Genomic DNA, 281,856 nt, shown 5'->3' with positions numbered 1-281,856 from the left:
GCCTACCTAGAAGGCTCAATGGCAAGTGAAATTTGATTTATTTCTTCCAGAATATCAATAAGCGCCTCTCCCCAACAGCAACAAATTCCCCACATTTCTATGTGATTCCACTTAGGGGTTTTCTTCCACCTCCACCTGATACTGGGTTATTTCAGAGTGAAACAACCATTAAATCAACCCTGTTCTCCTCTAATCCTGGAGTTCCTGGCTCCTTCTTCCCATGATTTCTGCCAGGCAGGAGCCTGAATTCAGACTCGCTGCCTGAATCCATGCAGGAGAAGTGGAATTCTGGTCAGGCTGCCCAGAGATGCAGCTGGGAGAGCTCAGAGAGCTGAATCAGGGGCAGGAATAACTCAGACAAACCCGGGCAGCCCCAGGAGGAGCAATTCTGCCTAAAGGACTCTGTTGGCTCTTGCTGGAAAAGTCAGATTTTTAATTTTTTTTTTTACCCTGTTGCTGTGTTCTTGCCCTCAAACCAGCTCCTGTCGATAACTGGAAACAAAATAACAGATTAAATAAAAAAACTGCAAACAAACTAACTGGCTAAGCGATATATTTTAAATAGCTGGAAACAAAATAACACGCTAGGGGACTATTTAAAATAACTGGGAACAAGCTAACAGCCTGAGCGGGCGTCCCAAGTAGCTGGAGACAATCTAACCGGAAAAGTGAATATTTTAAATATCTAGAAACAAGCTAACAGGTTACAGAAATATTTTTAATAACTGGAAACCAGCTAACAGGTTAAGTGACTATTTAAATTATCTAGAAACAAGCTAACAGGTTAAGTGATCTATTTAAATTATCTAGAAACCAGCTAACAGGTTAAGTGACTATTTAAATTATCTAGAAACAAGCTAACAGGTTAAGTGATCTATTTTAAATGACTAGGAACAAGGTAACAGCTTAAGTAAATATCTTAAATAACTAGAAACAAGATGCTAAGAAATATTTAAAATAACTGGGAACAAGCTAACAGCCTGAGCGCAATCTAACCGGAAAAGTGAATATTTTAAATATCTAGAAACAAGCTAACAGGTTACAGAAATATTTTTAATAACTGGAAACAAGCTAACAGGTTAAGTGATATATTTTAAATGACTGGAAACAAGGTAACAGCTTAAGTAAGTATCTTAAATAACTAGAAACAAGATGCTAAGAAATATTTAAAATAACTGGGAACAAGCTAACAGGTTTAGCAAGTATTTTTAATAACTGGAAACCAGCTAACAGATTAAGTGAATATTTTTAATATTCATAATAACTGGGAACCTGCTGATAGTCTAAGTGGGCATCCCAAAAACTGGAGACAATCGAACAGGCAGAGTGAATATCTTTAAATAACTAGAAACAAGCTAACAGGTTGAAGTGAGTATTTTTAATAACCAGAAACCAGCTAACAGGTAAAGTGAATATTTTAAATAACTGGAAACCAGCTAACATTCCAAGTGGGCATGCCATGGAGCTGGAAAGCAGCGGGCATCCCAGCCCTGCCCGTCCCTGTTTTTCTGTTCCGCATCCTCATCACATCCTGGCACCCAGCGCAGGACACTTTCATGTGTGACTGTTTCTGACAATTAACATCCCTGTTTGCTCTTCCTGCTGGATCTGGAGTGACAGGAATCCCTCCTTTCCCTGTTTCCAGCCTGGATTTACCCCACTGTGCTCCTCCAGCCCAGCCAGCTCAGCAGAAAGCACCCACAGCTTCATCGCGCTGGAAAAGGTCTGTTATTCTTGCTTAGTAGAGAAAGGATAAATAAAATTTAAACAATAGAATAAAATAAGAATAAAAACAATCAAATAGCTCCACACTGCAGATTAGAGCAGCCCAGACTGTCCCAGTCTCCATTTGGCCCTCATTAACATCCAGCAACAACCCCAAAGTGTCTGCCAGGCGATATTTGACATTTATACAGAGCAAGCCAAATGCAGGACCCAACTGCAGCGCCCTGATTGCTCCAGGGGGGGTTTGGGGTGGTGGTGGGTACCAGCACGGCTGGGGCAGGGGGTCCTGAGCAGGATTTGGGTTGTGGGGAGGCCAATTCCCTGCTCAGAGCTGCTCCTGGATCCTGCAGGATCCAAACTGCTCCGGGGGTGTGCAGGGGAGGGGGGGACGTGGCCGTGGCTTTGCGCAGAAATGTTTTATTCTGGCTGTTTATCCTCAAAAGAGCGTTTTCCTTTTAGATTAAATTATCTGGACTCTGTTTATTCTAAACACAGGAGACAGGGCTCAAGCATTTCCTCTTTTAGGAAGTATGGTTGAGTGTGTTTCCTACAAAATTTATAAAGAATTCAGGCAAGGGCTTGCGTGGCTCCTTAAGATTTCAAAGCCTTCTTCCCTAAATGCTGAAAGAGCCGCCTCTGTCAGGGCACAGCTCCATCCTGGTGACACAAAATACAAATGCAAGCAGACAGCAGCTATAAGCTCTTTGGAAAGGGCAGCCTGATAAAAGCCATAATCAAATTATTTACCAATACTCCCCACTTTGTCTCAAGACCATAAATTCCATTATATAATGGAATATATATATATAATTCCTTTTATTTTTCACAGCTGGGGAAGCCGAGGCTCCAAAAGGACTTGTTAAAAGCACCTCCTGGGACTGGAGGTGAGTTTATCAACTACACAATTGAATTTTAGCAGTGAAAATTCTCATTCCAGTGGGTGACAGAGTCACCACTAGAACTGGAAGAAAAACCCACAGATTTCTGTCTTCCCATCTCACCTCCTTACAAAGAATCCTGACTTTTCTGCTATAAAGACACCACGTTTTAAATGCCCCTTTCCATGCTTCAGTCACTGCTGTTCCTGCAGGGAGTCTCCAACTCCACCTGAAGCTGGAGGGAAGCGTCCTGCTCGGTTTTCCAGGACACCTCAACATTTCCTGACCTCTCACCGGGAGAAGCTGCAGGAACCCGCAGAGCACAGCCCAGGATGCTCCAGGAGCTTTTCCTCTCTCCCCAGGATGTTTTCCCTGGCATCTCCCCGGAACGTTCATCCATTCTGCACAACTCCTGCATCACAGAGGACGGGAGGAGAGGAGCAGCGGCTGCTGTTTAAAGCGAATAACATTTATCTGCTCCATCCGGCGCTGCCCGCACGGCTCCGGCGGGGAGGGAGCTGTTTAGGAGCTCTCATCATCATTACCTGCTCAATTACTGCTGTTAGAATGCATGGCTGGCACCAGGAGCTGCCCGTCCTGCTGCTCCACCAGCTCCCTCCTCCACCAGGGGAATTCTTCCCGGTTTATTTTTAATTCCGCCTCATAATCAGGCCCTAATTTTATCCATATTGGCTCAGGATATTTTTTTTCCCCTTACTTCTACACTGTCAGTCTGCTTGTCACATCCTTGCTGAAGGGGATTCCTCACTTTAGGTCCTTCTCTTGCCGGGCTAGGATGGCCTCTTTTGCTTGAGGATTATCGGCTCTGACAGTGCTGACACAGAAAAATAAACCCCCGGAATGATTTCAAACCGTGAGCAGGGCTGTTTCCTCCAGAGCAGGGACACAGAGCTGCTCCTGCCCTTTCCTCCCAGAACCCAGCCCAAAGCCAGCTCCTTCTCCTCACCCAGAGCAAGCCCAGACCCTCTGACAGCCTCTCCCCCACTTGCCGATAAGATGATGGGGTTTTGGGAACGAGGAGACCACACACGGTGTCCCCTCCATGAATTAAAGCTTTCAGTGCCACGGCAGAGGTTACAACAAAGCTGGGACCTTAAATCAGCGAGGGGAGAAGAGAACTGGATATCCTCAAAGGCAAGAACATCACACACCTCCTAAACCCGGGGCAATTAACTCTCACTGCCAGGCAGATCCTACTTCCAGGTAGAGGACATCTTTTCTAGGAGAGAGTGTTGAGTGAGCCCTGCTCCAATCTCCACATAGATATTTAAAAAAAACACAAAAAACCAGAATTTATTTGTTTTTTACTCTTTGGAGAGTTTTTTTTTTGCTGTTGTTTTTCCCCCCTCTGTTCTGCTTTTACGAGATGATCATAAAATATGAAGCAGCATTTAAATCAGCAGCAAGGGTGGAAGAGCAGCTCTAAATTCCTGTCCCTCCTTGCAGGAACTGGAAATTAATTTCCCTTCCACAGGCTGAAGCTGTTCCTGAGCTCGACTTGCTAAACCAGAAGCTTTCAGTGTGACAGAGGCACTGTGAGAATCAGAGAATCCCAGAGCCCATCAGAGGCTTCTGAAAGCCCCAAACCCCCAGGAGAAGATGAGCACAGAGAGTTAAAAAACTCCAGCACACCCCCAGCCTGTCTCACCAGCACCGAGGCTGCCAGGAGCTGTTGGAGCTGATGTATTTTCTGGGCAGGCCGGGTTTTCCACGCTGCAGAAAAGGAAAATATTGAGAGGATGACCCCGAGGGCAGGAACTGGAAGGAAAATCTCCAGCCAGCAGCAGAGGGATGCTGCGCACACGGGTTTGCATCACAGGGTGGGGGAGAGGCTCCAGCCTGCTCTGGGAGTGGGGAAGGCAGGCAGGAGTGGCTCTGGAAGGGGAGAGGCTCCTGCAGATGGCATGTGCTGTTGCAAAGTGATGAAAGGGGTTTGCATCTTCAGGGTTCTCCTCGGGGAAGGCAAATTTTGCTGGTTAAAATAAAGGATATCCTTCTGCCCAGCACAGCCTCTGTTAGGCGATGGTAAAAAAGGGTATGGAAGCACAGGAGTGAGCCACTCAGGGCAGATAATTCAATTTTAAATTCACATTCACTCGGGTGGGGTAGAACACGCCCTGCACCACCATCATAACCCTCGAAACCGAGCATCGGTGCCCGTGAACAAGGAGCAGTCCCCAGCAGTGCTCAGAAAAGCACGAACAAGGCAGGGAAAATGTCAATATTGCCTAACTGGCTAGTTAAAATCGTTCCACATGCGTGAATAACCAGCTTTGGTTATCGGCTTTGTTTTACCCTCCCCGCATCTTCTTTGCTTAAAGGTGTCTGTCGGGAGGGAGGGGAGGAAGTAAAGAATTCATTTAAGCTGGATCTCTTCAGTTCCCAGCTTTTCTGCGGGAATTTCTGCTCTGGAGTGACACAGAGGGATGCTAACCACGTGCCTGGCTGGTTCTGACAGCAGGCAGGGACAAAACCAAGCTTAAGCCTGGTTAAAACTTAGGATTTCCATGCAAACCTTGCACGCTGCAGGGTTTGAAGGAACAGTGGGAAACAGGCAAAGAAATCCCTGCCTCAAAGTGCTTAAAATCCAGGAGAAAAAAAAATCAATATATCCAGAAAAAAAAAAAAAAAAAAAAAAAAAAAAAAAAAAAAAAAAAAAAAAAAAAAAAAACCACCCTAAATCCTTCTGGCTGGTGCAATTCCTCCATTCACATCCTGGTTTTGTCTTCTCCTGTGGAGAATATGGGGAGGGGAAAGTGCCTGTGACAACCCTGCAACATCTGGAGCCTTTTCCTGATGGGAACACGTTCCTTGCTGCCCCACAATGGGAGAGCAGCACACCCAGGGCACTGCCGGATAGGAAAAATACAAAAATGCGAGCCCAAGTCAGCAGAGGAGGAAGGCTGGTGGAATTCAGCAGCCCAGGAGTTGGGAGCTTCCCTTCCAGCAGGTCACACCGAGCCTGGGTGAAGTGACAGCTGCACAATTGTGGGTTTTGTTGACTCCAGGGGTAGCCTCGGGCTAAGAGGAAGGAGCCAGAAAAGCCGGGATGCATTTGGCACAGCACGGGAATCCTCTTCCCGCATTAAACCAGGTGGAACAGACTGGGCTGGGCTCTGCAGCCCCGTTTGTGCAGCGAATTCAGGGCTGGAGGGAAAGGTTGGCACGGCCTGAGAGCTCTCCCTCTGTCAAACCCGGCATTTTCAGTTCCCCAGTGCACTCCCAAATCTCGGGGTGATTAAAGGACACCTCCTTTGTGTGACCCGGGTGTCCCAATGCTCACAAATTCCAGAGTGCTTCTCCTTTATGTCACTGGAAATGGAGACACTCAAAACCACCAGGCACTTAAAAATGAAGCCTGAATCACTAAATCGTGAATCACTGGCAAAATCCAGCCTGGAACCTCAACATCCTGAATGCTTCTTTGACCAGAAAACACTCACCATTGCTTCAAATCCCGCTTTGAATAGGAAAAATAAAATAAAACAAAATAAAAATCATGGCATTTGCCAGCACAAAAGCTCTGCTTTGTCTGGCTAAAATTCCCTTTGTCTCCCAGCAAGAGCTTGAAACAATGGAAAGGAGGAGAGGCTTTGCCCAGAGCTGAGACCACAGACAAAGCTGCACTGTGGGAACATCTCCACCACTCTGGATGGATTCAAACAGCTCCTTCTGTGAGAGGCTCCGGGGGCAGCAGCTCCCAGCTGTCCCAAAGTGTCACCTCAGTGCCACTCAGCGCTGGAACCGAGCTCAGCCAAACAGAAAATGCCACAAAAGCACGGGAGCTGCTGACCAGGAGTCCTTGGGAGGGCTTCACTGCCACCAAAGCACCGGAGCTGCTGACCAGGAGTCCTTGGGAGGTCTCCACTGCCACCAAAGCACCGGAGCTGCTGACCAGGAGTCCTTGGGAGGTCTCCACTGCCACCAAAGCACCGGAGCTGCTGACCAGGAGTCCTTGGGAGGTCTCCACTGCCACCAAAGCACCGGAGCTGCTGACCAGGAGTCCTTGGGAGGTCTCCACTGCCACCAAAGCACCGGAGCTGCTGACCAGGAGTCCTTGGGAGGTCTCCACTGCCACAAAAGCGCCGGAGCTGCTGACCAGGAGTCCTTGGGAGGTCTCCACGCAAAGCGCTATGTCAAATTGCTCAGGTGGAATTGAGCCCCTGAACCTCGCTGATAAAGATCGGAGCTCTGCTCTGCGCTCAGGTGACAAATAACCCGTGTTTGAATGTCACAGCAGCATCCATCCTCCAAAGACACGCTGGGTTTTCCTGGCAGGAAGGGATGGAGCTGGCACAGGTGGCTCCCAGTGACATCCAGCACCTGCAGACCTGGATAAACACGAGAAAATCCCCTCCCAGCACTCAAACAGCAACAGGGGGTGAAGGCAGTGAGGAGCAATCACCAGAAACATCACTCAGCCGGGTCACTGATAAATGTAATTTCTACTTTAAAAGTAAAAGGTTGTCAGTCACCACATAAAGCTAAATTCCCTTTGCTGCTGTTTTGGGAATGTTCAGGTCCTGCATCCTAAATCCACTCAGGTTCTTTAAATCCAGCTCTAAACACCTCACCGGGTTTGCTGCTCATCCATTCAAACAAACAATAATGCAATATACAACTAGTAAATAAACACGAATACAGCCTGCAAACGGTAAATAAACACGGATACGGTACCCGAATGGTGAATATGCATTAACACAGCACAAAATCCCCTTCCTGCAGAGCCCAGCCCTTGCAATGCTCTGCAGCAAATGAAGCAAAGAGCTGAGCAGAGCCTCCGAGCCCAGTGCAGCATCACTGAGGGGGGGACAGGCTTCACTGAGTGTGACTGAAAGCTCTGACACCATTTTGAGGCTGTTTTTATGCTCGAGGAGCTCCAAGCGAGGCTACCAGAGATGTCTGGAAATCAGGCAGCGTTCCCACTTCGTGTTTTGAAGGGTGCAGCAGCCTGGGCTCATCTGGGCCAAACTCACTGCACCAAATCCTGGGTTTGGTGTCTGTGGAAATCATTCAAGCTTCCACAGGAAATTCCTGTGCCCCTGGGTCAAATTCACTGCTCCAAATCCGGTTTTTTGTACCCCTGGAAGTCACTCAAGTTCTCCCAATATATTCTTGTGTCCCTCAAGCTCCTCCAGCAGATTTTTTTGCATCCCAGGGCCAAACTCACTGCACCAAATCCTGTGTTTTGTACCCCTGGAAGTCACTCAAGCTCCTGCAGCAGACTGCTGTGTCCCTGTGCCAAACACACGGCACCAAATCCTGGCTTTGGTGTCCCTGGAAGTCACTCAAGCTGCCCCAGGAGATTCCTGTGTCCCTCAAAGTCCCTCAGTAGATTTTCTGGGTCCCTGGGCAAAACTCACTGCACCAAATCCTGGGTTTGTTGTCCATGGAAATCACTCACTCCTCCAGCAGATTCCTTTATCCCTCAAACGCCCCCAGCAGATTTTTGCATCCCTGGGCCAAACACACTGCACCAAATCCTGTGCTTTGGTGTCCCTGGAAGTCACTCAAGTTCTCCCAATATATTCTTGTGTCCCTCAAGCTCCCCCAGGAGATTCCTGTGTCCCTGTGCCAAACACTGCACCAAATCCTGGGTTTGGTGTCCCTGGAAATCACTCACTCTCCCCCAGCAGATTTTTTGTGTCCCTGTACCAAACTCACAGCACCAAATCCTGGTTTTTGTACCCCTGGAAGTCACTCAAGCTGTCCCAGGAGATTCTTGTGTCCCTGTGCCAAACACTGCACCAAATCCTGGTTTTGGTGTCCCTGGAAGTCACTCAAGCTGACCCAGGAGATTCTTGTGTCCCTGTGCCAAACTCACTGCACCAAATCCTGGGTTTGGTGTCCCTGGAAATCACTCAAGCTGTCCCAGCAGATTCCTGTGTCCATGTGCCAAACACTGCACCAAATCCTGGTTTTGGTGTCCCTGGAAATCACTCACTCTCCTCCAGCAGATTTTTTGTGTCCCTGTGCCAAACACTGCACCAAATCCTGGTTTTTGTACCCCTGGAAGTCACCCAAGCTGTCCCAGGAGATTCTTGTGTCCCTGTGCCAAGCACTGCACCAAATCCTGGTTTTGGTGTCCCTGGAAGTCACCCAAGCTGTCCCAGGAGATTCTTGTGTCCCTGTGCCAAACACTGCACCAAATCCTGGTTTTTGTACCCCTGGAAGTCACTCAAGCTGTCCCAGCAGATTCCTGTGTCCATGTGCCAAACACTGCACCAAATCCTGGTTTTGGTGTCCCTGGAAATCACTCACTCTCCTCCAGCAGATTTTTTGTGTCCCTGTACCAAACTCACAGCACCAAATCCTGGTTTTGGTGTCCCTGGAAGCCACCCAAGCTGTTCCAGCAGATTGCTGTGTCCCTGTGCCAAACACTGCACCAAATTCTGGTTTTTGTACCCCTGGAAGTCACTCAAGCTGTCCCAGGAGATTCTTGTGTCCCTGTGCCAAACACTGCACCAAATCCTGGTTTTGGTGTCCCTGGAAATCACTCACTCTCCCCCAGCAGATTTTTTGTGTCCCTGTGCCAAACTCACTGCACCAAATCCTGGTTTTGGTGTCCCTGGAAGCCACCCAAGCTCCCCCAGCAGGTTGCTGTGTCCCTGTGCCAAACACTGCACCAAATCCTGGGTTTTGTACCCCTGGAAGCCACCCAAGCTCCCCCAGCAGGTTGCTGTGTCCCATTTTGAGGCACTGGCTCTCCAGGAGCAGCTCCTGTGCCCGGTCCTGTCTCAGGAGGGGCAGGGAGCTTTCTCAGCCTGCTGCTGCTGCTCTGAACCGAGCCCTAGTGCCAGCCAGTGCCTGGGGAGGGTGAGGCAATTTCCTCAGCATTGCTCAACAAGGCGGGATCCACGGCAGGATTCCCAGCTCCCCGCCAGACACCGGCCTCCAGCCTCGCTCCGGCAGATTCCCTCTGGAATCGTGCCGCAGCACAGCTCCAAACGCGGCTCTGCGCCTCTCCCTGCACAGCCCTGAGAAATGCTGCTTTGTTCAGGGAGAGGGGAAAAGAGGGGGAAAAAAACCCAAAAAAACAACCAAACAAAAAAACCCCTGATGTTGGAGAACGTGGCTCCTTTTTTTTTTTCCTCTTGTCCCTGGAATTGTGATTGGAAATAATTGGAAGTGTCACTGGAAGTAATCAGAAGTGACAGTCCCTGGGCTACGAGGCTTTTGCTTCAAGTCTAACGATCCCCCCCGCAAAACAAAACCTAAATTTAAACAATGAAGTCATAAAGGGATTTGCCTTCAAGGTTGAAAACCCTGCAATATATTAAAAAGAAAAAAAAAAAGAAAAAAAAAAAAGAATAAAAAGAAGTGCCCGACTCTGGTTCGGTTCAATATTCCAGGCTCGCTGTGTTAGATGAAAGCACAGAACACACAAAGACACCCCGTGATTTCTGGCCCTACCTGGCCAATAATCTATATTAAACCCTCCTGTGACCTTTCAAATTCCATCAAGGCTTGAAGGAGAAACACAGCCTGAGTGATCTGAGCTGTGAGACTCATCCAGCGCCCATCTCAAATATTCCAAATGCTGGAAAACCACCTAATTCCGATGTTTTGCTGGAGCACAAAGGGAATGGAATTGAGTAATTATTATTTTTTTTTTTTACATTTCTGAAAGGCCTCCTGACAGCCCATCCAGGCACTTAGGGAAAGAATCCGTTCAAAAGACCTCACAGCCACCATGCGCTCCATGTATTTGCTAGATAGAAAAACTCAATTTTCCTTTTCTTTGTTTTTTCATATGCAGCACGGAGTAATTCAGATAGCCAGCACACAGAGCCCAGGATTTCCTTTCTGTGAGCTTTCTCTGAGAGCACAGCAGCACAGACACCACCAGTGGAGCTCCTCAGCACGGTGGTACCAAAAAAAACCCATTAATATGTGATAAATAATGATAAATATCACCATCAATAAGTGATGAGTATCACCGTTAGTGTGCAATAGGTGTTCATTATTTATAAACTGCCTCCCCCTGCCAGGCAGAGCCACAAACACTCCCCGATCCTCACTGACCTTCTCCCTCCGAGGGCGATCCAGCTGCAGGCGCTGAGCTGAACCCCGACCTTTCCACCCAGGGCTCAGCCTCCTTCTCCTGCCACGGAAAAGGAAATCGTGGCAGCTCCCCAGGAGGAGAGAGGGGCTGGGAGAGGGCTTTGATGGGGATTGATCCTTGTGGCACAGCAAATCTGGCATGGTGGGACTGGCAAATCCCGAGTTAAACCTTTGCCTTTTTCAGCTGCCCAATGATTTCCTGGAGAGAGGGAAGGAGCAGGTGAGGACAGGATGGGATTTGTGGCTTTCCATCGCCTTCGAGCTGCTCCGTGCTCTCTACAGCTTGTCACAAAGAGGAGACAGAGCTCCTTGAGGAGTCAGATAAACAGACCAAGGTGCCAAGGTGTGGCTGAGGAGAGCCTGGCCGGGTGCCCACCCTCCTTTTCTAGGGCTGGGATGGTTCTGGGGAGAAGGAGCAGCTTTATTCTGGGTTGATGACCCAGTGCAGGGTGCCAGGCTCCTGTTGCATTCACCCTCCCTGCACTCTGGGCAAGGAAAATTTCCTCCCAGGCTGGCAGAGGTGGCTGTCAGTGCCCCCAGCAGTGCTGAGGGGACGAGAGAGCCCAGGAGATGAAGAGGCTGGAATTCAGCCTGGCGCCTGCTGACTTCTCACACGTTTTCCATTGTTGTGCTTCCTGCCCAGCCGTCCCTGTCCTGTTGTTTGAGGCTCCATCCACAAACCTCCCTGACCTGACTTCACCCTTGACTTTTTGCTGGGCTGCTTCTGTAAACTGAGCATTTCTAAAAACGGATGAAGACACAGGTTTGGGGGGAAAAAAACCCAACAAAATGAAACAAAAAACCCAACCAAAACAGACCCATTCATCTTTTCAATGAGGCACCAGCAAGCTCCTTCTGCACTTGTGCAGCACACAAGATGTGCACAATAAAACACATTTCGGGGGCACAAACACTGCCTGCAGCCTGGGCTAACACAGGGCATTGCTTAATTAGAAATTGAAGGTGGATTTTGATTAAAACTGCGGGGAAAAGGCACAGAAAGCAGCTTGACGTTTTTATTGGTGTTACACACAATCTTTAGTCTGGTGTGACAAAGACTTAGACGTAAAAGCTTTTCCAAATCCATTTAAGACTGGCAGAGGGACTGCTTACATCTCCTTCCAGCTCTGAGAACAAATCCCAGACTGCAAACCTGCTGAAAACCCTACAAAACCCCGTGTTTGCCTGGAGGAGAACAGGGGTGTTTGTTGTGATCCCGAGGACAAACACCAGGATATCTCCGTGCCAGCTGTGCAGTGCCATTTCTGGGAAGAAACTTGTGCTGCTCTTACACAAAATATCCTTCTGAAGTGGGCCAGGGCCCCCCCCAAAAACAAACCACTAATTCTGTGTGGAGGAGACAAGGCCAGGGTGGGTACAAAGGCAAAACACTTGTTTTGCATGGGGAATTCAGAAAAGTTCCCTTCCCTCTGGCTCTACTTCCCAAAAAAATGAATCCTTCTCCGCAGTTTTGGGGCGCTGCTTTTCCTCACTCCGGCGGGTTGTTCTTTTCTCCCTTTTCTTCCTTTTGGTAAAATGGAAAAAAGCAGAAAAGATTAAAAAAAAAAATGCCCCTCCAAACTAAACTTTTGTTTTGGTTTGGGTTTAGATGCTAAAAATCCCAACTATTTGGTATAAAACAAAGCACCACTAGAGGAAAAACAGACAATTTATCATCCAGTGTCTCGACAGCAACTATTTGATGCAAACCATCCCTGGCTTTGGAAGAACTGGAGTGTCTCACCAGGAGTGTTAACCCTGATATTCTGCCAGAGAGCAACTCAATTATGTCTGACTCCTTTGAATTCCCCCCGGAGCACCAAAGGGATCCTCTGCTTTCCTTTATTCCCTTTGCTCAGTTACTCCCAGAGCAGTGTTCTAATAAAGACTTGGAATTAAATCCACACTCCTCTAACAGCCTGAACATCCCACACAGTTATGTTTTGCTGCCTGCTCTTGGAATCTGGGAGAAATCATTATCAATTCCACAAAGCTGTCCTGAGGAGAAGAGCTCCTTTTTTATTTATTTTTTTTTAAATCTAAATACACCACCAAGTCCCCTGCATTCCTTCAGGAGCTGGTGATGAAGGGGAGGTGAAACCAAGGCACAAAAGTCACACACAAAACCCCTTTTCCCAGCTGCAGGTTGGGTTTTTTACACCACTCCCGAGCCAAGGTTCGTGCTAAATGTTCGAAGAAAGTGAGGCAAAGCTCTTGTACCACCAACCTCCAGCAGCATGGAACAGTCAAAGGCAAGAGAAGGAGCCAAGGAAAACTGGAAAATAGGAAATATGTTGTGTATTTTAGTTACCACTGAGAAATTTTGGAAATAAATAGCTGGAAAATCAGCAGAGATAGAGATCCATAACCTTTGTTTCAGGCAACCTGAAAACTGTCTTCTTTGGGTTTTACTGCTGAAAAATCAGCAGGAATAGAGACCCACAAGCTCTGTTTTAAGCGCCCTGCAATGTCTCCTTTGGTTTTTACGATTTCTGGGAAAACAGCAGGAATTAAGGTCCATAACCTTTGTTTTAGGCAACCTGAAAACTGTCTTCTTTGGGTTTTGCTGCTGAAAAATCAGCAGGAATAGAGATCCACAAGCTCTGTTTTAAGCACCCTGCACTGTCTCCTTTGCCTCCGATGTCTCCACTACTCCGGGGCAGCAGCATCCCTTCAATGCACAATTCCCAGCACGCTCCCTGAGAGCAGGCACACTTCTTTAAAAGAACAACCATCCCCGTGGGTTTTGCTTTGCTGTGGCACAGAATAGAAGGTTTTAGGGAGCAGGATGCCGAGGACAGGGTTCCCAGAGCAGGGTTTTCCACCAGAGCGCAGCCCCGGGCGGCCCCAGCGCCCGCATCGTCTCGGATTTCCCAGCTCCCAGCCCGTGGATACCTGGGCAAATGCCTGCTGTCACAGGCGATTCCTCACGCCAGCAGGAGCTGCAAGAAGCTGCTCTGTAACCTTTTTCTGGTGCAGTGAGACAGGAGGAGGCTGGGTGCTCAGCACAGAGGCTGCAGCGCCCTGGGACAGCGCTGAAAGAGACTCCTCGACCTCAGAGCTTGGAGGGCAGGGCTGAGCTGGTTCAGATGCCTCACCACCCTGTCTGGGTCACCAGAGACTGATGCCTTGGGAGGGCTGAGCTGGAGCAGAGACTGGGCAGAGCTGGGGAATAAAGCAGAGATTTATTGAAAGGCCTCCAGGATACACCTTGGGCAGGAGAAGAGCCTGGCCAGGGCTGCACCCAGGGTGGAACCAAAATGGACACAAAATGGACAAATGGTCACGAGGTCTGACACTTTGATCAGTTTTGGTCCATTTGCACTTTGGGGTTTCATTGTCCAATCCCAGCTCCAGGCTGTGAGCTCCCATCCTTCTTGTTCCTCCCTCCAGTCACTGTTTGTGCTTTTGGGCTGAAAGTTGTCCTTGGTGTGCAGCAGGAACAGGATTTGTTTTGTGTCCCTGCTGTGTGCAGAGAGCTGAGTGACCCTGAGTGTGAGCTCAGAGCTGCACCCTGGGCAGCGCAGAACCCGAAATACATGGAAGCTGAAACTTAAAGCATCACTCAGGAAGGGCTTTTGCTCTCAGCGCCATCCCAGAATGACACCCTGGCTCCCACAGAGCGCATCTTCCTCAGGCGATCACTAATAAGATGATTATTTTATTGCTTGGGTGTGGATGACCCCTGCCAGAGCTGGGAAGGGTCACTGCCCACAGCAGCACGTCAGGAAGGTGGGTGAGTGACTGGGGCTGGCACATCTCCTGCTGTGATCCCAAACCCCAGCAGTTCCTGCAGGGCAGAGCACTCCCACCAGCCAACAACCCAGGGAAAAACACATGAAACCAGTGCATACAAATGATCATCCCTGCCAAATGTTTCAGTGAGGAGAAAATCAGCTTTTTCCTTGAATTGAAGGGTCACTAAAAACATTTATGATTTACTTGGAGTGGGGGAAAGGCAGAGGAGATTTCCCACCTGGTAAAATTTAAACCAGCTCAGGAACACATCTCAATAAAAGCACTGGCTACCTGCTGAAAAATGCAACGCTCTGTTACGAACCTTTTCCACTCAGAAGTGAAGAGCCACCTCAGAATTCTGCTTTTTAGGGGCGCAGTGTGTTACAGAGGGAGTTTGTGGCACCTGATTATAACTCCTCAGCTGGTCACAGCCACGTCACACTCACAGGCAGAGCATGGACCACCCTCCCCTCTGCACGTCCCTGTCTCAGCCTCTCCCGGCTGTGCTCCTGCCCACAGTCAGCAATGTCTTTTATCTTGTCTTGTTTTAATAAATTCTCCTTCAAACACATGGGCTCCCGTTTCCTCACACAGCTGCTCGTGTGCCCCGGAGAGGTAAACAGTGGAAAAGACGAGAGTTGTGTATATTGGCCACGTTATTGGGATGTTTAATGATGAAAACCCAAACCTTCCGCTCAAGGCTTCTCTAAAACAGCGTGGTTTTTTTTCCACATTAGTCTTCACTTTATCAGCAAAAGCAAAACAAAACAAAATTAGCAAGACATCACTGGCAGTTTTGTAGATTTTTCCTGCAGAAAATCCAGACTTTAGCCAGCAGATCCGAGTCCCCAACCTCCTTGTGTTCAGAGGATCCAGGAACAGGGAACCACATTTCCTTACTTTTCCCTGGACTTGTTTCTAATGCTGGTAAATGAAGCTGGCCAAGGAGCAGAGAGACTGAGTCCTCTGCTGGCAAGGCAGGTAAAGCTCAGGGGGCAGTTCAGCGACCACTGTGGCACCAGGAAACAAAACATTCCAGGTTTTACTCGGAGTTTTGAAGACAATTCTCCCCTCAGCAGTGTTTGGACAGGAGAGACTGAGAAACCCTACTGGAGGTGAGGGCAGTGTCTTTTGTTGGGCATTCCTGTGCTCCTGTCATAGAGGAGGTGCTGAGCATACATTGACAAAGCCAATTGTGTTTTATAGATAAAAGCAGCAAAGGTCAGCTGTCGTTGTATTACAGACAAACCCCTTTTTCTGCAGCAACAGTTTGTTCCTTTCGCTCCAAACCTTCAACATTTTGGGATATTCAGCAGCTGAACAGGGTCAAACACTGCAGTTGCCATTGTCTCCACCAGCCAGGTGAGCAGCCAAACTTTCTGTGCCCCCATTTCCCACAGAGCCACTTCCCAAAGGGCAGAGCAGCCCCTGGCAGGAGCTGAGCTTCTCCTAACCCTGCTCCCATCCCCTGGGGTGCTTTGCTCCTAACCCTGCTCCCATCCCCTGGGGTGCTCCGTTCCTCACCCTGCTCCCATCCCCTGGAGCTCTGCTCTTAACCCTGCTCCCATCCCCTAGAGCTCTGGTCCTAACCCTGCTCCCATCCCCTGGAGTGCTCTGCTCCTAACCCTGCTCCTATCCCCTAGAGCTCTGCTCCTAACCCTGCTCCCATCCCCTGGGGTGCTCGGCTCCTAACCCTGCTCCCATCCCCTGGAGCTCTGTTCCTAACCCTGCTCCCATCCCCTGGGGTGCTCTGCTCCTAACCCTGCTCCCATCCCCTGGAGCTCTGTTCCTAACCCTGCTCCCATCCCCTGGGGTGCTCGGCTCCTAACCCTGCTCCCATCCCCTGGAGCTCTGCTCCTAACCCTGCTCCCATCCCCTGGGGTGCTCTGCTCCTAACCCTGCTCCCATCCCCCGGGGTGCTCTGCTCCTAACCCTGCTCCCATCCCCTGGAGTGCTCCATTCCTAACCCTGCTCCCATCCCCCGGGGTGCTCTGCTCCTAACCCTGCTCCCATCCCCTGGGGTGCTCTGCTCCTAACCCTGCTCCCATCCCCTGGAGTGCTCCATTCCTAACCCTGCTCCCATCCCCTAGAGCTCTGCTCCTAACCCTGCTCCCATCCCCTGGAGCTCTGTTCCTAACCCTGCTCCCATCCCCTGGAGTGCTCTGCTCCTAACCCTGCTCCCATCCCCTGGGGTGCTCTTCAAACACTCCCCAGCACAGGGAGGCACAAATGGCCGGAGCAGATGTGCGGGACACAAAGCGCTGCCTGCACTGCCCAGATCCTCCAGCACATCCAAACCCCAGCACATCCCCACAGATAAAACCTTTACCAGCAATCCCCGGAGCAAAAGCCACTTCTCCATTAATCAGCAGCTGGACACATGTTGTATTTGATCACCAAACCTCCTTCTCTAGTCCACATTCCACACCTGGGGGGGTTTAAATGGGGCTTTCCCTGGCACAGTCCTTTAGAGCTGTTTGAAACTCCTATCCTGCCTGACCCCCAGCCCCTCCCAGGGAAGCAGAGGCCAGCCCAGGCTCTGTTCTCACACCTGTACCCAGGTTCCCAGCACACAGGAGGCCCTGGAGTTGCCAGGCTGTGCCCAGACCAGGCTGGTGTCTGTCAGCAGCAGGACGGGGTGAGCACACTCACTCCTCACCCCTGGAGGAGCAGGAGCCCTCTCAGGGCTGCCAGCTCCTTCCCCCACAACCCTCCAGCTCTCCTTCACTCTCCTTTCCCTTCCTCTTCTTCCATTCTCTGCTCCTCTCCTCCTCAACGAGTCAGCCTCTCTCTCCTTTCTCTCCCTCCTTTCCTTCCCCCCTTCTCGCATCCTTTTCTCCCCCAACTCCTCCCTCCTGCACTCCAACACATCTGTTTCTAATCTTAGCCATCCATTGCAAACAATAACCCCTTTTTATTTTCGACATCCCAGCGCCGAGTGCCCAACAGTTCAACACACTTACACAAACTTGACACCCTGCCTGAAACAGAGGCATTTTATTCACCTTGTTTTGCCCGAGAGGTGCGAGCCCCTCTCCCGCTGATCCCCGAAAAGCGCTGCCCTCTTTAAACAAGAAACACACGTTCCCAAATGAGGCTGTTTGAGCACGGCTTTTTGAAATAATCGGAGATCTCTGGCCGTCAACCTGCTCATGAAGCGACCACAACAGGATCAGAACCCGAACACCGCAGAAATTACAGTTTTCCATAAAAGTTTCCTCCTTCACAAACCCCTTTTCTCCAACTCACCAGAAACGAATTTCAAGCACATGGAGCGGGCTCGTGGAAGTTTGATGAAATAAAAGCCGAGCGACACCAAAAAAAAAGCAAAAACCTACCTAAGAGGAGGATTGAAAATGCAGACATTCCGTCTCCCAGCAAGAGGGACTTGTCCTCCCTTTTTCTTCCTCTCTCCCAAGGACGGCAGGCAGACCTGCACAGGATTCAAAGGAACGCCTCTGGAATGCACTGAGTGTAATTGCATCCATGTGCCAGAGAAATAACCAACTTCGCTCTTTCTTCCCTCCTGTTATTCATCCCCTGGTCCGACTTCCATCCAGATCCAGCCAGAGCTGTGTTTTGTGTTGGTTTTTTTTTTTTAATTATTATTATTTGGGATCTCCAGAGCTGCAAATTCAGGGCTCTGAGAGTTTTTGGGAGAGAAGAGGCAGAGGCAGCACGGCGAGGACTTCACATCCACGGCAGCGCGGAACAGTTTTGCCCGTCTGGAGAGGAGAGAAGCAGGGGGAAAACACTGAGCTCAATGTTCACCACATGGCTGCCTCCCACCAGAGCCCCTCCCTGCCATCAGCTGGGATTAATAGTGAAGACCAGTCATGTGGGCGAGGTAGAGCTGATTTCCAGCAAGAACGCAGATATGTGGAAGAGAATCCAGAGGATTTCTCCAGTGGCAAAACAGTTAAGTTTGGAGGCAGCAAAAAAAAAAAAAAAAAAGGAAAAAAAAAATCAGATTCGTCACTCAGGGGTTGGAGGGAGACTCTTGGAAAAAAGCTCCTCAGGAGGATAAACACACTCCCCTGGATGCTTTAGCTCTGGGCTCTTTTCTGCGCTGGAAATTGGAGATTTCGGGCTCGCTGGAGCACCCGCTCTGCCTGCTGCGTGTTCTCTTTGCATTTTTAGGAGGGAAGGAAATCCCCAGAAAACGGGTTGGATTTCAGGCCGTAGCTGTGCATCACCGATGAGGGGAAAGCTCAATCAGGCAGAAATTGGGGGCTTTATCTCCCTCCCGAAGGGCTTTTTGGGGCACGCAGAGAGACCCTCACAGCCCATCTCCAGCTTCACCCTCGTGCAGGGGAGCAAGTTCCTAAAATGACCTCAGGTATCCCATAAAGAAACACCCAGCACACGCAGCAGAAGGGGGAGGAAGCAGATTTACCCACCTCGGCTCCTTGGAACACAGAGCGAGAATTCTCCCCCTCGGAACAGTTATGAAAGTGTTTGCAAAGCCTGGAGGAAAGCAGCAAACCGTGGGCAAGGCTGCCAGCCTGTGGTTTGGGACATCACACTCCAGTTTTCCAAGCTTCCTCGCCTTTCCCCGTGTAACTCCACCCACACAAGATTTCTCTAAACTCCCCCCCCACCCAAAAAAAAACCCCCACAACCACACAAAAACCAACCAAACAAACAAAAAAAAAAAATCAGGGATAAAATGCTGCTGTGTCTCCCCAGGGGTGAAAACAAACCCTGTGCAGAGCCAGGAGCTGGACTCAGCAATTCTTTTGGTCGCCTTCGGTTCAGGATTGTTTATTTTTTTATGAAGTGCAGAAATATTTATGGAGCTCTCAGCGAGGGGGCACAACTCTTGGAAGCTCTGAAGGAATTTGGTACCTTTGGTGTTCGTGACAGAGCTCTGGAGGTATTCATGGGAGGGCAAAACAAAGAGTGCTGCCTGAATCAAACCCTGGATTTGGATAGATCCAGAGAGAATAAAAGGGATAAAAATCATCCTTCTGCACCCAGTTTCGTGGAAGTTTTGTTTGCCCCTCCCAGCCTCAGATGGAGACAAGAGCAGCATCTGCCTCCTCCTCTCCAGAACTGATTCTCTCTCCAAATCACCGTGTTTTAAACAGCATTTTTATCTAACACAGACTGATTATCCAAATCTCACCTGGATCAGGTGAATATCACAGCTCCCGCAGAGCAGCTCTGTCCATCCCACATAACCAAATCCCAGGACTCCTCCAGAACCTTTCCCCACACGCTTGACCAAACCCTCTGCTGGTTCCCCTAAAGAATGGACCCTAAAACCCCCTCGATGAGGACACGAATCAATGGAGAAAAATTCATTTAATGCCTCCCCTGCTCTGCAGGCCAGGCAGCACCGAGCTTGTCTCTGTGCATTACCGGTGTGACAGAAGATGTCCCGGGCTCTGCTGTGACTTCCCAGCATCCTGATGGATTTAATGGGATCAATTCCTCCCCAGGGAGAGGGAGAGGAGTGCTGGCACCCTGCACTGCCTGCCCAGCCTCCCCCAAATAAAGCTTTGTTTTTAAAGAAGGTTTGAACTTGTTTAAAGATTATTTAAAAATGAAGATTTTTTTTTTTTTTTTAATTTGCCCTCCCATCCCCACGGGGCCGGGGGCGTGCAGGGGAAGGAGGGTGGAGGTTGGAAAGGGAGGGGCTGCAAAAATCTCCTCTTCCTCGGCGCATTCCACAGCCTGTTCCACATCCCCTCCTGCTCTGGGGCGCGCTGGGGATTCTCCCTCTGATTTTTGGGTCCTGCAGCAGTGAGGGCAAAAACGGGACAGAGGCGCTGCTCACCCACGCATCCTCTGCTGCTTCTGTCCTGGGGGAAAAGCTCCTCGGCACTGCACTTTGTTTTTCCAGGAGGGGGCAAATTCCTTCCAGGAGGTTTGTGACAGCTCCCACCTGGTGTTCCGTGGGAGATGGATCAGGAATTCTCAGCAGGGGGAGCAGGGGGAGAGAAACTGATGTTGGAGATAAACATCAAGGCAAGAAGTTTTGTAAAAAAAAACCTGTGATAAACTGAATTAGTTTTTCAGTATTTCAGAGTTGCTGTGCTGCTGTTGACAGACCCCGACTTTCGAGCTCAGATTAAAACAAAAATCTGCAGAAATCCTCTTGGGCCACCGACTGGTTTTGTGGAGCCGTCTCAGCTTCAGCCCCTTGACACCTGGATGATCAAACCGTTCAGAAACCCTTAAATCTTAAATCCTGACAAGTCTCACATCCCAAGAACCTGCCCAGCATTTTATACCCCAAGTAGAATGTGTGGGACTCTTTCTCTAATCCTGATTAAATTTTTTTTTGAGCAATTTGTTCCTTTCACCCTGTTCTTCCTCCTCTGAGGAAACACCTCCTTGAACCTGAGCTGTCCCCCAGTGCTGCAGAGCTGCTCGTTCTCTTCTTAGTGGTGTTTTAATGTCCCCATCACCCAAAAGCTGCATTTTCTCCCCAAAAACTCCCACTATTGCTGCTGAGCTCCCCCCGGTGCTGATTCATTATTGTCTTTTCTCCAAGATTCCTTCTATCAACTCATCTCACTCAGTTTAAATGGTCTGAGCAGCCTCTCGATAAAACCACTAAAAGAACAAAATTCATTCATCACTTTGAATCTCTTGAGGAAAAAAAAAAAAAAAACACCTTTCTGTTCTGTTTTTTGGGGTCGCAACTGATAAAAAGCATCAAGAACACAAGGGGGGAAAAAAACCCAAACAAACCCAAATGACACGAACAAACCTCAAAACAGACAACAAAAACTGTTAGGGGAGAAATAAGACCCTTCACACAGATTTCTTTTCACAATCAGCCACTGGAGGAAAGGCTGCTTTGCGTTTTGTGGGAGCCAGCCACAGCTTCGTAAAGCAGCTGCTGTTGGAGGAGTTCTCCTCTCTCAGCCAGGCTTCAATAATTGATTATAAAAGCACAAGCAGTCATTTAGTATCAGTAGGATACAGCTTTAAACTACACCTGGGGAAATACGGGTTGGACATTAAGAAAAAAGTTTTTCACAGCAAGAGTGATGAAGTACTGGAGTGATGTGCCCGGGGAGGTGATGGAGTCACCACCCCTGGATGTGTTTAAGGACAAACTGGATGTGGCACTCGCTGCCAGGGTTTAGTTGAGCTGTTGGGGCTGGGTTGGGCTCGATGATCTCGGAGGTCTCTTCCAGCCTGCTCATTCTGGGATTCTGACACCGGATCTATTTCTCTCCTCATCTCTAAGGCACTGGAGCCAGGTTCCTGCTGGATTTTTTATTTCAGATCAGTGAGCTGGACTGATCCATCCATTGCCATTCCTGTTTTGAAAGAATCCCATTCCTTCTTTTGGCTCCTTAATGTGGGGCTGATAAATCACCCCCAGCAGTTCCTGTTCTGTTCCTCTCCTCCTTCCACCTCCTGTGGCCATTCCTGGTTCAAGCATTTGGAAAAGCCCTTCCCATGCTGCAAATTAACCATTACTAAATGGATATTTCTCCAAGGTCTTCCTGGCTATCTGAACCTGGATTTCTGTGGATTACAAGGAGTTTATTCAGAGCAGATAACCACAATGAGTTTGCTCCCATTCCTTGGCATCCAAATGACAATACCCCAGCATCTCAAAGGAAACCAATTTTTTCACAGAAAGGCAAGAAGAAGGAGCAGAAGGATCTCCTTCCCCTGTGCACAGAAATATTCATGAGGATGTTGAGATTGCTAGACTGGAGTGAGAGCACTCCATCAATAAATAAAGAGCATCAGTATCTCATGACATTAGTGAGGAGAGAACAACATCTCTTTTGCTTTTATTTCCTTCTATTTTGGAACCTTCAGGTTATAATATTCAGCTCCGAGTGGCACTCGGAGCGCGGTTCCGAGGGCTGGATTAAGGAAGGGAATTTGAGTTGTGCTAAAGGAATCCATTAAGCTGAGAGGGGGCTGAGCAGCTGTGGGAGCCTGCCCTGAACCCTCTCCACGGGCTCTTCCATGCCTCAGTCAGGGCTTCCAGGCAGCTCAATCCAGGCTGGGGAGCCCTGGAGGGACACAGGGAGTGCAGGAATACCCAACGAGCCCGTGGAGGGAAGGAATCAGAGTGAGCTGGTGGATTTTCTATGTGCTGTCAGGGATGGGAGCTGAGGCAGAACTTAAACCCTATTATTTTTTTTTTTTTTTTAAGTAATTATTCCAGCACTAATTAGGAGATGAGCCTTATTTACTGTGCTATCTGGTAAAACATTGCTCTAATCGTGACACAACTGTTCTATCTTGTACAGATAATGAGAGAACCGTTTCCCAACTATTCTCTTGCTGAGTTTCCTTCAAGAATTCCTTGTGCCTCCCAGATTTCCACATCAGAGTGATCTGATTGTTGTCCAGGAAGATTTCGGCATGCTAGAGGCTTTTGGATTGATCACCCCCCGGGCAGCATTATTTTAATTTGGAGTTGTCTGCTTTCCTTGTAGGTTGGTGGCACAGCCTCGGTGATTCTGTAGCTCCTTTCTGAGGAGGAATTCTGTCCTGTCAGGTCTTCACACAGTGCCTCCTCTGCTGGGCTGGGGATCCTGGCCTCTCCAGGGAACAGAGGAGGAATCCAAGTGTTTTCATGGGATTCACTTCTAATCCAGATGTATTTGAACCTAAAGCTGAGCAGCCTCTGTACAAATGTGGAATACACCCGATAATTTTCTGGCTCTAGGAAGCTCTAATAGATCCTTAGATGCTTTTTTTTCCCCCTACTTTGAAGCACAAAATACTCTGAAGGTGCTGATATGTAGAAGAGGAGGAGGCTGTTCACTTATCAGTACTGCAGCCCAGGCTGGGGAGGGCTAAAATAAACAATCCTATAGATCTGGGGACAAACCAGGCTTTTTCCTAATGAGATTCTCCATTTGAAGGCTAAAAAGGGCATTTGAGAGCTGTTAAATATCTGTGAAGTGGAGGTTCCTGCATTGGCATCTTTTGCAGCTCCTGAAAACCAGGTGATGGGTATTGGGAAGAAGGAATTTCAAGGGGGGCACAGCCTGTCCCATTCCTGCCCAGGAGAATCCTACCAGGATTGGGTTCTTGGCTCAAAAACACACCAGGAGAGGCAAAAATCCTGTTCTGTTCTCCTCTAGCTCCTGAAGTGAGCTGGTTGTTCTTGGGAAGGAACTGCAGAGGGCACAGCCTGCCCCATTCCTACCCAGGAGAATCGCATCAGGATTAGGTCCTGGGGTCAAAAATACACCAGGAGGGGCAGAAATCCTGTTCTGCTCTCTTTCAGCTCCTGAAGTGAGCTGGTTTTTATTGTGAAGGAATTGCAGAGGGCACAGGATTGTGTTCTGGGCACAGGATTGTGTTCTGGGCACGGGATTGTGTTCTGGGCTCAGGATTGTGTTCTGGGCACGGGATTGCGTTCTGGGCTCGGGATTGGGTTCTGGGCTCGGGATTGTGTTCTGGGCTCGGGATTGTGTTCTGGGCACAGGATTGTGTTCTGGGCTCGGGATTGTGTTCTGGGCTCGGGATTGTGTTCCGGGCACAGGATTGGGTTCTGGGCACAGGATTGGGTTCTGGGCTCAGGATTGTGTTCTGGGCTCGGGATTGTGTTCTGGGCTTGGGATTGGGTTCTGGGCACAGGATTGGGTTCTGGGCTCAGGATTGTGTTCTGGGCACAGGATTGTGTTCTGGGCTCAGGATTGTGTTCCGGGCACAGGATTGTGTTCTGGGCTCGGGATTGGGTTCTGGGCTCAGGACTGGGTTCTGGGCTCCCAAACACCCCCTGAGAGCAGGAATCCCGGCTGTGGGGGCTGTGTGCAGCTCTCCCCTGCAGGATCATCCCTGGAGGAGCCGGAGCTGTGCTGAAGCTCCCGCGGAGCAGGGGTGGGAGGGTTTTGGCAGGCGGCTCCTGTTCCCAATGACTTTACCTGGGGTAATCTTTTCCGCCAGGCTGGCTCTGACATTAAAAATGGAAGAGGCCAGGGACATTTTCCACCCAAAGCTCAATGGAAAGTGGCAGGTGTCAGATTTTTGCAGATTTCTTTCTCTTGCTTGACTCAGAGGCTTCTGCTGACAGGGACGTGAAAGCTCCAACCTGGAAAAGCTCCAAACTCAAAAAAAACCACAAAAAAAAAAAAAATCTTCTCGTGACCAATTTAAAATGCAAAATATTTTTAAAAGGTGGAGGGGAGGGGGGAAAGGACGGAGAGGTCAGGAGTGGGAATTGCTCAGCGTGGGGAAGAAATGCGGTTTGTAGGCTGCAGTCAGCTGGGGAGGCTCACCGCTGGTACAGGCACTCAGAGCGCGGTGCCTTTGCCAGGAACAACCCTGGGAGCAGGATTTTCCTTCTCCTGTCACAGCTGCTCACCAGCCAGGCCCTTTGGCTCACCCCTCGGGCTGCACCTCCCCGTGTTTGTCGGATCCACACTCGCGTGTGCTGCCTGTAAGATGATGCTCGGCGTCAGTGCCTCCTCAGCTGAGGAGTGGATGCTGCAGCAAAGCGCATCCCACATTTGGGGGATTCTTTTCCTGCTTCTAACGAACACCTGGCAGATCTGGCCAGGGCAGCACTCGTGGCTTTTGTCACGGCAATGAATTTCAGGGAATTAATCAAGCCTGCAAAGGATGGCTTGGATGAGATGGAGCCTTTTAGGACTCGGGGCGTGTGATGGAGGTGATCTGTGAGCAGGGCGATAGCGGCTGTGCTGTGCTTACAAAGTTTGGGTTGGCAATGTCCAGTCCCTGGGGAATCTCCCCGTTAGCTGCTGCTCAAAGCAGGTCAGGCTTGACAGCAGCTGCAGGGAGTGTGTAAACTGTGTAAATTCCCACCTGGGAGGGAGTGCTCTTCCCTCTCCAGCTCCCACCAGTGCCGCCTTAGAGGAATAAAATCAAACGTTCAGCCTTTGATTTAAAGAGATGTATAAAGCTGAGGTGCAATCTGGAATTTTTCTGGCTCCATATGCAGGAGAACTCCTGCGTATTGATTGCTTTGGAGGAAGCTGCTTTGCTTAATAACCAGCGGAGTTTACAGCTAATTTCTGCACACTACTTTAGGAGATTGGGGAAAAAAGAAAAAAAAAAAAGAAACCAAACTATTTTCACTCCATAGAGCTGGGGAAATGAAAGATAAACCCAATTATTTTGATCTGGTCTATTCATGGCTCCGTTTTTTATCTCCCACCCCACGCCAGCACTCCTGAGGAATTTCACAAAGCATAAACAGTCTTGAGCTTTAATCTGAGTCACCGTGTGCTCCTAACCCTGCATTTAGATAAAGTGGCCTATCACCCTCAGCCCGGTCACGGGATCAAGGATTCCTGTGCACAACTGAATCCCTTGAAGCACCTCGAGTGTGTTTTTGTGCTCAGTGCTGCATTTTTGTTGTGCTCAAGCAGCTTCCCATGCCGTGTGCAGCAGCGCTCAGACGATCTGTGATCCTCTGCTCATGGAATTCGCTCCTTTAGCTCCAGTCTGTGTCCAAAGTTGAGCCTTGCATGTTCTTTCGGCATGTAGCTCTGAATTATTTATGAGTGACCTTCAAAAAGTAAAGAAAAAAAAATTTAAAAAAAAAAAAAAAAAAAGGGAGGAAAAGCCAGTTAATGGAAATGCTTTCAAAAATCTTTCCCCAGAACATTGTGTGTCCTTTGGAGCTGAAGACAAAATAACATGTCTGGGAGACGATGGAGCACAAAAGCTCCCGGGGAGATGAATTGTAAGAAGCTGTGCCCTGCTGTGTGTGAGCAGCGGGACGCTGGGTGGTCTCACCCGGGGGAGGTGAGGTCTGGCACTGCAGCGTGTGCAGATGGAGCCTTTCTCCCCTGCTGGGTCCCGTTCCTCACCGAGAGGAGAAAATTCTCCTGGAAGTTTATTTTCTGGGCAAGGGGGTCTCTGTGTCACTGATGTTGCTGTGGACACCTGGAGGGGTTTTGCTGATGGGACAGGCCACGGTCTGATATCAGCCTGGAGTCTAAACTGATTTCATTCTTTCAGAATAAATGACATTAACTCCAGCTCTTCCGTCACATTCTCTTGGCTGCTCTGACTCAGTGCTCTGGTTGGTCAGAGGGCGTTTGGCCAAAGAATCAATTTAATGATCCCTGGGGTTTTTCCTAACCTTTGGTGAGCTTTTTCTGCACCACCACCCATAGTTTGGCAGGTGACTTTGAGCACCTCACTGAATAATTTGAATTATGAATCCTCTGAGTTTCAGGAGGGGAGTCAGAATTTCCTTTGAATTCCACCCAGAGCTGGGGCAGAAAAAGGTTGCAAAGAAAGCAGCTGTGCTGAGTAACATCTGCTAGGAGGTGCAGTCTGTGCTGGAGCCTTCTGCTGAGACAACTTCCACCCGTCCAGGTGACCATAAATGTAATACAATCTCTTTTGTGCAGCTCCCTCTCCCTTCCCCTGCCCTGTACTTTGCTCAGTCCCTTCCGAGTGAAAGCTTCGCTGTTGCTGAAGGGTTGAGGTTGAGGATGGAGCAGCACACATCCCTCATCTCTGGGAATCAAAGAGAGCTCAGAAACAGAGACTCGGGGTCAAGCGATTTGTTGCTCGTTGTGTTGAGGAGGTAAGCTTCACTCAAATTCACTCGAATACCTCCACTGCCGATGTGAATTTAAAGCTGGACGCGCGCCTCAAAAATTGGGTTTCTCCGTGTTTGTTGGGACTTTTCGGGAGCTGTCCCTGGGTGACTGAATAAAGCTCTTCACTCTACATAACTAAAAGCCTGTTAAAAAGGGGAGAAGTGCTCCAGCCAGATACTCAGATTGTTACAGGTCATCTCCCACATCCTGTGGCTTTTTCAGTGTCTGGCCACAAAAAGGAAAGGAAAACGTTGCTTGATGAATAATTCACAGCTCGTGCTCCGTTAGGATTTGTGACTCTATCTGGGCACTGCTGCTGCTGGAGCCTCTGTCGCAATCTTGCTTTCTGCATGTTGATTTTTATTAAATTAATAAATTTAATATCGGAGAGAGGAGCAGCGCAAGAACAGTCAGGAACCAAACACGCTGCCCCTCGTTTCTGAAGGAGCTGAGTTGTTCCGGTGAAAGATAAAAGAGAGAAAATCCCTTTATCTTCCAGAGTTTCTGATGAGCACTGTTTTGAGAATTGCGTGGAAAGCGCCCATGAATGCGGCATCAGCTCGGGGCTGCATCACCTGAGAACTGCTCTGACTTGATGATCTCAAAGGTCTCTTCCCACCGAGTTCACTCTGGGATTCTGTCATCCTGTGAACATTGTGAGGTTCTGCTCCTTGTGCTGATTAGAACTCCCGGTTTTTACAAGTCAATCCTCTGATTTTGACCGGAGGGAAAAGTCTCCCGTTTTCTTTCATTGCTCTCAGTCTGGCATGAGAACAGAACTCGAAGCTGTTTTATCCGGCATGAATCAATTTTGTCTGATGAAAAAGGACAGATAATTTTTGGGAGAAGGGATAGCCCTCTTTTGGAACAGCTTTTTGGGCTGTCTGGGGACTCTTTTCCACAGCAGCTCAGGGAAAAGCTGCTCCAAAGTGGAAAATGATGGGGAGGAGAAACGAGGAGGTGCCCACAGCCTGCCTGGCAGTCAGGGGAAAGACGGGAGGCGAGGGAAGATTTGGGCGGTTGAAAAAGAAGAGTTTTACATAGATGGAGAAAATCTGAGCAGGTTTTGGGCCTGGATTTTGTCTTTCCTCTGGAAGGAAAGCTCATTCAGCAGCTTCCAGAGGGCTTTGCCATCCGGGCGTGTGCCCACACCCCTCCCGCAGCGCGGGGTTCCTCTGGAGGTTTTCCCCTTCCTCTGGAGGTTTTCCCCTTCCTCTGGATGATTTCTCCTTCCTCTGGATATTTCCCCCTTCCTCTGGATATTTCCCCCTTCCTCTGGATATTTCCTGCTTCCTCTGGATATTTTCCCCCTCCTCTGGATTTTTTCCCTCTTCCTCTGGATATTTCCCCCTTCCTCTGGATTTTTTCCCCTTCCTCTGGATGTTTCCCCCTTCCTCTGGATGTTTCCCCCTTCCTCTGGATGTTTCCCCCTTCCTCTGGATATTTTCCCCTTTCTCTGGAGGATTTCCCATTTCCTCTGGATGTTTCCCCCTTCCTCTGGATGTTTTCCCCTCAGCTGGAAAGGTGCTCGTGGTGATTTGGGAATGCAAACCCACTCCTAGCTCGTGTTTTGCACAGCGAGGTAGAAAATGTCACCTTGTCTCAGCTTCTCCTCTGTCACATCGATTACAGCGGGCCTGGAGAAGGGCAGGGTGATCTTTAAACAAGCTCAGGGTTCCTGCAGCTTTCATGCTCCGCAGGAAACCCTTGGAATTGTTCAGCCTGGCTGGGAATAACCAGTGGAGTTGAAATAAAAGAATGCCATTTATTTATTTTTTTTTTATTACGATGAATATTTTCTTAAATAGGGATAAATTCTCTTTCCCCATAAGTGGAATATTGATGAATAAATCACCCAAATAGGGGATCCTTTATCGATATCTCAAGTTGTGTGGTATTTATCAATATCACAAGTTGGTGATTTTTGTCCCTTGTGCTCAGGAGCGTGAGGTGAAGGCAAGGACTGATTTTAACTTTGATCTCAGCTTTGTATCAGCTGAAGGTTTTGGCGGTGAGGTCAATTCAAGGGTGGCATCACCATGGCTGGATTTCCAGGAGTTAGGACATGTTAATTAGTGCAGGCTTTTAAATTCGCTCCTTATCTGTTCATTTGTAGTGGGGACAGTTTTATTTTCATTGAAAAGGAAAGGGTCAGGGGGTGCTGACATTGTGAAACTCCTGGGATAATGAAAAAAACCCGGGATTGCTTTGCTCAAGGGAAATGCAACATTTCTCAGCGCTTGGACAGAAAACTGGGGGCACATTCATCATTTGGAGATGGAAATGGACACAAATCTCAGGCTCGGAGCGAGGGACGGGAGGACGGAAGGCAGGGGCCTGTTCCAGTCATTAAATATTGAGGCAGATGTCAAAAGCGATGGAACTGATGAGGGCGCTTCTGTTGATGCTATTGTTATGAAAATTAGGGCTGGAGAGGAGATGCACAACAGGAGGAGAGCTCTGGGGCACGGCAGGCTCAGGTTGATTAAAGCCGGAGTCCGGGCAGCAGCTGCTGTTAAAACAAGATATTTATATAATAGACACCGAAGTCAGGCTCACCCTGGCCCTCAGCGTGTAATTTGATTTTTAGGAAGAGCCGCTCTGAGCTCTAGAAATGCAGAAGAGAGAGTCCGACTTTTTGTTTCTTTTTCACTGTCTGTTTAAAGGGGAAAAAAAAAAAAAAAAAAAAAAAAGGAATTTAAAAGCTGTTTTATTGGGTGAAAAGCCAGCTCCAAACTTCAGCCGGAGCTCGAGGGTTGCGTTTGACCGCTGGTTAATGGATTATGAAATAATGACTCGCTGAGCTTTTATTCTTTTAGTAACGGTGCCACCTCGTGGGCTCGGCCGGGAGGAAGGGGATGAAATCCAGGGATGCTCCCGGCTCTTTAATTCCCATTTCACAGCTTCACCTCGCAACGATTTTCTTGTTAACAATTATTTTATTTTATTTTATTTTATTTTTACTCTTCTTTCCAGCTTCTCCCTGCTGTAGCGAGGCCGGAGCCCTTTGGTAGATTTTAATTTGCAGTTTTCAAAGCAGTTTCTGGGCAACTCTAACAAATCCATATCAAAGAAATGCAGTGCCAACTGCAGCTGATTAGTTGGGAATTTTAATAACACAGATTTCCCGGGCATTGGGTCTTCGCTGAAGATTTCAAAGCGCTTTTTAACAACTTTAATCAACGTAGTTCAATCCCATATCCAACTGAAACGGATAAAAACAAGGCATGGAAAAGGAACTCCTTGATATCCCCAACATCTGGATCTGTCCTGTAATGCTTCCCCTCCCCAGGATTGATGAAATGCCTTTGGAAAATGAAATAATTCGATTTTTCTGTGCTGTCCTTTTTTTTTTTTTTTAAAAAAAAATTAATTAGTGACAAGAACGAGCAGATATTTCTTCATCCTTGTGAGAACACAATAGTCCTTCATCGGATAGCTCTCATCCTCATAAAAATACAATAAATAAATATAAATAAATACATTAAATAACTCCTCAAAGCCCCTCTGCACTGATAAACCCCAATAAAGAGGTGGTAGAGGCAACACTTCATCTTTCCGCCTTTATTCCTTATTTTTGTTCTGTTAGGAACCCACCTATTCCTCTCTAGGGATTAACTTCTTGGGTGCTGGGGGTGTGATAAATATTTATATATTTTATATATATTTTTTTTTAAAAATTTTTTTTTTTTTTTTTTGTAAGATGGATCTCTGCAGTTCTCCTGCAAAATATCAGTGGCAACCTGGAAATGTCTTCGTGCTACCAATGTTCTTATTACAAAATGAGTTTGTGGCCTGCAAAATTATTTGCATAGCCATTTCTTAATATTATATATATATTTTTATATATATATATATAATTTTTTGTTTGTTTGTTTGTTTGTTTGTTTAGGCTTGTGCGGGATTTTTGGGAAGATGAGATTTAGAAAGGCTCCGAGCCTGAGTCAATGCAGGACGTGGAGTTTTGTCTCATCCAGGTGTCTGCCCCGTGGATCTGCAGCTCTGTGGGACAAGGAATGTCTGCATCCATGCTGTGACCTCCAGAGGCTTCACTCAGGGATGCTCCGGGGAGCACGGATCACTTCATGGATGAAAAATGAGATTTAGGAGGGCTCAGAGTTTGAATCAGGACAGAGCATCCAGTTTTTAAGGGATGCCGTGACTTCCAGGGGTCCTGAATTTCCTGCTTTTCCCTCTTTTGGGCAATCCAGAGCCCAAAATTATCTGGGAGAGGTTTGCTCCAGCTCTTCCCAGCAAGGTTTTCTTCTCAACTCCCGCTCAGGGATGCTCCGGAAGCACGGATCACTTCATGGATGAAAAATGAGATTTAGGAGTGCTCAAAGCTTGAATCGGGACAGAGCATCCAGTTTTTAAGGGATGTCCGCATGGATGCCGTGACTTCCAGAGGCTCCCGAGCTGCTGGCTTAGCTCCTGAGCCCTATTTTGGGATGTCAAACAGCCCGAGGCTGTCCCGTGTCCCAGCAGATGGAGCCCCTGCCGAGCTTTACATTTCCAGCCCTGCCGAACACACCCGGGGAAGGAAAAACTCCGGAAGGGTCGCCAGGCAAGGGTCAGTGAGGCAAGGAGGAAAGGGCAGGAGCTGGAGGTTGTTTCTTTGCTGGAGCTGCTCCAGGAGGTAAAGGAGATACTGCACGGGACGAGCAGAGATAAAAATAAAAATAAAAGTAAAAATAAAAATACAAAATAAAATAAAAAAAAAAAATTTAAAAAAACCGTCCTGGCAAACAAACCCAGGGCACTTAAAGATCTGGAGAAAGCAGAAGTGGTTCTGGCCACAGCCTGGTCCTCCATCCCTGGAATTCAGGGAAGAGGATGCAGGAAGCTGGATCATGATCTAACAGCCATTTATTAAGTCTGCACAAGTCATCCCACATTAAAGCTTAAATATGTTTCTCCCCAGGCCTCCAAAGAAACTCAATGTCTTTCCCCAGCGCTTTTATCTTTCCCTTCCCTGCACTTCAATTACGGACATTGCTGCTTCCCACAGCAAAAATATTTTTCTAGGTCATGATTTTTATCTGGAAGTGGAAGTTTAGTGAGGCCAGCCCGGGTTAACAAGAGAAGAACATTTTAAAGTTTTAAAATGAACCCCAGAAAGCCTGAGGACGGATGATTTATGTTGGATTTCTTCTTCACGGCTTTGGGTGAGCACGTGTGGTGTGCAGTGTTAGGAAAATTAATCCACCAACACCAGAGGTTGATGTCCAAAAAGGAGACAGAGGAGTCCTTTGACTTTATTCCAATAAAGGGAGAGGCCATGGGGCATTTCCCCTGGGGTCTCTCAGTTTTTTGGAGGATGCAGCCTCCTTTCTATCTTAATTTCCTGGCCGCATTTCCCTCTCTCTTTCCCCATTGGCTGAGGGACTTGAGAGGCACACACTTCCCGAAATGCCTAAAATTCCCCTTTTAATGTATAACCCTCCTAATTTTTAATTGTTATGGGATTTATGGGTTTTTCCCCATTGTTGCTTTCATCTTTCAATATTCAATTTCATTTACAAACAAACCTGTGGTTTGTTTGCAAAGGCAAGAATCTTCATTTCCATTCATCAATCAGTGGAATCCTTCCCGTTGTTTCTCTCATCTCTCAGTGCTGGTTTTATCTACCAGCAGACCCAGGGCTTGTTTGTAAGGACAAATCTCATTCCTCTCAGCAGGAGTTGAGGCCCTGATGGTCGGTGTTGATGGCACTTCCGAATGAAGCTGCTTTGGGGCTCATTCCAAGGATTTTTGTCTCCTCAGCTGGGTTATTTCATCCCGAGGAAACGCTGCTTGGTCTTTGTCCTGCAGCCTGTGACCTGCCCCGGTGCTGTGTAAAAACCTCTCAGGGCTGCTGCGGGTGCCAAAAGTGCTCCAGTTTCGGTGCCAAATGCCAGGGTTTGCTCTCTGAAGGAAATTCCTGGGGCTCTGCAAGGCCGGGCTGAAGATGCTGCACTCAGGTGCCCCCGGCTGTCTCAGCAATGTCCCGCAGCCCTCTGCACACACCCCACCAAAACCTCGGATCTCGGCTGGGTGCAAAACCCTCTGCAGGCAGAATAAGGACACTCGGGCATTTAACAAGATTCCTGCAGTCCTTTGCTTTTTGGGGTTTTTCTCTTTTCTTCGTGTTAGTGCTGGAGTTCCTCTTTTTGAGGGCAATGTGGGGGTTTTGTCTTTTTTGTTTGTTTGTTTGTTTGTGCTCGTAGGGCTGGTCTCTTTCCCCGTGAGGATGAACAGCAGCACAAAAGGCGACATTCTGTCAAATGAAGTCAGAATTTGTGGAGTGTGAGGCTGGTTTGCCCTCACCTGGAGTGCTGGGGGGTGGTTTTGTGTGCCACGACATAAAAAAGAGAGATGAAGTTGTCAGAAAGTGTCCGAAGGAGGGGTGTGGAGATGGGGGAGGGTCTGGAGGGGGCACACAAGGGTGGGTTGAGGGCAATTTCTGGGGGCTCCAATCTTTGCTCCCTGTGAGAGGGACAGGAGCCAGGGAATGGCTGGAGCTGTGGAGGGGACAGTGAGGTTGGATTTTAGGAAAAGGTTCTTCTCCCAGAATTTGCTGGGCACTGCCCAGGCTCCCCAGGGAATGGGCACAGCCCCGAGGCTGCCAGAGCTCCGGGAGGGGCTGGACACCTCTCCAGGGATGCTCAGGGTGGGATTTGGAGTGTCTGCAGGGCCAGGGGTTGGACTGATGATCCCTGTGTGTCCCAGAGCTCCAGGAGGGGCTGGACACCTCTCCAGGGATGCTCAGGGTGGGATTTGCAGGGCCAGAGGTTGGATTGATGATCCCTGTGTGTCCCAGAGCTCCAGGAGGGCTTGGACACCTCTCCAGGGATGCCCAGGGTGGGGTTTTGGGCTGCCTGTGAGGACCAGGAGCTGGGCAGGATGATCCTGGTGTGTCCCTTCCATCTCAGGACGTTCCCTGCCTCTGTTACCTTCAGCAGAGCAGCGGTGTCCATCTCTGCTAGGAAGGAAAGCAAATATTCCACGGGGGATGGTGTGTGAGTTTGCATTCCCAGCGCCCTGCTCTCCAGTTTAACTGTGCTGCCACTGCTCTTTCTTCTCCCTTTTCTGTTCTGCTGCTCAGGCCTGGGGTGGGAACCCCCAGAGTCCTGCTGGCACCCCTGGAGAGCTGCTGGTTTCCAGGGAGCAGAGCTCTCAGCCTGTCGAGTGCTCCAGCTGCACTTGGAGGGTGCTGGTGCAGCTCAGCTACTCCTGATGGAGCTGGGGAAGCCCAAGGGTTGCTCTGGAGGCTTTGTGAGGTTAGCACGGAAAAGCACGCGGGTTTCTGCAGCCCAGGGCACGTGAGGAATCACTGCAGGCTGGGAATCCCAAACCTGGGCACAAAGAGAGGAACTGGAGCATCCCCTGGTGCGGGGTGAGGTTTGGGTGCAGATGCACCCCCGGGGCCTGAGCCAGCCATGAGGTCTGAAAAACAAGGAGGGATTTTGAAGGTTAAATCTGGATTTCTGCCGTCCTTGTCCCCCAGATGCAACCCCAAAACACTTTGTGGAAGCATCTTGATTTTCTAGCCAGCTTTCTGAAGGCAGGGTGCTGTGACACCTGGCAGCTCAGGGTGGGGAATTCTGAGTCCCCCTGGGGAAGAACACAAACTCCCTGGTGGGAACCTCTGGCTCAGTCACAGCTTTAAAGTTAAGATTTTGGGATGCAAAAGGTCAGCTGTTCTGATTTTTTTTTAATCAGAGCTTCTCTTCTGCCCCCCATTTATGTCTTTGGCAGAGCAAAATGTAGCAAAGTGCAGCTAAATAAAGACGGATCGGGCATGGATTTGCTGAAGGAGGCTGTGACAGAAGAATGTCAAGGTAATGCAGATTCTCACTACACCGATGTGCTAGAGCTTCATCTCCCCCTGCTCAGACTGGGGAGTTCGTCTGCCTGGGGTTTTTTTTTTTCCTTCTAAAAAGGGAAATTCAGCCTCGGGGAGAGCGCTGGCTGTGCTTATGTAACAAAGCCTAGCAGGGCACAGCTGCAGCAGGGACACAAGCCTGGGTAATACCAGCAAAAAGAATTCATCCTTCTCTATTTGATGCATCCCCTGGAGCTACAAAGAGATGGTTTGGCACGGGTTCCTCCTTGGAAGGTCCGTAACTTGCCGGAGAACTGGAAATAATTGTGATTGTTCCAGGCTGGCAGACCTGCTGCTGCCACAACCTTTAGGAGTCGAAGCAAGGGATGAGTTCTGACCCCCGGGGCTCCCAACCTCCTCCTGGTTTTCCTTCTTCTCTCTGGAGACTGGCTGAACGCAATCTGCTTTGTGATCCTAGCGGACACATCTTTATGCTTCTTGCCACCCGGCCTCCCGTCAGCCAAGGGGCCGCTCTGGATCGCCCAAATCCTGCAGGAAGGGGGGTAAAAAATAAAGTGAATCGGGGTAAGAAGCCTCAGAGTGAGTCTGCGTTTGCCTTCTGTCCCTACAGACAGCTCACACCTGTGTTCTGTGGAGCCTTTCAGGCAGAAAATGGCCCTGGGGAAAGATCAGTGTGACCTGAGCGTGCAAAAATCACGGCAATGGAGCCTAAAAATACAATAGAAAGTGGGGGGTAAATTAAAAAAACAAAAAACAAAAAACAAAACCAAAAAGAACCAACACCAAACAAACAAACAAACAAAAAAACCCACCAAAACCCCCCCAAAAAAACAAAACCAAAAGGCAAAAACCAACCAAACAAATAAATAAACCCACAACTCCCCCCCCCAAAAAAAAAATAAAAACCAAAAAAACCACCCCTCCTTAGCATGTTCCCTGTGTTTTCTTAGTTTAGATTTTATTATTTTGAGTTTGTCACACTGAATGGGAATATTGGCAAATGCCACCACACCTTTTTTTTCCCCCCTGCCCCCCGAGGCTGTTTGCTGATGGCTCTTCCCCGAGCGATTGCTGTGAATATTTGACTTTGGTGCCCAACAGCCTGAAATGTTCAACACTTGGGGATGGGAGAGCAATGAATAAAATAATCTCAGCCTGGGGTGAGAGGTGTTCAGCTAGCCTGGATCTAGATAACAGGAGAAAGAATTTGCATGGAAATGCCTCGTACTGGAAAGCTTAAAATTCAAATCCTGCGCTTCATCCTGGAGGTACTGAAGGGAATTTTTCCTGCCAGGCTCCTCCAGGTTTTTTATTGAGCCAACCAAGTGCCTTCTCTCTCTCAATTCTCCCATGCAAGAGTTTGTCCCTTGCATTGGATTAGTAGAATCCTCAGATTTCATATCGAGTTTTCTCTAACTCCTACTGAAATAATCGAATCTTTATCGCCAGAAGAAGCAAATTTGCTGCTGCACTGGATTATTTGTCCCTGCTGTATGGTGCTAAGGAGTGGCTGGATTTTTTTTTTTTTTTTTTTAAACTTTCCATAACTAAGGCTGGCATGGCTCTCTCATGATTTTTTTTTTTTTTTTTTTTTTTTTTTTTTTAATCAGTTTCTAAATTTAAAAGTTTGTTTAAAGAATAATTTTGGGGTGGTTTTTTTTTGCCCACTGTCTGTCTCACAGGGATGTTTGCAACAGCTACAGCATTTTCTGCCAAGGCAGCTCCTCTGAGTGTGCAAGGAGAAGCAATCCAGGGGGAAATGAGGGTCAGAAAAGAGCTGGAACCCTGGATTTCAGTTTATTGACACTTCCCTGGTGCTCCTGAGAAGCTTCCATCTGAGCTCTGAAACGTTAAAACCTTTCAGCCAAATATTTCACTCCAGCTTCGGAATTGTATTTAATTTGCCACGCGACTTTTCTCCTTTTTCCTCAGCTGGGGGTTATCCATGCATTTAATAGCAGGAACTGGGGTATTTAATAGCAGAAACTGGATTTTTTTGTTATTCTCTGGAACTTGAATTTGATCCACAGCTGCAGAGTTGCTTCTGGGCAGGCACTGGAGTGTGAGGCTTGGGTTTTCATGAAGGAAGAATGGAATAATTCAAAGGGAACTGTTGGGTTTTTTCTTTATCACATGCTCTGTACATATCTGCATGTTCAAGAAGGGTTTTTTTGTATTTTTTTAAACTGAAATTGTGTAGCAGAGGGACATGAAAGTGATGAACTGTTCTTATAACCCTGCAAATCCCAAATGCTCCTTGGTGCTGGAGTGCTCAATCTTCTGGTGACTCTGCCAGAACCTCACTTGGAGCTGGAGCTCCTGGTTTACAATTCGGGCAAGAAAAAGAACAAAAGCCAAATCTCACACATCCTTTGCTCCCTAACTAATTGTTTTTTAAAAAAATTAAGTCAGATTTGTGGATATCTTTCTGGAGCAGATATTCTTCCATAACCCCACGGCAGAGGCCACAAATGTTGATTGTGATATTTCCCAGCAGTTTCAGCGACTTGATTGAAGAGGCTGGAGCTGCTGTGACTTTATTGCTGCATTTTTCACCTTCACTGGGGGGAAATGGAAGGTTTTGTGCCTTGGTCTGCAAAGATACCAAAATCCTATTTATTTTTTTTTTGAGCGGCCACGCTCATGCTCCAGGCACCTGATAGGATTTTTTACCTAAGCACATCCTGGAGTTTAAGAGTTCCTAAAGTTTGGGGTTTTTTTTTTCCTAAGCATGTTTTGGAGTTCAAGAAATAAAGAATTTTAAAGTTTTGTTGTTTTTTTTTTTTTTTGCCTAAGCATGTGTACTAGTCTTTGAAGAAATAAGAATTTTTAAGGTTTTTTGCATAAGCACACACCTTGGAGTTGGAGGAATAAAGAGTTTTTAAGGGTTTTTTTGTTGTTGTTTGTTTGTTTGCTTTCTTTTTTTCCTAAGCACATTTTGGAGTTGGTGGACTAGAGAGTTTTTAAGCTTTTTTTTCCTAAGCACACGTCTTGGAGCTTGAGGAATAAAGAATTTTAAAGGTTTTTTGTTTGTTTGTTTGTTTTTTTCTTAAGCTTATCTTGTAGTTAGAGGAATAAAGGATTTTTAGGGTTTTCTGCCTAAGCACATCTCGGAGTTGAAGGAATGAAGAGTTTCTAAGGTTTCTTGCCTAAGCACACATCTTGGAGTTTGAGGAATAAAGAGTTTCGAGGTCTTCAAGAATTTAAGGAGTTTTGAAGTTTTTAAGGTTTAGGGGTTTGGCATCTCTGCATAAACTACTATTATAAACTAGGACAGGCTGGGGAATGTTTACTGTGGTTTTATTCCAGAAAAAACAGGGGAATTTGGAGCTCTGAAGGCAGCTGCTCTCCCCGTCCGTGATCCCTCCCCTCACACTGGAAGTTTCTCATCATGCCATTTCGAGGAGAAGCACTTTTCCTGCCTTAGCAGGAACAACACCCTCCATATCCCGGGGATTTTTTTCACTCTCTTTGTTCCCTCTGCTGCCGCAAAGATCTTTGTTTTGTGTTTGGGATGGAGCAGACACCGGGAGTATGTTAAATGGCTCTAATAAAATCAGCCTCCGTCCCTGAGCTCTCCCCCAGGGCCTGCCCTGCTGATGAGAGCTGGATTAATCTCCCATTTATTATTAAACACACCCAGCCCTTGCAAGAAGAAGCCTTGAGGCCTCGTGAACTTTTCTATCTCTGCTATTTATTGTTTGCTGCTGCCTGCCTGTGCCTGATGTCATCGGAGGTTTCTGCTCCTCCTGGCCTCCATGGCAATGACCACTGGGCTGCAGTGGAGATGATGTGGTTCTTTTCCCTGCCTGGCTTTAAAGCAAAAGTCCTCAATTGTGGCCATTACTCTGGAAAAGAACTTGGGTTCTGCCCCGAAGCTGGGATTCATTTTCCCTCCCCCGTGCCCAGCTAAGCGGAATCAACTTTTTGTGCGCCGAGTTTAAACCTGGGGCCGCAGCAGGCTTTTATTGGTGCAGAACTTGGCACGAGGCTCTGCCTTTTCACCAAAAAGAAAGGAAAAAAAAAAAAAAAAAGGTAAAATTGGAGGGTGAAAGGTTGGAACTGCAGCCCGGGAGCTGCCAAAGGCTGAGGTGTGATGGAGAGTGGCGCTGTTGGAGAGCAGGCTGCTGCCATCCTCTGGGATAAATCCATAAATCCAGCTCACCCTGCTGGGAGTTTTCTGGGAGATCTCTGGCTCCTCAGCACCTCCTTTTTCCTCAGGTGTGTTATTTGCAGCTCTGTTCATTGCTGGAAATCTTGGAAGGCCCCAGCTGGGTTGTACAAAGGGCTTGATCTTCAGTGCTGAGCCAAATTTCCCAGGAAATGGGAGAGTGAAGAGGTTCCTCCACAATGCACGAAGTAATTCACTTAAAAATCTGAGTGTCAGTATTAGTGGGAAGAGAAAAATCCCTTTCTGAGGCGTGGTGGTGAAAAAAGAGTCGATTTGATCACCCCAAGGAGCTGAAGCTACGCCTGAATTTATGGGACCAGCACGTCAGATTGGGATTTGAAAATGTGACCTCAGGTTTTTTCACCTGTCAGAGGCTGAAAACAGGTGAAGGAGCAATCTTCTCAGACACAAAGGGCTGTGTCAGACAGCCCGATTGCCTCAATATCTCTATTTAAAATATTCTCCTGGTGGAGGTGCTGAGGGTTGCAGGAGGAACTGCTACTGGGAAAGTTTCACTGATGGGGAGCTCGGCCACCAGTCTGCCAAGTAAAGATAGAGGCATTTACAGCGTGCAAGCTTTAGATAATGGCTTTATTTCCTGAGAAAAGAAACCTCAAAGCTATCACAGCCTTTTGCTGCCAAGTCTGTTTTGCCCAGCCCCACTATCAGGGCATGAGGGTTTTACTTGTCTGGGGTTTTTTGGTTGGGTGTTTTTTTTTTTTTTTTTTTGGGTTTTTTTTGCCTCCAATTACTCATCTGGGCTTTTTTTCCTTGTTTTAAGTGGGTAGCCTGAAGAAAACATGAGTTCGGAGCAGAGTGAAATGGTTCGCTGGAGAAATTCTGAGTATCTCTACAAAGAGCTTTGAAGTGGAGAAATTATAAATCTGTTAGGAGTATTCTTCAAATCTGTCCCGACCCCCCACAACCTGAGGAATGTTCAATGTGGAAAATGGCATCCAAACCAGGAACGCTGCATGGAAATGGTTCCGAGGGAAAATGAATATTTGTGTGCTCAATTTCTCCACGGCCTGAATGCGCTTTAATTTCTCTGCTTCAGCCCTCATTTTGTCTTCTGATTCGTTTGAAATTAAATTTGTTTGAAACTAAATTTGGTCATGTGGCCAAAAAAAACCCAAAACCCCCCCCAAAAAAACAAACACAAAGAAATGAGAACAAAGCCTAGGACCTGCTTCTTTAATAGAAACACCGTGTCTTAGGAAAAAAATCCCATTTCTGAGGAACTCCTTTTATGTTTGTGTAGCAATTATGAGCTGACAGATTGCGAATCCAACCTTGTGATCAGCTAACCAACCTTTGGGGTTTTTTGTGTGTGGTTTTTTGGTTTTTTTTTTTTCCTGTGCAGGTGTTTGAGCAGTTTAACTCGTACAAAGTGGACTAGCAAAAAATAAGGGGCAGCATTTTTCCAAGAGCAGGGTCTGAGTGTGCTGCTGATTCCCAGGAGAGGAGGTGAATCCATCTTTGATGGGAAAGGACACAGCCAGACTCTCCTGGACACTGAATTTACATATTTCCATATTTATAGATCCATAACTAGATTTACACACCCGTATTTACATTTACCCATCCCCAGTGGGGACACTTCTGCCCAGTGCCCAAGGGGATTGAGTTGACGTCCAGTGACCTTTAAATCATATAAAATCACTTGGCTCCCCATCCCAAACACCAATTCCTTCTTGAATTTCCTACCTTCAGGACTCTGCTTTCCTTTCTCCCTGCTCCAGCCCTCACATTTAATTTTATGGATAAAAATCCCACTGCTCTCTTTCCTGCTGGAATGAGATGCCCAAATTTCACTTTCTCTCAGGTCTCCCTGAAGAACTTGCAAGTGAAAAATTAGGCTCTTTTTTTTTTTTTTTTTTTTTTTTTTTTGGCTTTTCCCTCTAATTGGCGGCTGAAAAAGTAAAATCCCAGCAGTTCCTGGCTGGCTGGAGCCAAGGCTGGGATAATTTAGGAGTTGCTCTTGCAGCGCTGAGCCTCCAGCTGCGTTCCCTGCTTGCTGCAGGACAGAAAGGAACGTGTGGCCCTAAAATAATATCAGGAAAGCAAAGCAACGGGATAACTGGGAATTCTTCAGCGTGGGCAGGGGTTTGGTCCTAAATTCTAATCCCAGCTCTGCCAGTTGGTTTTCTGCCTTTATGCTGCGCTTCTGCCTCGAAGAGCTGCTCTGAGAACATTTTGAGATAATCTAAGTGCTAATTCCACTCAGAGAATAAAGAATACTCTGGATGTGTAGTAATAAGGCAGTGTTTGACTGGTTTTTTTTTACTGTTATTTGGTTTAGTCCTTTGTTAAAACCCAAATGCTTGGGGTTTTTGTTACTCTTGAGTTGAGTCTTGGCAGAAAACTCGATATTTGAGGGGAGTAAATACAAACCTGTTGTGCAGACAGACTTAATCCCATGTCTAGGTGGGCTCAGTTAAATCTTTGAGGTTTGGGTTTGGTTTTGTTTTTTTCTTTTTTTTCCCAGTTCGTGAAACTGTTTTTCTTTTGCAGCTTATCAACACCCACACAAGCCTTTGAGGTCAAATTCCTTTCTCAGAAGCCCTGGGTCGCCTTTGTGTCGACTCCCTGCTTTGCAGAAGAGATTAGAGACTGGGGGAGGTAGAACAGGGCACAGATTTTTCCCCTTTTTCCAAGGGAAGAGATTTAAATCTGAAAGCAGGCAGGTGGAAACCTGATGTCCAATTTCCTAAGGTCTGGGAGCATGAGAAATGTGATTTTTGGTGCCGTTACTGTGGGGGTTTTTTACCGCCAAAAGTCGCCGTGTCTGCTCCCGTGGAAATCCCCGTGTCACTCTGTCATCTTCAGAACATTTTAAGCCCTGCACTGACAGCTCCCTTCAAGGATGTTTTTCTGAGCTGGCAGGTGATGCATGAAGGAGTTGGCTTCTGCGAAGGGTCAGCTTTGCTTTTTATAGAGGAGCACTCAAAGCAGGAGGGATGGAGATAACAGAGCAAACATGCTCAAGTGAGCGCCGTGTTTGAACAGTGGCTGTATTTCCCTGATAAATTTGGGCTCCTCAGCACCATTTTTTATTCCAGTCTGGGTAGACTAACCCAAGACTCTGATTAAAATGTGGATTTGCAGGATGGATTCTTGCAGACTGATGGTTTTGCCTGCAGAGAAGTGCTTTACATCCCCAATGTCCTGAGGAGCCCTGGGTTTGTTCTGTGATTTTTGTGAGGAGGCAAAAAAGTTTCCTCACTGAGACACCAAGGGATGAGGCTGTGCTGTGTTGTTTATTTTTATTGTTGTTGTTGTTGTTGTTGTTTTTGTTGCTGTTGTTGTTGTGCTTTGATGGGCTTCATGCTGGTCGTGCTGCTGAGAAGACAAATCCACAGGGAAAAGTTCATTAAGCAAATTTTCAGGATTAACATCTGGGGAGAGCAACTCCAGTGAGGAGTTTGGGATGGGTGTGCTGCTCGTTAACTGTGTCAGCGTTCTGCAGTCCAGAGGAAATCACAGCATGGGTGAATCCCGGTGGGTTTTCTGCATTAAATAAGAGCAGCGTGGAAATTCCACCCCCTGTGAAGTGGGACTTCCATCCTGGGAGTTAGGGGAGACTCTCTTTTCCACTTGGAGGAGCTGGGGAATGTCCGAATTTCCTTTTCCTCGTTGTGCCCGTGAGGATTCCAGCAGCTCCAGCAGCTCAGGCTGGGCAGGGTGAAGGATCCTCCTGCTCTGGCTCTGCCTGGGTGGCATTTTCTGCCCAAGATAACCTTGGGATCTGCCTGCAGAGCACACAGAACCTCCAGCCCCTGTCTGCAGCTCTGTCTGGTGCCTGGGATGCTCCTCTGTGCTGGACCAAGTTGTTTTCTAGGAGATCTCTGGCTCCAGTCTGCTCAAACCTCCACAAAACGTGGCTGCTCTCAGTCATGAGTCCCCACAGGCATCAAAGGACAAGCGCTGGAATTTGCCAATGTCTGCTTGAAACTCCGAGAGGAGGGTTGAGGTTTGCTTTGAGAACAAACAGGAGAGAAGAAACCCTGAACTAGAGTGTCTTGGAGGGGAAGGATGTGATGGTTGGGGCTTGCTTTGTGAAGGGTTTCTGCCTCTGCTGCCTTCACCCATGTGCTTTATTTCCCTGCCCTTGATGCATTTGTGGTACGAGATTCGTGCTGAGCAAGTGCCCTCGAGGAAATGTGCTTTTTAATTTTGATTTTTTTCTTTCTCTGATCAGCGTGGGCCACGCCAGCCCGCTATAAACCATTCTGTTTTCTCTGACGTTGTACAGGTCAGGCTGTCCCCCTGAGACTTGGCAAGCCCAGGGTGGAGATGGTGCTTCTGTCAGGGCTGGAAGTGTCAGGACCAGGCAGCTGAACCTCAGCCCCCAGGGTGGATTTTGATCCATTAGAGTTAGTGAGAGCTCGGCGTCCAAGTCCCTAAGGTGTGCTTTTCAGGAAGGAATATTTGGTGCTGTCACTGAATTAAGGCAAGGAGCCAGGGGAAAGCGATCCAGCGAGGAAGGGAGGATCAACCCAAGCTCAGTGGTGGTGTGCTCAGTCCAGCTTCAGCGCTGGGATGGACCTGATCACCCATCAACCCGAGCTGCTTCAGCACCTCTGTCTGCTCAGAGACAGCTTTGCCGGGGATTTCTCAGGTGTTGCCCCAACCCCTCTGGCTCTGGGAACAAACAAATCCTTAAACTCCCCAAGAACTGTATCTTGCTGCAGACGGTGGGAACAGACTCTCAAAACCTCTCTAACACTGCTGTAGAATGAGGAAACATAAATATTCACACCCCTCTGTGAGATCCAAGCCACCTTTCCAAAATACTCGGACCACTCCTGTGTGAGATCCAAGCCACCTTTCCACCTCCAGTGTTCGGGGTTCAGCCTGTCCAGCCCCCCCCCTTTTCCACGGCACCCCCCGTTCTGCTGATAATGAGGTTTTTTTGGGATTTGGGTTTTTTTTTAGGGCGGGTTTGACAGCTTTCAAGCCTCCAGCCTGCCAAATCCCAGCTGCCGTGAAAGAGGCACGGCTACCAGCCGCTGGATTGGGCGGCACGGAGGGAACCTCCCCGGAGACTGGGGAGCCCCCGCTCGCAGCGCCGCGGCCGGGGAAGGGTTAACAGGAGCTTCTCGCAGGCTCCGAGCCGCCGTGCGGGCTCTCTGCGTGTCCTTGGAGCTGAGATGAGCTCCGGCACGGTGGGCTGTGCCGCCCGGGCCGCATCGCCCCGGAGCATCCCCGCATCCCGGCAGCGCATCCTCCCCCTCCTCCTCCTCCTCCTCCCCCGCCATGGGATGCCCCGCTCGGCGCTGAGTGAATGAGCGTCCCCGGCAGCAGAGGCAGGTAAGAGCCGAGCTTCTGGTCCCCGCCAGCACGGGAGGCACCGCCGGAGCACCGGGAGCCGGCTCTGGTGCGGGGTCTGAAGTACAAACCTCTGGGGAGCGTCCCCTCTGGAGGGTGCGAGCCTTGTGCGGAGCCGCTGGTAAAGCTATTAACATGGACCGAGGAAAAGGCTGTGATGGGCTTTCTCCCTCCGCAGGGCAGGAGGAATTCCGGGACTTTTGGGTTTTTTTTTTTGTTCATCCCACAGTGGGAATCAGAGCATTAAAATCCTCCAAACGCAGGGCTGGCACAGGGAGGATGGGGTGTCCGGACAACTCTGACAACAGAGTGGTTTTTGGACCTCCTGGATATTTCAAACCACTCAATTTTAAACCCAAACCTTTCGCTCTGCTCTTGTATCTTAATTCTGTGGCGGTTTTCCTCTGATTTTCTTTCCTTGAGCAGCTTTTCTGGCTGTCAACAAGTATTCCCGGCTTCCTTATGGAAGTGATTGCCTTGGAAATAGCAGCTAGATGGGAGCTGGCAGCCTTAGGCTGGTCCAGACCTCTCATTTGAGTTCTCAGAGCAGCTTTTGCCACAAATTGCCGTCAGTGGGACCGCACTTTTTACAGCCAGTTGCTTGTGTGCTTTCAGAACTAACTCGAACACACGATATAATTCACACAAACATTGAGAGGAGGCATTACTTGGAGCAGCAAAGGCTCGCCAGGAATCCTGCTTTGCTGGAGAGTGGGCTGAGCCAGCCCAGGGTTTTGGCCGCACATTGATTATTCTGTGAGCACGCTCAGCTCCGAATGCACACCCCAGCTAATCTCATTAGCAGCGATCCTCCTCGGGAGCAGGCGTCAGGCCTTGAATAAAAGATGACACGGTTAATCTCGGGGTTTTAGCCGGCTGGGATTCTCTGGATGCTTGACAGAAAACCTTTGTAGAATATTAGCACGGTGCCGTAAATGCATGGAGTGGGTGCAGGAATTGCAGAGTTCCTTCGCTGCTGGGATCTGGATCCAAATGACAAACTGAAAGGATAAAGCATGACTTCATGTCTAGGAAACATTCCCTCGTTTGTTTTTTTTTTTTGTTTTTTTTTTTTTTTTTTTTTTTTCTTTTTTTTCCTTTTCTTTTTAATCTTTCCCACAGCTTCATGTCCTGTTGCTCAGAGCAATTGCAAGCGTGTAAATGGAATGCAGGAACGCTGTCTTTTCTTTATCTTAAACCAAAATTCGCTCTAATTTGATATTTAATCCATTGTGCTTCTGTGCATTTTTCATGAGAACACTCTGAGGCAGAGAGGGAAGGAGGAAGTTCAGATCAATATGGAGATATCAGGTGCTGTTAGCATCATCTGCTTTTGACCTTTTCCATATAGAAAGCCTGAAACTGTTGCGTAAATGTTAAATAAAAAAAAGAGCTTTTTGCAGACTTTCATTTATTTATGCGTGACCCTGATCTGCATCTTGCTTTATCTGGATGAGATGAGCTCTGAATATTTATTGTTTTTACTTTTACGATGTGTATTTTGTGAATACTTACAACAAGGCTGGAGTTTGGTCTTTGGAAAACCAAAAGTTTGAGCCTTGAAGCTCTTGTTGACCTTTTCCCTCCATGAACACGGAAGCAGCAGAGTTGAATAATTCAAATTTTTGGCCTATTCTGAAAAGAACAGGGTCTCAACTCCTCAGAGCACCAATTTTCTTTTGTGAATGGGAATATGAAAATTCATCTGCCAATTTCTCAGCTCCTTGCTAGGAAGGCAGAGACCAAGGGCTCCCAGGCAAAAGAACATCAGGAGGGAGCACAGCTCGAGCTCTTGGAGGTTCTGGGTGTGCCGAGGAGTCAGGGGGAACCCTTGGCTGGGAGGGCGGAGGAGCAAAATGATGTCAAAATGTGTGGATGTGGCAGCAGCAAGGACAGGAGCCTTGAAGGAGTGGAAAAATCCGAATTTCTTGGGAATATGTGGGGTTTGCATCACTCACCTTCCAAACACCGCCCTGCGCTGTTGGCTTAGCGTCTTCATTCCTTTTAATTTCGCAAAATAAAGAGGATTCTGATTCTTCAAGTTGAGAAGCAGGAGGGTATTTAGACCCCTGACCTAGACCAGGATAACTAACAAGTGATTTTTTAGAATAATCAGATATTTTGGAAAGGCAGGAGTGGTTCCCCTGTGTCTTCAAAAAATCCTGAGCCTTGAAGGAGACCCTGAGGAACAGAAGGGAACACAGCACTGCACTATGAGGGAATAATCCCGGGGTGGTTCTGCTAAACTTTCTGCAAATCTTCCATTTGTAAAAGATAAATAACTGGCAGCTGAATTGCCTGTGAATAATGTGGGGTTTAGGCGGTGATGTGCCCAGGTCAGAGGGGAATTTCAGCAGTGGGTTTGAGTTTGATCTGTTTTACAGACAACTCAAAGCATCTGTTGCTCCTTAATAACATGAGAAACTTATAAATATATCTTACTTAATGTAAATATAACTATTCACACTCCACTGGAATTTTGGGGGTGTTTTCTTAGTGATTTTTTAAATTTTTTGGGGGGCTGGTTGGTTTTTTTTTTTTTTTTTCTTTTTTCCAAACAGATTTTCAAGCTTTTCTCTTGGACCAAATTTGATTTATTCCATAAGGGCTGAGGTTGCTGGAGTTGTGGGTTCTTGGTTAAGGAAAAAAAAATTAAATAATCTTCAACTGTTTGGGAGATGAGCAGAAATATGAAGCAGCAAAAGGTGAAATCACAGTAGGAAAAAGAGGGAGAAAGCACAGCTAACACATAAAGAATTGCCACATTTTCAGAGTTTTTATGGCATGTTTTATTTTTTGAGCCAAAAAGTAAAATTGCTGATTGCAACACTGCATTTTCCCAGTTTTTACATTCCCCTGATCCTGAATTTCGGAGCTCACCTGCCCCGAGCACTTTGCCTGTCCCAAAGGGTTGTGGTGCACAAGTTTATCCCAATTCTGTCCCGGAATCAGAGCTGGAGCTGCAGAGTGCAATGAACATCCACAATGAGATGCAAATCAGGAACTTTCCTGTGCTCCCATGCTCTGATAAATCTTCACTGGGGATGCAGGTGCAGAGTTAAAATCATTCGGGTTTAGTCCTGGAGCCTCTGAAATCAATGATTTCCTCACGGCAAAACTCGAGTGGGTCAGGTGTGCACTCAGTGGGCTCCTGTGGGGAATTCTCCTCTCTTTCACACCTGCAGATTGGAATAATCACCGAGTGTTTATTTGTAATTATTTGACGAGTTTGTTTGAAACTCTGCCCTTGATCTCCAGAGCCTGGGGTTTGTCTGCTGCCCCTCCATGAACAGCAGGATCCCCCCTGCTGCTGGGGGGTGAGATTTGCATTTTAAACCTAAAATTACTGATTAGAGAGCCAAAAAAAGGGGGCTGGAGTTCTGTCCCTGCTCCACCGCAGAGCCAGTGACAGGAAATGGCTCATTCAGGGTCAGGCACTTGGTGCTGGTGCTGATTTTGGGGATTCATTTAGGGTCAGGCACTTGGTGCTAGTGCTGGTGCTGATTTTGGGGATTCATTCAGGGTCAGACACTTGGTACTGGTGCTGATTTTGGGGATTCATTTAGGGTCAGACACTTGGTGCTGGTGCTGATTTTAAGGATTCATTCAGGGTCAGGCACTTGGTGCTGGTGCTGATTTTGGGGATTCATTCAGGGTCAGACACTTGGTGCTGGTGCTGATTTTGGGGATTCATTTAGGGTCAGACACTTGGTACTGGTGCTGATTTTGGGGATTCATTTAGGGTCAGACACTTGGTGCTGGTGCTGATTTTAAGGATTCATTCAGGGTCAGACACTTGGTGCTGGTGCTGATTTTGGGGATTCATTCAGGGTCAGACACTTGGTGCTGGTGCTGATTTTGGGGATTCATTTAGGGTCAGACACTTGGTGCTGGTGCTGATTTTGGGGATTCATTTAGGGTCAGACACTTGGTGCTGGTGCTGATTTTGGGGATTCATTCAGGGTCAGGCACTTGGTGCTGGTGCTGATTTTGGGGATTCATTTAGGGTCAGGCACTTGGTGCTGGTGCTGATTTTGGGGATTCATTTAGGGTCAGACACTTGGTACTGGTGCTGATTTTGGGGCTGTCCCATGCTGAATGAATGGAGCTGTGCCTGTGGCTGCCAACACGGTCCTGGAGGATGCTGGAATGACAAACACTACGTTCTGTAGTTGTAGTGGGACCCAGACTGGAACTACGGCTTTTCCTTTCTCCTGCTCTCCTCCAGACTCCCTAAATTTGCCTGATTTAGGCACATTCTCTTCTCTTACTTGCAGCTAAACCAAGGACAGTCTGCAAGACCTAAACCCTAAATCCTTTTCTTTACCTTTGGGTATTTCAAGACCCCTGGCTGTGCCATCCCCATGTCTGGTTGTGGGATTTGGCTTTGAAACCTCGATGGCAAACCCCACAGCGGTCCTGCAGCCTGTGCAGGTGCCTGCTGTTGTTCCTTTTCAGAGAATTATTGTGTCCCAGTTTCTTACCAGCCCTGGGTTTGTGGGCATTTCCCTGCTGCCGCCGTGGGGTGCCCCCCGATGTGTCTGAGGGTTCTCCCGCGGTGCCATATGATCCAGCTCTGGAATTCTGGCCCCAAAAACGGGGCTGGTGTGTCCCACGTGGTGTCTCCTGTCTGCAAACCGAGCAGAGGCGTTGTGTTTCCCAGCCCATCCAGCTCCCGTGGAGGCACAGTTTTATTTCTGTTGGCAGCTTTGTGCTGTTTCCAGCGCTCCTCACACCTGCCCACGCCTCTGTGCATCCTCTTCCCAGCCTCCCCTCCTCCCCTGGGTGCTCAGCAAGATGGGCACGAAGGAATTGGGGTTTTGTAAAGGCTGGTGACACCTGGCTGCCTAAACTGGGTGAAAATGGAGCGACAGTTGTAAATTTTGGAAAACGCTTTGGGCCCCGTGGCTGCTGCTGACAAGGGGAACTTGGGGCTGGAGGAGCTGGAAATCTCAGATCTGCTCCCAGATGAGGCAGGGGGGCTGGATGAGAGTGCCCGTGCCGGGTTCTAGTTTTGTGCTGAGCTCTTTTGGGCTTTTTCACCCCCTACCCCCAAATTCTGAACTGTCACCCCGAGTTTTTCCACCGCCCCTCCCTTGTGGAGCAAACCTGCCGCTGCTGGCGTCCCGCGCCCTCGATTTCGGGAGGAAGAAAGGGCTGGAATTTCTGTTTGGAGATAATTGCCACCACCTTTAGCCCTCGTGTCTGCCGGGAGAAGCTAACGAGGGCGAGCAGGGTGTCGGTGGTGTGACCCTGCTGGCTGTGACACGTGGCACAGAGAAGGGCAGGGAGCCTGGAGCTGCCGCCCCCGTGCCCTCCTGCCCCCCGCAGCAAGGCTGTGAGCGGATGTGACAGCCCGCTTCCCCCGCTGATCCCACAAAATATGGAAGGAGCACAAGCAGGGGAGGAGGGTGGATCGTGCCCTGAGCCCTGCTGAGCTCAGCCGGTCAGAACCCCAAACCTGGCGCAGTTTGGGGGGTCTCTGCTCTCCCTTGGGCTGGGCAGGGAGGTGGAAGCCCAGGCTGGGTGTGGGAGGATTGAGGGGGAGAATCCTGCAGCTCACGTTTCCATCCCTAACTAGGTCAGTCTCTGTGCCCTCAGTGTTTCACTGTCTCAGCGCTGTACGAGCCAGGTGAGCCTGGTGCTCCAGCCCGGCTGTTTGCACCCTGATCCTGGGCAGTTCAGCCGCTTCCATCAAAAACCAAAGCTGTATTTCTTTTGCCTTTAAAATCCTCCCTGATCAGCTTAATTTAAAACTTAATGTCCTGTAGGAAAACACCCATATCAGCTCAATGTGACTGGCTCTGATTTCAATTGATGATTTCAGATACACATTCCACACCAGACTTGAGCTTTAATATTTAATGTCATGAAAGTAATATTTATGTTCAAAATAATGCTGATAGGCTCCTTGTTTACGTCTTTCACATACTAAGCTTTATCTGTCTAGAAATCCAGTAAGGGTTCTGCTCCGGAGAACTTGAGTATGTTCAGAGGAAGCATTTCTTTCAGTCAAAAAAAAACCCCATAACAAACAAACAAACAAACAAGAAAACCACCCCCCAAAAAACTAAAAAACAAACACTGCTAAAACAAAAATCCATCTGAGAAAACTTGACCCTTTGGCTCAGCTCCCTCCCTCAATGTTTGTTTGGCAGGCCCCTGACTGCGCACAAGCACAGGTTCGCTCTATCCCAATCCCCTCTCAGTGAATAAAGTATTTATTTGAAATATCTCCGGTGGGAATCTGCTGCCGGGGGGGAGTCAGCAAGGAGGGACTTGGCATCACCTGGACATTAAGTTGTGTGATGACACCACAGGAAAAACTCACTGCTCTTTGTTACACTTTTAATTAACTCCCGTGGCAGGGAGAACGGACAAATAGCCTCAAGCATTAACGGATAATCTGTGTTGAAATAAAAGATTAATCAAGGAGTCCGGCTAATGACTTGCTCCTTGCCCGAGGGTGCAGTCCCAGGAGGGAACTCTGCTGGGTTAATATTCTTTTTGCACCCAAGTGATTAATGATCTCTCAGCCCCCAGGATTTGCTGGCAGAGCATTTGTAAGCACCGGGAAAGGAAGGAGATGAGTGAGGAGCGCTTCTTGCGCCCGAAGTTCCTCGGAGCGCCTCTCCACCCGAAATTATCCACGTGCAAGGCTTGGATGGCACTTTCCAGAAACTTCCCCGGCACGATTGCAAGGGAGAGCTCAAGTTCGATTAAGTGACGGGTCTAAAAGTGGCTGCTTCTAAGAGAGGAGCTGAATTTTCAAGGGACAGGGAATGGGTGCTCTTCCAGCGGATAGAAATACCTATGAAATATAAATATAAATATAAATATAAATATAAATATAAATATAAATATAAACAGAAATAGAAATGTAGAAAGAGAAATAGAAATAGAAAGGTATATCATTATATACAAATATATATAGAACACACACACACACATACATAACATATATTTATATATACATATATCTATAGAACAAGAAGTAACTTGTCCTAATCCAATGTTGCCATGTCCATATTGAGAGGGACAATCCCCCTTTTTTACTTCCATGGTATCATTTAAGGACAGACTTGGGTGGCTTCTGTCGATGCCACTGCCTTGCACCCCAAGTTTGGGTAGAATTCTCTGTTCCTGCAATCTGGCAAAGTTGCACCCAGGCGGATTTTGGGACGCAGCCACAGATTTTGGGAGAATCCGTGTCAGGGACTGTGGCCTTGGGGCAGTGACTGGCAGAACTGGAAGCGTGGTTTTGGGGAGAGTTCAGGCAGACCTGGCACTGTGGGGTTGCAGATGAGATGCTCGGGGTACTGGTGAAGCCAAAAATAGGAGCTCGATGCCCAATAAATATTTCAGGCAGAGGAACGATCAGGCTGGAGGCGTGGGTTGCTCTGAAAACTCCTTTTGTTGAACACAGCTGTAAGAGAATAAGAAATGCGTTCATCCAAGGTGATTTCTTCCCCGTGTGCTGAGAGCTTTCATTAATGTGTTCATGGCGAGCAAAATAAGAAACTCACCCAAGCTATTTTTACCATCCTGGCCCCTGCCTGTCTGCTGCCTGCTCCCTCTGCTCAGTTTTAGTCCCTGTCCCCTCACTGTCCTCCCTTTGGAGCTCATCACACCTTTCCTCACGCTCGGAATGTGTTTGCTCTGCATTTGCCTGCCAGGTGCAAACCCATTTTGTGATACCGCTTTTAGTCCTTGAACCTTGAAATTCTAGGGAGGGAAATGACAGCTCTGGATCAGCGTTGCCTTTCAGCGGTGGTGCTTCATCCTAGAACTCAGGGTCCTGATGCTTTTTTATGCTTTTCTTCTTTTACAGGTCAGGGAGGCAGTGGGGAGAGCATTTAATTTGTGTGATTTCATGTTAAGGTGTCCAGAGTCTGTTCTCTTTGGGGTATGTGCCTTTCTTTTTGTGGATTCTCTTGGGATTTCCCTTGTGGGGTGCTTCAGAAGCTCACACACACACAAAAAAAAAGTTAATTTAGTAATTCTTACCTGCTTTAATAAGAGTTCCGAGATTTCACTCAAGAGGGAACAGAAATTGGATTTGCTGTAACCCCATTCCGAATCTTCAGAGCATAAATACTGGTAACTACCGAGGGCCTAAGTTAACTAAAGAGCAGGAGATTAGTGGGATTAGCAGAGATTAAAATAAAAATCTCGGTGACAGCAGCGTGCTCCAAACCCCTAAACCAAACCAGGCTGTTTTGCCGCCAGCCCTGCTGGGGTGAAGCTTTCAGGACGGGGTTCCGTGACCACGGCAGGTCTTTGATCACACTTAGGACTGGAAGAAACCCTGGACACAGGACACCGGGAAAAGCTGGGAAAAGATGGAGAAAATCAGCACCTCGTTGGCCCCGGGCATGTGAGTGTTCGCTGTTTTCCGGGGTTGTGGCAGGACCGGTCCAGCCCTAAGGAAGATCAGGGAATAATGAACGTCTTCTTTCCACAATCAGTCCCACCCTTTGTGCTGAAACAGAATAATCGGCTTCAGATCCCCAGGCTGGGAATTGCAGCTTTTATCTGGATACAGGTTTAACAAAGTGCCTTTAGTCCTTGTTTGTGTCTCAACCCAGCACTTCGCCTGCCTTCCCACCCTCCACTTGAGCTGTGTTGTGACTGAAAGAAACATCCACATAATTGTCTTTGTTCGTTTTTATTCCGTTTTTCCCTGCTTCCCTCCCCGGGGACCTCCTCAAACAACTCCATTGGCTGGGTGATGTTTTATCTCATGAGTCACCCAGCACGGATGTACACATATAAACTTTTTATTCTAACCTAATTTATCAATTTCTCCTTGGCTCTTCCTGAATTTTCCTTCTTTCTTTCTTTCCTTCTTTCTTTCTTTCCTTCTTTCTTTCTTTCCTTCTTTCTTTCTTTCCTTCTTTCCTTCTTTCTTTCTTTCCTTCTTTCCTTCTTTCCTTCCTTCTTCTGCCATTTTTTCTTTTCCCTTCTAATATTTAGCTTCTCCCGCCTCTGGGGTGCCCAATAATTAATTAGGATTTCACACTTTGGTTTGGTTGGCAAGGTAAGATCAATAGAGTGGAACCAAGTTCCTCAGGCCAAGGTAGTTTTTGAAGCCAGGTTCCTCGGTCCTGCCACATTTCCAACCTGGTGGCAATTCTGGCCAGCTTCTTGTCGCCTTCAGCAGCAGAACCAGTTATCAAATCTGAGATCTTTCCCCTTGACTTCCATTTCAGTCTCTGCTTTTTATTTTACAGGATGGGGAAGCCAATATAAGACATTCCCTTTAATCTCATCTGAACTGAACATCTGCTCTTCCTTGCCTTTGCCAGGGAAATCTTTGGGGATCTAAGCTGGAGAGAGGAGGGGAAAATCTCATTATTTAGTCTTAGAGCAGCCTAAGTGTTGAGAGAATTCTCCCCTGTGCCACGAGGAAGGGAAATTTAAAGAAATGCCTGGTTGTGTACAGAGGCTCTGGGCTACCTTGGCAGCCTGACAGAAGCTTCTACTTTTATTTTAATGAGACCTTGGGGTGCAAAGGGAGCTGGAGCTGATCTCCCACTTAACAAATCTGGGTGAGAGCAAAACAAGGCCGTGTCCCTAAAGCTTTGGGCTCCAAATTTGTGTGAGGCAGTGCTGCTCTGGACTGGGAATGTTCCAGCCTCTGCCCTCATAGATCGCCTTCCACTCGTGGTTTTTGTCAGGTTTTGAGCCATCTGTGGCACCCCAGATGTGGAAATGCTCTGTCCCAAGCTCCACCCTCAAGAGCAGGAGCTCTTAGAGAACTCAGGGGTCTTTGTGCTCCTTTTCCAAACTTTCAGAGAATTCAGGGGTGACTTTGTGCTCCTTTTCCAAACTTTCAGACAATTCAGGGGTCTTTCTGTCCCCTCTCCAAACCCTCTGAGAGCTCAGGGGGTCTCTGTGCTCCCCCTTCAGAGATCGCAGGGGTCTTTGTGGTACTTTTCCAAATGCTGAGAGATCTCAGGGGTTTTTGTGCTCCCTTTCCAACCTCTCAGAGATCTCAGGGCCACTTTGTGCTCCTTTTCCAAACTCTCAGAGGATTCAGGGGTGACTTTGTGCTCCTTTTCCCAACCCTCAGGGAGCTCAGGGACACTTTGTGCTCCCTCTCCAAGCCCTTCCAATCCCATGGCTGGGGTAAGCAGCTCAGGCCAGCTGGATGTTTACTATTTGTGCAGATAAACCTTTTATCTCCTCATGCTCCTTTGAGGAAGGGCCAGGCTTTCAGGAGTAATTCACATCTGAAAGCGTGAGGCCCTGCCCCGGACAGGAGCTGCTTGTCACAAACCTGGCATCGTCCTGGCGCCGGTGACATCCCTGGATTTGTGACTGGGGGGGACGGACATGAGGAATTTCCCGGAGAACAGCACACCGGAGATAAAAACGAGCTTTTTAATCTCATTAGCGGCTCCCGTGCCAGGCTGCTGTGTTTTTCCGGTGGAGCACACTCGCAGCAGAGCACAGCTGATGGGATTGCTGCGCTGCACCAGGCACAGGTTTTCTGTGTAAGGAAAAGCGTTCCAGTTTCACCCCAGCACCTTTAAAGGGAAGAAGGCTGGAAGTTTCTGCGCCCTCCCGAGCGAAATTGTCTCAATGACAGGACAAAAGCACCGATAGGTCTCTTTGGCTCAGAAATGCAGCCATTCTCTCTTGGGCTGTTTGCCAAAAATCCCACAAAGATGGCTCAATATTTAAGGGAGAGCACGAGGGCTCTCAGCGCATTCTCGGGGTGTTGTACATCTCTGCACCATGAACAGCTCTGTTCTTTTGTTTTGTGCCATTTTCTTCTTTTATTAAAACCTTTTTTTGCTTTTTCAAGACACACTCATGCCGCCTCTCCAAGTTACTTTAAGCCTTTTTCTGTGAGGTGCTGGACACCCCCAGAGGCATTGAACCCCTCGCAGAGCTGAATACGCCTGGCTCTGGGGAAATTCAATCCTGGGGGACACAAACCCCAGCTCCCCACTGCTCCTCACCGCCCGGGGCAGCTCTGCTGGCATCGCAGGAGCTGCTCCTCTCTTTCTGCCCACCCAGGGACGGCAGTTGTCGGGGGCTCCTTTTCAGGAGTTTCAATTCCCCGGCATTCAGGTGGTTTTAGAGTCCCGGCCCTCTGCAAAGCTCTGTGCCAAACGCAGGAAAAGACGGAGTCTTCAAGGTTACATGCTTCGTTTATTAGTTCTTATCTTACAATTTTCTCAGTGTCCAAAAGATGTTTGCCGCGGCTCGGACATCTGGTGACTCCCCCTGTCTCTGGGCTGTCCTTATCTTTTATACTAATTGCTACGTATTCTTTATTTACTATTTATTATCAATGTCTATCACTATTACTAAAAAGGTCATCTTTACTCTGACCCAATCCTCACCAACTACTTTGTGCCAACGTCACTGCAGAAATGGAGTGAGGGAACAAGAAGGAAGAAGAAGTAGACAACGCCCCAAATTCTCCATCTTGCCCCATTCACTTCAATGCCAAGAACCCCAAATTCACTGTTTTTTCACCCTGTGATATACTAAACTACTATTTTCCACACTCTTGTGGCCTGCAATGCTTCCTGCAGTGCAAGAAGCCTCTCCCATGGACTGAAATCAAATCCAGTGTCTCTCTGAGCTCTGGGCTCTGGGCTGGGGTCCCAGACCCCCCTGCCCAGGTCCCTGACCCTCCAGGACAACCAAAGGAATGCCCTGGACTCCAACACTCCTCCAAGCGCCAGCGCTGGCACTGATTCACTTTTTAGCAGGGTTCTGTCACTGCCAGGCTGTGCTTCCACGGCTCTTTTGTGCTTCCATTCACGGTCTGCGGCGATTCCCGAGGCTGAGAGCGAGCCAGGTGGATTCCTGGCAGTGCTTGATGGGCTGTGGAGAACAAAACCAGTGTGGGAGCCAGATAAGGGACGCGTGCCCCGCTCTGCTTCCTGCCCGCACCGCTACCGAAGGCAGAAATCATTTAAAAATAGTTCCAAGTGCTGTTCCTAGGCTGATTGTATCTTAGACTTGTTGAAACGGTAGCTGACAGCGAAACAAAGCCACTTAAATTTGGGTGTGAAAGGGGAGACGGCTCAAGGTCTACTTAAATACAGAGTGCTCGGTTTAGACACAGAAGGGTTTAGATTGGCACTCTAAGGGCAGCACAAAAAAACCCTTCTGGATGTCTAAAACACAGAATTAGAGAGGCTTTGCTAACTACAAGGACAACAGAAGAAACCTTCTGGACGTCTAAAACACAGAATTGGAGAGGCTTTTGCTGAAGCTGGTGTCCTCGGGCAGCATGGCCCAAACTCCAGGCCCTTGAAACCCATTCCTAACCCAGAGCTGCTGTTTATTTCTGAATGCAGCTTGGCTTCCACGTTTGTTTCTGAGTTCCTGCAGGGGTTCCTTGAGGCTGGTCGTGTTTCAGAGGCAGCTGAGCTCTCCAAGCAGGGCTCTTGCAGCTTCCCTTGCCCCATTTATGGCTTTGATGGGGAGCAGGAATGGAAGGAGTCAGCCTGTCGTTCCCCCGTGATGTTTATTGATGCCTTTTATTTCTCCTGTTAGTCAGTGAGGGCCTAAACGAAATTATTCTGGGCTTAAATGATTATTTGAGTGCCAAGTGTAATTAGGGATGATCTGCTTACTAATGCTCTGCTCTCTCTGGAGACATTCCCTCTTCCTGAAGGGTGGGCAGGAACTGAGATCTGCTGGAGGCCAAAACCTGTGAGCCCTGCCCACGAGGGAGTGTTTTCTTTTGCTTTCTTTGAGATAAAACCTGATATAAAAGATTGACTTTGTGTATAAATGGGTGACATTTATATAAAAATGACTCGTGGCTGAAGGGACTGTCTGGGGTATGGCAGTGGCTGAGTCTCTGGTTTCTGGCACGAACCTTCCCCACGAGGGAGTGTTTTCCTTTGCTGTCTTTGTGATGTGATAAAACTTGATCTAAAACTGTGTGATTTGTGGCTAAAAGGGCTGTTTGGGGTGCAGCAGTGACTGAGTGTGATTCCTGGCATGAACCCTGCAGGAGGGCTCAGGTGAGCTCAGTGCAGGTGGGGTTTACAGCAGCATTTTGGGAGTCAGCGTCTCCTGGGTTGTTCCCTTCTGAGGATGAGTGTTGGTGGTGGAATGGAGGATTTTGCACAACCCTGGGCTCAGAGCAGATGATGCTGCGTTCTTTGTTGGGATAAAATTGCTTGATGAAATCCAGAAATTCACATCACTGTGTCCTATCCCTTGCTGCTGGGCTGCCAGCTCTGCTTCCTCAGTAAAAAACCCCACCATATGTAAAACCTATGAAATGGTTTTTATTTAATGAGCGTATTTCAGTACTCATAAATCTGATATATTAGTGCCAGGAGTGGGATTATGCTGGCTGCAGAACTGTCAGGCAGGGTTTGAATCTGATTTTAGAAGGGGAATTGGGCACCTTCATTTCCTGCATGGGCTGGGAAGAACGGGGATGGCAAAAAAACCCATCTCTGGTGGGCAAAGAAAGCACAGGACTGCTGGATCTGTCCTTGCAGAGCTTTAACAACTTGGCAGAGGCATCTAAAAGTCACTTCAATGACCACCTCCAGGAATAAGAGGAGTTTCTGAAGGGGTCTGATCCTTTAGGCCTCCTCCCCATGGGTTTACACATTGCTTTCCTTTTTCCATTGGCTTCTGGCTCCCTCCAGACTCAAGAGGGAGAAGCAAAGTGATCACAGCAACATCCAAATCCATGTTAATAGTTTTACTACGAGCATGCTCAAAGATCCGTGCTGTGGGTGTGTCGAAACGTGAAAATAAACGAGGCAGAGTTTTGTTGGTGGCAAAAAGGAAAAAAAAAAAAAAAAAGAAAAAAAAAAAAGAGAGAAAAAATTAAAAGCTTCTCTGAGTAACAGCTTGGGGTATTCAAATCCAAATGTGCTGCTTCCAAAATGCCATGAAATGTGTGTCTGTGTGCCATCTGTGTGTTTGCTGGGAGAGCTCTGCAGAACTCGCTGATCATTGTTGTGTGTTGCTCCTTTCCTCAGCACCCTTGGACCCCAAGCAGAATTCCTGAGGCGATATATTTACTTTTGTTGTTATTCTTAGGGGAGTTGATTCACCTGATGGTTCTGTATTCCTGGAACTCGGGTCTGAGGAGGAAATGAAGTCAGGAACTCCTACACCTCCCTGAGTGTTTTGGATTAAGGAGTGAGCCCCTCAAAAAGAGCCAAAGGTTCTCATTAAACGGAGAGAGCTCAGGTTCTACAGCACGAGCAACAAAAGGTGCAAGTTCATGTATCAGCATCAGAGGGAAATGGAAATAATGAAGTGATTGCAGGAGAGAAATGAGGAGATAACTCAGTGTGGCAGTCTGCAGAGGATGGATTTAGAGCAGAACAAATAAACACTCCCGTAGTCTGTCGGGGTCACTCAGGGCTGGAAATGCAGCCCTGAGGGGTGGCTGCTCTGCCTGGGCTGGAATTCGGAGTGTCACTGCAAACCTGGGGACAATGTCCCCCGCTCGTGGCTCTGAGCTGCCACCTCCGTGGTGAAAATGGCAACTTTAATTTAATTAATGGGAATTTAATGGGAACTGTGCAATTAAATTATCAAGTATTGGAATTGCAGGGCCAGCCCCAGGAACGTGAGCAACAAATTTGGAATAAAATAGGGGATTTCCCCTCAGGAGAGCTGGGTGTGGCTCAGCTGTCAAAGCACTGGCTGGGAGGTGAAGCTGAGGAATACAAATCCTGGGCTTTCGAGACTGGGAGGGGGAAAAAAATGGATTTTGTATCTGTATTTCTTTCCAAAGAAACGTTGGAAGGTGTTTTCTGAAAACAGCACCTCGTGTGAGGTCCCCTCCAGCGCTCAGCCCCGGGCTTTGTCCTGCACACTGAATTTCACCTTTGTGAAGATTTATATATATATCCACAAGATATCTTCAATCTTCAGGACTAGATGGGCACAACTACTTGGGAAAGGAATATCCTGCTGCGGACTGGGGCAGAGAAAACAACGCTTTAATTGTCTTAAAGTCTTTCTGCTCCCGGCTTTGAGTTTTACAAGCTCTGAGAAAAACGGGAAAAGGGTTTGGCGAGCAAAGTTCGGGCGAGCCGGAGAATCTGAAACATCCCAGCAGGGAAAATGTTTCTTTAACTCCTGTGAGCGTGTCAAGGAGAGGAGCACAGCAGCCCAAGAGCTGGGAATGTTTTCCAGCCTCCTCTGGAGGACACTGATATCCCTCCTGCGTGTTTATCCGAAAAACCCAGTGGCTCTGCGATTGGCAGGCCAGGAGAAGCGAGGTTTGTTTGCGCTCTGCGATGGGAGAGGAGCGCAGGTACCTCCTGCAGCCGCTCACAGCAGCGCTGGCTTTGGGAGGTGCTCGCTTGGAATTGGTTTGTCTGACAAATTTAGTCCTGGTGATGACTCCAGCTCCTGATGAAAACGGTTTGTCTCCGTGAAAACAAGTCCTCCACAAATTAATGCCTGGAAAATGTGAAATGCTGAGTCTCGTTCTTGCTGTAACAATGCTGATGTTGAATCTAAAGCTCGGCTTTGATTCCCTTCACAGGCGTGTGGTGAAAAACCCATTCTGAGTCGCTCAATGAAAAAAAAACAAAAAAAAATAATCCTGGAATTTTGATGGCTCTGTTCCAGTGAAATGCTAATCTGCCTTTTGGGTTTGTGATGCCTTTCCCCCACAGGTTTGTTTTAAGTTTCTGCAGCGGAGAATGCAGAATTTTCCAGCTATATATAGCAAACCTGGCAGGAGAGATGGGCTAAAAATCTGGATCTGCTGATGAGACAAGTGGGGCTGTTCCTGAGCCTTGGAGAGAGGGGGATTTTATAAATAAAGTGTCCAGTGAGTTAGGTTTTGGCAAGCAGCGGGGGGAATGTGAAATCAAGCCGGGCAGGAAGAGGTTTGAGAGCTGTGTGGTGTCAGATTGCAAAAACCATGAAAGAGCAGGGGTTGGAAAGCGGGGAAGGGGCAGGGCAGGAAGTCTGTGTGCCCTGGAATTCTGCTGCTGCCGCAGGGAAGCTTTTCCTGACGTTAGCTTCGAGAAAAATAGGAGCAGCTCCTGTGGAGCCTGGCTGGCTGTGAGCTGAGGGTCTGTGGTTTCACAATATTCCCCAAGCTCGGGGTTGTGTCCTCCAGCTGTGAATCCCCAAATCAGCGCTTGGATACAGAACCCTTTTCAGGGAAACACGACCTGAGAGAAAGAGTGGAAAAGGGAAATGGAATGGGAAAAGAATGGGGAGAAAAGGCTGGAATTACAACACGTGTCTGTAACTCAGCACCTTTTATAACCACACCAAATGTTCCTTAGCGATAAAGCGGCCAAATGCCGCAAAAGCTCTTTTTTTTATTTGGTTGCTGGAAGGATTTTCCAGGCGCTCCCATATCGGTTTGGACGTTTCCTGCGCTTTCCTTACCCTCATCAAAGCTTCATGAGTGAAGCAGGCGCTGCCTGGGACCAGCTGGGGAGGGGAGCTGCAGACAACCAACTCTTTAGTTTCAATAAACAGCATTAAATAATTTGTCTGGGGTTAGTGCACCAGCAAGTGCTGATTAAGGATTAGATCTGACTCATTTGCTGGAGGCTCCTGATCTATTTAAATGCTCATTTCACCATGAGAGAGCAGCATATGTTCACCTCAGAGTGCCACTGAGGGAGCTCGGGGTAACAGCGTCAGGATGAAATGTTGAGGGTGGCTTTAGCACTGTCCAACCATAACGTGCACGGCTGTGGTTTAATCTTCTGATTTATGCACCAAACGGGGATTTCCAGAGGGTTCCTCTTCCACAGCCTGCGTTTCGAACGTGCCCTTAAAGAATAAATACTGTGTTTTTCCAGAGGGGCTGATCCAGTGGGATGAAAATTTACCAGGAACATCTCAACGTCCTTTCCGAGCAGGCTGGGCTGGTTGTGAGGCTGAAACCAATCAGGGCTCTGGGGTGAATTGATTTGTCCCAATCCCAAACCCAAACCCAAACCCAAACCCAAACCCAACCCTTTTTAGCTTGGATCACCTTTGATTCGTGCCAGGCTGCTCCCAGCTTTAAGGGTGATGTTTGTGGGGTGCTTTAGCCATGTGAGAAGGCATTTTTGGGGTGTTTTAGCCATGAGGGCAGGTGATTGTTTGTGGGGTGTTTTAGACTGCAGACAGGTGTTTGTGGGGTGTTTTAGCATACAGACAGGTGTTTGTTTGTGGGGTGTTTTAGATTGCAGACAGGTGTTTGTGGGGTGTTTTAGCAAACAGACAGGTGTTTGTTTGTGGGGTGTTTTAGGCTGCAGACAGGTGTTTGTGGGGTGTTTTAGACTGCAGACAGGTGTTTGTTTGTGGGGTGTTTTAGGCTGCAGACAGGTGTTTGTGGGGTGTTTTAGGCTGCAGACAGGTGTTTGTGGGGTGTTTTAGGCTGCAGACAGGTGTTTGTTTGTGGGGTGTTTTAGACTGCAGACAGGTGTTTGTTTGTGGGGTGTTTTGTTATACAGACAGGTGTTTGTGGGGTGTTTTAGACTGCAGACAGGTGTTTGTTTGTGGGGTGTTTTGTTATACAGACAGGTGTTTGTGGGGTGTTTTAGACTGCAGACAGGTGTTTGTTTGTGGGGTGTTTTGTTATACAGACAGGTGTTTGTTTGTGGGGTGTTTTAGGCTGCAGACAGGTGTTTGTGGGGTGTTTTAGGCTGCAGACAGGTGTTTGTGGGGTGGTTTAGACTGCAGACAGGTGTCTGTTTGTGGGGTGTTTTAGACTGCAGACAGGTGTTTCCGGGGTGTTTTGGCCACGTGGGCACTGCAGTCACTGGCCGAAGATGATGCCCAGCGTGCCAGGAGCTGCTGTGCCACGGAGCCTCCATGCCAGCAGGGCTCAGGCAGTGACAGCTCTGCTGGCTGGCAGGGCTGGCACTTTGCAGATTTAGCTGATGATCATCTCCTGCCTTCCCACACAAACCCCCTTCCCTTCATTTCCTCTGACAGCCAGCGCTGGTTTCCATGGAGCTGCTCCATCCATACCTTTAGGAAACCTTTTTTTTTTTTTTTTTTTCCTTATAGACATAATTCGAGGTTTCTATGGCAACATCTCAGGAGGGAAGGGCTGTGATGTCTTCAGCAAGGCTGGAGTGATCCCTGGTACCCCCCGGGTGTGGCTGTGTGCTCCTGACACACATGATGGCACTGTTCCCTGCCCTATTACTTATTCTGGAATTCTGGACCCTGTCTAATATGGTGGGGAAAAAAAATTAGGGAAAAAAAAAAAAAAAAGCCTGAGGGACTGCCTGCTTTAATAAAGCTCAAACCCTGAAAGCCACAGTTGAAAAAGGGGGAAACAAATGGAATTTGAAGCTTTGAGTTCAGCGGTGCCATGTATGTAGCCAGAAAGATGTTTGAGATGGAAAAGGACTGGTGTCATAAACTTCATTCAGCGGCAGTGAATATCCTAGGAAAACAGTGATTCCTTGAGATAAGCTTTGGGGTTTTTGTATTTAAGGAAGAAATACATCAAACATAAATTGTTTAATAGATTGTATACCTAGAGGAAAAGAGTTTGAAAGAGAAGTTCCAGTATTTTGGGGGGGGAGGAAGAAAGTAAAATATTCACTGTAAATTCGGCAAAGGCCAGGAGCAACAGAATTGTGTAATTTTGGGAGAAGCAGGAGGTGGAGTTGGTTTGTGTTGGAAGCAGAGCAGAGATCAGGAACTGACTGGAGCTGAAATGGCAGAGTCTGATTTGAGCCTCTGCGAGTAGTGGGGTTGATCTGGAAAATCTGGAGGAAAAATCTGTGTTGGAGCTGATTATAAAGGGATATTACACATTTTTTGGGAGAGAAAGTGAGGGCAGGTCTTAAACTCCCTGAAAGAGAGGTTGACCACATTCTTTCTTACAACACCCAGCTGCTCGAACTTTAATTTGTACGGAATGGGGGAGAATTTGTGTATTTAACAAAAACTTCTCATCTCTTACTTGTGTCACCAAAGACAAAGAGTCAGGAACAGCCACGTTCCCGTTCCCACACCCTCCACAGTCCCAGGGATGTTTCACTCCTTCTGATCGAGGGGATGGCAGGATTTCTGAATCACATCCTGTGACTTTAAACCTCCTGAAGTTCCTCTGATAAATTCTAGAGAAGGAAAAGGGGTTAGAAACTCTCCCAGGGAAATTAGTCCTGGCTGTGTCACTCCGGCGATTTGGGGTTGTGTTCCAGTGGAGTTAAGTGAGAGGGAAATGGAAATGCTCTGCTAGTGACTCATCAACAGAGGGGAAATTCTGTCAAGATCTGTGATTTTGGCTGAAGTGCTGAATTCGTTGGAGTGTCTGGAGGTGGATCGTCGACTGCTGCTTTAAAGAGATGACGTGAAGCTTGGAGAATGTGAGCCTTGAGTCTCCTGCCGGAAAGCTGCAGCTCTTTTGTGCTCTTGTCACTGGCTTTTTCTGGAGCTGGAGGTGACGAATGTGGAGCGTGGCTCTGGAAGGGATCAGCCCAGCACTCATGTGCTGCTGGGATTGCTGCCAGCTGCTCCGTCCACTTCTAGCGTGGATTCGCATTTTCAGCAAGTGAAAGAGCTTGTGGTTGTCAGGGAAATTAACCCACAAACACCAGAAATTTGTGTCCAAAGAGGAGACAGAGGGGTCCTGGAACTTTATTCCAGTAAAGGGAGAGGCCACGGGGCATTTCCCAGGGGGTCTCTCACATTTTTAGAGGATGCAGCCTCCTTTGTATCCCAATTTCCCAGCCACGTTTCCCTCTCTCTTTCCCCACTGCCTGAGGTCCTTGAGAGGCACAGACTTCCCAAATCACCGAATACTGACCCCTTCTAATGTGCACCCCCCTTTTTCTTTTCCTTGTGCCAATCAATGGAATTCCTATGGAATTTATGGTTCTTCCCATTGTTCCTTTCATCTCCCAGTATCCAGTTTTATTTACCAGCGGACCCACAGCTTGTTTGGAAAGACAAATCTCATTCCTTTCAAGTAGAAGCCAAATTCCTGCTGCAGCCACACTGATAATTCCAGGGAGGTGGGAAGAAACCCCTTTTCATGAAGTTTTTACACATCCACTCAGGCTGCTGATCCCTCCTGCAGTGAGAAAGGATGTGTGGAATTACTGTTTGCTCCCGAAAAATCTCTAATGTTCTCTGTGTCAGACATGAGAGCTCCTCTCGCGTCTCTTTGTCTCCTGCCCCAGAAACAGCAGCTGCAGACAGGGGAGGCTCCATGTGGGGACACACCAGGATGTCACCAGGACATTTCTGAGCCCCTGCTGGTGCTCCTGGTGCTCCTGGCAGCTGCACGAGGAGCAGTTGGTGCTGCAGTTGCTTTCTGAGCTCGTTGAAATGCCGGGGCAAGCCCCAGAATTTCCTGCAAGTCAGGGCCAGAGATGTTATAAATGTGAATTTCAGTGGTCACAGCCTTGTTTGTTGTCTCTAGCTCTGCTCCTGGGGTGCTGCTGGGAGGGGAATCATGGAATCTCCTGCCTGATTCTCCAGCTTTATCCAGCAATGCTTCCCATGATCTGCTGATCCTCCCATTTCCCCCTCTCTCTTTTCTGTCTGTCCTGGCTGTGCCATTCTGTCCTGGTTTGGAAAGACAGAGGAAGGCAGGAGCCTCCCTTGGAATGGAGAATGCAAACCCCCTCTGTCTGCATTATTATAATCTTGAAATTAAGGGGCTCTCAGGCAAAGATATGGGAATAGGAATAACAGCTCTTTACTAGGAAAATTACAATAAAAATGCAGTAGTACAAAAAAAAACCAAACAAACCAAAAAAAGAAGTCCCTGTCAGAGTCAGAGCCCAGCCTGACCCCGTGTTGGTGCTGCTCAGGGTGCTGGTCCCAGCCCAGCCCAGCCTCCTGCAGTGACAGATGTGGTTCTGTGATCCAGGATCCTGCAGCAGGGTGCAGTTTCCCTCTGCAGCTCCCGTGGTGCTGGGATGGCTCCGGGGTTCCTCTGGCAATCCCGTGCACACGGGCTGTGCTGCTGTTCCCAGGGCCAGGTGTGATCCAGCTGGGAATGCTTTTTCACCTGGGACAACAGCAGTTGCCTCAAAGTGTTTGTGGAGGAAGCTGCAATAAACGTGGAGCAGTTTGCTGCTGGTGTTGGAGTGTCAGTGCTAAAGAGAAAAAGAGTCTCTGTGCTATGCAGGTCAGTTTTGTAAAATGCTGCTTCTTGGACAGGGGTGTGCAGAGGAAATGATGGATGTGGAGATTGTAAATAGTCTCCAGTAGAACCATTGGAATTATTAACCTTAGAGGCTTTTTTATCCTCAGAAATAAGCTCAGTAGTGAGTGCCTCTTGTCACAGATGGAATTGCTCAGAAAAATGTGAAGGGATTTCTTGAATGTGAGTTCATCTAAGCCTGCTGCTTCAATGGATAGTCACATCTTTTAGCTCATTAGTGACCTATTAGAGTGAAATTATGGATCTTTGTCCCTTTCTATTATATCTGGCTCAAATTTGATTCCGAATTCCTGCAGTTACTGACCTGGGAGATAAATGTGATTTTCTGCATTTCTTGGAGACCTCAGAGCTGTGCATAAACCCCGTGCTTTAGGTGTTTTTATTGGCCCCTAGGAGCAGGCCACGGCTGAATAACAAACCTGAATTCGAGCTATCCAAACTGTGAACGGGGCTGGGCAGAGTCACATCCTCTGCTGTCCCAGCTGGGAACAAGGGGCTGGGATGCATTGGCTGAGCCCCTCTTATCCCACAAACAGCTCCAATGATTTTCCAGGGATTTTGTGCCACACTGAGAGGGAACGCTGCAGTGCCGTGCTCTAATTTCACCTCTCCACTTGCTTCCCTCCCCCCTGTGCTGATGCCCTTACTTAAGAGTGTTTTGTTGTTAGTTAGTTAGTTAGTTTGTTTTTAAGGTCCTTTGAGACAAGTGATTTGTGGTGTTCTATTCTTCTGGTCTTAATTTCTTGGTGTAGGTTCATTAGAGAAAACGACTTGAGGAAGCACCTGCTGAGAAATTGTGTTCCTACCGGGCTGCCCTCAGTAAACATCCAATTCCTGCAGTAAACATCCAATTCCTGCAGTAAACATCCAATTCCTGCAGTAAACATCCAATATCTGCGATAAACATCCAATTCCTGCAGTAAACATCCAATTCCTGCAGTAAACATCCAATATCTGCAATAAACATCCAATTCCTGCAGTAAACATCCAATATCTGCAGTAAATATCCAATTCCTGCAGTAAATATCTAATTCCTACAGTAAACATCAATATCTGCAGTAAATATCCAATTCCTGCAGTAAACATCCAATATCTGCAGTAAATATCCAACTTCTGCAGTAAATATCCAACTTCTGCAGTAAATATCCAATTCCTGCAGTAAATATCTAATTCCTGCAGTAAATATCTAATTCCTGCAGTAAATATCTAATTCCTGCAGTAAACATCAATATCTGCAGTAAATATCCAATTCCTGCAGTAAATATCTAATTCCTGCAGTAAACATCCAATATCTGCAGTAAATATCCAACTTCTGCAGTAAATATCTAATTCCCGCAGTAAATATCTAATTCCTGCAGTAAACATCCTAATTCCTGCAGTAAATATCTAATTCCTGCAGTAAACATCCAATTTCTGCAGTAAATATCCAACTTCTGCAGTAAATATCCAACTTCTGCAGTAAATATCTAATTCCTGCAGTAAATATCTAATTCCTGCAGTAAACATCCAATTTCTGCAGTAAATATCCAACTTCTGCAGTAAATATCCAACTTCTGCAGTAAATATCTAATTCCTGCAGTAAACATCCTAATTCCTGCAGTAAATATCTAATTCCTGCAGTAAACATCCAATTTCTGCAGTAAATATCCAACTTCTGCAGTAAATATCTAATTCCTGCAGTAAATATCCAATATCTGCAGTAAATATCCAACTTCTGCAGTAAATATCTAATTCCTGCAGTAAATATCTAATTCCTGCAGTAAACATCCTAATTCCTGCAGTAAATATCCAACTTCTGCAGTAAATATCCAACTTCTGCAGTAAATATCTAATTCCTGCAGTAAATATCTAATTCCTGCAGTAAATATCTAATTCCTGCAGTAAATATCCAACTTCTGCAGTAAATATCTAATTCCTGCAGTAAATATCCAACTTCTGCAGTAAATATCTAATTCCTGCAGTAAATATCTAATTCCTGCAGTAAATATCTAATTCCTGCAGTAAATATCTAATTCCTGCAGTAAATATCCAATCCCCGCAGTTGCCTTTGAGGCTGACGTGGGAAGAACGGGATGGAGATTCCCCAATTGCTGCAGATTCCGCACTCCCCGGGCAGTGCTGGGTGTGCGCTCACTCCCCCAGAGAACAGCTGCATTTCCTGGAGCTGAGAATCTCAGCTCTCCATGAATCCCTGCTGCAGAGATTCCAGGCTGACAGATGATGATTATTTTTATTTGTGTGACAGGAACCTTCTGGACGTCTGGAGCAGATGCTGTTGGATCCTCACTTCTTGAGGGGGAGAGACTCAGCCTGCTCTTCCATCTGTCTGGGCTTCTGCCTCCTCGTTAGGTGCTCTGAATTTGGGCAGATTGTTGGGATCTGAGCTGCCTGGGGATGCATTTTCATGTCTTAGGCACACAGCTCTTTGTATATTCGATTTATCTGCCCATTCCTAAGCTTGGGGAAATCCTCTAACAACTCCTGCACGGCACTGGATTCCACTGAGCACAAGCACCTCGTAAGAGCAATTAGCAATTAGTCTGATCCCTGTTTGGGTTCCAGCTGGGATCAAGTGCTGTCCTAAAACTGGGACAATCCCAAAAACTTGCTGTTGGAAGTGGAAATTTCTCTGAAATTTGGTGAAAGTTCTGTAAAATTCAAGGGTTACCTGAGCTATGACTGCGCAGGAACCAAATCTGTGAACACACATATCTCTTTACCCTCCGTGTCCCAGGTTTTTTAGGTAAAAACTGGTAAAAATATTAATTACTTTTCCCACTTAATGAATAATTAATTACCTGTGCTGTACTGGAGGGGAAAACTCAATTCACCACCTGCAAACTCTCCCTCGGGTTCTGATAAGAATTCTTTGTATGGTCCAAGCAAATGCTTGAAGCTCCTGAGCTGCTTTCAACCTGGTTAAACCCAGGGATAACTCAGAAACACACCTAGAGGTGACAGCAGAGACAATTTCACATCTTTATGTGAAGACCAAAGATACAACAGGTCCAGTCTCTAAGGGATGAAATTCAGGGTTGTTCTCTTGGAAGCAGAAGAGAAAGAAAATCAACAGATCCCCCCAAAAGTGAACAGATTTGCTGCTTTCCTGGTACACAAATTAATAGTTAAATAAAAAGTTTTCCCTGTGAGAACTGCCTCGAGCAACTGGAAGTCACCCTGCTCTCAGTAGCACTGTAACAACACCTAATTATAAATCCCATTGGTTATTTTAGACCCAAATCAGCCACTTAGATCAGCTCTGTGCCTCAGATTTAATTATTGCATGTTATTCACGCTGAGGTGCCAGGTAATTGCCAGATTCCAGGGTATTAAAAGAAGACATTTATCTGATGCTTCACTGAGCTTCCACGTGCTGGGGCTTTTCTTTCTGTTTAATATCAGCTTTTTTTTTTATTACAGCCTTGCAAAGGTGTCATTGTGCAGCTTAGCCCAAGGCAAAGTGACGAGAGGCGGAGGGAGATGAGTTTTTAGAAAATAATCCTGTAAATGTCATTGTTTGCTCAGATCTAAGGGTGGCTGGCTGGGAAGGAGTGGGAGTGAAAGAGCACGAAGGCGAAAATGAATGGCAGATGTATTTATAACTAATGAAAAGATCCTGCAAGGAGCTCAGTGTTCATCCCTGCAGAGGTTATTGACTCAGATGCTGAGGCTGGCCTGAATAATTTTGTAACTTAAGACTCAGAATTTGGAAAAACTTCAATTTGTGGCTCAAAGATTTTGTCCCTGCCTGCCTTCCAGCTCTGTTCCAAATGTTCGGAATTGGCTTTTTCCCCACACCTCTCCTGGCTGGAGCGGGAATTTGAGCGTGAAAAGATGTTCTGCTTGTGAATTATTAGTTCAAACTTGAAAACAGCTTTATGTGGAAGTTAAAAAAAAAAACAAACAAACAAACAAAAAACCCCAAATGCAATAAAGTCTTAAATAAGAAAAGTTCAAATTAGAGATGTTTTGGAAGGATTCTTCTTCCCCACAGACATCCCCTCACCTTCCCTGAGTCCTGTGTGCCTCCTGCTCCATGCACAGCTCTGAAACGAGCAGTGGTTCTGATTTGGAACACCCAGAAACACCTCTGCTCTGAGAAAGGAGCCCCTGATGTCCAAATTCAACAGGCTGGACCAGATAAATGAGAGATGTGGCCGCTTTTGAAAGCTCTGAACCAGTTAATGATCAGCCAAAGATGACTGAGGCAGATGGCTGAGAGGTTTATTGGGGTTAAAGAGATGATTTTTGTGTATGGCTGGTGAATTTATGGCAGAAGATAGCACTGTCCAGTGTGAGAGAACCTGGAAAGCTACACCAGGTCAGACTCTTGAGATGTTAAAAGTAATATCTTTTGGTTTGGAAAGACAGGCGTCTGCTAGGGAAGGCAGGAACCTCCCTTGGAATGGAGAATGCAAAACCCCTCCCTCTGAATTATCATAATCTTGAAATTAAGGGGCTCTCAGGCAAAGATATGGCAATGGGAATAACAGTTCTTTACTAGGAAAATTAACTAGGAAAAACACTGGGAGCCCAGGGACTGGGAAGGCAGGAGTAGGAACCTGGTGCTGGCATAAAATGCTTCTCCTTTTAGGGGTTCAGGACACGTCCCTGGATGAAAAAGTGACCCACATGGGACCCCCAATCACCATTGAGACGGTGAAGCAAACAGATTTGTAACGTGAATTCCAGGGCATGGAATTACAGAATATTCTGGGTGGGAAGGGACCCGTGAGGATCACCGAGTCCAGCCCTCAAAGGGACTGACCCCACAATTTTGGTGTTTTTAGCACCCACCTCTGACCAATTAATCCAATCCCAGGGATGCCCCTTTTCAAAAAATATCTGACAAATAAAAGCCCCTTTTTAGGTGGATGAAGGAGAAAGCACCACCTCTGTACCAGGTGTCTGTTGGTGCTGGGGCCTGTGGCTAATTTGGATTATTTTAAAGATTATCTGCTTTTCCACTCTTCACACAGCGTTGCGTAAAGTAGCATCACCTTGCACCTTGGTTTAAGATGGAATTCGAACATAAATCCGTGTCCTTGCATTTGGGAGCTTACCCCTGCCTGGAAATCGTGGTAAACACACAGCAGTGGCCATGAAATTTGGTAGGAGCTGTAAACAAAAGAAAAAGGCAAAGACAAAAACGGCAGAGCTGCAATATTGAAGTAGCCAGATTTATGTTGAACTTGAGAAAATTTCCCTGTTGCCTGCAAATTGAGTTATGGTGCAGGCAGGGTAGGAGAGAAATTGCCATCGTGTGTTTGACAGCACTGGAGAACTCAGAATTAAAGCTCAGCAAACACTGGTGGCACCCCCTGCCCAAATTTAATAAAGGAAAAAAAAAAAAAAAAGGCAGCGAGATTGTCAGACACATGAATTATTCATTTTCAGCAAAACAGGTTTTCCAGCTCACGAGCAGCTGGATCCCAGTGTCTGCCTTAGCTCTGAGCTGGAAGGAGAAGCAATAAGGAATTTCTTCTTTTCTGTTTTCCACCTTGAAATGGGTGCTTGCTTTGCACTGAAGCTGCTCTCGTTGGTGACAGGACATGGAATTTTCAGCTCCCAGAACTCTGGAAATCTCCTGGACTGTGCGTTCTGAGAGACTTTTGAGATCGCCACGTGCCTCATGTTCTTTCTTAAATTAAACTTGCACAGTTCCAATACATCAGGCAGTGCTTAATCTCAATGATATCTGGAAGGAAAGGGAGACAGAACGTGAAATGGTTTTCTCTGAAGGACGAAGGAGTAAAACGCAGGAACCCTGATATTCAGGCTCTCAGCAAGAGTATAACCATGCCTCATCTGCCTGGCTTTAAGAAAAAAATTAAGATTTTTGGGGGTAATTCTCTGAGAAGTTACACTGGTTGCAAAGCTGAATTGCTGCGATTATTTACAGGGCGGGTCAGGTGATGTGTGGTGTTCCCTCTGTGCTGACAGGTAAAACCTCTTGGTGCTACTCAAACAAAACATCATTTCTGGGTGCAAGTCTTGGTGTATAAAAATAGGAATTACGATAGCTTAATGTGATTTAAAACCCCAAACAGCTGGAGGAGCATTGCCTGCTGGCCTCTGTTGCTATTTGTGTGTTAAAAGGGAAGAAAAGGGGAACACGTAATTCTTTTAGGTGATGGTAACTGAGTCCGGCTGGGCACTTCAGTGTGAGCTCCCCAGAGCTCCTGACTCTGACCTCGATCGAGATTCTCTGCAGAGTCTGACCTTGTTTTCCCCAGGAGCATCACTGGAACATAAAAATGATAATTTTGGGGGGGGGTGAAAAAAGCGCAGATTTCTGGTGACACAGCCTGACAGCTCCAAGCTATTCCATTAAATGATGACCATTCCATTAAACAATATCCTCAGCAGCTGCTGGGATCTGGGTCAGAGAGAGGCTCTGGCACTGAAGCTCTGTGTTTATTGAGATTATTTACAACCTGTGCTGGCAGGGGAGCCCACCCGGGGCATCCTTGGCAAAGGAAAACGCAGCAAAACAAAGGGAAATCGCTGCTGGGAAGATGCAGCCGGGAGGGTGGTGTTTGTTTGGGCAATAGCTGTGGTTGTTTTTAAGATATTCAGGATTCGCTGCGTTTCACACCTGCAGGGTCATGCTCAGGTTAAAATTCCTGCCCCAGGAATTCAGCTCAGTGAATTCTGGTTGTACACGAGAATTGTGGGGTTTGCTTTGTGACAGAGCTTTTCCACGCTCATTTAGGGTAACTTCAGCCTGGCTGCAGATCGTTAATTATCTTTAAATAGATGCTGCAGGTGAGGGAATGCCTCACTGCACTATGTTTTATAACATTCACTTTTGTAAAAATGCGTATATTTTTATACAAACCAGAACCATGGGGATGAGTTTTCTGTGCATATTTCACGCATCAGGCGTGTTTTTTGGCGTGTGATGCGCACCAGCAAACAGACATTTGTCTGTGTTCTGTGATATGTGGACACTGGGTGGAGGCTGGGGGTGGGGAGCTGCCTTTGGATGGCTTCAATTCCACACCACAAGTGCGGCATCAGGGGTGGGAATGGCACAGGCAGCTGCAGGAGAAGGGTTTTCAGTTGTCCACAAAGAAATTTTTCAAGTGGATCTTGGAGGGATGCTCAGGAACACTGACAGTTGTCCTCAGGCATTTGCTTAATTGGAGGCACAGGCTCCAGCAGCTTTGCTGCAGTTGTGGAGGTTTGAGGTGATGGACAGGAATGGTATTTATAAATTTATATATATTTAGTATAAAATGAGTTTCCAAATCATTGGAAAGAACCTTTTCTGTTCCTCTCTCTCTTTAGTGGCCCTTGGGGGTTCGGAGATCACTTCGGTGGTTTCCATTTGGCCTTGTGCAGAATAAAACTTAAAACTTTTCTGGGCAGACATCCCCTTCCCTGGCATTTCTGTGTTCTTCCTCCTGAAATTCCACAAAGCAAGATGATGACACTGGTTTCAGGATTGTTTTATTCTTAAACATAAGACAGAAAGCAGAAATACACCAGAACACTCCACTTCCAGCCGTGCTGTTGGTAGAAAACCAAACCATGCCCCAGAGGTAACAGTGATTTATTCTCTTCAGGCTCAGCTGTAGAGCGCTGTGATTCCTGGATCTGGGTTTCCTGGATGTGAATTTCCTGGATGTGATTTTCCTGGGTCAGCCAGGGCAGCAGCAGGGAAGGCACAGCCAGGAACAAGTCCCAGCTCTGCGCCGTACATGGATGTGAATTGGAGTCAGGCCATCCCAAAAGGACAATCCAGCATTGCCAAAGCGCCTGGTGGCTTTTGTTCTGAGCTGAAGCGAAGGCTGGGGTGAGGAGCAGATCCACATCATCCCTGCTTCATGCAGGAACTGAAATTCCGCTCTCCGTTGTGCTGAGCAGGGTGAGCCTTTCATTCCCTGCATCTCCCTGGAGTGAGAGATGGCTGATCTCGGGAGAGCCTCAACCGCTGGCCTGGAGGGTGTTCTGTAACAAAACCTTCCTTCTTCTTTAACTTGGGAAGTGTTTGCTTTGTCCAGGTGCTGAAGGGAAGCAAAGCTGGCTGCTCCTGGAGCAGGGGTTTTTCCTAGAGAGGGGAAATTGTTGTCCAGAGCCCTTTTGTACTCCCAGGCCTGTCCTCCTGTGCTTAAGGGTGTGCTGTGATCCATCAGGTCGGTGCTGTGCAGCGACAGGAATTCCATGGGATTCCTTCAACACCACAGACCAAATCCCAGGCTCTGATGGGAATTCACTCTAATGGATCACCCTCTGTCCCGGGATGTGTCACCGAGACACACAAAGAAATCACACGCAGACAAGAGATTTTCGCAGAGGTTCTTCTGATCCAGCTCCCAGCTGAGAGAACCGAGAGAAGAGAGCCCCTTTGTTTATTTTTTACTTTTTATACATTTGTGGGTCTAGCAGGAGATTGGCTTTTTGGGGTTTCCACCCCTCAGCCTCAGTGGCCAGACCAATTGTCAGTTACAATTGTTTTCAGGTTAGAAATACGCAAACAAAGGACAGAGAATGAGAAACAAAGGATTTGTTTATGTTACATCTGTGGGAAAGGTAGAAAACTGCTCTAATATTCTACAGTAACTAAAAGATCTGACTCCATTTATGAAATTCAAAAAGGCCTTAAAAAAACTCAGAAAAAACAGGGTAACAGGGATGGATTGAATTTAATTAAGCCTTTAATTAACCCCTCATTAGATTTAGGAGAAGGAATGAGCTTCCCTTACTGATGCCCAAGCAGAATCACTCGATCAGCCTGAGCAGGCAGTGACAAATAATTCCCTTCACTCCTAAAACGTGAAGAGAACTCAGACTGTCAAACAGGTTCTGGAACCTGTGCCCTGCTGCCGTCTCCTGATGGATTATCACTGCCAAGCCATGACATTGATTTAATTTGTATTGTTTGCTATCTTTGGCTCCGCTGTCCCCTTGAATTTGGAGAGAGAACAGCGCCTGAAGAAATTAACAGTGAAAGTTCTGCCCTAATGCTGAGAAAATGCTCCGTGTGCAGCGCTGCTGGAATCATATCTGACAGCTCCTGGAATTCTGGGGGGTATCTGAAACATCTGGGGGCTGCTGCTGTGCCTGAGCTCAGAAGTGCAGTGCCTGGTGAAGGTGGTGCTCTTCCAGCAACAATTCATGCTTTGGAGCCTTTGATGGCTGTTGCTGGCATGGGAATTGTTTCTTGTGAAAGGGAAGGCACAAATACATATAAATCTCCAGTTAATGCCTTCTATAAATACAGAATAACTATATAAATTAACCCCTGAGAAAGCCCTTTTTTCCCATCTTTCCGAGTGCGGTTAAAATGGGCAGGGACTGCTTTGTGATAGAATAAATGTTCATCAAGTTCTGGCTCTCACAGCAGAGACTGGACACAAACTGATACCCACAAGGCTGGGGGTGGCCGGGCTGTGATCCCAGTAGGAGAGTTGCTGCTGCTCCCAGTTTTTTGGGATGGGTGACCTCCTGTGATGCACTTGGCACCTGTGGGCACTGGGACTACAGGGATGTGCACACCTGCTGTCAATTCAGAGGCCAAAACCCCAGATAAAATCAAGTTCTACACCGGAAAGGATTGATACCAATTTATCCAAAAGCCGATTTTCCCACTGGCTGGGGTTTTAATCGAAATATTGCACCGAGGAGAGGGAAAGCTGAGGCGAGCACGGGCCGGAGGAATGTGTGAACCTCTCTTTGTCCCAGACTGTCACTGGTATTTTCTTGCCTGTTAAATTTGTGTCATCTGCCTCGGAGCAGTGCCGGGGTTCCAGAAAACAACACGTGCAGGGATCAGGTGTCACCCAGGCCAAAGCAAAGGGGTTGTGCCTGCTCCAGGGACAGCAACTGCTGGCACAGAGGGCACCCTTTAAGGGGCAGAGCTGGAGGGCACTGAAACAAGGATTTACTCAACAGGTAAATCTGTAAAATTGTAATAGAACTCATCTAATTTAATGTGCAAAGGGCAAAATGTGGCTGAAGTCCCTGTCTGAGATCCAGCTCCAAAGATAATGTGTTCTCGCAGGAGGATGTTGGAGTGTGAAAGTAAATGTGGATAAATGTATTGGCTTTTCATTTAAAAATCACAAAATTCCTCCAGAATTTTCACGAGAACATCCCCCAACCACCCACCGCCACCATGAAGGAAAAACAAACAAACAAACAAACAAAACCCAGAAAAAACCCACAAAAAAAACCCCAAAACAATAAACCCAGACCAAACCAACAAAAAAACCAAACAAACAAAAGCTCAAAACCCAAACAAACAAACCAACAAGCTCCCTGCATGTTTCTGAACTTTGCAAAATCAGAATTTTGACTTAGCAGGGTCATGCCTGAGTTGCAGGTTCCTCATGCAGAACCTGCCGCTCTCAGCTGTGTGCACAGGAAAGGGAAAGGAGTTGAAAATGATGTTGAAATATGGGAAAATGGGAATTCTGCTTGAGTTCTCCCCAGGCTGTGAGTGCTCCAATCTCCCTCCCTGGCCTGGCCGAGCTTCTGCAGCCAGATGTGCGTCTGAGTGACTTGGTTCGGCTTCTGAAGAAGCTGTGATGTATTTCCTGTGCTTAAAAAGAACTGCTTTTAATTAATAAAATTGTTTTTTTTTTTACCCTGTACTCTCAGTGCCAGCTCCTGCTCTGTATTCATCTCCCACTCTGCCATCCCTTAAACCCCTGGGAGAGCCCTTATGGAAAGCTCTGGCAAAGAATCTGGGCTGCCATTAGTTCACGTTCTTCCTTCAGGGAAGGGATTTGAACTTTTGTATAGGATTTTTTTCTCTTTCCTAATCGCTTCTTTTGCCAGCCCTTTTCTGCGGAACCCAGAACTTTTGAGGAGGAGAGAGGCTGTTCACCCACCTGAAGCCTCGACAACCACTCCTTGCCTGAATAAATCCGTCATTAGCCGGGTCATTAAACTGCAGGAACAGCCATTAACCGGGACAGAAATAGTCCTTGCACAGGCTGGAATCTCTCACTCCGGGTCAGGTGTTGGAGCTGCCTCTCCTGGCAGAGCTTCTCTCTTTTCCCAGAGCATCAGGCAGGTGCCCGGCATCCCCTCTCCGGGATAAAAATGCGCCGGCGTGCAAAGGAGCCTTGGTTACTAATCCCTGCAGTGCTGGGGGTTAAAGGGGCACTCACTGTGCTGGTGCCTCTCTCCAGAGGAGAGGGACTCCCAGGGCACAGAGAATTATTCCCTTTTCCCTCTAGAAAGGAGGTGGGGAAAGCTCTTTCCTCCAAGGAGCTCCGCTGGAGTTCAGCAGGGATCAGGGTGAAAATTCAGTTTTTCCTCGGGTGACAAAGCGGTTCCCAAAGCTGCTCCGGCCCAGAGCAGCGTGGATGAGTCTCTTGTGGATTAATTAGCTAATTGCTGTGGGCATTCTGAGGGTTTGCAGTGCCCACTGTGCAAAAGGGTCACGCCAGAGTGCGAGCTTTGACCCTCATTTGTACTTGTTGCTGCGGTTAAATGAGGCTCTTGTGCAGCTGACGAGAGATTCCACGGGAGATCAAACTCGTTAATGCACGGAACAAACCTTCACCAGGATCTCCAAAGGGCTGCTCATCCCTCCCCCCGGAGCAGGGAGGTGGAGTGTGTGAAAGTTTGCATTCTCTAGGTTAAAATTCAGAAGTGGTGTTGTGGGTGTTTGATTCCCAGACGCCCCGGGAAGAAGGTGAAATGTTAATTTTTTGGGATTATGAGGGAGCCAGGAATGCTTCTGGCTGCGTGGTGAGGAGGTAGAAATCATGACAAGATGTGGGAGAAAAGGGATCTGCCCCCGAGGCAGGGAAGATGCAAAGCTACTTTTGAAATATTGGCATTTTGCCTAAACTGTAGATTTTTTTGTTTCTTGGACTTAAAAAGAAAACAACAAACCGCATTTATCTGAGTTTCTGTTTTTAAGTGGGCGTCTGTGGAAGGCATTCTGTTTGTGTGTGTGCACCTGGTGCATGGATACCAAGGTGACAGATTCTCCAGAAATCCCTCTGAAGAGCTGTCAAGCTATTAACTTACAGAATGAGCAGAGCAAAAAGGACAGTGCACAAATTAAATATAGCACTTGAGCATTTAAACTGCTCTGTCATTTGATTGAAATGTTTCCTTCCCCCTTGTTCTTGCTGCTATAAATCTCCCTTTCCTGACACGTTATCTCTGTCCTAGGTGGCAGTTTCTGATGTTCAGAGTTCCCGTGAAGTTTTATTTTCAAACAAAACCGAGGCAGTCCGTGCAAGGAACGACTATTTTGATTTAGCTTGACAAATATTTTCTGACCTGAAGCTAATATTTTTAAAGGTCCAGGCTGTCGAACAATGAAAACTAAAGCTGTGTCAGGTTGATTTAGAGATGTTTTTGTGTTGATTTTTTTCTTTTTTTTTTTTTTTGAGAGAGAGAGCGAGAGCACGCTCGAAATTCACGCAGCTGAGTTTTAATCACTGCCTTGGAGGACTTTAATTTTACATCCCTTTTCTTCGCATGAAAATAGGGCCTCATGCAGGATCAGTCAGCGAAATTCAGCGAACACTGACGGAGAATCTGTCAGAACATTTTTTTTTTTTTTTCCCTGATCTGATTTCGCCACCAGGATTTTGCAAGCCGTGTCCCGTGGCTGCTGCTCCCAGCGTCCCACCCTTGCTGGAGCTCCCTCGGTGCGTGGATGCCTGAGAATCCACCTCTGTCCCGGTGTGAATCCTGCTCTGCACGTGTGCCTGTCCTTTGTGGTGTCTCTGTGGGTTCCTGCACCTCACACCCTCCATCCCCCGCGGGCATTTTGGAAGCAGCATCACCCCCACCAGAACTCTTTTTAAATCAGCTTTCACTCGCTTGAAACTGAGCTAAAAGCCCGGCCGGTTCTGCTGCCACCTGCTGCTGCGCTTTTTTTTGGGTTGTTCCTCAATCCCCCCTCCTCCTTCGGCTTCTCTGCGAGCAGTCAGTGGGGACAAGGAAAATAAAATAAAATAAATGATTGTGAAAGGAGGCCGAAAGTCCAAGCTCGCTGGCTGCCACCCAGCCGGGGTGGGCTGCCCGAGCAGGAGGGTGGGACAAAGGGGACAACCCAGCCCGGGTGGCTCCTCCGGGAGGCTCTTCCCCCTCCTTTCCCCCCGTCCAGGCGGTGGATTTGTGGCAGCAGCACATTCGGTAACACAAACCCTGCCTCTGGGGATTAGGAGCGCGGTTACGCTTGCGACAGCTGCCCGCGCGTGTCTCAGCCGCTACAGAAACGGAACGCGCTGCTCCTGCTACACTTTTTCCTGGTTTTTATCGAGCCTTGTTCCTCCCCTCCCTCTGTTTCTCTCTCTGCCCTCCCCAGAGCTCCACGCCGCTCCACTCCATGCTTGCCTCGTCCCTCGAGAAGAGCCGCAGCCGAGTTTTCCTAGCGCAGCCCCGGGAGCCTTTTCCTTTCCTGAGCCAGCAGAAGGCGGAGGGGGGCTGGGGAGGGGAGCTGAAACCCGGCCAAGCCCTCGCTGTGCCAGAGCTAAACCCGCTCCGAGACACGGGGGAGGGACTTTTTGTAGAGGAGAGAAGGAGAAAAGAAACCCGAAACTGGCTTCCCTTGCGGCATGTCCGTGTCCCGGGCATCCCCTCCCCGGCCCGCGGGCTGTTAAATGAGAGCACGTGAAGAACATGAGGTTTCCTGCTTGAGAGGGAGGGCAGCGCCGGGGAGAGAGGCAGGAGGAAGGCGAGCTGTGGCTCTGCGGTGTGGTTTACACCGAGATCAGAGCTGGAAGTGCCCTGGGGGTGGGAGCAGAAAGGAGAAAAGGGCGTCTGGTGCCAGCTGCCAACATGACAGAAACCCTGCAGCTCCCGGCGCTGCGGGTCCCCGAGCAGCAGGTGCTGGAGGGCGGCTGCGCCTGGTCCAGCTCGTCCACCCCGACCCTGCGCAGGAAACGCTTCAAGATGAGGCGGATGAAGAACGTGCAGGAGCAGAGCCTGGAGGCCGGCAGGTTCCAGGATTCTCCTTCCTTCAGCAAGGAATACCTGCAGCTCCCGTCCATTGAGATCACCCCCTCCAGTGACGAGGACACCCCCTGGTCCAACTGCTCCACTCCCAGTGCCTCCCCGCGCCGCAAGCGCTTCCTCCTTCGGAAGTGGCTGCGCGTCCGAGAGAAGAAGGAGTGCAGTGAGAGCAGGTAGGTCCTCTGGCCGCCCCCCTTCCCTGCTCCCACGGTGATGCTGCCCAAAATAGGCTGGAAGGGTCTGTCGTTGCCCTGGATGTGCCTCTCCCTGGACTTTGTCCTCGCCTGTTGGCTGGAATGTGTCATGGTGTTGGTTGGATGTGCTGGTGCCAGAGCAAAAGTGCTGGGAGCTCTCTGGGAGCATCAGGGCGAGGCTCTGGGCTTGCTCGTGGCCCTCCAGGTGACACGGAGCCGGTAGGTGAGAAGGTTTAACTTCACCAAGGCGTCCTGAGGAGACCCTGAGAGAGGAGTGACCTCTCTGCTGGCATTACCTGTACGTGGTGGTGATGCCAAACCTCCGGCAGGGTTTTGTGGTGACGCTCATTCCTACCACTGAGACTTCCCTTGAGATCCTCAGTTCAGTATGGGGACAAAGAGAGGACAAGAGAGAGAAACCAAGCAGCCCAGTGGGTCTGTGTGTCAAGGTGTCCGGGCTCAGTCCTTGGCAGCTTTCCAGACCTGAAAGTCACACAGTCCTTTGGCTCAAAAGGGAACAAATCATTCCCAAAGACCTCCAAGAGCCTGTCAACACAGGGAATTAATGCCCAGGCATTGTATTGTGTGGGCACAGGGAGATAAAGCTGCACCTTATGTAACTTACTCTGCAGGGCACCCCACATGCAGTGAAATTAACTCTTCCTTTGACAAGCTGCCTTTCCTGAAGGCCCCAAATACACAAGACACGTAAAAGATTTCTCCAATAAATTACTGCTTTTTCCAAATGCTGGCTCAGTGTGGGTCAAGTTTTCCTCCACGGTTTGCAGCTCCCGTGCAGCTGATTGTGCTTAAAGGATGTGCTGCACTTCCAGAAAAAGAGAAATTCAGCATTTCTGCACCCTCCAAACCACACTGACTCACTGCCTGCTGGGGTGCTGGAGTGTTTACAGGGCAGAGCTCGGAATATCCACTCTGATTATGTGATAATTTTTCCTTGCATCAGGTCCCTTTAGCAAGGTCAGTCTGTCAGCTTATTAATTTTTAAAGAGCTTTCATCAATGAATGCATGCCATGGAGGCACCTGATAATCCCTCTCAGCAAGTTAACATTGAAAAACATCTCTTGGCTCAGGAAATAGTTCTGATTTTCACCTTGCAGTGGCCGTGCAAGTAGGGATTGATAATGCATGAGGCGCGTGCCGAAGTGTCAGAACACTGAAGTTCAGAGGATGAAGGACCCAATCCTTCAGCTGGAGGATTTAATTTGGATTTATCGATGGTGAATGAGTTTCAGGCAGGCCAACACACGTTTCTTTTGGTCTGAAGGAGGAAAAAAGATCCGAGTTTCCTTGTGCACGTTATTCACACGGCCATGCTGACAACTTCCTGCTTATTCATCTCCAAGGGATTTTTTTTGGTGATGTCTCCTAAGCAGTGCCTGGGAAAAGGTGAGGTGGAGGTTTAGGTGGCATCAGCATAACAAAGCCAGCCTGGCACCTCCTTCCTTCACGTGCAGCAGGCTCCAGATCTGCCCCTTCTGGGTGTTTTCCAATGGAACTTTCCCCTCCCTCGCCCAGATGGAAAAGGTTTGGTGGTCACTGTGTGCTGGCAGGGTGCAGAGATCATCCCCGGGCTCTCACACCTCGGCAGAGAACAGCACAGAGGAAGCAGAATCTGTGGCGAGCTGGCCATGGAAAGAGTGATGAGCCCTGAGGGGTTTCGTGGCATTAATTTGAAAGAGACGTGGAATAAACGTTGCTGCGCCCTGAGCGAAATTTTACTTTTGTTTTTAGGGCAAAGAAGCTGTTTTCCTATCAAACTGCTGTTGCCTGTTTGCTCCTGCTGCTTTAGCAGGGTCACAGAGAGCACCCGCTCTGTCCTGCTGCTGTGCTGTTGTGCCTCTGCTGTTGGGGACAGATGCTCCCAATGTCACCCCGGTACCACCCGTTGGTTTGAGGGCAGCAGGGAGGGCTGTGCTGGAGGCTGAAGGGGTTTGTGCAGCAGCTCACTCACCAAGCTTTCATTTCACTCATTCCCTTGGGGTTCAGCCGGTGGCGGTGACACAGGGATTCCCAGCGTGTGCCATCCCCTGCTGGGAGCGCAGGGATCCCATCAGGTGGGCAGATTCCCAAATTTCACCCGGCAAAAGGAGCAGCCACCAGGCTGTGGCTCCCTCTGCAGAAATAAATGCACTGTGCTCCCAATCCCTCCATTTCTCCGGCTGAGCTGCCGTCGAGCTGCTGGAATTCCATTTTATTTTGGAGCCTGGCAACTTTCATCCCCGTTCCACGGCCAGATACCTGTTTGGTGGCAGGGTTTTCCCAGGAGAGCTGGCAGCTGGGAGAGAGCAGGCTGTGCTCCAGCTGAGCTCTGCTCACATGGCCCCGAGCAGGAGAGCAGGAGCAAGAGCTGTGACCATTAGCATACACCAAGCATCCAAGTGAATAAACAAACTGCTCTCAGCACTCCCAGCGCTGTCTCTAGTGCTCCAGGTCTGCTTTTCTCACCCGGAAACTCCAGCGCGCTGGTTAGTTTTTAACAGCCCCGATAATTGGGAGCTTTGTTTACCTGCTGGGGCTCTAAAAGCTGATAGAGCAGCATTGGCTGTTCTTTTCCTCCCATTAAACCCCAGGCACGGGCTGTGGGAGCCTTTCCTGCCCCTGCCGCTGCTTTGTTCGAGGTGAGAGGGCAGGAAGGCGATTCCTTGGGGGCAGGACTGTCCCTGGAACGTGTCCTTGTTCCAGGAATCATGGTCCAGACCTCAAGGTTGCTGTGCAGATGATAAATAGGATGATTGTTATGAGGGATGCAGACAGCTCCTTCTCTACCCCTCACCCACCATTTCCCAACCAGGTAATTAAATTATTCGCCTTCAATAAACTGTGAACCCTGCACACAGGTGCACGAATTTTGTTTTTATTAAGACACGTTGATGTCTCTTTCTTCGGGGGCAGCCTGGTGGCATTTTGTTGGGCGTCCAGCCTGCCTGCATTATTGATGTGGGCAGAAGGGCAGCTTTAATTTGTTATTTACCTCCTCAAGCCACCCTCGCTTGTCATTTCGGGACCTGCGTGTGATTTTTGGGGCAAGAATTGCTGAGTAGATCATTCGGGTTTGGATTTAAGGACAGCTCTCCCTTGGACCTAAGAGCAGGACTGGTTAAGGATGAAATGTTGGTGTGCAAAAGATGCAAAACTTGTGGGTTTTGTTGGCTCAGTGGGGAGCAGCTTGTGCAGCAGCTCTTGACACTTCTACAGATGAATTTACTCAGGTTGGTTTTCGGATGGAAAATCTGACACTCACTGTGGATTCATCTAAAAGGAAACACCTATCTAGGACCGAAAATGCCTCTAACACATTAAAAATGAAGTGTATTATGAGAAGAATTCCATCCCAGCTCAGAAAAGTGCCTGTGCTGAGGAGCTGGAGGTTTCCTGAGCTGCCAGCTACTCAAATGTGGAGGTTTTTCAGATGAAATCCTGATAACTTATCTCAGAGTGTGGAACAAATGAGGGGAGACTCCAGCACTGCTCAGCCCTGGGCTCTGAAGCTGTTCCCCTTCACGTTGTGAGGCAAAAACTCTCATTTTTTCCTTGCAAAGCTTTCTCTTGATCCCTCTAGTGATATAAATCAGTTAACAGTGAACTGCTGATTTGTTGGAACTTGAGCTAAAAATATCACTTACAAATTGGTGGCTTAGATATTTTGAACTGGCTTGCAAAGACAAACGAGCCTTTAATACCAAGTAGCCCACAATGGTTTTGCTTTCCTTAATTAAATTGAAATTCACTCTGAGCGTTTCTGGGAACAAATTAATGGTCATTCCCCTTTCTCTGACTTTCGACATGTGTGAAAAATATTGTGGTATTTTCTAGAGGAAAAAAACCCAAAACCCTGAGTGATGTGATTTTTTTTTTTTTTTTAATTTATTTTTATTTTTTTCCTTTGAGAAACTGCTGATTGTAGAAAGTAAAAAAAACCTCAAAAAACGGCAAGATTAAGGTTATAGAGTCTCTTTCATGATGAAAAGCGATCCAGGGCTTTAGGAATATCGTGCAGGTGTTTGCTGGTGAGGAGGGAGCTGCTCCAGCCCTGTGCTGGGGTGGGTGGAGCGCTCCGGGGAGGTTTTGGTCTCTCTGTTCCGAGAAGCTGCAGAAGAAGCCGCCCTAAATATTGCAGTTCCCATTTTTGGTTTTTTTTTTTTTTTTTTGCTGAATTTCCACGTTCCAGCTGTGGCTCAGATGGGAGGAAACGGGGCAGCTCCTCTCTGAGGATTGGGCAGTGGGTGTGCGTTGGGCTCGCTGGTTTCTGCTAAAATTCCTGTTTAAATCTCGTTTGTGTAAAGAACTGATGGCCCCACTGCGATTCCACCACAGAAGAGGCAAATGCTCTTTTTTTGGCTTGTACCTAGAGCTGGTTAATTGGGGGTTTTTGGGAAGACAAGTGTTTGGGAAGCAGCTGCTCTTCTCTGCTTTTGGTGGCTTTGTAAAACCCATGAGCACAAACTTCCTCTGTGCGGTGTCTCTTCTAATGTCAAGTTTGAAAACACACAAATGACGGCTTGGTAGCGACTCAGTATTAACGTAACTTTTTCCTTTTTGAACCTGCAGGTTCAAATGAGGCCTTAAGCACTCCCAAAAAAGTGATTTTTTTTTTTCTTTTTCAGCTGCTGCATTCCTATCTCCTGGGAGTGCTGATGTGCTGTTTGCTGCGACTGCAGATTTTGTGGGTTTTGCCATTTGTTTCTGGCATTCTGTGCCAAGTGACCGTGGATTCCACCAGCCTTGGCTTTTTATTTTTATTATTATTTTTCTTTTCTTTTTTTTTTTTTTTTTTTGCTGAACCTCACTGCCTTTGTGCTGTCGTTTGTGGTTTTCTTGTCAAATATTTGCCTTCCAGTATTTGTGTGGGTTAGGGCAGCCAGTCACCCAAGAGTATTAAAAACCTGATTTACAAACAGCCCGGGACTGAGATGCTGTCGACCTTATCTGGTCAGCAAATATTTGCCATCGGGCCATCCCAGATCCGTGCCCTGCGCTGTGCCCGCCGATGGAATTTAACAGTTCATTCCCGATGGAGTTTAGCAATTAATTCCCATTTTCCTTGTCTCAGTGGTTTCCCACAGACCCTGCTCCCAGCGCGAGGTGCTGCCCTTGGCTGCTAAATAAGATGTTGGTGACAGGGCTGGCCTGGGCAGCGGGGGAGGCTGGTGTTGATGTTTTTCTTGGTGAAATGAAGGAGGTGAGAGGAGAGGACTTTGCCGCTTTTTAACCCTTTACAGCGAGGAGAGGTGATGATTTACTGCGGGTTCACAGCCCGGCTCTCCAGCTCTGAGCGTGACACTCGTTGTGGGGTCTATACATTTATAACTGTGCCTTATTTCTTTCTTTTCTTTCTTTCTTTCTTTCTTTCTTTCTTTCTTTCTTTCTTTCTTTCTTTCTTTCTTTCTTTCTTTCTTTCTTTCTTTCTTTCTTTCTTTCTTTCTTTCTTTCTTTCTTTCTTTCTTTCTTTCTTTCTTTCTTTCTTTCTTTCTTTCTTTCTTTCTTTCTTTCTTTCTTTTCTTTCTTTCTTTTTTTTATCATTCCCAATGGATTCAGACTGCAAACTTGGCTTTACACCTTCCCCATAAGTGAAACGGAGTTGAGATGGGAAGGTTTGGAGCAGGAAGTGTTTGGTTCTCAGGAGTCTCCTGGAGATCTCAGAGCCTTATTTCTTTTTTTGTTTGTTTTTTTTTTTTTCTTTTTTTTCTCTTTTTTTATAATTTCCAATGGATTCAGACTGCGAACTTGGCTTTACACCTTCCCCGTAAGTGAAACAGGGTTAAGATGGGAAGGTTTGGAGCAGGAAGTGTTTGGTTCTCAGGAATCTACTGGAGATCTCAGAGCCTTATTTCTTTTTCTTTTTTTCTTTTTTTCTTTTTTTCTTTTTTTCTTTTTTTCTTTTTTTCTTTTTTTCTTTTTTTCTTTTTTTCTTTTTTTTCCCTCTTTTTTTATCACTCCCAATGGATTCAGACTGCAAACTTGGCTTTACGCCTTCCCCATAAGTGAAACGGAGTTAAGATGGGAAGGTTTGGAGCAGGAGGTGTTTGGTTCTCAGGAATCTCCTGGAGATCTCAGAGCCTTTCCAGGACCTCCAGGAGGTTACAGGAAGGAGGTGCCAGCAGCAGGGATGGGGGGATATTGATATTCCTGCTCTTCCATGGGAAATGCGAGCTGGGACTGCGCTCTGGGATGGGGCAGCAGAGCCAGAGAGGGGAATTGAAAGGTAAAATTTTCTTTGAGGAGCTCCTCAAGCCTCCTGTGGGAAAACATTCAAAAAGACTTTGCTTCTGCCACACCCGAGGCTTGGGGTTCAATCCCCTTTTATTGCCCTGCTTGTGGTGTCAAGGAAAGATGGGCAGGAAGAATTTTCCGGAAGAAAATTTCCAGAAGAATTTGCCGGGAGAATCTTCAAATGAAGACCCTTTGCACATCGCCCTCTGAAATATTCCATCTTCATTACAAATCTAGACTTACTTAAAAATGAGCTCGGGCTTAAAATTATCTGGATTTTGACAGTGTAAAAACCCTTTAAAAGGCACGATAAGGATTTCTTTGCCAGTTTGGAAGTAGCCGTAGCTCACACCAGGTACTGGCACAGCCATCCTCTTTCTGGGGGCTGTTTTTCAGGCACGCTAAGTATTTTATTATATATTCTACAGCAGGTAGAGTCAAGTCTTTGTGCTTGCAGCTGTGAGAATAAAAAGAGGCCTTTAGTTGTTCAAATAACCGAAAAAAAAAAATAATTATAAATTTTAACTGAACCCTTGTTGTGCTTGATTATAACCCAGATATCTCTCAGTTCCCGAATCTGATGGTGAAAGTACTCATGAGTTGTGAATGCTTTGGTAGATTTTAGTTTAAAACTGCTGCCAAAGCTGTTGACAACACATGAAGAATTTGTATTGTCAATTATTCTTTTTTTTTTTTTTTTTGGAACAGGTAATACTGAACCCAAAGCCTTATGAATAAAAGGGGTTAATTAAACAAAGTGAATATAAAATACCCATCCGGGTTCAGACCTGGAATTCTCACTAGCAGCTGTGGGGATTTTTTTTTGGATAATGATCCAAACTCCTTAACTTATCCCATTTTCCAGGACACAGCTCTTTCTGTCCTATTTCTTTCCTTATCCCATTCATCCTCAACTTTGGCAAAAAAAAAATAAAAATGCCTTTGGATTAAAAATTCTGCCAAACCCACCCCGAGGTTTAAAAGCACAGCGGGTTTATCACCCACACCTGCAGGGCACAGGAGTTCCAGAAGGTTCTTGGTGTGCAAAAATTGACCCGAGTGCCTGAACTTTGTGAAGTGGTGATAAATATCTCCTGCCGGGAGACCTGCTCAGCTCTGAAAGCCTGTTCATGCATAAAATCAGGGATCCTGGCTCTGCCTTACCCTTTGGAGACTGAAATCTCGGAATAAAATGAGACTTTTCTGCCTTTTTTTTTCATGAATAATAATAGTACAAAAGCTAGTTCATAGCTCATAACTTCCCTGCTGCAAGAGAAATATTGAAATGTTTAAGGCAACAACAGCAAATTCGAATTTGCTTCAGACAAAATGCGTGGGATCAGAACACCTGGGTTTAGTCAGGACAAAAATGGGGTTTTTTTGTACTTGGGTTACCCGGGTAAATTGCTTGGTGGAGGAGTGCTGGAAGCAGAATCTTCAAAGATTTAATTGTTAAAAGGCCTGGTTAATCTGTGTTAAGGAATTTTCTGAAGCAATAACTAATGAGTTTGCATGAGAATTAAGGAAAAAACCACAAGGGCACAGACCTTAAAGTATTTTTATTGCCTAAGAAATTATCAGAACAAAAGGGGCACCCTGGGCTCGTGCACGTGAAGATTTAAACCTTGTCCAAATTCATCTCTGACGAGCTTTGGAACGGGACAAGCTCGTTTTGCTGATTTCCTGAGAGTTTTATCCCGCTTCTGACACCTTCTCTGTGCAGACAAAATCCTGTCTGAACGCTTCTCTCCGCGTTATCCCTCAGTACAAATCCCACCTTTCTCTGTCTCCTTTCAGTGTTTGAAATTGTCATTTTCCCATTCCAAGGGAACACTTAATAGCAGGTTATCCTCAAATGGGCTGAAAAAAAAAACCATCATAAAGCAGCAGGCTCTGCATTTCAACCACTCTGAGCATTTTAGTCAATTTAACTGCTTCACTGCCTAATAACCAGAAGGCTGAAATCATTTTCTCCCAAAGTTTTTTTGTTTTGTTTTTTTTTTTAATGCCGAGCGCCCCTCTGGTGAGCAGCTCGTGCTGGAGGCACAGGTGGGTTAAAAGTGATTTTTCCCTGAGTGTTTAATTGCTCACCATCTCCAGCCGAGGTGTTGTATTTCAATGAGCTGCGGGACCCGGGTTCTGTTAAATTTTAAACCTCCGTTTGGAATGCGAACTTTATTGGGTGGATGAGCAGGAAGAGGTCTAAGGTTCATTTTGGCTGTCCCAAAGGGAGTTTTCACGTGGTGTTCCCAGCATTGCTGGGCTGGGATAGACTGGGAATTCTCCTTGGGTAAGTTTGGCTCCATCTGCTCCAGCCTGAACCGAAATGGGAAGGTTTGGCCGGGAGGGTTTTCTATGCGAAACGAGAATAATAGAAATAATCCCTGCAGTGCTTCCTCTGATCAAAAGGGGGAATTCCTTTGGCAGAGAGGGTAAATGTGCTTCCCTGGGTGCTCTTGCCCACTTCCCTGGGCCATAATTAAGCTCAGAAGTGCCAGCAAAATGTTGATTTGCTTTTAAGAAGGTATTATTCTCACCCAGCTGTCGATTTCCAGCTTGGAGCCGATGCAGAATTCTTCTTCCCTTATCGCAGGAGTTTTGTGGTTTGAGGCTGATTTCTGTCTTGGTTTTTCAAGGGTTTTTATAACTATTGATCACTAATTACCTTTTCTGAAGGCTTCAGCCTGCTCTCCTCTCTCTCACAACAGGAACAGCGTTCTGTCTCACGCTCTGGAGAGGCAGAAATGCTGGCCAGTGCCGGGGGATGTCTCCCAAATGTGTCCCCAAGCCCGGTGCTGTGCTCTCAGAAAGCTCATCTTCAATTATGGCCTTGACTGCTCTGAGAAGCAGCAGGTGAAATTGAAGGTGGTTGAGGAAAATATTGACTGGAAATAAGATCCGCTGGCTTTTTATTCTTTGCAGAAAACCGTGAATTCTTTGGTGAAAAACTCTTACCAGAAGGGAGAGGAGAAAACCCCTCCCTTTGTTTTAATTACTGAGTACACTTCATGGAAATGTGCTGTTTGCAGTTTTGGTGCTCTTTTCCCCAAAGTAGATGATTTCTGGATAAAGAATTGCTCTTTGGAATGAAAAGATGTAATTTGGTAGAGATTTTATTTGGTTTTTTTTAATCCCGTATTTGTATTTCTGTGCCTCTGCACAATGTGATGTGTCCAGTGCAAGCCGTGACTGCAAGCAGGTGATACATACTTAAACTAGTTTGATTTAATGATTTAACAATTTAGAGCCTGCCCAACAGAGAAATTTATCCTGGTGTGAGTTTGTTGCATTTTATCTTCTTTTTTGCCAGAGTCAGGATTAAATGTGTGAGATGGTGTTTCTTGTTCAGACTCAGATGTTTATTAATTCTTAATCCATATCACAGTCTCACAAGCTGTGAGTTCTACAGCACTTCAAGCTGACAAACTAAAAATGGCCCCTATCTCTCTCTCTAGATGGCCTTTTAAGGGTAAACTGTCCAATTATGAAATGACACCTAAATTATTTTCACTTTTAACCCAATAACCAACCACCCGTGGCCGGCAATGTGGATTTTTCTACCCAATTACAAAATCCCACCCAGACCCATGAAGAAGAGGGTGAAAAAGAAGGACTCAGCCTCCATCTTGCTTTATATCTATTATTATATTCTAAACCCTTAAACTCTGAGTTTTGCACCCTGTGACATCACACACTTCTACCCAAACTCCACACCCACAATCCCAGCACTGTCACTCCATTTTGGAAGCTGTTCCAGGTCCAGTGCAGTGTTTGCTTGGGGGTCAGTGCCTGGCAGCACAGAAAGCCTGGAATCCTCAGTGCCCAGGGTTCCAAGAGGAGTTCCCAGACAATTCTGTGCCGCTGGTTTGCCGTCATTTCAGAGCCAGTGGTAGGCAGCAGAGCAGATTCCATCTCTCCCAGGAGCCCTCCAGCCTCACCTGGAGGCAGATTCTCCTCTACCCCTGCTCAGCAGGAGCTGCTGCCAGGACATGAAGCTGGAGCAGGAATCCTGAGGAGCCCCTGGAGCTGCCAGAGATTGATTGATGCGAACTCCACAGGATAAATGTGCAGGAAATGCAATTATCGCCCACAAAACGCCCATTGCAGGGGGGACAGTGACATCTTGTGGGCTCAGCTTGCAAATCTCACCAGAAATTCAACGCTGGCCACTTCAAAAGTTGTTTTTCACTGCTCTTTTCTACCTCTGCCTGGGGCTGGGGCGGGTATAAACACCCAGCAGCTTGGTGTTGGAATGTTTGGCTGTAAGGAATTATGAGATGCTGCCCAGGTGATGTGCAAGGTCACTTTCATAGCTCAGAAAGTTCTCAGGGAAGTGTCACAAAGTGAGATTAGGAGACTCCAAACCCTCGTGCTAGCAGTGAATCAGATATAAACTCCAAACCCTCGTGCTAGCAGTGAATCAGATATAAACTTAATGCCTTCTGTTGTTTCCTCTTTTCAACCCCAAATGTGGAGAGCGAACCTTGTGTTCTCCTCCGTCTGGATTTCGAGTTCCAGAGGTCATGTTTTTTTGTGATCTGGATTTACAGCTGAGTGTTCCAGAGGTCACAAAGATGTTTTTCTCAACCTGGATTTAAAGCTGAGTCTTCCAAAGGTCACAAAGATCTGTTTTCCCCAATCTGGATTTAAGCTGAGTGTTTTCGAGGAGGTTACTTAGCTCTATCTGTGTTTTCCTCAATCTGGATTTAAGGTGAGTGTTGCAGAGGTCACAGAGATGTTTTCCTTGATCTGGGATTAAAGCTGAGTGTTCCAGAGGCGGTCAAACAGCTCTATCTGTATTTTCCTTGATCTGGATTTAAAACTGAGTGTTCTAGAGGAGGTTCCCCAGCTCTGTCTGTGTTTACCTTGGTCTGGATTTAAACTGAGTGTTCCAGGGGAGGTGAAACATCTGTTTTCCTTGAATTGGATTTAAACTGAGTGTTTTAGAGGAGGTTACTCAGCTCTATCTGTGTTTTCTTCCATTTGGATTTAAGGTGAATGTTCCAGAGGTCACAAAGATGTTTTCTGTGATCTAGATTTAAAGCTGAGTGTTCCAAAGGAAGTCAAACAGCTCTATCTGTGTTTTCCTCGACCTGGATTTAAACTGAGTGTTTCAGAGGAGGTCAAACAGCTCTGTCTGTGTTTTCCTTGATCTGGATTTAAAGCTGAGTGCTCCAGAGGTCACAAAGATGTTTTCTGCGATCTGGATTTAAAGCTGAGTGTTCCAGAGGAGGTCAAACAGCTCTGTCTGTGTTTTCCTCGACCTGGAATTAAACTGAGTGTTCCAAAGGAAGTCAAACAGCTCTGTCTGTGTTTTCCTTGATCTGGATTTAAAGCTGAGTGCTCCAGAGGTCACAAAGATGTTTTCTGCGATCTGGATTTAAAGCTGAGTGTTCCAGAGGAGGTCAAACGGCTCTGTCTGTGTTTTCCTTGATCTGGATTTAAAGCTGAGTGCTCCAGAGGTCACAAAGATGTTTTCTGCGATCTGGATTTAAAGCTGAGTGTTCCAGAGGAGGTCAAACAGCTCTGTTTACCTCGATCTGGATTTAAGCTGTGCCCAGGAGGTTCCCCAGCTCTAACTGTGCCTGTCTGTGTTGCAGCAGCCAGCAGAGCAGCCAGCAGAGCAGCCACGACGATGACTGTGCCCGGTTCCTGAGCCCCTCCATGCGTGAGGACAGGTGAGTCTGTGCCTGGCGCCGCTCAGTAAAACAGCACCTGCTGAGCTGCTCCAGGCCCTGATTTATTTCCTTTGCGTTTCTCAGAGCTTTGTTTAACAAAAAATGTCATTTAAATTGGTCTTATTGATGTCTAGAAAGCTGCGTTTTTCATCACCTTGGAAGCTGGACAATGCACCCAGCCCTTGAAATAGCCAGGATTTTCTTTCGAGGCTCATTCCCCAAACTCCAGCTGCTGTAGCAGCTTCATCGGACGTGCTGTGTGCTGGCAATTAGCACCTCTGATCCTTCAAAATGGAATTTCCTGGGTGGATCCTGTCCTCAGCAAAGACACCTCTGAGCTTGGTTGTTTTGTTCACTCTTGATGTGTTGTGGCAGTCCTGAAGTTTAGATCTTGTGTGCAGCACCTGGGGCAGAACTGCTGTGAAGTTCCAGAAGTAACTTTAATTTGGGTTTGATTAATGACCATTTCAAATTGCAGCAGTGGCACAAAAGCTGTTGAAACCCGATTTTTGTCGTTTATTTTGGTGCATGATTTATGAACGTTGCTTTGCTCAGAGCCACATGACGAGGAGCTGTGCTGCATCTTGTGGGTCAACTCCCGAGCCTGAATCTGCTGAGTTTTCTTGTGCTGGCCGTGAAGCGAGAGCCCTGAGTTATCACTGATTTCTTTTCCTTGCGCTTCTCAGAGCCATCGAAGAAGAAATGTGGTTTAGGTTGGTCTTGGCAACGTTTAAAAAGCTGCATTTTTCACAAAGCGCATCCAGCCCCCGAAAGAGCAGGAATTGACTCACTTGGGAGTGACCCTGAGGAGCCAAGGAAGATCCCAGGAGGGCTTTTGGCTCGGAATCAGCACTCAGGAGTTGTAGAGCACCTTTTCCTCCACGTTTCACTCCAATTATCCATCTCCCCATGGCTGTGGAGCCCAGAATTAATTAACAAAACACCCCTAATTGACTGAATTGGCAGGAATTAAAGAGTGGGAGAGCAAAGCAGGGGAGTTCCGAGGGCATCACCTCAGTGTGGGGTGCTGTTATTCCATTTCAGCTGGAATTCCACGGGGTTGGGATTTGTTCCTGAATTTCTGGCTGCAGCAGCAGGGGATCCTTTGGGAGTGCTGCCCGTTTCAGATGGATTTTAAAGGCAGCATTTAGGTTGATGCTAATGATACTTTCCTGGCTGGAAGGGGCAGATTTCAGCAGCACAGGTCTCAAAATTATTTATGCAAAGCCAGAGTAATGCTGAGCCCACTGACCTCTTATATTTAGGACCAGCAACGTTCCTCCTGCCTAAATTTAATTACAATTAACTACTCTTTTCGTGGATCCTAAAATTATCCACGTGAGGGACAGTAAATCACCTTTTCTACTGTTTTGGTCTTATTTGCTGATGGAATTCCCTCAGCCTCCACTGGTGCAGTCTCCCTTTGGATATTGGTTTGTGCTCATGAAACTTCATGAAAAAATAACCACAACACACCTTTTAATGTAAACTGGACAGGAATTAGTGACAAAGCTGACAGAGCCTTTGAGGGCTTGTTGTCTGCTATTAGAAATAACACAGATGAAGGTTGTTCCTGAGGCATCTTGAATCTTTTAGACACCTCCCCCCCCCCGAAATTGAATGAGGAGGATTTATTTTTGCTGCTTTTGGTTGTGTTTTTTTTTTTTGTTTGTTTTTTGTTTTTTTTACCAGTAACAAAGAGTCCTCCAAGCACAGATTTGAAGCTCTGAGCTTCTGTTTTGAAGAACTCCAAGGCAGTTCTGGTCACTTATCAATCGACTGTTGTACATCAGCTCTTAAAAAAAAAAAAAAAAAAAAATTAAAAGTGGTACAACCACCTGGGATTTCATCAGAGCTGTAGGATGTGAGCAGAAAGGAGGGCAGGGAGCCACGTGCTGTGCCAGGGAAGGTGCACCTTGCCTTGGCACGCTGCCCTGGCATTCCAGAGCAGGGCAGGAGCAGAAGGAGCCCGAGATGCTCTGAGCAGGGAACGAGCTGCACCCGCCTCGGGACAGCTGGGAAAGTGCTGAAAGAAGCTGCCCCAGCCAAAAGCACAGGGCTGCTGAGCTGCTGAGTTCATTCTGAGATGAGAAAAGCGAAGAGCACGCGGCTGAGGATGGCTGGGATCCTCCCAGGCGGGATCCTCACCGGAGGCGCTGCCACTGGAGTTCCCTTCTCGGCTCTTCCAAGGGCCGCGCTCCGGCTCCTGGAGGTTTTAGGAGAAGACTGAACGTTTTGCACGCTGCTCTGGGTGCACCTGGGGCTCTCTGGCAATCCTTTGTCCCGAGGTGTGAGCGCTGCTGCTGGCTGGAGCGTTGGGAAGCGGTGCCATGGTCCAGGAGCCCTGCCCTGGCACGGCGTGCTGCGGCACAGCGGCCAGGCAGCTCTGCCACCCCCGCGTCTCCTCCCTGAGGAAAAAGCTCTCCCTCCGCAAATCCCCGTGAGTTTTCCGGTCTCTGCCGTGCCTGGGAGGGAGCCACGCTTCGCCTTGGGACAGCAAAGTGCTTTAAGGGTGCTTTTGGAAGGAGGAATGGAGTGGGATGAGCTGGAAGGAGGTTCTGTGGGAATGTAGGGCTCGGTTCTCCGCTGGCTGATTGCCTGGCTGAGTCGCTTCGTGTCGCTCTTTACGAAATCAGAGTTCCTTTTTCACCTCCCAGGGAGACAGAGGTGGTGAATTCAGCCTGAGCTGCTCAGATGCTGAAAGACTGCTTCTGTGTAAGTGCAAATTCAGGCAGAGCTGAGGGAGATTGTGCTTGACTTAAAATAATTTCAGGGGTGGGCAAGGCTGGGATGGAGCCACCGATTTGGATGAGATGTGTGCACATGAGAGACCCCATAATCACTGAAAAGAGACAAAGTTATGCATGAATTACTTTGAATTTTCACCAAATTAACCCTGAATTCATGAGCCTGTCCCTGCTTGATCCAAGGACTTGTTCTTTGTCATGGCACTGAGGCACCCATCAGGTTAAAGGGTGCAAAGTGTACTTTAATTAAAAGTTAAGCTGCTGAACCAGAGGAAAAATCGGTCCTTAGACTCAGCCTAAGGACTGCTGAAGAGAGGAGAACATGGAAAGCAAGGTTGGAAGTGGAGGAGAGGGAAGTGAGTGGCAGTTTACAAGAGATAATAAAGAACCTATTTACACAAAACCCCAAATAAATCAGAATTATTTACATTTACACTTCTGTAAATCCAAATGATTTACACAGAGATCATATCTAGTGGAGGAAATGGGGAAGCACAGTTAACTTTGAGATCTCTGTCTTTGATATATCCTGTATCTCATCTTAGTTCCTTAATCTGTGCAGCTCCTAATTCTGCAGTCCCAGGGCTGGCTGTGGCTCTGAGCAATCTAATAAAGATTTCTCGAACAGTGAATCAAAATCCACAAGACAACTTTCTAGGGAATTCAGGAAAAGCTCACCACAGAACCAAGTTGAAAAAATTCTATTGGCCGCTTGAATTTTCCCAGGAAGTTTTGGGAAGAGCAGGAAAGAGGTCAAAGTCTGAAAATTGGATAAATTCCATATTATTTATATTCCTAGGGCTTGTTTATTCTGCGCATTTCTCCCTCCGTCCTTTTCCCTTCGGCACAACGTTCTGAACCCCTTTTCCTGCAAAGATCCAGCGCAGACCCTCGGTGGGAAGAGTCCTGGCTCACTCAGATCCCTGAGGAGATTTTATCCCTCACAGATGGATCTTGCGCAGGGAAGTTTTTGGAACTGCTCTGCACAAGGCTTGGAGGCTGCTGAGCTCTCACAGGGTCCCTGATCAGAGCCCTGATGCTTTTGCAATGACTTGAAAGTGAATTTGGATTTGGGTCTAGCTCCAAACGCCGAGCCAGCTGGAGTTAATATCAAATAGGGGTTTAAGCAGAACGATACAGGTCGGATTTTTTTGTAAGAAAGGTGGTTAATTGTTGGATCTGATCACCACTAACGAGATGAGGCGACCGAGAATAAATCCACGAGTATTTTATTTCGCTATCAGTCTCAGTGAAAGTAGAGATATAAAAAATAGTAAAACTCACACCATAACAAAAGAAGCCAAAGTTCTCTTTGTTACAAGGCCTTTTCAAAGTTTTTCTAGCTTTAAAAACTTACAAGGGTCTACTTTAGCAAATCACTAAACACTCCAGCACACCTTACAGCATACAATAGCTGTTCTGTGCTTTTTGCAGCTCAGAAACTTTCCATGCTCCAAATATTTCAAAGCCCCAAATTCAACTCTGTTTCAAACCTCTGTCTACGTAAGCTTACTGCAATGCTGTGAAAGCCCTCTGCTTTTTCAGTTCTCACAGTTAATATTTAAGTTATTTTTTGCCCCTCTCACCTCTGGCAGAGCCAGTGAGTGAAAACATCGCGTGCCCTCTGTTCCTGAGACGCCGCCACTGTTCGTTTTTGGTGTTTCATTGGAAGTTGTGTCCCTGCTGGACTGCTTTAGGCAGGCTGGGATCACTCTGCTGTGTTCGTTTTTGGTGTTTCACTGGAAGTTGTGTCCCTGCTGGACTGCTTTAGGCAGGATTGGATCACTCTGCTGTGTTGGTTTTTGGTGTTTCACTGGAAGTTGTGTTCCTGCTGGACTGCTTTAGGCAGGATTGGATCACTCTGCTGTGTTGGTTTTTGGTGTTTCACTGGAAGTTGTGTCCCTGCTGGACTGCTTTAGGCAGGCTGGGATCACTCTGCTGTGTTCGTTTTTGGTGTTTCACTGGAAGTTGTGTCCCTGCTGGACTGCTTTAGGCAGGATTGGATCACTCTGCTGTGTTGGTTTTTGGTGTTTCACTGGAAGTTGTGTCCCTGCTGGACTGCTTTAGGCAGGCTGGGATCACTCTGCTGTGTTCGTTTTTGGTGTTTCACTGGAAGTTGTGTCCCTGCTTCACTGCTTTAGGCAGGATTGGATCACTCTGCTGTGCTTTGCCGGAGTGCAGGGGAGGTCTGACAGACTGTCACTCCCTCGTGACGCTCAGGGGCGTGAGAAGGAGGTGCAGAGGTGTTTTAATGTCCCTCTTTTTCCTTCTCTAAGACGCTGGGCAGGGTTCTTGCCCTCCCTTCGTGTTCCCAGGAGCAGAAGTTTGTTGTGTAACCACCCTTCACCTGCTGTAAGTAACACCCCCCCATCAGCTCCGTGTCTGGGATCGCTGGGATCCTCGGAATATCGTGGTGGGGAAGAGGCTGGGATGTTTTCTGGGGCTGTAACTTGGTGTGAGCGAGCCCAAGGCGTTTCCCTGAGTGCCCGGGTGTAACTCAGGCGCTCGGTGTTCTGCTCACACCTGAGCCCTGCAGTGCCCACGGTTCTCATTTCAGCTTTGCTCCCCTGCTGCCATGCCCAGCTCAGGGCTTGTTTCCCTCGCTGTGAGGAGCCAACTGGCTGGGGAGAGCAGGGCTGCTTGTGAGGGGATTAATTCAGATTTGTTCTGCTCGCTCCTCCTTCCGTCCAGCAGGAGCACAGAGAAGGAGCCCATTCTGAGAGGGGCTGTGTGGCCCCTCAGCCTGTTTGAGATGGTCTGAAAATGGTCCAGTCGTTGGTCTAATCAAGGGCAAGACCAGGAAAGAGAGACAAAGCCGCTGTGGGCTCCTGTTGCAGCACTGAGACGTCAGTTCTGCTATAAAATCAACCATCAGAGAGTCCCACAGAACTCAGCTGGCTCCAGCCTCTCCCAGCCAGAGCTGGGGCTCTCAGAGATGCGCAGGAGAGAGGATTTCTTGGGTTGGCATTGCAGACTTGGCTTTAAACCTCGAGGTCAGAGCTGCCCACCTCGTCTCACGGGGACGCCTTTCTAAGCTGGGGCGTGTGGGGTACATTTAAGGGTTTATAACTGTCCTTGCAATCTCCCTGAGGTGCCCAAACCCAAAGGATTTGGGAATTTCAGCCGTGCTAGTCACGCTAACAGAATGAATGGGTGCTGGGAGTGAGTGCAGGGTTCCCTGAGGAAAAGCAGAGTGTGGGCAGCACCTCTTTGTCTGCCTGTCACAGAAACCCACCTTCCTTCGTGCCGGGAGCGTTTCAGCTGGGCTGGCATCAGGAGGAGAGCTGTGAGTCACGCCATGAGCGTGCCTGCTGCTCCTCCTGCAAAAATTAACAAAAAAGCTGTGGGACTGAATTTGTCCTTTGCTGTCACCCTGTGTGGGGCTACTGCTGTGACACAAAGGTTCAAGTAAAACGGGGTGGGATGGGGTGCAGCTCCTCAGGAGCCCTTTTTGTTCCTCTGACATCTTTCCCTTGTGAATCATTGCAAATCCGGTTTGCTGTCGTGACAAAGGTATTTTGTCGATGTTCTCTGCGTGTCGAATTTCCTAGGGGGATGTTCTGGGGCCTGGTGTGCTGCTCAAGGGGAAGTAAAAAGTGAACACAGACACACAGAACTCCATCTGCGGGTCTGACCAACAGAGAAGACGAATAAAATGTGAGAATGCACATAACAGAACGTGTCCCTTAGCTTCTTTGCAGCCAAATTCCAGCTTAAAAGGGGATTTTCCCGTTTCAGAAGGCTTCCTGGGAGGTGGAAATATGTATCCACTTAGCAAAACCCTCAAATACGATGTCAGACATCGCAGCTGGACCCAGAGTGTCTCTTCTTGTGCTGAAGAGTCGAGTCAGCAGATGGAGCTGCTGCTGGTGGTGTCTGTGAGGAGTAAATTCCATCTTTCCCACCCATTTTACAGAGATTTTTAACTCCCAGCAGTGGGGTGGGAAGGGTGTCTCAAGGCAGGAGCTCCTCAGGTTGCTACGGCTTTAATCTGCTTTTACTTTGAATAAAATCTCAAAAAATTTCAAGCTGCACTTAATCTTGGGGATGAGATGGGGCAAAATCTCTGAATTTACAGTGACCTGGGCAGAGAAAGGTTAAATGCACAGGTGAGGAGAAATAGTGCAGGGATAAGTGAGACAAAACCCACTTGTGGAGCCGATAAATTGGACTGGTGGGCAGAAACAGGAGGTTTTTTATTTCCTTCTGTTCTCCCCCTCTAATTTTCAGAGAGTCTGGGCCCACAATGACCTGGAGTTTTGCTGGTCCCAGCCCTGGCTGAGGGAAGCTGAAGGCACAGAATGCTGCTGATCCTTCTGCTAAGCAGCTGCAGGAGAAATTGCTCTGGTGCTGCCTCAGCTTCCCCCGGGACTCGGGCAGGTTGGGAGTGCTGGAAAGGGATCTGGGAATCGCTTCCTTCAGCTGGAATGCCTGTGCTCGTGTCCTTACAGAGACCTCTGGATGTTCCAGCCATCAGCTGTTTCTGAAATGCTGCTGCTCGCTGCAGGGCATTTCTTCTTGATTCTCTGTAGGGACAGAAAAATTCCCGAGGGCTGAACTGGGGGTTGGAGGTGTTTGGCAGTGGTTTGGTGAGGGATCCTCCTGCTCTCGTGCTGCAGAGGTTGCTGTCAGTGTGAGTGCCTGAACAAAGCTCTCTCCTGCCTTTGCAGTCAGCACACACACACTCCACCGTGGCCTGTTCTGTGCTTTTAGTGCTGTAAATCTTGGGAATACGAAAAGATTTGCAGTGGTCACTTTGGGAACTACGTGCGACTTCACAGCTCGTAGTCGGCAGTCAAAAAGGAGAGGTGCCAACCATGCAGAAAGAGCTGGGGACATCCTTTTATGGATTTTACCTCTGCAAGGCATCCCCTGGCTTCCTTCTGAGCTGAGCATCCACACTTGCCACCGGGTGTTTTCAGGAGATTTGGGAAAGGCTGTGATAGTGGGCAGAATTTCATTCCAGTAATCATTACGCTCCCATCCTCTTTGTTTCAACAGAGAATTCCTTCTCCCAGCTCTCTGCATCCTACCCCACAGCACATCTGGCAAAAGGCTTCAAGGCAGCTGCTCCTTTAAAACCGAATTGCCTGTGATGGGAGAAATCTGAGAGCAGAGCAGAGCAGAGCGGAGAGCCGGGTGCCTCCTGCGCAGCTCCCTGCACAGCTCTGCCCTCTCGTCAGCCTCGTCACCGCTGCTTCCTCCGGGGCCAGGCTGCCACAGCAGCCCCCAAAAACCCCATCCCAGGGCTGCCCCCATGGCAGCGCTGCATCCTTCCACGCTGGACTCCGAGGTCACGGCTCTGTGCTGCTTTTCCCCCTGCCCCACTGTGCGTGTGTAACCCAGCTGGGATTTTATCCTCTTTGAATCCAGCGGTGTTTCCTCCCCTGCTGCTGAAGGGACGCTCCCTCAGGCTGCTGGGAGCTGGCCTGGGACAGGCTCCCCCCTTCCTGCCGATGACTGTAACCGTGTGAGTGCTCGCTGGCCTCTGCCTCTCTTCTTCTGCTTGTTTCCCTGCCCATCCATTCCCCCCCTGGCCTGTGCAGAGCGTTTGTTGTGCATTTTGGTGATAATGTGGAGTGCGTGGAGCAAGGTCAGGCACTGGGGTGGCACCAGCCAAGCTCTGTCCTTCAACCCCTCTGCTTTTTATCCCTCCAACTTTAACCTAACGCTTTTCCTGAAGCTTTCCCTGCTGCCTGCTTTCCTTTCCCGTGATGAGCCCTGCCCCAAACCTTTGGCTGCTGAGTTCTGTTCTCCTGATCCCCTTCCTGCTGCTTCAATGCCAGGCCATGGCAATATGAGCCTGCTCGGGGGTCTGGCAAAGCTTCCAGCACTGTAAGATTTCGTTATTTCTGTACTCTGGAAAAGGATCTTTGCTCCAGGCTTAGACTTCTTGACGTGAGTTTGGGTTTTGTGCAGCGCCTGCCAACCATCAGCGCCCTGAGAAACCAGGATTGATGCTGGGGAGTGTGGCTCCGTGGGCAAAGGGGCATCCTCTGCTCTCTGTTCCTGTTGCCAGCCTTTGTTGATGCCACTGTCCCTGGGTGAGCCCCTGAACGTGCAGGAGGGGCTGGGGGAGGCTGTCAGTGCTGCTCTGAATTGCCTCCCCGCAGCCTCAAGTTGTGTTCTTTAGCTGCCTTCTCCTGTCTCGGGTTTCAGAAATGAAGGATTCAGGATCTTTCTCCTCCTCTGCAGTCATCCCTCTAGTGGCTTTTATTCTTAAAGCCAAAATATATATATATATATATATATCTCGTAGTGTGAATTCTTCACCACTCTGTCTGAAACTGGAGGGTTTTAATAGGATATTGCAGGAGATGCCCCACAGATCCAGGTGGGAACAGAAGGTTTGGCTTCTCCAGTGTCTCCATGGTTGATCCCTCAGGCAGTGCCAGCCCAGGGACTCCAGGCTGTTGGACTGCATGTAAAAATTTAGCTTGATGGTCTGGGAAGACTTCAGTTCCAACAGGTCTGAGTGTATTTAAAAGCACTCTGACTGGGGAGCCTGAGTGTTCAGCATTATGCTGAGTGAAAACCTTGTCCTGTTCAGGTGTTGAGCTGTGGTGTGATGGGAATCATTTCAGGCCACAAGATAATTCAGAGTCTCCTTGTCTCTAAGTGCAGAAACGATCAGGCCACAACATTTCTGCCCAAGGCAGTGACGTCTTCTGCCTTCTCACAGCAGCTGCAAGTTCCTGGCAATGAAGGCAAAAAAATGAGGAAACGACTTTCCTTTGAATTGACCAGAAAACGAGAAGGGGGATTTCTCTCTGAGGCATGCCATGAGTCACAGAGTTCTGATACCCAGCTCGGCGGAGCGGCTGGGAGAGGATATTGCACCGCCCCAGGCAAAGGGGAGGTTGGGTTCAAACAGGCAGGACAAGGAGGGCAAGGAAAGAGCCAAAAGTCAGTGTGAGAGCAGAATATTTCATTCCAATATTGCTCAAGAAAGCAGCAGTTACACTCTGAACCATGCCAGCCTCTCAGCCTTCCTGGTGCTGCCCCTCATTCTCCCGGCACAAACACCCTCCCTATTCCCAGCTCTCCCTGGGGAATTATTTTTCTCCTTTTGGTGGAGGGGTGTTTTTTCTCCACTCTCTAATTCCAAGTAGCAGAAGGTGCCGTGCTGCTGTTGCATTTTTCTCTCCCTCCCAGGACCCCAGGGTGCAGGTTTCTGCTCAGGACAGAGGCTGCAGTCACAGCTCAGAAATGGCTCTCAGGCACTCTCTGCTCTGGCCATGGAACTACAGCTCCCGTCATGCCCAGAGAGAGAGAAATGCATTTTATTTTTTATTTTTTTTTTCTGGAAATGAAGCCTCATGTGACTTCCCAGCTGCTGCAGCACAGAGGGAGTCCCTGCTGAGGATTTTTCCCAGGGAAATGGAGGTGTGCCCTAGCTGGCAGATGCCGTGATGGCATCTCTAACGCTGCACATCACTGCTGACTTCGGGAAGGACTCGGGATTTTACCCACCTGCCACCTTTTCCTGGGGATCTGTACACCTGTAACCGAGGTGCATACCGATTAAACTCTCTCCTCCTTACATCCTGACGTTCTCTGTAGCAGTTCTTCCTCTCTCCCCGTAACATTTCCTGATTTGTTTCTAATTTCCCCTCCCACTGGTTCTGTCACTAACAGGTTTTGTTTTGCATGCATTTCACAGACCCACTGAGGGGTTTTTTTTGGTGCTTCCCTAACTCCTGCAGCCTTTTCCTTTTCCTTTTTTTTGTTACCATATGGGCTGAAGCGGTGCCTCACGGGCAGCAGGCTGAATTCTCTGCCTGCAGGTCACGCACCTTTCCCGGCAAATTAATCTGTCTGAGCCTCCTCAGCCCTTTGTTTGCACTGCGTGGGCACTCGAAGAAGGGAATTTTTGAGTCCCTGGGAGTCTTTGAGAGGCGAGGCTGCTCTGGGGAACGTGAAGCCATACAGAGGATGCCCTGCTGGCTGTGGGTTGTGACCGTTGGAAGGGTGGTGCTCACAAAAAGCAAGGTTTTCTAATTTGTAAGATGTCCTTTTGGAGGCAATTAGGAGCTCGAACCCCGGGCTAACACGACCGTGGCAGTGGTTATTTTTAGAGCCTGGAATTCCTACCCAGAGCTCAGGCATTTCACAGTGGGCTGTTCCCTTCCGAACCCTGGACTTCCTCAGGAGATGTTTCCTGTTTGCTTTTAGCTTCAGGAGCTGCTGCAGCTACAGGGAGCCTCTGTTGTGAAGAGGCTGAGACGTGGAAATTGGACTTTTTCTGGGTTGCAAAATGATGATTCTTTCGCTCAGGATTTGCTGAGATGATGGCTCTTTAGCTCAGGGTTTGTCCTTCACGAAGCTGTTGTGTGGGGTTTTTTGTTTGTTTGTTTGTTTCTCCTTCCCACGCTGCTGTGAACTCGGCGAAAATCACAGAAGTAGAAATGTCATTAAGGGACATCAGTGGCTTCATGAAAGAGGGATTGGGGAGCAGTGTGTGGATTTGCTGTTTGTGGATCTCTGTGTCTGCGCTGGATGCCTTAGGAGGTTGAAATAAATGCTCAGAAGAGGGGCTTTATGTCCCTGGTAAGGCTGTAATTCCTGGAATCATGGAATGGTTTGGGATGGAAGGGACCTTGAACCTATCCAGCCATGGGCAGGGACACCTCCCACCATTCCAGGCTGCTCCAAGCCCCTCCAACCCAGCCTTGGACACTGCCAGGGATCCAGGGGCAGCCACAGCCAGGGCCTCCTCACCCGCCCAGGGGAGAATTCCTTCCCCAGATCCCATGTGAACCTCCTCTCTCCCCCGGGATTTGTGTATTCTGAGCACAGAGGTGCAGTGTGCCAGCTTGGGTTTGTGCAAGCATGCATGAAGGCGTCACAGCACAAACACACATTTGCTGTGTGCCAAGCCAGGAGCCCGCTCTGTGCTGATGGCCCTTTCCAGGGCGTGCTTTAGCTTGTAGAAAACAAAGATTGCTGCCTGTTCCCAGCCTGCTGGACCCTCTGCACATCTGCAGGAGGGTGACATCTGTCCCAATTCCCTCCAGCACAGGCTGATGGAGGGGCTGTAAAATACTGAATATACTAAACCCTCATGGGTCTTCCAGGGCTGGAAAATACTGAGTGTACTAAACTCCTATGGGTCTGCCAGGGGTGGAAAATACTGAATATACGAAACCCTCGTGGCTCTGCCAGGGCTGGTAAATGGTGAATATACTAAATGCTCGTGGGTCTGCAAGGGCTGAAAAATATTGAATATACTAAACCCCCCTAGGTCTACAAGGGGTGTAAAATACTGAATAGACTAAACCATTCTGGGTCTGCTCCCTGGGAGTGAGTGTGCCCAGGGGAGCAGCAGTGCAGTGCTTTTGCAGAGGCTGAGCTGCCCTTTGGTGTGTTCAAACCCTGTGTGTGTTCAAACCCTGTGTGTGTACAAACCCTTGGTGTGTTCAAACCCTGTGTGTGTTCAACCCCTCGGTGTGTTCAAACCCTGTGTGTGTACAAACCCTGTGTGTGTTCAAACCCTCGGTGTGTTCAAACCCTGTGTGTGCTCAAACCCTCGGTGTGTTCAAACCCTGTGTGTGTTCAAACCCTCAGTGTGCTCAAACCCTCGGTGTGTTCAAACCCTGTGTGTGTTCAAACCCTGTGTGTGTTCAAACCCTCGGTGTGTTCAAACCCTCAGTGTGCTCAAACCCTGTGTGTGTTCAAACCCTCGGTGTGTTCAAACCCTGTATGTGTTCAAACCCTGTGTGTGTTCAAACCCTGTGTGTGTTCAAACCCTGTGTGTGTTCAAACCCTCGGTGTGTTCAAACCCTGTATGTGTTCAAACCCTCGGTGTGTTCAAACCCTGTGTGTGTTCAAACCCTGTGTGTGTTCAAACCCTCGGTGTGTTCAAACCCTCGGTGTGTTCAAACCCTTGGTGTGTACAACCCCTCAGTGTGTTCAAACCCTGTGTGTGCTCAAACCCTGTGTGTGTTCAACCCCTCGGTGTGTTCAACCCCTCGGTGTGTTCAACCCCTCGGTGTGTTCAAACCCTCAGCGTGCTCAAACCCTGTGTGTGTACAACCCCTCTGTGTGTTCAACCCCTCGGTGTGTTCAAACCCTGTGTGTGTTCAAACCCTTGGTGTGTTCAAACCCTGTGTGTGTTCAAACCCTCTGTGTGCTCAAACCCTCGGTGTGTTCAAACCCTGCTGTAAATTCATTTGCGGGTCTCTGCACGCTCCTGCTGCGCGCCTGAGCACCAGGGGGATGATGAATAAGCACTTTCAGGCAGTGATGCTCCTCGCCCTCAGTGGCTCTCTCAGTCTCAGCTCTGCAGCGTTTCCCCTGCCTCCCTCGCCGCCAGCTCTGCTCACGCCCGCCCTGTGCCAGGGCGCTCGGGGGAGCTGAGCCGCGTTCCTGGGGCCGGCTGTGCCGCCTCACGGGCTCCGGGCTGATTTACTGGGGCAAAGTAGGCCGGGAGGACCGGCAGGGATGAATGGGGAGGCATGAAGTCAGCGTGCTGCGCCAATCCAGGCAGGGCCACGCAGCTACGGGTGCCTCTTGCTGCTGGCACCGAGCGCGCCTCTCGCTGGGGGTTCGGTGCCTCCAGCCCCAGCTGAGCGAGCACCAAAGAGTTACTGGGTCAGCCCCAATCGTTTGTGAGTGTTCTGTGAGGTGAGTGTGCTCAGGGGGATGCGGCCGAGCAGCCCGCAGCCCGCGCTCTGCTCCGCACCTTCCAGTGTCCCTGGTGTCCGGTATGGCCGTTCTGCACCATCGCTGCTTCGCCTGCCTGCCTGCCCCCCCTCACTCTTTTCTTTCCTCCCCACGTCAACCCCCCTCGTGTCTGAGCACTCCTCCTGTACCTGTGCACTGCCCAGAACCCACCTGCTTTCCTCCTTTGCTCCTGACTCCTGGAATGCCCACTCGGGGGTGGCCGGGGGGGTGGTGGGGTGTGTGGTTCTCCTTTCCCACAGAGCGAGAGGGAGGATGAGCAGCTGCCTGGAAGCTGGGGTGTTCCCTGTTCCCTGGAAGCTGGGGTGTTCCCTGTTCCCTGGAAGCTGGGGCGTTCCCTGCTCTCTGGAAGCTGGGGTGTTCTGCTCACTGAAGCTGGGCTGTTCCCTGATGGAAGCTGGGTTGTTCTGCTCTCTGAAGCTGGGTTGTTCCCTGCTCTCTGAAGCTGGGGTGTTCCCCTGATGGAAGCTGGGTTGTTCCCTGCTCTCTGAAGCTGGGCTGTTCCCTGCTCACTGCAGGAGCTCAGCCTGGAATGGAAGCTGGGAACAGGAGCAGGAGGAGGAGGAGCAGGGTCCTCTCTGTCCCCCAGCATCCTGCTCGACCCCTGGGTGGTGGCAGAGGGGAGGACTTGGGGGCATGGCAGTGACTCAGGTCTTGTGCCAGGCCCCAAACGAGTTCCTAACCTGGGGCCATCCGCTTGAGATGCTTTTGCTGCCTTTCTCGGGGGGGGCAGAAGCTTGGGACTAACCCCTACGTGACTTTCACTGCTCTCACCCTCCTGTCGAGTTGTTTGCCCGTTGTTCTTCATCCTCTTTTGACTTTCCCTTTCTCTCCCCTCCCTCCCTCCCTTCTCCCCCGATGCTCTTGTTCTCTGCTAGGCCAAGCAGAAAGCATGGAGACGTCTGATATGGCGACAGCAAAGGTAGGATGGAAATGCTGCCGGCCTCACTGTGCGTAAGTGGTTTCGCTTGGCACCTTCTTACCCTGCCCCTCGACCTTTTCCTGCCCCTTGCCCGCCCTCCCTGCTGCTGGCACAGCCAGGGCTGGGCTGAGGATGGGCTTTACACCCTGGGAGGATGGTACAGGCGTGAGGCTGGAGGAAATGCTGGAGTGTTGGTGCTGGAGGCGGAGGTCGGGGCTGGCAGGGAGGGAAACTGGGGGGTTTGTGGTCCCTCCGTGGCATCTGAGGTGGGCGCAGGGATGCTGGCAGGGTCTGCTCGGCTGCTGGGTGAGGGAATGACACTAGATGGTGCTTTAGGGGCAGCTTTCCACTCCCAGGTATGTCTGCTCGAGAAGAAATTTCTTCTGGCAGCCACTTTTTTTTTTTTTTTTTGGGAAGGATCTCGGGGGGAGTGTCAAGCGAGAAAGTAACTCGAGCTTATGGATGCCTCCACCCTTTTTCTGTGAGGCTTCTCTGTTGCCTGTGCCGCCTGCTTTCGCTGGGCTGTGGGTTCTGCTTTCCTGCGGGCTGGCAGCCGGGAAATCTGGGAGTGGAACTGGGCGGATCCAGATGGCTTTGCCAGGTGGGAATGGCTGGGAAGCACCAGGCTGGCACCGCTGAGTGTCCGAACATCACGGCACGGTGCCTTCAGAGCCAAGGTTTGCTTTCCTGGCCACCGAAAGGGACCAGAGCGGGGCTGGAGTGTGGAGGATGTGTCTGCAAAACGTGTTTGTCTCGCCAAGCGGTGAAGTTCAGCGTGGCCGGAGGGAGCCAAGGCTCGCACAGGGTGGGGAAGGGCAGGAGGAGCTGTAAATCCCTGCTTTGGAGGCTGCTCTGCCCGGATCCTCGATCTCCCTGCCGAATTCCGGGGAGGATCTCCTTCCTGGGCATAAAATTCCATGGTGAACCCCCGCTGTTGTCCGTGATTAAACGATTGCGGGGCTCGCGTCCCAGCTCGAATCCCGCTGAGCTCTCCCTGTCGCGTTGATCCCAGCTGGAACACTCCATCCTCCTCGGCTCCAGAAGCCTGGATGGTGCTGGGAAAGGTTTTGCCCTGGGGCTGGGCTGCTCCTTGGCGCAGCTTTTGAGTTTTTTAAGTGTTTATCGCTAGGTTGCGTGATGTGCTTCTGGATAAGCGTCGCTTTGTAGAGGTGAACTCATCCTCGCTGTCGTATTTGCTGCAACCTCAGCTGCTGCAAACCCTCTTCAAGCTGTAGAGCTTGGGAAAAAAAAAAGGGAAAAAATCCCACTGAGGATGCTGAAGGGTCTGTGGCATTTCAGCTGGAGTTGTGGTGGCGTTTTGGGGAGCTCAGATTTTTTTTCTCTGGGTTGAAAACCTGACATTTTCCATGACAGAAACAACAGAGTCACTTGAAAATTGGTTTTTCTCGGTACCTGTTTTGTAGTTTTTTGGTTTTAATCAAAGGGAAATGTGGCCTGCAGTGTTAAAGCACCATCTTAGCATGAATGTACTGGGGGAAAAAAAAAAAAAAATCTAATTATCTTTTTGGAAAGATGGAAAACTGAGTTTGAACCTTCTAAAAGAGATACAACGTGGGAATCAGTTATGTAGACATTCCTGGAACATGCACAGGTTTATTTGAACTTAACCTTGGCGAGTGCTGACGTTTAGTCCCCGGTTCTTTATTAAAAAAAACCCAAAATTCTGTTTTCTTTGCTGACTTTGAGCCAGTTGCCCCTGTAAGGAGTTTGGAGCATTAAAGGGATGCTGTTAATTTCGCTTTAATTTCCGCTGGGGTCAGTCTGGAAGAATTTCTGAGGAGGTTGAAGAGATTTGTTTCCTCATGCTGGAAGGTTCCAGAAGCAGCCACGGGCTGGGACGTCAGTGTTCTGTCAAGTTCTGTCACAGCTGCTCTCCACTGTGTCACCCTGCTCCTTCCTTTGCCGCTGAGGCACCTTCCAGGCTGTCCCCAGAATTTAGAATGCCAGAGGATGGTCCCTCCCCCCAAAATAATAATAATAATAATAATAATAAAGGAGAAATGAGGTTTTAATCCATCATTCATCCCCATGCTGGGTTTAGAGCTGTTGGTGGGACAGGGACACGGGGCTGTGTCACCTCCAGCTGCGCTGAAAGAGAACCCCTGCATTGTCCCATCCCTGCTCCTTGCTGAGTGCCGGGGGAACAAACAAATTCAGCTCTTGGAGAAGGGGGGGAAAGATCAGGTCAGTGTGGAGCTTCTTGAGAAAGCAGGGGTGACTTCCCAGGGGAAATGGAGATTGTAAAATACTGAGCTCCTTTCACCCCCTGACGCTGCAAACACACACACGTGGAAATCTGAATTTTGGGATGCTGTGAGAGAGGCTTAAGCTGGTTTACTTGTTACTTTCTCTGCCCTGCAAAGATATACATGCAGAAATCTGAATTTTGGGATGCTGTGAGAGAGGTTTAAGCTGGTTTACTTGTTACCTTCTCTGCCCTGCAAACACATACACATGGAAATCTGAATTTTGGGATGCTGTGAGAGATGTTTAAGCTGGTTTACTTGTTACTTTCTCTGCCCTGCAAAGATATACATGCAGAAATCTGAATTTTGGGATGCTGTGAGAGAGGTTTAAGCTGGTTTACTTGTTACCTTCTCTGCCCTGCAAACACACACATGGAAATCTGAATATTAGGAGGTTCTGAGAGAGGTTTTCACTTGTTGCACCTTGAGGGAAATGTGCTCCTCTCCTGAGCTGTAAGGGGGTGATGAGTGAAGGCAGCCAAGGTGCCTTTTCACAGCATCACAGAGGTTTTTAGAGATGATTTCCTTGGTTTTTAGCAGGTAGCACTTGGCTGGGATCGCTTGGAGAACTGTCTGTGAGGGGAGAAGGTCAACACAGCTGTGGGCAAATAAAACAGCAATAATGTTTGATAAATATTAAACATTGTACCAGTAAATATATTGGTATTTAAATATATTTAAGTAGTACAATGTTTAGTATTTATTAATATCACAGCATTGCTATTATAAAGAGCAATAATGTTTAACAAACATCAAAAGAATGTTTAATAAATATTAAACATTGTACCAGTAAATATATTTGTATTTAAATATATTTAAGTAGTACAATGTTTAGTATTTATTAATATCACAGCATTGCTATTATAAAGAGCAATAATGTTTAATAAACATCAAAATAATGTTTAATAAATATTAAACATTGTACCAGTAAATATATTTGTATTTAAATATATTTAAGTAGTACAATGTTTAGTATTTATTAATATCACAGCATTGCTATTATAAAGAGCAATAATGTTTAATAAACATCAAAATAATGTTTAATAAATATTAAACATTGTTGCGTGACTTTTACTTTCTGTGATTGCCTCTGTGCTTCCAGCTTCCCCCCAGGCCCTGACTGGGGTGGTGACAAAATCCTGGTGGAAAATTGCCTTTTTTAAATATATTTTTTTTTCCTCCAGCACCAAGCCCTAATTCCTGCCTGCCTGTCCCTTTGTGCAGATGCTCCTGCCTCTGCACTGCCCTGTTTGATCTGGGCAGCACCATCCACAATTTCTTTCATCCAAGTAGGAGGCCAGGAAAAAAAGCAACCAACCAACCAAAAAAACTCTGGTTTTGCGTATTCCAGACCTAACTTTTAAAATCCACGAGGCCTCGACACTTTGTACTTACAGGTCAGGAAAACATCCGGACTTCTTTTCCAACCTCTTTTTTTTAATGATTATTTTTGTCTGCTGCTCCCCACCTCCCAAGTTTTTCCTCAGTTTGAGAAAGTTCTGCCCGGTTTTGGCTTTGCTGCTGTTTTTAGTGTTTGTGTGTGCGCTGCTGCCGCTTGACTTCCTCCTCCTGACCGGTGCTGGAAGCAACCAGGAGCCCCAAGGGAGGTTTTATTCATGGAATTCTTGATCTGGACCAGGAATGCTCCAAATGTTACTGGCGCCGGGCCAGGATCCAAATTATCTTAATTCTTTTTGAAGTTTATGAGAAATTTATTTTCCTGGGAGAAAGGACAGGGGTGAGGCAGCAACCACGTGAACTTGTCTTATTGTTATTTATTGTTTGTGCTGAGCAGATGATGCATCTAATTAAACAAAAAAAAAAAATGAGATTCCCTCCCCCAAATAATCCGAATGGCATTCCAATAAAATCATTGGATTTACGGCATTTATGGCTGGAGGGGAAAATGAACCTCTGGTCTAACATCCTGTATGAGGGGATGAAAATGGTGAAAATATGTATGTATGGCTCTGGGAGGGCACCTGCACATCTTTCAGAGCTGCTGTTCAGCTCAGCTATTATGTTTATTTTCATAAAACATCAAAACAAACTCTAAGGAAACCCAGTGTTTACCCTTTTAATGCCTATTTTTAATTTTTTCGTGGGGAAAAAAAAGAATTTTTACCAAAATACCAATGGCTTGGGAAAGCTCTTTCGAATGCAAAACATGATCAGGAAAGAGATTCACCACTTAAATCGACATTTATACAGATGAGGACGATATATCAATGGCACTTTTTACAACCATTTTCTGAATTACCCCCTGCAGTTGCACAGAGCAGTGAGGAGCCAGGGGTTTATGGGGCTCCCCTTTCCAAAAAAAGAGGCCAGAAATGGGTTTGGACCCCTCCAGCCACAGCTCTGTCTGGTTTTTTTCCTCCATTTTCCCCTTTAGTGGGATGGAGTGGGTAGATAATTAATCTGGAATTCATCTTGCGTGTGACTGATAGGTATTCTTAGCTCTGAGGAGGTGGCTGTGCATAGCCCATCCCTCCTGATACCTGCAGCTGCTTTTGGCTTGCCTCATTTCCATTTTAATACCTTTTTTAAAAAATTCCTTTTTCCCCACTGGAATAGTTAAGTGCAGAGGATGGGGGGGGAAGTGAAGGGCTCGTCCTTGCAGCTGGAGATCAGCCAGAATCTGGGATTGGGAATACCTGAGTGGGGGTGACCCACAGTCCTTCCAAGGATGCTGCTGGGAGGATTTTGGACAGCACATTCCAGAGTTGGAATTAAACAAACACCTTCCCAGCCATCTCTTTCCTTTGATAATTTCCCCACCCTTCACGTTATTTGGATTAAAAAGAAAAAAAAAAAAAAAAGAAAAAAAAAAGAAAAAGTGCATGACTGCTTATCTCTTAATACCTTTCTTGCCCGAGCTTTGATTTCCCGACATGTGACTCTCCAGCATTAGTCTGTCCTAGATTTGCCAAGCTTGCAGGTCTCCTGACCCATTTTGCAGCGTTTGTGATTTGCCTCCCTCCTTGACAACCTGCAGGCCACAGTGGCAAAGCTGCTCCTGGAGAAAAGCCCAGCCCAAAGCCCGGCCCAAGCTGGTGTAGGTTGGACCTAAGAAGGGCTGAGTCTGGGATTATGTGGGGTGAGATTTGAAGGTGTTTTTTTCCAGGCTGTTTGTCGTGGGGAAAGGCCTGTGCCCGACTTTATGGTTAAATGAGAGCTTTTTGTCTAGAAATGAACAAAAAAACGCATTGCAAAGCTGTTGTTGGAGCAAATTCCCCAAGCAGGGATTTGGGATCTCTCCTGCAGAATTCCTCATTTCAGCGTTGCTTCCTCAATTTCTCAAACTTCAGCCCAAGATGCTGTTTCATTTCACCTGCCCTGAAACCATCCAAGCCCTCCAAAAGTGACTTTCTGCTGAATTCTGAACTGGAACTTTGCTGCTCTTCATTTCTCCAGGGTTTGGGACAATCAGAAATAAAAAAAAAATAAAAATCTTAGTTGTTATTAGGCACAGTAGGAAAGCAGAGAACCACATTTGTTACTTTCCAAAGGGGATGTGGGCATCAGAATCCCAGGGTTTCCTTGGAGAGATGTTGCTGAAAGCTTTGCAAACCAGAGCAGAGCTGTGCAACTGCCCCAAGCAGCCCCTGGCCCCCCAGCAGTGAGCAGAACGAAGGCGGTGATTTTACAGATTCAAGTTTTCGTGTCAGTCCACCCATAATCATCTGCAGCCACGGGGATTGGGGGGGGTGAGTGCAAAACAAAACTGACAAAATACCATTTACAGCTTTTCAAGGGAGTAGAATGTTTATTTACACACAGCTGCCTGCTCTCTTTACCACCCCTGAAACTAACAGACTCCTGGATTTATAATCCAGATTGTTGCTATGCCAGCGCCAAACCCCTTCAGAACTCTGTGTGGAATAAGAGCGTGGATGTCCATCCCTGGACACCGCCAGGCTTCGCTTTTCGAAGCACTTTACGAAGAAATAATGAAATTATTTGAAATGCACTGCCCCGCTCCCTCCCAACCTGCGTGCAGGAGCAGCAGGCTGTGCTCGGATCCCGTGAGATGAACAGAGGAATTGCAGGGAAAAGCACCGTGTATTGCAGGAAATGGGGGTGGGAATGCAATAATTGGCACTTTTCCCTTCAGGCCAGGCCTTGCCCCACGGGTGTGGGGTGCAGGTGTGGGGGGCAGAGCTCTGCTCTCCTGAGAGATGGTGCAACCACGGCCCTGCTGTTCCCCCAGTGCCAGAGCTGCCAGGTGAGATCCCCTCCCTCAGCTCCAGAGCAGGCACTTGGCCCCTGCCTCGCTCAGGATTTTGGTTTCCATCAGGAAATTCTGTTTTCCATTAGGAAATTTGGGTTTCCATTAGGAAAATCAGCTTTCCGTTAGGAAATTCGGTTTTTCTTTAGGAAATTTGGGTTTCCATTAGGAAAATCAGCTTTCCGTTAGGAAATTCGGTTTTCCATTAGGAAATTTGGGTTTCCATTAGGAAAATCAGCTTTCCGTTAGGAAATTCGGTTTTCCATTAGGAAATCTGGGTTTCCATTAGGAAAATCAGCTTTCCGTTAGGAAATTCCATTTTTCTTTAGGAAACTTGGTTTTCCATTAGGAAATTTGGGGTTTTTTTCATTAGGAAATTCGGCTTTCCATTAGTTTTCACAGCCCTCAGGTGAGCCTGGTGGCGCCTGACTCTATTCCCTTCAGGAAGCTGCAGAGGGGATCTTTGTCAGGAGCTGGTGATAGGACAAACAGAAATTGAAAGAGGGGAAATTCAGGTTTCACGTCCCAGCTTCCAGAGCATCAGCAGGGATGGAGTTCTCATCTTCGGCCTGAACACTCAGCTCCTCCCTGCTCTGGGATACTCAGGGAATTGGAGTGGTTTGGCAAATCCCCCCACAAGCATCACTGCAGCACTGGCAAAGGGAGGAGAGGACTGGGGCTTGCTCTGCCTCTTCTTCCAGCTCCATGGACAGGACCTTGTGCTGGAAGAGAAGGGCAGACAGAAATAAAAAAGGCCAAGGGAAAACAACCCACGTGCATGAGGGGCCTTCAAAACTCCCACGTGTTCTTGCTGGCTGCAGAAAGTGATTTCACACGTGGGGAAGTACGGCCAGGACTGAGGGGAGTCTGCAAGAGAGATGGGAGCATGGGGGGGTGAGAGGGGAGGGTTTCACATGGACAGAGAGGAGGGTTAGGTTGGATAATGGGAAATATTCCTTACCTGGAGGGGCACGGAGTGACAGGGGAAGGAGGCATGGCTGTGGAGTGAGAGAGTAGGGTTGGATTGGATAATAGGGAATATTCTTTACTGTGAGGGGCACAGAGTGACCAGACGAGGTGGGATGGCTTCACACTGGCAGAGAGGAGAGTTAGATTGGGTAATTGGGAATATTTTTTACTATGAGGGGCACAGAGTGACCAGACAATGTGGGATGACTTCACACTGACAGAGAGGAGCGTTAGATTGGATAATTTGGAATATTCTTTACTGTGAGTGGCACAGAGTGACCAGACAAGGTGGGATGGCTTCACACTGGCAGAGAGGAGAGTTAGATTGGGTAATTGGGAATATTCTTTACTGTGAGGGGCACAAAGCCACAGGGGAAGGCGGGGATGTCTTCACAGTGACAGAGAGGATGTTCAGCTTAGATAACTGGAAATATTCTTTACCGTGAGGGGCGTGAGACCCTGGAGCAGAGCGGCCGATGCCCCATCCCTGGCAGCGTCCGAGGCTGCCCAGCGCGCTCCGGCAGGCACCCTCGCAGCCCGGGGCTGTCCGGAGCCCCCCCTGCCCGTCCATCCTCCCCTCCGCGGAGCCCCGGGGAGGAGCCGCGGGCTCAGGGCGCTGGGCGCGGCCGGCGGAGCGGGGCCGGGCGCTGCCCGGGCTCACGGTGCCGTGGCACGCCGCGGTCCCGCCGCTGCTGCACATGCTCAGCGCGGAGCGGGGCGGCTCAGCCCCAGCCCCAGCCCCAGCCCCAGCCCCCGGCGCTGCTGCCGCTGCTGCGGGGAGCCCTGCGCGCCTCGCCGCGGCTCCGGGGGCGCGGGGGGCGGCCGTGCCCCGGCTCGGCGCATGGGGCTGGGCGCTCCCCGCGGGACGCTCGCCGGCCGCGGCTGCTCCAATATGTGCTGGCACCTCCGGAGCTCTCAGCGGGCACACAAGGGCACGGGCAGCGGATTGTCGTGGCTGTACTAATGAAAGGCTTCAAGCTCGCCTGGTAAGAGCGCGGGCAGCGGCAAAGGGGTGGTGATGGCTGGAGAGAGGCGGGGGGGGGGGGATGCTGCGGCCCCCTCCCCGAAATGGAATAAATTCAAAAAGGGATGCGCTCCGCCGAGTTGCCGGCTCGGCCGCTGCGGCACGGCCGGGGAGGATGCGGGTGAGGGATGCGGCGGCCGGGGAGGCAGCGGCAGAGGCTCCGGCGGTGGATGCGGAGCTGGGCCGCCGCTGGCCGGGCAGCTCCGCATCCCGCCGTGATGCCCCGAGCCTCCCTCCGCTCTGGCTGCATCCCCTGCTCCGCTGCCGGCTCGGGCACGAACCGCATCGCCCGGGCTCGGCGGCCGCTCCATCGCACGGGAAAATAAACACGGGCGGCTTTTCTTGCCGGAAAAAAAATAAAAAAAAAAGGTGCGGGGATAAAAAAAGTGTTTGGGATGCTGCGTGCGCGGAATGGCTCCTGCTGGGCTTGTCCTTTAAATAGCGGCTGTCGGCGATGCTCCTCCTGTAAGAACACGGCAGAGTTCCAGGGAGCCGAGAGCCGCCTGCAAGGTACCCCAGTGCTCCTTAATTCTTTCATCGTTCCTGGGTGTTTTGGGGGGAAACTCACCAGGTTTGGCTAAGTGGGCAGTGAAAGAAAACATTGTGTGGGTGAGAGGCAATTGACAAAGCTCTGTGTGCGTGTGCGCGTCTGAAAGGTTCGCACGTAGATATTTTGTTGGTCAAGTTTGTATTTTACAGGGGTAGGTAAATATAAATGTATGTAATAGAGGACACAGTTATATAGCTGAATATAAATATTATATAAACTTGGCTGCCAAAGGCTTATGTAGAATCCCGAGCATCTCGAAACTATTTTGAATTTCCAATATGTCAAAACCACTTAGCTGGAACAAATAGGCTTTGAATTATGATGATGAAATTGATTTAACCAGAACTTTATCAGATGGGAACGGTTCCACAGTTAACAGTGGAATGTGACTTTGTAATTTGGGTTGAATTGGATGACCAGAGCGAAGGGAAGGCCTGTTTCTTTTCCTTAATCTTTTTTTTTTTTTTTTTTTTTTTTTTTTTTTGGAATGAAAAAGGAAGTAATCATAGAAATAACAGCCTCCCTCTCAAGTGCGCTGGTTTGCATCAGGATGAATGTGGTGCTTTGAGATCCTCGCCTGTGAAGTGTGAGAAAACAGCAAAGTTATTTTGCATTTTTTTTTTTTTCTTATTGCTGCTATTTTAATTTTATCTTTGTGTTTTTGGGTTTTGTTTTGGTTTTTTTTTTCCCTATGTAAAAAATAAAAGCACTACAGTATAGCACGAGGAAGCATCTTGTACTGGGCCCCAGGGGACAGACCCGAGGCAGGGATGACTCAATAGGTCATCTCTTTTTCTAATTTCTCTAATTCTGTCTTTTATTTAATTGTGCTGAGAGCCTTTGAATTTTCCCTGTGTTTACATCGCCCTGTCTCACGCAGGCTGTACAAATGATACGGATATTAACATTTGAAAATATTGCGCTATTTTTATTTTATTTTTTTTTTTTTAAATGAAAAAAAGCACCTCTCTCGCAGTGATCTGCTGCCTTCTGCGCTGTGCAGTTGGGCTGAGGAGTTGCATAATAGCTCCGTGTACTAGCAGGAGAGCAAAGCATGTGCTGGGAATGCTGGAAAGGCTGGGATGGAGCGGCTCCGCGGTGCCTGCGTCCCCAGCCCTGCCTCCCCACAAACGCAGCTCGGGGACCTGCTCATGGCGGAGCTGGGCAGCTTTGGCGTTCCCAGTTGATCCCAGCGCTTCTGGCAGCTCGCGTTGGAGCATCCTGGTGATGGTGCAGGCCGGGAGCTGAGCGGGGAGGCTGCTGGAGGATTCGTGGGGACGTAAGCAGATTACAGCGCCGGAGGAAGCGCTGGCTCGGCTTCAGTAGGTGACGCTCTTCCCTCTCCCTTTCCCGGGCTCCGGGCAGGGCCCCGGGGGCTCCGGGCAGCCCCGGGCCCCCTTTGTTCTGCTGGGATTCCATAAAGATCCCGATCAATCCCTGGAATCACTTAAGTGCTGCCCAAGCCCTGCCTCTTCAGCATCCCCCCTTCATCCCAATCCCAAAATCAAATATTCCGATCGCTGCCCCTATTTAATTACTCAGCAGTCTGGATCTCTGCAGCTGTCACTCTGTTCCCCCTAGGATATTTACAGGCAGCTTTGTTTATTTGGTTGTGCTGCAATATGCCAGTTGGGGATGTTATTCCAGGTCCTGCTTTGCCCAAATCATTTTGTCCCTGCTGGCTTGATTGGAGGAGCACAGATTTAAGCACAGAATGGAGGCAGGGTTCTCTGAACTTGCTTGGGGTGTTGCATGTGGGCTGACACGTGAAATTTCTATGAAGAAAAATCATCCAGCGCATGGGATGCAAACAAATCCTCTGGTCCTTGGTGCAGCAGCGGCACTGCTGGGGTTAACCCGGATTTCCTCACGGAGCCATGCTCAGAGAGACACATGATTTCTGTCTGTACCAGCGAGGGACAGAAAGCTGCCAGCAGGAGCTGACCCTTAGCAACAGGGCTCGCTTTTTCCCACTTTCCAGGCCCCACGTGCATCCCGTGCTGTGCGACCACACCAAATCGCTGCGTGTGATATCGGGGAGCCTCTGCCCAGCCCAGGGCCTGTGCTGGCCCAGGCACGCTGCTCCCTCACTCCCTGCCCTGCACTTCTTGCAGCACGCAGCCTCATCCTGCCCAAAATGATCTCATCCCATCTGGCCGGGGCTCTGCAGCGCCAGGGGACAGCCGGAGGGGCTGGGTGACATCACGGCGTGACAGTGGCACCATGCAAGGACCTGCTGTGCCGTCACACCGCTCCAGCGCGGCGTCCTGGTGGCAGGAATGATGCTGCAGCCCCCGAGGATGCTGTCAGGACAGATAACAACAGCGAATTGCCTCGTTCAGAATCTGGTGTCTTGGTTTAATCAGTCATTTTTGTGTTCTAACGTGCTTTATGTTGTGACCTGGGATTGTGAGAGAGAGCTTTTGCCTCCGGGCTGACATCACTGTTATCTCACAGCTCCTCAGGGACTGTAATCAGCCAGGCCTCGAGCTTTAAATCTCAGAAAGCCAAAAACCACAGCAGCCATTCTCTCCCATTCCATCTCAGGCTGTACTGCTTGCCCTGCTCTTCCTTCTTAGGAGTTTTGGGGAGTTCGTGATCCAGCAGAGATGGAAACTAATTTAGATCTTTGATGAAAAATGAGAATCTAATGCCAGAAGAGCGCTGCAGGGACAAAAACAAGCCGGTGGCTGAACTTGACGTCCCATAAATGAGATACTGAGCAAAACCCTGCTCGTCTGATTTTCCTTCTTTTTGTGGTTCCTTCTGCACTGCTTGCGCTGCTATGTTGGTTGGGAGAGTTCTGAGCTGCAGAGGCTGTGATCTGGAACCTACAGAGAAAATAAGGGCCAGAGGCTCCACTAAAAATAAATCTGTAATTCATTTTTCTGCTAGTGCCTGTGGGTGAGAAAAAGAAAAAAAAAAACAAACAAAACAACCAACCAACCTCTCAATGTTCCGACACCCTACTTATCTGAGGGGAGGATCCATTATGCAGTTGTGGGGGTGGGATGGGAACTAGGTAGGGTTACAGAACAGCAGAGCTAAAATTAGAAGTTGTTTGATGTCAGGGAGCAGTGAAGATCGACTTCAGGCAGTTTCAGTTCTGCTTTCTGGAGGCTGCGGGGGCCCTGGGTACCTCCAGCAGGCTGATCCCTGCCCTTCTTTCCCCTGCCTCTGGAAATCCATCTCTGAGGGCGTGCGAGAGGGGAGGGAGAGGCTCCTGAGCTGTCACACTCGTCCCACCCAGCTCTGCCCTTCCAGCCCTGCCGCTTCTCCGAGATGTAAAATGACGGCTTGGTGAGACAGGGACGGCAGGGGCGGCTCTGTCCTCGCTTCCAGGCACGGAGCGAGTCCTCGCTGTGACACACAGGGGTGACGAACGTGGGTGTTTGGGATTCGTGGCTCCTCGATTACCCAGGGAGGCGATGGAGCTGCTGAAATCACTCCCAATTTCGTGCTAACCGCTGCGTGCAGGGCCGTTGAGCTCCGTCCCGCGGCACTGCAAATGATCCCGAATGAAACTGGATTTCCAAATCAATTCTTCCCCAATTTTTGGCGAAGCTTCGCAAAATAGTTCTGTCAGATTTACATAATGGTGCTGCTGTGCCCGTTTGTGCTGTTTGACCTTCACGTTACGGGTTCAAATGTTGCGTTTTCAGTCCTTCCTGTCCCCATTGATCCTCCTGCTCCTACATCTTCCTTTGTGCCTTTTATTCAGGGGCAAGAAATAGGTGCTGATAATTCTTGGCTGAAAACCACTAGAGCTGACCCACATACATATAACTATGGCTCTGGCATTTGGGAAAGGAGAGGCCTCAGCTCCTTACGAATTCTGCAAATGGATCTGAGGAATCAGAATGTTCCCGTCCGCTGGCGGTGCGGTAGGAAGAGCAAACCTCACTGACAGGTCGCTCATCTCCCCCTGCATCCAGAACATTCTGACCTGGCCATACGTCCTGAACATTCTGGCTGTCCGGAAAGCACGGGTTTTATCCTTTTCCAGCGAGAAGATGTCGTGCCAGGTGCCTGAAGGACAGCTTGGAGCAGCGCTGGCAGGTTTATTTTGTAGATGGTTCTGCGGCACGCGGCCACCGAGGGGTTATTAGCGGGTTTCGTGCTAATTTCTCTGGCCTTGGTGTTATTTTTTCTGCCCTTTTCCGCAGTGGGCAGCCTGAGCCGAGTGCACTGAAGTCAAGGAAAAGCTTTGCACACCATTCCCTTGGCCAGGCTGCGCTCGTGGGCACCAAGAGAGGCAGAAATAGAAGCGGGATCAGCCCCAGCACCAGTCTGTGTCCCAGGCTGCAGAGTGCCACGCTGGATTAATACCTGCAGTGGCAACAGGCTGTGAAGCACGACTTTTATTTTAGTAAAAGCATGAAATGACAGTGGAAGGAGATCATTTGAAATAAACCCAAGGCATTTTGAAGCCCTTGATCTGAGGCTGGGTTTGCTGCGTGACAACAGACCGGCAAAAGCGTCCCTTTAATATTTTTGTGTGGTTGGCTTCTGGCATCAAGTTTTGGGTTAAATTTGGATAAACATCTGTAATTTTGTTCTCTAATGCATATGTGCATATTGAAACCTCTGAGGACAGCCAGACAGAGCAGTTTTTTAAATTTAGGCCACGAAGGAGCTGCACTTTGCAGAGTTTGCTTGCAGCACCCAGAATCTCTCCCCCAGATCTCTCCTTGGGCTGCAGATTATTTTGGCTAATTGAATCCTAATCGTTTGTTTTGCTGGGAAATTGCCTTCCCCTCTTGTCAGATGGTGAGATCACCTTGCTCTCAGCCTCCAGTCCTTCAGCAGGCTCAGAAATGTCAAGTGAAGGGCAAACTGCTTGGAACAGCTCTGGAATTCTGCAGCCCTTGCTCACTCCGGGACTGGAGTTGAGGCGAATGAGGCAGCAGTGGGGCTGTTCCTGAGATCCTTTTCCTCGCTAAAAAGCCTGAAATTCAGTCAAGAAGAGATGAAGAGTGGAGCTGAGGCTGCTGGGTGCTGTTTGACTGCTTGGTCCCACGAGGAGCCCTGTTTGTGCCTGGATCTGTCACTGACCATTTTTATCCTGCAGTTGCCTCTGCCCAGCTTTCCCTGCCTGCAAGATGAGGCAAACCAATCTCCTCTTCCTTCTCCCTCTGCCTGGAGCAGAGATTTTTTGAGGGATAAATGCTGGAAGGAGGTGCTGGACAGGAATCAGTCTCCTCTTCCTTCTCCCTCTGCCTGGAGCAGAGATTTTCATGGGACAAGTGCTGGAAGGAGGACCTGGACAGGAATCAGTCTCCTCTTCCTTCTCCCTCTGCCTGGAGCAGAGATTTTTGAGGGACAGGTGCTGGAAGGAGGAGCTGGACAGGAATCAGTCTCCTCTTCCTTCTCCCGCTGCCTGGAGCAGAGATTTTCGAGGGACAGGTGCTGGAAGGAGGTGCTGGATAGTGTCCCACGTTTTTGTGTCTGATTCACCCCGTGTGTGTTGGTAGTTGTGTTGGGCTGAAGAGAAGCACTCACATAGTTGGAATTTCCGCCTCATTTCTGCTCAGCAAGCGGGCAAGGGGCAAGGCCTGAAAGAGGCAAAAATTGCCAGCAAAACCCTTGTGGCACTCACTGACAGAATCACCGTGTCCTGGGAAAGACTGCTGCTTTTTCCAGCTGGAATTCCAGATTTCTCTCTATTTTAACCACTCCATGGTATTCCTTTCCTTGACTGAGCAGCTGCTGTGTTTTTGTTTGAACCTTCCCCGAACACCTCTGAGCCCAGGCCTGATTAGAAAATGCATTTAATGCCGTTATTATTTTAATTGCCACTTATTATTACTGGTAACTACTACTTTCAGGATTTTGAGCCTGTTTAAAGTATATTATATAAGTTGCAATACGGCAGCGATAATATTTCCAAGGATAGAATATCCAAGCTCAGGAAATGGAGACACCAAGCCCAAAATGCTGCACAGAATTCATTTTCCCTCCCAGGGTGCCCTTGCAGAGCCACGTGCTGAATACAAGACGCTGGAATGTTCTCTGAGCTTCTCCTTTCCTAAAGTTTCCCTTTCGGCCAGATTTAGGCCTGTGCAGTCGATTATATTTTAAATTTTCCAGTGGTTTATTCCCCTGTAACCATTTTTTTTTCCCAGGACAGAACGCTCTCTGTGGTCGCAGCCAAGTGATCTGAGGGCAGATGCTCTGCTATTTTTTTAATTTTTATTTTTTTTTTTCTCCCCAACTAAAAAAAGATGCAAAATGCTGCCACTCTGACAATGTCACAGTCACTCCGTGCATGTGGCAGAGGAGCAGAGAAAGAGGAATTTGTGGCTTTTATTTTTTTTTGTGGAGGTTCATATATTTGGAGTATATATTTTGAATAAATTTCAAACCACTCGGAATGGCAGGTTCGGTAGAATGTGGTTTGGACCACAGCTAATTTCGGGCCTCGGGATTGGAAGGAGAAAAAATGGGAGGAGAAAAATGAGTGGAATGAAAAAGATTTTTGGGGGAAAAGGAGGTGTATTTTCAGGAGCAGCAAAGATTTGGTAACAGCAGAAATGTCCAGATATGCAGGTAAAATTAGCACAAGTTAGCTGGAGGGGGAACACACAACTTGTTTAGCTCAGGAACAGCTCCCTCGCTAATTAGAGTCGTTCCCTTAATGAAATACCGAGCAAATCAGGCTGTGTTTAAAGGACAGGAGAAGGATTGCAGAGATCATTCGCAAGGTCTCAGCCCTGGCGCAGCGAGGGCACGCGAGAGGCTGGGAATTAAAAGGTTTGCACTGCAGGCAGAGGAGTTTTGGAGAGCTGCTGGAGAGGCAGAGCTGTAATTTTGGTGTATTTCTGACCCCACAGGACCAGAAATAAAACAGCTCTGGAGATGTGAAAGCGGTGCCCTTTGCTGGTGAGGGGATTGAGGGCTCTGTGCAGCCCTCAGAGCTGGAATTTGGCTTTTTTTTTTTTCCCCAAGCTGTAAGCGGTTAGAGAAATGCTGTGCACAACCTGACGCACATTTTGGGAATGAGGTTTGGGAAGCAAACCCCTGCTTAGCTCTAGGCCATGAAAGAAGGATGTGTCTGGAGGCCAGGGCTCACAGAACCTGAACAATATTCACTGAAGCTGCATCATTGCCTCAAATACCTGCTGTATTATTTTTTCCCAGCAGGAAAAATAAGTTCCCCGTGGGTTCTTTTCTGTTTTAAAGGCAGCTGAGAGCACAACTGATCTGGGAAATAGAACTGCTTCTAAAATCGTGTTGTTTTACAGCAAAAGAGGCTCTTGAAAACAGAGATTTGCTGTGCTGGGAGATTTTCAGTGCCCCACCTCCAGTTTGGGGGAAGAGATTCCATCCTAAAGAGTCAAGATGGGCAAAGGGTAGAGGAAAGGAAGTGGAATTAGTTCTGGTTTGCAGAGGAGGCACTTGGAGATTAAAGGTGATTTTTCCTTTTAATGTGTTTATTAATAGCTGTTTATTAATTCCCTGCTGGAAGCTTGGCTTAGGAGGGCAAAAAAAAAAATTGTTAGAGTTTAAACAATTCTCCAAAGAGAGCAAACTCTAGTGAAGTAAGAGCCAGGGCGAGAAATGCCAACATCCATCCCTATCCCTGCACTTCTCGCAGGGGACTTGCCCCAAACCACAAAGTGAATCCCTATAATTGTCCCCAAACAACCTGTGCCTTGCTCGTATCTGGAGATGCCATAATTATCCCGAGGACATCTGTTCTTTCGAGGATCACCACTCAGATTAGGAACTGGGATGATCTGGATGTCACTTTGCGAGATTTCCCACCTGGAACTCCGAACCACGTGGATGTCTCTGTGTGCCTCGGGAGTTTTGGGGACAAAAATGCAGCAAGTCCAAACAATCCTTGAAGTTATAACGCTCAGCCAGCCCTAACACCAATCACTGCAAACCTTCAGCTGCATTGCTGCCCCTTTAAAAAATGGAAATAGTGGAAGGCAGAAGTCGAGAGTGAAAGGAGTGTGATATTATTGAGGTATTGATCCATGCTCCCGACAATGGGGTGTCCTGTAGTTGGATTTCAATAATCCTTGTGGGTTCCTTCCAGCTCAGGATATTCTGTGGTTCTGTTTTGTCTTTATTAACAGTCACCTTTTGCTGTTTATGAACATGACAAGTGAATGAGTTTATTCCACTTCTCTCCTGCTCCTGGCCGTGAAGATTTGACTTCAGCCTTGTTTCTTTCCCACAAGTTCATATAATCCCATTGCTCATTGTTAAAAAAAAAAAAAAAAAAAAAAAAAAACCCAAAACAACAAACTCAAACCAAAAAACAAACCCAAACCTTTTATTGCAGCTTCTCTTTCTCTCCAATATTTACATTCTTCAAATATTTGTTGACCACTCCACTGTGTTTACCCTTCAAGTTTGTTTTCACAAACGAGCCTTGTGAGTGCCGTGATGTTTTTGTTGCTTTCCTTTGAACTCGTTGCTCTGTAAGAAAACCTTTCTCATTGTTTGCCACCCCTCTGAACGTGTTCCTGGTCGGGATTAACTGATCGTACAGAGCAAATATTTCATCATTCCATGAGGTGTGATCGATCAGCTCCGAGTCACATCAGCCCTCCCTGCTCCTATATCATGGTGCAGGAACATTTTTCATTTGCTTTCTGCTCTTCCCCTGTCCATCTGTGCTGCTTTCTCGCTTTCTGAATTCGTTGAATTGCTGCTCGTGGCTCTGTTTCCTCTGTTGCACCTGCCTGGAGCAGGTACAAACCCAAGGACGGCAGCAGGGTTGCGTTCCTGCTTTTCCCAGAGGGGAATCAGGCACAGCCTCTGTTTATTTTTCCCCAGGCAGGTTTTTTAAGTGTATTTATATACACTTTCAAGATGAGTCACATTGTTACCTTCTGCATTGTAGAACCTCCGTGCAGGAGATGGCCCTTTCCCAGAGCCTGAATTTGGAAATTCCCGAGTGTTGAAGGCAAATATTTCTATTTATTCTAAATATTTCCTGTTGCTGCCTGCTGTTCTAGCAGGGAAATCGATGGTTTCTGTTGCCTGATAAGGTTTAGGAGGGTGTGCAGCCCCTCAAGGGGGAGAAGCCAGAGCTTTGTGGGAGCTGAGGAAGTGGAATTTCGAGGTAATTCGAGGGATGTTTATGTCCACGCTGACTGCTGTGCTCCTTTGTCGTCACAGAAGTGCTCCCTGGTGGTTTGCACCGCGGGGAGGACGGGGATATTTAATAAAGCTCTGCTGGGATGCCAGGGCTGTGCAGCACCCCCGAATATTTAATAAAGCTCTGCTGGGATGCCAGGGCTGTTCAACATCCCCAAGTATTTAATAAAGCTCTGCTGGGATGCCAGGGCTGTGCAGTATCCCCAATTATTGGGATGCCAGGGCTGTGCAGCACCCCCGAATATTTAATAAAGCTTTGCTGGGATGCTGGGGCTGTTTAACACCCCCGAATATTTAATAAAGCTCTGCTGGGATGCTGAAGCTGAGCAGCACCCCCGAATATTTAATAAAGCTCTGGCTGAGCAGCTGCACCAGGGCGGCACAGCAGATGGGTAAGAGCAGGAGAAGAGCAGAAATCCCGGGATTTCTCCTCGGCGGCGGCAGCAGCGAGGAGCAGCCGGGGTTAACCGGGTGATGTGGGACATCCTTAAAGCCACACTGGGAGCTTTTCTCCCCGGTGGGCAGCGGCCAGCTCGGATGCCAGAGCCGGGCAGCGCCTTGCAAAGGCGGCTTTGTTCCAGCCATGCCAAGCCCTTATCAGAGCGGGGAATCTTTTTGCGGACTCCTTCGGCGGCCGTGCAATGCCTCGGAGCAGCAGCAGCGAGGTCCCCGGGCGGTTCCATGGTGCTCCCCCCGGCAGAATCGCTGCGGGCCGCGGGGAGCTGGCAGAGGAGCGGGGAAGAACATCCCGGGAAGGGCGATGCGCCGACAGGTGGCCGTGGGATCCTTTAACTCCTGGTTTTTTATCTCCCAGGCGGGCGTGGGACTCTTTGCTTCGTGCGTGTGTGCGCTGGGAGGTCAGGCAGCTCCTCGGGGAAGAGGATGCGGGGCTGGGATGGAGCTGCAGTCGGATGCGGGGGTCTCAGTGGGGGTGGGAGGGGTGCGGGGTTTTGGAAAATCTAGGGAAGACTTAAGGTGGAGAAATATTCTGTCGCCGTGGGAGCGGGGGCTGCACCGAGCAGCTCTGATAGCGGGTTTGGTGACGTTGGGGGTGAGCCCAGCAGATTTCAGGAGTCTGGAGGAAAGGGCCAAGCAGAGTTAAGGAAGTCAGTGGGAGCGGGGATGAATCCAGCTGGGTTGGGGTTGGAAATCAGAGGCGGCACAGGGCAGCAAGCCTGAAGGTGGAGCCTGGGGCAGTGCTTTGTAGGAGGCTGCAGGAGGCTGGTACCTGCCTGGATAAACAGATTGGAGCAGCTGGGAGGAACGGAGGAGCTGGAATAGCCATAACAACACAATGCACAGGCACACGCTGCACCAGCACTGCTGGAGAAGGGGATTGGACCATGGGCCGTTCTAGGACAATCAGCACAGTTTTCCCTCTCTTTATGACTGAGCTGTGAGCTATTCCAGCTCGGTACAGCAGGGAATGGGGGCAGAGGGGTGCTGGGTGGTGGATGGGGCCTGTCTGTACCAGGAGGCTGCCGCAGCCCAGCCCCTGGCACAGCTCCGTTGGTGCCCGTTCTGTTCTCGCCAATGGCAGCTATTGAAGCTGCAGCCAGCTGTCAGGGCACTCTCGCTTTGTGCTGAGCCTGCCCAGGAGCGGCACAGCCCAGGGTCGCTGCTCAGTTCCCGGGGGCAGAGAGGGAGTGGCTGTCTCGTATTCACAGTGGCATCCCAAGAACTCGTCTGTTTGCGTTGGGTTTGAGGTGAAATTGTGGCGCTGCTTGTCCCTTCTGGTGCCCCTGCAGCGTCACCGTGGCACAACACTTAACTCTGTCCCGAGGGAAGAAAAGAAGGATAAATAATGGAGGCACTGCTGTGATGATTTCACAGGGACCTGTAATTAGTGTGAGCTCGCGTTTCTGTTATTTTTCTCTGTGTGTGGGGCAGCCTTCCCTGGCCACCCCATTTTGCTTTTCATCCTCCCTGAAACTGGGAGCTGACCCTGCTGCGATGCACTCAGGCCGGTGTCTGCCTCATCTTCCCAGCCCTCAGCACGGTGCTATAACCCAAATGAAGGCAGGAGTTCTTTTTATTAGCGCTCCATCTCAGGGACATCTGTTGGCGTTATTGATGTGCCTGTTAATCTTCATTTTCAAGCGCGCTGGCTGCTGGATCCGTTATCTGTCAGCGCAGAGCGACGGCTTCCGGGGTAAAATCTGCACAGTGCAGGAGAGCACAACGTGCAACGGCTCCGCAGGAAACAAAACAAAACAAAACTGATGGATTTAGCGCCGAGCAGAGGCTGACAGGGAACTTAAGGTGTGTGAGTGCCTTTGTAATGCGTGGTTAGAAATTCCAGCTCGGCCAGCCTTTCTCACTGCATCGTTCCAAACTGGCGGCTTCCAGGTGGGATCTGCTCCCTGTCCGTGGTGCTGTGTGCTCTCCGTTTATCCTGGCATTTATCCTGCTCTGCCTGTCCATGTTGGGGTGGGATTCTCTTGGTCTCAGCCTACAGGGTAAAACTGCTTTGCCTTGTGCTACTCCTCCTCCTCGTTTTCAGAGATCACATTGATTAAAGAAGGCCAGAACTGCATTGAACCTGTCCACGTTGGGGTGGGATTCTCTTGGTCTCAGCCTACAGGGTAAAACTCCTTTGCCTTGTGCTACTCCTCCTCCTCGTTTTCAGAGATCACGTTGATTAAAGAAGGCCAGAACTGCATTGAACCTCCTCGTGGACATCACTATTTGTGAGCCCATAGCTGTGCTTGCCGCAGGGATTTGGGGCAGTCCATGGCACTGGCTGATGAGGAAGATGTCTGGACAGATTCTGGCCATGCTACAAATGCTTCTCCTGGCTGGTGGAGGCTCCAGCTCTCCCTGCAGCTCTTGATGATGCTGAACCTCCCCAGAACCTTTTTCCCTCCCATCCATCCCTGCACCTCTCCTGCCTCTCCGCCGCTGATTGTCTGAGTGTGGTGCTGGGGACAACAGGTAGGGGTTTGTTTCCTGGCTGAGGTGGGACCTGCTGCTGCTGAATGTCTTCAGTTCTGTGCGGTTCCTTTTGTGCAATTAAGGAGAGCTAATTAGCTCCTTTCAGTGCAGTCTCCTTGCGGAGGTAGCTGACCTCTTGTTAATCCTGGATTAAGTTCTTACTAAGAACTGGCTCTTTGTGTGTCCCAGTTAGGATGTTGACACTTTGTTCTCTCTCTCCCCTTGTTCTCCTCCTCCCCCTCTTCCTCCCCATGCCTGTGAGCACATGATTCCCGGCCTCCTCCAGCCCCCACTGCTGTAGGAATCCATGGACTCTGTGAAAATGCCACTGCCAGCTCAGAAATGAGTTTTGCTTGGTCTGGCACCTGTCTGGGAGCCCATTTTCCACAAGGGAGAAGGGAGAGTGCTTCTTGTTGCTTGACAGGGGGGGAATCCTGTGGGGTTTGAGGAGTAGCACCCACGGAGTTATCAAACAGGACCAATATCCCACCAGAGAACTGCCCCTGGCCCATGCTGTGCAGTCAGGAGCTCACCCTTCACTCTTAAAGAGGGTGAATGGCAGAAAAGCAGCTGTGGAACGAGCGAAAAAGCAAATTAAACACGTGCAAAATGCTAATTACCACCCAGCTACCCACTAGTGCTAATCTTGCTTGCACATCTTGAGGTTGTTGCACTGAGTTTTCCCTCAGGGCATGTGTTTAATTTTTTTTATTTCGCATTTCTGATGTGTCTCAAAGACAAGGCTGGAAATACAATGGAAGAGTGACCCCCTGGTCCTGTCTGAACTCAGCTGACAAGCAGAGATGTCGGGAGTATCCGTCCCAGTGGCTCTAAGTTTTCAAACCAGGTCATATTAAAGGCGGAGAAAGAATTATGGGGGGGAGAAACGAGAAACCCTTGGTGTTTTCCAATCCAGGTGCTCATTGTTGCCTGACGTTTTGCAGACAGACTTTTAAAGGCTTCTTTTTGTTCTGCACGGCTGGTGTGGCTTACAGGCAGGGTAGGATTGCTCTGCCTGGCTGGAGAGTTGATCCCGGCCCCACCTGATGCTCTGCAGGCCTGGACATCCAGGCACAGCTCTGTCCCACGCATCTGTCATCAGCCCCGGGCTTTAATTACTCGGACAGCGCCTCATTTCCTCGGGGCCGGGAGATGCAATATGCATGAGAGCGCTTGTGTTACCGGCGGCACCAGAGCCCCGCAGGCACTGCAGGGGCAGCTCGGGGAAGGAGGAGCAGCTGCCTGCCCGGACACTGAAGAGCCTGACCCAGGGTGCCCGAAATTGGAGGCAGGGATCCCCAGCTGGGATTGGGATCCTCCTGCAGGGCTTGGCAGAGCTGCGGTGTCCGGGCTGAGGCGTGTGACCATGTCGTGCTCACTTTGTCCTTCCCACATGTGATAAAGCCCTTACCTCGAGCCAGCCCAGCTGACATAAAATGCATCCTTGCAGCTCTTGAACGAGACAGGAACCCACAGCTTTATGTCCACAGGAGCTTCCTTAAAGGCTCCTAAAGACCTTCTCTCAGTGCAGTATTATCTTTCATCACCATGAAGCGAACTGTCTTCAGTGCCAGGGATGGTGCTGCAGAAGTGTAGAAACTGTTTGTCCTTCCAAGAGTTTTGGGTGGAACTTTGCAGATCTGAAGAAGTTTGCAAAGCTTTCGAGGTGCTGTGTGGTTTTCCAAACCCCCCTTAACTTTGCCCCTTGCACACCGTGCCAGATAAGCTTAAGAAGCTTTTCTCTAAGTAAGTCTTGCATTTTTACTGCTGCTCTTACAGGGCTTTTGTTTGATTCATCTTCTCTCCTGACAGTCTGAAGGGTGGGTTGGACTTAACCTTGTGTCTACCCTGCCACTCCATGACCTGCTTTGAGCCTTTGTGTGTTCCAGATCTGAAGTAGCCATTATATAGAATTCATCACAGCATTTGGGTCAGTGTAACTCGTGAAAAATAGTGTAACTACTGAAAAACATCATCTGTTCAAACCTTAAGAGCTATCCAGACTAAATATATCAAGATTTGGGGAGGCTAAGAATGACGTTTTTAAGTATTTTCTCACTTTCTGGAAGAGAAAAAGCACTGGAAGGAAGATCCATAGGCTGTAAAACAAAATGGGACCAATCAGATGTCTCATTCCAAGTCCTGCTGAATGCAAAGTGCGAGGCTTGAATTGATTCTGGTTCGAGGTACAGAGCAGTGTTTGGGAGAACACAAACCCTTGCATAATAATGCTTGCCACAGATGGGTAATTGGGCCTTGAATTAGTTACAGCGGTTAGTTTTGTTTGCTTCCCAAAATAGCTTTCTCTTGTCTAGTCAGGATTCATCCAGCTTCAGCTTTCAGCACTTCCAGCTGATGCCCACTGGGATCAAACCTGGATTCCAGGTGAGCATTTAAATCCTGTCAATCCTTGGCCTCCGGGTTGTGTTGAAAGGATTCAGTGCCGCTGCCTTTAGTGCTGGCTGCTCTTCCCTGAATTTATCCAGGTTATCCACTCATTGAACCTGGATACAATCCTAGACACGGTGTTTCAGTGGGAATCACACCATCCGTGGGCACAGGGAGTGGGGAAAACTGGACGTAAAACATCGTTTCCTTGAAATTAATTTGTAATTCTCCAGCTGGCAGACTTTGGGAAGCATTTGGAACAGCGAAATTGACATCAGGCTGATGGATGCAATGAACAGTGGCACATAAACAGTGAATTCGTGTGCACCTAGGTGTAATCTCTGAGTAACATGAAGGTGGTGGCACTGTTGTGGTGTCCAGACAAAGGTGTGTATGGTGGTGGTGTGTTCAGTTTGAAATCCTGTGCAGCCTTTGAATCGCACTGGTCTGAGCCTGCTGGAGCACCTCCTGCTCCCGCTGGTTTGGATTATAGAGAAATGATGGACAATCAGCCCTCTGGGAGGATACTCCTCTGGGAATCAGCACTCAGAGCTGGGGCTGATTGGAAAGAGAAGAGAAAATGCTCGACCCTGGTTATGGAAGGGGGGAAATGCAATAAAAGCAGGCAAAGGGCAGAGTGATCAGTATTTCCAGCATTCAGGGAACCGTGTGTTGTCAGTGGGGAGCAGTGTGGCCCTGAGGGGTCATTCACACCATCCTGAGTGCAATAATTCGGTGTAATTCCACACGTGGACACTTGTGCTCGGATCAGAGCTGTTAGCACAGTTCCAGCTCAGTTCGACACCATTTCCTTGCACACACAAGGCCTGGTTTCATAGACTGGGAGGTAAAGTGCAAGCTGGGTGATTGCTTTGCTCTCTTATCATCCTTCAGCTTAATTTTCATTGTGCTAAGAGGGACTTATTGTCCCTTACTTATTGCATTGGCAGGGACTGAAGTCCATCTCCTTACTGTGGAATAAAGATGTCCCCAAACAGGTTTGGAGGGATACAGCGTCCTCAAAGGGAACACCATGTACTAACGCTGAAAAAGCTTTAAACTTTGCTTGATAATGTTTCTTTAAAAATCCCAGGCCTGTTTACACATGGATAAACACAGAAAACAACAACAACAAAAACCAAAACCAAAAAAAACAACCAACCAAAAAACCCCACAAAAAAACCACCAAAACCCCAAAACCAAAAAACAAATTAGCTTCTTAGACAGAGCCAGCTAAATGGAGTTGAGGTCACCTTAACTCTGAACGAGCGTTGTTTAATTCAGCTCAGATAATCCACGTGGCCACTTAATTAGGGTTTAATTTTCCTGCCTGTTCCTGCTTACACGCTTTAAAACTTTCTCCCGCGTGTGTGCGGCAGGGAGAACAAAACACAGTGTTTCCAGCCTCTCAGGTTTTAACTCCTGGGCTTTGTTGAAGCCCTTGAAAAGCATTTAGGGTCGCTTTTTCGGGTTCCTTGGGGGAGATGCGAGCGGGGAGGGAGGTGGTGGGAGCATCATGTAAAATGCTGTGCACGGAGGGAGGACAAACACAACCTCTCCAACCTGCCGGGTTTTAACTCCTGGGGCTGTTTAAATCCTCAAAAAGCGTTTGGGGGTCTCTTTGGCATTAGGGGAGATGCAAGAGGGGCAGGCAGGGGTGGTGCATTATTTAATGTGCTGCACACACACAGAGGACAAACACAACCTCTCCAACCTGTTGGGTTTTAACTCCTGGGGCTGTTTAAACCCTCTAAAAGCGTTTGGGGGTCTCTGGGATTAGGGGAATACGTGAGCTGGGTAGGTGCATTATTTGACGTGCTGCACACACAGAAAACAAACACATCTCCAACCTGTCAGATTTTAGCTCCTGGGGCTGTTTAAACCCTCTAAAAATGTTTGGGGGTCTCTGGGATTAGGGGGAGACACGAGCTGGGTAGGTGCATTATTTAATGCGCTGCAAACACACAGAGGACAAACGCAACCTCTCCAACCTGTCAGATTTTAATTCCTGGGGCTGTTAAAACCCTTTAAAAGCATTTGGGGGGGGTCTCTGGGATTAGGGGGAGACACGAGCAGGGTAGGTGCATTATTTAATGCGCTGCAAACACACAGAGGACAAACACAACCTCTCCAACCTGTCAGATTTTAATTCCTGGGGCTGTTTAAACCCTTTAAAAGCGTTTGGGGGGGTCTCTGGGATTAGGGGGAGATGCAAGCCGGGTAGGTGTGTTATTTAATGCACTGCCAACGCACAGAGGACAAACACAACCTCTCCAACCTGTCAGATTTTAACTCCTAGGCCTGTTTAAACCCTCTAAAAGCATTTGGGGGTCTCTGGGATTAGGGGGATACACAAGCGGGGTAGGTGCATTATTTGACGTGCTGCACACACGGAAAACAAACACATCTCCAACCTGTCAGATTTTAGCTCCTGGGGCTGTTTAAACCCTCTAAAAGAGTTTGGGGGTGTCTCTGGGTTTAGGGGGAGACACGAGCTGGGTAGGTGCATTATTTAATGCGCTGCACACACACAGAGGACATTTCCAACCTGTCGGATTTTTGACTCGTAGGGTTGTTTAAATCCCCGAAAAGCGCCTGGGGGTCTCTTTGGCGTGCGAGCGGGGCGGGCAGGGGTGGGCGCATTACGCGAAGCGCCGCGCACGCAGGGAGGACAAACAGCATTTCCAAGCCGTCGGATATATATATATTTTTTTTTAACCCGCAGCGTTTAACCCAAACCCTCGGAAAAGCGATCGGGGGGTCCGCTCGGCACCGGGGGAGAGGCGAGCGGGGCGGGCAGGGGTGGGCGCGTTATGTAAAGCGCTGCGCAGGCGTGCGCGCCGAGCGTGTGCGGCCGCAGCGGGCAGCATCAGCGGGGGGACGGGCATGGGCACGGCCGGGGCAGCGTGTCCGGCACTGCCCGCAGCGAGCCCCTGAGAGCCCCGGGGAAGGGCCGTGCCATGCTGCAGGAGGTGAGTACCCTCCGGGCTGGCCGCTGCCGAGTGCATGAATGAATGAGCCCCCAATGAATGCCGAGCCATCCCCAGCGAATTCCTAGCTGCTGCTGCTGCTGCTGCTGCTGCGCGCCGCTCCACGCTCCCGAATGGCTGCCAGGTTAGTGCTGTCGCTGTCGCCGTCCCCGCTGGCTGTCACACACGTGTGGCACACGCAGGGCTCGGCTCCGCGGCACACGGGCGCTCTCCGGGCGGGTTAAAGCCGGAGTCCATGTTGGTTGTTGCTGCCGCTGCTGCTCTCCGTTCGGGGGGATGGAAAGCAGGCGGCGTGACATCATGGTGCGGAGATGCTTCGTTCCTCTTCCTTTCGGCGGGCCGATCCCTTTCTTTCATTTGATTACGTTCGGTTTCATTTTATTTTTATTTTCGCTCCCTGTTCTCCCCCCACCCCCCCCGTCCCTCCCCACGCCCGTGCCCTGCCTCTCCTGCGGGGCGGAATTGCTAAAGCAGCCTTTTCGATTGTTCAAAACAATGGGCAAATCCGATTGTTTGCCTTCTTTTTTTTTTAATTTTATTTATTTTATCTTATTTTATTTTTCCCTACAGCTTTCATTCCCCTCACCCCTCCTGGTTTCCCCTTCAAGCCCTGCTGTGTCCCCCCATCCCCCATTCCCATGGGGACAGTTATTCCTGCCGTAACATCTGGGTCCAGGGAAAGAGAGAGGCAGGAGGGGGTCGGAGCTGGATGCGTCACGGAATATGGTTGGGTTTGTTTGCCCATGTGCTCCCCAGCCTCTGCAAGGGCTCGTGGTTCCGCTCTGCCTTCCTCTCCCGGTGTTTGTGTATTTGCACTGATGGGGAGAGGCAGGATTTGGTTTGTGCAGCTTTTTTCGGGCAGTGCTCCAGAGTCTATACAGGTGGCGCGCTTTTTTTTTATTTTTATTTTTTATATTGTTTTTTGGCAAGGGAGAACAGTAGGAAGTGAGGATTCATTGCGCTGTGTGTGTTCCCAGACTGGGAGAATCTGCTGAAAGCCCTGAAAAATTGCTTTTTCTTAGATTCCTGGTGGCTGGCATTGTCCTGTGCATCATGGAAATGCTGGTTTGGAAAAGAGAATACATTCCTGTTCCCTCTCTCCATTAAATCACATGCATCTGCAGGAGAAGCTGGTAAATTTAGGATGGAGCTTGTGATTTTGACTCAGTAGGATGGAAACTTCAGGTCAGATCTTCGGGGTGTCTTTTACAGCAGTGCCAGAACTTGGAATCCCCAGCGTTCTCTTGGAGAAGCCCTCAGCTGATAAACAGCTGGATGAGGCAAGAGAGAATCTCTTGAAGGGGGGACAAGGTTGAGCCAGGTCCTCGGGACAAAGGGCAGTTAGAGACTCTTGCCCTGGGGGGGTCTGACCCTTGTTTTCGTCTCGGAGCTGGCCAGCGCTGCTGCGTGGAGCAAAGCAGGGGAGGATATCAACCAGAAATTGTCGCCTTGTTATTTTCAGAAAGGTAAGGGGAGGAAACATCAAGGGCTGAACAAAGGGAAGTCGCTTTGATCCCAGCTTTGAAGATCACAGCACCTTCCATTAACTTGTGACGGCTGCTGCTGAGGAGCTGAGTGGGAAGATGCAGAGCTCCAGCTTTGTCTCCAGCTCCTGATGCACAATATCCCTGTCCGCCCCCACGCTGGCTGGGAGGCGTGCTCAGAGCCTTCCTCAGGCACTCCTTAAGCTGGGCTTGTGAAACCCCTGCCAAAAGCTCAGGGGGACAGTGCTGTGCCGGGGGTAAAGTCCAGAAAGCCTTGCTGGAGTTACAGCAGGAGATGGGCAGCAGGGAAAAACGCCTGAGCTCTTCTGGAGGGAATCTGGGAGTTGTATCACACCGACATCCCCACCCAAAAGTGGGTCTGGGTGTTTATCACCAGCTCTGCTGCTTTATCTCACTCTCCCTTGAAATAAAACACGTATGACAGCAGCACCACATCCCCAAGCTGCTGGAGGATTCTGATGTTAGCTTGGAAACGACAAGGATTAAAATAAACAGGCTTGGATTTATTGTAATTTATATTTTTATCCTTTGAGCTGTCAGGTTTTCAAAACTTTTCCTCACATCAAAGATGGTTTAACAGTGTCTGTTGCTGTTTTGTTTATTTTTTTAACAAGGCTGGCAAGCTCTCTTCTGCCCCAAGTTCCAGGCTTGGGGATGTTGATGGAAGCATCAGACATTGCAGTTCTCGCTGTTAATTACGGGAGCTGTTGACTTTGTGGTGGGGAGGGGAGGAAAACAAAGCCTGGATCTGTTCCTCCGTGGGAAGCACAGCTGTGGAGTGGGTGACCTGCAGGTGACTGTGGTGGGGCTGTGTCTGTCGCCTTCAGAGGGGTGTGAAATTCTTACCTGGCGCTCTTTCCCCTCTACTGCTTCCCAGATTTCTTTGTATTATCCGTCATGCTTTGTTTTATGCGGCTTGCCTTCCTTTGGAGCCAATGGAATTGTAATAATTTGTGACTGAGGGAGGGGTTTAGGGTGTGATTTATGTCCCATGGTGGTTCCCTTCACGTTAGTGACCCTTTCCAAATCGTGGCTGGAGCGTTATTGGACTTCATCATCAAGATCCGTCTTGTTGCATTTCAGAAACATTTCCCAACTTTTCCTCGGGATTTTTGCAGTCACTCCAAGCAGGAAGGGAGAGGTTGCTTCCATGCCAGCCGAGGGGGAGTTTCTGTGAGAGATGAGGCCGTTTGTCCACGGGTCTGTCTCCAGTGGTAACCAGGATCGGGTGATCCATGGGGACAATGACATGGTTAATAATGCATCTGCCCATCCTCGCGCTGCTGGCTGTGGGCAGAAGGCAAATTCCTTCCTAATGCTTGCAGTGATTTGCTAATCCTGTGAGGCATCATAATTGCATAAATTTTATTTCATGAATGTGTAAACATGTGATTGGATGGCATGGGAGGACAGCATTCTGCGAAATGTCAAAATGGGCAGAATAAATCTTAAACAGGGCTGGACTTTTCTGCTTAAAAAACTCAAAACATGCAGAAGGCAGACTATTTTTGTGATTCTTTTCAAAGCACTTGTCATGAAACACTCCTTGGTTTCTGCACAGCCCTGCAGGTGCCATTGCTTTTTTGACTTATTGCTTTCTCTTTTGTCTCTCGTGCTGGGAGATGTAATAGAAATATAACATCTTGTTATTGCTTGTCGAGCAGTGGTGGGCCCAGGGAATTGCTCCAGGATCTGTGCAGGTTTTCATTCTTGGATTATCAATTTGAAGGGAGTGTAGGTTGGTGATCAAAAGTTGTTACCATCTGCTTGCTGTTCGAGAGGCTGCATAATGAGCTTCTGAATCTCCTCGTTTTCCACTGATGTCAGCCTGGATGGCAGAAAAGTATCTTTGTAGGCGTGTAATTAACCCCTCTAATAGCTGTTTCTGAGGAGAATTAACTCTTTTCAGTGCTCCAGCCGGGCCTGAGGTGCCTTCTTGACCTTTCTGCTCTTTTCCAGACTATCAGCACAGTTCTGCGTTGTCCTCAAGGATCTCCTCCGGTCTTGCTCAGGAAAGCGTAGGCACAGGCTTGACTTTGCACAGCCCATAGATTTCAGACAGAGAGGGTTCAGTATGTGCTTCAATATGTGCATCTTTGCTGGTTTGGGGACATATTGCTCAGCACTCCCCGAATTCAGCTCCAATTGCAGAACAAACCCCAGTTCTGGGCCTGGAGGCACTCGTTACCAGCTCGGTGCTGCAGGGGGAAGTGAGTAACTGCAGGATGACTCTGGGAAAGCGAATTCTTTGGAGAACTGATTTGGAGGCCTTTAAGCTTTCCAGATCAGGACTTCCTTGAGGAAATCCAAGGGGTTGAGAAATGCACTGCAGGGAATAGTGTCTGGTGTTTTTCTGCCCCCTGGGTCACAGCGAAGGTGGCGGGTGCTGAGTACCCGGAGCTGCTGCTTGCTCAGCTGAGCTGCTCTAGTTGCAAAATTCTTTGGTCCTTTTCCTCCTTCTGGCTGGATTCTCATTCATGCCCTGCAAGTGGCAGACCCGAAGGGATTTGCTGTGCTGATCTGTGTCACAGGTGCTGTGACAATGCCCTTCTGGAGGTGGCCACCAGCTCTTGGGGCACCTGTGATTTGTGAAGGGACCGCTGCAGGGTGCTTGTGTCCATCTGTGGTTTCAGATCTGGTGGGATGGACAGACCTCCGTGTCACTTCAGCACTGCTTGGGCCTCATTGATGCAGAATTCATCGAACAGACTGCAGCAAAGTCAGGTTTCTCGTTGAGTTCTCCATGAAACCATTGTGAAGGGTTCCTTTATAGTTTTAAGACCACCAAGCTTAACTTGTGGAATACCTTTCCCAAAAGGGACTGCTTGCTGGAGCTCTGTTCATCACCTGGTTCAGATCCTTGCAGGGAACACTCTGTTGGAGGAGGAAATTTGGCCTTTTGTGTCTTGCTTGGTGTCTCAGGGCAGGGTATGAGCAGGGGCTGGTCCATGCATTGCCAAATGTTCCTTTTTGTCGTCTCAAGGAAAGCTTGTAGGATCCCAGAGTGGTTTGTGTTGGAAAGGCCCTCAAACATCATCTGTCCCATGGGCAGGAACGCCTTCCCCTGTCCCAGGATGTTCCAAGCCCCATCCTTGGGGCTCCAGGGATGGAGCAGCCCCAGCTTCTCCGGGCACCCTCTGCCAGAGCCTGCCCACCCACACAGGGAAGAATTTCTGCCATTTATCCACCCTCAATTTCCCCTCTTTCAGTCAGAATCCATTACTCCTTGTCCTATCACTGCAATTTCTGCTAGAAACACCCTCTCCATCTTCAGGATACTGGCAGGCTCCAGATTCTTTACTACACTGCTGCAGGCGTGGATGCTTTTCCTCCAGATCTGAGCAGAGTTTGGCCCCTTCCCATCCCCACCAATCTTGCTGGTGGTGTTTTGGTGAGATTTTTCCTTAAGGGACAGCAAGGACGTAAAGCAAGGAGACAAACTCGGCCTCCTGTGCTCTCCAACGCTCCGTGCAGGGGCTTTCACCTCGGAGCAAAGGGGCTGCTGCTTAGGTGGGCTTGTTTGTGTTCTGTCCCTCACTTAATGTGTCTCATCTACTGAAGGCTACTCCGCAGGGGGATGTGAGGCCCTGAATGCGCTCCGGGCAATTAGGGCTCTAAAGCGTTATTTATTACAATTATTTTTTTTTTTTTTCAAAGTGGGTCAAGCCGTTTTGGCATTTCAGGCGTTGATTCCTGGTTCAATTGCAAGCCTTGGTCGCCATGGCAACTGCAGAAAGCGTTCGTCATGGCTGTGCCTTGGGCTGGGTTCAAGCTGCGGGGAAGGAGCGGGAGCGGGGAGGGTTTAGAGGGGCTCGGGGCAGGGGCAGCCCTGTGCTTCCTGCGCCCGTCCTCGCCGCCACGGCGCTGGGTGAGCAGGCTCGTCATTCTCGCCGTCTGCGGAGTCCTGAGTGCCAGAAATATTCAGCTTTTCCCAGTCATCAGAGAGTAGGAGGGGAATTCAGCCCTCCTGCGTTTGATATTTGTGCCGCTGACTCCGGGGAGAGCCAAAGGAGGAGCGCTTGATGTTATTTTTCCTCTCTGTTTCGGCAAGGGTGAGAATCCACACACACCTCACACGATGTACGTGGATGGATTTCATTTTTTTTTAAACTAAAAAATGAGCGTGGAAGACAGGATCTTACCCAAGGTCGTGCTTGGCAGAGCTGGCACCAAAACGTGTGGCTGTGGCAGCGTGAGCTGGGCAAAGAGAAAATTGCCAGCTCTGAGCAAGTCAGTGCTGATGCTGCTCCTGTGCAGCTTGTGACTGGAAAACCCACCTCGAGGAGCTTCGTAAGAGCATAAAAAGACTGAAACAGCACCAAACTCTCCAGCATCTTTCATCTTGGGTTTCACCTGCACGCGATGGCAGCTGCGCCCCGGGTTTGAGCTGCTCCTTCTGAGCTTCAGCTGAGCAGCAGCAAAACCTCACGAGTGCAAACTGAAAGCAAGCAGAGCCTGGACTGGATCTGGCTTGGGCTTTACAGAGCTGCACTAAGCTCAACCTCAAAGTGAAACTGTGAGCTCGCACAAACGGAAAATGCGTGGCAAACTCAGGTTTTGTAGAGCTGGAGAGGAAAGGATGATTACATCTGTTCAGAGAGATTTAACCCAGCGATGTGCTAGCCAGGGGCAGCAGCTTCCAATTCTTGCCTTGCATTTTTGGGGGCCTCTCACATAAACGGGCCTGTGTTGCCTCAAGCACGCTGGGGGCAAGCAGGACCAACACAGCCTCCGAATTCAGAGGTTTTAACTGGCAGTCTGCCTCTCCTGCAGTCCTTGAAAATGTAAATTCAGAACCATGTCCATCTCTGGGACCACTGCTGGTGAACTTGGAGTCACTAATACTGCTCTGCTGGGCTGCTAAAACTGAGTTTAGCAGGAGCACAGACAAGGTGAAACACTTTTTACTGGATCAGCTGAAAATCTCTGAAGGAACCTGATGCTATTTTTAATACTTCAGTAAACTAAGAAATCCCTGATAATTTTTCTTCACTAAACTGCTGCAGGCAGTGCTGCTGGGGGAATGGTCCAGATCACTTTTTGATTTGTCTTTTGCTTCAATTATTATTTGGGGGGGATTAAATCTTGGATATTGCTACAGTTACTGGTGCAGTGGTTTAGCATTCAATATTCCTGTGCCTTGTCCAGGGAAAGGGAGGGCACAGGACAAGGTGGTGTGACAATATTTCACTTGGGGAGGTGCCACTGCTCCTTGTGAAGAACCCCAAGCCAAGGCGGAATTGCTCTGCCTGTCTTTGCACTGGAGCTGCCTTGGGGTTGAGGTGATATTTGAGCAGGTTTTTGGTTGGTCTATATCTACGTTTTCTCATCCTACTGAGTAGAAATAGCACAGAGTTTAGCTGAATCCACCTTCCTGCCTACAGAACATTCTGCAAGCCCATTTTCCCCAGCCTGTTTGTTACCTGTTTGAAATTCCACCCTTTGTAGTGGTGAAAGCATCTTCTCAGGGGCTCCTGTGAAGCTCCATGCTGCTCTTCCTGCCCGGTGCCAGCTCCCAGGAAATCTGATTCTGGCCCTGCTTGCATAAGCAGCTTGGCTTCCTGCAGGCTGCTCGGGGAGCGTTTCATCACTTGGGAGCTGACACAAGCAGTGAGCAAATAAAGGATCATTTACGAGGCCAGCTGATCCAAAACCAAACCTGCCCAAACCTGGTGCCTGCTGCAGGAGTGTGTTGCACCGGCTGCTCACGCCTGACTAACGCTTGTGCAGTGGTTTTTGGCGTCCTCAGAGCTCAGATGGGATGGGGATGGTTTCTATCTGGGAATTAACGGGACCTCAGGCACGTGTTCGGCTCCTCTAGAGTCTCAGGGAGGAAATATCCCATTCGGAGCACCTTGCTGTGCATCGTTGTGATTGCTGGATGTAATTTGCCTTAAATCACGGCTTGTAACAACTTCTTTAATTCAGTCCCTTGCAGCTGTAATTCCTGCATCCTTTCCCTGCTGCCTGTGCTGGCAGATGTGGCCTGTTTGGTGCTGCTCATGAGATCCCAGGGTGCTGAAGGAGTTTTCCCAGATCCAATCCCTGGAGCAGCCCAGGCTCCTCTGTAACCTGCTGACTTGAGCAGGAGCAGCTGGAAAAGGCTTGAGGATGTCTGGACTGGTCAGAAATAGATTTGGCTCCTGAAGGAAATGAGTGACGGAGGGGGAAAAAAAATAAATGGGTGTAGTGTGTGGTTTTTTGAAGAGTCTGGCAGGAAGGAGAGGCATCAAAAGAGAAGGAGCAGTGAGGAAATCGGAGTTTTCCTGTTCTGTGTTAGTATGTACGTTACTGGCTTGCTGATCTAGGTGCTGAGGCGTTTGCTGAGGAGAGAGGATGAGGAGTTCCATTCCCCTCATCATTTCTGTAAAACTCTGAAAGGCCTTGCTTGTCCCATTGTGAAAGAGTAACTTAATTTAATTTAATTTTATTTCTTTTTAATCACAAAGGCGTTCAGGTCACAGCAAACCATTTCCATGCCCATTTCACGTGGGAAGGGATGGTTCTGTACAGGAAATGCTGCATTGAATGTCATCGCTGCTCCCCTCCCGGAGCACCAGCATTGCTGATGCTCTGTGATGGGGTGTTTCTGAAAGGTGTGACCCCGTTTTTCGTGCATCCTGTTGAGAGGAGCTGCACTGACAGAGGAGGGGCAGAGCGAGGCTGCAGTGAGAGCACGCCGAGAGGAGAATACACCTCTCTTGAGCGCACATCTGGCTTTCCTAAGCTCAGATCATCACCTGAAGCTCCGCGAGCCCGCGGCAGTCAACGAGTTCATTCTCGTGGGCGCTGCTCTGTGGTCTGAGGGGTTGGAGGGTGGGTGGAGAAAGGCGCTGCCAGCAGTTCCTCTGCCTCTGCTAGGCGAGGGCTGCCTAAATCCGCCGGGGGCAGGGGCTGGGCTGCTCAGGAAGCGGCTGTGCGTGCCGTGCCTCCTGCGGGGGAGCCCCGCGGGCGCTGCCCGCCTCGGGGTGCGGCTGCTCGGCCCCGCGGATGGTTGAACCCCGCTCTCTGCTCCTTTCCCCCCGCAGTACCGCCAGTAACTCCAACCGCAGCACGCCCGCCTGCTCGCCGATCCTGCGCAAACGCTCGCGCTCGCCCACGCCGCAGGACGCGCCGGGGGACGCCATGGTGGAGAAGGGCTCCGACCACTCCTCGGACAAGTCGCCGTCCACGCCGGAGCAGGGCGTCCAGAGGAGCTGCTCCTCGCAGTCAGGCCGCAGCGGGGCCAAGAACTCCAAGGTGAGGGCGAGCAGAGGGCTCGTGTGCCACGTGTCCACGGCGCTGGGCTTGTGCTCCGCTGCCTTTATCCTCTGCCTTTGTTAGCTCTGTCTGACTTCCCTCCCTCTTCCCCCATCCTCAGGGTTCTCCTAACCCGGAGTCCTTTGCCTGGCTCAGCACAGCTCTGAGTCCACGGCTTTCTGTAGTTTAATTATGGGTGTCAGGATAATTTTTTTTGTGTGTGTGTGGAAGAGCTTAAAGAAGAGCCTGCAGAGCTCCCTTGTAGGGGATCCCTTGATTGAGGGAAATTCAAATGTGAGGAGGGAAAAATGTAGTTCCTGCAACGAATGCAGCAGAGTCAAGGTCCTGATCCTTGGGAGGCTCCGTGGCTTTGAAAAAGGCCTTGAAAATCAGCACTTGCAACCACTTTTTATCACCTGGATCATGAAGGGGCATGAAGTAAATAAGGTTTCCCCTGTGAAGGGCCTGTGCATTTCCCCAGTCCTATCCAAGCCCTCTGAGGTCGGTTCAAATTGCACAGAATCAGTTTTCCAGCCCTCTGCCCATTCCTTCCATGGCTGCGGTGCTGTGACTGCCTTTCCCAGGGTAGCTGGTGTTTCCCCCAGGAAGGTTTTGTGTCTTTGGACCATATCAGAAACAGCCTTGCCTTTGCTGTGCGTGGGAAAAGGGTTTCAGGTTTGGCTCTGGGTTTTTGTGTGAGCAGTGGGACCTGGTAAAACACACAGGAGAGCCTGTGGTACCGAACAGCCCTTTGATTCGAACCCTGGTATCAGTGATGGCACACAGATAGATAAACACTGTTAGCTGTCAGGAGCGCTGGTGTTTGCCCAGATTTCGGGAGTGAGGTGTTTTCAGCCTGAATAATTCCTCAGGCAGAGCTCCCGCAGCTCGTATAAAACGAGTTGTTAGATCTTTGCCCGATTTATTGCTGGCTTGTGTCACCGACAAGAAATCTTCATCCCTTCCCCTTTGTGGCCACTCAGCAGAGGGAGCAGCACTCAGTGCCCCACATTCTGATCTCTCCCAGCTACGGGGGGAAGTCTGTGAGCTCAAAAGAGGGGGGAAAAGGGTTTTTCAGGCTGAATCGTTGGCGCTCTGAGGTTGCCCTTGAGGTCAGCCTGGCTTCCTGTGCACGCAGTGACCTACAAACCCCGTCCCAGGGCTGGGCGACACCCTCAGCGCGGGCTTGCCAGCACTGCGTTCCCAAAAGGGAGCCGTGGGGTGGGAGGCAGGCGGGATGTGCTCGGAGCCACGCTGGGATGCTCGCAGGGAAGTGGGCTCCTTGGGAAGGGGGAGCCACAGGGAGGGGTTGCATCACCCCGGCCCTCAAAACGCTGTGAATTAAGGTCGTGGCGGTGAGATTTTTACCAGCACGGTGACTGCTAAAGGCTGACTTCAACTCCCGCTGCTTTCCACAAGGAGGAGGGGGTACAGTGCTCTCTGCTGGGTGTGGGGGTTTTCCTTCTCTTGATCTGCGAGGTAATTTTTCTTCTTCCCCTAATTTCTCTCTTTTCATTCCTGCATGCTTTCTCTCCGATTAAGTCACACAAGCGCCTCTCCAAAGTAAGCCTTCTTTTTTCTCTCCTGTGCCCCACTGTAGAGCTGTCCCCATCACTCAGGAACCCTCCCCGTGGTGCTGAGTGCTGACCCCAGTCGGGCATTCTCCTGCTGTGGCTGCGAGAATGCCAGCGAGAGCTCAGCCCCGTGCCTGTAGCTGGAAGCTGGGTTCACTGACATCCCCGGGATCTGCCCGCTATTTGCTCACACAGACTGAGAACTGGCCTGTTCATCACACCCCTTCAGCTGCTGCTCCCAAATCGTTTCAGGTTCTGCTTTCCCCTCTCCCTTGAGGTGAGCTGCTGTCTTTGCCAGGGAGAAATCCTTTGGAGATGAACAGAACCGTGATCCCTCCTCTCTCCTGTCTTCTTCCTCCATGATTTCAGAAACCAGAGTTGTTCTCCATGACTTCTCCCCTGCTTCTCATGATGAGTAGCATTTCTGTGGCCAGTGATCTCAGCCTCCTACTGCCCTTGCACGCTCTCCTGTGTGATGTAAATACGCAAGATCGGTGATTTCAAGTGAACCCAGCTTGAACCTGGTAGAACAGACCTGTCCCAAATGAATTGTGAGAATTCATGGGCTCGCTCTGAGAGGTGGCAAGTGGAAGATCCCTCTGTGGGTGCTTGAATTGGAGATAAGATCGTTTGGGATTTGATCTCACACCTCCGTGCTACCCTCAGAAGAGTGGAAAAAAATCAGAAGCGCAGGTGGGGTGCTGTTGGGGCATTTCCACTTTATGAAAGCAGAATGGCTTGGATGGCTTCACAAAAACCCACAGAATCCTTGTCTTGGCCTTTCCCCAGTGGATGCCTCAGGTTTCCTTCTAGGCAAGTTCTCAGAGAGCAATGCTGGCTCAGTGTCTTCCCTGGGTCGTGGTCCTCGTGACCACCCTGACCTTGCATGATTTGCTGGTGTCTGCTGGAAGCTTCTTGACGTCTCTTTTTTAGACAGATTGTCTTGTGCTTGGTATCTGTAGCTGGGATAACTGCAGAGGAGCACTGTGGGACTAAAGTCTCAAGGTGAGGTGTGAAAGAAGTGCTGTGGAAGGTCTGGAGTAGCAGAGCCCTGTCAGGATTGCTGGTGAGTAGAGGTGTGTGGGCCAGGACAGGCTGTGGTAAGCTGCAGGTGCAGAGGGTTTTAGGAGAGGGATTGCTGGGGAGAAGCCTGGAGCAGAGGGATGTCCGTGTAAAACGTGTGTGCAGCGGTGCTGGGAGGTGCCTGCAGCCCAGCCCCTGCTTCTCTGAGAGGGAAAGACCCAACCACGCTGAGGCAGCTGGGGAAACCGGAGGGAAGCGGAGCCCAGATGAGCTGAGAGGGAAGGGGATCCCAGGCAGGACCCCCAGCAGCCTGGCAGAGCCTCCTGCCCTGCTCACACGGAATATTCCAAGCCGGATCCACGAGGATCATGGAGTGTGCAGCCTGGAGCTCTGCTCTGTGCCCCACAAGCTGCTTCCTCTGGCACAAATGAAGAATTTCCAGGCACTAACCCCCCTGCTTCTCTCCACGTAGATGATTCTGTTGTCCTCTCATGCAGGGAGAGGTTAGGAACAAAAAAACCACCCAAAACTCGAGGGGCAAAGATTTTAAACTCCCCTTTCTCAGCCTCTTCTCCTCTCCCCACCCATCTCCTGCAGGAAGGAAGGTTTGGTTTCCCGACCTGCCGGGCTAAGGAGGTGGAACAGCTTGAGCCCATGAGTTTGCTGCTGTGTTGGTACAATTGCTGACAGATCCGCTTCAGTTCCCTGCCCTCTTTTGTCTGTGCTGTTCTGTCGTGCTGCAGCGCTGCCGTCAGAGGGAGTGCTCCACCAAGGAGTTTTTAAGCACTGGAATTAGAGGGAGTGCTCCACCAAGGAGTTTTTAAGCACTGGAATTAGAGGGAGTGCTCCACCAGGAGTTTTTAAGCACTGGAATTGTCAGTGTGCTCCACCAAGGAGTTTTTAAGCACTGGAATTGTCAGTGTGCTCCACCAGGAGTTTTTAAGCACTGGAATTGTCAGAGTGCTCCACCAGGAGTTTTTAAACACTGGAATTGTCAGAGGGAGTGCTCCACCAGGAGTTTTTAAACACTGGAATTGTCAGTGTGCTCCACCAAGGAGTTTTTAAGCACTGGAATTGTCAGTGTGCTCCACCAAGGAGTTTTTAAGCACTGGAATTAGAGGGAGTGCTCCACCAAGGAGTTTTTAAACACTGGAATTGTCAGAGTGCTCCACCAGGAGTTTTTAAGCACTGGAATTGTCAGAGGGAGTGCTCCACCAGGAGTTTCTAAACACTGGAATTGTCAGTGTGCTCCACCAGGAGTTTTTAAGCACTGGAATTGTCAGTGTGATCCACCAGAAGTTTTTAAGCACTGGAATTGTCAGAGGGAGTGCTCCACCAGGAGTTTTTAAGCACTGGAATTGTCAGAGTGCTCCACCGGGAGTTTTTGAGCACTGGAATGGTCTGTGTGCTCCACTGGCAGTTTTTAAGCACTGGAATTGTCAGTGTGATCCACCAGGAGTTTTTAAGCACTGGAATTGTCAGTGTGATCCACCAAGGAGTTTTTAAGCACTGGAATTCACAGTGTGCTCCACCAGGAGTTTTTAAGCACTGGAATTGTCAGTGTGCTCCACCAAGGAGTTTTTAAACACTGGAATTAGAGGGAGTGCTCCACCAAGGAGTTTTTAAACACTGGAATTGTCAGTGTGATCCACCAGGAGTTTTTAAGCACTGGAATTGCATCCCAAGGGAATCTTTCCCCGAGCTCTCTTTGCCACCCTGGCCTCACCACTGTGCCACAGACCAAGGGCTGAATCAGCTTTAGGCTTTTCTGTAGCAGCTTTCCAAGCTCAGGAAAACCCCATCTTTTTGCTAGTGGCCAACAATGAAATAGGAATTTTTTATCTATTTTGCTCTTGCCCACGGATAAAAATTATTTCCTCCAGATTCTTCCCAAAGCCTGTAGCTAATGGTGAATGCTGAGGATTAGTACTGAGTTAGGGGAAAACAAGAATTTTGGTGCAGGTGCTGGGGGTTGTAGAACACTTTAGGTCGGGAGGGATCTCAGGAGGTCTCTCCCCACAAGCCCCTGCTCAAAGCAGGGTTAAATCAGCTCGGGCTGAACCCTTGTCCAGCCACATTTTGCAGCCCTCCAAGGCTGGAGATCCCACAGCCTGGCCAGGCCCCTGCTCCAGTGCTTAACCACTCCTGTGAACAGGCTTTTTCCTCCTCTCCACGTGGAATTTCCCCTGTTGCGCCTCGTCCCTCCAGGGTGCCACGGTGAGAAGGGTTTGGCTGTGCCTTCTCCCACTGGGGGGGACAAACCCCCTTTAGGTAGCAGGTAACGAAATTCTGATCGTTTGGGGCTGGGGCGAGGGTTTGGGGAAGAAATTCCATCATTTCCTTTGGGTTATGGCCATGTAGGAGCCGGGTGGGCGGCAAGGGCACGGATCAGGAGAGAGGGCTCTGGCTCTGTGCCTCTGCCTCCCCAGGGCTGAGGGGGATTTAGGGATGCTCCCAGAGCTCTGTGCCATGTCATCCACTTGGCAAAAGGTTTCTGTTCCCCTGGGAGCAGCCAGGAGTAAGCTGTGATGCTGCTGCCAGGGATGCTGAGAGGTAGAAAACTCTGTTTGGAGGGTGAGGTTTTACGTGTGAGCTGTAACACACGTGGCAGGTCGCTAAATCACGGCTGTTCAGCGGCAGCAATTAAAGGCTCAGAGAAAATATTCCATTTTTCTCATTCCTCCAAAGCTCTGCCTGGTTGCAGCCCCCTTGTAACCAGGAGCTCTGCTCTGTGCCCCTGTAGCATCATCTCTGCAAAGCAGCCCCATCTTCCCCCTGTCTGTGTGCAGCCCCCTCCTTCTGTCACTTATTTATTTTCTCTTTTCAGTTCTAATGCTTTTGGTTTCTTTTTCCAGTATGACAGACTTAACCTGCTCAAAGTAAGAATATGTTTTTCCTTTTTCTTTCTTTCCCCTCCCATTCCCCTCTCCATTTTTCCATCTCTTGATTTTCACAGTTCACATTTCCCTCTCAGTGAGTATAAAAAAAAAAAAAGATAACATAGAAGAGATATTTAAGGGCTGAAGTTGTTTGGATTTTGGATAAGTCTGTTGAATTTGGTGGAGGCAAAAGATGAGGTTTGAGTGTTGGTATAATTAAGGATATTGGTAGAATTATGGATGTCAGCACAATTATGGATGTCAGGATAATTTTTTTGGGTGGAAGAGCTTGAAGAAGAACCTGCAGAGCTCCCTTGTAGAGGACCCTTGGTTCGAGGAAATTCAAATGCGAGGAGGGGAAAAAAAAATAAATAGTTCCTGCAACGAATGCAGCAGAGGGGACTGAAATCCTGCTGGGCTGTGCTGACACCACAGCATGGGCACCCCGATTCAGAAGGCACAGTGCCAGCAGTGCCTCTGGTGTGTGTGTGCCAATTATAGTTCGGTTGTGAGGGCTTTTGGTTTGGTGGTTTTTTTTTTGTTTTTCCCCAGGAATATCTGAATTACACCCTTTTGCTCATTAAGGCAGACAGATGGCAAAACAAATCTGCAGGAAAAATCACTCCATCTCAGGGCCCTGTGCTCCTGAGGACAAGGTGCTGTGTGCATGGCTCGGATTAATTACCCTGCTGCTTTTTTTAGTGCAGACTGGGTTGCGTAAGGCTTTTTTTTTTTCCACGTCCTACTTGAAGGGAGGGATGACTTCAAGCCAGTCCTTTATGAATGGATCAGGTATGGAAAAGAGTGGGAAGTAAGAGGAAATTCCTCTGGTTGGAGGAATGAGGGTGAGATATGAGTCGTACTCTGTGTTCCCTCAGCTCATCTCCTTTCCCCAGGATTTGGGGGAAAAAGGGGTGTTCCTCCTTTTAATGTCGAATTTTTTCTATTTCAGCCTGTGTACTGTATTACTGTGGGGCTTTTCCTTAGAGACTGGGAGCTCTGCAGTGGATCCTTCCGAAATGCTGGCTCCAAGAGTGGGATCCAGTGAGGTTTTGTGGCTGGAGTGGCGCACAGGGAACGTCCTGCAGGGAGATCCAGGGCTGGGATTTCTTCACAGAAATCTCTGCTCCAGTCTGACCTCATTAACACTTCTCCTCCTTTGCTGTGGCAGAGCACCCCGTGTGTCCTTGGTGGGCAGGCAGCTCCTGCGTCCCTGGGAATATTCCAGGGAATTCCCAGTGAAACCCCCGCAGCCACAGCACGGAATGCTTCCCTTCCCATCCCAAACTGGCTGCAAAGCCTGGAAAATCCTCCCAGGTCAGAAGCAAGGTGGCTTCAGAGGAGGAGAGGCAGTGAGATATTGCTTCTGTCCTGGTGTGTTATCCTCAGCGTTTGGGAGAGGGGGACAGCACAGCTGGAGCTGCCCAGCCACGGTGGGAAAGGCTCTGGTGTCCCCAGGCTTCACTGCCATGAGGAAAATCCCCCAAAAAAGGGGAATTCCTGTGTGTCCTGCCGTTGGAAAGCCAGCCAGGCTGGAGTGGGAGTGGGAAGCTCATTTCTTCCTCTCCCTGTGCAGATAAATCTCACCTCCAAGCTGAGAATTGCCGAGCGTGGCTTCCCAAGCTGAGCCAGCTCTTTTGTGTGCTCCAGTGTGTGGCCTGTCCTCTCCAGCCATCTGAAACGCCACGATAAAAAAAAAAAAAAAAAAAAAAATTTAAAAAATCACACATGCAGATGATGCAAAACACTGAAATGCTGAAAATAAAAATAAAAATCCCAGCCTTTTTTTTTTTCCCCCCCCCTTGCTTAGCTTTTCTAGCGATTTTCTACGGCACTTTTCCTGGCCCTGTGTGTGTGTGTGTCTGTGTCCCCCTTTTAAAATTCAAAACACCCTTGGATCATTTGCCTTTTGTGAGCAAAGCTGTGTCCCTGCCCTTAGCTGTGCTTCCAGGGCTCTCGGGGCAATGTGAGTTTTGCCACCTGGCCAGTGGAAGAACCAAACCCCTGAAGAGGTGGCTGGCAGTGATGATGATGATGATGATGATGAGCTCCTGTGTTGCTGGCTGGCACTGCTGCCTGCAGACAATGTCTGTGTGTGTGTGTGCATGTGGACATGCACACCTTGGCCTGAACTGGCTCCCGTTCCAGACTCCTGCTGCTGGATTTGTCCCTCGCTCCTGTAGCAGGGGATAACTGTGTTAGACCACGCCGTGAAATCCATTGAAATCTTCTGTTTAATCCCGCTTTCACTCCGCTAATGATCCGAACCAGATCGGACCTGCTTTCTCTGTCCCTCTTTCTTTTTGATCCTAAGATCTCTGTGCTAACTAATGCTTCTCTTTTATTTTGTCCTTACAGAAAAGCCAGAGTTGGTATAATGTAAGTACTCCCGTTTCTCTTGTCCCTGGGTGGCTCCGGGCTGGGCGGGGGGAAGGTGCAAAGGGGCTTCGCAGTGGCACCGGGGCTCTCTGACCATTTCCAGCAGGAGGAGGTGGAAATGGCTCAGCGCTGGCAAAGGAGGGCTGACATCCTGAGGAGAGGGATGCCAGGGGCTGAGAGCAGAAGCTTTGTCCCTTGGGTCACTCTCGTGGTGCTCCCCACATCCTGCACCTCTGGTTTCTCAGCTCACGGGGGCCGGGATGTGGTGACACGAGGTGACACGAGGTGACACGAGGTGACACGAGGTGACACGAGGTGACGAGCCGAGCTGCCACCCTGCAAACCCTTTGCGCCTCTCGGGGCGCTGCGGGGGCCACAGAGGGATCATTTTCTACCCACCCCAGAGCAGCACCAACCACCCTTTGCTTCTGCCTCGGTGCTCCTGTCGCTGTGCCAGCACGAGGGGCCCCGCTCCGGGCACAAAGCCGGTGCCACCTTTGCACGGTCGGGCCCCCACCCTCGAGGCTCCCGAGTAGCCGTAGGCAGAGGCAGCGGCCATCCCTGGCCAGCCACTGCTCCTGCCCTCCTGCAGCGTTCAGAGCAGAGCAGATCAGGGGTTCTGGCTGAAACAGCGAGGCCAGGTCTGGAGAGGGGAGAGGCAGAGCGAGGAACCTGCTGGCTGCGAGCAGCGTTGGGCGTAGCACGGGCAGGAGGAGATCTCCCAGGCAGAGAGGGGCTGAGGCCGTGGCTTGAGGAATAAAATGCAAACCAAGGTGAGCCAAACTGGTGGAGAAGTGGCAGACAAGGACTGTGAGCTTGACCTGGCTGCTGCCAAACCCTGCCTCTGTCACCGGCCTAGAGGTGGCTTTGGCTCTTACTGCTTCTGCCTGTAGCTGCTGAGCTCCATTCCCTGCTGCATGATGCTTTGCTGTGCTCTGCTTCTGTGGGTCTCTTGTGTTTTCATGTCCTCTCTATCTTATCTTTCTGTTCTCTTGTTTTTCCTCCATATATTTTCAGCATGAGAGACAGTACATCCGGAGAGTAAGCACTGGCTGCATTTTTTTGTGGTTTTCCCCACCCCACCCCATTATTTTCCTTTGTAAACAAAACAAACCAAACCCATTTTCTAGTTAGCAGAGACATTCTGGCCAGATAAAAGCAGCAGTGTGAAAATATGGATGAGCCACGCACTCCAGGAAGTCAGTCAGTCCTACTTGGCAGTGTTACTTCCATTAAAAATTCGCTAATGCATCTCCTTGATAGAGTTCCCCTTCTTTTGCCAGCTCCTCCCAAGCGGGATTTTTTTGCCATTTGGATTCCTCCAATCCTGTCCCCTCTGAGAGCAGCTCCAGAAATGAACCCGTGGAATCTCCCTCTTGGTGAAGCCTCACGATTTCCTTCGCTCACTTTCCCCGGCTCTCATTTTGCACAAACCCCGCCGTGCCCCGAGCAAGCGCCCTCCACATTGCTCTGTGTGCCAGCTCGGCAGCCCTGGCACTGTGCAATCCCAGCCCAAAAACCCACCCCTGCCTCAAAGATCCGCAGGGCATCACCGGTTCTCTCCATTCTCTTGCTGCTTTTACCTGGTCTGTTGGTCTCTGGAGCACCGCCTTCCTCTTTGCCAGTTGGAACCCTCCCTTGCCCCTCTCCTGGATTCCTTTATCTCTACTTTTTTTTTCCTTAGATGCCACCAACTTCTCCTGCCTTGTTGTGTTCTCCTTTCGATTCGATCCCGCCGGTGCTTTTCTTTTTTTGGGATTGCCATCCCTGCCCCGTGGAGGAGTGGGGGGAAAGGGGTGAAGCGAGGTGCTGGGTTGGTTTGGCAGACCTGCGCCCCTCTCTCTGGTTGTGCTTTCTCTGCTTGGCTTTGCAGAGGACAGAAAGTCGTGCAGGTGCACTGTGAGATGGAGGAGAGAGCCCCGGTTTGGGAATAAATGCGCTCAGAGTTTCGGGGTTTGCTTTGTGTTCGTGTCCTGGTGGCGGAAGAGCAGAAGGTCGGTGGGAAGGGAAAGTCCCTGAGGTGCTTCCCGTGCCTTTAGTGAGGAATTGTGCACGTGGAGACTTCGGTTTGGAAATATCGTGGGTTTTAGAGGGGGGGGAAAAAAATCTGTTGGTCGTTTGTGGTTTAACCATCGGTTGTGTCTGCTTTGGGTTGTGTGTCTGCACAGTGAATTATTTTAAAATAATTTATAAAAATGGAGCTCAGACCTTAAAATGAAACTTCCTTCGTAGTTTTGTCTGCTGACACAGAGGTGTGCCTCACCCTGCACCCCTGAGGTGCTCAGGGAAATTTGTGTTTCTCTTCCCTGAGGACGCCCGGGAGGAGCTGCTCTGTCTGTGGGGTGTCAGTAACCCCACCCTTGGGAGAAGGCGTTTGTCACCCGCTCTCACTAAAATGAGAGACCAGCTGGAGATGTTTTGCTGCCAGGGATAAAATCTCGCTCCTTCTCTCTCCTTTTCTCTGCGTTTTGGGCGAAGGGCCCCGTTCCTGAGTGTGGAAATCTCTCATTTCTGTGTCACAGTTGAGGCCCTGAGCCTGGCAGATCTGCCGTGGTTTTCCTGCCTCACTCTGTCTCACTTGGGCTGTGAATCCTTCTGCTTCCCTGTTCCTAAATTTGGGGGTGTGTCTCCATACCCTGCATCACTTCTGCTGCTCTAGAGCAAGGCTTGCCTCTTAAATTCGGCACCAGGCATCAGGAGAATCCAGAGGATGCTCTGGAAAAGAGAAGAAATCAGATGATCTTGAAAATTTAGAGGAAACGCAGTTGGCACCGGGGATGGGGTGAGATTTAAATCCATTTAAAGGTTTTCACTTCAGCATTTACATCCCAAGGCCTGCTTTGCTCTGTATTCCTTTATTTTTTATCTATCACGCGCCTGAATATTTTTCCTCTTCCTTTAACTGGGCACTGAAAAGACACCAATTGTCTCTTTCAGGCATTCCTAAATATTAGAATATTAGAAACATTTGCTGTCCCAGTCAGTCTGGGCAGGTCGGTAGGAGCCCAGTCCTTCCCACCTGTGTTTGGGAGAGCAAAGTCTGCCCCGAGGATTGCAGGGAGCGGGGCAGGAGCCCTGCTCCTGCAGCTCTGCAAACAGATTTGTGCACACAGCGCAGCCCTCAGCCTGGCAGGAGCTCAGAGTCTCAAAAATAAACCCAAAATGCCAGCAGGCAAAGGGGAGAGCCCGGAGTTTTCCTTTGGGAAAAGTGCAGGGAAAGCCTGTGCACGGGAGGAGCTGGCTGAGGATCTGAGCGGATTGTGATGCTGCAAAGGGCCTTTGTGGGGAACCCTGAGCAGCTCTTGAGCTTCTGAAGAATAACCAGACATCACAAGACTGATAAGAATTCAGCCCTGGCTGCAATCAGGGTGCTGTGTCTCTTCTTGGAGACCTCGTGGATACCACAGTGGAGGGGAAACAGCTGCTGGGAGGGGTAAAACATTCCCTGTAAAGGCAAAGGGGAATTGTGCCTCATTCCAGGGAGAGCATCGGGAACACCTTTCCCAGGGGCAGCAGGCTGAGCCTCCCTCAGCAGCAGCAATCACGGGGAGAGGGTTTAAATCAAAAATCCAGGCCTGATGAGTGAGCAAGGTGTTGGAGAGCCCTTTTCTCTGTACAGCACAATCATCTTCTAACTCCCAGTAACAACTTCATCAAATTATTCCTGCAGCAGTGTTAACTCCCTGACTTTCAGGTGCTTTTCACCCTGTCAGATTTCCCCCCTTTTTCTCTGTAAATCAGCACAATCATCTTTTAACTCCCAGTAACAACTTCATCAAATTATTCCTGCAGCAGTGTTAACTCCCTGCCTTTCGGGTACTTTTCATCCTGTCAGGTTTTCCATGACTTTCAGCCTGTGGATTGCTCAGCCTGGCTGAGTTGCTGGCTTGTGGAGGCACCAAATTAGCGGTGAACTTTTGCTGCGAGCTGGTGTGACGATGAACTCAGGTCCATTTTCCAGCCCAGATGGCCAGTGATTGCTTGGGAGAGTCTTCCTCTGCTTTTCATTCACTTTTAAAGGGAGAAGAAGGGAAAAGGTGGAAAATCTGAGCACCCAGAATGGGTTTAGAAGAGATGCTGTGGGACAGGTGGCCACTTTCTCTGCTGGTTTTTCCAACCAGCCCTGCTGTCAGTGGGGTCTAAACTCTCCCACACGAGCAGGGAACGTGTTCTGTTTATTCCAGTAGTTTTCCAGAAGCGATGTAAACCACAGAAGCCCATCAGACCTGAAAACTGGCCGCGGTTTTCCTTGCCCTCTGTGCCTCGTGCCACCTCCGCTCCCCGCTCCCTGTGCTGTGCACGGCTCAGGTGCTGTGTTCTCGGGCTGTCCTGCCCCGTCCCCAGCAGGGTTTGTTTTCCGTTCCCCGTGGAGGATCTGGCTGTGTGTGACGAGGAGATGTCACCACGGGCAGCGTCCCTCGTGTCCCCGCTTCCCTCACCTTGGCAGTGCCATCCTGTCCCGTCCCCGTGTTTGCGCTGGGGTTAATGTTTGCTGCCTGCAGCTCCAGCCCACCTCTTCCCGTCACTGTTCCAGGGCAGGTGGCTGGGGGTGGTTTTATTTTAAATTCAATCCCGTTTGGAGTTTCCAGCCGTTCAGCAAAGCAGTGCGATGCCGGTTCTTTGTCCTCCACAGCTCCAAATCCTCTTGTTTTTAATCGTTCCCTCATCTCGGGGTGCAGCTGGATGCAGTGTGCAGCGCTGAATGGAGACACCTCTGTGCCCCCCGGCTGCAGCAGCGATTTTGGGGTGCAGCTGAGCAGAGCGAGCTCGTCAGTGAGCAGCCTGCACCCCTGGCCTGCAGCCTCTGCAGGGGCTGCACTGGTGCTTTGCTGAGATCCGTGTGCCCGGCTCTGGGGGGTGAGGGGTTCATTTCAGTGTGTGCTCACGGCTGGGCAGATCCTGGGCACTCACCTGGGCACTCCTGCGCCTGAGCGGGGACTGGGAGAGGCTGGGACTCGGCAGAGGCACACAGGGAGTGCCAGCACACCAAGCAATCTCTGGGGCTCCAGGGAGTTCATTCCCTGGAGGAAACCCTTCATTTCCAAAGTGACCCGACTAATGAATGAATCCTAGAAAATCCTGGTTTTGTGGGGAGAAGAGTGGGCTCAGAAATGCACCCAGGAGTGGTGCAGCCCCTCGGATCTCTGCCTGGCTGGGTCTCCCATGGCTGGTTCCTCCCTTTATTTTCATCTGTTTATCTTCATCTATTTATTTATCAATTTATTTATTTATCTATCTATTTATCTATATCTATTTATCTTTATCTATTTATCTCTATCTGTTTATTTTTATCTACCACTACTCTATCACACGCCTGAATATTTTTCTTCTTGCTTTAACCGAGCGGTGAAAAGACACCAATCGTCCCTTTCAGGCGTTCCTAAATATTAGAATATTAGAAATATTTGCCGTCCCAGTCAGTCTGGGCAGGTCGGTGGGAGCCCAGTCCTTCCCACCTGTGTTTGGGAGAGCAGAGGATTGCAGGGGGCGGGACAGGGGCCCACATCCCGGTCCCTCCTGGCTCCCCTCGGGCCAGCACACTCTGTCCAGCAACTTTCCATGACAGGAAACATCTGCTGGGAGGCAGGGCTGGGTTACTGCAGGGCATTGGCCGGCAGAATTCCCCAGCTCCAGGAACTCGGAGCTGCGCGCTGTGTGCGAGTCATTTTGGGATCTTCCCCACCCACCCCGTCCAGGAGAAGCACAGAGACTGAGGCTGCCTTTGAGAGCAGAGAGGGGCTGCAGGGCAGAGCCCGGGGCGGGCACTGAGGAGACAGAACCGCTGCTTTGCTGCTTCCAGAGAGGGGGAAAAGCTGAGCTGGAGCTCTTTGCCTTCCCCTCGGGTCCTGGGAGCCGCGTCTGGGGCTGGATCCGGCACTCCTGGGCATCGGCTGCGCGCTCCTGCCAGGGCTCCTGCAGGGGATGCCCACGGCAAGGAGCTGCTGAGGCTGCAGCAGGAGAACCCAGAGGGTGCTCACCAGCGCAGTCACCCCCATGAGCCTCTTTGGGAAGAGTCTTCTGGAGGGGAAATCCTCGCTCAGATCCTCGGGAGCTGCCTCCCACGAGCTGGATGTGGGCAGGAGAGCAGGGGAAGGCACCGCAACTCCTGCCGAGCTGCCGCACCTCTCTCGGCTTTGGACATAAACAAGGAGCGGTGGGAGCAGGAGGAGCAGAGGCAGAGTGCACACGGGGAGCTGTGCCAGCTGAGGGAAGGAGATGGATTCCCTGCTGGAGTGTGGCTCCCTCTGGGATCTTTTCCTGGATCAAGAGCTGCCACGGCTGCGGTGGGACCCGGAGGGATTTGTGGACTTCTCTCGAGGAAATGCCAGCCCTGGATCAGATGAAATCCCAGCTGTGAGTGTCTCTGAGCTGTTTGCAGCCCGGCAGAGCTGCTGGGGCTGAGCAGAGCCTCTGCTAGGACAGGTTTTAGCTCCTGCTGAGTTGGGCTGCGCTGAGCCCAAAGCTCAGCCCTGCAGGGATTGTAATCCCTTTCCCCCACTCCGTCCCCATCCTGTCTGCTTGTTCCTGGAAATCTTGGGCTTGGGCTCTTGCTGGAGCCCGTCTCAGACCAAGATCTTTTCCAGATGTTCATGCTGGGAGTTTGGTAAGTTAAGTTTGTGTTTCTGTCATCGGCTGGTTGGCAGGTTTTACTGAGAGCAAGGTCCTTGGCAGGTTTTACTGAGAGTGAATCCCTTCCTCTGGGCCCACGGGGCTGGAGCAAGGCTCGGAAGTGCCGAGCTGACCTTGGAATACTCTGTTTCCAGCCCACTGAGCGGCTGTGAGGAGCAGGGAACGCTTTTGGGGGCGAGGGGTTGTCTGTGATTTGACAAGCAGCGCCAAATCCGCTGCGATCCGACAGCTTTTGGCAGCGCTGTGAGGCTAATTCGAAACAGAGCTCTGTGTTCCTCCCACCCCTGTGACTCCACCACCATTCCTAAGCAGAAACTGCCTTCTCTAATCTCAGAATTGCGGGGCCCTCGCTGGAAGACTCCCCCATTTCTTCCCTAGGAGAGCAGGAGGAGGATTTTTGGATAAAGGGGGAAAAGGTTCTACCCCAGGTGGCTTCTCCTCTCCATCTGTGGGAGAAGGAACGCTGCAGATTGCCTGGGAGATGCGAATTTGCAGCTGCTCTGCTCTGAAGCCTTCGGAAGGTGCCGTGGCTGTCGGGAGCAGCTGGCACGGGGCGTGGGAGGTGTGGAGTCACATCCTGAACCCCAGAGAGGAGCCTGGTGTCCCTTCAGCCCCAGCCCCGTGTTCCCTGAGCCCTTCCCTGAGCCTGGGACACAAAACAAGCGCAGGACACGGTTCAGTCCCTGGCAGAGCCTTTTTGGAGCCCCACTGGAGCATCCTCCCCATCCCAGCACGTGGCTGTGTGTGCTCGGTGGGGAGAGGGGTGGCCATGGGGGATCCTGAGCTCTCGGTGACAGAGTTTGCTCAAGCTCCTGTGGCAGGGCCAAATCCCCCATTTTATGGGTGAATCCCCCATTTTCTGGGGCTAATTACCTGGTTTCTGGGGTGAATCACCAGTTTGCTGGGGTAAATCCCCCCTTTTCTGTGCTGAATTGCCGGTTTTCTGGGGCAAATCCACCATTTTCTGGGGTTGAATCCTCCATTTTCTGGTGTAAACCCCTCCTTTTCTGTGTGAAATCCCGTTTCCTGGGATGAATCCCCTGTTTTCCAGGATGAATCCTGTGTTTCCTGGGCTGAATCCCCTGTTTCCTGGGCTGAATCCCATGTTTTCTGGGGATGAATCCCCTGTTTTCCAGGATGAATCCCCTGTTTTCTGGGGGGAATCTCGTGTTTCCTGGGCTGAATCCCCTGTTTCCTGGGCTGAATCCCATGTTTCCTGGGCTGAATCCTGTGTTTCCTGGGCTGAATCCCATGTTTTCTAGGGTGAATCCCCTGTTTCTTGGGATGAATCCTGTGTTTCCTGGGCTGAATCCCATGTTTTCTGGGGTGAATCCCCTGTTTCTTGGGATGAATCCCCTGTTTCCTGGGCTGAATCCCGTGTTTCCTGGGCTGAATCCCGTGTTTCCTGGGCTGAATCCCGTGTTTTCTGGGGCAGCTGGCAGTGCCCGGTGCCAGCAGAGCACACGCTGTACCTCGCAGGGTGTAGGATTGCAGGCTGAGAGAATTCCTCTGCAGGCAGGGCTGCAGCCTTTCCAGCCTGGACTTGCTCTTCCGAGCCAGGTTCTCCTCTTCCTCTCCCTCCCTGCACCGGAGCCCAAACCCTCCCGTGGCTGGGCTGTGATGGCAGCTCCCGGCCCCTCCAAGTGCATCCGTCCCTCCTTCTCCTCCTGTCCCCCAGGTGCTCCCGTTTTTTCCCACTCCGTGTCCCTGCTCCCCTGGCTGCCCCTCTCTTCACCAGGCCCTTTTTTCGTTTGCAGGTGTTGAGCCCGACCTACAAACAGCGGAACGAGGATTTCAGGAAACTCTTCAAGCAGCTCCCGGACACGGAGCGCCTCATCGTAGGTAAGGCCAGTGCCTGTGGTTCGGGGAGGAGGGCGGCACACATCCGCCCGGATTTTAGTTCTTGGCAGGAGAATTAACCCACAAACACCAGAAATTTATGTCCAAACAGGAGACAGAGGGGTCCTGGAACTTTATTCCAATAAAGGGAGAGGCCACGGGGCATTTCCCATTGGATCTCTCACATTTTTAGAGGATGCAGCCTCCTTTGTATCCCAATTTCCCAGCCACGTTTCCCTCTCTCTTTCCCCACTGCCTGAGGTCCTTGAGAGGCACAGACTTCCCAAATCACCGAATACAGACCCCTTCTAATGTGTACCCCCCTTTTTCTATTCCTTGTGCCAATCAGTGGAATTCCTATGGAATTTATGGTTCTTCCCATTGTTCCTTTCATCTCCCAGTATCCAGTTTTATTTACCAGCAGACCCACAGCTTGTTTGGAAAGTCAAATCTCTCTCATTCCTTCCATCAATCAGTGGGATCCTTCCCATTGTTTCCTTTATCTCTCAGCGCTGGTTTTATCTCCCAGCAGACCCACAGCTTGTTTGGAAAGAGAAATCCCTCATTCCTTTCATTCCCCCAACATTGCCACTGACAACAAACCTGTTTTGTCTGCCTGGAGCACAGTCCCATTTCCAGCAGGTTTTGCGTTTTCTGATGGGTTTTCCTCATTTGGTGGGGGATGATTTGATTTTTTTCCTCCCCCCAAACCTCACCTCGCTGCTCCTGTGTCTCACATACCTGCTGATCCCCTCCTGCGCCCCGCGCTGGTGAAAGCTGCAGAGGGGATGGAAATCCTTCGGGGCGGGAGGAAAAAATGCGCAATGACTGTGGGGAGGCAGAAGGGAGAAGACAGCTTGAATCTGGAAATGGCAGTGGGATGCTGCAGAGTGACGGGCTGATAGGGCAGGATCAGGCAGGGGGAGAGATGGGCTGTGGTGTGCCCTTGGAGCCAAGAGCCCGGTGGGCAGGGCAGCAGCTGGGGCTCTGCCTTTGCCTTGCTGTGTTGAGTGCCCTCTCCTGCTGCTCATCCTCACCTCCAGGCTGTCCCCATGCCTTTTCTCGGGCTCACCTAGAGGCAGAGGCCAGACAGGGTTAGGAGCATGTGTTTTTTGAGCGGGTATGTTTAGTGAAGGGCCTCCAGGTACATTTAGGGCAGACAAAACCTCCCCAAGGGGCCACACCCAAAATGGACAATGGTCATGGGTTTTTCGCACAATTACAAGTTTGGTCCATTTGCATATCAGGGGTTAATCCTCCAATTAAAACTTCAGGTAATGAAGTCATTCACCCCCAGTTTGCTCCTCCCCAACTCACTTTTGTTTATAATTTTTGGGGCCTGAGGCTGTTGGGTGTCCTTGCACCACAGGCCCAGAGGAATGGCTTTGTCTGACCAAAACGTGTTGACAGTAGCTAACACTTCCTGTGGAGTTTAGAGTTATGCACTGATGCAGCACAGGATTTGAAAAATGTAAAGGCTAAAACCTTAAGGCAGCTTGTGTTTTTTCTTCTCCTCACTGGGCACGTGCTGTCCTCCCGCAGATTACTCATGTGCTCTCCAGCGAGACATTCTCCTGCAGGGCCGCCTCTACCTCTCCGAGAACTGGATCTGCTTCTACAGCAACATCTTCCGCTGGGAGACACTGGTGAGGCTCTGCCACTGCTGCCGTGGGAGTGTGGGAGCCCTGGAGGATGAAATTCCCGGCTTTCTGTGCTGCCAGGCACTGACCCCCAAGGAAACACTGCATCGGACCTGGAACAGCTTCCAAAATGGAGTGACAGCGCTGGGATTGTGGGTGTGGAGTTTGGATAGAAGTGTGTGATGTCACAGGGTGCAAAACTTAGAGTTTAAGGTTTAGTTTATAGTAATATATATGGGGTAATATGGAGGATTTAAGACTTTGGCTGAATCCTTCTTTTTCACCTTCTTGGTTTCCGGTGGTTTTTTCTAATTGGGTGGAAGAGATCCACACTGTGGGCCTTGGCTGGTCGGTTATTGCGTCAAAAGTATAAATAATATAGATGTCACATCGTTATTGGGTAATTAAAAGACCTTGGAAAGAGTTAGAGACTCTGCATTTTCTACCTTGTTAGTCAGAGCTCACGGCTCCTGAGGCTGTGCTATAGATAAGAGTCAATAAACACTGAGTCCAAACACAAAACTCCCAAATACTTAATCCCAGCTCTAACAGGAAGAAAAGAAGATAGGAAACCCACACCCAAGCCTGGGGTTGTGCTCAGATTTGCTTTGCACGGGCTCTCCCTGCTCTGTTCCTCACCACTTTCTCCCTTTCTCTGTGTTTTTCCCTCCCTGGTGCAGCTGACAGTTCGCTTGAAGGACATCTGCTCCATGACCAAGGAGAAGACGGCACGGCTCATTCCCAATGCCATCCAAGTTTGCACTGACACTGAAAAGGTACATCCCACCCTGCTGAGCCAGCCCTGCCTGGCTGCCAGGGCACTTCCAGGGTCTGGGGCGGGTTTTTCCAAACTGGGAAAAGGGCTGGGGGCAGGCTTTGTGCTGGAGCTCCCATGAGGGGCGTGGGGCCAGGTGAAATATCCAGGTTTTACAGCAGCACGTCTCTAACAGAGCTGTTTCAGTGCTCCCTCCCAGGTGAGAGCCACTGGCATGTCCGTGAGCTTCACTCTGTGCTGTGTGGATGGCTCACTCCAGCTGGGGAGTGACCCCAAACCGGGCTTGTTGGGCTCTTCTCCTGTTTATTTGGCTTTCTCTGAACTGATTTTTGTCTCCCTCTCTCCCCCATGCAGCACTTTTTTACCTCCTTTGGGGCCCGAGACAGGACGTACATGATGATGTTCAGGCTCTGGCAGAACGCTCTGCTTGACAAGGTACAGAGAGAAAGCTCAGAGCTTTCTCAGGGGGGTTGGGATGGAAGGGTGGTGATGGAGGTGGGCAGCAGCATCATTTCTGACTGAAAAAAACCCCACCTGGAGACAGCAAACACAAGTGTTCAGGCAGAGCAGGTTCATGACTGCAGGTGCAATTCCCTCTTTTTGCGGGGATTTTTTTTTTGCTGGGGTTTATATCACCCATTTTCTGGGATAAATCCTCTGTTTTCTGGGGTTAATCACCCATTTTCTGGGATAAATCCTCTGTTTTCTGGGGTTAATCACCCATTTTCTGGGATAAATCCTCTGTTTTCTGGGGTTAATCACCCATTTTCTGGGATAAATCCTCTGTTTTCTGGGGTTAGTCACCCATTTTCTGGGATAAATCATCTGTTTTCTGGGGTTAATCACCCATTTTCTGGGATAAATCCTCTGTTTTCTGGGGTGAATCACCCATTTTCTGGGGTAGATCACCAGGTAAATCACCCATTTTCTGGTGTGTGATTTTCTAAATCACACACAGGAGGTGCCACTCTGCCTCTGCTGAGGAATCAGGGTCTCAGGAGGGAATTTTTTTTTTTTTTTTTTTATTTTACTGATTTTTTTGGAAGTCGGTAATTCCACGGTGGAGCAGCCCTCAAGGAAGCGGTTCAAAAAAGCAGCAGGAAAGGAATAACTCGCTGTGCAGGCAGAGCTCTCAGCAAGTCTGTGCTCCAGGGGTGTGGAGGTCCAGGCAGGACAGAAAACGAGTGTTCAGGGCATCCCAGATCCAAGTGAGAGCAGCTTTGGATTTTCAAATAAATCTGCTCCTGCTGCGCCAGAGGCGCTGTAAATCCTGGATTTGCTCCCAGGCTCTGCTCCACAGTGTGAAGGGTATTTCTGACCTCCCTGCTGCAGAAAGCCTGATGTTAAAATGCTCCCAGCATTTCGGGGTGTCCTGGCTGGAATTCAGCCCATGCTGGAGGAGTGAGGCACCGGGAGTACCCTGTCCCAAAAATGGGGGTAGGACTGAGGAGGGGAGAGGATCACCTTGCCTGGGTTGTTCCCTGGGCTGTAACCGGAGCAGCCTCTTGAAATTCCCGACGAAAATTCAGCGCCGGTCTCAAGGTCAAGGCAAAAGGGGACTGAGACAGGGAGTGACAAGCTCCCTGTTTATCCCTGGAAGGAAGCACTTCCAGAGCTCGTTTTCCACATGTGGGATCCGTGGCTGGCAGGAAGAGCTGAGCCCAGTTTTCCTGATAAGACAGGGGTGTGAGTTCACGTGTGTGGGAAGGAGGTGGAACAGTCAGATTTTTTTGGATGAAAGTTCCTCATTCGAGGCTTTTCCCCCCACCCCCCCCCATGCTTTTTGTTGATGCTGTAGGGAGCTAGATTAAAAAAAAAATTCCTGCCTTATCCCATGCAGTTACTATGGGAAGAAATTCAAGCCAGCAGCTCAGAAAAAGTTCACTGGATTTGCTTCCCCTCATTTGTTTCCCCTCATTACCAAGAAATCCTTGCTGTTGGTCATAAGTTTCTCATGGGTAAAAGTCCCCTTTCATCCCTGCACCACATCTTTAGCTCACAAGTTTTCCTGCCCCGTTTTTCAGAGCCTCATGTCGCAGTCATGTGATGATCACTGACCTGCATCCCTAAAATCTGGGCTTCTTTCAACGGTCTGGATAATTAATTTTCTCTTTTTTACTTTTTTTTTTAATTATTATTATTTTACTCCTCACAGGGGTGTCCGGTGACACAAACTCCTTTTGATTCCAAACTGCAGCAGGAAATGTTTTCCTTCGTTGCTGTTTTAGGTCATTTTCCCTGCAGCTGGGATTTTTCAGGCAGCTTTAATTTAAACAAAGTTGAAAGGGGGGGAAAAAAAAAAAAACAAAAAACCGAACTCATAAGGTCTTGGGGTTCTGCGGAGGGAAATGCAGATTTAGTGCTTCCATGAGCACATTCCAGCGCTGTTTAGGGGGAAATCTCATCCATGTGCTGCTCTGGGTGTCGCTTCCTGATGGATTTAAGTGTCAGGAGATTGAGGCATGGGAAGATCCCAGTGTCGGATTTTGGGGCAGAACCTGGGCTGATGGTGGAGGATTATTGGTGACAGGGCCTATTTGAGCTCAGTGGGGGCAATCTCTAGGCCAGAGATTAAATAAGTAATAAAATATAACAATAAATAAAAATAATATCATAAAACATTGCATATAATCACATATACTATATATTATTATATAGTATAATATATTATTATATATTATAATATATTATTATATATTATATATTGTGTTATATATTATTATATAATGTATATTATTATATATTATTATATATTATTATATATTATTATACATTATTATAAATTATCACATATAAACAATTATATATTATATAAAACATATTTTATATACTATTTATCATCTATTATAGATGTGCATAAGTGTATATATAAATAATATTATTTATATATACATAAATTTTTACACACACACATATATGTATATATAAAAATTAAAAAATTCCATTATATATTAGAAATATATACACGTATAAAATATAAATTTCCGTTATTTATATAAAATATTTAAATCGGTTTAATGGCGCTTAGGATTATTCGTTCATACATATATAAATATATAATGGGAAAATGATTTTGAATAAATTAATAATTATATCAATGGTGATGATGATGATAATAATAATAATAATAGTAATGTAACTTTATTTATAAAAAATGAATAAGAAACTCCATAAAACGGAATTTCACAGAGCTGTGCCCACAGAAGGGCTCTCACCTCAAGTATCCCTCACTTCTCCGTTCAGGGCAGGGAATGTCCTCCTGGCCACGGTAATTCCAGACTTAATTTGGGTTTTTTGGCTGCAAATCCGTGATGTTTTCTGTGTCCCCCCTCTCAGCCTCTGTGTCCGAAGGAGCTCTGGCACTTTGTCCACCAGTGTTACGGCAACGAGCTGGGGCTGACCAGCGACGATGAAGACTACGTGCCTCCTGACGATGACTTCAACACCATGGGGTGAGTGGGGAGGGCTGGGAGGGGCCCCAGGAGAGCAGGGTGTGCTCCCCAAAGTGCTGCTCCTCCCGACGCCTTCTGCTCGCTCCTGGACGGGGGATGCCGAAAAAGCCGGAGGTGTGGCGTTTCCTCCTGGAAGCCGGGAGGGATGGAAATGCCCGCTGAGCCAGCTGAGCGATTCCAGAAGTGCCAAAGCGCGGGGCCGGGCGGCGTCGCGTGCCCGGAAAATGCTTGTCGGTCCCTGGATAAACGCCCCAAAAAACCTGGGGCTTGCTCTCCCCAGCACTGAGCCACTCCTGCTTCTGGACGGCGCGGAAACTTCATAGAAACCTTCTCGCTTGCTCTGTGTGTGCAGCTGTAGCTGTTGTGAGAGGGGTAACCATAAAAACCTGTGTTCTCTGTGGCGTCCCAGCTACTGCGAAGAAATCCCCGTGGAGGAGAACGAAGTCAACGACAGCTCCTCCAAGAGCAGCATGGAGGCCAAGCCGGAAGCCAGCCCTCAGCTGCCAAAGAAATCTGTCACTGCCAGCACCCTGACCTCCACGGGCAGCAGTGAAGCCCCAGCCTCGGTGAGTTTTCCCCGTCCCCTGGCAGCAGGGGTTTGTTTTCCCTGAAATCCGGCACCCCGTGGGTCGTACGAGGTTTGTTCGTCCTCCAGCTCCTCCTCCGCCGCTGATTTCAGCCCTAGGTCGGTGATTTTGTCGCTGGGGCTCTCAGCTGGAAGAGCGTTTTCCAGTCTGTCCTCCTTGGACGTAAAAGGGTTTTAATTTCTTCCCTGCCTTAGTTATTCCCTAAAAAGCAGTGTGCACCCTCCTGGCATGGCAGAGCAGACCTTGTGTAGATATTACCTCAGGTTCTTTCAGCTTGTTCAGCAGCAGAACCAATATTGGACAACACTGTGCTTGTCTGAACAAAAAAATCCATGGTGGTGCCCAAAGCTTGAACGCTGATTTTTTTTTTGAGAGGAGGCTTTACAAGCGCTGCATGGCAATTGCCCTCCTCTCTCCATTTAATTTCCAGATGTGTCAAGGCCAGGCATTCAGAGATGGGCTCACAGGTGTGAGGTTTTGTGAAGCAAAGCCCATTTCCAGGTGCTGACCTTGCCCTTGCTGTGCCCTGTCCTTGCTGCAGTTCGATGGAGTGCTCCCGGAGGAGGAGGAGGCAGTGGCAGAGAGCCCTGTGGAGAAAGACCTTGGCATTGCCAACATCATGGCAGAGAAGATCGACATCATTGGCCCCGTGAACTCCCCCTCCCTGGACTTCAACGACAACGAAGACATTCCCACCGAGCTCAGTGACTCCTCAGACACCCACGACGAGGGTACGTGGGGAAAGGCCATTCCATCAGGCTTCCCTGCCTCATCCCACCCTTCCCCGCCAGGGAATGGAGTGCTGACCGCCAAAATCCTCTGCTGGACCCTGAAGGTGCAAGGAGGTGCCTTTGTGGGCCGCAGAGAGTGAATATGTTTAAATTTTAGCGTGTCCCTAAATTAAGCTGTGTGATTAATTGTCCCTTCTGACGTCCCAACTGCTGCCCTGGGGTCAGCGCAGAAAAAGGGTTGAAGTCCCTCCTGCAGGTTCCTTCTGGAATATTGGGGTCCTGGTGCTGTGCAAAGCACATTTTGCATCCATGGCTGGACCTTGAGGGTCTCTCTCCCCGCAGGGGAAGTCCAAGCCTTTTACGAGGACCTGAACGGGCGGCAGTACGTGAACGAGGTGTTCAACTTCAGCGTGGACAAGCTCTACGACCTGCTCTTCACTGATTCCCAGTTCCAGAGGGACTTCATGGAGCAGCGCCGCTTCTCTGGTGAGCTGCTGCTGCTGGCCTCTGCCTTGGAGGTGCAATTTTGTCTGCTGGGGCGACGCCCTGAGCAGATTTGGGGACAGCGTGGCCCGTGCTGGCAGTGGCCAAAAGCAGGCAGGACCCGTGTGCCCATCTGGGTTCATTTTCTAACAGCTGGAGCAGCAAAAGCAGAATTTTAATTTTTTTAATTTTATTTTTTGTCATTGCCTAGGCCTATTCCTCTGTTCAAGGCTTAGCAGTGTGAGGGGAAAGCTCTTCCAGCACCACACCTGCATGGACTGAGCTGCAGAGAGAATCCCTTGGCATGTCATAGTCCTCCTTTCCCTGTCACTAGGTTTGCTGGAGGAGATAAATCCCCAGCCTCTCCCTCTTTCCCTGCCCTTGAAAGAGGGGGAAATATTCCCATTTAGCACAGGAGCCCTTGGTTTCACACTCTAGAGCAGCCAGGCTCCCCGAGGGGAAGGAGATCCCATCCCCAGCTTGGTTAGAAGGTTAACCCTTTCCCCACGAGGCTGACCAGAGATCCCTCCCTGGTTACTTGACTGGAATGTTGTTCTGTGCTCTCAGATATTATCTTCCACCCCTGGAAGAAGGAGGAGAATGGCAATCAGACCAGAGTGATCCTGTACACCATCACCCTCACCAACCCTCTGGCCCCCAAAACTGCCACGGTCACTGAGACTCAGGTAGGTGACAGTGGAGCAGGGTTGGAATGCTCGGTAGAAACTGCTCTGAGAGTTATTTTCTTGTCCTGAGCACGTTTTCATTGTCCCTGTCCATTTTCCTGTTCACCTTTCCTTGACTGAACTCGCTGCCCAGCATCGCTGCAGCCACGGATGGTTAATCTTACACTGGATTTTAATGAAAGCACCACAGATCTCCCAGCAAAAGCAGCTGAGTTTGTGAACAAGGCAGCACATCTTAACAACTGTTGTTTTTGTAATTTTTTTTTTCTCACCCAAACTGGTGTTTTTTGGGCTGTGCTCAGCCCAGCAGATATTACTCAAGGAAGTCGGATACTGCCTGACCTTCCCACAGCTCTGCAGGGTGTTGTGGGGTTTTTTGTTGTGGTGAGGACTGTGAGATGATCTGTTTAAAAAGGTGAAAAAGGGAAAATCTGCAGTGCACTGGGAGGAGCCAGGCTGGCTCTATCTATCAGGGCCTGCAACAGGAGAGGGAGGAAAAACCCCTTCCATGTCCTGAGATGTGTTCAAGTGAGAAATACAGAGAGGGAGCCGGGAAAAGGGGTGTGAGCAGCAGTTTCAGAGAGGAGGATGCCAGCAGCAAGGTGGGACTCGTGAGGGTGTGAGGAAAGATGCTGGAGAGGAGGAAAGGTGCAGGGAACAGACAGGAGAAGGGAGAGCAAAGGGATGAGCACAGAGAACAGCGCACTCTCAGGTGAACAAGCCATGGAGTGTTTAGTTCTGGGTTTGGCACCGGCTGTGTGTCCTCACTGCAGAGCTGAGTGGGAATATCTGCAGGAAAAGCCATGCTTCATCCAGGGATCTGTGCCTAGCTGTGTCTGTCTGTCCTCTGGGTGAGGTTTGCACATCAGAAGCGCCTAAAAGATGAAAGTGGTGTGTTTTAATGGTGTTTAGAATCACAGAATGGTTTAGGCTAGAAAAATTCATTAGCTAGAATTCATGCTGAAACCCCTGGTTTTAGCTCAGGTGAGTCCCTGACGAGCCAGACACCAGGAGAGAGGTCACATTGGAGAGGTCTCAGCAAACTGCTCCCTGCACGGCGCTGTGTGTAACACCTCTGTTACAAAACCCTGGAGGCTGGAACCACGTGCCCACGGGGAGCATCTGGGTGAAACCCTTGCTTTCCTCTGCCTTCCCTTCGGGGTGAGCTGCTGACAGCAGGGCTGCAGGGGCAGGGCTGGGCCGTGGAGGTGTCGAAGGTGTCAGTTGAAGAGTCAGAACTGTGAAAGATGCATTGTAGCGAGACCACCTGGGGTAAAATAATCGGTGATTGGTGTTAGGAGTATCAGCAGCGTTGTATGGCAAAAGCTGAGAGGCTGAGAAGCATTTTTAAGGTGCTGTAACAAAGAAATAGTTTGGCTTCTGGTAGAGTGGTGTTGAGTTTCGCACCTCTTGTGTCTCACCCTTCTATGAGATCGATGATGGAATAAAATCTTTACAAACGCCTCTCGGTTGCCTCGTCTCTGCAGAGCGGGGTTTTTCCAACACCGCTCTCTCAGAGCTGCCTTGCACGCTGTTTTCCCTGCAGACAATGTACAAAGCCAGCCAGGAGAGCGAGTGCTATGTCATAGATGCAGAGGTGCTAACCCACGACGTCCCCTACCACGATTATTTCTACACCATCAACCGCTACACGTTGACTCGTGTTGCCAGAAACAAGAGCCGACTCAGGTACCCCTCCTGGGGGGTGGATGATGAGCAAAAGGCGCCTCTGGGAGGGAGTTTTGCTCTTTGGGTGGGTTAGGAAGGGTTGAGGGGGTTATTTCCTTGTCTTCATTCCTGTCACGAAGAGCAGGGGCAGGATTTTCACCTGCTGGAGGAGATAGAGCTGCAGCAGGGAGAGGATTGGCAGGTTTTTCTTGCCCCTCTCTCATAAGGGTTTGCAGAGCCTGTTATCACTGCAGACTCCGAGTGGATGATGAGCAAAAGGCACTTTTGGGAGGGAGTTTTGCTGTTTGTGTGGGTTAGGAGGGGTTGAGGGGATTTCTTTGTCCTGTTGCTGGGACATTCCTGCCATGAAGAGCAGGGGCAAGATTTTCCCCTGCTGGGTTGGCATCGACGCAGAGCAGTTAGAGCTGCAGCAGGGAGAGGATTGACAGATTCTTCTTGCCTCTCTCCTGGATGCAGGGGTTTGCAGAGCCTGTTATCACTGCAGACTCTGATAAGCAGCAGGATGAACTCCCTGGCTGTGTCTGGGGGGAGAAGCGGAGGAACTGGGCAGAGCTGTGTCCCTGTGACTCTGTGTGACTTCAGCCGTGATAATCCAAATGTCTGCCAAATGGCTGTGGAGTACTCTTGGGAGAGGCTTTTCCTGCCCTTGGAAGGACTCTTCCAGCAGTGCTTCTCCTCTGGAATTGTGAAGGGCTGAGATCATTCCAGAAATAGCAGCGTGCGTGATTATTCCCTGCATTTACACTGACAAAGTTTGTGGATTGACATCACCCCCAGGAAGCAAGACCAGGGGAATGACTGACCTTTGTCTCCTCACAGGGTTTCCACAGAATTACGCTACAGGAAACAGCCTTGGGGGCTGGTGAAATCATTCATTGAGAAGAATTTTTGGAGTGGCCTGGAAGATTATTTCCGTCATTTGGGTAAGAGTGGCGATGCCAGTGGCGCTTGTGTTTCCCTGGGAGTGGGCAGCATGATCCAACCTTCAGGTGGTTTTTAAAAGGGGCGACCACAGCCAGAATATCTGCTGGGGCATCAAACCCTGCTCCCTGCCTGGCATTTGGGGTCAAATTTTGGTAAAAGGTGCAAAGAATGTGGAGCACAAATCTCTCAAATTCTACCAGCTTCTTTGGCGCAGCTGCTGCCTTTTTTGGGGCTTACCTAAAACCAGAGGCCAGACAGAATTCAGAGAATAAAAATCAGTTCTGTTTATTGAAGGGCCTTCAGGTACATTCAGGGCAGACAAAGCCCCCCAGGGGCTGCACCCAAAATGGACAATGGTCACGGGTTTGCACACTTTGATCACTTTGGGCCATTTGCACGTTGGGGTTCATCTCCCAATTACAGCTTCAGCTAATGAAGTCATTGACCCCAAGTTTGCTGCCCCCAGCTCCCTTTTGTTTCCATCTCTCAGGCCTGAGGCAGTGAGGTGTCCTTGATGGCCAGGCCTGGAGAGGAATTGTTGTGTGTGAGCAAAATGGGGGAGCAGCAGCTCCCACTGTGTGTGGGGTTTGGAGTTCTGCACTAAAGAACTGCAGGGTTCCAAACAGATGGAAAACAGAAAAGCTAAAATCCGAAGGGATCACAGCAGAGGGGTTAAACCTCTGTCTCTCTGCATTTGACCTCTTAACGCTCCCCCTTGGTGCTGCAGAGAGCGAGCTGACCAAAACGGAGAGCACGTACCTGGCTGAGGTGCACAGACAATCCCCCAAGGAGAAGGTGAGCAAGCAATCCACGGTGCGCCGGCGGAAACGCGCGCACGCCCACCTGCGGGTGCCGCACCTGGAGGAGGTGCTCAGCCCCGTCACCACCCCCACGGATGAGGAGGTTGCCCATCGAATCAAGCACGTGGCAGGTGAGCACTGCCCTGGGCATGGGGACCAACGGGGGCTTTGTCACAGAGGCCCAGTGAAGGTTTTTATCTTCTTTATTTCTGCCTGAGCTGGGATTAAATGCATGAGAGGGTGTTTCTTGTTCGGATTCAGATGTTTATTAATTCTTAATCCATATCACAGTCTCACAAGCTGTGAGTTCTACAGCACTTCAAGCTGACAAACTAAAAATGGCCCCTATCTCTCTCTCTACAAGGCCTTTTAAGGATAAATTGTCCAGTTAAGAAATTACACCTAAATTGTTTTCACTTTTAACCCAATAACCAACCACTCGTGGCCCGCAATGTGGATTTTTCTGCCCAATTACAAAATCCCACCCAGACCCGTGAAGAAGGTGGTGAAAAAGAAGGATTCAGCCTACACCCTAAAACCTCCATCTTGCTTTCTATCTATTACTGTATTCTAAACGCTTAAACTCTGAGTTTTGCACCCTGTGCTGTCACACACTTCTATCCAAACTCCACACCCACAATCCCAGCGCTGTCACTCCATTTTGGAAGCTGTTCCAGGTCCAGTGCAGTGTTTGCTTGGGGGTCAGTGCCTGGCAGCACAGAAAGCCTGGAATTCTCAGTGCCCAGGGTTCCAGCAGGGTGGGGAGGATGTGTTGGGGCTGTTTGGGTGAGCTGGAGGGGTGGGTGGAGGATCAGGGCTTGCCCATCCCTGTTTCCCATCCCAAATGCATCCCATCTCCTCAGGTTCCACTCAGACACGGCACATCCCTGAGGAGAGCCCCAGTGGCTTCCACCTGCAGAGTGTCTCCAAGCTGCTCCTTGTCATCAGCTTTGTGTAAGTGATGGATTTTTTTCTGTTCTTCTTCCCAGCCAGCTTTAAACACCTTCGGTTTGTCTGTGTTCCTGGAGTTCTGTGCTCCCTTCTCTGCTTTCCCCTCGGTTTTGCCCTTGTTTTAGCCGAACGTGGGCTTTGCAGATCTGTTCTGGGAGTCCTAAAGGGAGGTCTGGGACCTGTCTGGGACAGTGACAATCAGGACAGAGGCAGCTGTGCAAGAAGAGACAAGTCAATACCTACAAGAGAAGAAATCCACCAAGTTTAAGCATTTTATTTTCTATTTTTTTACTTCAGGGATGCAGTTTACAGGTTTTTAATGTCACATAGAAATGGTGTGTGGGCAGGTAATTCAAACAAGGGATTTAATTGCCATCATGGACAATGAGTGTCCAGAGCTCTCTGGGAGTCACTGGGCTGCCACAACAGGGCTCAGTGTCTGTGAGGATTCTGTCACATCTCCCCTCTGGCCTGGCAAAACCTTTCCATGTCTGGTGCTGGGCAGTGGTTTTGATCAGAGGTGCAGCCAGAAAGCAGCTGGACCCTTTGGAGATGATTTCTGTACCATAAATGAAGAAACGCCTGAAGCACGAGAGATTGGTGTGGTTTCATCAGCCCAGCAGCAGGAGCTGTTTGGTTTGGATGCCTTTCCTGCCACACCTTTCAGGATCGGTGGTCTTGGGCTGGGATGTGAGCTGGGAACGGGCCCCTCACGTCCCTGTGGCTCAGTTTAATTGCTAAACTCACTGTTTTTGCTGTTCCTCTGCCCCTGGGCTGGCAGCAGGCTTCATTTAGTGCTGCAGTGCTTGCTGGGCAGCTGCTGTGGAGCTGAACAGTCCAAAGCAGTGATCCAGGCTTTTCTGACTTGGGCTCAGCTTTTCCTTAAGCTCCACCCTGCTTCTAGAGAGGTGTGGAGAAGCTGGGATTTCAGGACTGAAATTACAGCTCCAGCTGAGCTCCTGGCTGTGTTTCCTGGTCCCAGGGAGGGGCACAGATGCAGGGATTTGCCAGTGGTAGATGAGCTGGTGTGAGATGCTGTCATGGTGAGAGCACAGCACAGAGGTGCCGGAGCTTTGTGCCAGCATCTCCTGGCAGCTTCACTCGGGTCACAGAGCCCTCTGTGATGTTTCCAGAATATTCCTCTGGCCAGTTGCCATCCGCCTGACCCAGCTGGTCATAGTGGGCCATTCTTCCAGCAAAATAACGGCACTGTTCAGAGGCAGGCAGCAGCCTGGCAGTTTGGAGTCGCTGCTGGGGAGGAGCAGAAGTGCCCCTGTGTGGTGAGGGGTGAGGAGCTGGGCAGGGCGTGGCTGGGGTGTGTTCCCAGTGCCGGGGTGGCAGTGGGGGAGGCTGGATGTGAACGCTGTGTGTGTCAGACAGGGCCTGCGTGGAGCTCAGCTGTGCTGAGGGAACCTCACCAGCGGTGCAGGCACACGGATCCCTGTCTGTCCTTCCTGCCTCTGCTCCCTCTGCTCCTCTCTTCCTGCCCCCTGTCCCTCTGCGCTGTCTGAGCCTCCTCCTCCCAGCCCGGTTTGTGTCAGTCCATTTCTAACCTGCAGCTACTCCGTCTTTTCTCTTCCCTGCTCCCATTAGGATCTGTTTCAGGTACTGTCTCTCTCTTTTTTGACCTCTTTACTCTCCCATTTCCCAACCTTTCTCTGCATCCAGCGCATCCACTCACCCAGCCTGTCCTGTCTGAGCTGTCACCCCTGTCTGTCTGTCTGTCTGTCCTCCTGGCTCACACATTTCTCCCACGAGGTGAAGTTTTGGTTGCTCACTCAGATGAAATCCCCACACTCACAGCATGGACGGGGCTCAGACACCTTCCTGCGGGCCTGGGCGTTGTCCCAGGTGCTCCTGGCGGGCAGTGAGCTGTGAAACGCTCCTGAGCTGGCTGTTTCCTCGCTTCCTTTGCAGTCTGGTGCTGCTGGTCATCCTCAACATGATGCTGTTCTACAAGCTCTGGATGTTGGAGTACACCACGCAGACGCTCACGGCGTGGCAGGGCCTGAGGCTGCAGGAGAGGTACAGCCACACCTGCTGCATCTCCGCTCGTTTCTCGTGGATGCCAGAGGCTTTTCTGTCACGCCAGAGCTCTGGGCTCTCACTTTTGTGTAAAACGGATGAAGCTGGAGGGCTGTGTGCATTTCCCCTGCAGCTGAAGGGCAGAGTTCAGGCCACAGAGGATGCTCTGTGAATAAATGTTCAGCAGTTTTGGGCTGAGGTGATCTCTTCCTCTCCTTTGATGGCCAGATTTCCCTCTGCATGGGAAAGCAGCATCTTGGGATGATCCCTTTGTACTCAGAGGAGAATCCGGGCCGGGGACACACGGTCTGTTAGCTTTGTGTTTTGGAAGGTGTGGATCCAGATATCAGCAACGTGTCTCAGAGGTCCCTGGTCCATTTTTAGAGGCTGAGAACCTCCTGCACCCGCTTTTCTGAGGTGTTTTTGTCCCCTTGTGTCCCTCTTTTGGAGTTGCTCCCTTGCTACACTGGCTTTAACTTCAATCATCCATAGCCGTGTGCTACCACTGGAATTTTTCCCTCTATTTGTGTCATTTCTCCTCATCAGGAAAGGGAATTACCATCTTCCCATAGCAGCCCTGCTACTTCCCCACAGATGGATGCTTTAGGTGATTAAAGGCACTCTGGGTGATTTTATCTTTCGCTGGTGCTCTTGGTGCTTTTTTAGACTGCTGCAATAGCATTGAAGTACAGAGCTTACATCCTGTTTGCACAGAGTGATGTGCAAGTGCTGGAATTACGTGGGTGGCTCCACGTGGGTAATTTTGATGTTGCAGCCACGTTTGCTGTGGAAGCATCTGAGCCCATCCAAGCACCTGGAATGTTTCCATCTGTCCTGATCCCACTCCCCTCTTTTTTTTGGGGGGGGGGGGTTAAATGGGCCTGAAGGGAAAAGCTTAGGAAAAACAGCCAGTGCAGCTATCCCTCACAATAAGGAGAAATCTCTGTACAAACTCCGTGATTTTATGACTCTTGCCTGCGTTTTTCTGGCAGGCTGCCCCAGTCTCAGACAGAATGGGCCCAGTTGCTGGAGTCCCAGCAGAAGTACCACGACTCAGAGCTGCAGAAGTGGCGCGAGATCATCAAATCCTCGGTGATGCTTCTGGACCAGGTGAGACCGCAGAGCTCCAGGCTGTCCCTGTGTCCTCCCAGCCCTGCTCCCCGTCCTTCAGCACCTCCTGCTTCCAGCACAGCCCCTCAGGTGTGCCAGCTCCTTTAGATCCATCTCCCGCTGGAGCTGGGTGCCACAGGGGGCTGCTCTCTCCCGTCAGAGGGTCAAGGAGAGAACCCTAAAATCTCATACTGGCACATTTGGGATCTGTGGTTTTAGCTGAGCCCTGGATTTACGTGCGGCTTTCAGGGAGGAAGGGGACATGCTCCCGGAGCACAAAGCCGGGAATTTCAGGGTGTGCTCCCTCTCCCTGTGTGAGAACACATTCCAGGAATCAGAGCTGCTTCCTCGTGAGTCCCTAAACGTGAGCTGCTCTCCCCTGAGGAGAGAGAGCTCCCTGTACTCTGCTCACCCCTTCTCCCGGACAGTGGTGCCCAACATTCCCAGTCCCCATTCGTCCATCCCTGCCATCCCAAACCCACTCCTGTGGTACCAACGCTTCGCAGGGAAAAAGGAAATCCCCAAGTCCTCTGCTCTAGGGCAGCACCACAGCGGAGAAATCTCTTGTCTTGCAGATGAAGGATTCCCTAATAAATCTGCAGAATGGCATCGGGTCCCGGGACTTCGGGTCAGATCCAGAGGAGAAACGGAAACGTTTCCATTAGCAGGCAGGAATGCAGGAGGCCAGAGGACGGTGTGCAATATGTGTAAATAGGATATATAAATATATATATAAATATATATATATATATATACACACACACACAGATATAAATATATATATTATATACAGATTTTAAGAGAAAAAAAATAGGGGAAAAAAAAAAAAAAAAAAAAGAAGGAAAAAAAAAAAAAGCCTGAAGAGGGGAAGGAGTGACCTCCAACACTGGCTGAACTGGAGTGTCTCTGGGGGGGGTGTGTGTGTGTGGGAGGGCTGTGCTCTCCCAGCACTGAGGTGTGCGTGGGGCCGTGCCCAGCTCTGCTCCCTGGGCCCGTGCACTGCTCCCCTGTAATATTCCTGTCCGTCCGTCTGTCTGTCTGTCCCGGTTTCGTTGTCTCAAAGGGAAGCATCAGCGTGAGTGCCCCCCCTGCCCGTCCCCGTCCCCTCGCTGCGCATGCAGGTCCCTGGCTCGCTCTGTTTATCTCTCCAGGGGGACACTGTCACCTCCCTCACCTTGCTGGCTTCAGGGCACCGAGGTTTTGGCAACCCCTTGCAGAACTGCTTTGGAGAGGAGCGGGAGCTGCTGTGGCTCTGTGCAGGGCGGATCCCACTGGCAGGCCCCTTCTGGGAGCAGAGATTCGCTGCCAGGGCCGGGCAGGGTCAGAGAGCAAAGCACAGAGCGTGGCCGAGCCGCCATCCCTTCCTCCAACGCCCATCTGCTGCCTGGATGCTGCAGTGGGAGCCAGGGGAGTGTCTGCCTCCAAGGTGTGTGGGAGGGGGGAGCCACCCCCGTGACAGCGTCCCCTTCCCCTGCTCTGCTTTCCCTGTGCTCGGGCCCCCGCCGCTGAGCCCGTCCCTGTGCTGCAGGTCTGCATCGGTGCTGGAACCGCCGCGGTGGGAGCGCCCAAATTGAAACAGAAAACCGGAATTGGGATGGGTTTGCAACCGCTCCCGCTACCCAGCCTCAGCAAATCTCTCCCCTGTTCGTTCACCTGGCCCTTGTCGTGTAAAATCCGTGGGAAAAGCAGCAGCTTCCTTTCCTTGCCTGGGATAAATTGACATAGTTGTATCTATGCTGCAACAGCCATCACTGTGGATGTCTGTGTGTGACTGCATCTGTAGAGCAACAAGGCTTCCAAAAATCCAGGAGAGGTCAGGAGGGGTGGCAGGGACCGAGGGAGGGAAGGCAAAAGGGCCCATCGGAGGGTGGCAGGGCAGGGCTGGGTGTGAGGCGCCGCAGGGGTGTCCCCATCAGCTGGGCAGCGCAGCCCTGGGGGTCAGCCAGGAGGCAGAGCTGCACCAAAAGAAAGCCAGTGTGCGTTTCCAGTTGTTCTGGGGGATAGTTCCAGACTCCATTAGCAGCCAGATGAGGAAGAGAGGCAGCTTGGCTGTGCTGTGCGATGCACAAACTCCACGGGGACTGCTGGGGATGCAGGCTGCTTCTTGAAGCGTTTAATAAATGCTTTGGCCTCTTCCCCAGCCAGGTAGATGAGGAGAATGTGAGTCCCACTTTGTCCAACGCTGGGATTTTTCCACCTTCTGACTGGTGGCGGGGAGGCAGCTGCACGTTCCAGTTTGGAAATGGTGCAGTTGCGGCTCCCCCATTGCCTCCAGGATCAGTAACTGGTCTCACGCAGAATATCCCCAGTGCAGTCTGAGGAAAACCCTCTCAAGCTCCCACTTCCCAGCTAGGGAAAGGCAATGGATGCAGGAACGAGCTGCTGATTTCTCCTGAGCTGCCTGCAACCCCCCTGCCCCACACAAGACTCACATGTGCAGGAGCAAGGATGAGGCCAGGCTGTCAAAAGGACATTCCAGACTGTGAAAGCAAAGCCCAGCTGGGGAAAACCGGAGAGTGCTGCGTATTTATGACTATTTATTTAATTTAATGCTGCTGACTACTGTACTGCTCCCTGACTTTTTTCCCAGGGAGGCTGCTGAAACGGCTGCTGTACCGTGAAATTGAGGTGCTAGGGCCTGGGAAGGGCTTTCTGTGGCTCCTTTTCCCCCCTGTGACTTGCCAGACTGTCCCAGAGTCCCCCTTTCCCCTCTCAGCCACCCCCACAATTGCTAAGCACACAAAATTCCCCCGCTGCTGGAATTTCCCTCTGCTAGAATTTAATTTCGAGCACCAAGCAGGATGGCACAGAGGAAGCCTTGGGCTTCACCCTGCCCGTGGCAGGAAAGAGAAAAAGCACACTGGGAAAGAGGAGCCTGGAGAAATCAGGGAGGCTCACGGATAAACGCTCACCAATATCACGTTCTCTCTGTTAGGGAGGCTGGGAGCCCTTTTCCTCCTCCTGAATCCGTTCTCCTGTGCACATTTCCAGCTGCAGGGATGTTCCCTCAGGCTGACGGAACTGCACGAGCTCTGTTAAATCAGGGCCAGGCAGCTGTCGCAATCTCAACACTAATATTTGTCCCACCTGCAGATTAGAGTGGGTTTTTTACCCTTTGACACCTGTCCTGACACTCAGCAGTGTGAAATCCTTCAGTAAGAGCACAAGGGCACCAAGCACAACCTGGTGCTGCAGTGTCCTGCACACGGAGGGAGGTTTCTCTTGAAAGCCTTAAGGTTTTGGGGTTTTTCCACTTATTTCTTTTTCCCACCTGGCAGCTAGCCTGGCTTGGAGTTGAATGGGATTCACGATCTTTTTTTTTTCTTTTTTTTTTTTTTTAAATCTTAGTCTTTTCACAGTAGAAATAAAAAGGGGAAAAGCAAGGTCTTAAGGCACTAATGGCGAGGGTTTGGACAAAACCTTGGAGTGTTTTCACTTCCTCTGGAGAGCTGGGATGGGAATCAGCTGCCCCTGGCCAGTCCCATCTGACAGGTTAATTCCTCCTGGAGCCAAAGATGATTTTGGATTACGTTTCCTGGAGGGATCAGTAACAGTTTCTAGGAGTGAGAGGTCTGAATAATGTCACAGAGGGTGGTGCTTCCCTCAGCACTCACAGCCAGGCCTGCCTTCCACCATCAGCCTTTTGCTTCTCCCCTTGCTCACCTGTGCCAGAAATCCCCCTGGATTCTCTCCAGGGCAGGTGCATTTCCCCTCCCAGTCTGACCCTTCCACCTGCACCTCTGGGATTTCATTTGCAGGATCTGAACAACCACAAAACCGGGGAATTTTTTGTCGTCGTTGTTTTTTAAAGGCTTTTCTCCAGCCAAGCATGCGGAGGCAATGCCAACAGCTTGTAGCCTAAATCCTGCCGAGGAGGATGCTCCCTGTTGGGAGGAGGGAGAAGGGGGAGCAGGAGGCTCTGATCCACCAGTTTGTGACATCCTCACTGATCTTACCTTGGCACAGCCTCTGATAAATACACACAGAGCTTATCTTACACAGTCCTGGCAGCTGGGTGAGTGGGTTTGAGTCCTGGGTAACTGCCAGGCATGCCCAGGGTGGGTACCAGAGGCTTCTACAGCAGCAGCTGCCTGTGAAGTCTCAGAAGGACCAAAAACCAGGATATTCCTGGTGAGCTGCCCAAGGTGAGGGCACTGCACATTCCAGGTAGTAAATTTGGGGAAATAAAAGATAGGAAGGTGCTTGCAGTGAAGGAGTTAGCTGTGGGTTAGCAGGATGATGAGCTTTGGGGGTGCTCTGCACTGCGGGCACTCTTCATTCAGAAAATTCTGCTGTTAACTCGTATTAACCAATACTAACTTCTGCCTAAACCCTCCTGGCTCCCTCAAATCCTTTGGGAGAGGAGAAGAAAGGCACATGGCTTTGCTGTCCCCTGTTCTGCTGTGACACAGGGGCTGCATTTACACCTCTGGCTGCTGTCCCTGCCTGCTGGGTGACACCCGACCCTACCTGCCTGCTGCTGATCCTAAAAACAGAAACCTCAGGGACAGGAAATGTCTTTAGTCTAACACTGGATTGGAAGAGGAAAGGTCTCAAAGCTCAAGGCTTTGCTAGATTTGGAGCCCTGGAGGCACAAAAGTGCCTCTGAAATGACAGGATGTGTTTTTAACATACCTGAAGTAGCAGGGAGATCCCCTCTAGGGATGCCAGTCCTGGAATGCTAATCCCTGTCCTTGTCAGACAGTTTCAGCAGCTCACCTGGGTGTAGATAAGGACAGACTTTTCAGCCTCCTTGGCTCCTCAGCACTGTCCTGGTGGCCACATAGGAGCTTTCTCTTACCTTTGTGCAAGAAGGTAGAAATTTCTTTTCCAGAGAGTGGCTGGAGGCACCTCTGGTCTGGGAACTTGAGAGCTTTTGGATTCGCTCTGGTGCGCTGCAGCAGCTGCTCTCCCCAGGAGCACGGAAACAAACTCCTGATTTACAGCTGGAACTGTCAGGTTCTACGTTACACAGAAAATGAGTCTTAAAATTGCTGTTTAAAGCAACAGTGCCTGGCTCAGGGGAGGCAGCTCCGTCCTGTCTGCCCAGGCAGCTGCTGCCACCCCCAGCTCCGGGCAGATCCGTGCTTCCTGCGCTGCCTGCTCAGCTCCAAGGGGCTCTCCCGTGGGATCTGTGCCAGGCTGCCACCGACACGGCCCCTGGCACAGCCACCTGGGCTCTGGCTTCGTCTCTTCAGCCTCAGCACCACTTCAGATACCCGGCAGGGGCTTGCTTAAAACCCAGCTCAGAGCAGAGACTCTGGAGGCAAAGCTCCCGAGGGAAGCTGCTCACAGGACACCTGTGGCAGTGTGGTTCCTGTGCTGATTTCCCAGCCTGTTTCCCCCCCGACCCGCTCTGATCTCTGTGCTTTGCGGTCTCTCCAGCACGAGTCTCGCTGTGCCATAAAACCGCTCTTTCCCCAGATGTGCACGCTGGCCAAATCATCTCGTGTCCTGGGCGACTGCTGATCGAGGCCATTCCCTGATCTAGGCAGGCAGCATGGACTTCTTCTAGCATGGATCCGTGGCATGCCGTGCCCTCCTCCTCTCCCACGCGTTTCGCAGTGCTTGCTGTGGCTTTTCCCTGTCCCCTCCCACCTCTGCTGCTGGACAATCATTACCTGTGTCATAGATGGTCTGACCTGGTGCTGTCCCTGCCTGCCTTCCCCTCCTGCGGTCTGTGTGCTCTTCAAGTGAATGTGGTTTATTTTATTTTATTTTTTATTTTATTTTATTTTTCAGTAGGGAAAAGGACTTCCTTCTGCGGAAGGAATTATATTTGCACATGGCTCGGGGAGGTTCCTCCTCCGGCCGTTTCTGTTACCTCACTCATTTAGGCCAATTCCATTGCTAACGTTCAAGGCCACCTTCCCTGTCCCAAACCCCGAGAGTAGATAGGGAATAAACCCCAGCAGGGAATAAACCCCAGTAAGGAGCAAACCCCGACGTGCAGCTCAGGCTCTGGAGCGGCGTGGAATCAGGATTTGGGAGAGCAGCTGTCACAGCTCCATCCAGCAGGGAGGTGGAGCCTGGGCCGTGCACGTCATCCCCATCTCCACCTTCCCACCTCCCGGGAAATGGCCCTTGGAGGGCAGGGATGGAATCACCCACCCGGCTCTGGGCTGGATGTGGAGGGAGGGAAGAGCAGCAGGGCGGTGGCAGCCTCACAGCCTCCCACGGGCGGCCTGGCATGGCCGTGGCACCTCTGGGACATCACCATTCCAGTGGGATTTCATCTCCCACCACGTGCTCCAGGGCTGGAGAAAGCTGCTAAGACCCTGGGGCGTGTTCTCCTCGCCTGGATCCCGCAATTCCTGTGCGCAGCCGATGGCGAACGAGGATCTGCTCTCCTCAGCACGGCACAGGAGCGGGTCCTACAACCACCACTGGCACGTGCTTCCCGCCTGGAATCCCTCCAGAGCCCGGGAAACAGGGGACTGATGGCTGAGGTGACTCTGGGGTGGGTGGGGGAAGGATTGTGGGTTTGTTTTAGGAGTTGTCCCGACTGTCAGAAACTTTGCGCTGTGCGCAAAAGAACCACAAAGAGAAAAAAAACAAAAACAAAAAACCCAACCCGCGGTTAAAAATCGATACTGGAACGTGCTGGAATGTAGGAATTGTACAGGCTCTGCAGCCAAACTCCGTGTAAGTAGTTAGTACCATGGAAGTACGGTATCAATTAAAAAATCTATCCAACAACCAGCGTGGCTCTTGGTTCTTTTTATTATCCTGCCTATTCCGGAGTCTCCTCTCTCCTTCCGAACACACACACACATACAGAGTTTGTGCCAGGACCATCTCTTCCAGGCTGAAAAAATCACCAATTTTTAAAATTATTATTACTACTTTTTTCCCCCTGTGAGATTGCACCCCGTTTCCTCCTGCTTGGAACACCACGTGGCAGTGGTCGCCTCTGTCTGCAGGAACTGGAAAAGTGAAAGATTTGTCCAGAAAAAAAAAAAGAAAGAGCATCTGCAGAAGATGCCTGTGGGATACAGGGAGGTGCAGGACAAGGGGACGGCCCTTCTTTACCACCTGAGGTAGCTCTCAAGAAGTTCTTGGGTTCTCTCCTTTTTGGATTTAACAGTAGGACACCAGCGGGTTAACCGTGGTTCTCAGGGACTGAGGAGCAGAGCTGAAGTGGGAGAGGGGTGTCCTGAAATTCACCGTGGGCTCAATGCCGTGGGCAGTGCTGGAAACTCCAGTTACAATCCAGTCCCTCCTCTGTCGAGTTGAGGATTCTGCCGGGCAAACTGGGATAGGGAGAAAGATGACGTCCAGCTGAATTCAAAGAGGAGCTGCTTGGATAATCTTTTGGACATCCCAGGTTTTTGGGAGCTGGTGCCCAGACTACGAGTGTGCTTCATCTGGAAAACGTGCTCCCCTTGCCAGGCTTGGCTCTGGATTTGGGAGCAATCCTACTACCAGGGCTGCACTGGAGCAGTTTACTAAAGACACCCGCTCTAAAACAAGGGTTTTGAGCGAGTGCCAGTTGGAAATCTGGCCTGGGCCTGACTTACAGACGGGGTAATTTCTGTGATTTTTAGCCAGCACGTAAAAAGCAGCGGAACAAAGCGGAGGGGATTCCGTGGGTGGGGAGCATGCCTGGAGTCACGAGCACTTTGGAACCACTTACAAGCAGTCAGTGGAGCAGAAATTGTCGGCTCTGGCAAAGCAGCACAGGCTCCATTGCAGCAGGGGTGTCACAACTCTGCTGTACAACAAATCAAACCTTCCCCCAAACCTGGTTTTACGGCACAATTCCAATGTTTCTGCCTTTTCCCCCCTTCCAATCCCAGCTGTTGAGCTCAACTGGTCTGCTCTGAAGGGCAGAAAACAATTTTTACTCTGCTTAACCCTCAGAAAAGGTGAATTTGCATAGGAAATACAGAATTTCCAGGGTGATTCCTGGGCAACAGAGGATCATTTAGGACGAATCCGGACTATTAATACTGGTGATTAATTACCTCTGGAGAGAATTAGGATTAAACGGGGTGTTTTCTGTCTATCCCTCTAGATGGTGCTGCGACAGCACCAGAGAACCATCGCGGTTACAGAAGTGCAACCATTTTACTGAGCTGCCATCCTGTGAGGGCTTTGCATCCTGTTTATTTCTCCTGCCTACCAGCATGAGGCTGCCTTCGTTTCTGGGGTTTCCCAGGAAAAGCTTGGAAGGATCCCTTGGAAGGATCCCAAGGATCCCTTGTCCTGCTGCCTTGCAGGACGTGGCTCTGCAGGTTCCTCCCCCCACTGTACTCCAGGAGCAAACCTGCTGTGCCAGGCAGCTGGGAGGGGGTGAGGGCTTTGACACTTGATAAATGAGAGGGATTCTTATACTGACATCATCCTGCTTCCCTTCAGGATCTGTATTCCCAATTCCCTCCAGAAGGAAGTGTGGACATGGCACAGGGACCTGTCCTTCCTACTATACATTTCCAATTTTAGGGTATTACAGTCCTCACCCTACTCTGCTTGTGCATGGACAGCCTAAAATTCAGAGTGGCTTCATTAATTAATTAAATTCTTCCTGTTTTAACACCGAGAAAACCCTTGAGCCACAGTAGGTGGTGGGATAACCCCCTAAGACAACTCTGTTCACAGTCCTGCAGCTCAGAGCAACGTGCCACACATACCCTTAACCTCTGCAATGGAGAAGCAGCACATTTAGCAAATAAAGGTGGCGGTGAGAGCAGCTGAGAAGTGACAGGTAACATTTACAAAGCCATTGAGGTGATGGTGGAACAGAAACTGGGGAAGGAGCCGTGCTGCCCACACCCCTGTGCCGTTTGCTCGGCGTGCCTCCACGGAGGAGTCCTTCAGCACCGGGCTGGCAGCTCAGCTGGGCTCGTGGGACCAAAGTCAAGGCTGTACAGAGTCCGAGGCAAATGGAAGAGGATTTACACTTCCCCGTGTTCCTCCCGACGGCGCAGAGCTCCCCTCAAACCCGGCTGGCGTGGCACGGTCCTTCTGTCCTCAGAGCCCCTGCAAGGGAGACAATTCCTCTTGGACCTCACGGGAGCGAGGAGTCAGCACAGGAACGGGGGAGTAAAAGATCCAGACTTTAATCTTTAGTGCACAAACTCCTTCCTAGAACGTGTGTCCTTCGGAGATAGAGCCCTTCGAGTCCTTCATGCCCTCGTGCAGGGGAAAGTGAAGATTCCCAGCTCCACAGCAGTAGGTAAAGGAGGCATAAATACATGTTGGTTTGGGGGTTCAAGCAATACAAGTATCCCCGCACCTAAAGACACCTGTATGGCTTCTAAGGTCGCTGGGGAAGCTCCAGAGGAGCACAGGCACACTCCAGGAGTCCCCAGCCCCACCACAAGGAAGCTGAGGGGTGGCCAGACGCAAGGAGTGACCACCTCTTCATGACCCACCTCGGTGCCGTTCGCTCCGCTGCCTCCTCCCTGCTACTCCTCCACAGGCACAGCGCAGTTCTCCTTGTTTTCCGACGGAATCGCCAGATAGTCTGTCCTGGAGTTGGAGGGAAGGAGGAGAGCACACAGTGTAAAGCCCAGTTTGGGTAAACTCACCTCTGCTGAGTGCCTGGAAGCATCTCTGAGGTAACAAACGTCACCTGTAGATGCTCACAGTAGGAAACTCCTTGGCATAGGCAGGGACAAACACCCGAGTCTTCCCTGCTCTAAAATCCTCCACACCCAGCCTTCCTGTGTCCAAAGAGTGCTCTAATCCAAGCCTAGTGTGTGGAAAGATGGGAATGGGCCAGAATGAAGCCAGCACTTCCCGGGAGAGCATCTCCACATGGTCCAAACTGAGCCACCCTGGAATACCTGGTGTGTGGTGCAAGGGGGCACAATCTTGGCGCTCCTGAGCGCTGCAAGGACTTTGGGCAGCGCAAACACCAACCAGACCATGCCATAGCAAAGTTCAGGCTTCCTGCAGTCGCTCTGGGACGTGGGAAGAGCTCTCGCAGAACAGATCTCATCTCCGGGGGTTCCACACTTACGCATTTTCCTGGGCAGCCTCCTCTGCCTTGGACACCTTCCTGTAGCAATAGACCATCTCAATCAGCAGCCACAGCGTGAGGAAGACCAGCAGAATATACATCATGATTTCTGAGATGACCGAGGTGAAGTCTTCTCCAGCTGCGAATAAAACGCAATGACCCCAGATCATTTCCGTGCAGCTCCAGGGACACTTTCCACCCTCGTGTCATCCTTCCTCACCCTCCTTGCCAGAATCTCCGGGTGCCTTTGGGCTGTGAGGGGGCAGAAGAGAGGGACCTGCAACAGGCAGGGATCCCAGCGCATGTCTCCAGCGGGACCCAACGCGCTGCCCGTGCCTGGCATCCTGTGCCACCCCCGCATCCTCCCGGATTGCTCACCGCGCTCATCCTCACGCTCCGTTTCCCCCCCCGTGTCCCACTCGCCGGTGTTACCCGGCTCTGCTGCGCCGCCAGGGGTTTGTAAAGGACCGAAACAGCGAGGTGCTCGCGGGGGAGAGGGAGGGGACGGGCGGACAAAGGGGCTGAGAGCTGCCGGTCCTCTCTGAAGGATCCGCGCCGCTCTGTGACGTGCCGGGATTTCAGCGCTGAACGCAGCGGCACCAAGAGGAACGGAAGGAGCCGGAGCACCGCAGAGGGAAGGAGGAGAAGCAGCGGGCAGGTATCAAGATGGAGAATGAGTCGTTGTTCCAGGAGGGAGGGGGCGGCAGCAAGGAAAAGCTGCGGCTCCCTGGGAAAGGCTTTGCTGTAACATCGCAGAGCCGCCACGGGAGGAGCTGGAAACCTCTGCTGGCGCCTGCCCAGCTGTGCCCAGCTGTGCCCAGCTGTCACACTCACACACAACCCGCCTGTGCCCAAAAAAGAACCTCCAGCCACAAAACAAGGGACAGGCTTTCCCTCCTGAGCCGCGTTCGTCGCTGACAAACCCAGAGCCCTCTCCTGCTGCGCAGTGACCAACTCCATCCCCGGGTGACAGCCCCCACGGCCGGGGACAGCACCCAACAGCCCCTGGCAGCCCCTCCTACCCTCCTCCACCACGGTGAGGTGGATGAGCCTGGAGCTCTGGAAGAGGGGCCGGTGGATCTCGAACTCGAACTCGCGGGTGATGTTGCAGGTGTAGATGCCCGAATCGTTGAGGGTCACGTTCAGCACGGTGATGGACACGTCCTGCATGTCTTTGCTGCCGTTCCACTGTATCCGCCCGCTGAAGCGGCTCGGGAATTCGTGGTTTGTTTTCCTGTACTCGTAGATCTGTGAGGAAAGGTGAAGGGATGTGCTGGTTAATCTCTGCCTCGGACAGCACCACGGCACGAGGCAGGGGCAGCACCCCCATCCAGCTACGCTCAGGGAGGTTCTGAGCTCCCTTGGTAACAGCAGCTATTCATATTCCATCCTCCTTTGCCTCAAAGTATCAGGTGACTTTACAAAAGGCAGGGAAATGAGTGATCAGGATCCGGTATCTCCGTCGGAGGGGGAGAAAAACTGAGGCACAGCAAAACACAGACACACACGGACACAAAAAATCAGCAATGGAACGGAAAACTGGGATTGTTCACACCCAGCAATGTGCCTGTCAGTCAGTGCATGTGAGATCACCTGAGGAAAGAACCACAGAATATCCACAGTGAAGACAAGCAGCCCTTTTGGGGATGCCCTGGAGCGCTCAGCTGAGACAGAAGTGCTGCAGCACAAATATCAGTGTGACATTCTGGCTGACCACAGCCCCCATCACGACCCTGCCTGCCCCAGCTCACTTTGGTTGGTGTTCTTGGGGTTCCCACTGGCAAATGGATCCCCCGTGGCACTGGAAATGAATTCCAATCTCATTCCTTAGCCTGGTCCCTTTAGTTCTCACAAATAAGGAGAATAGTTGTCATCCTGCCTGGCCCTGCTCAATCACAGCCACTGATTTAATGCTTCAGACTCAGATAAAATAGATAGAAAGAAATGTACACTCAGCCTTTATCTTGTTCTCCATTTCACCATTCTCTCTTGAATTCCAGCTGCCCCTCATCTGTCCAATTTCCATTTTGATTCACTCTGAAAATCAATTTTACCTTTTCCTGACAGGGATCCAAAGCAGCTCCCAGAGATCCTCCCACAGCCGGGATAACACTGCTTTCTCTGAGGCAAAAAGAAGTAAATCCTGCCCTGCCGATTTATTGGAGGCCAATTTCACCTCCAGAAGAACAGCTTTGAGATTCAGAGCTGATCCAGACAAGGGTACCAAGTGTCAGTCATATCTGACATCCTTAGATGCTGGCCTTGAGGCATTGAGGGAACGGGACTGGAAACTGGCACTGATGGATGACAACCCAAATGTTTGAACTCGACAACCGATTCCAGCTTTTCCTGTGCCCAGGTGTGGAAATGGGATAAGCTAGGAAGGAAATGGGCAGGACTCAGATCCCAGACATACTTACAGGCTCATCCTTTCCCCCCTCGGGCCTGTAGAACCATTCCACCACTGTGCTGGCCGTCACCTCTTCCCTCTTCATGCAGGAGATGCAGAGCAGCTTCATGTCTGTCCCTTGGACAGCCTCTGTCTCAGATGGCACCTCCACACACACCGAGGAGCAAAATCCAGCTGGGGAAGAGGAGCAGCAGAGAAGGAAGCGTTAAGACAGAATTAGAGAAATATCAGTTATTCACATCTTGGCATGAATGTCCCCAATGGAAAAGGGTTTGATTTATTACCAGCGCTGCCTGATAACAGATTAAGCCTCAGATGTCGAATTTTACCAAGCTTCCTTCTCCTGAGATATTAATAATTCATAATAATTAACAGAGGGTGATGACTTCCCACAGATTCACCTCTCCAGCATCTGCTTTGCCACAACTTTCGTCTTTCCCTGGTAATTAATGCCACTTTAAAGGCATTGTTCATTCCCTCCCCTGCGTGCTGGGCATGCTCCTGTTAGAGCAGCAATTAGTCTGGGATGAGGGGAAGCCAGAATTCCAGAGTGGAGGAACAGCTCGCTCTTTGTGCTAAGTTGGAAGGTCTGGATGTTTTAATTCAGTAAAACTGGGAGTGTTCAGCACCCTTCCTGTCCCTGGGCTCCATGGACACTACTGGGAACCCAGGGGCTCGGACAGGAGTGAATTTGGCAGCAGGAGGAGTTATTGATTTCCCAGGTATTCCTGCTCCAAACGCTTCCAATCAGAGCTGTGCTAACGCTGGCAGCTCTCAAACACCGCTCTTGCAAAGAGGACAGCAATCGCTGCATGTGAAGCCGCACGCTCGAGCGCAAAGGGATCCTTCCAGCACCACATCCCCGACCAAATCCCTGCTGACATTTGTCCCCCGGGCTAAACAATCCCGGGCTCTGTCTGTCCAAGGCTGTCTCCAGAGCCCAGACGCTGACTTTGCTGGCTGCTCCCTCCTCCCCAGCCTCTGAGGCACCATTAACCCGCTCTCCCAAGCAACATATTATCCCTGGACTATTCCTGGAAGCAGCCTGGTTCCAATTCTCCCGTACTAGCAGCTCCACGGACAGCAGCAGCTTTCAGGGAGAAATAGGGGAAAGCTCCTGGATCCTGCTTTACTCCGAGAAACGAGATCTGTGCCCGCAGACAGGCACACACACGGGGCTGAATGCACACGCACAGCCAGTGTGGCAAAACCACCCAGCCTCCTCTCGTGGCAGGAAGCAAACTGCGGCTGCGATCGATTGATTAACTCCAGTTTACACAGCCTGCACGGGAAACCGGCGCTAAAACACCGCTTAATGGGCCGCACACCCTTCCCGAGGCGACTCGATGTTAAATTACGCTGCAAACCCCAGACCAGCAGCGAACACTGAGCGACCAGCGCACGCTTTGTGCTCGGCACTGAGGTGTTTCCTCCGCTCGCATTCACTCCCTCACACTCACACCAACTCTGCACGAGCGTCATCCCCTTCTCCCGACAACAAAAATCCCACTCGGAGGGCAGGCGTGGAGGGAGCATCCTCCCTTCCTGCCGGCGGCAAGCCCCAGAGGCGCCGGGGTGCGAGAGGGAACGGCAGCACCTACCCCAGAGCAGCAGGGCCAGCGCGGCCGCGCAGAGCATCCGCGGCAGCGCAGCCATTGTTCCGAGCCGGGCCGGCGCTCGGGCTCCTCGGCACGATGCTCTTCCCTTCTCTTCCCTTCTCTCCGTGCTCCCGGCGCAACAGGATGCCGGGCGAGGAGCGGCCGCGCCGGGCGCGGTCCGGGGGCTGCGCTCGACCGCGGGGGCGGCAGCACCACGGACAGAGCCCGAGAGCGGACAGAGCCCGGACAGAGCCCGGACAGAGCCCGGACAGAGCCCGGACAGAGCCCGAGCGCGGACAGCTCCTCCGGCTCCTCCGGCTCCTCCGGCTCCTCCGGCTCCTCCGGCTCCTCCGGCTCCGGGGCTCCGCGGGCGCGGCCGGCGCTGCGCAGGGCGCGGGCGGAGCGGAGCGGGAGCAGCGCTGGATCAGCAGCAGCGGCAGCAGCAGCAGCAGCAGCAGCAGCAGCAACAGCAGCAGCAGCAGCAGCAGCAGCAGGTGCCCCGCTCCGGGAGCGGCTCCACGGGGCGCGGCCGCGGCGCTTTTGTTGCGCGGGCTGCGGGGCGCAGCGCCCGGCGGGGAGGATGCCGAGGAGGATGCCGAGGAGGATGCCGAGGAGGATGCCGAGGATGCTGGAGGAGCCCGGGCGGGGGGCACGGCCGGCACATGCGCGGCCGCCTCCCCCCGGCCCCGGGCGCGCCGGGCTCCTCCCGGCTCAGCGCAAGCAGCCCGGGGCTCCGGTGGTCTTGCGGGCAGCGCCCAGCTCGGCTGGAGACACCAAGGAGAGGATATCACACAATCAGGGAGTATTAAGGCGTTGGAACGGACCTTAAAGCTCAGCCAGTCCCACCCCCAGCCATGTGCGGGGACAACTCCCACATCCAACCTTCGGGCACTTCCAGGGATGGGGCAGCCACCTCTCTGGACACACTGGCACCGCCCTCACAGCAAAGCATTCCTTCCCAAAATCGGAAATTCCCCTCTTTCCATCTGTACCCCTCACTCCCCATCCTGTCTCCACAGATCCACAGATCAGCATCACTGTCCTGCCTCCAATCAAAGCCGGGGGGGAACTGGGGGGAGTTATCCCTGCGGGGTCACAGAAAGGCCTCTGCTGCTAATAAGTTTAACACTAACATTTGCACGGCTCTGAAGGTCACAGTTGGAAATACTGGGAAATCCTCTCGCCTCATGTTCCTGCCTGATTCCAGGGAATTTAATGCCAGCAGCAGGCTGGGCTTTCTCTCCTTGGACTGGAGCCACTGTGCCCTGGAGGGCTCCTCCAGCTTTGAAGGTCACAGGGGACAGAGAGGGGGAAATGAAGCGTTTGTTATGTGTGCTCCTCTTAAACACCTGCAGCTCTCTACACGGTGCAATCTACTGGGTTAAACCTGAGCAGCCCCACCAGAGAATGACACAGGAGTGGCTGACAGCACCAAAACTCAGTGTGCAGGTGGCCAGACCCAGCCAGAGAGGTTTGCAGGCAGCAGAAAAATCAGGCTCTGTGCTCAGGCTCTCAGCTGGGCACACGCTGCTGGTGGTGGCCGCTGCCACCGCTCTGTGGTCTCCCGGGGTGGGGGGACACGGGGCACACACCTGGTGCCCGGTCCCTGCACTGCCCGAGGGAAGCAGGCACAGAACAAAGCCAACGCTTTTCCTAGACATCGGCTAATTGTGTTTGTGTCAGCAGGCTGCATTCATCATCTGCCAACGGCCACACACGGCAGCTGCCTGCACATCACCCTGCACATCACCCTGCACAGGCTCCGGTGCCTGCTCCAAGTAATTCCCAGCTAAGGACACCCTCCTGGTGCCTCCTTCTGCCTCGCTGTGCTGACTGCACACGCTGCTCTGCCCCGGCCCAGCCCACGGCTGACAGGGATTCCCAAAACCTGAAGTATTCCAGCAGGGACTGGCCAAAGCCACACGCTGGCTGTCGGGTTGTCCTCGCTGTCCCCTCAGCTCTCAGGCTTCTTGGGGCTCCTGTGCACTCATCTATCAACCCACCAAAAGGAAATAATCCTATTTAATGGACCTGCAGGGGCCAGGTGTGATGGGGGAGAACAGCAGGTTGCTTGTGCCAGCAGCACAGTTCCAATCCCCCCCTTAGAAGACATCCATCGTGGATAGAGAGATCTCAGAATCTGGTTTTCTCCCTGGGAAGACAGAGCAGCAAATGTGATACCCAGAGCTGCATGAAGGGCATTGTGGCATTTCTTTTGCCCTGTTTCCCCTTGTTATCATTGATGCCTTGGGAAGGCTGAGCTGGAACAGAGGCTGGACAGAGCTGGAGAATAAAGCAGAGATTTATTGAAAGGACTTCTACAAGAGACTGGCCAAGGCTGCACCCAAGATGGACCCAAAATGGTCACAGAAATGGCTGACCAATCATGAGATCTTACATTTTTACTTGGATCCCTCCAAGTTTTGGTCCATTTGCATATTGAGGTTTAATTGTCCAATTGCAGCTCCAGGCTGTGAGCTCCCATCCTTCTTGTTCCTCCCTCCAGCCACTGTTTGTGCTTTGGGGCTGAAAGTTGTCCTTGGTGTGCAGCAGGAAAAGGATTTGTTTTGTGTCCCTGCTGTGTGCAGAGAGCTGAGTGACACTGAGTGTGAGGCAGCACAGAGCCTGAAATACATGAAAGATAAAACTTAAGGCATTGTCATTACAACAACACAAAGGGAAGGGCAGGTTAAGCCACAAGGGTTTGCTCCTAACCCTTCTGGAACAATCCATCCCATGCACAGCAGAGCAGTGCTGGAGTGGGTTTTTTATAGCCACAGGAGCTGCTGGATAACATCCCTGCCTCTCTCGTTTGACAGCCACCTGTTCCACCAAGCAGCACGGAAATCAGAGCTGTTCCCAGGCAGGCAGGTGCCCTGCCAGAACGCAGAGCAGGGATCAGCAGGGCTGCACTGTTTGTGCTGCCTCCGCTCTAATTACATCTATTACAGAGAATCCTGCCAGGGAGGAGACTCAGGGGCCAAGAGGATTAAGAGGAAGCAGCAGCTCTACCACACTGACTCAGAGTCACTGCCTGACCCCCGGCCCTTTCTGCTCCTGCCTGCTGCTCCCCAGGTAGAAACACAAACCTTTTCTCCTCTAACCCCAGAACCCGCCTGCCAAACAATCCAAATTACAGCGGCAAACAAACATCCTGAAAAAGTAATGAGTTTTCCCTCAGAATTGCTCATGTACCAACCTCAATTACTTCATTCCAGACCAGCATTGTAGCTGCTGTTTAAAGATGGGAAATGGGGCCCTGAGGGGGAGGAAACCTCTGGTGAAACTGGCTTTGGATTTGGGTGGATTTTGAGATGAAAAGTTACAGGTCAGGGAGGTCACACCCTGTTCCCCAGCTCTGGATAAACCTATTCCACACCCGTGAATCTTCACCTCGAGCCTACCTTGTGTACCTCAGCCAAGATCCAAGGTGATTTGGAATAAATAGCTGTAGTCCATCCAGTTTGTTCACCTGCCACAAGCTGTGCAGGGATTTGTTTTCAAAGCAAACTTCCCTGGGCTCACTCAGAGAGACTGAATGGAAGGATAAGATCATTTCACTCTTGCTACAACCTGGGCTTAGCTGGGAACCACTCCAGCATCACCCCGTGCCTGCTTAGGACTAACAGCAATCACCTCCCCGCCCTCTCCAGGAAAACTTGCAGATAATCGGGGTGTCACACTGCAAGCCTGTTTCAGCTCTGAGCCCTGCACTAGGGATGGAGAGCAGAGATCCTTCCAAGCCCATCCCACGCCAGGGTGATGCCCGGGCTGCTCCCTCCTGCCCTGAGCCAGCCCTGGTGCCTCCCGTGAGCTGGCTGGAGGGCAGGGCTGGCCTCTAGGGCACTCCGGGGGAAACGGGGAAGGGGATGCAATGTTGAGAGAGACAGAGGAATCTCGACTGTTGAGGGAGAAATCTCTGCGAGAAGCAGCCCAACTTATCATGCGGGGGTTGCTATGGCAACCCACCCAGTTAATGCTTCACAGGAGAAAAAAAAAAAGGGGGGAAAAAAAAAAAAAAAAGGCTGAAAAGGCTGGCACTTGTGCACAGGCACAACAAGACGAGGAGATAAAAATAGTTTCAGCACCCTGCCCCCACTAATCCCTCTCTGCCGTGGTCCCTGAGGCTGGGACAGGGCAGTGGGAACAGAGCTCTGCGTGTCTGGCCACGTCGGCAGCTTCCTCTGCCATCCCCATCACGCTCTGCCATCCCCATCACATCAGCCCGGCCCCTCCTGGCTGCCAGGGCCAGAGCAGAGCCATCAGCTGCTCCCAGACACCGGCCCAGCCCCCCAGAGCTCCGAGAGCTTCAAACCCGAGAGACCCTTGGTGTTCTCGCTCTGCTCCCCATCCCCGAGCAGCCTCCGGCCGGGATGAGACCAGCGGGGCTTTGCAGAGGAGCCCGACAGCACGAGGAACGCCCATTTAGAGGTGTTGGATCTAACAGGTGCGGGCACCCATCCGTGCCACACGGAGCCATGGCGAGGGGGAGCTGCTCTGGTTGCTTTCACAGCGTGCCCGGGGGCTTAGAAAGGCTCGTTCAGTTTTCTCTCTTCACACTCGAGGTTTAAAATGAGCCCCCAGTGTACCTGCCAGCGCCTGGGTCCTCTGGATGTTCTGAACTGGAGACAGCTCCAGCTTTGCTCCTCACACACCTCCGCGCCTCCATTTCCAGCTGATGCCCAGATCCGCTGCTGAGGGCTCTGTCTGCAGTTCCCAGGTGCACCCAGCCCCTTCCCACCCGATATTCCAGAGGGCAGATCCTCATTAATGCCCTAAGGTGCGGATCCCCAGGGTGCCCCTGCTGCCCAGCATTCTCTCCCCACACAAACACCGCCCTGCATTTGTGTGGCACATTTTTATTTTTGCCAGTCTACCTCCCCACGGAGTGTAGCAGTGTGAATATCCCCACCACTCCCAAAAACCCTGCTCCATCCCCAGCAGCCTCTGTGGTTTCTGTCACACAAACCCTCCTGCAGGACCTCTCTCCCTTGGGTAGAGATGGAGCTTGTCCTTGATTTACTGCTCTCCCTTCTTGCTTCCCCAACAAGGAAAAGGTTTTGTCAAGCCTCTGAAGGGGGGAAATGATGCCTTGAGTTTGATCTTTCCTGTATTTCAGGTTCTGTGGTGCCCAGGGTGCAGCTCTGAGCTCACACTCAGGGTCACTCAGCTCTCTGCACACAGCAGGGACACAAAACAAATCCTGCTCCTGCTGCACACCAAGGACAACTTTCAGCCCAAAAGCACAAACAGCGGTGGCTGGAGGGAGGAACAAGAAGGATGGGAGCTCACAGCCTGGAGCTGCAATTGGACAATGAAACCCCAAAGTGCAAATGGACCAAAACTGATCAAAGTGTCAGACCTCATGACCAGTCAGGCATTTTGTGACCATTTTGTGCCCATTTTGGGTCCATTTTGGGTCCACCCTGGGTGCAGCCCTGGCCAGGTCTTGTCCTGCCCAAGGTGTATCCTAAAGGCCTTTCAGTAAATCTCTGCTTTATTCCCCAGCTCTGTCCAGTCTCAGTTCCAGCTCAGCCTTCCCAAGGCATCACCCCGAGGTCACAGCTCCTTTGCCATCCTCCTCTCCCAGACAAAACCCAGGAGTGTTCAACCTCCTCTATCTGTCCTTGGCTCCCAGGGTTGTTTTTCCATCAGGACAAAGAACCAGAAGGGCTGGATGTCAGCGAGCCCTCCCCTCTGCGAGCAGCCTGGCCTGTCTGTGAGCATCCCCAGAGCATTCCCTGCCTCCCAGAGCCAGGGAAACGCTTCTCAAATGAGGAGCATCCTCACGTCAGGCAGAGCCTGCGCATGCACAGAGGCCTGGCAGGGTCAGGGATTCCTTGGAACAGCAGCCACGCTCTGAAGGCTGAGCTGAAAATATCCCAGAAAAGCACGGAGCACACTCCTGCACGTTGCTAACACGTTGTGCTCAGCATTAAATAAACAGTTTTTTTTTCCTTTTACCCTCCAGACCTTTAATCCAGGCCATATTTAGAGGTGTGCTGTTCTTATACATCCTGGGAATTCCAAGCCCTGCTGTCACCCCAGGCGCTTTTGGGCATTGTTTTCTGGGGATGGACGCCAAGGAAACCAGGCAGTGCCTTTGTGTGCTGGAACAGAAGGGTTGTTTTACCCATCCCAGCCTGATGAGGTGGCATTTTCACAGATTTGCTGTCAGGCCTCTCCTCAGCTCGTTCCCTTCAGCGCTGGATGCGAATCCATTAGCGTGTCAGGTTGCCACTCGTATTCATTCGCGTCTGCTCGTTTAATTTTGGGGTTCTCACTGCTTGTACCACGTGCATCAATTATTTTAGCTCCGTGCGAGGATTGTGTGTTTTGGGTAGGAAAGCTTGTCCAGCAAATGTTGCTGTCTTACCTTGGCTGCTGCTTTTCCTTGAACGTGAATAAAGGAAAAAAAAGCTGGATCTACTCCCAGCTGGCAGAAAACAAGGACAGAAATTGTTCCCACATCCCTTAAAAGACCAGGAGCCTTCGCAATGGAGGTTTTTGGTCGGATGCCCCTTATTGCTTTTCAGGTCCCCAGTTGTGAAAGAGGAACTCTTTGGGATTTTGGCTGTGTTTTGTACCCTCCATCTGTGAGTTCCCAGCTTTGTCCTCCTTGTAGCACACTGTCAGCCACTTTCAGCTAAAATTACAAACACATTTGTAATAAATTAGACACCAGGGCAGAGAAGGAGGAGGAAGTAGGGAGGAGGTAACAGTTTTTCAGCTTAAATACAACAGAATTGAAAGTTCCTTTATTCTCTGTCAGTGAGGAACATCTCCCTGGTCATATTTAAAGGTGCTGTGCAAAACAGCAGAAGCTACCCAGAGCCTTCAATCTGCAAAAATATATTTTTCTTTCCCCAAAACACCAGTTTTCCAAAGGGAATTCCTTGCTGGCGCTTCGGCATCTAAGCAGGCACCTCCTCCTAGCTGGGCGTTCTGCTACAGTTTGTTTCTTTTCAGTGGTTGTTTTATTAACTCGAGACAAAGAAACAATTAGGAATAATGATGATGATGATGATGACGATAATAATAATAGTAGTAGTAATAATAATAATGAAATAAGCGCCATGGTAGGTTTCCATCCCGAGCCCAAATACTTTTAGGGAAGAGATTTTATGGAGAAATGCCTGTGTGGGGGTTTGGGGAGGGGAAGGAGCACGCGTGTGTGTTTGTACATCCGTGTCGCTGTCACAGCCGGAGGGAAGGCGCTCCCGGAGCCGAGCGCTCCTGGAGAAGCCCGGCAGCATTCCCGCATTCCCGGCAGATAGCGCTGTGCCTCCGGGGCCACCGCAGAGCTGCGTCCCTGCCTCCTCCTCCTCCTCCTCCTCCTCCTCCTCCTCCTCCTCCTCCTCCTCCTCCTCCTCCTCCTCGTTCACCTCAGAGAGTCCCAGGCACACACACAAAACAAACTTTATAAATCCCGGACTAACTGCTCACCGCAGCCTTTCTAAATCCCAGGATTTAGCCACTGAGGTTTCCCAGCTGGAAATCACTTCTCTAGGAAAACTCTCTTTAATTTATCTACAAACAGCCGAGCTGTCTGCATCGCACCTTTTCCCCGGCTGCTGCGAGGTTCTGCAGAAATACATTAATTCTCTTTTTTTAAAAAAGAGCCAAATTGGGGGTGCAAATCTCCATCAAGGCGTCACGTGGCGACTAATCAGCTGCAGTAATTAATATGCGGTGAGCGAATGCAAATTGCCCCCTTTCAGGCCGAAGATTTGAGCTTCTTGGTTTAGCAAAGCCAAGGAACCGTCTGCAGGAGAGCAGCTGTGACACATTCTAAAAGCATCTGGCCATAAAGGACTTAAGTGCTGCATCATCATCTCGGAGCAACCTTCAGGATTAGATTTCCACGGAACAATAAAAGCAAGAGGGATGCAGGAATTCCTCTCCAGCTGAACCCTGGCGTCCGACACCAACCCTGCCCCACTCCACGTGTTGGCCTCTGCTCCAGCCGCTGTTTAGACCAGGACTAGAAATTGGTGCCAGCTGCCAGGGATGTGTGGGGGACGAACCAAGGGTGCCAGGAGCGTTCCTGGCCCTGATGGTGCTGACTGCCTGCCCTGCCCAAAATTAACAGCACCCAGAGCAGCTTTTTGGGTGGTACTTTGGAAAAAGAGGGTTTGCTTCTGGAGCTGGAGACGCTCCAGGACGAAGGGACGCTGTGAGGGTCGGTCCTGATCACCCTCACACACAGAGAAATGTGGAATATCAGCACCATGCTCCCAGAGTGGTTTTATCATGAGCAAAAATTCCTGCTAATGGGGAAAAAAAAGCTTTTTGTTCGTGCTGTCCCGAAGAATGAATTTTATCTGCTTCTTTCATAACATTTTCTTTTTTCTAATGCATACACTTGGATTATCAAAAGGGAAACCATTTGGGCTCTAATCTCTTTTCCTTCTCTATTTGTGTAGATTCAGCACCAAAGGTCCAATCAGCCAGTGATAACAGCTGAGCTTTGCCGGGGAGCCACACTGATGATGCCAGAGCACAAGGAGAGATATTCACGCTGATAAAAGATTTATATAAAAAGTGGATATCCTGGGAGCATCCACAGGGCCACAAATGCCCAGGAAGAAGGAGGTGAAAGGTGACTGGTGTGACCCACTTAGCACAGCCATTCCCATTCCAATGGCACTACACACGGCCCCAGCAGGACAACATTAAGGAATTCTGACCATTCCTGCTCTCGGGATGCTCACAGCACATCCACAGCACCCCATTCGGGGTTTCTTCACGGAGTGCAAACAATCCTTGGTTGCAAACATTTCTGGAAGAACAGTTTTCATTGGGAAAACCCAGATATTCTGTATTATCAGGATCAGCGGAGCAATACTGGGAGGCTGAGGGAGGCAGAGCCCTCAGGGATGGTGAGAAAACCAAGGGAGGTGTCCACTTTTTGCCACAGATGCGTTTGAACAAAGCCTTTGGGGAGGAGAGGGAAAAAAAAAAAAAAAAAAAAAAAAAGACCTTTTTCTATAAAACATGTAAGTTTTATGCCAGAAATTTCATTCAAAAAAAGAGCCAAGCAATGAACTGTAAAGGAGAGCCCTTGCAGACGTGCTCAGCCAGCTGCACCAAGAGTGATCTGTTTGTGTGGCAAGGATCAGGTTCTCGTCTCCTGTGTGGGACCCTTGTCCAGGCGTTCCACCGCAGAGGGCACCTCCCTGCCCCTGGACAAAAGTCCTTCCCCCTCCTCTCTCCCATCCCGGTGCGAATCAGACAAGGATTGGTACTTTCCAAGGGATGAGGTGTTCTACCAACAGCCTTTTTCTCACATGCCACAGGCATCACCACCCTTTCCCAGCATCTCAGTGCAGCAGCAAACAAACATCATAGCAATAAATATCAGCACTGCCTGTTTCTGTGAGAACTGAGGCAATAAAGCACATTAGTGCCCGCTCAGAAGGCACAAGGATGAGGCAGCAGCAATAAAACTTGACACGTCCTCAAGAGAAGCTGGAAGCTCATCACAATTTACAGAGCAATGTGCCTCCTCTCAAATGACAGAGAGCTCCTCAGCTGGAATAAAGAGTATTAAGTATTAAGAGTATTAAGGATGGTTTTCCTCTCCCAGCTACTCTGGGGTCTATAAATATTGAATTTGAGATGCAGAGACAGTAGAGACAAGGAGGGTCAATGCTGCACCTCCCTCCGGGTCCTGTGGCCACTGGGTGCACATCCAATCATAAAATAATAAAGCCCTTTATCTCCTGAACCCACGGAGTGTCAAACCCTCCCTCCCAGGAGGAAGAGCGGGAACAGGGGTAAATCAAGGCCAGGTGATTCGCTCAAGGCCACACATTAAACCTGGGTTTGGGGTGAGGGCCCTGCACTTCCCACTTCCTGCTGTAATGAGCAGTTTATGGCACCTCCGCCCCCGCGGTGACCCCCATTCCCTCATTGCTGCCCCATGACCACGCCAGGGCTGCCTTGGCAACGCCAGTCCTTCTCCTTCCCTCGTTCGTCTTGCTCAGCAAAACCTCCTCACCTCGTTTCCCTTTCTAGGCAGAGCTTTACGGGCCCTTCCCCACCTCCTCACACACTCCTGGAGCCAGCACACGGCAGGGAGCACTTTGGTGCTTTAGAGTACTCAAAACTTTCATCTTTTTAGCTTCAGAGGGTCCTTGACCGACTGGGCTCCAGCACCAGAACCAGCTTTCCTCTGGGCAGTGTGCATCACTGTGGTTTTTTGTCCTCCTTGAGGCATCAGATCACCTGCATTTCGTGATGTGCAAGTTATTAAATATGCAAATAGCCGCAATTCTCCATAAGCTGACTCCACGTCCTGCGAATTTAGTGTTTTCCAGGGGAAAAAAAAAAAAAATGCTCAGCAGGCAGCTTGAAAGATGTCCCACGACTTGCACTCAGCACGGAATGGAGCAAGGCTGGCCCCAGTCTGGGGATCCGTGGAGTGACTCCAAACACAGGCTGAGGTTCTTCAGAAATATCTGGGAATCCGTGGAATGATTCCAAACACAGGCTGATGTTCTTCAGAAATATCTGGGAATCCGTGGAATGATTCCAAACACAGGCTGATGTTCTTCAGAAGACCTGGGAATCCATGGAATGATTCCAAACACAGGCTGAGGTTCTTCAGGAAGATCTGGGAATCCGTGGAATGATTCCAAACACAGGCTGAGGTTCTTCAGGAAGACCTGGGAATCCATGGAATGATTCCAAACACAGGCTGATGTTCTTCAGGAAGATCTGGGAATCCATGGAATGATTCCAAACACAGGCTGAGGTTCTTCAGAAATATCTGGGAATCCATGGAATGATTCCAAACACAGGCTGAGGTTCTTCAGGAAGATCTGGGAATCCGTGGAATGATTCCAAACACAGGCTGAGGTTCTTCAGAAATATCTGGGAATCCATGGAATGATTCCAAACACAGGCTGATGTTCTTCAGGAAGATCTGGGAATCCGTGGAATGATTCCAAACACAGGCTGATGTTCTTCAGGAAGATCTGGGAATTCATGGAATGATTCCAAACACAGGCTGATGTTCTTCAGGAAGATCTGGGAATCCATGGAATGATTCCAAACACAGGCTGATGTTCTTCAGAAGATCTGGGAATCCATGGAATGATTCCAAACACAGGCTGATGTTCTTCAGGGAGATCTGGGAATCCGTGGAATGATTCCAAACACAGGCTGATGTTCTTCAGGAAGATCTGGGAATCCATGGAATGATTCCAAACACAGGCTGATGTTCTTCAGGAAGATCTGGGAATCCGTGGAATGATTCCAAACACAGGCTGATGTTCTTCAGGAAGATCTGGGAATCCATGGAATGATTCCAAACAGAGGCTGAGGTTCTTCAGGGAGATCTGGGAATCCGTGGAATGATTCCAAACACAGGCTGATGTTCTTCAGGAAGATCTGGGAATCCATGGAATGATTCCAAACACAGGCTGAGGTTCTTCAGGGAGATCTGGGAATCCGTGGAATGATTCCAAACACAGGCTGATGTTCTTCAGGAAGATCTGGGAATCCATGCAATGATTCCAAACACAGGCTGAGGTTCTTCAGGAAGATCTGGGAATCCATGGAATGATTCCAAACACAGGCTGAGGTTCTTCAGGGAGATCTGGGAATCCGTGGAATGATTCCAAACACAGGCTGATGTTCTTCAGGAAGATCTGGGAATTCATGGAATGATTCCAAACACAGGCTGATGTTCTTCAGGAAGATCTGGGAATCCATGGAATGATTCCAAACACAGGCTGATGTTCTTCAGAAGATCTGGGAATCCATGGAATGATTCCAAACACAGGCTGATGTTCTTCAGGGAGATCTGGGAATCCGTGGAATGATTCCAAACACAGGCTGATGTTCTTCAGGAAGATCTGGGAATCCATGGAATGATTCCAAACACAGGCTGATGTTCTTCAGGAAGATCTGGGAATCCGTGGAATGATTCCAAACACAGGCTGATGTTCTTCAGGAAGATCTGGGAATCCATGGAATGATTCCAAACAGAGGCTGAGGTTCTTCAGGGAGATCTGGGAATCCGTGGAATGATTCCAAACACAGGCTGATGTTCTTCAGGAAGATCTGGGAATCCATGGAATGATTCCAAACACAGGCTGAGGTTCTTCAGGGAGATCTGGGAATCCGTGGAATGATTCCAAACACAGGCTGATGTTCTTCAGGAAGATCTGGGAATCCATGCAATGATTCCAAACACAGGCTGAGGTTCTTCAGGAAGATCTGGGAATCCATGGAATGATTCCAAACACAGGCGGAGTTTTTCAGGAAGATCTGGGAACCTGTGGCATGGTTTCAAACACAGCCTGAGGTTTTTCAGGTTTTTCCTTCTGCAGCCAAGAGCATTTCCAGCAGAATATAGATCCTCCTGTGGGTTATTTTAGTCTCAAAGCCGAAATGCTGCCTCAGGAGGTTCACACAGCACAGACCAAGCTGTGAGGAGGAGCTGCCTCCTCGTCTTGTCCTGGTTTTGCTCCAGGTATTGACGGTGCCACCAAAGAGATCTGCTCACTCTGGCAGTGGCCATGATTCCCTGATCCCATGGAAACTCTGTCCCAGAAAAAAACCAGAGCTCAGCTCACTTGGAAGGGTCCAACCCCAACCCCAGCCCTGTGTGGCCCAGCAGATCTCAGATGGAACCATGGAGAGTACCTGCATTAATCAGAGCAGAAAAACTGCAGGATAACATTGCTAGTTCATCATTCCTCATCTCCCGCTGTTTTAGAGCTAATTTAAAACCACTTTCTTAAAAGAAATAATAATTTATGCTGATCCCTTCGGTGTAATCACTGAGAATTTGGAAAACATGCTTCAGTTTTGATTCCACTAACTCATATTTCGTGGGGTGGCTCTGCATTCCTGAAGAATCACCCTGAATATTGAAATGAGAATTCCTTTCAGCTCCAAACGACAGTGCCGCCAGATTGGATGTGCCAAACCGCATCCAAGAGCTGAGCAGCTGCTGAGAGGAAATTTCAGAAGGGAAAAAATAAAAAGCAGGGGAGAGAGACGTGACTAAAGCAGGCTGTGGGAGAAGGATTCCTGCTCAGGAGAAGCGCCTGGAGGCGTGGAACTGCAGACCCCAACACTCACCTCGGCTACAAAGGAAGGCTTCTTGGGAAAGGAGCTCTTTGGTGGCCTCTAATGAGGTCAAGCCAGCCTTGGCTTCCGCTGGAATTTCCTCCTGCAAGCCCAGCAAAGCTCCCCAGCCTTTGCCTGGTGCGCTGGAGGTTCTTGTTTTTGGAGCAGCTGCGGGAAGTGTGGAGGAAGCAGCATTCCCACAATCCCTGCTCCATCACCAGCTGGCTGGGCTTTGTCACCCACCTGCCTCACGTGGCTGGGAATACTTTCCATGAGGAGGCAGCTGGCAAACAGCTCCGAAATAGGGCACAGAGAGGAGCAGGGGGGCAGGGATGGCACCAACCCCGCTGCCAGTCAGGGCTCCAAACACAGAACCTGCAGGCTCTGCTCCAGTTCAACCCTTTCTGCAGATCCTGCAGGGAAACTGATAATCTGCTTTTTCTCCCAGATTCTCCAGAGCATTCCTGATACCCCCAAATCTGAGCCACTCTCGCATCCCTGTTGAGCTGCTCGTTTTTCCCGTTCCCGTTTTCCCATTTCTCCCTCACTGCTTGCAGGCAAGGTTTTTTTTTTTCCCCAAGCCTTGAATTTGTAATCCACCCCTTTATCCTTGGGGTTTAACAACCTGCACAACCCAAGGTTTTGTTCAGAGCCAGTAGGAGACAAATTAGTCTAATGGGAATGATGTCTGTAGGTGTGACAGGATTTATGGCACTGAGAAGGTGACCAGAGCGTGGAGCAGGAGATCCCTGCAGGCAGCAGAGTATTCCCAGGGAGGAAAACACCTCAGGACTGAGATCAATTTCCAGGAAGGAGGGAGGGAAGACACAGAGAAGCAAAGAATTAAAAAATGTAGGCATGGAAAAACAGAATTCAAAAAATGAGGAAGCAGCACCGCGCTCTGCGAGCAGCCCTGACACGCTCCTGGTTACGGAAACCTCTGCTGGAATCAATGCCTAAAAATGCCCAAATCTCCTCTTTCCCCACGAGACAGGGTCAGAAGAGCCCGTGGCACACATTTTAACCAGGGAGAGGATCCTGAATCAGGAGAGTTCACTGCCCTGGGCCGCAGTGCAGGCGCTGACAGCCCTGGCAAGCCCCGGGGAAGGGATGATGCCATTCGCAGACATGCACGGGCTGGGAGGCCAAGCTCTGCTGTTTATTGACTTATAAAGCAAGAACTGAAAGTAGGTCAGAAGACAGGACACCCCAAGGGTGGAGAGAACCATCCTCCAGGCCCTCCTTCCAGGAGGGTTCTGCCTGATGGCTCTGATTGATGGCTCTGCATGAGCAGAGCTGATTTTTTTTTAATGGAAAACCAGAAACTGTTTGAGCCCCAGGCTGCAGTGTTCTACCCCAGGCAATTCAGCACTCAGGAAGAAAAGGAAGATGTTCACACCACAGAAAAAAGGGAAGATGTTCACACCCCACTTCCTGGGGCCCCAGGCAGAGGCATGGAACCATCCCTGCATCAAAACGGAATCAAAAATCAACCCCATGTGCAGCAAAGCTGAGATGATAAACCCAGATCCAGCCCAGCGCTCACAGCTTTAAGCTATTCTTCCTGAATGTCCTACATAACAAACCCAAACAAATTAAGGAATGAGTAATGAAAAGGTAGGAGGTGGCAAGGCTTGTTTTGGTTCAGGAAAGGATTCCCATCCCTTGCTTGGAATCTAAATTAGATTCAGTTTAGATTAGAGTGAGGCAAGGCCAAATTCCCCTGGTGAATGAGTTGCTGCAGTAAATCACTCAGATTTTGCAGCCATTCTCCAACGAATGTGTTTTTCTTTTTTCTTCTTCTCCTCTTGTTTCTGGTCCTGTCAGCCCCATGCCACGGCCCTGTTCTTCTGGGCTGGGATATCCCTTTTTATCTCCCCCAGAAAGGGAAGAAATCATTTGCTGTCTGGTAGGGAGAGAAGGTGTTCTTGGCCTGATAAGTGGATTATCTCTCTAAACAAGATCTGTAATGCAACAAACCCCACACACTCACAAACCCAAAGGAATCCATCACAACCAGGGACGTGACATCCAAAAGTGAAAGCTCCCTCTCCTGCACAGCACACCCAGTGCCTCAGCCAGGCTTCTTCTGGAGCAAAAATCCAGGGAAAATGCACAAAATTAAATCCGTATTCAGGCTTGCTGTGGCTGCAAATGTAGCTCTGAACTCCCAGCAGCATTTGTAGGGTCACAGCACCTGCATGTGATTTCTCTTCCTTAAACCCTTACACAGTCTGGAAATTGAAGAAGTGAAATTAATGCCAGGAGTGCAGCACGAGAACACCCCCAAAAAGGTGGGAATTGGGGAAATGGAGTCAGTGACCCCCAGGAACTGGGCTCTGCTCAGCCTTTCTCCATTTGCTGCAGCCCAAGCTTGGGATTTTTACTCTGCTGACACCAGAGATTATCACTGGAGATGTCAGTGATATCAGCTACGAGATCCAGCCCCTCTCAGGAGGAAGCAACAACGTGCAGCAACTTAAAATAGAAACTGGACTGAAACTCCTTAGCCTCTGACTCAGCCAGAGGAAGCCAAGCAGGTGTAAATCACCTGCTGATCCAGAACCTTGGACCTGACAGACCTTCAGGAAAGGGACTCATTAATTTAAGAGTTGCCAGGAGCTGATTTACAGCTCCTTCTCCGTGGCTGGTGGGGTTTGTGGGAACCCAAAGGCTGCTGTGACACATCCTGCAGGAGGCTGGAGAGCTGGAAAGCTCCCGGCTCCTGGTTGGAATCCACAATCCAGTGCCTCAGGTAGATGAGATGATCTGGCACAAGCCAGGGACTCCTCCAGGGATAATCTCTCTGTCTCAGATGGATCAAAATGAAACTGTTTTATTTCACTGGCCCAGCTTCCTCTGGAAGCACCCTAATTTCTGCCTCTCTCTCAGAGAAGCCAATTTCACACAGGGCAGCTGCAGAAACACGGAGCTTTCATTTTTAGTGCTTACCTTGTGCTTAAACACGCTCCCTCAGGCAGAACCAGCCCATTCATCATCCTGATGAGAAGAAATACCCAGAATTACTTCTCAGACTACAAGACAATTCCCACAGCACTGGTAATTTATTAAGCCCGATTTTCTTTATGATGCAATTTTCCTTCTCTGAACTTTGCAAAACTGTTTCACCGCTGTGTCCCAGCCTTTGCTTCCTGCTTGCATTGCATCTAATTCCTCCCTTCTGCTGTTCGGTTTCACATTGGTGGTAAAATTACGCTCATTTTGTAGCATCACTCCAGCAGCTGAACAAAACCCTTCGGGGCGATACTGCAAGACAGCAATATCTGAATGCAATGCTGATTTTGTGCAATAACCTGATTAATCCAGACGTTGTTCCAAGGAGCTGTGCTCTTGAATGGATGCCCAGAAACTTCTGAAATTATTAATCTTAAAATGTGTTATGTCAAAGAGTAATTCTGAGTGATGCAGCAGCATAAACTCCTACACGTTGTGAAGCCAGTGTTGAGTAGTGTAAATTTTCATGGTTCTGAAACAGCTAAATTGAAAGTATTATTCTGTGCACATGAAACGTCCAAGCATCTGACTTGCCTTCCAAGGAGGAAAACACTGCCTCATGTATTTTAATTTGCTGTGATTACAGTTTTCATAGGAGAGAGGGATAAATAATAATAATAAAAATCATACACATTTTGGATCTTTTTTAGTCGTCCCACGGCACTCTCTGTGCTGCTCTGCAATTTCAAACAATCACAGGGAGATAAAGATGGAGTTTGTCATTGCTGAGAAGCGCCCGGTTCACATCCAATAAATCCCTGGGTCAGTAACTGAGCTGTGCACGCCCCCAAAATTAGATGGATGTCGGCACCAAGGGTGAAAACTCAAACACTGCAACCCTCATGCCACAAGAGCTCACACGGAATTAGCCACGGGCACGGCTCTTTCCACGGCTTTTAGGGCACTCTGTGGGATCAGGGTCCCCAGACGCTGCCCATTCCTCTCCTCAGGCTCTGGTGAGATCAGCTGGGGTTCGTCCCTTCCGAAGGGGAGCGAGCCCACCCAGACAGACCCCACCATCACAGACTGGATCCAACCCCGCATTTTCCGCTCATCCCAAAGGCCTGCCTGCCTCATTGCAGAGAGGGCAAGCTCCAGAGGCAGCCTGGGAGCCAGCCTACTCATCATCTGCATTTCAGCACTGCTTTTTTCGCGTTTTCGGAGTGCTGCGCAAACACCAATTACTGCCGGGGGGCAGCGGGGCTGTTTAACCCCGGCACGGCTGCTCCCAGATCCCAGCTGCAGCTCCATCCCTGCCCTGTGGCACCCCCAGCACCCTCACACCGCGCTGGGAAGGGTCTGCAGTCAACAGTTATCCAAATTGGCACCCAAAAATCATCCAGGATGAGCACTTTGCACCACCCCGGTGCCTGTGCTGGCCAGGAGCTGTGCAGGACAGGCTGCAATGCTCATTCCACAGGATAGCTCAGTTCCCTCCTGCTTTTCCCACATTTTCCCAGGGTCATCAAGAGCATAAACATCTTCTGCACCTCGAAATCCTTGGCTTTATTAAGCTCAGAGCTTCTCCTGTGATTTGGGTCTCTTGACTCCTCTCTTCCTCCTGCAAAGCCATGGAGCACCTGGGGTTTGTCCCAGGAGAGGAGCAGCCTCCTGCACGCTGGGAGCCACTGGGGTCACACCCACCACCGAAAGGACTCTGTTTTCCCTCTTGTCAAAAGCCTCGAGCTGAAGGAAGGCAGGTTTAGATTGGATATCCAGAAGAAATTCCCCCCTGGGAGCATGGTGGGGCCCTGGCACAGGCTGCCCCTGGATCCCTGGAAGTGTCCAAGGCCAGGTTGGAGCAGCCTGGGATAATGGAAGGGGGTGGGATGAGATTATTTTTAAGGTCCCTCCCATCCCAAACCAGCCTGGGATTCTATTTTGGCTCGCAGCTCCCAGCAGAGTCACTTACTCATCACAAACCTTCGTACACTGAAATGGGTTTGGTGACACACAGGGAGCCTTTCATTCATCCTTAGCTTTTCCACAAATCATCTCAGCCCTGATGCATTCAAAATATTTGGCTCTTGGAGCAAAACTTGATGGGATTTGCCAGATCCTCTTTCAGTACCAGTCAGCATTAACTGCAAGTATTTCTGCAGCAAATCAGTGTGACCAGCACAAGCTTAATTCCCAGAAAAAAATTATTCCCAGAAAGCCCAAGGAGCACTTGTGCTCCCGTCTGGGGCTGGCTCAGACACGTCTGGACATGAAAAAACCCAAATCAAAGCTTGTTTTAATATTGAAACGGTGTCATCTGGACTCATCCCTATTCATCTGTTCCCTGGGACAGGAATTGCCTGCCTGCCCTGAGAGCAGCTCTTTGATCTGGAGTGTTCTCCCTTCATCCAGGCAGAGGACAGGATGCCTCCACGGGGTAATTGTCATCTCCTCGCAGCCTGCCACGCCGACAAACTGCTGGCTGGAGGTGCTGCTCTCCTCCTCTTGGCTGCAAAGACCAGCTGAGTGATGAGAGCAGGGTGAAACCCGATGAGCTGCAGCCCATCCCAGGCGGCTCTGCACTCGTGTTGTGCAGCTCTATGCTAAATTAAGCAAGCGAGGGACAGGCAGAAATCAGGCAAGGAGGAGAGCCAGGGCTCGTCCTTTCACTCCTGCTGAGGGTCACACATGGAGAGGACACAATTCCCAGCTGGATTCCCCGGCTGATCCTGCACAGGTCACTCCCTCTGTCTGCAGAGTGGAGATGATGCTCCCGACCTCTGCCAATTCCTCTTCAATTTACTGATGAAACGAACCCCAACCCTAACACAGATGCTACTTCTCATTCACTGAGGCCATTTAATTATTTTTTTGTTTTTAACCATGATAATAAAAACCTGCGGCCTTCCCCGAGCTGAGCACAGTAAAAACAGATCCCACAGACTTGTCTTAAAAAACAGAGAGCTGCAGAGAGAAAACCTAAACCCAGCTAACCTTTTCTGTTTAACATTTCAGGGCTGCTTAGCACAAAAATGCTTCGCTAAAACAAGGCTAGGAGACACTGAAGCACACACTGCAGCTAAAAATTTTGCATTCTTTGTGGGCGGAAGAGCTTCAACAAGATATTATCCACGCGATCCTGAGCCACTTCCAAAGCCAGGCAAAGTGAAAATCAGGGAATCCACAGCCAGCCAAGCCCCGAGGCTGGAGCTTTGTGTGTTTCTCACTGAAGTGACTTTATCCCAGTGTGCATGGAGCAGGCGGTTGGACTGGTTCTCAGCAGCACTCGAACAATACCCAGCGCAAACCACAGCCACGGGCATTTTCCCAGGAGCAAACGGGATTTTCCTGCAGCAAGGTTGGAAGCGGGGAGGTGAAAACTGCCCAAGGACGGGGTCAGTTCAGGTGGGCACTGCTGGGCAGAGCTGAGAGGCTCTGCCTCCCTTCACAACACCTGGCTGGGGCACCTCTGCCACATCCCAGGGAGCTGGGAATGGCATTCCAAGGGATTGGCAGCATTAACCCCTTCAGCTCTGCGTGTAGGGACACACAGCATGTTACCCTGGTTTTTCTGAGCCTTTTGATTTTCTTAAATGGAGTCAGGTCTTTTTAGTTATTGTACAATATTAAGAGCAGTTTTCTACTTTTTCCCACAGAGGTAACATAAACAAATCCTTTGTTTTTCATTCTCTGTTCTTTGCGTATTTCTAACCTGAAAACAATTGTAACTGACAATTGGTCTGGCCACTGAGGCTGAGGGGTGGAAACCCCAAAAAAGCCAATCTTCTGCTAGACTCACAAATGTATAAAAAGTAAAAAAATAAACGAAGGGGTTTCTTCTCTCGGCTCTCTCAGCTGTGAGCTGGAATCGGAAGGACCTCTGCGAAAATCTCTTGGCTGCGTGTGACTGCTTTGTGTGTCTCGGTGACACACAGCACATGAATCCTCCTCCTTCCCCAAGTGCCAGGGGGTTGTTCCATGGTGATTCCTGCACTGGGGCAGAAGTTGGAGCGCCCAGCCAAGTTGTTTGGCCTTTGTCCTGGTTTAAGGGAAATTTGGGGAGGAAACTTCCAAATGGGATCCCTCTAGAATGCAAATTCAAGTGGCCCCTTCCCCAGCTTCTTGGGGGAAAATTTCCTTAGAGAAAATTGGAAAAAACTGTTTATTCAACAGCAAGGCATAAAACCAAAAAATAATAATATGAAACAATAAAACCTCTCATTGTTCTGAAGAGAGATAGCAAAACTGAGAAAGTCCTTGCTGTGGGTTGTAGCTCAGCTGGACCAGTCTCTTATCAGTCCCTCTGGCACTGGAGAATGCTGTCCTGGGCCCCAGTGGGCTGCAGGCCTGAGCTCCGGGCGTTTGCTGGGTTCTTCAGTCCAGAAAACGCTTAAAAAAAAGTTAAAAAAACAAAAAAAAAACCAAAAAAAACCCACACAGTCCAAGGAAATTCTCTGCTTCAACTAGCTAAAAACTCACAAAAAAAGCAAAGGAAAACTCTGTCCTGCTGTCTGTGCTGCGGACAGCACAATCCAGGAGCAGAACGTGGAGGAGTGAGTGCAGTTCCTGCAAACAAAAACTTCCTTGGGCTCCTTCTTTCCCCCTCTTTGCTCTCAGAACCAGCCAGAAAGGTGCAGAGCTTATTTCTGGGCTAAACACACGAACGGGGATACAAACATCACAACGTCACCCCAGGACAGCCTTCCAGAGGCAGGGGAGCGTTTTCCCTGTGGATTTCTCACCCTCACTCTCAGGGCACCAGCCCTTCCTCAGCATCCTCCTTTTCCCTTCAATGTCCATGCCCCACCCAGCCCCTGGCACCGAGGATGCTGTGGCACCTCGGGATGCCCTGGCAGCCGCCGTGGAACCGTGCCCAGCCACGGCTGTGACAAACACGGAACAAGTTTTTCTTGACCCCGAGTGTTTGCCGCAGGATTTCACACCGAGCTGTGCAAGAGGCCCGTGTGACCCCCGGATTCCAGGGGGAAAACGCTGTTTGCAAGCTCAGATCGCTGCCCAGTCGTGCAACACCTCCAACAGTTTCAAGGCCGTTTTCTCTGACCCCCGGAGCCTTCTCTGAATTTTGCTCAAGAGCACAAACGTGACCATTATAGTAATTTCTAGAGGATGGGATTTCTAGAGTTTCTAGAGGGTGGGGTTTCAGGAGGAAATACAAAAGAAAAATAAAACACGTACAGGCTGTTTGAAATACCTTCTCAGAAGGTATGAGGAGCTGTTTGCCTTCCTTTCCTTGGGAGCAGCCAACAGAATTCCACTGTGGTGATAATGCACGGAGAGGAGAAAAACAAAATAAAAATAGGAAAATGAAAGAAAAAGGGGGGAAACAGCCTTCTCTTGAAATGCTTCCTTAGAAGCCTTCCACGCTGCCTGCTCCGGGAGCAGCTCCACAGAATCCACCCACTTTTCTGGGAACGCAAAAACGCAAAAAAAACCCCTTTAAACCAGTCACGTCTCAACTCACTTCCTTCTCCCACCGAGCCACTGAAACCCACAGCTCTCAACACCTTTTTCAGCTCCTGAAATTTAACTTCTTGCTTCCTCCTGCCAAGCTGGCGGTGCCAGGGCTGGGGGTGGCAGAGGCGAGGCTGCGCCAGCACCGGCAGCTCCTGAGAGCCACGAGCCAGCCCCAGCCTCTGCAAGCCCTGACTAAAGCCCAGCCTGGCTCTGCCAGCGGCTGTTGCAAGCCGTGAGCCAAGATTTTGGCATTCCCAGCTGAAACCCCGGGCACCTGCGCCCTGCCGAAGTGACAAGGTCAGCGGGGTGACACGGCAGGACGGCGCGGGGCGGAAGGGGATGGCGCTGGGGTGACCCACATCCGAGCAACTGAGTCAGGTTTAATCCCTCTCCGGGTCATGCAGCTGGTAAACATCTGGCCGTGGCACCTCAGCCACCTTCCAGGGGGAATTATCCTGCCGGTCTCGTCCTGCCGAAGCAGTTGGCAGTTGTTTGCGCAGTCATTTTGGTTCACTGACCTGCTTTCCATCAAAAAAACACCCCCAAAAAGCCACAGAACTGAGATTTATTAAGCAAATCTTTGCCAAATAATGCTCAGTTTGGTTCAATTGTTCTGTCAATTTTTTTTTGTGTAGGCACATTGGTGCACTGACCTGCTTTCCATCACAAAATCACCCCAAAAAGCCCCAGAGCTGAGATTTCCTAAGCAAATCTTTGCCAAATAATGCTGTTTGGTTCGATTGTTTTGACAATTTTTTTTTTTTTTTTTTTTTTGTGCAGGCAGATTGGTTCACTGACCTGCTTTCCATCACAAAAAACAAAGCAGAAAAAACCAACCAAACAAAAAATAAAAAAAACCCCCACAAACAAACAAACAAACAAACAAACCCCAACCCCCCCCCCCCAAAAAAAAAAAACAAAAAACCAAACCAAACAAAAAACCCAACAAAACAAACAAAAAAAACCACCAACAAAACAACCCCAAAAGCCCCATTTCCTAAACAAAACTTTGCCAAATAACGCTCAGTTTTGTTTTGTTCCACGGTAAGTCTTGCCCACTCTGAGTGATTTTTGGTGGAAAATGGACCTGGCTCCGTCACAAAAACACCCCCCCAAAAAGCCACAGAGCTGAGATTCCTTAAGGAAATCTTTGCCAAAATAATGCTCAGTTCGGTTCAATGGTTTTCTCAATTTTTGGGGCAGTCACATTGATGCACTCACCTGCTTTCCATCACAAAAAAAACCCCAAAAACCCCACAAACAAAAAAAGCCCACCAACAAACCCCCAAAGCCCCATTTCCTAAGCAAAACTTTGCCAAATAACTCTCAGTTTTGTTTGGTTACACATGAAGCTGGGAAGTAATTTTTGCCCACTCAAAGCGATTTTTGGTGAAAAATGGACGTGACTCCATCACAAAAACACCCCCCAAAAAGCAACAGAAATGAGAAATTTCCTAAACAAAACTTTGCCAAATAACGCTCAGTTTTGTTTTGTTCCACGGTAAGTCTTGCCCACTCTGAGTGATTTTTGGTGAAAAATGGACCTGGTTCCATCACAAAAACACCCCACAAAAAGCCACAGAACTGAGATTCTTTAAGGAAATCTTTGCCAAAATAATGCTCAGTTCGATTCAATGGTTTTCTCAATTTTTGGGGCAGTCACATTGATGCACTCACCTGCTTTCCATCACAAAAAAACCCCCAAAAAAACCACAAACAAAAAAACCCCACCAACAAACCCCCAAAGCCCCATTTCCTAAGCAAAACTTTGCCAAATAACTCTCAGTTTTGTTTGGTTACACATGAAGCTGGGAAGTAATTTTTGCCCACTCTGAGTGATTTTTGGTGAAAAATGGACGTGACTCCATCACAAAAACACCCCCCAAAAAGCAACAGAAATGAGAAATTTCCTAAACAAAACTTTGCCAAATAACGCTCAGTTTTGTTTTGTTCCACATGAAGCTGGGAAGTAATTCTTGCCCACTCGGAGTGATTTTTGGTGGGAAATGGACGTGGCTCATCCCAGAATCTGGAAATGGAAAATTTGCTGACCACTGAGAGCTGTTTCTGGACAGCACCAGGGGCTTGGAGCAGCCTGGGACAGCGGAGGTGCCCCTGCACATGGCAGGGGTGGAATGGGATGAGCTTTAAGGTTCTTTAACCCCAAAAATTCCAGGATTCTGTGATGCTGCGGTGGCTCAGCACACATCACACATAGCAGGGCTTTTACAAGCCTGGCCACTTCCTCCCCTGGATTTGCAGAGGTGCTTTGGGGTCAACACACCCCTGAAAAAAACCCAACATTTTCTCTTGCTGTGAGTCCAGACTGAGCCCAAACTCACATCCTTCTTTTAACCATCCCATTTTCCTGATTGCATCCCAAAGAATCCCTCTGCCACTCTCCAGGCTGTGCTGCCTGTCAGGAGAGAGGCTGGGTGTGCTCTGGAGCAGCAGATTCTGACTGCAAAGCACAGCCTGGCCCTGGGAGCTCCTCATCCTGCACATCAGATAATACTTGAAAAGGAATTTTTATTTATTTTATTTTATTTTTCTTCACCCGAGAATGATCAAAGCATCAAGACAGCGGCTGTTGGAAAGACTGGAATTAACAAATTCCTGTAAATCAGGAAATGTTGGGAATATCACCATGTTTAAAGAAAGAAGTTCTGTGCTTTTTTTGCACCCATTTCCAGCCCTGACTCTTTCTGGCAGCCCCAGGAAGTTCCAAGGAGGAAAATCAATTTTCTTTACTGTTTTTTTTAAAACCAATACAAATCCAGTAATGGTGCATGTTTAGGAGCATGAGGAAGCAGGAAGATAAAATATTAAGAAGAGGAAAATATTCCTGGATGCTGTGACTCACTTGAGATTGGTTTTTCTTCCTCACAGACAGAAAACATCGACAGATAATTGATTCTCAGTGATATTCCCTCTAACAAGAAAAGTGCAATTTCTGATTTCTGAACTCTCTTTGGACAGGCAGCAGCGAGCTCAGCACACTCTGATGTATAAATTAAAGACAGACGTGGCTTTTTGATGGCCCACATGAAAATGTTTGGAATGAGCAGCTTTCCATGTCAAAAAGTGGAAATGTTGCTGTAGGAACCCCCAAAAAACCTCTTGGCACACAAGGGCTGGGGATGAAAACCCAATCAGTTTCCCCAGGATTCACCAGCTCTTCTTCAGGTGATGGGAAGGAATAAAGGATACATGGAAATACACAGACATGAAATGCTGGATTCCACCTGTGCCCTCCCTTTGTGGGTGTTCAGAGCCCACCTCAGCTCCAAAAGGCTGAGGGAAAAGCCAAATCCTTCTGGAAAATCCAAACCTTGCCCCGAAATGACCTCAGGCTGTGGTGGCTGTGCCAGGTCTGCAGGGACACCGAGTCATCACGGCATTTACGACGAGCTTATAACACAGTCCAGCATTTAAAATGCCAGCATAAAAACTGGCAATGAACCCCTCTGCTCGTCAGCAGTTCCCTACTCACCTCTGATTAACCAGGACGGAGAAATTGGGAATATAAATATAAAAATAAAGCAGGGAAATGTAGGTTTTCATGAGCAGCAGGTCCAGCAGAACGTGCAATGCCCCCTCTCGGGAGGTGAATGCCCAGACTAGGAGTGGTTTGCAGCCAATGCCTAAATTACCACTGTCCAAAGAACACTTAAGCTCGGTCTTAATTCGGCTCCTGGGAGGTTTTTACAGGTGCTTGGCTCGTTACTTGTGGCCTCTGAATTACGGTTTAACATCTTTGGGTTCAATTAAGGAGGAAAACAGGTAAGACCTAGCACTCTTGGAGGGAAGGGGAGTTTCTGCTCTCTGCTGAGCAGCAAGAAACAAGGAACCCTCAGAACTTCTCTCCTGGGTAGTGGCTGGACCCAAAACAAATTCTCAGCCCCTTCCACCTGTGTGACTCTGGAGAGTTCAGGGTCAGTTTTGCCCCTGGCTTTGAGGGAGGGAATATACAGACCCCAAAGAAAACCAAACAAACCCTTTCTCTGTAGAATCACAGAACCCCAGGATGGTTTGGGTTTGGAAGGAACCTCAAATCCCATCCAGTCCCACCCTGCCACAGGCAGGGACATCTTCCACTGTCCCAGGGTGCTCCAAGCTGTCCAAGCTGTCCTTGGGCACTCCTAGGGATCCAGGGGCAGCCAGCTTCTCTGGGCACCCTGTGTCACCCTCACAAGGAACAATTTCTTCCCAATATCCCATCGAAACCTTCCCTCGTTCAGTTTGAAGCCACTCCCCCTTGTCCTGTCCCTCCAGACCATTGCACAAATTCTCTTCGCCGGCTCACTTCGTGCACGGGGAGGTCACAACGAGGTCACCCCTGGTCTCTTCTCCAGAAAAGCTGAATAATCCTCATTTTCTCATCACCCTGGAGCCTCCTCTGGCCTCGTTGCCACAGCTCCACGTCCCTGCCGTGCCGGGGCAGCACTGCAGGGGAGGTCAGGGATGTGCCAGGACACCGAGGCAGACTCACGCTCGTTTCATCTGGGGAATTCGGGGAATTTGGGGAATTTTGGGAATTTTGGGAATTTTGCAGGGATGCTCCAGGGACTCGCTGAGCGCAGAGAGTCGTGCGCCCTCTCCCGGCCAGCTTGGGAAGTGCAGCCAGCGAGCACCACCCCCGCGAAAAGGAAATTTAAGGGAATTTAAACAAACTCGAGCAAATTTAAGCAAACTTTGGCAAAATTTGGCATCTATTTACCGCCTTCTCTGCGGGCTCAGGTCCTTGCACCGCTCACGCTCGTCCTGCTTCATCCAAGACACGCAAACAACACAGCAAAGCTCTTCAGGCAGAGGCAGCGCTTTCACCTTACCCCAAAATGCTTTACAAATGTTCACACTTTTGCTGCTGAACCGGAAGGAATTTGACAGTCTGAGCACTGGGATCAGCCCCTACCAGCTAAGAAATGTGGCCAGATAACATCCAAACATTCTCCTGGCTTGTCTTTTCTCACATCGGATCCAAATAAGTCTTCATTCCAGTGAATAAGTGTGAGCTATAATAATCCAGGAGGGCCACGTTATTTTTCTAGACCAATCTTTAGGAACCAGCACAATACTAACTTATCTTCCCCCCCCAGCAGGGCCCGGCTGTGGCTGTTGTGACACGCCAGGAGCACACGTGACAATCCCAGCGCTCAGGTATGTTCCTCTCAGGACATGCCACGTCTTGCCAAGCCAGGGCACGGGCCAGGATTTGGTGGTGGAGCAGCCCTTGCCCAGAAATTCAGCCTGGGTTCGCATCTGGGTTCTGTTCCTGGGACCTTTACAGCACAGCCGAGTGACAAAACACAAATTTTGTCGTGACAAGTGACCCCAGCTAACAAGGAGGAGTCCAGCTGTGAGCCACAGCTATTGGCTCACGAAAAACAAGAGATTTGCCTTTTTTTTTCAGTGGTCCTCATCCTTGCTCTGGAACTCACAGGAAAAAAAAAAAAAAAGCTCTTCAGCAGACAGACTTCATGGAATTTTGGCCACAGAACTTCAAGATCCAATTTGCCCTTTGAACCTGGCAGCTCCACACGGGTGGTTTGCCAGCAGCAAACGCTCTGCAAATCCTGACCACAGAGACCTCCCCAGCTCGGCTCCTTGGCCACGGAGCACATCCTTCAGCAGTCGGAGGTGTCGGGGTAAGTGTCCCGTGTGCAGCAGGGTCACCCGGTGCTCTGCTGCCCAACGCTTCTCTCATTTGCATTGCGAACATTCGTCCCCAGGCAAAAGCCATCATGTTTTATAGAAGGCAAATGCCAAAACTGCCCAAAAGCCCTGGAAAAACGTCCTGAATCGCTGTGAATTGCAGGATGCACATCCTCGTTTTCCATCCAGCGCTGGGTCAGAGATCTCAGACCTGGTAATGGGCAGGGCGGGATGTGCTGGGTTTCACATTGTGCAGCACACTGCTTTTACCCACGGACCTGATGCCATGTGAGCGCTTCCCTGGAAGGCATTTCCCCATCTCCACAGGCACTTCCCATCTCATATCCCCGAAATTCCAGCCTGAGCAGTGCAGCTGGATGTGAAATACGCTCACATTTCCTCTCCACCCCCCTGCTCTGGATCTTTCCAAGAGCAGAGGGGAGGATCTCAGTGCTGGGTATCACACAGCACAGATTCCCTGGACACAGCCACACTGGGAAACCTCCAGCGCTCACAGACGTAGGGAAAGGTTGATATTCCAGAACAAAACCCAGCTCTGAGAACAATAAGGAGCAGAAACTGAACACGAAACCTTTTCAGACCCACTCCTGCACCTTGCGCAACATTCAAGGGTTAAAGAATTCCATGGAAAAAGACCAACACAAACTGCAAAGTGGGAGCAGCTTGAGGAGGTCTGCTACTCAAATTCCTGTGAACTCGATCTGAATATAATTATTCCTGCTCCTGCTGAGGTAAGAGATGATGTCTTCAGGATTTTCCCCTCCGCTCAGGGCTTCTATTGCTGTTTTGATAAAGCCATATCAAATCGTAGGTAGAGAGTTGATTATCTCCGTTAGCACGTCATATCTCTGACCACAATTTGAGTCACTTACTGGTGGCACCACACGGTATCTCCAATGGATTTAAAGTTTATGGATTCCATGGCATTCAAGCCTATGCATAACAGCAGAGAGCACAGATTATAATATTAAAGTCAAAACGCTGTTGGTCAGCAGGGTCAGACGGATGACACACAGATCTCTCCCCAAATAATGTTAAATTACAGAAAAGCATTCCCCGTGTTTCACTCAGCTTTCCGTCAGTTCAGTGGCTGAGGTGGAGAATCAGCTTTACTCTTAAGTGATGAGACCAGGCAGGTACCCAAAGTGTCACAAATCTCGTCATCACTCCTACCTGGAAGCTGGTAATTGGTGCCAGGCAAATCAAGGACTGCTCAGGCAAGTGCCCTGCTGGAAAGCACCAGGAAGTTCACGTCTCCCAGCTCAGCATGAAGGTGGAAAACACACGAAATACGAGGCAAGGATTAAGAGAGAAGTCTAAGCTAGGAAGCTTCGAAGAGCACCACAGCACTAAATCCCTGCTGGCACCCAAACGAGGCAGGGATTTGACTTTGAGGGACCTCAGGCAAAGAGAACATCACCTGGGCAGGTGAGACAAAATGTGCAGAGCCCTCCTTTAGCCCAGGACAGCTGGGATCCCGAGGGGAGCCCGGAGCTGGAAAGTCTCTGGAGGAAACTCCTTGCTTCCAGCAAGATGAATAATACACCTGTTCCCTACTTGTGAGCAAACACTACAAAGGAATAATTAGAACCTATCTGACCTGAAACCCACATGCCCATTACTGTGGTATTTTTCCACCTACTCCAGGTGAAACAGAAGATGGGCTGGACCTGGAAGGGGAGGGGTGGAGTGGCAGCACGGGATGCTGATTTATAAAGCAGCAGCGAGCAGAGCTCTTTCTCCACAGGCTTGGGACAGGGAGCTCGTCCTGCCTGAAGGATGCCGAGGTGGGAGCAGCATTCCAGCTAACACCTGCTGGCCACAGGAGAGGGACCCACCACCTCGGGGAGCTTCTGCACTCCAGGACTGCTCTGAGCCACCGCAGTCCCCAGCTGGGCTTTCCATCCAGAGATTTTGGCTTTTGGTCCAGAGGCTTTGGCTGGGCTGCTTCCCTCCATCAGGAAAGGAATAAACTCACCAAGATGGTCAAGGTGGGTACAATGCCCGAGGAACTGCCGCTTGTTTTTCTTCTTGGGCTTTATTTCGTGAATTATACTGTAAGTACAGGCTAAGTGAAAAATTGAATTAATACCAGACACTCTTGGGCATGAACAGCTTGGACTGGGAAGAATTCTTGGACTGGCTGAGCCAAAAATCTGAGATTTTATGAAACTCTGAAGGTGGTTGAAACAGGGCATGCTTACAAGTGAGCAATAAATTTTACCAACTTCATCAATTTTCTTTATTTTTCTCTTCCATCTACTACATTCTCCCAGCAGAGAGCTGCTGCCTTTCTCTCCTGGTTTCTGTGCTCTATAGGGATTTGAAAAGCTGAACAGATTTTTTGGGTGGGAGAGTTAAAGAGAGGAGGAGGAGGAGGAGGAGGAGGAGGAGGAGGAGGAAGGTGAAGAGGAAAAATCCCAATAGATAAAACAGACTGTGAATCTTCAGCATGGCAGGAAAAAATCATAGGCATGCCCTGTCTCTGGGATGTGCATCACCAAACAAAATCAAGTGTTTAGGAATAGGATTTGAGCCTTTAAAATCCTGAAATTGCTCAGCAGCTTTTTACTTTTCCCTTCATCAAGGGGCAATGACAAGATTTAGATACTCCTTTAGTTACAGGACAGCTGAGGATAAGATGCCAGCTTTGAGATCAGAAGAGTGATAAACAATAAGACACCCCAATTATTATTGTTTTTTAGTTTAGTTTGTTTGTTTGGTTTGGTTTGGGGTGGTTTTTTTCCCCCCCCCCCCCCCCCCCCCTTTTTTTTTTTTTTTTTTTTTTTCTTGTTGTTTCCATTATTTGAGTTTTCTTTATGTTTTGGAGAGATCTTCCTCCACTGCTGTGAGATCTCACAGGAAGCCAAGCACTGGCAGAGCCCCTTTGTGCTTTGTCCCACCAGGGAACATCCAGGGGGGCTCTCCTGAACTTCTGGGGTTTCATCCATCAGGAAACCTCTGGAATGGGGTCACCCGGTGGCTCTCCCAAGGCCTGGCATGTCGTTTCCAGGATAATTGGGAGCTGCAGCGTTATGATTATGCAGCTGATAAATCAGCACGAGAGGGAAGTTTGCCCTGCTCACTGCAGAGTTAAGCCAGGGTTTGGAAACAGCACAACTCCCCAGTCATCACTGAAAGCAAAACATTCCCCGAGGTGCAGCAGCCTCCCTGGGTCAACAGCTTCCCGTGCCTGGTATTCCACTGGCAAAACTGAGTGCATTGTTGGCTAAATCCCTGCCAGTTCTGAGCTCTGTGTGAGCAGAAACAGAGCAGCTCCTCCCTGGCTTTCAGTCTGGTGCTTGCCTCCATTCCTCACTTTGATTCAGTGCAAATATATATTTGTAAGTGTTGATTGTAGTTAAAATTTACACCTTGAAGTTATGGATCTGAAAAGCCCCAGGAAAAAGAAAGTTCTCAATGGATAATTTTCCCCTCCCCTTTCCTTTCATGGATATTTTGTTTTTCCACTGATCTCTTCTTGGAGCTGAGGAAGATTTTAATAATTTTCACTGCTGAATTCCTGGGCAGTGTTTTCTTACACTTAGATCAGAAACTTTTGGAAGTGTTGCACATCCCTAAAGGGATCCCTGCGATTTGCACCTGATGAAGTACTGACCACAATCACAGTGCCACAAACTGGATGGATCTCTGGATCAGACAGGGGAAAACACCCCAAGTAGTCAGGAGAAAGGGACAGCAGAAATTTGTAAGCTGTCTAAAAAAGTAGATCCGCAAATTTTGACTTTTCTGTGTTTTTTTACAGAAAAGGTCCGATGTTTACTCGGTTGAGATCTATGGGACAAAAGATCTGCACAAAACAGAGTTCGAAGATGAAGAGGAGAAGAACAAAGACTCAAAAGGCAACAAGAAGAAAAAGAAGACAGATGATCTTAAGAAAGAACTGGACCTGGTGAGTGTTGCTGAGCTTCCATTTCCCAGTCTGTGAAATCCAGGGAATGTCCTGCACTGAAAATCCTGGCACAGGGAAGGATTTGCTTCCTCACACTCCTGGGGTGTGCCAAGAAAGTGCTGTGCAAGATTAATACCTAAAATGAGAGGATGGTTCTTGTGTAATTAAGCCAGCAATGGTACAGAACGTTGTCTGCCCAAAAGGGATCCATTTCCCAAACGGAATCACTGCCATCAGTATTTCCTGACGACTTGCACAGCCAGCCAGGAATCAGAGGGGCAAGCAGGACCACGGCATTGTGCTCCAGAGATTCCAGAGCTGAGAGCACTTCTCAGCCTTAAACACAGGGGTTTTTACCCAAACCAGCTCCTCTGGCCTTCAAGAAATCAGTGTTTTCCTGCTGGCTCTCCACTGATCTGCTGGCTGCTCTTGGAAATGTTGCTTCCTCTCCGCACATTCCAGTTTCCCAATCTGAAACATGAGGGTAATTATGCTGACCTCTTTTTGAGATTGCTGTGAGAGCAGCTCAGAGGAGAGGCTATTTACGGGCTGGATGGCATTTCAAAGCCCAAAGAACACCAAAATAAGATACTGATTCCATGATTCTCCCATCCATTCACCCACCGCGTTTCCAAGATCTGCCCAGCAGCAGGTAAATATTTCTCAGTCCGTGTTGTCTTTGCCACCGGGGGATGTAACTCTACTCCCGTGTTTCTAAAGAGAAACCCAAGCGCAGACAGGAGAATTGACTCACCCAAGTACCCATGAATCACTCTGAGAAAACAATTGGGAGATCTCGCAAATTCTTGGCTTCTAAATCCCAGTTCAGCACAAGATATAATTAGGCCAATGATACCACAGAGGTGTCACTGCAGGCCAAGGAGAAGAGCTCTGAGATTTCCCTCTCCCACACCCTTTTAAACTCAGAACCTGTTGCCCCTTTCCCCCAGAGTGAGGAGGATAATTCGCATTCCCTGCCCTGGCAATCAAGGGCAGAGGTTGCTGTCACACACACTCTGAGCCCTGCAGCACGCAGAGAGAAATGATTTATCCAAAAGAGGCACGGCAGGCAGGCAGCAGAGACATGAACACACCACCCTGCTTCTAGTGACAGATTTGCTGGAGGAGGGAGCTATTTACAAAAGCACTCTGCAAATCAAAAGGAAAAAAAAAAAAAAACAACGTAAAAGTCATCTTCCAGTGGAAGATATTTTGCTTCTCAATGTGCAGATCTGTCTAATTAACGAAAGAGGGGTGTCATATGAACAACTTCATCCATGTTCCCAGATCCAGGCAGTTTGGAAATAAACATTTCAGCAGTCTGATGCTCTGCTCACTGTAATTTCCTGTCTCTCTTGGAATGCAGGATGACCACAGGCTCAACACCTCGGAGCTGGAGAAGAAGTATGGTACCAGCATCGACAAAGTAAGTCCTTCCTTAAGGAACTGCCTCCAGCAGGTGCCTCTGGCCTCCCCAGAGCTCCCCAGGAGCAGGGATTTTGTCATTTAATGTGTGTGGGTGCCTGCACTGATGCTCCCAGTAAAGCCTAAACCAGCAAGCCACCGAGCCCTGGCCGGGATTTAAAGTGGAGTTTCTCTCGAGTCTGAAGAAGGCTGAGCTACTGCTTTGAGACCAAAAATGAGACCTCAGGGTTTGGCACCAGGACCTCATTTTTTTCTAAAGCTGTTTCCTGATCTTTTGATTTCACCGCAATTCACTTTTCACTGTAATGATTTTTAGCCAAAGCCTGCACGGATTGAGCCAATTTTGAAGGAAAATCTAGATTTGAGAAACTACACCTGAGTCCTTTTGACAGCTGACATTTGAATATCAAAGCACTGAACGTGGCCAGAGCACAGACAAGAATTTCAAGAACCCCCTGAGCTACAAACACCTCGTGGAAATGCAGAAACAGCAGCAAAAGAATGTCAGTTTTCCCCTGGCTTTCCAAACACTTAGTCCAGGTATATTTGATTGATAACCAACAGAATGGAAGCTCCTGGTGGATGTGGCTCCCAATTCAGTGCACCAGTAAAGAAATAGCTGTTTCTGCATAGCAGATAATTAACAGCAGCCTCTGTGAAATCAGGAGGTTTGGAAATCAGAGCTGCTGCTCGTTTGTGACTCAAACAACCTTTAAAGAAAGAGCAGCACGTGAATTTTGTTCTGAGACGGGGTAAAAAAAAAAAAAAAAAAAAAAAAAAAATATCAGCTTTTCTGTGATTTCGTTGTAAACCTCTCCCCTCCTTCTGCAGGGTCTCTCGAGTGCAAGAGCAGCAGAGATTTTGGCTCGGGACGGCCCCAACGCTCTCACCCCTCCCAAAGCCACCCCCGAAATCGTGAAGTTCCTCAAGCAGATGATCGGGGGCTTCTCCATCCTCCTGTGGATCGGGGCCGCCTTCTCCTGGATCTCCTTCGGCATCCAGCTGGCTCAGGGGGTGGATTCAGCCTTCGACAACGTGAGTGGATGGGGAACCGCACGGGCAGCGTTCCGTCCCGCGGCTCCGGGGGATCGGAACGCCACTGCACAGTTACTCAGTAACTACCAGGGGGCCTCTTGTTCCCACGGGACTCCCCCGCTGCCCAACACTTGTGATAAAAAGCTCAAACACCTCGCGCAGCCCTCGCTTCAAGAGTGCCTGGGCAAAGGTTTTATAACCGCTGGGCATAATCGCAGTTCTTGAGTACTCTGAGAGCAGTAAAAAGCTCTAAAGACTTTAGACTCTGACTTTAGTCATAGACTAAAGAGTCTCTGACTAATTCCCCACTGAGTTATACTCTAGGTTATTTTGCCTTTTTTTTTTTTTTTTTTTTTTTTTTTTTTTTTTTTAATTTATTTGTTCAGGATCGTGTCAGTTTAGAGAAGGATTTTAGATGGGGAAAATCGCTATTAAAAACTTTTTTTTTTTTTTTTTTTTTTTTTAAATGCACACAAATCAAAAAGCTTTAATTGATCATTTGCAGGACAACAACCAAAAGTTCTTTTCTTAGCCTGTCTTTTAACCTGGCCAACACCTCATTTCAAAACAGCACAGAACTGATTTATTCCAACAGAGGAATCGCTGAAAGCTTGTCCTGAATTAACCAGATTATATCTTTTATTGATCAGCTCTACCTCGGAGTGGTCCTGGCTCTGGTTGTCATCCTCACTGGCATCTTTGCTTATTATCAAGAAGCCAAAAGCACAAACATCATGGCCAGCTTCAGCAAGATGATCCCACAGGTGAGAACCACCCGTGCCTTTCAACTGAGGCAAAAATTCATCCTGATAATGCACGAGGGAATCCCAGCAAGCCCAGCTTGAATTTATCTCTTGGCAAATGACCTGGAAAAATATCCCGAATCACAAACCATTTGCTAAAAAGCGCACGGTGGTTGCTTTGATGGAGCTGTGAATTGCAGGATGCACATCCTCGTTTTCCATCCAGCGCTGGGTCAGAGATCTCAGTGCCCAGCTCAGACCCGGCAATGGGCAGGGCGGGATGTGCTGGGTTTCACATTGTGCAGCACACTGCTTTTACCCACGGACCTGATGCCATGTGAGCACATCCCTGGAAGGCATTTCCCCATCTCCACGGGCACTTCCCATCTCATATCCCCCAAATTCCAGCCTGAGCAGTGCAGCTGGATGTGAAATACGCTCACATCTCCTCTCCATCCCCCTGCTCTGGATCTTTCCCAGAAGAGAGGGGAGGATCTCAGTTTAGAGAGTGTCAAAAAACTCATTTTTGTCCCATTTCTGTCTTCCAGCAAGCTCTTGTCCTCAGGGATGCCGAGAAGAAGGAGCTGCCAGCAGACCAGCTGGTGGTTGGGGACATCGTGGAGATCAAGGGTGGGGACAGGATCCCTGCAGACATTCGCCTCATCTTCACTCAGGGCTGCAAGGTAAACTGGGCTTGAAGAGCAAATGAAAGAAGGAAAACAGAGTTTGGCACGGTTTATTATATAGAAAGAATTTCTACACAGCCTAAATGGGTTATTAGAGCTTTGATTGGACATGATTAATGAAGTCAGAGGGCAGAAGCCTGACTGTGATGCTGAGATCCTTTTGGACTGATACCTCCCTCCCTGAACATCCAAAAGTCCATGTTCTGGTTCTGCTCTTTGCCAGGACAGGGCAGATGCACCAATACACCATTGAGAGTTTCCACTGGAGGCAGATCCTCAAAATTTTGGGGTTTTCTCCAGCTGCTGCCAAAAATCCCACTGACAGACACAGAGCATTGGCTGAGCTGAATTCCCGCAGAAACAGGCTCTGCCAGGGACAGCAGCAGCTCAGAGAAGAGGCACAGAGAGATGTCGATGTCACTGATTATGAAATGAGCTGTCACCTCCCCTCCCGGGCTGGACACCACTGTGTACTGCTGACTTTAATCTGGGCTTGTCTCCGTTTCATTAAAGGTGGACAATTCTTCACTCACAGGGGAGTCAGAGCCACAGTCCCGCTCCTGTGACTTCACCCACGAGAACCCCCTGGAGACCAGGAACATCGCCTTCTACTCCACCACCTGTGTGGAAGGTGAGCTGACCCTGAAACTGGGCATGGAAATCCCATTTTATCCTCTTTATCTCTTTCTCCACTGGCTCCAGCCACGTTTATCATCCTGTGTGCACACCTTTACATCCCTTTATCTTTTTTCCTAGTTAGGCATTGACCTCTATTCATCAGCTTCAGGGGAACTGAACATTTCTAATTTTTTATTATTTATCAGCATACAGAGAGAAGGGCCCCCAAAAAGGCACCTGCACAGGTGCTGCTGGGTCCTGCTAACTCATTTCAGCAATTCTGCTCTGAGGAACTTCAGAGAGGTTCAATTGCTCACATGAATTTTGACCTGAGCAGATCAAACCGTGACCTTGGGGGTGGTCACATTTAATATTTGCTGCAATGTGCAGCGTGGTTATGACTGCACTAATCAATTAATTGATTTGGATTTGAGCTGACCGTGGCTTCCTTGCGGTTTTTCCATCAATACCTGTTGGAATATCAGGCTATCACAAAATACCCATCTTCTAGGAAACTCAAAAATAATCCATGTATCAGTAGACACCATTTTAGGTGCAGTCTTCGCTCCTTGCATACAGAAGGGGGAGATGTTGGAACCCTGGGCACTGAGAATTCCAGGCTTTCTGTGCTGCCAGGCACTGACCCCCAAGCAAACACTGCATTGGACCTGGAACAGCTTCCAAAATGGAGTGACAGCGCTGGGATTGTGGGTGTGGAGTTTGGATAGAAGTGTGTGATGTCACAGGGTGGAAAACTCAGAGTTTAAGGGTTTAGAATACAGTAATAAATATAAAGCAAAGTCTTCATAAATAGGTCTTAGGGCCTAGGCTAGTGCTTCTTCTTTCACCTTCTTCTACGTAGGTCTGGGTGATATTTTGTAACTGTGTAGAAAAATCTGCATTGTGGACCATGGGTGGTTGGTTACTGGTTAAAAGTAAAAACAATTTAGGTGTCATTTCTTAATTGGACAGTTTGTTTTTAAAAGGCCATCTAGAGAGATAGAGACAGAGCCATTTGACACTTTGTTAGCTAGAACTCACACCTTGTGAGACTGTGCTACAGATAAGAATTAATAAACCTCTGAGTTCAAACATGAAACAACATCTCTCGTGCAATTAGTCCCCACTGTAACAAGAAAAAGAAGATGAAATGCCACATCAGGCTGCTGCTGCCTCTGAGTGTTTGTGTGCCCTGGAGGTGACAGTTTTTGCCTCTGCAGGCACTGCCACCGGCATTGTCATCAACACCGGGGACCGCACCATCATCGGCCGCATCGCCTCCCTCGCCTCAGGCGTGGGCAACGAGAAGACGCCCATCGCCATCGAGATCGAGCACTTCGTCTACCTGGTGGCAGGAGTGGCCGTCTCCATCGGGGTCCTCTTCTTCATCATCTCCGTTTCCATGCGCTACAAGATCCTGGACTCCATCATCTTCCTCATCGGCATCATCGTGGCGAACGTGCCCGAGGGGCTGCTGGCCACGGTGACGGTGAGTCTGTGCTGGGATTCTCTGCCTGCTGCTCCAGCTCTGGGCTGCGTTGGGTTTGAAGAGGGCTGGGGGTTTTTATTCCAAGGATAAACCCTTCGTTTGGTGAATTCTGGTGTAACTGAGTCACTCATCTCAAACCCAGTTTGGGTTTGAGTTCAAGTGCTGCTCTGCCTCGGTGGCCGCCGAGTACAGTGATGTGACTCATTTCTCCACCACTCGTTCCCGCTTGGAAGTGGGGATTTTGTACCCTCAAAGTCACATGGAAACTCCACTTATTACCACATGACCAACTCTAAAATCCCTGCCTGAGGAGCAGCACACCTCCTAAGCTCTGCTGGCTCCACAACACCCCAGCAGCAAACACTGAAGGGAATCATTGCAGGATTCATGGAGCTGGTGGCCAGCAGCTCCCTGCCCACTGCAGGTTCCTCCATCTCAAATGGCCTCTTGGCTGATAAGGAATCCTTATTTCTACCAGCAGGCAGCAGGTTCCTCTCGGCAGCAAATCTACCTGTGCTAGTTACAGCCAAACCTTGGACTACAAATAATTAAAAAAAGGGGGGAAAAAATGCACTGCAGCCAACAAAAATGAAAAAAAATAAAATATCCTCCTAAAAACCCCGACTGAACAAACACCAAACCCCACAAAAGATCTAGCAGGAGAACGTAATCTCGTTACACCTCTGTGTAACCACACCTTGGTGACAGCTGGGCCCCTTCCCTCCCGCCAGGTGAGCCTGTCCCTCACGGCCAAGCGCATGGCCAAGAAGAACTGCTTGGTGAAGAACCTGGAGGCCGTGGAAACCCTCGGCTCCACCTCCATCATCTGCTCCGACAAGACAGGAACCCTCACCCAGAACAGGATGACCGTCGCCCACCTCTGGTTTGACAACCAGATCTACTCGGCCGACACCAGTGAAGATCAAACAAGTAAATGGGGAAATGGGGGGTGTGGGAAGGGGCGGATGCTTGGATCAGCCCCAGGGTGTTCACTTTTGATGGCTAAATCAGACATATCTTCCTTCTACACACGGGAATCTCTCCTTAGCCATGTGGAGACATGAAAAAAAAAATTTAAAAAGAATTAATATGGCATTCTACTCACAAGAAGTAAACCTGGAGGAGGTTCTACACCAGAACCTTTTGCCAAGAGTGCGTTTAGTAGGGAATTAAGCAGAGACACATCATCCAAACCCCTTTGCCAGCACTGCTAGAGGGAAAATTTATATCAATTTTTTTCCATAAAAGAACCTGTCAAAATAATATTTTTCTGCAAGTAAGTCAATTGTGTTTTTTTCACTCCTAAGCTCTTACTTGTCTCATGCAATGTGCTAAAAGATGCAATGTGTGTTTTGCTTCCCTCAGCCCAGCCCTTTGATCAAAGTTCCCCTTCATGGACAGCATTATCAAAAATTGTCACTCTCTGCAACCGGGCGGAATTCCGGCCGGGACAGGAAAATCTCCCCATCATGAAGGTACTGCTGACTTCACACCAGCTTATTTCCCTTCCTTTGAAAAAGCAATTTTCTCTCTTCGGCTTTAACAACTTCCATTTTACCGTGCCAGCCTTCTAAATTCCTACTGACAGTGGTTTTACTGCTGTATACTCACACAAAATTTAACAGTGGGTAAAAAACCCAAGAGCATGGAAAGGCCGATTATCCTGGCTTGGAAGAGATCCACAATCCCAGCTCCTGGCCCTGCACAGGACAGCCCCAGGAATCCCTGTGCCTGAGAGCATTGTCCAAACCCAACTCTGCCTGCCAGGAAAAGGGCAACACAAGGAGCAGGAACAGTAATTATTGCACTGTTAATTTATTATAGCAAAGGTGAAGGTGCCTTAATTAATGCCTTTCCACATGACTGCTCGAAGGTAGTAAATTCTACTGACTGGACTGCCAGAACAAATCTGCTGTTTACTCATCAGTGCCGTCCTCAAATTAATTTGGGTTTGTGCCTCAGCTCACCTGTAACGACCTGAGTGTGACCCCAGATCTGCTTTACAGCAGCAAATGCTCTTTGCCTCTGTTTGCTGTGGCTCAGTTCTAACTCCGAGAGCAAAGCAGACATCCCCAAACTCTATTTTCATATTTTTCCGTGATAACTTGGACACAAAAAAGCAGATTCCTTGTTGCTGAAGTGTGCAGCACGTCACGGAAATGTGGAAACGCAGGAGTAAAATGTTTTCTTCCTTTGTGCCCACAGAGGGTCGTGGTTGGAGATGCCTCTGAAACAGCTCTGCTGAAATTCTCTGAGGTCATTCTGGGGGACGTGATGAACATTAGAGCACAGAACAGGAAAGTGGCTGAAATCCCTTTCAACTCTACCAACAAATTCCAGGTGTGTTTCATGGGGTTTTTTTTTGAAATCATGCCAGATTGTTTCTATCACTGGGCCTGGGTGACCTGGAAGCCTTAACAGGGTAATTCAACAACAGAGGGAATTCAAGCTATAATAAACAGAGTTCATTCCATTTGATGGAAATTGTGATTTCTTCATGGAAAAGAACATGAATCCCGTGGAAAATTAGAAGCAAATGAGGACAATTTGGGCTCTTCCAACCCATTTCCTGTCTGTGGCACAGCTCTCCATCCACGAGACCGACGACCCCCAGGACAAACGCTTCCTGCTGGTGATGAAAGGTGCGCCGGAGAGGATTTTGGAGAGGTGCAGCACCATCATGATCAACGGCAAGGAAGAGCCTCTGGACAATGAGAAGGCAGAAGCTTTCCAGACAGCCTACATGGAGCTGGGGGGCATGGGGGAGAGAGTGCTGGGTGAGTGCAGCTGCAGGGACTGCCTGGGAAAATGGGCTAAATCATGAAAATGGGGTAAAATCCAGCTGTGAAACCTGTGAAATGGGGTTTAAAGTCTTGGCACACCCACATGCCTGGGAAAGTGGCTAAGTGCTGGAGTTCCACGGGCAAGGGAAAACCCCGATGTTTTATCAAGCTCTCCTCTTTCTCCTGCCCATCACACCAACCTGAATATCCTCCCAGGTTTCTGCCACTTGTACCTGCCTGAGAATGAGTTTCCAGAGACCTTCCAGTTCGACACAGATGCCATGAACTTCCCGACCTCCAACCTGTGCTTTGTGGGGCTCCTGTCCATGATTGACCCACCTCGCTCCACCGTGCCCGACGCCGTCTCCAAGTGCCGCAGTGCTGGCATCAAGGTGAGGATTTTACAGTGAAAAACACAGCGGGGCTCCACTCTCCACTACAGAAGGACTCTTTGTGATTATTTTGGGTGTTATTTAAAGTATTTAAAAAATTAAGACCTTCCACCACATGGTCACAAATTATCTTTCTAGCAATTACTACCCAAAATCTCAACCTTAGTTAAGACCATCCCGTAATTTCAGTTGAGAAAGTCCCCAGAGGCAAAACATTTTCATTTAAGTGGGAATCAGACTATAGGAACTGCACAAACCCCTCAAACCTGGGAATCTAACTTCACAAAATCTCAGATACTGTCTCATCAGATCCATTTCTAAAATACAGACCCGACATTAGCTGGAATTACTTGCTTGTGAACAGAATAAGGTGATAGAAAAAATTCTTGAGAAGGCATCGGGACACTGCTTTGAACTTTTATCCAAAGGAATCACTAATCTCAGAATTGTTCAAATGGAACTTGATGCAGTAATTCCCCTAATTTCATTCCCTGGGGACCCACAAATAAACTTTTAGCCCTAAGCAGAGGTGGTATCTGCCTAAATCTAGGAGAATCATATTTGGAATTACAGATCTCAGACACGATGAATCCCAAACACCAACCCTGATGAAATTTTCCATAGCCTGAAGACAGAGCTGGCAACTTTTCTTCAAGAAAAGCAGGAAAAGGCTGTGCCTTGCCTGTCAGGACACCTCAGTCACAAGGATCCATTTTAAGATGCAATACTCTAACAAACCCTCCCCACTGAGCATACCTAATATAGATCCTTATATAAAGGCTCCTTTTTTCTGCATTGTTCTAATCTGGCTGCCTGTGACGAGTTCTTCCTTCAGAGCCCTGATAAAGCAGCCTCAGCAAGGAGAGGATGTCGATACAGAGCTGGGCAATTACTGCCCCTAATCTCCCTTTGCTGTGTACACAGCGCTGCTCTGATCCCCGGGTGCTTCCTGCTCCTCAGCAACGGACCTTCCCCCTTCTCTCGCTCCATGCTTTAGCCGTTTGTCACCCACTTGTCCCTTGCTCAGGTCATTATGGTCACTGGTGACCATCCCATCACTGCCAAGGCCATCGCCAAGAGCGTGGGCATCATTTCGGCCACCAGTGAGACCGTGGAGGACATCGCCAAGCGCCTCAACATCCCGGTGGAGCAGGTCAACAGGAGGTGAGAGCCAGCAGCAGAGCCTGGGCAGCACCCCAGGCTTCCTTTCCCTGCTCTCTCCACGGTGCTTTTTATTCGACAGCCCCGCTGCTTTCTGCTTTTTCTATGACATGTTCCCACTCTTGAGTCATCTCCACCTAAATGTGTCCACTCGGTGGTTTTCATCTTTGCTGCCCGTGAAGAAAATCTGGCAAATTAAACTCTGCAGATCCCGTGGAAGTCGCTGTCGCTGCCTGTTTGACAAAACGCACACACACAAAGCAAAATTCAGCGTCACACGCCCCAGTTTGGACCATCAGCCCAAATCCCTCCTTCACCCCTTAAACGAGGAAAAAAGTCACATCACAAGGGAAGGATAAAAGCTCTTTGCAGAAGTGACGTCCTCCCCATCCCTCCCAGCGAGAGCCCACTGTAAAATGCATTTTCTGAAGCTTCAGTGAGACCCCTCTGCATCCAGGTGACCGTGATCCACTCTGGATTTCTGCAGCGCCTTTCACCCAGCTCCTGCGATTAACTCAATTTGCTGCTTTCCCCTTGCCCCATCCCACGAGCGCACCCTTTTTACCCCTTTTAATATGAAAATTTGCCCGTGGCTCTTGCAGGGAGGCCACGGCAGCCGTGGTGAACGGGATGGAGCTGAAGGACATGAGCTCGGAGCAGCTGGACGAGATCCTGTGCGAGCACTCTGAGATCGTCTTCGCTCGCACATCGCCCCAGCAGAAGCTGATTATCGTGGAGGGCTGTCAGAGGCAGGTGAGGCGAGGGTGGCAAAGCTCACACACAGACACCAGCCCAGGGCTGTGAGGCTGGGAGCCAATTCCCAGTGCTCCCTAAGCTCTGTTTATACTCTTTTTTCCCCGTGCCAGGACATTATCTAACAGATTGCCACAAACGCTGCCTGGACTCAATCCAAGCCGCTCAAATTCCCGCTGCAGACACAGCTCCTGGGGACAAAATGAGCTGGGTTTGGAGCTGCAGCCAGGGCGTGGATTGTCCCTGGCACTCTGAGAAGCACGAAAAGCTTCCTGTGCCCTGTTTGGGAAAAGAGAGTTCCCTCGGGAATTCTCTAAAGCCAGATAAAAGCAACGGTGCTGCCACATCCTCCCCTCTTATCTCTTGTGGCCGCTCAGGCCATGTCCTCCTGCCCACAGGATTGTTTGGGAGTGGAGTTGGTTAGTGGCAGTGCTGGGTGAACTCACAGCCCTTTTCCAGCCTAGATTCTTTATGATTCGGAGGTATGAACCCCACAGAATGATTTACGTACCACCAAGCCTTATCTCTGCCACTTCCCAGGGCTGTAAATCAGGCAGCAGGATTTAAAGAGAGCTTGGCCCATCCATGGGCAATATTATGTAAAGCAGCTTGGAGTGCAGCCAACACAGGAGGGAAAAAAAAAACAAAAAAAAACCAAAAAAAAACAACAAAAGAAACCCAAAAAAACAACAACAAAAGAAACCCAAAAAAAGAAACCCAAAAAGAAACCCAACATTTACAGAGCTGTGTAAAAGATGAAAATTGCCAACAAAAGACTCTCCACTCAAAAAAAATGACATTTTCCAAGTATATTTTGTGAATTAAAGCCATACTAGTGGATTTTCTAGAGAAGAAGTTGTGGCACAAGATAACATTTTATTTCTGTAGCCGTGCCAGCACTAAACTTCCCAAGCGTTATCAACTCGTCGGGTTTAAGCCTGGAGGGCTCTCCAGAGAGTAAAAAAAAAGAAAAAGAGAGATAGAAAAAATTTCAATTTCACGTGTATTTTATTTTTTGAATGGTCTCTGTTAGGCACACGGTGGGTGAACGTGTTCTGCACTGCTCAGACTCCCACACTCCTGGCAGATTTGGCTCTTTAGGGATGAAAAGGAACACCCTCCCCCAGCCAGTCTCCAGCTATGTTTAGTACTCAGAGCTTATAAGCCCTTCTGTGCATGGCATTATTTATAGGTAGTGACACTGTGCTCAATCCCCCCCAGGCGCAGGAAATTCAGCATTTTATTAATCAGTTTGCCAGGCTTTGTCCCCACTCTGAACACCCTGCCTTGAGCCAAGCCAGAAACTTCTGCATCAGCCAGAGCAGAGCCTGGAGCTGCAGGAGATGGTTCAGCAAGGTAACAAAGGAGCTGAGCTGGATAATCAGAGTTTTGCATCTTCTGGATTAGTAGAGGAATTCTAGCACACACTAAGCAGCAGCCAGGGGCCGTTAGGGTGGGGTGAGGATGGGCTCTAACTCAACAGTTATATAATTTATTATTCAGATGTAGCACTTCATTAAGAGAAGACAGGACATTTTGTGTTAATCAAACCTCCCCCAGATGTCAGAGGTGAACCTGGCTCTGCTCAGAGCAGACATCCAAATCTCAAATCCTCTTTATATCCAGCTACCAGATTAGTTGCATTTGAAATGCATCTAATTGAGATGTCCGCTCTTCAGGATGCAGTGAATCACATCCCCGAATTTTCCAGGTCTCTGCTCTAAAGGGAACCACACAAAACTCTGAGGTTGCTCTCCCAACCCTGCCCACCACCCTCCTGACCCCGGCTGTGGGTACAGAGAGCATTCAGAACTTCCCATCAGCATTTTCCTGCTAGAGATGTAAAGATGGGTGATGGCAGGATTCACCCTCTCCCCCCAAGCCCACATCTGGATGCTTTTGTGTGTTCCAGGGAGCAGTGGTTGCCGTGACTGGAGATGGAGTCAACGACTCCCCTGCCCTTAAAAAAGCAGATATTGGGATTGCTATGGGGATTGCTGGCTCTGACGCAGCCAAAAATGCGGCTGACATGGTCCTGCTGGATGATAACTTTGCTTCCATTGTCACAGGAGTGGAGGAAGGTAAAGATGATGTTGTTTCCCACTTTTAGAAGCTGGAAGCTGCTGGCAGGGCCTCCTGATTCTTCCCTCTTCTCTTCTCTTTCTGATTTGTGGATTTGGTATTTGGCAAAGCTGGGAATTAATTCCATTTCTACACATGACAATCAGAGAATAAGGAAATCACCTCCCTCTCTCACACAAAATAAAGATTTCCTGTCTCTGTTTGATCAAGCTTCAGATAAAAGCACTTCCTGACCTGTTCCAATGCAGTTTGAAGCTTCACAAAGATACAAATTATTTTCTCCACTTTTTCCCTCTATTATTTTCTCACACATCGCCTTCACTGTGCTCCACCTATGACAGGAACACTTATCTTTCACTGTGAAGGGCTTGTGGTGTCCATTACAACCACAGCATTTTGGGGGACAGGTCTTTTCCCCTCAAACTGCCTCTTTGAAAGAAATATTTTATTACACTTCAGTTTTCAGAAGGCTCTAAGGGAGGGCAGCTTAAAAAAAAACAAAACAAAAAACCAACAAAACCAAATTACAAAATGCACGAGGAAAAGTCGAAATAGGCAGTGAACGTTTTCACTTCATTTAGTTAAATTTGAACATTTTTGGGTTTTTTTCTGGAAAACACGGATAAAAACCCCCTTTGCCAGAAGTATTTTCTCTTCCCCCAGGCCGCCTGATCTTTGACAACCTGAAGAAAACCATTGCCTACACCCTGACCAAGAACATCGCTGAGCTCTGCCCCTTCCTCATCTACATCATTGCCAGCATCCCCATGCCCATCGGCACCATCACCATCCTCTTCATCGACCTGGGCACGGACATCGTGAGTTGGGAGCTGCAAAGCCAATTCCTGCTGGAATGGGGACAGGGGATGGGGGCCAAGGCACACCCAGGACAGGGGATTTGGTGGCTTTGTCCCCCAGCTGAGAGAGGCAGTGAAAAAAGGGATTAAAAGCAGCCAGGTGGAGAGAAAGAAGAGTAGAAAGCAACAAGAAGCTGCAGGGGGGGAGCAGAAAGCAAAGGCTGATCCGATCCAGGCTAATATCAGCAGTGAGCAATTATCAGCGTGTTTTAATCAAGAGGTCAGAGGGATTTTCTGCAGTTACACCTGACATTCCATCCAGCCCAGCCCAAGGGACCGGGCTTGCAGAAAAGACCCTTAAATTTTAAATTAATGTTAAATTAGTGTTGATCCCCTCTAGCCTTTTGTACTGCTCACCAGATCCGTGCACGTTTCAGATTTCCCCCAAAGCCTTTACACATTAACAGGGACGCACACAGATCCTCCTCTCCTTTCCTCCAACATCCTTCAGAAACACGTGGGAACTGCAAATTGCTGCAAAACCTCGGAGAATCAGGCAAATGCTGAGGGTTTGTCTCTCTTGCAGATCCCCTCGGTGGCGTTGGCTTATGAGAAAGCTGAGAGTGACATCATGAACAGGAGACCTCGGAACAAGAGGAAAGACCGGCTGGTGAACGAGCAGCTGGCTGTGTACTCCTACCTGCAGATTGGTAGGTTGGCCTCCCTGACACTTTCTGGTGCCAGCAAAGCAAGACAGACTCAAGCTGATTAATTTAAAAAAAAAAAAAAAAAAAAAATCCAGACCAAAAAAAAACCCACAAAAACCCCCAAAAACAAACAAAAAACCCCCCAAACAAACAAAAAAACGAAACCAAACCAAACCAACAACAACAACAACAACAACAACAAAAAACACCCAAAACAAAGCAAAAAACCCAACCCAAACCAAAAACCACCAAAAACCACCACCACAAAAAAAAAAATTAGGAGCTAAAACTCAACACCTTCCTCTGCAAACCCACCAGCCTCCTCCTGTTGCTCATTATTCGGCAATAAAATGAGGTTTTCTTTAAAGAAAGCAAGGAATTCACAGCACCAAGAGCTCTCAAACTGCCTTTTGCACGTTTCATGCATCCATCGCACCCCCCAGCGCTCCCTAATTTCGGTTTTTCCTCACTCCTGCCCCTTTGTTTCGGCAGGAATCATGCAGTCCGTGGGGGCCTTTGTCACCTATTTCACCGTCTATGCTGAGCAAGGGTTCCTCCCCTCCACGCTGCTGGGAGTGAGAGTGGACTGGGAGAGCAACGACATCAACGACTTCGAGGATTCCTACGGACAGCAATGGGTAAAGCAGCCCTGAAAATCCCCTGCCTCGTCCCTCCTGCCCACCTGCCTGCTTAAAAAATGAAAGGACAGGGAGCGTAAACCAGGTTTAAATGCAAACAGAATGAGTTTTCATGTGATGTTCCCAGCAGGAACACTTCAGGTTTTCCTGCTGCAGAGCTCTTCCATTCATTCTTCCACAGTTTGCCACCTTCTCGCTCACGGCCTCTGCAGGTGCACCTTCCTCTCTGGTCTTGGTGTTTAAACCCCTCAAAATCCATCACCCCCGTCCTCTCGCAGCCCTGCTAATGATCAGCACCTCTGCCAAGTCCTCTGCAGCCTCCTCCTCTCACTCATCCTGCAGGATCACGAGGCACAGGAGGCATTGATAAATCCATACAGACACCCCCCACCCCAGCTCGTGCTGCAGCCTCGTGACTCAGTCAAGGAATAAAACTGGGCCCAAATCTGATCATTCTGTGCCTAAATCTGGAGTAACTCTGCATTCACACCTTGGGAACTGAAATAAAGCCTCCCATCGAGGTCTGCAGTGGGATTTAAAAACGTTTTGGTGTTTCCTCGGCTCTGCAGACCAAGTACCAGCGCACGTACCTGCAGTGGACCGGCTACACGGCCTTCTTCGTCAGCATCACCATCCAGCAAGTGGCTGATCTGATCATCAGGAAAACCCGGAGAAATTCCATTTTCCGGCAGGGCCTCTTCAGGTGAGATCTGCAGGTGCACGGCCCCGGAATGGTTTGGGATGGAAGAGATTTTAAGGCATCATCATCATTTAAAGCCATGGGCTGGGACATCTTCCACTGTCCCAGGCTGTTCCAGCCTGGCCTTGGACACTTCCAGGGATCCAGGGGCAGCCACAGCTTCTCTGGGCGCCCTGTGCCAGGTCCTCACCTGGGAAGAATTTCCCTCAGTGGGAAGAATTTTTTTCCTATCTAATCTAAACCCGCAGTTCAAGTTAACCTCCTGCTCCATTTGCCCCTCTCACTTTCAGTCTTTGCACAAAGATTAAGGCTGGCCCTAAACAATCACAAATCTCAGGCAAATATTTTATTACACCTCCCCTCAGCCCCTTTTTCTACTTCAGGATAGGGATTTTCTTTAGAGACATTGTGCTGGTTATTCTGAAAATGCACCAGCTTAAAACCATTCATTAAAATGTTTACTAGGAAAAAAAAAAAAAAAAAAAAGGAAAGAAAAAAAAAAAAAAAAAGGGAGTTTCTCTTCCAGATTACTTTCTGAACTCCTTATCAAGAGATAGCGAGTCTGGATTTCTCTGAGATAACTTGAGGCTGCCAGAAGGGAGATACCAGCCGGCCAACCTCCCCCAGCCAGGGCTGGCCGCCCTCTGCAAACCACCCTGCAGCCTCCAGCCCCAGGAGAATTCCAGATATCAGCCGGGACAGAGGCCAGCAGCAGGGCTGGCACTCACTCCCGGGCTTTCTGATAGCAGAGCAATTTGTTTTCCATCCTTTATCTGCGGCTACAGGGCCTACACCTAGGTGTGCTTCCTCCTCGCACTAACGCCTGAGTCACCCTGAGCGCCTTCCCAGCCTTGAGGAACGGGTGCTGGGTGTCTCCCGCAGCTGGATTTGGGCTGGGAACGCTGCCAGGAAAGGCAGGAGCTCGTGGGACGCGAGGCAGAGCTGCCCAGGCCAGCCCTGTGTGCGCAGAGCAGGGAATGCAGGAGGTTCCTGCAGGCACAGAGCGGTTTCGCTCTGGGGTGAACTCGCTCAGGGTTTGACTCTTCCTCTCTGCTTTTCCTGCAGGAACAAAGTCATCTGGGTGGGGATATTTTCCCAGATAGGGATCGCTTTGATTCTCACCTACGGCCTTGGGCACGTTACAGCCCTGAACTTCACCCCACTCAGGTGAGTCCGGGCGCCTGTGGTCGGGATACGCAAAGCAGTCACACGGAGACGAGAGATTTCTCAGGGCAGAGTGTTCCTCTGAGAGAGCCCCAAGGCTGAGCTAAGGCCAGAGCCCCTCTGCCTGTTTATTTCTTACTTTTTATACATTTGTGGGTCTGGCAGTGGATTGGCTTCTGGAGTTTTCACCTCCCAGCCAAATGGCCAGACCAACTGTCAGTTACAATTGTTTTCAGGTTAGAAATATGCAAACAAAGGATAGAGAATGAAAAACAAAGGATTTGTTTATGTTAGATGTGTGAGAATGTGTGCTCCTAATATTGTACAGTAGGTAAAAGTCTGACTCTATTTTATGAACAATCAAAAGACTTTAAAAAACTCAGAAAAACCAGGTTGACAGGTGCCACTGAGCTTCCCCTGCTCTCCTCGAGGACACAGAATGGAGCAGGAGCCCGTGCAGCACCACTGCAGGATAAATATTAAAAACAATTGGTTATATTCATCACTATTTCTTGGCCAAAAAGGCCATTATCACCATAATTTCCACATTACCCTGCTATATCTCCTACTGAGGAGCCAAAACCCCACTTGTGCAAAACCAACATTTAGATATTTCTTCCAGCATCTCCAATGTTTTGTCGAGCACAGACAGCATTTACCTTTTATTTTAAATAGAGCCGTCAGGTGATTGATTGCTGCGATAACACCAGGAAAAATTTCCTTCTGAATAAGGCCTGGAATTAATTAATCCAGTAACTACTTAAGATTGGGAGGCTTTACACTCACATCATCCATTTGAGAGATTAATTAAGAAAAAAGAGAAGAGGCCTGAGGGGGCAGATTTGCTTTAGTGACATTGAAAGCACAGAACTGCAGAACCCAGAGCTGCAGCTGAGTTGTTTCCAGACGTTTCTGAATGAGACTTTTTGCCCCCACTCCCAGGTTCCAGTACTGGTTTGTGGCTGTGCCTTTTGCCATCCTGATTTGGGTCTACGATGAAATCCGAAAGCTGCTCATCAGGAGATACCCAGGAAGTGAGTGCATCGTTCTAATTAAATTTTAATTTAATGAATTTTTAATTCCATGTGGCTTTTCCTACCTTTTCACTCCTACCCCCACCTCAGCTGCCACTCGCAGGTGACTGCTGAAAAATGAACCATTTTTCTCCAGTGATCGTTTTTCCTATTTGAGCAAAAATAACCAATTTTTTTTTTTTTTTTTAAATTATTATCCCTTCTCCTGCAGGTTGGTGGGACAAGAACATGTATTACTGAACAGTCCTGGGCACAGGAGAGCTCCTTCCCCACCTGGCCCAGCCTCTGCTGCTTTCAAGTCCTGTCTGTGCAATATCAAGCACGGATCCATCCCGTGCTGGGGCGAAGAGATTTCACGAGTTCAATGAAGAAACAAGGACTTTAGAGGCTGAGAAATTACCTCCCACTGTACTGTAAAGCCTAGAAATTGAAATACTACCTATTTTTGTAACTGCTACGATTTCCCCTCGTTCGGAGATGGAGTTGGAGAGCACTCTGAGAGGAAAACAATCCAGAGACAGGAATTCCACACAATCCAAGGCATTAATTTGCACTGTTTGCTGATTTTTGCGCTGGTAGAACTGAATTCCAAGCGAGTGCATACCTAGATCTGTTTTACCTTGCCACGGGTAATTGTGCTGTATAGGAATAATTTGATAATAAAACAAGGAGTTTTTTTCCAGAAAACTGTTCTCTGTCTTGTATTCTTATAAATACTGAGAGAAACTGAGTGGAACGAGGTCACAGAGGAAAGAAGCTTTTTTTACCCCCATCAACAGCCCAAGCACTTGACCCATTCTGCTAAAGGTGTCTTGAAAATCAAACCACAGCCAGCAGATTTGAACACTTTGAGACCCCAAACTCACAGCTCACCTCCCAAAGGTGACAATCTCCAGGGCAAAACAGATATCAGAGTCATTAATTTGAGGGTTAATTAGGCACAGGTAAAGTTCTTTTCGAAACCAGGACAATGTGGTCCCTTTAGCAAGAGCCAGTAGGTTCCACTTCTTGTTTAGACAAATTATGTCTCAATTTTAAAGAAAAAAAAATTCATTGATATTAATATTGATTGATATTTCACTCTATTGATGTTGAGTTGATATTTCACTTTTAAATACAAGTTTAGGACAAGTTTTGCAGAAGAAACGGGGCAGAAGGAGAACTGTTGCAGCGAAAAGAAATTATCCAGGAGAGAGAAACCACGGGAAGAGCTGAGGGAAGGGAAAGAGAGGCATGTTTCCCAATCTAAACCCGTTCCCAAAAGTCCACGCCCTTCCCATTTTTTTATTTTATGACCTTCTTTCCCTAAAACCCCTCACCTTAATGCTTTAATTACCCCGAGTGTCAATCATCCCGGCTATCAGCGCTCTTCCCGGAGAGCCGCGAAGAAGAGGAGCTGCCAAGGCAGGAGGAAGAGGGACAGAAAATGAGCCTGGAAAACAACGGGGCGTATCTGCACACAAATTCCAGATAAAGGTGCTGTTATCTCCGCTCCAGCAGCGGGGCTGAGGTGCCAGCCTGACTCATTTCACACCTTGGCACTCGCCAAGCAGCCAGCATTGATTTGTTTTTATCTCCTGTTTAAATGGTAGGAGAGATAGGAGAGGAGCTGCAACACAGCCTGCTCTGTGGCTTGGCCAAAAATTCCCGTTCCAACAGAGGCGGGAGGAGGAAAGGAAAAGAGGAAATGAAGGTCGTGCCAAGGGAAATATAATATGGATATTAGGAAAAAATATTTTCACGGAAAGAATAATAAAATATTGGAATGATTTGTGCAGGGAGGTGGTGGAGTCACTACCCCTGGATGTGTTTAAGGACAGGCTGGATGTGGCACTCGGTGCCAGGGTTTAGTTGAGGTGTTAGGGTTGGGTTGGACTCGATGATCTCGGAGGTCTCTTCCAGCCTGGTGACTCTGGGATTCTGTGAAATTCGGTGTGAGGAGAGAATTTGCCGCACAGAGCCAGGAGACAATTTGCTTTTGGTTTATTTCTAAAACAAAGCACGTCGACTTGAAACAACTCGTGGGAAAGATGCTTGGAGAGGTTTTGTGGGATACCCCAGGAGAGGTTGTGTGGAATATCCAAGGTTAAAACCACAGCGGCTGCTCTGCAAAATCACCTCTAGAGTAAAAATCCGAGGCTTTTCCCGCTGGCTGGAGACCAAATCTATAAAGAATTCTTACACAAAAGACTTTCTCCTGTTGTGCTCTATCTCCTGGCAGTTACCACCTCATAAACACATCCCTGGGGAAAGTCGGGAGAGTTTTGGCTCCCGGGTTTTTTGTTTGTTTGTTTGTTTGTTTGTTTGTTTTTGTTTTTTGGGTTTTTTTTGTTTGTTTTGTTTTGTTTTGTTTTGCTTTTTATCCTGACTCTCCCGTTGTCACCTGGATAAAACGTCAGCACTGCTGGCTGCAGCCACAGCCAGACTTCGCTGCCAAAACTTTTGGCAGATTTCCCTGCCAAAACTGAAAAAGAACAAACCCCAACATATTCTGGAGGTTCTGTCCTCAGGATCTCCCAACACAGCAGGACAAAAACCACAGAGCCACAGGAAAGGGATTTCCCAGGATTTCAAGGCCAAGGGACAGCGTGGCGGCTGTTAACACTGGAAATAATCTGGCTTCATCGTTGTATTTCCAGGAATATTCTTTTAAATACCACAAACCATCCAGTGCCTGGGACATGCAGCATCAGAGGGAGCTTTGGCTGCTCTGGCCTTGAGGAAGAGTCAAATAGAGAAACACGAAGAAACAAAGCAAGGCAAGCTGGAAAAAAACTCAGCAGCAGAAGAGAGGGAATTAAAAAAAAAATAATAATTTTTTTTTTGAAAGGAAAACTTAAAAGCTGGATGTGATCCATGCATTTAAACACCAACATATGTTCCTGAGAGGAGAGCAAAAGGATTTTGTCTCCTGTCGTGGCAACTGGGAACAGTCAGATGTGCGTCTCCATGGCCCCTCTTTGCAAGGGAGTGGGGAGGAACTGCAGCTTCACATTTCCCATACCTAGAAGTGGAATTCCCATATTTGAGAGGGAAAAAGCCAATTGAAGATCAGTAACAGGGAAAAAAAAAAATAAATTAAAAAGCAGTAATTAAAGGCAGCTAATTATCTGGAGCAAACACTGCAAAGCCAGCAAATGCTTCTGGAACAGTTTGCACCTATAGAGTCAGTTTTGTTTTTAACAAGGATTGACAACAGATGCTCCTTTGTGTTTCAAATGTCTCTTTGTCACAGCTCACCTGGAAGGCTGAGAGAGGCCTGTGTTCATCCTGAGAGCTCAGAATGCTCCCGAGAGCTCTAGAGCTTGGCTGCCTGTGACTCAACCGCACCAATATCTCCCCGAGATGACAAAATATTCTTTGCCATCTGTTTTACCCTATCCACGCCTGAACAGAAAGCTCAGATCAGAGGTTTGCAAAGAAATCAGAATATTTACGTCATTTTCAACAAGGGCAGAGCCCGTGAACGCCTATAGACAGATTGGCTGTTTCTAAATCTCAGAGACTTTCCAGAGTTACAAAAGGAGAATGAACAGAAAGGAACTTCCTGGAGTTACAAAAGGAGAGTGGACAGAAAGGAACTTCCCAGAATTGCAAGAGGAAAATGGACAGAAAGGAACTTCCCAGAGTTACAAAAGCAAACCAGGCCAGAGGCGTGGGAGGAATGAACCTTGCACTGGCCCGTGGGGTTGTTGGAACCAGCAGGGCTGGGAATTACTGCCCAGGACAGGACAGGGGACAGCAGCAGGATCTCCCTGCCCAGCGCTGACACCTGATTAGGGCAGCAGGTTGTGGGACCTGATGTGAGGGAATGTGGGACCAAACCCAAGTTTAACCCCATAAACGCATGGAGCACTGCAGTGTTCAGGTTAATCACGGGGAAAAGTGCCGAGAAGATGATAAAATCCAGCTGCAAACTCAAATAGAGCTAGCAGGGGAAGGTACCAAGGCATTGGAGTTTTTGAGTAGCAGCATCACAAATCAATTCTCGCACTTAGAGCTGCATCATTTATTCCCTTTAATCTGCTTTGCCTCCCATTTGTGAGCAGGTTAAAGCATCTGCAAGTCCTGGTGGCTCCCAGATCAGAAATCTTAGAAAGGTTTAGCTAAATTCCAAATCTGGGCAGGATAAACACATTATAACCCAAAATCTGAATAACTGAGCTGGCAAGCTCCTTATGTGATAGCTGGGAAGGAAGAGAATTTGTTTCCCAGGTCAGGTTTATCTTTGTTTGTTTTTTTTTTTTTTTTTCATCCAGCCTCACATAGAACATTCAACCTTAGATGAGTTTTTTACGACTAGATAAATTTTTTTATTTATTATTATTATTTTCGTCATTTGAAGGATGGGAAAACACATATGAACAAATGAACCGTGATTCAAACTTCTGTGCTAAATAATGCACGGGAAATGCAATTCCTCCACTCATCTCTCATTCGTGAATTCCTCAAGTCAGTCCTGCAGCCTCAGCAGGAGCAGACATCGCTCTCAGCCAGGTGAAAGCAGTAATTTATTTTTAAGATGTGCAGCAGATTTTGCCCCCTTCAAGCGGGGTGGGTTTTGGTTTTTTTTCTGCTACAGAATTACTCCATGCAAACCAAGAGTTAACTTGGTTAAGAGTAACCCTTGCTCGTAAACTGAGCAATCTCCGCTGAGCACAAGACCCTTTCCAGCTCCAGCCTCAGCCAGACTGGGCAGGTCTGATGTCCCTGCTGATTGCCCCGAGCTCCAGAGCTTTCCTTCACCTCTTTTTGCTGAACAACATTTTCCTGGCACAGTTTCCTCCAGTCTGAACCAGCTCTCACCCTCTCCCCAACCTCCCAGCTCCAAAAAGAACTCCCAGCCCTTTCCCCTTTCACCTCGGTGTCACTGGCAATTCCTGCAGGCTGGTGAGGAGGAGGAAAGGGAGAGCTGGCTCAGGGCAAAGGGAGAATTGGAGGCCAAAACTTTGTGCAATGCAGCTGTAAAATAAAATCCTCTGTGGGGTGGTGAACTGTGCTGGCTGCTCCGTGGCTTGACCCTCAAAAGTCTATTCATGGCAAAACTTCTTGCTGGACTCAGCGGGATTTTGGGTCCTCCTTCCTAACACAGAGGTTTGGAGTGAGTCAGAGTTGTGCTGTTTATGCTGGAGTGAGTCAAACTCCAACAAAATAATTCCCTGCCCCTGTGTGAGGGCTGAATTCCCGTGTGTGGCAGGGCTGGATTTCCCCTGTGCTCAAACCCCAGACTGATTTTGGCAGCAGCAGCAGAGCCACGTGCGGTATCTCGGTGTGGTGTGGAGAACTTCCAGTGGCATCTGCAGAGCACGTTCCTTTCCCTGGAAATCCTGCAGCCCTCCTGAGGGACTCTGAAAGTGACCCAGAACTGGGAATGCCCTGGATTGCACTTTTAACCGCAGAGTATGAATCAAGAGATGAACAACTGAGAGAATTTGTTATTACTACTATGGTTATCATCATCATTTGAAGGGTGGGAAAAGACATATGAACAAATGAATCGTGAGAAATCCTTCTGTGCTAAATAATAAACAGAAAATGCAATTCTTCCACTCATGTCTCACTTGTAAATTCCTCAAATCAGCCCTGCAGCCTCAGCAGGAGCAGACATCGCTCTCAGCCAGGTAAATGCAATAATTTATTATTAAGAATTGTGTGTGGAGAATTTCCAGTGGCATCTGCAGAGCACATTCACTTCCCTGGAAATCAGCCCTGCAGCCCTCCTGAGGGACTCTGAAAATGACCCAGAACAGGGAATGCCCTGGATTGCACTTTTAACCACAGAGTATGATTCAAGAGATAAAGGACTGAGAGAATTTGTGATGTTGAGGCTTCAGCGAGGGCTACAGGAGCGCAGTGAGGGTTTGTGTTCTATAAAGTGAGAGTGTCTCCAGTGTCATGAGCTCCTAGGGAGGAGTTCACCTTTTCAAATAAAAAACTGCAGCCAAATCATACATTGGAAACCCTTCTTTCTTCTGATGCAGCACCTCCAGTGCAAGAAAAGTCTTTGGCAGACGCCAGGGCTCTCCTGACCCGTGTTTGTCTGTGCCAGGAGAGGAAGGAAAACCACAGAAATTCACATTCTCGTGCAAACCCTTGCAGACAGCTGCTCTCACCGCGGTGTCAGGGGCCACTGGAAACAGAATAGGTCGCAGGGATGCTGAAAAGTCACACCCAGCTCCCAGCCTGGGTTTATTCCTGCAATGCCAGAGGTCACTGGGGTGGGCACTGCTGAGGGCAGCCCCTTCTCTGAGGGTGTGTGGTGCAGCAGAGTAAACTCCCACCAGCACGGGGGCAAACTGTGAGGAGAGAGACAGCATCCCATGGGAAAAATGGGATTGTTTTGCCACTCTTGGGCCTTCCCACCCTGTCAGGAATTTCTTCAGCATTACACCCTGCTTTACAGAGCTGTTCCAGCCCCATCCTCTGACATCTCCCCCCACAACCAGCTCCATTAATTCCTCCTGATTCCAGAGCCTTTCTCCGAGGGAAGAACCCTCCTCCTCAGCCGTTCCACCTCACCAAACTAGGTCAGTTCATGGACTTTTCCCAAAACATTCTTTTGCAAGGCGTGAAAAACTGGTCCAGACCCGGCAGCAGGAAGGACCTCCCCGGGAGCAGGTATTTTCTGGCAGCTCTGCGCAGCCCACAATCACCCAGGCCATCGAATTCCAGGCAGCAGCAGCAAAATTTCCATTTGTAACAACACCCAATCCCATGCTCAGACCGCGACTGAGCTGCATTCAGCTCCACAACATGAAACTCCTCTTCCAGCTTGAAAATCAATCTGGATCTGAAGGTGCAAAATACCAGGCTGTGAATGGAACCCGACTGAGCACAGAAATTCCAGATATTTACCCTCAGCAGAATCCCTGGACTGAGCCCAATCCCCGCAGGAGCACAGATAGCTGCTGTGACCTGAGAGATGCTATCTTCAAAGCTCATTTAAACGCTCACATTTCTAAAATGCTGTTTAGGAAACAGAGCTCAGCTGGAATCAACTGCAGCTGGTTTGGTGCTGCTAAAAACCCTTGGGATGTTTTCCGAAGAATTTCAAGGAGAATGCCCAGGAGAGCAATAAAATACGTTCCACTTAAGGAAAAACACGAATTATTTTCTAGAAAGACCCTCACAAAAACCCAGTCTAGAACTGAGTCTTTTATTTAACAACCTACTCTAAAACAGCACTGTGGTTTTTAGCAAACACCCCTTTAACCGGAAAATGAATTGCAGCATTCAAAAAATGGACCTTTTTTTTTTTTTTTTTTTTTTTTTTTTCCCCAAAGATTTGGGAGACTGGTTTCTTCTGCTTCACGAAAACTCCAAACAAAAATATAAAATGAACAAGAAAAAAAAAATATATTTTTTTTTCAGGGAAAAAAAAAAGAAGAAAGATCTTGAAAAATAGCCAGGTATCTATGAGAGGGAGTTTAGGTTTAGGAGCACAACTGCTGAAGGTTTAAGAGGCTGTGCTCAGTTTGGGTGGCCTGTCCTGCCCATCCCAGCCACTTCCACCCCTCACTCTGACAGGCTCCTGTCCCTCATTTTCCTAAATAAACACCCTTTGGAACAGATATATTTCAGTATTTATCCTCCTAAACCCTCTCGTTCTGTTAAAATCCCTGCAAGAACACAACCAACCCCCTGCAGCTGCCAAAATGGGAATTCCTGTGCCAGCAACACTCACCAGCCCTAGAGGAGAAGTTTTCCCGTTGCCAAGGGGAATGGGATGAATATTCTTCAGCACAAGGAACGTGCAGTGAGGCGCAAAATAGGCAGAAAAGATTAAAAAAATCCAGTTATAAAAATGGTAACAGATTTCTCTGCCAAAGAAGGTGGTTTGGGCAGCTGGGAAATCTCAGCCCTGCGAGGCACCAAACCACGCCCGGGGTCTGTCCAGCTGAACTGGGCCTTTTGTAGCACCAAGAAAAACAGATTTGGTAATGGCTCTGGCAGAAATAACCAGGCCTTCAGCTCCACACACAGCTCAGTTTATTGCTGAGCCTCTGTCCCTACAAATTTCACCCCAAAAACCCTATAACTGTCCTCTTATACATTATGGTGGAGCCCCACTGTTAGATCAATAAACCAATGTCATTCCAGGCTCAGGGGGATAAAATAAAAGGTATTTTATCAGTCACCTGCTGCCAGCAGGCAAGAAACATCTTAATCTCCTTATCTTGACAATAAAAATGGTGGAAGTGGTTGCATTATTTATTTTTCCATGCTCTGATTTCTTCAGCCATTCCAGCCCTGCATATTCTCCATGCTTCTCCAGCCACCGCTCTCGTAAAACTGGACAAAAAAAAAAAAAAAAGGACAACTTTTGGGGCTGTGCAACTGAGAAATGACAGGAAAAACCACATTGTTCTGTGCAAGCCTTGCTTCTAAAGCAGAAATTCCTGCCCTGGCCGGGCCTGAAGCCCTGTGAGGCTGCTCCCCTCTCCCAGAGCAGGAATTCTGATGGAGAAGTGAAGCTTATCCAGGTGTAAATTCAAAATCTCAACCATTTTCTGTGAGGTTTGTAAGTCAGAGTGAGTGAGCACTTAAACTGCAACAGTCCTGAAGTGTGAATCCTAAATAAAGCAGAAAATGCATTTAGCAGATTACTGGCAGCTGTAGGGATGGAGAAAGAGGGACAGAGGAAGGATTCCAGGTGATGCCTCAAGTTTTATCTTTCCTGTATTTCAGGTTCTGTGCTGCCCAGGGTGCAGCTCTGGGCTCACACTCAGGGTCACTCAGCTCTCTGCACACAGCAGGGACACAAAACAAATCCTGTTCCTGCTGCACACCAAGGACAACTTTCAGCCCAAAAGCACAAACAGCGGTGGCTGGAGGGAGGAACAAGAGGGATGGGAGCTCACAGCCTGGAGCTGGGATTGGACAATTCCGCCCCAATGTGCAAATGGACCAAGACTTATAAAAGTGTGAGACTTTGTGAAAGTTTTTCCATTTTGTGTCCATTTTGTGACTATTTTGTGCCCATTTTGGTTCCACCTTGGGTGTAGCCCTGTCCAGGCTCTTGTCCTGCCCAAGCTGTACCTTAAAGGCCTTTCACTAAATCTCTGCTTTATTCTCCAGCTCTGTGCAGTCTCTGTCCCAGCTCAGCATCACAGAGAAGTGGGAGCTCACGGCTGTGGGACAGCGCAGCAGAAGTTCTGCACAAATGAAAACCAGAATATTTGAAGGGAGCAGCTCAGATCCACAACAGGGGATTCCCTCAAAGCAAAGAGCCCAATATCCTCCAGAAGCTGGAGCCTTTCCTTACTTCTCCTGAGGGGAAAAAGTGCTGCCAGAGAGACAGGGAAGGGGGAGGTAGAGCTGAGAGCAGAGCCTGCAGCTGGTTCTGAGCTGGGTTCTGCTCTGCCTGCAGGGAGGGCTGGCAGCAGCACTGCTTCTGTGGCACAAGGAGGAAGAAAAACACACCCAGGCTGCTATTTTTGAAGATGCTTTCAGCACTAGATCCCTGCAGTTTTTTGGGGTTTTTTGCTTTTTTTTTACAGGAAGAGCTGTTCCGTGAGAATTTCAGTGTGTGAGACAAGAAATGCGAGCACAACACTGGCCTGGGTAGAGCCAAGGCAGTGGCAGGGGCTGGGCCAAGAGGTGCAGGGCACCAGAACTCAGAGATCACATCAAAACCTTGCAGAAAGCAAACTGGAGACAGCAAAAGCTTTTGCAGACTCCCCTGGCCACAAGGAGCACTGGAGTCAGGTCACTGCTATAACCAAAAACCACTAAGCACAAAAAACCAGTGCAATGACATCCTTTCACATTACTGCAGTCTAAAACTGCCAATTCCTAAATTTCAGCCTTTTAGGAGCTTCCTTTGGATCTAGTTTGATCATTTCCACCATCCCTAACAACACAAAACTATTCAGTAAAATCATCTTTTCCCACAGGCAGTGTTCTGTTTTTCCCCCACAAATAAAGTCATCCTGAATGAACGACTTAAGGGCAAAGTACAGTTGGAATGCCATTTCCTATGGGATCGTAACAGCTGATAACTGAAGTCCAGACAGGGATTTTATAGCAGGAAAATTGATCTGTGTCTGCCTGGTAGATAAAGGAGGTGTCTGTGACCTGAGAGGGCTGAAACAGGGTTATTTAATGAGTTCTGGGAGTTACAATGCTGTGACATGAGGAGAGTTCACTGGGCGTGCTGGCAGGGACACTGATGACTTAGAGATCCACCTGCTCGGAGCCTTTCATCTGAGGAGGTTCCCAGCACTGAACCCCTGCCAGCCGTGCAGCCACAGTGATGTCATGCTGTCACCTGGCTGCAGTCACCTAAAAGCCAGGTGTGAACCTGTGCCAGCAGTCCAAACAACCTCAGCTCCAGTTCTCCACCAGTTCCAGATGCTTCCAAAGCACAAACATGGGCAGCTCTAGCAGCAGAACCAGAGGGAGCAGCTACCAGGAGCTTCTCCCAGTGCAGGTCCTTGCACTGAGGTTGATCCCTTCAAGATTTTATCTTTTCTATTTTCCATCTGTTTGTAACCCTGCAGTTCTTTAGTGCAGAACTCCAAACCCCACACGCAGTGGGAGCTGCTGCTTCCCCATTTTGCTCACACACAACAATTCCTCTCCAGGCCTGGCCATCAAGGACACCTCACTGCCTCAGACCTGAGAGATGGAAACAAAAGTGAGCTGGGGGCAGCAAACTTGGGGTCAATGACTTCATTAGCTGAAGCTGTAATTGGGAGATGAACCCCAATGTGCAAATGGCCCAAAGTGATCAAAGTGTGCAAACCCGTGACCATTGTCCATTTTGGGTGCAGCCCCTGGGGGGCTTTGTCTGCCCTAAATGTACCTGAGGGCCCTTCAATAAACAGAAATGATTTTTATACTCTTCATTTTGTCTGGCCCCTGGTTTTAGATAAGCCCAAAAGGCATCACCAGTTTTCACCAGCTCCAGATGCCCCCACAGCACAAACACAGACAGCTTTAGCAGCTCGGAGCAGCTCCCCTCTGCCCAGGTGTAGGGCTGAGGTCAGAAGTGCAATGATATTAAATTATTATTACATTTCAGGTGTCCAGCTCAGCCATTCTGGGGAAGTTGGGGAGTTCTTTGTGCTTTAAATCTTCTCCAAGCTGGGAGCAGTGCAGCCCTGACCAGAACCAGTCCCTCCATCGTGGCTGAAAGGAATTTTGCCTTAAATTCCCGAGGGTCCAAACCAGCTCTTCCAGGTTAGGTTTGGATTACCCCGTGCTTCTGTCAGGTCTGAGCTGCTTTGGGGGAAAGTTCATTCCCTCCTGAGCACACAGAATGTTCCCAAGACCAGTGTCCCAGTCTCCAGCTGCAACTGGGATTTTGTGACTGTTCTCTTTCCTTCCCCCCAGCACCACCCAGGGAGGTTGAAGAATAACTCAGAGGGGAAGGAGCTGCTGGGTCCAGCTCGTTGCTGACATTAAACCCCTCCACAAGGTGAATTTCTCCTTGAGTGCAGGATCTCCTCAACCCAGCCTCAAATTTCCTCCCAGTGCACAAGGTGAAAGTGTCAGGAAGTTTTTTTTTTTTTAAAAAAAAGGGCGACAAAAGAATGAAACAGAAGAGAGATGATGCCCTACCCAAATACTTTATTTCTGAGCTTGGCTAAGGAGTTTGAAGCTGCAGTTTGCCAAGGTAAGCAAAGGATTTATAACACTACAAAGTCTTCCTCATTCTTAGTTACTGCTGACCTACAAAGCGCAGGTAAATAGGCTGCACAAAAGCTCCTAAGGGTGGTAAATCATTGATGGGAGACATGTGCTGATGGACTTAATCTGGATCCAACAACATTTACATCTTAGATCTAAAATTACTTCCCCAGGAAAGAGTTCAAGGACTGTTTATGGAACATGCAACCCTCCTTTGGCTACAGGAAAAAAAAAAAAGTGAACTCTGGCTGCTCTGACAAGACCTGAAAAAACCCCACAAGTCCTGATCTCATTTATAGCAAAATATATCAAAATTTCATGCAGGTGGAGTAAACCCAACTTTGCAGCAGCACTTAATAAGAGACAAGCATGGATTAATTAGCTCCAAATTGCAATTTCCAACACTTTTGACTTTTGGTCACCAATTGGGCATCTAACCCTAACCCTAAACATAACCCAAACTCAAATCTTAACACTGACCCTAAGAGAGAGCCATGTTTTGTTGGCTTGAATTCCCAACATCTGCCCCTTTGACCTGTGGTAACTCCGCGGGCATCTCAACCTAAACCAAACCCAAACTTAACCCAAACCTAACTCCAACCTTAACTCAAACCTAAATTTAACCCTAATCCAAACCCAACTCTAATCCTACCTGAAACATAACCCTAACCCAAACCCAACTCCAATCCTAACCCAAAACTAACTTTAACTCAAACCCAACTCTAATCCAAACCTAAACCTAACCTTAACCCAAACCTAACCCCAACCCAAACCTAACCTTAACCCAAACCTAACCCCAACCCAAACCCAACTCCAACCCTAACCCAAACCTAACCTTAACCGAAACCCAACTCTAATCCAAACCTAAACCTCACCCAAACCTAAACCTAACCCAAACCCAACTGCAACCATAACTCAAACCTAACCGTAACCCTAACCCTAACCCAAACCCAACTCTAACCCAACCCCAGCCATAAACCAGACCTAACCCTAAGGGAGAGCCGTGACTTTTTTAGCTCCAGTTTCCAGCTCCTGCCCCTTTTCCTGTGATCCCTGTCCGGGCACCTTTGCTGAGCACTTTCCCCTCTGTCAGCCCAGCTTATCGAGGGCTGTGGCCTTTCCTGCCCTTCCCCTCACGCCTGGATCCCGGAGAGTTTGGTGCTCCAGCCTTTGGGAAAACAATCCTTGCTGCCCAGAAGGGCCTGACCTGAGCTCCTGGACGCCTTTGACCCACACACCACGCGTTGACTTCCTTGTTGACCACAACCCCCATTATCAGCTCGCACCTCCCTGGCGCCGCTGGCAAAGGTCAGGCCCAACACTTTGGGCTCTCCAGGGGAATTCAGGAAGAGCTTGGGCACAAGGAGAACCTTCTGCTCCTTATCTGTGTTTGCCTTGCCAAGAAATGGGTTTATTGGCAGCTTTTCTGCCCGTCTGGCTCCCGTAGGTGCGGGTTGGGAAGGATAGGAGGAAGGGTTGTTTGCTCTGTGGCTCTGGAGGAGGAGGAGTGAGGGGCTGCACCAGATTCCTCCCAGGGAGCAGCGTGGATTTGGAGGTATTTTTGGTTTGTCAGAAGTTGCGCTGGCTGACAGATGGGTGAGGGGGAGATTGGGAGTCGAGGCCTGTTGCTTGTGGTGGATAAAAGTGGAATTTCCAGGCCTCTCTTTTTCAGGGTCTAATGCTCCCAATCAGCACGAGGTAACAAGGAAGACCAAATTTTTTCTTCCTTATTTTGTGTTTCTTCCAGTCCTTCTAATGACTGGATGGAAACCTGATTTACTTTAAGACCAGATTTTGTCCGGCTTAATTTCTTTTCCTTGTACAAAGCTGCTTTTCCAGACATGGGCACCCAGACGCCACTTTCCCAGGACATGAACAGCTAAAATCTTCCAAGATTGTTGTGTAATTTTCACAATAAGCACAGGGAATTCTCACTCATGTGAATCTTACTGGGAAATCCCAGCAGCCCTTTGCTTGCTTAGGTACCACGGTGAAAAAAATACGTTTTGGATATGTTTTTGTCCAATTCAAAAATATTTACAGCAACAAAAGAGCAGCATAAAACCAAGTGCTGCAGCTTTAAAGTTGCCTGTGAGTATTTCTGAGATCAATGAAACCTTGGGCGGTGTAGAGAGGAAAATCTCTGCCCTCGATAATTATATTTTACAGCCTGCTTTATTTTGTCAGGAGAAGCCTTGAGGAAGAAAGGTTTATCTATATGTTTTGCATTTTTACACATGGTTTTACACACGTTTCTAATCGTGGGAAATATTCCAGTGCCCGGCACAGCGAATCAGCAGCACTGATGAATCAACAGGTCCGTGAGTGCTGGGCAGGGTCCATCCTGTGAAGATAGGAGCTATCTCAGGGGTCATAAAGCAAATTAGAGAAGCTGCCAGAGAGAAAGATAAAAGCACCATGAACCTGTTAATTGAGCAATTCAACAAGGCCGGAAATAGCAGCAGTGTGTTAAAGATGAGCTCGCCCTTGTGCCAAGGGCTGGCTCACCAGACAATCCCCGTGTCCGTGAGCACCACGGTGGGTACGGCAGGGATATTCCTGCCTCCAGGCTGCTTTCCTGCTGCACTGGCTCAGTGGGACCATCATCTCACAGATCAGGAGCTGGCTGTCTCAGGGGTTCTGCCAGCAGCCCAAGAAATTCAGGGCATCAGCACGGGATGAACCAACGCGGCTCCAAGCTCAGCTCCAAGCAACCCTGTTACCCTGGTTTTTCTGAGCCTTTTGATTTTCTTAAATGGAGTCAGACCTTTTTAGTTATTGTACAATATTAAGAGCAGTTTTCTACCTTTCTCACAGATGTAACATAAACAGATCCTTTGTTTTTCATTCTCTGTCCTTTGTTTTCATGTTTCTAACCTGAAAACAATTGTAACTGACAATTGGTCTGGCCGCTGAGGCTGAGGGGTGGAAACCCCAAAAAGCCAATCTTCTGCTAGACCCACAAATGTATAAAAAGTAAAAAAAATAAACAAAGGGGCTCTCTTCTCTCCGCTCTTTCAGCTGGGAGCTGGATCGGAAGGACCTCTGCGAAAATCTCTTGTGTGCGTGTGACTGCTTTGTGTGTCTCGGTGACACAACCCCTTCCATCTGTCATTATCAGTGTTTCCCAGCTTTTCCCAGCTTTTTCCCATTTTCCCCAGTTTCTTTGGAAGTGGATCCTGGAGTTTTATTCCTGCTGCCCCCGTGGTGATTGACTCTTTTTACCTGTGTGAGGAACAGAGAACGCTCACAGACACGTGTTGGGGAAGAAAACACGAGCCCTGATTCCACTCAGGTCAGGAGCTCATCTGCTGTGGATGGAGCTACCCAAAGCAAATTGGTTTTTTAGCTGTATTTTCTGCGTTTCCCTCTGGTTTAATCCTCTGACTTCCCCAGTTCAGCTGTAGAGAGAAGAGCAAAAGTAGCTGAAAGGGAAAATCCACTGTAATTCCTGTGTTTCTATGGTTCACACCATGTCATCCACAGCTCCTGGACTTCACATACCACAGGAAGGGATTAAGAAGCAACTTTAGAAAGAGTTTTTAATTCTGGAAATAAAGATTTCTCCTCTTGGCTATAAATTAAAAACATCTTTACTTCAGGTTTTTATTCCTCCCGCAGGAGGACAACAAGAAGGTTGTTCTTCCCTCTCATATTTGAGAAACAAAGTTATGGAAACATTTATTTCAGGCTCATACCCAGGAATTTTGGAGTGACAATGCTCTGATTTTTCAGCAGTGGTGTAAAAATTGCTCCTTGGAAACCTTCTTGTCCTGTGAGGGATAAAAGCACGACGTTAAAGCCAGAAACTTCCCAAACAACTTTTCCTGGAGCTAGAATTGGGACTACCAGGAGATTTCTTCCCTGTGTGGAGGCAATCTTGACTCCCACCAGAGCATTTTCAAACCCAGCCTTGATTTCAGAGCCCGGTTTCTGCTTTTGGCTCTTTGTTCAGGAAGTGTTCAAGAGCATCAGGTCCTGAGCGGAGCTGAGGATGCTCAGGGGCTCAGATTGGGAATCCAGGACACAAATCCTCTTTAGTAACTTTCCAGAATATCTTCACTGGAAATCTTCTTCAGATGGATTTTAGGTATCTTTATCTTTCATCAGGGATCTTCATTGAACTTTTTCTTGTTGCAGCATTAAAAACTCTTCCTCTGGAATACCCAGGGGCAGCCTTTAAGGGCCACAAGCAGCACCAGCAGCGTTCTCTGGCAGAGGTGACAGCTTCAGAATGAAGGATAAAATCAGGAGTGTGGGGTTTTTATCTTCTTTTCTTCTGTTAGGGCTGGGATTAAAGCACGGGAGACGCAGTTTTCTTGTGTTCAGGCTCAGCTGTTTATTAATTCTTATCGAAAGTACAGCCTCACAAGTTGTGAGTTTCAGCCAACAAGGTAGAAAATGGAGCTGCCTCCAACGCTTTCCAAGGTATTTTAAGCACTAATTACCCAATAACAAGATGACACCTATATTATTTATACTTTTTACCCAATAACCAAACACCAGTGGCCCACAATGAGATTTTTTTTTACCCAGTTACAAAACACCACCCAGACCCATGAAGAAGAAGGTGAAGAAGAAGGTGAAAAAAAGGACACAGCCTCTGCCCTAAACCCTCCTCCTTGCTTTATTACAGTATTCTAAACCCTTAAACTCTGAGTTTTCCACCCTGTGCTATCACACACTTCTATCCCAACTCCACACCCACAATCCCAGCGCTGTCACTCCATTTTGGAAGCTGTTCCAGGTCCAATGCAGTGTTTGCTTGGGGGTCAGTGCCTGGCAGCACAGAAAGCCTGGAATCCTCAGTGCCCAGGGTTCCAATACAGCAGCAGCTCATTTCACACCCCAGGGCTCTCTCCCCGAGGACCCCAGCCCTCCCTCCCACGCTTGGTGCTCTCCAGGAGAGGCTGAACTTCGCAGTGGATGTTGCAAAAAGCCTTTTCCTCCTCTCTCAAGAGAGGTACAACCCAAAAATCCCGAGGAGAACCTGTGACCCTTCTCCAAATGTCAAATTCATTGACCCTGCACTCCATCTCTGTTATCAGCAGTGCCAGGGCACTCTCCTGATACGAGGGAACCTCACTGCTGCTCCAGGCTGTGCTGGGCTTCCAGGAGGTTCCACAGAACCCTGGAAAATGAGCTGTCAGCAGCAAATACGTCACAATTGCTATAAACGCAGTGGCTGCACCACTCCTCTTTTTATTAGATCTTTTCAAAGAACTGCTTAAAGAAACTGTGGTTTTTCATTGATATCCTTTGGGTCTGTGGGGAAAAAAAAAGAAAAAAGACCCAAAATATTTAGAAACTCTGATTTTATATATATATATATATATATATATATATATATATAAAATTTACAGCTGAAGTTAAGAAAACAAGAATTGGGGGGTGGGGGGAAATTAAAACAAAATTTCACACACATATCTTTGGTTTGGCCTAAAACAAATCGACTTACTCATTGAAATATTGCTACAATAAAATTTATGATATATTTTATTTACGGCTGCCTTCCACCCTGCCTTTCACAAATAGGATCTGGAGCCACAAGTCACAGAGATAACTTTTTCACCTCTTGGGGACCAGGTTTCCCTCGGGTATCAGAGAGATTCTTACCTCCATGGAGGGTTGTTATGAACATATCTGCTGAAAACATAAAGAAACAGCAAGGATTTTTTTTTTTTTCCCCACTGCCACTTTCCCCAACAGACAACCACAGTGACCTGCAGGGGTTTTGCAGGGTTTGCCTGCTTGTTCCCATTCCCAAAAAATCCCTTTGAGCTGCCAGGAAACCCTGAAATTCTCCCAGGGCGAGACTATAAAGGAAGCTGAACAAACCTTTTGGGGTTGGTTTTTTTTTGTTGTTTTTTTTTGGGAGGAAGCTTGGAAAACTTGGAACCACCAAGAGGAGTGGCAAAACCCTGGAGTTCCTCTGGATCCAGCAGTGGAAGGAAAGCTGAGAGCTTCTGTCCTGGGCTCCTGGGCACCCAAATCTCACTCTGTGAAAACCCCTGGGGTGATGCAAGGAGCAAACACAGCTTTGTGCCCAGGAACCAGCGAGGAGTGAGATCCCCAGGCTTTTCACACATAAAGAAAAATCAGTAAATATTGCACTGAGAGGAGAACTGGTGCTGGCTGGAGCCTCCCTGGTGGGGTTGCCAAAGGTCAGAAAAACCCTTTTTCTGACCCACAGATGGGACCCCTGAAAGGCATTTTAAAGGATTTTATTCCGTTTTCAGTCTCATGAGAAGGGTGAGATGGTACAGATGTTACAATTCAAGCTATCAAAAATCAAGAGCTAAACTGTTTCCTAATTACAATACACTATAAGAGCTTCTTGGCCTATCAGGTTTTCCCACACAATGCTGTTAATGCTTTAAAGCCAATCATCTAAAATTACCCCTCATGGGTCCTGCTACAATAAATCTTCCACTGTTCTATCTCTCCAAAATCTCTGCTCTGTTTGCAAGGCCATCATCTGAAACTTGTTCCCAGTCCCGTTTCTCTCTCAGCAATGTCTGTCCCATCCCATGGCCTTTCTCAGCCAGGAGATTTTATCTCAGAGTTTGCACACAGATGCACAGGACTGTGTGAGCCTCCTGCCAGGCTTTGAGAATCCTCCACAAATCCATTTTCCACATCCAAGGGACTGTGCTGGCTCAAATCCTGTCTTGCTGCCCTTCACCTGGAGATCAGGGATGTGGAGCAGGGGATTCTGCTCCTGGGCCATGGGAACAATTCCCTCCTCACAGCCCTGCTCTCACACAGACAGAACAAGAGAAGCAGCGTGGCAGCAGGGATGTTAAAAATCAAAAATCAGGCTCACAGAGCACTGGACAGCAGCAGCTATCCCTGCAGGAATGGTTCCAGTGTGTCTCTGCTCAGAAAAAAATCACATTTGTAGAGAGCTTTGAGGTCTCTGCCAGCAGAACTTACTGAGAGCATTTAAAACATGCCCAGGCCATGTAGGGGAGCTGGGCAAAGCTTAAAAGGATGGATCTAAAATGCTTGAAAAACTCACAAACATCCCTCAATCAGAGATCAGAAAGGCTGCACAGAACACATTGGTAAATAGAGGTTCTCATGCCACCTGTGGTGCTCTGTTTATTTCTTTATTGACTTCACAACACAAAACACGAAATTTGCAACGCCAAAGACTTCAGCCTCTTTCTCCAGCCTACAAATTATTAAAAATCCACAGCAAACATGAAAATATTTCTAGGTTAAGCAAAAAGAATATTGACTCCTCATCACATATTTGACCAAACGCATCCCTAATTAAATCTGTGTCTGTTGTGATACTTCAGGTAAAGCTGCTCTGTCCCAGACACCCCCTCCCTCCCCAATCCATCGCCCAGGATAAGTTCAGCTCCTCCAGGAATTGAGCTGGTGGCTGTTTTACTGTGCAGAACATGAAATGCTCCTGCTTCTGTCCCTTCAGTGCTCTGAGAGTGCAGCTCCTCTTTGTTCCAGCTGCAGGGCTTCACCCCAGGAATCCAGCAGTCAGAGGAGGCCTGAGCTCCCCAGGCTGCTTTGATGTTTGCTGTCTGATGGAGAAATTCAGAATAAAAGCAGAGTGGAAATTCAGTGGACACCAAGAGCCACCACCACAGCCAATCCAGCAGGATTTACCCAGGACAGGACCTGCAGCACTGCCCAGGGGCTGCAGCACCCCAGCAGGTTCAGGATTTTAAAATGATGCAAATGATCCTCCCATAATTACACCAAACCCTCACCCTCATTCATTTCAAACTCCCAGCGCCACGGCCTAAAAAATTCAGCAGCTGCTGGAGGAAAATGTTTAGTTCAGGAGAAATCCTGCTTATTTTAACTCCTGGTTTATTTACTGCTCTAAACCAGCACACACACAAAAAACCCAGCTGAATTACCAAGGGCTGAGGGGTGCCGCAAGTTCACCAAAGCTTCCTTGATGTCACACAGGGTCTTGGCAAGGGGGGAAGCTGCCACCAGACCCTCTACCTCCAGCTCAGTCAGATAAACCAACTGGAGATCTAAACCTGCAACAAAGAGGGGCATTTTTAAGCCTAAAGGAAGAGGCTCTTCATGGCTGCAAGAAGGAAATATCATCCTGGGCAGAGGGAATGCTGTGAGGATCGCAGAATGATGGTGTAGAGTCTTCCTGGCCTCCCAAATATTAGCATTTAATTATTGTAATGGCATCCAGACCCTTCCTTACGGGTGGTCATTTAATATAAAGGTGTGAAGGGTCTGTGGGGATGGAAACTCCTTGACTTCTCTCCTACAGAGGATGTAAAGGGATGGAAACTCCTTCACTTCTCTCTACAGAGGGATAGAGGAGGCAGAAGGGGCTGCCCTGAGCTGACACCTCACAAAAAAAAAACCCCAAAAACAAACAAACAAACAAAAAGTGCAAGTAAAAAAATAGAATAAATGGGGAAAAGTAATTCTGCATTTGCTGTGCTAGCAAACACAGACACCCCTCTTTACCCTCAGCACAGAACCAGCCTCCTCTGAAAGCACCTCAGAGCTGTGGCACTGCCCTTACCGTGCTGCTCGTGCCCAGGCAGGCTGGAAAAAGCATCTTTCCTGCTGAACAGATCCCAAAGCTGAGGCAGCTCAGGATCCTGCGGGATAAAAAGGGCTCAGAAGTTAAAAGAAATGGAAAACGCTCCCAGAAAGGTGAGAGATGGCCCCAACCCAGCAGCTCACCTGCTCTTCTGGTTTATTTTCACTGCCCAGGCTGTGCAGGGAGGGTACAGCTCCCGCTGCAGCCTGTGCCTGGATCTTGAGCTCCATCTGTGGATTTGCAGCTCTGTTCCCACCAGGAGCATCCCCAAGCAGCGTTTCCAGAGCTCTCATCAACTCGGTCACCTCTTGCCACGGGGCACCTGATGAACCCAACACGAAATTTCAGTGGGATTCCCCAGAACCACTCGGAAAACCGTGATTAAATCCAGACCAGCACCAAGAGCGGGAGCCTTTCCTTGGAAATTTCTCAGGGTGCCTCATTTCCTACAACATTTCCGAGTGACTCCTCCCTGAGCTGCCAGACCTCTCCTCTCACTGAGCTCAGGTGCAGACAAAGCTGTCTTGCAGCTCTCACAGAACAATTTTTCTGGGCCCTCTCGTGGGGATGAGTCAGGTCTGGTTTTAGCCTCTTCAGTGCTGCTGCTGCCCTCACGCTGCCCCTGTCCCTGCACCCTGCTCCTCTCACCTGGCTGGAAGTTGTTCCAGCGTCCATCCCTCAGCTCTGCTGCCCGGCTCTGCTCTGCAGCTTTCTGCCCACAAATCCCTGGCCTGGGAAAGGTTTTCAGGGCTTCCCAGTCCAGAGCTTGCACCGTGTCCTGTCGGCAGAAAACAGCAGCGCTGTGTGTCGCAAACCCCAGAAACCACGTTCATCCTCTCATATAAAACCATATAAAAAATTATTATCATGCCAAAATAAACTATTGAAATGAGTAACACCCATCCATCTATAAACTTTCACATCGGGGCAACCATTTATCTTTAATTTTCTGATGGTTCCAAGGCTACCTTTCCCCCGAATGCCTCTCCCCACTGACCACGAGGCTCTGGATCCTCTGGCTGATGCCGTCGTGGAAGAGCAGCACGTCCATCCTGTGCTTTGCCAGCTGAGAGGCCAGGTGCAAATTCTGATCCTCCAGCTTGTCATAGAGGGTGCGGACACTGAAATCCTCCAGCAGCCCGCGTGTAAAGCTGTTCCCTGAAACACCAGCGGAAGGCACACGCTCCAACACGGGACGCGAGGTTATTTGAGGTTATTTCCCACGCGAGGCGCTGCCTGTCCGCAGGGATTTTGTGTTCGGTGAGGATGGAAAACGGATGAGGCGGGAGATGTGAGAGGAGGTCTCGCTCCCCAGCGAGGGGGAGGGTGACAGAGCGTTACTATCAGCTCCAGAAATCCGCCGGGATGCTCCCGGAGCTGCTCCCTGCGCCGCTGCCAGCATCACTACCTGCTGCCATCTGCTGGGCTCGGGCTCTGCCTCTGAACACCCCGAAATTCCCAGAGAGAGAATGATGCCCGCCGGTCAATAACCAGCAGACGAAGCCCAGGAGAACACTCGTAAATCTTTATTTTCTTCACCCATCACCTGAACTCGCCGCTGTTTTTAAGGGGTTGTCGAGGCTGGGAACTCACTCTCTTAACACCTTAGGGAAAAATCTCCAACCTGTCCACATGATAGGGGTTAAATTCCCTGGAATAAACCTGGAATAAACGCTGGAATAATCCCTGGAAGCGTGTGTGTCTGTGGAAATGCACACAGCAAAGCACCTCTGTGGTCTCCTAGGAGTGCAGGAAATTCTGGGTGAGCAGGTGTCAAAATATTGCACCCGAGAGAGGAAAATGGGAGGAAAAATCCAAACGGGGGAACACCTGGGGCTGGCCCAGCACTTCACCTGCACCAGGCACTGCTCCTTTCTCTCCAGAGCCAGCATCTTCTCCAGATCCACGAGGACCAAGCATCTGATAGAACTTGAGGCTGGAGAGAACGGCAAAGAAGGTGAAGAGCACCTCATTCATCTCAGTGAGATCAGACCCCAGCCCAGCTCAAGCATTTCTTGGGTAGTTTTTTAATTTGTAGGATCATGCACAGGCTGCTCTTTACCTGTCCTTAAGGAGGATGTACTCTGGTGGGATGTGTGGCTCCCCCAGGCTCCTCCATCGTGGCTTCCAGCTCTTCAGGGGGCTAATTTTGGGGCCAGCAGGTTGGAATATGATGGCCAGGGTAGTCAGCACCACCACGAGGAAGGCCAGGACAAAGAGGATCGCTGCAGAAGCCAGGAGGGAGGGCGAGAAGTGAGAAACACAAAAAAAAAAAACCCCAACATTCTGCACCTTTCCTACTCATTTCACTTCTTCCTCTTCTGGGAGAATCTGGGGCAGGTGGATGAGGAGCAAAGTGTTTTCAGGACCGAAGGGTCCAGTTAATACATTTTATAGATAATATATCAAATATTTCTGTTTTATAGAGCCGGGATGATGCTTGCACACCACACGTTCATTTCCGTGGTTTCCTGGCCTCCCACTGAAGGACTGGTGTGTGCACAGCGCTCACACCCACACCTGGCTTGGAGCAGAGACCTTACCTGACCTTGTGTTTGGCTCTTAGTCAGCTTTGAAGTGATGGATTTAACTTCAGAATGATAGATTTAATTCCAGCTGGGTTTATCATGGAAATATGCTGTCATTTTCTGCTTTCCAGCCAAGGAAAACAAAGCCCTCGGTTAGCTGGACTCCTCAAACAGGGCGTGGGGAGAAGCACGGCTGCTCCTTCCCTCTCTCACCACCTCAGCTGCTCTGCAGGCAGGTTCTTGGCCAGAGAGCAGTGGACTTCGGGAAGTTCCACACAGCAAGGGATTAAAGCTGACAAAGCAGTGCTTTGGTGGCATTTCCAAAGAAAAGGCTTGTTTAAACACACACCTAAAGAAGGGTCAAGGGTGGGAATGGAGATTGAAGGTGGGTGTCTCCGAGGTTTGGCTGTACCTGTGATTGCAGCCCAGCTGGGAGCCAAGTTCAGATCCTGCTTCTTCAGAATGCCGTGTCTGGCTAGCTGGAACAGGGAGGAGGGCTGGAAGGACACGGCCCCAGGGTCACAGCTCACGTTGGCTTCGTTCACTGTCACAATCAGGAAGTGCTCCTGAACGGAGCTGTCCCTGAAAACAAATGTCCCGGGCTCCAGGAAAACATGGGCAAACCTGGAAGAGAGAAGTGAGGAAGGCACCAGCTCATCCAAACTCCCTTCAGCCTCCATCTGGGAGGATGGTTGAACGCAGGGGCTTGGACACAGCAAAATGTGGCATTTTCACCACCAAGGACCTGCTGATTCTGCCAAAACCTCACTCTCAGGTCCTGCCCACAGCACTGTCACCCACAGCAGGCGTTACCAGGAGATGTTCAGCTGAGTCTCCTGGATCAGGTGGTCCAGCCTTCGGAAGGGTCCGAAATCCCAGCCTGGGTTGTTGTTGTAGAGATGCTGCTTCTGGTAGACGGGGTAATGGCTGGAGGCACGCTCTGGGGATGGGGCAGCACAGGCTCAGCAGCCCTGAGCCACCCCAGCCGGGAAATCAGGGAACTCTGGAGCTGCTTTTACAGGGCCATGCAGGGACAGCTCACTTCACTGAGTTTAATTACTGCCCCACAAAGATTTGTGCTGTCTAACACAGGACCAGCTTTATCTCACCCTACAGAAATCCAGCCCAAAAGTGACAACCTTCAGGTAAGGCCCTGCGCAGTTCTGGGATCCAGGAGGTGAAGGGAGGTGAAGGGATGGATCCGTGCAGGATGCCCAGCGTGGAGCCACTGCTCTGAACGGGTCTGGACACACAAATGTGCTCAGCCCCAGCCACACTCACCCTGGGAATTGATGCTGAGCTGGAAAAGGATCGTGTCCCCTGCTTCCAGACACACCACTGGGTTCGGGATGAGGGGCAGGGCCTGGCTGTCTTTGGGGGAGCTCCTCTGGGCTCTGTGCCCTTTGTGCAGCAGCTGACCCGAGGAAAAGTCTCCTGCCACAGGCAAGAATATACACCAGAATGAACCCTGCAAAGTGAGCAGCGCGTGACAACACCCGACCCTTGGCAAGGAAGAATTATTTATTTTGTATCTGGCGACAATTACAGCTTGCGAAGCCAAGTCCAGCTCCGAAACCTGCCCACAGATTTATCTCTGGAGTTTCCTTCTAGTTTCTTGGAAATCCAAAGTCTTGCAACCCCTATCTGACCCATTCCCAGGAATTTACCCATGCAGTCAGTGAATTCCCCACTCCTAGACCGAGCGAGGTATTTCCCTGCTCTTTAAATAGTTTGGAGCGTCTAATAATGGATTCCCTCTGTGCCAACTTGCTGTCCAGTGGGAGGAAATGGGTGGCTGGGTGTGGCTGGAATTTGGGTTCCCCCTCAAGCCTTACCCATGAGAAATGCATCCAGAACTTCTGTGCTGGAGACGACGAAACCCAGCACTCCCTGGGGACTGAACAGAACCAAATGCACCCTCTGGCTGCTCTGCACGTGCTCATCTGGGCCCAGAACGTTCGACACCTCCTATGGGAAGCAGGGGGAACTCTGACCACTGAGCCAGTCAGCCCTGGTTCGTGGCCAACCTTCAGTGCAGCTGCGAAAGGCTGCTTTAGGCATTTTCCCCCAATAATTCAGGAATTGTTGTTCCTCTGTGATGCAGCAACCCTTAACCTCACCTGGAGGAGTCGCTTTGCCCCGCTGCCATTCCTGGGCTCTCCCAGCCCTGCACATTCACACAGCAACCCCTCCCTCCACACGTACCCTCACTCGCCCCTGGCCCATCCTCAGCAGCAGCTCCCTGTGGGTGCCGAAGCCCAGGGAGACCCGTGGGGCTCTCAGCAGACACAGCTGGTCACAGAGCTCCTCAGCAGAGACGTACTGCTTGCAGTGACAGCTGAAAAAGGGACAAACCCTCGGTCAGCCCTGATCCCTCAGCAAACAGCTACTACAGAGCCCACGGGGGGGGATGATCCTGCTCTGGATCCGTGGAAAAAAGGGCCAAAACCTGACACCCCACCACCAGCGCTTGGTTGGTGTCTGGCAGAGAGCGCCTTCAGTCCTGGAGCAGAGCATTACACCCCTCCCCAAAGCTCAGCTCCAGGAAAGTGGTTGAAAGGATCAGAGTACGGTTTGGACACACCAGATTTCTGTGCAATCCCTGCCAGGGGGAGATTTTTGCAACACAGGAATTCCTTCGCAAAGGGAAAACAGTGATACTGTGTGACAAGGACTGGTTTCAGCATCGCCCTGCCCAAGGCAGGGGGTTGGAACTAGACGTGTTTAAGGTCCTTTCCAACCCAAACCATTAAAGGCGTCAAAGAGGGGACAAAGATTGATTTCTAGTTGGAATTAAATGATTTTAAGGTCCCTTCCAATCTAAACCATTAAAGGTGTGGCAGGGAGGGTGGGACAAGGATTGATTTCTAGTTGGGACTAGAAGATCTTTAAGTTCCCTCACAACTCAAATCTTTCCATGATTATGTGTGGGGAGGAGCAAGGATTGATTTTCTCATGTCTGGCCTAAATCTAGCAGAGCGACCATCCACTCTAGAGGGGCTCAGCCTGAGGCAGGTGGAAAAGTCACACCCCTGAGGAAAAGTGAGCTATGTCCACCCTGCCCTGGTCACTGGGTGACTGTGGAGTGTCCACCCAAGACACAAAACAGCCAGGTAGTGCTGAGAATTGAGGAAATACCCTCCAGGGAGATGAACAGGGCCGATGAGGACTGAAAGCACAAAACCTCCACAGACTGGAACTCCACTGATGGAAAATCTCCCAAAAGAACACCTCCCACAGCCCAGCCCTGCCACGACCTTGTGCGATTGGTAGCTCAGGGCTAATTGAGAAGTATTTTGGAGGAGAGGCTGGGCTGGTAGTGATGCTGTTGTTAGATATTTACTGTTATTAGATATTTATCTATTGTTAGATGTTTATTATTGTTAGCTGTTTCCTATTGTTAGATACTCATTTGTTATTGAATAACTATTATTAGTAGATATTTAGAATAGAGACTCTAGTCTCTACAAGGAAATCCTTGTAGAAGGAGTCCTTGTAGAACTTCTTCTCAACAAGGAAAAGGTTTTGCCAAGCCTCTAAAGGGGGGAAATGATGCCTTAAGTTTTATCTTTCCTGTATTTCAGGTTCTGTGCTGCCCAGGGGTGCAGCTCTGGGCTCACATTCAGTGTCACTCAGCTCTCTGCACACAGCAGGGACACAAAACAAATCCTGTTCCTGCTGCACACCAAGGACAACTTTCAGCCCAAAAGCACAAACAACAATGGCTGGAGGGAGGAACAAGAGGGATGGGAGCTCACAACCTGGAGCTGGAATTGGACAATTAAACCCCAATGTGCAAATGGGCCAAAACTGATCAAAGTGTCAGACCTCATGACCCTTTGTCCATTTTGTGTCCATTTTGGGTCCATTTTGTGCCCAGTTTGGTTCCACCTTGGGTGTAGCCCTGCCCAGGCTCTTCTCCTGCCCAAGCTGTACCCTGAAGGCCTTTCAATAAATCTCTGCTTTGTTCTCCAGCTCTGTGCAGTCTCAGTTCCAGCTCAGCCCTCCCAAGGCACCAGCAGCACTCACATGCCCAGCTGTGCGTGGAGCTCCCCTCCGGCCGGCCCGCAGGCGGGAGCGCAGTCGTGGCGCTCGGGGGCGGCGCAGCGGCGCGTGGACGCCAGCCGGATCTCACCGGGGGCACACAGCTCGTCCACCTGCAGGAAAACCCACCCAGACACGCTCCAGAGCTCCAGCTGAGCTGCAGCAGCCCTGAAGTTCTCCTCCTCCCCACTTCTGCGCTTCAGCTGCTCGATGTAAAGGCAATCCTGACGCTTTGAGTTTTATCTTTCGTGTTTTCCAGATTCTGCACTGTGTTGGTACGTAACTCTGAACTTCACACAGAGTGTTGGCCAGTTCTCCTCACAGCTCAGTCACACAGAACAATCCTTCTCCAGCCCCAGAACCAAGGACACCGCTGCAGCTTCGGGCCCAAAGAGTGCAAACAGCAGAGAGCTGAGGAGAGCAAACTGGGAGGGTGGGACTGCATCACCTGAGGTGTAATGGACACTGAACCCCAATATGGAAATGGACCAAAACTTATAAAAGTGGGAAAGCTCGTGACCCCTGATCCATCTTGGGTGTAGCCTGGGCAGGCTTTTGTAGTGCCCAAGGTGTATCCTTTAAAAACCTTTTAATAAATCCCTGCTTTATTCCTTTAACTCTGCCCAGCCTCTGTTCCAGGGAGCCTTACAAGGCATCAATCCAACAAGGAAAGCATCGAAGAAAGCACACAACAATTTCACCTCCCAACCCCTCATGAGGTTCTAATTTTCTTCAGCTATAAGAAAATATTTGAAAGAACCAGGGTATAATTTTGACCCTCTGGATTGCTGTGGGACCCATACCAGGAGAGGGTTTTGCACTACAGAACTGACCTGAAAGGAGGAAAAAAGCGGCATCATGCAAGATACAAACATGAACTGGCTTTAGTGTCTCCCTGCCCATTGCAGTTCTGAAGAACTTCATATTAAAGGAGGCTTAAACTCCTGCGTGTGTCATCCACATGAGACACTGTGCTGCTCCCACTGCCCTGGCGTGGGAGGATCCTTTCCTTCCATCCCTTATGAATTTAAATTTCACCCCGTAAGATCCCGGTAAAGAAAACCTCCTACAAGACAGGGCCAATAAAAGACCTAAAATATTTGTTTAAGGCTTAGCTTAAGGCCTGAACACTCCCCCTCTCCTGCACATCACACAACGATTTTTGGTTTGGAGCCTGATTTTACCTGAGGTCGGCAATCCTGGTCGCTGTTGCTGTCAGGGTCTTCCTTGCCTCTCTCATCATAATAAACATAACCTGCCTGGCAGATGCAGGAGGCATCTGACTGCTGGAAAGCCCTGTTCAGCCCATGGCAGGTACAGCTGGTGGCGCCTGGGAGGAGAGGTTGTGTTCAGGGTGGGGAATACAGCCTGGAACAACTGTGCTGGCTGGAAAGGAGCAGCTCCTGTGCTCAGAACCCTTTATCAAATCCCAGTGCTCATTTCAGCGACACTGCTGCAGTCTGTGCCTCTCTTCCAGGGCAGAGCTGAGCCACAGGACCAACACAGCCTTGGAGCATCAGCTGCAGCCCCCGTTCAGCCAGAGATGCAGAAAGGCCCAGCTGCTGGCTGGCAGCAGGGTTCTGACAAGCCCTCCACTCAGTTGTAGATTGAGGCCCTGGATGGGGTGAGGACCCAGACAGGCAGGGCTGCCCAACCCCTCTCTCTTCCTGAACAGCCCCAAATCCACCTGATTTGAAATGCCGGGGCAGTGCTGCACGTACACGAAGTGAGGAATAAGCACTCTTTACATTCCCAGTTTCCAGTCTTACTCCACTTTGCCATGAACTCAGTGCCCAATTTTGGCACAAAAGCACCACTAGAACTAACACAATCCCCCCAAATCCTGGCTAAAGTGATCTTGGTGGAACCCCACTGCTTTCAAAGCAATGATAGAGCAAGAATTAGTGGAGCTGCTCAGCTCTCCTTTCCTTTGATCTCCAAGGAGATCAAATCCCCTTGGGTAAGAGTGTAAGGGAAGGAAAAAAAACAGCTTTGGAATCAGGGATCCCCCTCCTGGGTGGGACAGGGGAAAGGCAGCTGGGCATGGGCAGCACCCCCAGCCCCAGGAGGATCCCAGGGCTTGTGGAACACCAGGAAACGCCTCGACAGAGGGGAAAACTCCACTCACACGCAAAAAACTCACCCGGCTGAGAGGAGGAAGAGCTGCCACAGGGGAAGCAGGCAGCCTGGGCAGGGAGGTGGTTGAAGGTGCCAGCAGGACAGGCCTGGCAGTCCCCCGGGTGCTTGGCAAAGTGGCTGCGCCCGTGGGTGCCCGGGGGACAGGGCAGCGGCGCAGGGGACAGGGCAGGGCAGTAGTGGCCACGGGGACAGGGCTGCTGGTGGTAGCTGTCGCTGCCTGCAGAAAGGGGGGACATCAGGGACCCCAGGAAGCGCAGAGAGACAGGCAGAGAGCACATGCTTGTCCCAGTGATCCATCTACACACATGCCTCTATCTATAGACACAAGTCTATATAAACACACACGTGTGCAGAGCAGCGCTTTTCAGTCCAATTCATATTTAAATATAAATCTCTTTTTTTGTTGGTTTTTTTTTTTTCTTTCCCCCAGCTCTTCCACCGGCTAAATCCAGCGGAAAACCCACGTGACAGTGACAGCCCACACCAGGGTTTTTATAACTGCAGAGGATTCAGAGCTTTGCCCACACAGGACTCAAAATTATTTCAGCTCCCAATTTGAGCTGCTGTTTCTCGCCCCACTCCCCTGTGGCAGCTGAATTTACCTGGTGGGCAGGTGAAGCCGGCTGGGCAGGGCTGGCAGGGCGCTGAGATCAGGGGGTCGCTGCGGAAGGTGCCTGCAGCACAAACTCTGCAGAACCTCTCAGCTGAGCCCCTGAGGCCGGGCAGGCTGAGGGCCATGTGCCCTCCTTCACAGGGCACCGGCTGGGCACTGCCCGGGGGGCAGAAGTAGGGGAACACACACCTGGGAGGCAGAACAGGGGCAGGGAAAGGGAAGGAAAAATCTCTGAAAGTGATCTCTGCATTCAGTGATCAGTGAAAACACAGGGCGGAACTGAAAGCGGTTCTCGTCTGGCTCCAAGATAAGCAGAAAATGGCAGAAGCTTTAAATCCCCCTCCCTGTTCAGTCACCAAATTCGTGACTGCAGCCCCAAGGATTTCTTTGTTCTTGCACCACGCACAAAGGCTTGGTTTGGGCTGGATCCTGGGCACATTTCCCAATATTTGGTTGTTTGGGGGAGCGCAGGCTGGCTGCTCCAACCCGCAGGTACTCACAGCTGCTCGGGGCTGGTGTAAGTCCAGGATCCCTCAGGACAGTGGTAGCCAGCAGGACACAGCGGGGGCTCTCCTGTCACAGCAGGGCAGTAGGAGCCAGGCCTGCAGGGCTTGGGGTTTACTGACCCTGGGGGAGAAACGGGGAACAGCGCTGATGTGACATTCCCAGGACAGGAGAATCTCTGTTGGGGCTTACCCCACTCTGCCACGCCCTCAGTGCCCCATTTTTGGCACAAAAGCACCACTAGATGTAACACAATCCCCTCAAATCCTGGCTAAAGTGATCTTGGTGGAACCCCACCGCTGTCAAAGCAAGAATTAGCGGAGCTGCTCAGCTCTCCTTTCCTTTTAGGAGATCAAATCCCTTAAGAGAGCAAGGGGGCTTCTCCACAAACTCTCTGATTTTCCTGCAGCTCCCCAAAGGACACAGAACTGTTGGGAAGCAGTTTATCACTTAGCATGGCATGCTGACACCTCAATGCCCAGCCCTGCGTGAAAACAGCTCCTCCTTTTCCAAGCCCAGACCACTTCCTTGGCAACCTCAGCTAAACAAAACCAGGGAGGGCTGAGAGGGATCATGGCCTGGGAGAACGGGGTAAGAGTCACCCCTAAATCCCTCCTGGTCCATCATCCAGGCTGAGAAATGGCAGGAATCACCCCTAAATCCCTGCTGGTCCATCATCCAGGCTGAGAAATGGCCGGAATCACCCCTAAATCCCTGCTGGTCCATCATCCAGGCTGAGAAATGGCAGGAATCACCCCTAAATCCCTGCTGGTCCATCATCCAGGCTGAGAAATGGCTGGAATCACCCCTAAATCCCTGCTGGTCCATCATCCAGGCTGAGAAATGGCCGGAATCACCCCTAAATCCCTGCTGGTCCATCATCCAGGCTGAGAAATGGCCGGAATCACCCCTAAATCCCTGCTGGTCCATCACCCAGGCTGAGAAATGGCTGGAATCACCCCTAAATCCCTGCTGGTCCATCATCCAGGCTGAGAAATGGCTGGAATCACCCCTAAATCCCTGCTGGTCCATCATCCAGGCTGAGAAATGGCCGGAATCACCCCTAAATCCCTGCTGGTCCATCATCCAGGCTGAGAAATGGCCGGAATCACCCCTAAATCCCTGCTGGTCCATCACCCAGGCTGAGAAATGGCTGGAATCACCCCTAAATCCCTGCTGGTCCATCATCCAGGCTGAGAAATGGCTGGAATCACCCCTAAATCCCTGCTGGTCCATCATCCAGGCTGAGAAATGGCTGGAATCACCCCTAAATCCCTGCTGGTCCATCACCCAGGCTGAGAAATGGCTGGAAATGAGGAAAACCAAGGTGGTGTCACCTGCTGGGCACTCATAGCCAGGTTTGCAAGGTATTCCCTGGGTGTTGGGGAGCCCTGTGTGGGCTGGATCCGGGCAGTAATATCCAGGAGAGCAGGGATCACACTCTTCCAAGGATTTTGCGCCAGGCTGGACCCTGAAAGTGCCAGCTGGACAGAGGAAAGTGTCCCCATTGCCAGGGCACCAGTAGCCAGGGGGGCAGGGATAATCCTCAAAGCTGGTCAGGCCTGTGGGGAAGAGAAGGGAGTGAAAAAGGAAAGGAGCCTGGGAGTCCAGCGGGGGCTGGAGAAAGGCTCTGAGCAGGAATTCTCTCTCCCTTTCCCTATTTTATTGTTGGGAATTTTGTCACAGAGAGGCGGGAAAGGGAGGGAATTATGTCACACAGAGGCGGGAAAAGGAAGGAATTTTATCGCAGAGAGGTGGGGAAGGGAAGGAATTTTGTTACCCAGAGGGAAAGGGAGGGAATTTTGTCACCCAGAGAAGGAAACGGTAGGGAATGTTGTCCCAGAGGTGGGAAAGGGAAGAAATTTTGTTACCCAGAAGACGGAAAAGGAGAGAATTTTGTTACCCAGAGGGAAGGGGAGGGAATTTTGTCACCCATAGGAGGGAAAAGGAGGGAATTTTGTCACCCAGAGAGGTTAAAGGGAAGGAATTTTGTCACCCAGAGGGAAAGGGAGGGAATTTTGTCACCCGAAGAGGTTAAAGGGAAGGAACTTTGTCACCCAGAGGTGGGAAAATGAAGGAATTTTGCCACCCAGAGGCCAGAAAAAGGGCCGGCTTTACCCCACACCCACCTGAGAAGGGACAGTGACACCCTGTGCCACCCACCTGACAGGGGACAGTGGTACCCCGGCGGGCAGGGCTGGCACTCTGCCAGGCTCCGTGCTCCCGGGTGCCCACGGAAGGTGTGTGGGGGACACTCCTGAGGGGCCAGGACGCTGCCGTGGTCACTGCCATCGCTGCCGAAGCAGTAGTGCCCCAGAGGGCACGGCTGGGCCTCAGAATCCCCTAAAAAACAGGAAAAAAAGAGGGTTAAGGGGGTGTCCCCAATGCCACGGGAACACCTCTGCTCTGTGTCCCCTGCGCCATCGCAGCCCCTCCTCTGCCAGGTGGCACCCAGGGGTGTCACTGGATTAACAGGTGACCGCCCCTTTTCTCTGCAGAACTCATCACCGCTCTGGGATGGGGGGAAAATGAGGTGGGAATGGTGGGAAAGGGGATGGGATTGGGAAAAACGGGAGAAAAATGGGATGGGATGGGGTGAGATGTGGGGGAAATTAAGTTGGAAGGGGGGGGAAATGGAATGGGATTGGGAAAAAATGGGAGAAAAAGGGGATGGGATGGGATGGGATGGGATGGGATGGGATGGGATGGGATGGGATGGGATGGGATGGGATGGGATGGGATGGGATGGGCAAGATGTGGGGAAAATGGGGGAAAATGGAGCTGGAATGGGGGGAAAATGGAATGGGATTAGAAAAAATGGGAGAAAAAGGGGATGGGATGGGATGGGATGGGATGGGATGGGATGGGATGGGATGGGATGGGATGGGATGGGATGGGCAAGATGTGGGGAAAATGGGGGAAAATGGAGCTGGAATGGGGGGGAAATGGAATGGGATTAGGAAAAATGGGAGAAAAAGGGGATGGAGTGGAAGGAAATGTGGGGAAAACAGAGCTGGAGTGGGGGGAAACGGGGCTGGGACTGGGAAAAATGGGGGGAAAATAGGATGGGAGGGAGGGAAAATGGGATGGAGGGAAAAAGTGAGAAAAATGGGTCAGAATGGGGGAAAAATTGGGAAAATGGGGCTGGAATGGGGGGAAATGGGATGAGATCAGGAAAAATGGGATAAAAGGGGGCTGGGATGGGTGAAAAACTGGAAAAGATGGGGAAAGACGGGGCTGGAATGGAGGAAAATGGGGCTGGGAAATCAGGGATGCACAAAACTCTCCTGAAAAGCAGCTGCCATCCCCTCCCCTCGGTGATTGCCCCCCAAACCTGCTTTGCACCAGCGGCCTGGCGGGCAGGGCAGGCAATCCTCCCTCCTCCCAGCCCCTGGAAGAGCCCGGAGAGTGTTGGCAGGACAAGGTGTGGGCACCTCAGACCCCTCCAGGCAGTAGTAACCTACAGAAATGGGCGGAAAGGAGACAAAAGTAAAACGTGCAAATCCTGCAGTGGCAAAAACGACTGAGCCAGAGTGTGCTGTTGCTGTGGAAGGAACTTTTACAGCTGTTGGGAAGCCTGGAGCCTTCAAACTCGTCCAGACTGGCAGCTCAGCACCCTAAATTCCATGGGGTCGTTTTGATCTGGCCCACTCTGGTTCAAAACGATGCAAAACCGAGGAAATCCATGAGGAATGCTGACTTTAATTAGATAAAATGCAACGTATTACGCAGTGTGTTATCGACTCTCCTTGGTTAGCAGCAAGTCAACATTGTGAACTGTGGATGTGACAGATCCTCACCCACCTGCCGGACACAGCCCTGCACACACCTGGCCCCAGCGGCACAGGAGGCGCCAGGAGAAGGGGAGACCTTGGGGAGCAGCCTGAGAGCTCCCAGCCAGGCAGAAATATCCAGCTGCACATTTCCCTTCCAGCTTCCCGTGCCTGGAGAGGAGAGGAGAGGAGAACAGTAATTTGTGATCTCTGAGCTGCCGCTGCTGCCTTGGTGCAAATAGCAGTGTTGAAACTAGGAACTCTGCAAAAAACCAAAAATAACCTCTGATATGAGAGAGAGAATAGACACATTTTTTCCACTTATAAAAACGTGTAGGTGACTCAAGTGAGCCAGTCCAAATTCCATGAACATGGCACACGGCTGTGGATGGAATTGTGGGTGACTTTGCACCGGGCTGGACTTTCTGCACTGCTCCCATGATTTCATAAATGCCACCCACACCTCTTCCGGGTGCTTCTGTGTACCACAAAAATGCCAGACTGCTTTTACCTCCCAGAATTCCCAGACCCAATGCCTCTGTGCCCAGATCTGTGGCTAAAGCTTGTATTTCTTTTCTTCGAGTTAGAGAAATGCAGGAGAGGAGCCGGGAAGGACTTTCCCAGCATGAAACAAGGATGTCAAACTGCTCCAGTGGGAGGAAAAAAATTCCAGGGTGAGCTAAACGCTGACCTGCAGTAGTGGCCAGGGAGGCAAGGCAGGCATTCCTTCTCATTCCAGAGGCCAGTCACGTTCTCAGGAGTGAAGGTGCCTTCAGGGCAGGTGAGAGGAACCCGTGTCCCTAAAAGGGAGAGCACAAAGATCAACCTCTGTAAGAGTGTCCAGGCTCTCCAGCTGTACCGAGTGACTCCCAGGTGGCCGCTGTGCCACGCTGCCCCGTTGCCACCTCCTCGTCACCTGGCCTGGGGGAAACACTGGGGATCGCACATCTCTGGGGTCACCTGAGCCCTTGGCAAGTGCCAGAGTACCTGTGGGGCAGTAGGAATGAGGTGGGCAGCGCCGGGGGTCCCCTGCCACCGGCTCCTGGCAGTAGAATCCTCTCTGGCACGGGATGCAGGAGGCAGAGCCCGAGGCTGGCTGGTACTGCCCGGCAGGGCACGGCCGCGGGAGGGCTGAACCTGACCCACAGAAGTGACCCTGGCGAGGACAGAGAAGGGAGAGCATTTCATGGAGATGGGGAAGCCTTTTGGGCCGCCTAAAAACAGAGGCCAGGCAGAATTAAGAGAATAAAAATCAGTTCTGTTTATGGAAGTGCCCTCAGGGACATTTAGGGCAGACAAAGCCCCCCAGGGGCTGCACCCAAAATGGACAATGGTCACGGGTTTGCACACTTTGATCCCTTTGGGCCATTTGCACATTGGGGTTCATCTCCCAATTACAGCTGCAGCTAATGAAGTCATTGACCCCAAGTTTGCTGCCCCCAGCTCACTTTTGTTTCCATCTCTCAGGTCTGAGGCAGTGAGGTGTCCTTGATGGCCAGGCCTGGAGAGGAATTGTTGTGTGTGAGCAAAATGGGGAAGCAGCAGCTCCCACTGTGTGTGGAGTTTGGAGTTCTGCACTAAAGAACTGCAGGGTTACAAACAGATGAAAAATAGAAAAGCTAAAATCCAAAGGCATCATTCCCCCCTTTAGAGGTCTGACAAGTCCTCCGCCTTGTGGAGTCTCTGTTCTAAATATCTACTAATAGTATGTGCCTAACACCAGTAAATATCTGCCAAAATCAGGGGCTGTATAAATCCCAGAATCACCCAAAGCCCTGTGTGGATGTGACCAATGTCTCAACCAACTCTGGGTGAACCTTGGCCACTGCGGGACCCCCAACAGCCCAGAGCTGGGAACTCCCTGCCCCAGCCCTCGGCAGTACCTTGGGGCACAGGAACGGCGTGGGGCTGACGGAGCTGAAGTTTGCTGGGCAGTAAAATCCCTCGGAGCAAGGTCCCGTGGGAGCGCTCAGCCCCACGCTGGCACAGAAAGCCCCGGGGGAGCAGGGCACACAGCTGTCCTGGGAGCCACCTCCTGAGGGGACACAGACACCAGGGGACAGCAGCTGGCACAGCAGGGACAGCACCAGCAGCACTTGTTTGAAGAGCTGGCACGCGGCCACCACCACTGGTAACACGTGGCCACTGAGCTCAGGGCCAGCTGGGCACCGCCGATGTCACCACAGGACAGTGCCACGGGGGAGGTGACACTCACCAGTGGCGTTGTTGAGGGTCCCAGCTGGGCAAGGAACCGGGAAAAGAGTTCCCTCCGGACAGTAGTGCCCCAGGGGGCAGGGCCCGCTGAGAGGGGACCCGGGTGTCCCACGGGGGGTGGCATCGGTGGCTCCTCCTTCGCAGAAGTACCCGGGCGAGCAGAGCCCTGAGCAGCACAGAGGGAGGCAGGCAGCACCCAGAGCACCTCCCGACACCCTCCCAGAAGGTTCCAGAAGCCCATCCTTGTCCCGGATTCTCTCTGCTGATAGCCCGGGCCGGTCACCTTTGCTTTGCCTTTCCTTCTGCCATTAACCCTCGGCCTCCATCGCTTTCTTCACTGGCGCTGACCTCACCTGCTGTTTGCTCACCTTATCTCCTCCCTAGCTGCTTCCCTACCCTCTGCTGCCCGTGGGAAGGATTCTGCCTCTCTTCTTTCCAGGAGCCCTGGCCCAGGGACAGTGACCCTGGGCGTAAATGGGAGGGGAAGCGTTTTGGAGGACGGAGAGAGCGGAGATAAAATGTTAAAGCAAAGGAAGAGAAAGCAGGGAAAAAAACCCACTAAGGGGGAGAAGGAAAAGCAGTAACAGAAATAACCGTTAAAGAACAAAAAAGAATAAAACCAAATCATAATAGCAATAAAAGCAAAATTAAAAAGAAATAAATAATTAAAATAATGACGAATGGGAATAATATTAAACAATAAAAAAACATTTACAAAAATAAAAAATGATGACGAATAAATTACGAATAACAAATTATAACTAAAATCGACAGATTATTAATAATCATAAATAATAATAAACAACACACCATTAAATATAATAGAATTACAATAGAATAGAATAGAATAGATATAATATAATATAATATAAACAATATTATTATATTATATTATATTATATTATATTATATTATATTATATATTAGATTAGATTAGATTAAATTAGATTAGATTATATAGTATAGTATAGTATAGTATAGTATAGTATAGTATAGTATAGTATATATATGATATTATATAGCATATAAATATATGCTAAATAATACAATGATAAATCTTATCATCAAATAATAATAAATGCTACTAATAAAACCAAATAAACTAATAATAAAACCAAAATAAAAGCTCAGTGAGAAGAATGAAGCAGAGGAAAGGAGGAGGCTGATAAGCACAGCCTCAGGGTGTCTGCAATAGCCTTTACCCCGTTCCTGGAGCCGTTCTCCATTTCCCCACATCCTCCAGCCCCGATCTCCACCCCTGTGCTGGGGCAGCTCTGTTAGCACCCAAACTCACCATCAGGCTCCCAGTTGGCCTCTCCCCTGCAGTACCTGCCCACGGGGCACTGCCTGCAGGCCGTGGGTGCCACTGCCCCCTCCAAGGGGCTCAGGGTCCCCTCGGGACAGGGCACGGGGACAGCGGTGCGGCCGGGACAGAAGTACCCTGCGATGGAGAGGGCCAGGAGATGTTGCATAAAGCCTTACAAAATGGGACACAGCCGTAAACTGCACCAAGGGAAATCTGGGTTGGATATTAGGAAGAAAATTTTTACAGAAAGGGTGATAAAGTACTGGAATGATCTGTGCAGGGAGGTGCTGGAGTCACCATCCCTGGATGTGTTTAAGGACAGGCTGGATGTGGCACCATGGTTTAGCTGAGCTGTTGGGGCTGGGTTGGACTCGATGATCCCGGAGGTCTCTTTCTCTTCCAACCTGGTGACTCTGGGATTCTGTGCATGAAAATCAGAGCCTTTTTACCCTGGTAAAACCATGGCTCAGGTCTGCTATTCTGGCCAAGCACAGCTAACAGCCGGCCTGATGAGTTCCCGTAAGAAAAGAATCTGCGCCTGTGCCAAGAAGGATTTCTGCCCGTGTGAAACATCTTCTGTTTAGGAGACAAGACTAAACACGGGGAGAGAGGAAAGTTTTTGATAGCCACGTCCACTAGCAACCACTAATCAGCTGCAATAAGTTACTAACCAATTAGAATTAAACACGAGGCCTTTAGAAAACCACATCAGCGTGAAGAAAGAAAGGAGGGTATTGTGCACGAAGAAACGAGACACCGCTCCCAACACCAGGGGAGAAGGGGAAACGCTGGGCTGCTCCAAGCAGCAGCAAATCCCCCGTTCCCTGAGCGAGGAGAGGAACCCCCAGCCCCCGTCCCACGGCTGTGCTCACCTCTGGGGCAGGCGAGGGGCTGCACGGTGCCAGCACTGCCGCAGGACGTGCCAGCCGGGCAGGGCAGGCAGGTGCTGGCCCCGGGCACGGGGCTGAAGGTGCCAGGCTCGCAGGGCAGCTCCAGCCCCGAGCCTGCCGGGCAGTAGGAGCCGCTGGGACACCTGTACCCGTGGATCCCATCCGAAGGGCAGGGAGAAGAGTTTCCTTCCAGGCAAACATAGCTGGAAAGAGAGAGAGAATCCACCTGGAGCAGGGAGCTGCCAGGGCGGTGATGGTGGGGGAGGCGCACAAAGAGCCAGCCCTGGACAACGCAGCTTGGCTCAGCTGTGCCAGCAGCTTCCCCACACCTCCTGCCCTGAAAACCCTGGGAAAAGGCTTTTTTACACCGCCTGGAAAATGTTCTCATTCTGGGGGGGGAAAAAAAAAAAAAGCCTTTGAAAACAGAAATACTTTTTACATCAAAATACAGGGCCCAGGTGTTCAGTCCCTGGTGTCTTTGCTGAACCATTTTATTCCCAGCGCTCTCTTCCCTCCCAGCCCCTCACAAAGAGCAAAGATGAAGAAATTCAGAATCCACGATGGTTCTAAGAGCTGAACAACGAGGAAAAGAGAGCTTTGATCCCATCACAAAGTCTGAAGTGATGGAGTTTCTGGAGAAGAAAAATTCCCACTCCTGAAAGCAAACGACTCTGTGTGAAAGGAACAGCACTGAATGAAAACCAGAAAAGCAGCTCTTTTTTTTTTTTTTTTGCCTGGAAACAAGATCAATTCCAACTGAGCAGCAGGTTCTGAGGAGTGATGGATGCTGTGTGATAAAGGTGCTGAAAAGCATCAAACTGCTTCCTGTTGACAGACATGGATTTTGGAAGTCGAGGGTTATATATAATTTATAATTTACATTTCATTACCAACCAGCTCAGAAAATCTCGTTCATTACAGTTACGGCTATGCTGTAGTAACTTTGAGGGTTAAAGGAAATTTTGGGAAGGCTTAAAGTTCAACTAGGACTGGTCAAATCACTTTTATTCCCAAGAATAATTATTTTCAGTCCTTCTCGATGTAGCCCTCATTGTACTCCCAGCTTAGCTTCAACTTCAAAACAAATTTCATTGCGATTTTCTCTGCTCCATTCAGGAGCCAGCTGCTCTCAGAAATCTCATTACATTGCACTGAAATCACTTCAAAGACTCTCTCACACTTATAAAATAAATCAGATCTCTGCAGCCCCTTGCCCTGAGGCTCATGAGATGGACAGACACTGCCCAGGGCCCTGGGCACAGGCTGCCAGTGGTGCCTTGTGCCAGGTTCTTGCACCACCTTGTGGGAGAAGAGCACACAAAAGGACAAAAAAAAAAAGGTTAAATTCTCAGCAGGTGCGATTATGGGGCTAAATAAGGGATTTGTAGCAGTAATTTATTTATAATAGTGACTTCTTTTTTTTTTTTTTTTTCATTGAAAACAGAGAAAAAAAGATTTATGTCAGGCAAACGTGAAGGGAACAGGAATGTCTCTGAGACACCAACAAGGAGACGCCACATCCCAACCAAAGGGCAGAGAACAAGCCCAGGAGCTGGAAATTTGGGTGTCCCTCGATTACAATGCACAGCAAGGCTGCGTTTGGTGACTGAGCAGCTGCGAGAAATGGATTTGTGGAGGATTCTCAAAGCCTGACATAGCTCACACAGTCTTGTACCTCTGTATGGAGACTCCGAGATGAGGTGTGCTGATTGAGAATAGATGGGATAGAGAAGACGTTGTTGAGAGAGAGATTGAACTGGAAACAAATTTCAAACAATGGCCTTGCAAACAGCCCAGATATTTTGGAGAATCAGAACTGTGAAAGACGCATTGTAGTGAGACCATGTGGGGTAAAATAATTGGTGATTGGTGTTAGGAGTATCAGCAGCGTTGTGTGGCAAAAGCTGAGAGGCTGAGAAGCATTTTTAAGGTGTTGTAACAAAGAAATAGTTTGGTTTCTGATAGAGTGGTGTTGAGTTTCACACCTCTTGTGTCTGACCCTTCTACGAGATCGATGATGGAATAAAATCTTTAAAAACACATCTCGGTTGCCTCGTCTCTGCAGAGCGGGGTTTTTCCAACAACCAGTGACGGTGCCACTCACCCTGGGTCACACAGCGACGTCTGGGCCAGCTCAGCCAGCCCTGGGCCACTGCAGACCCTGCCAGCCGGGCAGGGCTGGCACTGCTCCTCTGCCCCCAGGCCCAGGGCGCTGGACAGGGAGCCAGGGGGGCACGGCACGGGGTGCCCGCTGCCACGGGGACAGAAGTGGCCCACGGGGCAGATGTCATTGCCAGGCAGGGCAGGGCTGGAGGATTCCACCTGGGTGAGGAAAATACAGGGGGAAGGTGTTGTCAGGAGGAGGTTTGGCACAGGGTGCACAGAGAGGGGTTCTGGGCAGGGCACAGAGGCTGAGCCCTGAAAATTTGCTGCCTCAAAGCTAAACAAAGAGCGTCGGCATTAAAAGGGTCCTGAAGGGTGGTTATCCTGTCCTTGATGGGATATTTTGGAGATGCCAGACCCCATGCTCCAATGCAATGTAGGAATGAAGGCCTGGCCAGAATTTATCCATGGACAGCCAGCTATTCCAGCAGACACCAGGAGCAGCAGATCCCTGTGATGCCTTAAGTTTTAGCTTTCATATTTTCCATTCTTTCCATATCATCTGGACATATTTTCCAGATTCTGCACTGTGTCGGTATGTAACTCTGAACTTCACACAGAGTGTTGGCCAGTTCTCCTCACAGCTCAGTCACACAGAACAATCCTTCTCCAGCCCCAGAACCAAGGACACCGCTGCAGCTTCGGGCCCAAAGAGTGCAAACAGCAGAGAGCTGAGGAGAGCAAACTGGGAGGGTGGGACTGCATCACCTGAGGTGTAATGGACACTGAACCCCAATATGGAAATGGACCAAAACTTATAAAAGTGGGAAAGCTCGTGACCCCTGGTTCACCTTGGGTGTAGCCCTGGCCAGGCTTTGTTCTGCCCACGGTGTGTCCTATAAAATCCTTTTAATAAATCCCTGCTTTATTCCTTTAACTCTGCCCAGCCTCTGCTCCAGGGAGCCTCTCCAGACACCACCTGCAGCTGAGGGAGCAGAAATGCTTGGAAAACCTCCCAGGGGCAGCCAGGAGATGGTCCCCAGGTGCCCAGATCACTGAGCTGCTGCTGCCTGGCACTCACCCTGTGCTTGAAGGGGGCTGGGCTGACGGCTCCCTTGGCACAGTGATAACCTGGGTAACAAAATCCAGACGGCTGGGACAGCCCTGGAGCTGAGCAATACATCCCTGGAACAAAGAGAGAAGCGTGTCACGCTGCGCAGAACGGCAGTGGAGGGGTCGGTCATGGGAAAAGAGAAATCATTCACGCATTTCCCGTGCCCAGGGAAAAATCCCTTCTCACCTGCTGGGCAGGGCTCGCAGTCGGACTCGCTGGTGGCACCAGGCCTGGGCCCAAAGGTGCCCTTGGGACACGGATGCTCCGTGCTGAAGGTGGTCCCTGGCAGACAGAAGTGCCCAGCAGGGCACAGCTCAGGGGTTTGTGCTCCAGGACCTGGGATGGAAGGGAAGAACCTCGCTCAGGAGGGGTTGTGACAGGTCATGACATCCTCCATCATCAGAACCAGCCTCCCTCCCCTGTTTGTCCAGCTGTGGGCACAGGGAAAGCAGATCCCAGGGGGAGGAGGATCCCCGTGGATGGCAGTGAGGTCTGGCAGGTGATGATACAGAACACGGTCCTTCAGAACTGCTTTGGCCCAGATCAGAGACAAGGGAAACCCAAAATAATGATCTCCTTCCTCATACACCTCTGCCAAGCATCAGGAAGAACCAACTCTCTGAAGTTCAGCCTCAGAAAAAAGAGCGTTTTACCACACAGGTAAAATGAATTCACAGTCCTGAATTAAATGCCTGGCGAAACAAAGGCTTCCCATTAGAAAGCTCAGCTGGGATTCTGAGGCTCTCAGTTGTGGTTCCAGCTCTGCTAAAACTCTCATTAGCTCAGACAGGTAATTCCTTCCCCGCTGCTTCAGCTGCTCACCTGAGAAAGGAAAAGCCTCTTTGTCCCCAGGAAGGTGATGGGTGAATTTGTCACTGTCAGAGTGACCACAAAGATCCCCGTGGTGCTGGGGGGAGCAGATAAACATCTTGTGCAGGCAGATGGTGAGAACCTCTGAGCAGGAGCAGCTCTGGCTCACGGCCAGACCAGGAGCTCCCTGCCAGGAATATTTGTTTCCCTGCAAGGCCAGAGCCGTGTCAGACATGCACAGGAGGTGCAGAGGAGGTTTGGCAGCGGACAAGGAGCTCTGCAGGACCTGAGGCTGCTCCCGAGAACCCAACAGGAGTTTTGGACTTAAAATGATTTGGGGCATTTCTGCTTGGTGCTAGAAACCATCACTGACTAAAAACGGTGTGGGGCCCTCGGTTTGTTCTTGCTGTACCCAAAGTTGTAAGAAATGAAGCTGTGGTGGGTGATTTTCGTGGCTCACTCTGTAACCCCAGCACATCCTCACCGCTGCAGGAGTGCCCAGCTGGGCAGAGCTGACAGTCTGCTGCCTGCCCTCTCCCACTGACAGGGCTGAAGCTTCCAGGGCTGCAGGGAATTGGGAATTCAGAGCCTTCAGGGCAGTAGAAGCCAGCGGGGCAGTGCCTGTGGTCTGGCTGTGCGGAGCCAGGGTCACAGAAATACCCAGCATAACACGGTCCTGCAAGAGAGAAAAGCTTCAGCGTTAGGTTCGAAACCAGAAAATGTAAAAAAAACCAAAAAAGAACAACAACAAAAAAATCCAAACTGGGAGAGAAAAAGGACATTGGATGCATGCAGGACCCACCAGAAACAGCAGGCAGACCTTCTCCTTGGCAGAAGCTCCCAGCAGGACAGGGCAGGCAGGAGCTGAGTTGCCCCATCCCGGGCTGGGGCAGGAAGGTGCCGCTGGGACAGGGCTGGGGCTCGGGGCTCCCTGGAGGGCAGAAATGCCCTGCTGGGCACAGACCCCCTGTCCCATCACCCACAGGGTCGGGCACACGCGCCTGGGAAGTGCAGAAGTGCCCAGGCCAGCACGGACCGCTCGGGGCTGACAGTCCTAAAGGCAACGAGCATCGGGTCAGATGAGCCGGAGGCATCCTATGAATCACATTTTGGGACAAAACCAACTGGACGAGCCTGGTCACCACGATGATCCCAGAGCCTCCTGGCCTGTCAGGAGCTCTGATAGTTAAAAGCTCAATCTGTACTCTCAATATTTACACACACAGTTGATGAGCAGAGAGAAAAAAAAGTCCAAGTTGTTTCCTAAATCACCATTTTAGGGGAGGATGATCATTATAAGCCATTCCACTGAGAGACAAACCCTAAATGAATCCCAACCCCCAAGCTGCTTGATTTCTGGTGTCATAACCTCTCCTAGAACAAAACCACCTCGGTCTGCCTTTAATTTAAGTTTCAAAAGATGGTTTGCCAAAAACCCTTTAAAATCTGCCCAAGGGCTCCCAGAAATCACTGCAAATGCTGCGTGACGTTTGGATGAACCACCCAGGACACTTCCCTCGCTCCCAGACCCAAAGCAGATGAGGATTTCGTTTCATCCACACACACTGCCCACCTGGGCTGGCACAGAATGAGCCCCCGGGACAAGGCCTGCAGTCCCTGGGGTTTGCCAGGCCGGGCTGGTGGCCGTAGGTGCCCTCTGGACACGGGTACTGCTTGGCAGCCCTCGTTCCTGGCGGGCAGTAATGTCCTGCTGGGCACTCCAGGGCTTCGGCCACGCCACGGATGTTCTGTTGGACATCACCTGCCTGGTCTTGTGGGGCACAGAACCTGCCAAAAAAAAAAGCATGCCAAAAGCACTTGTGCTCTCCATCTGTTCTGCCAGAGAGGAAAAAAAACCCCAAACTTTGTGCGCAGCAGTGACCACACAATGAAAGGGAAGGAAATCCCTTGGGAAAACCACGTGGGAGAGCTCAGGTGTGACGTGCCAGGATCACCCTGCCCATCCCAGCAGGCAGAGCTGCCAGGAGGGATTCCCTGTGATGCTTTTGCGGTGCAGAAAATGACAGAGTGAAGGGAAAGGGGACGTGAAAACAGAAACAGGAAGACCATTCTTGTATATAAAAGCGTGTCTTGTATTTTAAACACAGAGCAGCCTGAGGCAAGCGCTCCTGGTAATCCCTAAGGAAGCATCAAGAGGAAGGAGCAAATCCATGTCACTCACATTCCTGCTGGGCATGTTTCACACTGGCCTTTCCCAGCCTGCTCCTGGTATTCTCCAGGGGGACAGGGCACGGGCTCTGGGCTGCCAGGGGGGCAGTAGTGACCCACAGGACACAAATAGTCTGGGAGAAAAACAGGAAATACCCCTGGGGTGAAAATATTTTTATTTTTTCAGATTTTTTTTTTCTTGATAAGATCCCCTACTTATCATACCATTACTATTATTTTTCACTACTACTAACCAACAATTTACCCTGTGTTACTTGGAATAAATTTTGGAAAATTGCTCCCACCTTGATCGTAATTTTTAACCCGTAACTTAAGTCAGATTTTAAAATGATCTTGCTGCTGAAACTCCTGTAGTTAAAAGAGTGATCCCAAAGAATTCCTACCTGAGTGCTGGTGTGACACCGAGCCTGCAGGGCAAAACCATCCCTCCTTGCACAAACCCTGCGGGGAGCTCAGGCCGTGCTGGGAGCAGAACCAGCCCGGGGAGCAGGGCTGGCACTCCTGGGCTGAGCGGCCACCAGGATGAGGCAAGAAGGAGCCTGATAAGAAAAAAAAAAAACAAACCAACACCAAAATCGCATTATTGCATCCTCACACACCCTGCTGGCAGTGGTTGTGGGGGAGTTATCTGGGTTTCGAAGCAGCAGCTCACGCAGGAACTTTCTGGCTGCGTTTGTCCCAGGAGATGCAAAAGGATGCTGGTTTAGGAAGGAATTCTCAAAATCCCAGCGCTCCCTGGGATGAGAGTTTCCTGTCAGAGGGTCCTGGGAGAGGCTGCTCCTGACTGCTGAGGTGAATTCCTGTTTATTTCTGGACTGAGCAGTGCAATCCCTTGCTAATAAAATGATAGATTTAATCCAGGAAATAAACCAATGCTCCACAGCCTCTTACTTAATGAACCCTTTGCCTCATTAGTGATGCTGTTAATGATCTCTCCCTGTGCAGGGGGGGTGCAGAGGCTGTCACATGCTCTGCCTGGGTGACCTGTCCT

General features: G+C 49.4%; 5 protein-coding genes and 1 long non-coding RNA gene across 14 annotated transcripts in view; 3 read left to right on the top strand and 3 right to left on the bottom strand.

The window, feature by feature from the left end:
- The window catches only part of CLMP (CXADR like membrane protein), a 45,474-nt gene extending 26,511 nt beyond the window's left edge, over positions 1-18,963 (bottom strand). Inside the window, exons 1-2 of the mRNA XM_040085291.2 lie at positions 18,827-18,963; positions 17,765-18,151 (exon numbers count right to left, since the gene is read on the bottom strand). Of these exons, the coding sequence (XP_039941225.1) occupies positions 17,765-17,792 (28 nt within the window). The 5' untranslated portion in view covers positions 17,793-18,151; positions 18,827-18,963. The remainder of the gene's footprint in view (positions 1-17,764; positions 18,152-18,826) is intronic.
- A 25,142-nt stretch (positions 18,964-44,105) lies between these two features.
- GRAMD1B (GRAM domain containing 1B) lies at positions 44,106-173,973 on the top strand. 9 transcript variants are annotated; one of them, XM_040085177.2, is made up of 21 exons: positions 44,138-44,253; positions 78,675-79,494; positions 91,348-91,425; positions 140,781-140,991; positions 148,826-148,846; positions 157,234-157,318; positions 158,858-158,961; positions 159,636-159,731; positions 160,085-160,165; positions 163,067-163,182; positions 163,592-163,748; positions 164,311-164,500; positions 164,843-164,986; positions 165,551-165,669; positions 167,216-167,358; positions 168,178-168,281; positions 169,010-169,213; positions 169,946-170,036; positions 171,951-172,058; positions 173,051-173,168; positions 173,744-173,972. In XM_040085177.2, exons 2-21 carry the CDS (start codon positions 79,148-79,150, stop codon positions 173,831-173,833), a joined length of 2,607 nt encoding a protein of 868 aa, XP_039941111.1. In that variant the 5' UTR covers positions 44,138-44,253; positions 78,675-79,147; the 3' UTR covers positions 173,834-173,972. The 9 variants fall into 9 exon arrangements, with proteins under 9 accessions (XP_058279373.1, XP_039941111.1, XP_058279371.1 ...); XM_058423390.1 differs by lacking the exon at positions 78,675-79,494 and having other exon boundaries at positions 44,106-44,253; positions 173,744-173,969; XM_058423394.1 differs by lacking the exons at positions 44,138-44,253; positions 78,675-79,494; positions 91,348-91,425 and adding exons at positions 104,740-104,798; positions 105,734-105,777 and having other exon boundaries at positions 173,744-173,969.
- A 43-nt stretch (positions 173,974-174,016) lies between these two features.
- On the top strand, positions 174,017-179,867 carry LOC120762565 (uncharacterized). Its single transcript, XR_005703922.1, has 2 exons — positions 174,017-174,594; positions 174,697-179,867. It is a non-coding gene; the product is annotated as an uncharacterized LOC120762565 (long non-coding RNA).
- Positions 179,868-179,872: 5 nt separating this feature from the next.
- SCN3B (sodium voltage-gated channel beta subunit 3) lies at positions 179,873-187,446 on the bottom strand. The gene is made up of 6 exons (XM_040085077.2): positions 187,147-187,446; positions 185,556-185,719; positions 184,158-184,383; positions 183,136-183,274; positions 182,546-182,642; positions 179,873-182,150 (listed from the first exon to the last, which is right to left on the bottom strand). The coding sequence occupies exons 1-5, from the start codon at positions 187,199-187,201 to the stop codon at positions 182,579-182,581; spliced, it is 648 nt and encodes a 215-aa protein (XP_039941011.1). The 5' UTR covers positions 187,202-187,446; the 3' UTR covers positions 179,873-182,150; positions 182,546-182,578.
- Positions 187,447-216,123: 28,677 nt separating this feature from the next.
- ATP12A (ATPase H+/K+ transporting non-gastric alpha2 subunit) lies at positions 216,124-237,102 on the top strand. Its single transcript, XM_040085018.2, has 23 exons — positions 216,124-216,326; positions 218,102-218,248; positions 219,615-219,674; positions 220,505-220,708; positions 221,359-221,472; positions 222,000-222,134; positions 222,651-222,768; positions 223,976-224,244; positions 224,976-225,174; positions 225,610-225,719; positions 226,450-226,584; positions 226,829-227,021; positions 227,244-227,419; positions 228,447-228,583; positions 229,183-229,333; positions 231,246-231,414; positions 232,079-232,233; positions 232,799-232,922; positions 233,412-233,557; positions 234,127-234,260; positions 235,323-235,424; positions 236,364-236,455; positions 236,667-237,102. Exons 1-23 carry the CDS (start codon positions 216,318-216,320, stop codon positions 236,693-236,695), a joined length of 3,108 nt encoding a protein of 1,035 aa, XP_039940952.1. The 5' UTR covers positions 216,124-216,317; the 3' UTR covers positions 236,696-237,102.
- Positions 237,103-255,512: 18,410 nt separating this feature from the next.
- LOC120762616 (uncharacterized) lies at positions 255,513-260,836 on the bottom strand. The gene is made up of 12 exons (XM_040085188.2): positions 260,833-260,836; positions 260,447-260,599; positions 259,979-260,105; positions 259,578-259,789; positions 258,700-258,862; positions 258,491-258,573; positions 257,635-257,795; positions 257,286-257,415; positions 256,781-256,959; positions 256,617-256,695; positions 255,979-256,107; positions 255,513-255,636 (listed from the first exon to the last, which is right to left on the bottom strand). Exons 1-12 carry the CDS (start codon positions 260,834-260,836, stop codon positions 255,593-255,595), a joined length of 1,464 nt encoding a protein of 487 aa, XP_039941122.2. The 3' UTR covers positions 255,513-255,592.
- Positions 260,837-281,856: the final 21,020 nt, after the last annotated feature.

The sequence above is a fragment of the Hirundo rustica genome, chromosome 23 (assembly GCF_015227805.2).
Source record: "Hirundo rustica isolate bHirRus1 chromosome 23, bHirRus1.pri.v3, whole genome shotgun sequence".
Classification (NCBI taxonomy): Eukaryota; Metazoa; Chordata; class Aves; order Passeriformes; family Hirundinidae; genus Hirundo; species Hirundo rustica.
The sequence above is the reverse complement of the archived record's forward strand: the minus strand, read 5'-3'. Positions and strand labels throughout refer to the sequence as shown.

What these genes read in the sequence shown, in the direction of transcription:
- GRAMD1B (XM_040085177.2), top strand. Translation starts at nt 79,148, where the DNA reads ATGACAGAAACCCTGCAGCTCCCGGCGCTGCGGGTCCCCGAGCAGCAG. An exon ending in AAAGCCAGAGTTGGTATAAT is followed by an intron (nt 148,847 to 157,233) that starts GTAAGTACTCCC and finishes TTTCGTTTGCAG; the next exon opens with GTGTTGAGCCCGACCTACAA. An exon ending in AGAACGCTCTGCTTGACAAG is followed by an intron (nt 160,166 to 163,066) that starts GTACAGAGAGAA and finishes CCCCCCTCTCAG; the next exon opens with CCTCTGTGTCCGAAGGAGCT.
- SCN3B (XM_040085077.2), bottom strand. Translation starts at nt 187,201, where the DNA reads ATGGCTGCGCTGCCGCGGATGCTCTGCGCGGCCGCGCTGGCCCTGCTG. An exon ending in GCTGGCCCTGCTGCTCTGGG is followed by an intron (nt 185,720 to 187,146) that starts GTAGGTGCTGCC and finishes CCTCTTCCCCAG; the next exon opens with CTGGATTTTGCTCCTCGGTG. An exon ending in AGGGGGGAAAGGATGAGCCT is followed by an intron (nt 184,384 to 185,555) that starts GTAAGTATGTCT and finishes CTTTCCTCACAG; the next exon opens with ATCTACGAGTACAGGAAAAC.
- ATP12A (XM_040085018.2), top strand. An exon ending in TGGATTCAGCCTTCGACAAC is followed by an intron (nt 220,709 to 221,358) that starts GTGAGTGGATGG and finishes TTTATTGATCAG; the next exon opens with CTCTACCTCGGAGTGGTCCT. An exon ending in CATCAGGAGATACCCAGGAA is followed by an intron (nt 236,456 to 236,666) that starts GTGAGTGCATCG and finishes CTTCTCCTGCAG; the next exon opens with GTTGGTGGGACAAGAACATG.
- LOC120762616 (XM_040085188.2), bottom strand. An exon ending in TACATCCTCCTTAAGGACAG is followed by an intron (nt 258,574 to 258,699) that starts GTAAAGAGCAGC and finishes CGTTCTCTCCAG; the next exon opens with CCTCAAGTTCTATCAGATGC. An exon ending in CTGGAACAACTTCCAGCCAG is followed by an intron (nt 256,960 to 257,285) that starts GTGAGAGGAGCA and finishes TGGGTTCATCAG; the next exon opens with GTGCCCCGTGGCAAGAGGTG.